The sequence below is a fragment of the Lepisosteus platostomus genome, chromosome 14, assembly GCF_059453375.1.
Source record: "Lepisosteus platostomus isolate fLepPlt1 chromosome 14, fLepPlt1.hap1, whole genome shotgun sequence".
Lineage (NCBI taxonomy): Eukaryota > Metazoa > Chordata > Actinopteri > Semionotiformes > Lepisosteidae > Lepisosteus > Lepisosteus platostomus.
The window spans coordinates 24,628,413-24,872,205 of record NC_142624.1 but is presented as its reverse complement, the minus strand read 5'-3'; the positions used below and the strand labels follow the sequence as shown (position 1 = coordinate 24,872,205).

The following is a 243,793-nucleotide window of genomic DNA, read 5'->3' as shown; positions in this document are numbered from 1 at the left end:
ACAGAAGAAATGTTTTTTCACTCTTAAAGAATGATCAGTTTTTTTATGGATAAAATGGTGTCTTGTGAAATACTTTCAGCCAAACAACTCTGAAATTAGTAACAGTATGCAGTGTTACAAAATTACCTTTTAGTAAGCAGGTGGTAAATTAACCATTAAAACACAATCTTGAACTGTATCCTTAATCCTATACATTTCTTATACATTCATGCTATCCTTCATGCTCAAAGGTTTCTGAACGTTCCCACAGTTCAAAGTTCAACCAAAGTTCTGTTCAAAGGACTGGCGAAGTTTTACTTCACTGTAGAAGTTCTGCTGGATTCCTTGCACTACACACAAGCTACATTTACCTTTATCTGACCTGTATCTGCAATACTGGAACCTGGATTATTTGAGACTCTGAGTATCATTAAAAATTTCATTTCAATTTCAAATTAAGGCAACATTAAATTTTTTATTGGAAATGTCATATACCATGAGAATTTAAAAAGTGATAATTATTCAATACTTCGTGAATAATGTGTGCTTTGCGAAGAGAGTTCTAGATATTGTGCCACTAGTGAGAGTTCATGGTGAGTGCCAAGAGTAAGCAGTGGTAATTGTTTGCATGCATACATAGGTGCCATTAAATGAAAAACATGCTGACACAAGAGTCCAAATGTCAACTAGTCTATAAAAATACAATCAAGCTGGACTACACACTGAAGCTTTCTAATAACGGACGTGCTTAGTGTTTTGAGAATGACGTCAATATGGATACTTGGCTTACCTTCAGTATAGGTGGTGGAAACTTGGTACCACTTGTAAATTTACAGCCTTTAAATTGAACATCTGTCCTTGCACATACTAAATTCACGAGTGCCTGCATTTGGTTTTTGCTGTCTACAGGTGTTTGATTATAAATATCAAGCATTCTGTGAAGGAAGGGATGAACCTGATTTGACATTTCATTGCCAGCAACTACTGCTGCATGCTGTATTGTTGTGCATTTAATAAACTTTGATTGACTTTGATTGATTTGTGATTTCTCTGACTTAAAACTCAAAATACTGCTCTCATAGTTTAATGCAACATTTTCGAAGGGGAACTAAACTTATCTAAATGGTTCCTGGTGCCCTGCCCATTGTACACCCTGCCTTGCAGCTGTTGCTGGCCGGGATAGAATTTGATTCCGGCTCCCCCGTGACCCTGAATTGTATGAAGCAGTTAGAAAATGAACGGATGGTTGTAAATGGTTCGTTCTAAAAACAAGGTGACCAGATTTCTAATGAGAACTAAGTGCCCCTTTGGAAAATGATTCATTGCCAGAACTGTAGTTTGCTGAACAGTTTCGGTGTAAATGGGAGATGCTTTGTGCAATTTTAAAAGCCTTTACCACATTATCAATTGCTTTGACTTCCTTTCAATTTTGTGCTGTGAAAAATAAAAGCAAAGTGCTGCCATTAATGTATGCGCTTTTGTGCCACTAGATGGCAGAAATTAGTTAAGTTGAACAATTGCCATAGTGTACTGTTTGCAATAGGCTTATCTACTGTAAGTATCTTGCCTTAAAATCTAACTGTATTTACATGCCCTTATTTTAATTAAATACTGAAATGCTTTAATACATTTTATTTTAAATATTTAAACATCAGTGTCCTTTTGTTATTGTGGAATAGATAAAAGGTAAGAACTTTATTTCTCTATGAAGCACCTTTTACATTATACAGTGCCAAAAGAAGAAAATGTGATCTGATTATTTGAGACAGCTTCTCCTGGTAGGTAAATAAATTAGAGATAAGTCTGTTTTAAAGAAAAAGGTGTGACCATTATAACCTTTTATAAAGTCTTTAAAAAAGCTAAAGGATAATTTTAGTTTTCTCACCATTACATCTACTTTGCCTTCGTATATACAGTCATTATAATGTGACTTTATTATATTTTCTTGTACTAAGGCCAACCAAGTTCTAATTTGTTTTATTTACAATATAACAATTTGGAAAGAAGAAAATGTGACCTAGTTGCTCCTCATTGAAGTAAACTGCCGTGCAAGATCTCAGACACTGAAAACATTTGCTTATTGAAAGGCTCGTTCAGTATCGGAATTGTATTATGTTAACATATTATGAGATGAAACAAATATACTTCTACTTTCAATTGCATACCACTTCTCTTTGTTCAGCTTTCAAAAATCACCATTGTAATAGAGCTGTATGACTTTGTAACGACACTATAAAATGTGCTCGTGCCGAGGTGATTAACACAAGGGTCTGAAATGATAGTGTAAAATGCAATTTTAACATCAGTGGCTTAAAAAGATGTATTGAGAGTGGTCTTCAGAACAGGCAGTTGTTCATAGATGCTGCTGGTTGTGGATATTTTGAAGAAAAATAGTTGACGTAAGCCACCATTGTATTTTCAGGGTTATTGTACAATTAGTTATTCTAGTTTTCTCAACTTATATGCTAACTAATACATTAAACAGTGTGTAGCAGATTGTGTATAGCAAACTCCTCCATTGCAAAGTGAAAGCTTAACTCTTCCTCTTTTCTTGCCTTTAAACTGTTACTTTTGGTATTACTGATAATGCGGTCCTCAGCTTGCTGTCTATCTAATCTTCTGTTGTATCCCCATAGTTCTTTTTAACTTGAAAACTGCTGTTTATCATTCTTCTTCTTTATCTACTTGTGCTTGCTGACAGTTCCACATCCTGTTATGTTATTTACCTTCATTGATTGTTTTCTTTCTTCCAGTGCTGTTGCAGTCATACAGCATTCTTGTGAAATATTTCTATTTTGTATGTATTAGAAATATTAAAATGAGTTTTTGTCCCATTCCATTGACCTGTATAATTATTTAATGTACGGGGGTGTTTTGGGGATCGACACTAAGCTGCTGACTGAAGCCCTTGCTGAAACTTCCTTCTTTGCTTGGTCGAAGCATTCTTAAATTTTCCGTAATGACAGTTCAATACTTTCCACCTCCTGTTGTACTGCTCCTAACTACCTCGTAATTTCCTTCAATGAAGCTCTTCCCAAAGATACCAGCTGTAAGTCTCTGTTTGCTCACCCTGGAGCAAGTCAAGTATGTGTTCTGGAACACCTGCAGGTGAAGTCACTTGGTTTTCTTAGAGTTTGGCCGTCCTTAGGTGGCCGCTGAGAAGACTAATGGGCTTTTTTTAGTGTGAACTGGCTGCTCCTGTGTACCTTGATGGCGTTGACAGCAGAATGTGTTGAGTGAACTGGGACGTTCTTTGCTGTCGGGCCTGCTACGGCCTTACCTACAGCATGTCCATCCAGCCCCAACCCTTCGGCAGCTCCAGGTTACACCGCCACCGAGGAATCAAATGTGTGGCTTGAGTTCAACGTGTAAGTAAAGGTTAATTCCACATCGAAATGTAGAAAGAAGAAACTACATTTTGGCTATTGAGCCTTCTTCAGGTGTGAAAATGCTCAACAGCTGAAATGTTGCATTTCTACTTAATACTTTTTGGAATGGTGGAATTACCCATGACCTTATTCCTTTGCAGCCTATACACTCAGATGCAGCCCCCACTCACTCAAAACTAGATAATGGCTTTATTATCAACAGGCACAAGGCAGGATACACACTGAACAGGACACCAGTTCAGTGCAGTGGCTTAACTGTATAGTGACACAATCATTGTCTTGCCTTCTATTAAAATGATAGCTTTTCAGGTCCACTATGGCTGTGGTATCATGTGTAGCACCTCTTGCCATCATCTGTGTCTGGCTTCCAGAATGCAACCCTTCTGGATCCTTCAGGAAGTCCAGATGTAGCTGCCTGGTCAATAACACTGAACAAGACACAGCTTTTAGCTGGATAAGCATGCCATTTTAGCAGGTGTTGATTGTTGTACTACATATTCTTCCAGTAGTCATGCTTCCCACCAGGAGGCCAAGTGACCTGAAAGCTTTAAAATTGAAAACTAAACAACACTTACTTGCAATGAATTATAAGAGATAAGACGAGATCACTTTATTAGCCATATACAATTTCTTGCATACCCCAACTTGCTCTCCATGAGACACACAGATAGGGAGAGAAGCTTGGGATCAGAGCGCACGGTCAGTCATTTATAAAGTGCCCCTGCAGCAGCTGGGGTTAAGGGCCTTGCTCAGGGGCCCAATGGAGTAGGATTCCTCTGCCAGCTGCTGAATTTCAAGAATGCTCTTTACAGAAAAACTGGAAAATAACCTAAACATTCTCAAAACTGAAAGAATTATGTACAGAAAGGGATAATGAAAAAATTATCTGCAATATACTCCATATTCTACACATTTGTGTTCGTGATGTCTGTTTTTTTAAAGAGCTCTGCTTACTAATTTGGGCAATGTGTAAAAAATCATAAAGAGTTTATGAAAATGCAGAAATATTTAGATATAGCAGATCATTTAGCTCTGATATAAAACGGTTAAGTAACCTGTAGAACTAGTTGAGAGAGTGACCTGTTATAAATATAAAAGTGAATTGTGTTGTCTGAATGGGCTCAAGGCACAGAATAAGCACACAGACGCTACCTTCCCTCAGACGTGGGATGTTTAAGATCTTATTTCAATCCATTATCTAATGTTACGTGTTCTTGCATCTTACAATCGTGTTATCTTTCACGTTATACAATGTTACGAAATAAGTGTTGAGTATGAGAAAAGCAGTTGAGCATTAGGAATACTCACTGTCGGCTGTTTCTTGAACGGGTGTCAGTTTTTGTTTGCGATCTTTTTTTTTTGTGTGGGCAAGCATGACACAAGTTGCCCACACTGGCATGCAAAGGGCACCTCACGTATGTTCTACTGCCGTACAGTAGGTCGAACTCTAACATGTCTGCACACATGAACTCAGTGAACTGGATCCAGTTCATCTTTTCTCTCCAGCCCTCGCCCTACCATCCGTTCCAGCGCTCCACTCCGCTCATTAGCAGATGCGGAGTCCCTTACTGCAGGGAGGAGCGCTGTCAGGCACCCGGCTAACTGCATCCAAGAAACGGGCAAACACAGCACTTTCATTGCTTTTCCTTTTAGGTATCAGTGAAGCAACGCCAACATTAAACACGAAAATGATTTTAAAAGAGAGCGGTGTCAGGAAGAACTGCTCTTAACGTTAGAATCCGCCGAAATCTTCTTACACTAGCCGAAGCTCCAGTCATCAGTTTCCTACACCTAAAAGACATGCCAGAGACGGTACATTTCTGGTAAGATTTTTTCCATCTTTATCTTTCTTTTTTAATGGGCAGAGGATTTCATTAGGTGTCTGGAAGCATGCATTTGCATGAATTGTGTAACGCTAATGGCAATGCCGGCTGTCACGATGTCTCTGAGCAGTAACCCAGGTGAATGGAAGCGTTCCGCGACTTGCGGGTCGTTTTCTGTGATGTTCTTGGTGCCACGATTGGGAAGAGCTGTTAAAAGACTAGCAGGTGACGGTGACATTAGGTCATATGGGGGATGGGGACAGTTCCTGCAAACCAGTACTCATTCTAAAGAACACAATATAGGTAGTATCAGGATGGAAAGGTAAGCACGGTGAAATGTTAGTGCTGGTTCCGTAGTACCCCGTTAACAAAATGACAGTGTATGAGATTTTGAACTCATTTTAAGCTATCCGAGATAAAGGTTAGTGATCCATGGCGTTTCATACACGCGATGCTATGTATAGATTTAGTTATATGTGTAAGTGCATAAATATTGTTGAGCTTACATATATAAAGACATACAGTACATAAGGAATAATTTTAATATCTCTGTGTTGAAAAACACTTTCTAGCAGTACTGTGCTCTTTAACTGTACCTAAGATAAATTATTTCCTGTATAGCCCCCCAGATGAGCCATCGCTTCTTAGCTCGTGTCTTAAATGAACTGTTACAGTGCTCAACTCTTTACTATTGATACGAATTTTGAGCTGCATCTCGTAAAACAGATCGCATCCTCCCACGCGAGAAGATTGAACCTGAAAAGGGTCTGAAGACTGTTCAGTTTTAGGCTGAAACGCGAAGGATAAGTAATTTAAAAACAAGTAGTTGGCTAAACACAGCTATGCCAGCAGTTATCTTTCCAGATGAAGGACAGACGGGCCTGGTTTAACAGAGCAAAAAATGCTATTTTTAATAAACCAAGGTCAAACAGAAAATTTCAGTTACACGTCTTAGAAATCCAAGTGGAGCACGAAGAGAGTGAGACAGAATAATTTAAAATTGGCTCCTAGTAATGACGATAATTGCCCACCTTTTTTTTTTTGGTCATTAAAACTGCTGGGCTGTTGCATGTGCCAGCCAGCAGTCAAGGTAATTGTGTCAAAATGCACCGAAGTGCTGCAGTAGGAGAGGGGTGTCCTCGCGGTACGGTTGTGGTCGGAACAGTTTTGCAACATCTGCCTAGTATAACATTGTAATGTGAGCCGTACAAAAAGAGAAGCAGACAAAAATAAACTGAATATTGTAATTTGCTTTTCCCACGGGGGATAAGTTTAACGTTAGGATATACATTGAATTGATTTTGCTCAGTAACACCAAATCCCTACGCCTTTCTCTTCCTTTCAAATATAAAGCAATTTTAGTTTTCTATAATAGTTTATGCCTATGCAGTTTCTTAAAATCTACTATAGCTCATCACTGTGATGGATGATTTGGTTTAATTGAACAAAAGTCAAGCTTGATACAGGGGCAGCTTCTTTTTTTTTCCTTGTCCAGCTGTTGACACTTCAGTCCTGATGCCTGGTCCTCCAGTTATTTTTTAATTCGTCTCGTTGAAGAAACCTTGTTAACATTCAAAGAAATTTTGCTGAATAAGCATTGCAGTTTGTTTTTGCCTTAGACGTTGAATGTGGATTGAATGTCCTAAATTGGTTTTAATTGTGACCTAAATTGAATTTAAACCAGTGCAGCCCAGACTGTAGTGTTTGTCAATACCTCTACTGAAGCATCTACTTCACCCCCACTTTTCTGTACACAGGAAACTTTTCAAATTATTTACTTGTGCTTGTGTAACAAACTAATAACAGTCATAAAAACAACAATATACAGTTAACATTATGACTGTACTCAGTTTGTCGATTTTCTATCTAGCAGGATTTCTGTGAATACACTGTTTACCATCTATTTGGTTTACATTTTCTGAAAAGGTACAAGTACTTTCTTCACAGTTGAAAAAGTGACAGTCTTTACATTGAACCTTCCATGTTGAGACCACGGTCTTAAAAAAAAAAGCATGTGGCTTTCTGAAATAGGATTCTGGATGGAACAGAAAATTAACAATGGAGTCTCACCACAGTGTTGAATACTTCATTATCTTCCAACTTTTCACCAGCTCTTCTTTTTTATGATGCTACGTATCACACAATGCAGGCAATTTTCATATATTCTACATACAGTACTACAAGCCTAGAACTTTAAAAGGTCTACTAAGGTAAAGTTCTTGTAACTAGATTATTGCTAATCAGGGTTCATGATTTCCTATAGGCAGTGCGGATTATGCTAAGAACTAATAAATTAGGTAGGAAGCAAAAGACATTCAGGGACATTTAGTCTTTCTGCGTAAGCATAGCATAGCGTACTTTTTAAAAAAATGTTTCCTCTAAAGCATAAGTCTTCCATCTTTTAAAGTTAATGTTGGAGTAGGAGTCAGTAATTGCTATTGAGCTGTTTTGTTTTTGGCCCTTTGAAAGGTAAATGTATTTTTTTATTAAATACAGTGAGGGTTTACTGTTTGGGTGAACAGTACTGGGCAGTTGGATGTTCAGTAGTACCATTACTCATAATGGGTACACAGTCAGGGCAGAGAATGTGGATTTGATTACATGATGGTTAGTCTAGAGCCTGTGGATGACCTCATGTTATCATAAATGTTATGTTAAAGCTCGATGATTTGTGTCCATTACTGTTGAATGACTTTTTCTTAGAATGGTTTATGCTTAAAAATAAAACAGAACACTAGGAATTTCATGGGAATTGGATCATTAAATATCAGAAAGTATTGTGAAGTATTACATGATAAGCTGTGGTCTACTACTAATAAAAATGGCCCACTAATAAGAACTGAGGTAAACAAGTAAAGAAAAACTAAGAAATACATTTTTCCTGTATGGGTTAAAGATTTGATTAATAAGTTCATTTCATTATGGTATTGCATGCCAGTTGTGAAGATTTGACATTTCCTTTACTATTAAATAACTTTCCCAAAACAACAAAATATATTACCTGCATCTGTCAGGTGATCAATTTTAAACATGGAATTATCTTTTTTGTTTCTGTAGGAAACAAAAGTGGAAGTCTTATTGCACTTGTAAAGTGATCCCAAGGCTGGAAGCTGGCTATTACTTTTAATTATGCAATAGAAGGGTAATCAGCATGAATGAGGAAGGCAGGTCTTTGGTATAATATGAAATGTGATAGAGACTTAATAGACTTTCACAATAGGAATACAATGTTTTTGAACAAAAAGCTTGTGTATTGCATATCCCAGGAGAAAATTTATATTTAGTCTTGTTTATTGCCATTTTTGTATTTCCTTGGAGGTTCTGCTGAATCTGAACAAAAACGTAGCCTAGTGGATGTGCATTAAGCCGTGGCACAAAGCTGGCTGATACCTCAGCCTTATCTTGTGCAGTAATGAAGTTTTTCCTAGGCAGCTGCTAACATACAGACAGAATTTAAAGGGGAACTGCAGTACCAATTTCTCAGACTGGTTATTAAATCTAATTAAAATGAACTAATTGAGGGTATCATAAAATTTGACAAATTTTGAATTAAGCCAAAAATTGTGAACTTTGCGAAAGAACTCGCCATGTTGTCGCAAACGCCAGCAAGAGTTTGTGCAAATTGCGACGTAAAGTGTCCCTTCCTGCTCGCTAGTCACCGTAATGACTGATGAAATGTGCTGTACGCGAATAAGTACAGATTGTGCTGCAGACATGTCACCGCAGAAATGTTCCAACGTGATCTGCATGCAGAGTTAACAAGCGAGTTCCATTTATCAGCAAAACTGTCTCAAAGTTGAGAGCAATATTTCTATTGGATTAAAAGAGACGTATTCACAAGCCTGCAATGCCAACAATGTTATAATATGTCACTGAAAGTTTTGTTGCCTCATTCTGGATCGCAGAACATGGCGCTGCGCATACCTGGAAATCTATTTTGTGATGTAAATTTGAGGTTTTGAGGTTACTGTGTACTTTTTACTTTCATTGGTGTTTGAAATGCACTCATCAATGCCAATTCTTTCTAACTCCAAAATATAAAAATAGCATGGCAGTTGCCCTTTAATCAGACACTTTTTACAGACGTCAGTAGAAAGAATAAACTGATGTGAATGCTTATACAAGGCCCATCCTTTCTTGGCTATCACATTAAGCTTCTTTGCAATCTATAGGTTCTCAAGGTATTTGGATGGAGCAGCTACAGTATGAGCAAGCATCACAAGTTTAATCTGGGGATTCTTTTTTATGTTTGGGTCCGAGGAAGAACACTTAGTGGATAGTTAGTTCCATGACAACATTCATACAGAAATACAGTGGTCCTGGTATCCTTTACAAACAAATGAATTTTCTCATAAAAGTCATGCCTGATTAAGTATTTCGGCTACTAACTGTGGATGGTACCATTTCTCTTCAGTAGGTATGTAGTCATTTGATGCTTTATTTAAAATACCTACCATTAAAAACCAAATACTGGATTACTATACAAATGGCAGTAGATGATGTTTTACAAGTGCCTGCTTGTACTTTGTCCGGAAAACTGAACCACTTAAGTAATGAGGTTTAAAATAAAAACTCAAGATGTTTTTTTAATAAAGGTTTGATAATAATTTCCTGTAAAGAAAGGAGTAACTGCTGAATCCGACATCACATTTCCAGATCTAATTTAGATCACTCCATATTTAAAAATAATGCAGACATTTATTTGACCAGTAAACATTATATTCCCAAATGGGTTTACACATGACTCACTGCTCCAAGTGTTCAGCTTTACCTCCCCTGAGGGAGCGGGTTTTATGCTAATGGAGAAACATTTTGATGAAGGGTTGTGTTCTGTAGCAAATTAAACTGAATTCGAAAGAAGATCCCATTTTAAGAAGTCTCTGAATGTTTTTTTAATTTTTTAAGCAGACCCAATTTTATGTCGAAACCTGTTTCAATCAGTAAAGCACTGCAGCAGAAAGTTTAGTTAAAGTTTACCACCACTTTTACCAAGATGAAAAAGACAAATGTTAATATCAGCAGTTTTTTTGGTGGGTTTTAAAAGATGCATTAATGTTTACCTGCAAACCTTTAAAATTCCAATATATATTATTAATGTAACTTGTTTTATTGCTCAGTTAGAATTTTTTATATGATCTGTGTTGAAATTTTGAATGGAAAAAAAGGCTGGAACATGGAAGATGAAATCTTGTTATTCACTGCTTCAGATGAGCAGGGATTGGTCAAATTATAATCTGAAATATGTTTGCTGTTTTTTTTTTAATTCTGTATTTTTTTATACTGTTGTAGGAATTTGTATAATGAAGTGGATCCTCTCCTACTTCACAATAAAAGTTCCAGAGTCTTTTGGATGAAAAACACCATATAAATGCAATTTTATAGTTTATCACTGGCCCCACACTACTAAACTACTGATTGATTGTTAATAATTAAAATAAATGATTGTGATCCTTTAAGAATATATTTAAGGGGCTGAGATGTTAAAGGAATTTAAGAGGGTCATATAATCATGGCCAGATTCACTGCATGATTGTGTTTATTATTATGTTGTATAATAATAAACACATCAGAATAATAACCTGTGAAGTATCTGGTTATTCAGAAAACTGGTAAATAAGAAAGCTTTCAGTAATTTTCTATATATTTCTAGAAACAGTAATAAAAATCTAGGCACAAAATATAAACAAAAAGTGTCTAATCGCAATATGGTAGTGGCATCGCAGCAGTTCACGGAAATTAAATTAAACTGTAATTAACAACCCATAATCATCAAATGTCTGTAAAAATCATTTGGTAAGACACAAAGTCTATAAATTGTATGCATCCACAATTGTTTTCGCAGGGAATTTGTAAGAAGGTGACAATTAGGACTAGTATTAATATGGTGGAATTCATACCTGAGGTATTGGTATTGACATGTTTTCACGTAATTATTATTGTTTTTATGAAATGTAATCATTATTACATCGTTACATTTTCTTTCACTTGTGAATCCTAGAAGTGTGTGGGCATTTTTTAAAAGTGTAATATAACAGAGATATACGTGTATATGAAAAAGGTAAATCACTCTTTTTCATGGTTTTAATGTTAATAGCTTACCATAAATATAGATTTTTAAGAGAATACTGCAGATAACTGCAGTTAAAGTGTTCATAAGCTGACATTTAAGTAATTCTTTAGATTCATAAAACACCCTTAAAGGACATTAACTTGGCTTCCAGAATGGTTGAAAAGATGTAATACATTTAATACAGGTGGGTGGCTGCGTCAGCATGCATAGGCTGCAAAGGGACAAGTAATAGGTTTATTCCATGCTGAAAAGAGAAGGAAGAAAACAACGTTTCGGCCATGGGGCCTTCTTCAGGTGAAGATATCATTGGGTAAGACAGCAGAAATGTACAGCGTAACACAATCTTGTGAAATACAGTACACTCTGTTGTCTTTTAACTTTTGACTGCTGTCTACAATACAACCTCAATGCAAACATGTAGCAACTCACAATGCAACAATGACAAGTAATGGCTCACTTTAAAGTAGACTCGTTCAATATTGTCTTCTTTATGTTCTTGCTAAATATTAATGGTTTTCACCGTTTAAAATGCTACAAGAATATTTCCTAATAATCCATGCTTGAAACAAAAGATCAGGAGCTTATAAATAAATAGTAGTTATTGAATGTTTTTTTTTGTTGTATAAGTACTCTAAATGTCAAGGTTTTATTTGTGCTATAATCTGCATATATTATTATGATGCAAAGCTTTAATGTTTTGTCCCTTTCATGTTGAAGTCCATGATTCACTGTGACTGGAGTTTGAATGGCAGTACAGAAAAGGAAAGCTTGAGTGTTTTTCCACAGGGTTTTAATGAGCTCGGCTGAAAATATGCTGAGTCATGGAGTAACACCCAGAAGGAAACCTGACTGTAAACATACAGTATAAGCATAACATAAGCTCTCCATAAACCAGGCTGTTTGAGGTTAATTTATTGAACTTCTATTTCTAGCAAATTTCTTCTTGCAAGTACTTGACCCAGCCCTTAACGCCATATTTTCAAAAGTAAGCCTTCTTATATCCTATTTATGTCACTCTTTATTTACAAAATCTTTAATTTGATATAAATTTCAAGGTGCCTAGTTTTGAGAGATCAAATTACAGTTCATTTCTTATCCACATACACAAAGTATGAATGAAAGTATGAATCTCATTAAGTTTGCTGATGACACAGCACTGGTCACTTATTAAAGGACCCAGCAAACCATCACGATCCCATTCTAAATGATTTTACTAATGTGATGAGTCCTCTTTGATGTTAAATGTTTTATATACAACGGAAACGATGCAACATCCCTCCAGCCTACTGTTATTAAGACAACCTAAATATCCTTTAAAACAGAAGGGTAGTGGAAGGAAACAGTGCGTAATTTAGGTTGAATGGTTAGAAAATCCTGAAGTGCTAAACGTATTAGTTTGGGATGTTTTTTCATATAAGGTTGTGGCATCTAGAAAAGCTACCCAGTCCTGTTTTTGAAGCTGGTGTCTGGGTTTTGTTTTCAACATATGGCTGAATGAAATGCTCATATCATTATATAAATTCAATACTAATTACCATTTGGGCTAGAGGGGCCAAATAGCCTCCTGTCATTTGTAACCTTTCTAATATTCTTATCTTTAAAGATTTAGGCCATGGTAATTTATTATTGTTATTCCAATATCACAAGACCCTTGATTTGTTTTCAGCAGTCAAATATTAATATCAATTATGATTTATTTAGTCATTGTACAGTTTTTTTTTCTCTTCTAAAAGAGTCTGTAGTGATTGGCACAGATGTTTTGAACACATAAAGGTTAATTCCAAGCTGAAAAAAAAATCAATCCGTTTCAGTTGTGGTAGAAGGAGGAAGAGTGCTGGGACATGAATATTGTATGTACATGTATTGTAGTTATGCACTGTTCAATTGGCTGAAGGTGCTTACAACTCTGAGGTTATGACTATTCACAGAGAGTTAGCCTGTAAGGTGTGCAATGTTTAGTTGTATCATTCTGCTGCTGGTGGTTTTCAAATCTCAGGGCATCCACAGGCAGGCTTCTCAATGTTACATATACTGTAGTAATATTTTTCAGTAGGAATAGAGCTACCTTTTACAGTCTCAGAAGCCATTGGTAAGTAACTGAGATAGACTGAGACAAATGCTTAGCAAACCAGAGTAGCAATGTACTGTAAGATAACGATAAAATAAAATAAAATACGAGTGCCAGTACTGAGGCATTTATGTGCAAGAGGAATTGTAAATTTATCACATTGCTCACAGAAACATTCAAGCTCTATTTCAGTACGACCAACGGCATCAGATTCAATGGGATAATATGCTTTTCTTTGACAAATCAAGCTTTAAATCCCTCTGAGCATCTCTTGGACATCGTTAATCATGAGGTTTGTGCTCTTCAATGGCAACCCTAGACCCAGGCAGAGTATGAGTGAGAATTCATTGTTGAGGTTAGTCAGGTTTGCAATCACCCAGGGTTGTTATAACATTTTTTGCCTGATTTAGACTAGAGTTGCTCAAACAGCAACTGTGGCATTTGCTGTGTGTGTAAAATCATTTGGTAATGATTGGTGTATAGGTCGCTTCACTTCACACTATTATGAATTGCATCCATACATCATATAGTCTGTATGATATGAATGGTTTCCTTTTACAGAGATATATTTAAACTAGTCATACTTAAAGTTGAAAATGAAAGCTTTTGAAGTGGAGTTATTGAAAACAAACACAGTGACATGTTTTTCATTTGTAGACCAAGTAAATCCATTTTTAACAAGACAGAGAAACACCAAAACATCCCAACATTCCCTCTAGATAAACCATATTACTTGTAGAATCCCTTTATACGGTTTCTATTAAATTTGAAAGCTCCATAAAATGTAGTTGGCTTTCAAAGTTATGTTAAGTTTGTCAATTCAATAAAAAAAATAATTTTAAGTATTTTCCCCAAAGGAAAGTATATTTTACTATACTGTAGTCATATTAAATCTTATAATTTGTTCATTTTTATTATTTTTTTATATAAAAGGATTTTCTACACAGGGGTACAGTATTTAAATATTTAAAAAAATATGTATTTCTTCACTCATAAGGAAGCTTAGAATTTATATTATAACAAATTTAAATAATTTTGATACAGCATGTATCATCATCATTTATTTCTTACAACAATTTTGTTTCCTACAGTCATTATAACTAAGCACTTTTAAGTCAAATTAAGTAAGGCTGTACTTCTGAGATATCTGGTTCTGTGATTTAAGGTTTATATGCTATAGAATATAAATATAGGTTAAACATGGGAAAAATTGTGAATTTGTGAATTGTGACAAATTTAGTGTATACTGTACGTGTGAATGATAATTTATTTCAGCTTAGAAGTCATGAAAAAATTCAGTGTCATTATTGGGTTATAAAGTGTTATGCTTTTTTAAAATAATAATATAGTTTGGATTCATTAAGACTTTCCTTTTTACTTCATCAAGACTTTATAAAGCTACAAGATTTAATTTAATGGAAACATGCCTACAAGTGGCTTTATTGTTCATAATCAGTGATCCTGATGTATAAACAGACCATATTTTTATTTTACAAGGCGCCTCTCATCCCAGACTGTGAGGCTAAACAGACAATTATAATCACAACGCCATTTCACAGCAATCAGGGGAAGGGGAATTAATTTAAAAAATGATCTTTGCAACAGGCTGTATAATGTTCTCTCAAGTATTATAGTAGGGAACTCTGAACTCAGTACTGTAGGTGTGTTATCATACTCCTATGGTGAGAGTAATACTTTGTGTTTTTGAAGAAACTTCTGTAGTTTTCTGATTTTGCCCATATTACCCAGTGATTATGTCCGTACTGACACTGAAATCATAATATCCTTTTCTGGTTGATATCGAAGTTTCCTTTAGGAGTAAATCTTTAAAATCTTCTATCAGCTTTTGTTTTGTAAAATACTGTTTAACACTAACACTGTTAGCCTTATATCCATGTTCTTCAAAAGCCCCTGAAATGTTTATGACATGCAAGGTGGAAGCATTCTGTTAAGGGCAGTGTACTAATCTGGCAAAACACGAACACTTTCTGAGTGGGATTTTGTTGTCAGTCTTTGAACATGGTGCAGTTTATAGGTGTAGTTACATTAAATATGGTCATATATTAATTATCAAGATGATGATTTGCTGTAGAAGAGGTCTACCACTGTATTTCATTGTCACTGCTACTAAAATGTGGCCAAGTATTGATGGCTGAAATGTTTCTGCCTCCAGAAATTTGTTTTGGTTGTTGTCTCCCTGATGCATGAACACACAGGTGCGACACTGGTTGCAGGGAACAGCAAAAGTGTATTCTCCCTAGAGTATCGGCATGGCAACCATTTGAACTAAACATAACACTGTGCTTCATAGGGGTTATAATGTGAAGAGTTCCTATCTTTAGTGTTTCATCGGCTAACCCTGGTACCTTGCTTGCCTCTGTCCCTCACGCAACTCTAAACCAAAGTATCAAGCAGACACGTTGGCCTGGGTCCGAGTATACAGTATTGCCTTGTACTGTGCACTACACAGGCACCGCTCCTACCTTTCGCTGCCAAATCTTTCACTGAGGTTGTTTAGCTCTGCAGGCAGGGTCATGGTGACTCCCAATGGTGTGTCTTTCAGATTTTTATGAATCTTTCTTCAAGGTTTTTGGTAACTATCTATAGTCTATATTATATTGTATAGTATATTACCATTTCAATAACCTTTGAGAAGAGGTTTAAGAAAGTTGATGACTCACTGCTGATGTAGGACAGCCTTTTTTTCTCTTACAGTAAATCAATTGCTGAGGGGTTCAGTTTTTGTGAAAGAACATTCAATATAATATACTCAGCACTTGTGTACAATATTTAGTTACTGGGCTGAGATCCATTCCAGGGCTGAGACAAAACCTTAATGCCTTAAACCATTCAGCATTTTTTGTATTATAATGATGTTATTTTTATGTAATGCAACAGAACATTTTTAAAAAAAAAGATACTTTTCGCTATAATTTCAGTTCTTGTTGTTCTTCAATTTTATCATGATAATTAAGACTGTCCCATAAAACTGATTTACTAACCAACCAGACAGTTTAGTAAAACAATTTGACAGCTTTGAGGGTTTTTCCTGTAAACAGTTTATATTGCTCTAAAAACAAAACATTTAGAAAAGACCAATAGAGACCTATCAATACTTCTTGCTATTTACTGTGTGTGGGCTGTGTTAGAAGCACAAGTTTATTTGATATAGTTCTTGCAGAACTCCTTATTATCAGGAAAACATCTCACAACCTTTACAGGAAGCTCAGATTTCCACAATAACTTTCTGTAGTTATTAAACTACATAACTGGGGCTAAGGATCTGCACCTGTGGCTGGAAGGTTGCTCAAATCCCGTAGTCGGCAGAGGAATCCTACTCTGTTGGGCCCCTGAGCAAGGCCCTTAACCCCAACTGCTCCAGGGGCGCTGTACAATGGCTGACCCTGCACTCTGACCCCAAGCTTCTCTCTCCCTGTCTGTGTGTCTGTGTCTCATGGAGAGCAAGAAGGGAGTGTTTGCATTGTTTTGACTTTGTCATGACTTAAATGGTATGAAATAGGCCTGTGTTAAGATTTGTCTTGAGGTGTATGGCAGATAAATTGTAAATACATTTCAATTTTCCTTATGTTCTTGTTACAAAAATCTAAAAGCAGTATCTTATGTTACATAAATAGGGGAAAGTACATGATTCTTATTTAATATACAGGCTTCACTATTAATAAAATAATTGATGATTATTTTTTATTAAATATGGATGAATATCCAGTGCTGTCCTATGTCCAGTCTCACAAGAATAACAACTACCACATTAATATTTATTTCATAACAGCTAGGTTGTAGTGGTTTAAATATATCATTAGTCATACAGGTATATATCACAAAGTGATGTGTTATGCGCAATTTTAAACGCATAAGTAAAAGTTCTTTTTAACATTTGAAGCTGATATGGATGAAAGCATGAGAAAGTAGTAGCCAATAGTGAGTACAATTTATAATTTATTTCTTTTATAAATTGTTATATGGAAATGGAATGGACTTGCAAAATGTAGCATTTATTTAAGTTGTTTTGTACTTTTTAAGTACATTTTTGAAGTACAAACAACACTGATTGTGAGAGAGGACTAAGGACCAGAATTTGGTTCAATTTAGTTTTACTCCTGTGATCCTCTAGTACTCAGTTCTTGTCCTTTTGACTCAAAGCAAGTAAGGAAATCTACATGGCCATGGGAGAACCTTGGGTGATACAATAAAGATAAAGCTTGCTTGTTGCAGAGGTGTTTTTTTCAACGCTTTGACAGAAGTCATCTGAACAGTGTTGTTCATTTTCTTTGTAGCATTTTCTGTTATTTTTATTGTTGTTTGAACACTTGCTCATTATTTAGCATCTCCGTAATTTCCTTGCAGTTTTTGTACAGTATGTTTGGGAGACACAGTGGTGGTTAGCATTGCTGTCTTGCAGTGCTGGGGCCCTGAGTTCAATTCCCAATCTGGGGTGCTGTCTGTGTGGAGTTTGTATGTTCTCCCAGGATGTTCAGGTGAGTTTCCTCCGGATGTTCCAGTTTCCTCCCACAGCCCAAAGACATGCTGGTAGGTTAACTGGCCTCTGGGGAAAAAAAGTCCCTAGGTGAGAGTGTATGCATGTTTGTGTCTGTGTGTTTGGATTATGATGGACTGGCTTCCCATCCTGCTTTGTGCCTGTTGTTTGCTGGGATAGGCTCGGGCTCCCCCCATGACCTTGTATTGGATGAAGTGGTTAGAAAGCTAATAGATTTTGAATTTTTTTCTTAGGGTCATTTCTTTTGTCAGTGAGTATGTTCTAAGCCATCCTTCCACAAAGACTATTTCTGTGTCACATTCCTTCATGACTCTTCAGAGAAACACAAGTGGTATTGTATGAATATGGGAAAGGGCGCTCTTTTCTCAGTGATGCGGAACTAATGAATGAACAAGGCAGGGTAGGGCAGTAGGCAAAATGTGTTTAACAATCAACAAAAAAGTAAAAGTGATTAAACTCAGATGGTTAACTAAAGATGTTTGTGTGTGGAAACCATCCAAATGCTTATCGATACATTTTTTAGTACAAAGAACTACTGATCAGGGAGTTTTTAAATTAGTAAATGCAGTTAATGCTAGCTTGTGTCTTGGAGGACAAGCTTGTTCTACATTCACTTTCCTTCCATTAAGATGAAAATCAGCCACTTTTAGCACACCACAGCAGCTAAATATACACATCATCTCAACCCTCCTTAACTGAAGACTAAAAAGGAAGTTGTGGCAGTCTTCTTGACTCTAACTTCAGCAATTTAATGCTATGTCTGTCTATATGTAGGTAGTTGAATGGCTCATATGTAGAATGTAGGCCACACCTTTGTGCAGCAGGCTTTAGAGATAAATGTGGGCTAAGCCAGCTCACTGCACAGCAATATAGACTGAATATGCAAAGCTTTGAAGCTGGCAAAGCAAACCGTAGTGTTTCTTTTAGCCAAATATTTTAGACATGTACAGTAGTTTTCAGTTTATTTTGAATACAAAGCATTGTCTGACTCCTTTTGTTTTATCACCATAACTATTTTGTGCTAACAAGAATGACTATGGAGATAAACTCTGTGTGTTGAAGGATTTTGCTCTGACAGCGGGGGACAATCGCAGTAGCAGGAATTATGAGATTATCAGTGTGACTAATTGAATCTGGGCAGGAAAGCTCTTAATGAGGCCCCACACAAGTTAGGTAGCTGTTATTGTCCTTGTCACAGGTCTTATGTGGGCCTTAAAACAAGGCAGATATAAGTTTTTAGTCATTCCAAATAAAAAAATGATTAAATATAGGACACATACCATGTTAAAATAGTCATATATTGTTTCTGTGTATATCGATTTTACATATAGAGCCTTGTTTTCCTATTCATTTCAGTACCTTTATCATATTTAATAATGTGTTCTGTAAATTGCCTTTTTATTTCATTTTTATTAATTGTCCCACCACTTTAAATATTCTGTAAAATAAACATCTTTAAAGATGAATGAGACAGAGTTTTTATGATATGAGGGTTGAGCGGATCAGTGCGGGGTGTTTTAGGTGTGAAACTGTATGATTCATCCTTGCTTCCTGTGGACACTTCCTGACGATCAGCTTAGAGAAATGTTATCTGCTGGTTTTACTGAAAACTTAACATGGATAATAGTCTAAGATGAAGTAACAGCAGAAAGGCCCAGAATATGTTTGATAGTCTATGAGCTTTAATGCAACAATAAAATTAAGATTATGTTAATTGGTAAAGATAAACAATAAACAAGAACAACACAACAACAATTGGTGAATAACCGGATAACATTGTAAAGCCATGGACAACAGAACCAATTATTCTGATAAGTACTGTGACGTGTCCTGGGGAGACTGTGGCATCAAGATTTTAAACCTTCTGAGTAGACTGTGTAGACTGGGAATTTAGGGAATTTTGATTAAATTAATTTTTCCTTAATTGACCATTTTAATCGTTTTTTGTTAATGATCTTTTTTCTTTTTTGAGGTTGTCCTCTGCACTCATTAGTCAGGGTCTTATTTTCTTATCAGGTTAAAGTGAACCAGGTTTTTTTTGCAGATTGCACTGAAACGTATATTTCTATTGGTTTAGCAGTGATTTCTATCCGTCATTATTAATATTTGTAGCATACTTTTTATCTTCATCTCTGTGTGCAAGAGCCTGGTAGTCAGGATTTTGGGTATTCAGCTCACATATTCTCTATCTGAATATCATTATTCATTTAAGGAGAACTTTTGTGTTTCTGAAATAACCCATGGCTATTTCTACTTCAGAAGAAATAGGCTTAGAAAATATTATTTTACTTACTACCAGACACGCTACATTATCAATGGTTATCTTTTATTTGAAAAAATCACTACAGCAAAGCAATCCAAACATTTAATATTCCCTTCATTCTCTTTCCTTCTTGTCTTCCTACATTTTATGAATGTTTCCTTTTATTGACTGCAGAAAAATTGGGCTGTGACATGTGATTTATAAAGATGGCCATACATTTTTGTCCTTCTAAAAATCATCTATTTTTTCCTTAATTAAAGAGAAAACAAGGTGTGTTCTGTAGCAGGTGCTCTCTTTAGAATGCCAATGTGTCATATATAGAAGATCGTTATACTGTATATAGGCAGAAGAGGAATGGAAATAGCATGCAAGCTGTTTTTAAGACCGTTGTAATAAGCAGGATACCCTTGTTATTATTTTTGAAAGGCATCCACAACCACACCTTTTTACTGTAAATACAGTAGCAAGTCAAACCCTCAGATGCTTTTTTTGGCATTCAGCTTTTTAATGGCGATTATCAACACCTTCAAACTGCTTGCATTTTTTAAAAACTCTTAAAATGTATAACAAAAGTGAACAATAAAGTTGAATCCTGACCTTATGTCCACTTATACTCCTTGCCTTAGTCTTCAGTCCTTTGATGCGGTTTCTATAGTGTGTCCCAATTACAAGACTGCAGCCTTCTCTGCCTGCGCTCTTAAACTTTGGAGAGCACTTTCAAATTGTTTTGGATGTGTAGAAAATCTGTCTTCCTGCAAGATTATCCAATCAAAACCCATTTGTTTTGAAAGGCCCATATTAATACTTATTTTTTATGACAGTGCATTCGAGTTTTTTTGCTCTAATTATTCAGTGTCATGAGGAAAATAAAGTCGGTGTTGGTGATATTCCCATTTTGACCAGTGGTTCATTACTTAGTAGTCATGAAGGTGCCGAACAGTAGGGAGGATGAGAGATACAGATTTACACAATGCTTCAGGATTACATGTGCAGTACTGTACGAATAGGAGGAAGCTCTGTCTGCCAGATGCATCCTGTTGTGAATGAGTTTCACTGCAGCCATGACTTCAAGTGCTGTTACCCATTCAGTCCCCTGTTTTTAATTACTTTGAAAAAGAAAGCAAAGACGTTTTTCTTTTTGTTTTATGAGCTAGAAACTGTAATCACGTTTTAACATTCACACATTTAACATGGTGTGTATTGTGATTTGAAATAACGGGAAAACGCAATTAGCCTTGCACTACATTTTGCATTTGTGGTTTAGCGTCTTACGTCTTATGTGGTCTTTTTTGGAAAGTTTTCCAAAAAGATTTCCCCATCATTAATGCACATTTAAAAAAAACATACTCTTAATCTAATCAAATAATGTTTTCTGAGACGTGTCCCTTGTGGAAACTATACAATGTGATCTCTTACTGCTTGTTGGATGCAGTTGCAGTTTCAGATACTATAAAAAGTACAAATGTTTGGATCCTATAATTTTATTAAACAGAAGGTTATGCATGAAAATAACAGTTATTTGTGTCAAAATATTTGGAGAAAAAACAGAATAGGGCCAGAAAAACATTAAAGAGCGGTATGTGCAAAAATGACATCCGTTAAAAGCATCATTCTGGTTTTAATTAGTTAAGCATACAGTACTATACAGAATTGATGTCATATTCCATTTAAATGAAAAAGACTTATGAATACAGGACCACTCACCATAGTAAGCAGGCATTTTTTTGAGTTATTTTTGACTTAGTCAGTTGTGTGATCGGAATTTTCATAGTTTCATAATCACCTTCAACGAATTAGGTGCACATTCTATCTGGGAATGAAAGCCTTTAAAAACCCTCATTATTATCATCTCTTCACATTATCTAAAGGTCTGTTTTTAGTTTGCTTTGCACAGAGGTAAAGGCTGTCATTATAAACGGGGTAGCTGGCTGATCTGATGTAAATAACTCGGGTCTTCTTTGTCATTTTTAATGGCTTAGAAGCTTCAGTATACTGTAAGTTGCAAAATGTGAAACTGTATGTTCTATGTACCTTCTGTAAAATGTAGTGTGGCAGTTCGTTTAGAAGCTGTACTGTTAGTGTTTTGTGTTATGGGCATGTTAAATCCACATTTTGTTCTGAATTTTAAATATGAAATATGACAAAGTAGGGAGGTACTGAATCCAGCTGTTGCAAACAAATTTTCCTTTAAAATACTGTGAAAGACTATTATTATATTCAATCAATGATCTATACTCTAGCACTATTGTTTAACCTTCGACTTTATAATGTATATTTGCATTGGAAATTTCAATAAGAATACCATAAAAGCATACGTGGACAAATATAAAAGCATAAATTAATTTACAGACAGCAGAGCCTAACTGTGTGATTTAAGAGTTTAACCACGTTCAGTGGACAGGTGTTGGTTCAGAGACAGTCTTAAAGGAATACGATTCAGATGGGCTGGATTACATAAATCTTATGTAAAACAGTTTAAAAGAAATGCTACTAAAACCAGCCAACCAAATTCCTGAAAATAAAGCATAAATCTTTCCTGTTCCATGGCCCTTATGTAAACTTGATTACAGTTTTTTCATGTCTGCTTTATTTAGGCAGCAATATTATTTTCATGAATCATTTCACTTTTACATCTTGAGAAGAAATCATTAATCTCCTCTGCAGTACTGCAGGGTTAGTACTGTGTCAGTGTATACTCCATTGTTAAGTTCTCTTCAGCTGACCCATAAATGAAGTGATAGAGTTTCTTATAATAAATTGCAACAAGGTGAATTTACTCTATAAATACATGACACATGAATTCGTCAAATGCCAAGATTATGAGGCAGGAAAAATAGCTAGTGTTCTTCCTGGCATCAGAGTGCTGCTTAAACCACTTTATTTCTGCCGTTAGAAGATATTATAACACAGGACAGAAGGATATGCTGATAAAGAATGTGATCTGGCTATTTTGCATTTTTAAGATCTTATTAATGACAGACAAGATTTGAACCAATTACGTTTTCTCCCTGAAGCCTTTTAATTTTTTAATCACCTAAAAATATTATTCTTGTTAAATTAACAGATGTGAATTGCTCTCTTTAAAAAGGACAGTAATTATATCAGGATCATTTAATTTGTTTTACTTTTCGTTTCTCCATGCAGCATGCAGGAACTTTTTTTTTACAGATGATCTGTGTGTATTATAAGTGGCAGAAATGTTTCAGGTTATTGATTTTGATTAAATGCTATAATGAAAGTCTTTAATATTGCCAGGAGAATTTTTGACATTTTCTCAAAACAGATTAACGTTGACATGCTTGCATATGTTATTATTAATATTGCAGTAAAGTGGATTTTAGAATATTTTTGTAAACAAAAATTGGCTTAGTAGTGTAATGGATTTTTCTAGTGTTAATATACCTAATTTGTTTCTGTTTTCTGTGCAATGTACTAAAATACATGGGTCGCTAAAACATAGCGACAAATGAGTTACAAATTCAGTGTACACTGAAATTCAGTCATTTCCCATGAGTCCAATTAACTGACAGAACCTGGGTGGTTGTATTCCTGGCCCTCAAATTATTTTTTAAAGAATTCTTACCCATTCCTGAGTTTAAACAACATAGTGGGTTACACAGATGAGCACATATGGCAAACCTTTTTTAAGACGTCATGACCTTTTGTATTTGAAAATGAATAATTTCTTCAGGGTTTATTGAAATTCATTGAAGTGCGTCCCATTTGGAGCTTCTTTGGCTTGCTTCTACAAAATCTCAAGAGCAGTCTAAGGTAGCTCTTCTTTAAAACAGGCTAATTTCTTTATTTAGCCTGCAGGTGCTTTTGCATTAAATGTCCTACTGTATATTGGAGACAGCAAAGAAACCAACAGGATGTCTTTAATGTGCTGGGTTGTGTGCATTTAAACTAGTACTAAGTGGAGAAGATAAGGAAATTCACCACAAAATGTATGACTTTATATTTCACCAAATAATTTCCGCTGCCCCTGGTCCAGTGATAGCCTTGACTTGTTTATAAAAAACAATAAGAACTGCATAATGATGCAAATGTGAGGAGGTCAAATTGCCCCTGAGTTTGGGCCTCAACCACCTTGTTGGTTTCCAAACACCTACTGTACAACCCTTTGTGTAAACAAGTGCTTCCTATTCTTTGTCCTAAACAAACTCCCCTTTACGTTTCCTCTAGTCACTTGTCTTTGTTTCACTACTAAGTGTGAAATAGTCCCCTCGGTTAATCCTGTCTATAACCCTTTATCTGTGATATACCCAAAATAGAGCTACTGTATTCCCCTGTCAGTCTAAATACGGCAGTCCTCTTGTTGCTCTTCTTCTGTTTCTGTGACTGTACTGTATATTTTTGCTGTTTGGTGTCCAAAACCAAACAAAGTGTTGTAAGCAAAGTCTTACTAGTGTATTCCAAAGCTTAAGCGTAACGTTCTTGGATTTACATTCCACACTTTGTTGGATTTTCTGTTTGCTTGTTTTCTTGCTTTCCCACATTGTCTTGATGAGGACAAAGTAGAATGTACATAATCATTCAGTTCAAGTCATTCAGATTTTTCCATGAAAGCAGTATTTTTCATGGAAAAATCTTTTACATAGTGCTGTATATTTTTTTTTGTATTAAGTCAAAATATGTAGCCTTTGTAAACAAAACTTGTCTGCACAAAGGTTTTGTGTACAATGGGAACAATATAAAGAAAAAAGAAACTGCTGAACCATCCTATCCAGTTACTGTATAGGCATTGCGCTTTAGTTTCTATTCAAGTAGCGGAGAAACAGGGTTAAAACTCTAAAACTATAACACATTCTAGTGAGGCTGTTGCTGTTAATGTTACCATTTCTTCACTGCTCATAACAGCTCTAATGATGTTGTGATGATGACTACCAATTTGTTATTCTGACATAATCCTGATGAATTTCATCGTTGTTTGTTTTACATCAGGATAGTCTGAACATAGTAGTAAACAATGTGTTTCTAGTGATTGTTAAGACTATGCTCAAACCTTTGTTGATGAGAAATGCAAATTCTGACCCCGTGTCTCATTCTCTGAAAAACAAAACAACTTGAAATCACAGCCATGTATCAGTGAAGCATACATTAAAGGGAAAGCTTGTGGGTGAGATCTTTGCAGGTTATTGGGCTGCTAAAAGAAATTACTGGGGCTCAGAGACAGATTCTTGAAATTGGTTCTGCGTAACACAAGCATTATTAATAAATAGGTCTTATTAAATAACATTTTATGACACTAAAAATAAAGGTTACCTTAGCAAGTTTTAAATTTTCTGAATCTTTCCTCCCCTAATATTATTGGGGTAATGTTCTTGTGAAAATACACTTTTGGACCTATTTCAAAATAGAGTACATTTAACTGATTGAATAAGGAATGCTGTGCCATGGGATTTTAAAATAGGAGTTGTATGGTTCATTTGGTTGTCTGGTTGAAATCTGATCTGGTTTATAGCAAATTCTTAAATTGTTTTGGACATTTAAAATATATTTATTCCCTTTCATAAAGTATTCTTTAAAATGAAGATATTTAAGGAAAATTACGTTGATGTGAACAAAATTAGGTGCTAGCAGCACAACAATAACGTTTCTTATTCCTCTGCCTTAGGTGAGGCGAATGAGAAGGTGGTGCAGAGTTGGGCCTTCATTACAAACAGGATAATGCCCTTTAATTTACAACTGGTTTCCTGAGATTCTAACACCTGAGGGGGGACAGTTCAGACATCAATGGCGTATCAACAGCGTGGCCCCCAGCCTAGGGCCATGAGCACAGAGGAGAAGACGTCGACCCCTGTCCACAAAACATCAACACCAACGCATAAGAGTGCCTCGTCCTCGTCATCTTCTCAGAGGGACAGCAGACAGGTAAGAAGCCGCATTTAAAACAACTCTCTTTGGGTTTAAAAAGCTTCAAACTTCAGTTGCAGGTGGCTGAATTAGAACCTTTCCTACTTGCTTTTTGAGAGGAAGAGAGCTAGCTTTCGGAGGGAAGACTGAAGCACCCCTTCTTTTTGTTTTGTAAGGTTACCGTATTCCAGCCAAACACCATTTTATGGCAAACAAGGTGTGTCATGGTAGAGAGGTGTTTGTCATAGGTGTAAGTGTTTATGTCTATGAGCATGAAAACAGGTTATAAGATGGAGTAAGAGAAAAAGACCATATATTATGAAATGGTACTGTAGCTTGGGCTTAGAAATGGTATTTATCATGTCAAAAGTCTGCTTTATTAAATGTCTGTAGTAAAATGAAATCCATGATTTTATGCTGATTAATTCAGTAGTATTGCAGGGAAAGTGGCTTTTGAATGAATTGTTCCTAAAAGTCGAACAACAACCTCTGACAGTTTTCTGCCACCCCCCTGCCTGTCAGTATTTCCTATTTCCATTATTATAACATTAAGAAGGGAAAAGCACAGATTCTTTACTGATCACGATTGTCTGTAGCTTTGGTGGTTAAGAATTCTAAAAAAATAAAACCCCAACATAATGTTCCTGTTGAACGCAAAAACATCAGAAATGTTAGATACAGAACATTGGGAGGCCATTTAGCTTATGTTACACTCTTGATTTCCACTAGATTTCTCATCCAAGGACTGCATTATTGCATGTGCCGGACACTCTCAAAAATCTTGTTTTAAATAGATGTGTCATATTTTCTTTCTTTCATTTGTATTTGTCGTTAATTCTAGTGTTTGATTACTTAAACTTATTTCAGTTTTTTGAGGATAGATTTTTCCATTTATTTTTGTTTCGTATTAGAATACTAGAAACTAATCCCTCTATCTTTAGTGTGATCAAGATTTCTTGTAGACTGGTCTTTTAGTTTGAGGCATAGGTTTCAGTCTGGGAATATTATTGGTTTCCCTTTTTTCATTTTTTTCAGTGCAAAAAAATATTTATTTCATGTTTTTTTTGCACTCCTCAGCTGTAATAGGAGGTCCTTACCTTCAGGACCATACCCCTATGAGTCTTATAGAAGGTTTTCAAGTGTTTGCGATCAGTGCTGACATTTGTGACAAATTCCAAGACGATTTAATATTTTGAGTGCCCATTTAAGTCGGGGAACGCGTCGAAGAGAAACAGCTCACCAGTGGAGAAGCTGATACTACCAAAACATGGCTGTTGGGGAAAACAAAATCTTATTGACTTTGTTCGTACAGTACTGTATCTGCTGCTTTAAAACACACATAAGATGGTGTTATTTATCCAGGAATATACAGTTACGTTAAACGGGTACATTTGAGACATTATCTTTTTATATCCAGTCAATGAGGTTAAAAGCATGGGGTATAATGTCTGTCCTTTCAATCACACTGAGTGTTTGCGGTATGTATAGGAAAGCTTCATGACAAAAACCTAGGGAGCAACTGGAGGCTTGAATGGAAGCTTTGACATCACTACTTTCCGATGTCTGTCTCTGAATAATTGATGAAGAAGCCAGAGAACCCAAAACTCATTACCATAAATTAGTAGTATAGGTTTTGCATTTCAGGTAACCATGAGAGATTATTCTCATTCAGAAGAAATCCCTCATGGGTGTTGACATGAAGGCTGAATAAACCACATCAGCTGAAGACAAACACCCAGCATGAGTGTGTGTCAGATAGTCCTGTTTCAACGAGAAAATGTTTGTTATTCCTGTTCCTCTCATCTCCTCAGCAAGTGCAGACCTTTCTGGAACCTGTACACTCTGGTGTTAGAAAACCCGGTATAGACGGATTTGAAAACCTTTCTCAGCCACTTCACTGGTACTATTTATTTAATTCTTCCACGTACGAAGAGCAAAGCCTCCAGGTAGTCAAAATATTTCAGTAATCCAGTATGCCATCTAATTAGAGGGTTAAACTACATCACAAAAGACACATATACCATATAGGAGAATTATTTTGTGTTCCCATTCGGAAACATCAAGTAGTGCAAGCTTTCAACTTTTTAATTTTTTTGACAATTACATGTATTGACAGTACTAAATAATAGCATAGGTTATAGGTATGCTATGTGATCCCATGATTTCAGTTTCATTTAGGGAATTATATACTGCAGTGTAGGCTGTCATTCAGTCAGTCTTCCTAGCATTAAAAATAGGCAGCACTGTAATGACAGAAATACAACTGGAAAAGACAAGAAAAACAAATGGGTATTGGTTTACTTCCATATCACTGTTGAAGTGTAGGTTTCAAGGAGGCATTAAAATGCAGACAATCAGGTACAATTTTGGTTTAGATAACACTTCACTAGATTGCAGTATTAGACCAGCCGAAAGGATATGTGTCCTGTAGCTACCATCAAATCAAGACTCGCAGGACTACCTTTTTCATCAGTTTTGTATGCTTAATCACATACTGGAGACGTTGTTACTTGTAGGTGCCATCTTTCCTTCTTTTTGCAGTATTTTAGGTGTAGGCAAACATTACAAACCCAAGACCCTGAATTTACTGATTGATGTGAAATGGTGTGGTAACACAGAACCAGTAATTCAGGGCAGTTCAAGCAGAAACTCTTGAATATTTCTAATGGAAGTAATAAAGACTGGCAAGGAGTCCACATACTGTTAATGTGTCAGTTGAATACCTGCTAGTAGCTCTGGTTTGTGCAGGGTGATTATGATTATGTGCAATGAGGGTTAAGTGTGTTGTTAGAGTGAAATGAATGGTTTCTGTCCTCAATAAACACCAACTGATGAAAGCTCATTTAGAAAATAATGTCCTGAGCAAGTATACAGTAAAACCTCAGTATTCGCCACGGTCAGATACCTTGAAGTCTCTGAGAAAGCAGGACTTAGTGCCTTATAGTGGCATTCAAAAGTTTGAGTTTTTCACATTTTACACTATACAATATAGAATATAGACAATTTACTGTAGTTATAATATAGAAACATTTATTTAGAATTTTTTTGCCATTGACCAACACAACACACTCTGTAATGTCAAACTGATCCCTACTGTGAAGCATGGTCATATCAGTATCATGCTATGGGAATGCTTCGCTGCATCAGGGCTTGGAAGGAAAAATGGATGCTGTAAAAGTATAGAGAAATACTGGAGGAAAACCCACTGCAGTCTGCAGCAGACATGGGACTACCGTTTCTGCCAAAAGTGCCTCTTCGAAATATTGACTCACAGGGGGTGAATACTTATACAATCAGGATACGTTTAATAACTTAAACTTGTTAACTGTGCCTTTACTGCAGAGATGGAGATATGGAGATGCTCAAGAGAGTGTCTACATTTCCTGCCCTGCTCTGCAGCCTACAAATGTGCAAATTTGGTTCACATATAATAAGTGGTCACTAATAATTTTGTGCAAATATGCAGAATCGCGATTGATGAACTCACCAAGGTTTTACCGTTCTGTGCCAGAGCCACTTATTGAGGGTTCAAGAAATTACTTCAGAACACAGTTGAATGCTTCTGAACTGCATTATTGTTAATGACATTTTTGCTTTAAAATACATGTAAATACATGGTAACATCTGTATAGCCTTTTACTTGTGATCCATAAAAACATAAATTGAAAATCTTGCCTGATATTAGGATAAACTTCATCACGCTAATACATTTTTTTAGACAGTGTAAGCACAACATAGTGTATAGTGTAGTGTTTTGACGACATTAAATATTCTTGCTTTGTTGTGTATAAGCATAGGGTGGCATTTGCTGAAAATGAAGACTGACAGTGCTTTTTTGTGTTTACATTGAAACATGAATTATTTACTGTAAATTGCACTGTAATGTTTGTTATTGCAACATAAATATTCTCTAATATATAGTATCTTTCAAAAGTACTCAACCCTTTCCAATGGTCTTCCATTTTGATGCATTACAAATAATTTATACACAATTTTTATAGGGAATATTTTTATATATCATATGTGGAACTGTAATATACTTTTCACTCTGTCTTTATTCCATTTTTCATGTATTCTAATCTCTTGTAAAAGCATTAATGATTACACATTGACTAGAGAATACATCCTCCATAATGTTTGCTTCAAATTGACCTTTTTTACCTTACGTCTCGTATGACTTGCTACATGAATAATCAGTTCTGTTTGGAGTATTGCCAGTTTTATGATTTTTTGCAGTATAATCATGGATTTGAAAGATTTCATATGTCTCTGATGTTTTCACTACAATGATGATCGATGATGTCTTAACCAAGTTCCTTACATTATGCAAGACTTGTTGTGTGTGGATCTTTTTGGTCAGTCTCATTGTCCTTTGTGGGTGAAGTTTCCGATCAGGGTTTGTAGAGATGTACAACGGTTCATAGATTTTATGGAACAGTTTTTGCTTCTGTTCTGAATTTCACTGAGAACAGATGGAACAGTATACACACAGAAGAAAATAGCTCAACACAGCAGCTACTGTACATAAATTACAGGATTGAATTCAGAACTTATTACCAGCACATTCTTGACAAAATTAAACACTGACTATGTCTCTAAAGTGAATTAAACTGAAAACACCTTTATATTTTAAACAATCTGAATTGGTTCACTTGAATTTCTTGCCTCGTTGCTGGAGTGTTTAAAGCTTCCAGAAGCACTGTCTGTAACCGTGAGGTCAGGCACTGAGCAGCACTAGAGAGAGATAGACTAGGGAAGGTATGAATAGAATGACAAACAGGCCCTTGCATCTCCATACCATGGACCAGCCTGGTTAAAAGCATTTGCAAAGGAGCATTCATGAACCTGTATGAAATGGCTTCTATAGTATAAACTGGAATTCTCTGAAACTGTTCAGTTCAAAGCCACTGTTTTGTTGATCATCCCTTTAAGGTGAAAAGCACAAACACATGGAAAAAATATTCTCTTTAGTGATTTTTTAGTTATTCTACCAGTAAAGGTATCATTTCAGAGTGCAGTCTGGTCTCTGTAATCCAGACAATGCTGAGTCAAACCTAGTTGTCTTGAGGCAACTGTTGCAGAGAATCCTGAAATGGTGGCGGTGCTAAATCAGCTGAACGCAGCTAGGTTTGGGTAAGACTTCCTGCCAGAGAAACCTTTACCTGAACTGTATGGGTTGCTACTGTAGGTGCCTTGGAGACGGCAGATCTGCCAGGGACAGCTGTAGTAGTTGCCTTTCTGACACCTCTGACGACTGCCTTAGGGCTTGCAGTGTGAAAAGGAGTGGCTGTCCTGACAGCACGCATTTCAGAGGCCCCTCTATCCTAGAACGTGCCCTATTCCAAACTGGGAAGGTAGAAAAAGAAAAATACATTGGAAATGGTGAAGTTTAAAAAAGAATACCTTTGCTTCCACTTTAGAGAAACGTAAATTCACCTGTTTTTGTTGTTGATACCAACCATTCATTCCCATGGTGAGTTGTTTGTCTTTACTGTATACACACTAGCCCTCTCCAGGCTACTACATCATTCCCCCCAGTTTTCCTCCATCTTTAGTGTGTAATTACTGACCATTCCTCAGTAGATAGCATGGAAGAGACTTTATCTTTTTACAGGTGATTTATAAACGTGTCATTGTTTTACTCTGTAATTCCTTCGCATAAATATTCAACACTGTGTACTTTAAGTTGGGAGCTGCATCAGCATGCTAAGGCTGTAAAGCAAAAGGTAAATGTTTATTCCATGCTGAAAAACGCTCCACAGACGAAACATTGTGTCTCTTTTCTTTTCCTTTCAGTATGGAATAAACTTTTACCTGTTCCATTGTGTATTTTAGTTTTCCTGTAGTGCTTTCAGGAAGCATGTTTGAAACTATTCACTGAGACCTCCCTGATTTCTGATTTTTTTTTCTCCCCCTAGAGTTCATAATATTTTCTATTTTTGGAAAAGGCAATAAGATGAGATGAAATTCAGTTTGTGAATATGAAAATCAGCAAGGACATCATTATTTGTCTCTGTCAGTGTCACAATCCAGGACGAAATGTGTTGTTTTCTCCTATTACATTACATAATAGCAGCAAGGCCCTCCAGAGTTCTATGAATAATCCTGCAGGCTTTGCATAAGGTCATTGTTAGCCTTCAGTGCACACCCAGGCTCCACAGGAGGGTGTATCTAATTATACAGCTTATGTTGTGGGGTTGTCAGGGCTTATTTCTTACAGCTAACCTTGGCAGAGTTCTTAAATTAGCCCACGTTGAGTGTAGGATATCCTTTCAAGATTTATTCGTGCTAAAGGCAGGTTGTTGGAGTCGATATTGGTGGTCTCCTGGTGTACACCGATTTTCACCTTTTTATTTTTAAATGTGAAAGTTCAAAAAACAGTGTGCAGAGTAAGGAAACACTATTGATGTTAAAATGCTGAATAAACAGTGTTCATAATAATGGATCATTGTAGCATTTATTTAATAAATTAGTAAACAATAGCAGCATTACCTTCAATTTCTACAGCTGTGACATGAACTCACTTTTTGAAGAACAGTATAAAGCTTTCAGTAGGCTTTGCTTGTCTGCTGTGACTGAACACTGTGCATCAATGTTTTTGTTGTTGATTGTCTCATTTTTAAAAACTCTTTTTGGATTGTTTGCAGAGGATTCATAATTTCTGTTTGTGATTGTGCATAGAGAGATTAACCAGGCCCTACCTGAGTAGAGATTTGAATATTTTTTTTTGTTTTGCTTTAATGTCTTTCAGGAGGGTGACAGTTGGGAGATCATTGAAGGGCTCAAGATAGGCCAAACGAATGTCCAGAAACCAGACAAACATGAAGGTTTCATGCTGAAAAAGAGAAAATGGCCACTGAAAGGTTGGCATAAGGTAGTGTTTTTAAAGATTACAATATTATTTTTATGACAGCCCATTTTTATTTTAGTAAACATGGGTATTGTACTGCTGTTTTTAACGGGACTTAACTTTTTCAGCTAATTTCAGATCTTCGTTAGGTGACTTGTGTGAACCTACTGAGTCAACATTGCTATATCCAATTAATGGTCACAGAACATTGCCCACATATAAAATAATGTAAAAGCAGTGCATTTTCTAAAAAGTCCTACATATTCCTTTAAATGTTTCCTTTAAAGAGAAGCGAAAGGAAAATACATGTACACACTTAGGTTCTGCAAAACCGCTGTACATCCTTTGCTGTTATAGTATACACTGTATAAAATACAACACAGTATATACAACATACTGTACATATGTGACCCAGAAAATCCTATTCATTGCAATAATGTGGAAGAGAGTGCTGTAGTTTAAACTGTTAGGCCTACTGTTTGAATACCTTAAATCATAAGGAGTATCATTAAATCTATGTGCCATACAGTATTTACCCATCGGTTAATCTCTCTGTCTGGGTATGTCTGCTGTTTCAGGCTGCATCTGCTTACCTGTCTCTCCTTCTCAGCAATTATTGTGTTGAAGACATACACATTGTTTATATTGTTTATTCACAGGTGGTTATTTTAAACCATAACCTGGACCGAAATCATAACCAGGTATTCTTGAAAGTCTTAATTAAAGATGAAGATAACCTGATTAAATGTATAACACAAAGATATCAAATACTGCATAGGTGGATTATTAAATTACTGATCCAACAGCAAATATCCTGATATAAATAAGTACAGTTAGTGGACAGAAATACACAAAAGTAAATAAGGAACACCAAGTGCATTGAAAGCAAGAACTTCCAAACACGTTCACCTCATGTTATAAGTAAATAACATCCCAGCATGATTTGAATCATGTTTAAAAATGTTGTAATGATATTTAAAATGCTTATAATTCTGACTAGCGTGGATGTAAAAGGAGACCTTGGTGACTTTGAAAAAGAGGTCCTTGTTGGGGTGCATTTGACAGAAGCTTCTTTGACCAGGACAAATGTAAAATGGTATCTAGATACCAGATTCCAGAGTACTGAGAAAGAGTCTGGAGTTTCAACCCACAAGAATATTGGAAGAACATTCTCTGGACACTCTAGTTGAATGTGAAATTTCTGGCCACAAAGAAATATTTTATATGTTCAAAATCAAAAACTGCCATCCAACAAAAGAATGGTATGTGACTGTCAGGCATGATAAAGAGATACTCTCTTTATCATGCCTGACATGCCATTCTTTTGTTGGATGGCAGTTTTTGATTTTGAACATATAAAAAATTTCTTGTCTGGGGGCAGCTTTGCCACTTTAGGACCCAGGTGGGTTCCCATCACTGAAGGAACCATGAATTCTGTGTTGTCAGCAAATTCTGGAGAATGTCAGGACATGCATATATTAGCTTACACTGAACTGAAGGTGAGTCATGCAGCAAGACGGCGATCCTTAACATCCAGCACATGAATATCTGAATGGCAGAAAAACAGAATGGCTACAAGGGAAGAAATTTTGCGTTTTGGGTCGGCCGAGTCAAAGTCCGGACTGGTCCAGACAAGCACCAGTGTTATGGAAGTAAGCAAAAAGTAACAAGGTGTAGCAAGGAAATCCTTAATGTCACTGATTTGAAGCAGTTCTCTAAGGAGGAATGGGCTCAGATTCCCAATAGCCAGTGCAGGCGACTGATGAAACAGAAAACATCTAGCTTAAGTCAAGAGGGTTTTGCATACTTATTCAAACAAGGATATTTAGTTTTGGATCATTATGTTTAAGTAACCCAAATATACATTGTTTTGTGTTATACATTATTTAATCTTATCTTCATCTCTTGTTAAGGCATTAATGAGGATCTCAGGGATTCATAAGCGCTTTCTTGTCATTGTATATTATCACTTTTCAGTGTTTTGTTACTCATTGACCAAATCCTTTCTTTGTCTTTCCTTACACAGCGGTTTTTTGTTTTAGATAATGGAATTTTAAAGTACTCCAAATCGCCCCTTGATGTAAGTACCTTTTAGAAATATGCATCTCTGCATGTGGGTTGTTTGCAATTTTTTGCTTTATTCACCTCTACTTCACAGAGCACAGATTTATACTGAGCAGTTTAAAAAGAACTTTGTTTCACAGGCTTGGTAGGGATTAGCTCAACGTTAACACTTGCAATTGTTGTCCAAGCCAAATATGTCTACACAAAAATGGGACTTGCATAAGGTCAATGAAAGTTTAAGCAATTTAACCAATGTAATTTAAGCAATGCTATATTCTCATTAGTTGGAATAACAGTTTTAAAACGAGTAGGTCAGTTTTGTTTAAGAATCAACTGTGCATGATCCATCGTGATGGGACTCTTTTAATTGAATTGAACATTTCTAACAGTTTTACTTATTCTAATTATTGTATTCTTTATAAAGCATTTCATCTTCTGAGTTGTTCCAAATGATATCATAAAGTAATTTTAACAGTGCAAATGTCAGAGCAACAATAAATGTTTTTTTTTCTCATACATGTCTTGTTATAATTAGAAACAGAAAAGTGTAGCTCAAAGCAATTTTTAAATACATTTGTAATCTCTGAACACAGTAACCTTATACTCTTTGAACCTTGTACAGCTAATTCATAGTCAGCTTTAACTGGAAATTTCTGCAATAAACTGCTATTGTATCAACATATCTAATAATTGGCATGAGATGTCAACTCTTTCAGATCACAGCAGTTTCTAATTTTGCTTTTCGTTTTAAGATTCAGAAAGGCAAACTGCACGGAAGTATTGATGTTGGCTTGTCAGTGATGTCAATCAAGAAGAAGGCTCGGAGAATTGACCTGGACACAGAGGAGCACATTTACCATTTGAAGGTAGGTCAGTTGGGTGACGTCAAGTATTCTGTCTGAAGTGGAATCCTGAGGTGGAGAGCCAGGTGGGAAATTTATGTACGCCTTCTCTTGAACCGCATTCTGCGCTTTGTTCACAGGTCAAATCGCAGGAGGTTTTTGATGCCTGGGTGGCGAAGCTCCGACACCATCGTTTGTATCGTCAGAATGAGATTGTCCGATCGCCAAGAGATGCCACCTTTAATGTGTTCCCTCCTTCCCCAAATGCAGAATCTGCTATGCCAACTGCTGGAGCAGGACTAGAAGGAAAAGTAGGCTTGAACGAATTATTTAGTATTAACTGCATACAGCATGTGAAAAGTATTTGGCATCATCTGTCTATTCGTCTTGTTGCATAACCTTTGTGCTTTGCTTACTTCAGTTGTAGTCTGTATTTTTACTAAGTGGCCTAGAGAAATATGTCTTTTGGAAATCCTTTGCAACACTTGAGGTGAGGAAGTTCTGAACAATCATTATTGTTTTGTGTAAAAGCGTGTTTGCTCCCTTTGTAAACTGCCGGGTATTCATTATCCAAACTTCTTTGCAGTTCTAGTGCATAACATTAGCAGGGGAAATCGAAGCACAGTGGAATATACTGTAACTGCAAAATGTAAAAGAATGTTATCATGAGAGAACTTTGTTCTTCCTCATCAAATCCTGTCTTTTTATACGGCACTTTTATAGTGGTTCCATCACAGTGTTAGTCTGAAGCTGTGTGTTCGATGCTAGTTGTATCCTTGGGTTTTTTGGCAATCACATCATCCCAGCTTTTTACAGAAGTTAGTGCTTGTATTTAGATAAATTAAAAGGTCATATGTAGGCATGCTTAATTTTGCACCTTTTTATGTTTTAAATGATTTGCTCAGTATTTTTACTTTAACATTCAGAAAAAACAGGATCTTTATAGTTCTACAAGTCAGCAACATTATTACACAGTATTAGGATGTATAGTGTGTAAAGTATTTTTTTTACTCATCTAATTTACTATTAGCTGGTCACACAACTAAATGACATTGACAAATGTGTACAGACATAATAAATCTGATCAACACGTAATGAAAGCGTTTTATGGGCCTCGATGTAATGCATCACGGCCATAAACATAGCTCAGTAAAATTGTCTCAGACCAATGAATGTCTGGTAAAATTCTAATTTTTTCCTCTCCCAATGTTTTAGACGAAGCCAAACACTTTGCCCTGGCAAGCCCAATCAGTTCCCAGCAGCAGTGCTTTACCAGCTACGTACAGTAATGGACAGAGCAAAGTTGTAGCCTGGCTACAGGAGTCTGAAGAGATGGATAAATGTGCAGAAGGTAATGTTATTTTCCTTTTTTGTCATTATTTTTTTTAATCAAGAACAGGATCTGTAGCAAATGTGGCAGGTTATTAAAATCAGGAGAGATACAGACTCCTTATCTTAATCCCTGGCTCCAAGAGAGGAAATAGAAAACCTGTTAGTGCGGAATACTGTGGAAAAGATTAGCTTTGCAGGCCAGAGGCCAGTAGAAAAGGTGGGAAATGACAACTTTAGTACACTTTGCAAATGTAAACCCCTGACAAAAATGAAAGTTTCCTGGTTTGGAATTCAAGGAGAGCTCTTATTCTAATAATAGTAACAGCTTGCATTTGTATAGCTCCTTTCACCACAAAGGATTCTAGAGCACATACTCACATGTTAGATGGAATCCCACTTAATCCACTATAGAAGTGTAACACTCCGCTGTGTGATACACTGTCCGAAACTCCACCAGAAGTCCCACTACACAGCATATCAGAAGGAGAGGTGAGAAATTACCACATCACTTTTACTAAGGGGGAAATCTAGGAAGGCCAGATATAGCAAGCACAAAGTGGAATTTAGCCAGAAACTGGGAACAGCACTCCACTACTACTCTTACGAACAGTGCCGGGGGATCTTTACCACAAGCAGTCAAGTATAATATCTCACAGTACCTTTTTTCTGGTCATCATATCAAGGCATTGGATTGGATATTTTGCTCCAGATTGAAGTGCGCACCCTGCTGACCATCCAAAAAGCTGCAAACTGGTTTTCCTTGGAGGTTTCCCATCTCAATAATGATCAGGTCCAGCTCTGCTTAGCTTTTGAGATTTAACAAAACTAGGCTAGAAGGCTGCAGTGCTTATTTTAACAAATGGATCTAAAAAAAGATGCAGAGAGGCCCTTTAGACTTTAATCAGGTTTGAAGAATGGTAAAATACTTCAGGATGTTGGTAAGCACTTTTCATGTTAGCTTTTATAAAAGGATTATATGACTTGTCAAAGCAATCACGTAATCGTAAAAACCCATCTTTTGTTATAATGTAAGGACATATGCTTAGAAGTCATAGCTGATGTTAACAAATACTCTCACTTTACAATGCATGTTAAATATAAAGATAAATTATTCATTTTTAAACTTTCCATTTATAATAATTCCATGAACTGTTATTAAAGTTTAATATCTATAACTTATTATACAGTATGTGTGGAAAGTATTGTTAATCATTGATGCCCAAAATGTTTTTCTTTTTTGTGTGGCAGAGCTTGGACACTGCCAATCGAATCTTATAGAACTGAGCAGATTACTGCAGAGTCTGGAAATAATGCAAAGGACTCAGTCAGCCCCCAACTTCACTGACATGCAGGTAAAGACGATAACGGAAGAAACACCTCAGGCCTCAGCTGGGAAATTGGGGGAAGTCAAGAGAATGTGTTTACGTGTCAGTCCCAAAGCATTTGGAATATGCTACAGTTTAGTACTCGTACTGAAGCCCTTATTCTTGTTCTCAAGGTCTCAAAGCTTTCACGATGATTAATAGATATTGTTTCTGATTGTTTAAGGACTCTTCTGGCTTATTCATTGAATGCCCAATAGTGACACACTTCTGGGATAAAGTATTGTGTTAACAACTAAGCAGTTGTTACTGCCATACAGTACATCTTAAAGAATAATATTTGACTTTACCCTCTGATGATGTCAGGTTTAATGTAAAAAACAAAATAGATTCTAGTGCTGATGACTGTCAGTTGCTTTGTTTGTCAGTCATCTTATTTTGAATAGTACAAAATATAGCTATGAACTATTTGAAAGTATACATTTTTTATTTAGATAAGTTTTAGTCCGTTGTTATATTGATTGCTTCAGAAAAATAATGTAAATGAATAGTTACAATGATAGTCACTTTTAGAAACAGTTATGCATGTTATAACTCATTCCATTATGAATTACCACTAACCTCAGTTATCTAAGTTGCATTTCATTAACTTTTTGTATCATTTACCTTGTTTTGTGTACAGTGCATACTAATTAAATCTTTTCATCAAGCATTTCATTGCTATGATTGCAGTAAAATTTCCTTATAATACAGTAACTGCTGTTTTAAGAATGGATAGAATATACTGATGTATTCAACACTGAAAGTTTGGCTGTTTCTGTCTCATTAACCACATATTGTGTATTTTAATCCATTTGTGTAATGTAGGCTAATTGTGTAGATATATCAAAGAAAGAAAAGCGTGTGAGCAGAAGATGGAGAACAAAAAGTGTCAGCAAAGATGCAAAAATGCAGCTTCAGGTACAGATTTTGTCTGTTATTTTTCTCGTTCCATCAGTGAATGTTTTTGGTGTTCAGAAAACATCATAGTAACCCCACACAGTTGCCTTTAAATAGAATGTTTTGTCCTAGGGTGGCATTGGGACTCCCTCTGTTCTTCAGAGGTTTGACACATAAGTCTTGTGTACTTGACAATGCCTTAGATGGACTTTACCACAAGTGACCACATAACTGAACGAGGCTGAGGAGACTGAGCTGCTCTTTACTACTAGATAGGGTTAAGAAAAAGCAATAGTGGACAGCCTCTGACTTTGTAGATGTGAACACATGGGATTTCAGTCCTCTGTGAGATTTTTGGTTTCCTTAACTAATCAGCGTCTTTCAAGAGGAAACATATACCACCTTCCAAAACGTGATGGCTTTTATACTGTCCTAGTGATATTTATATATTGATTTATGATACAATAGCTAATCTTCACAGTATGATTGGTATATGTTTGCTTTGAATAGTGCTTAAGAGTTAAAAAAGAATGTGCACAGATACACCTTTTGTCCTCTCAGTTTTAATTCCTGGTTCTTCCTTAAGCCTACATTTTTTCAGTTTATCACCTTCAGGACATTAATATTATCTTACTTTTTTAACCTGTAAGTCACTAAAGAGCAAATTCTCATTTACAATGGAGACCTTTGCAAGAAACGTACACTATTGTTACACTGGAGACAGAGCTGTGAAAGAAAGAAAATAAGCAATGCAATGTAAAAGATCTAACAGGAGGCTGCAATGCTAAGTTGTGGAGGTGTGATGTTGCAAAGATTTAATAATACAACTGAAAACACCCTCACGTACAAAGCTAGATAGTTTGCTCTGAGCTGGTTGTTCCAGTCATTGGCAGTTGCAAATTGAAATGACTTGTAGCCCCAAATCACTAGTTGCTCTTGGGAGGTTCCGTATGCTAAAAGTACATCTTAAATTGTAAGAACTGCAATACATTATGTAAATGACAGGGACTTTTATTCAGTTGGAGATCTGTAAATTAGCTTAAACCAGTAAAAAATCTAGTATCCACTGAGTGCCACTAAATTAAGTAGTTAAGACGCATACTCTGACCATGGTTCCGTGCTATTTGCACATCTTAGATATTTGAGAGGGATAATAGTACATTGAGGTTGAAATGGCGTATTGTTTATCTTACATCCTCAGTGGGCGTGCTTCATCCACTTTTAATTTTCCACTGTCACACCCTAGCTGGATTTTCATTCATTAACTATGTGCTCCAGCTGATACAGATTGGAATACTTTAGAATTATTTCTTATTTTAGTATTTCATAAGTATTCTTAAACCTTTTAGGACTTCATTGCATTTTGAATTGGCAGTCATTTTTGTTATGCCCAACCTTTTTTGTGCATTTTTCACATCTGGGCTCAGTGTCAGCTGCACCTGCACTCAGGGGAGAATAAGCAAATGAAGGCAGTCTCTTCTGACACATCCACCTTCTAGCCACTTGTGTTATAACAAGTGATGGGCGATGCACTTGTAGAGCACCAGGTGGGAGAGTTGGTTTGTCCCTCATCGACAGGACTGCAACCCTGCAAGTGCCTGGGAATAAGCAGGGTTGCTGTGGCACAAAGAGCCAAGCACAGCTGGGGGAGTCCTGGTCACAGTCAGCTAGTAACATGACCCAGGGTTGAACTCTTGATAACAGAACTCAACCTGTGATCATGTAGGCACCTCCTCTGGTTCAGCCACTTGGCAGACCATGAGATACTTTATACATATTTTTCCTGTACTGTTAGAAACGTAAAAACCTTTATTATGCCATTTGGATCCACAATACATTACAGTGAGGAGATAAATAAAAGCACTTTAAAGTTTTGACTATGAATTCTCATACTCTAAACCTATTTTGTTCTTAATTAAATTCTTCGTGAATGATTCTGCTCCAGCACTCACCTAGAAAGTGTGGCCGTAATATACGTCTGTGCCTTACTAATGTACTAACATTATAATCCCTAACTCTCATAATTATTTCCAGGTTTTTCGTTGTTCATTTCCACACGCAAGAACTGTAAAAGTAAGCAACTTCCACACTCACGTTCATTTCTTGCTTCTAGTATATGTAAATCTGGGGCTAAATAGTAAAGAAGAATTTGAGAATCAAAAGCTTCCATAGCAAAATGATGGATTTTAGTATAATCTGGCAAGGTATTGGTAATGTATTAAAAAACTAGTGTTAAAACTACAAACAGCATTTTCATTTTTTGTTTGATCATGTTTTTATCTTTTGATTCTCATTTGTAATTCTTAAAAGGTTTGTAGGTACTCTTTTAGAGAACTTTCTTAAGATCCCAAGATGTAACCACCCTAAATTTGTTCATGAAGTCTAGTTTGTTGAATATTTGACTTATGTAGTATGTGGTCACAGAGACAAGCTGTTTTGAAATATTTAAAGCCATCCCTAGTGGGGAAGATAAAAATCTAGAAATATTATTCTATCCAAAATGGTAAAATATCTATTTCCTTACTGTAGTTATGTTTTTGGCACCAGAGGCACCAGCTATTATGTATAAATACAGTGGCCATAATCATTATAAATCGTTCTGAAATGATTTGAAATCCAAATTGTTAATAAATTCTTTGTTAATTTTTATGTCATAGCCATTCAAATTTGAGGTGACAGATAAACTTTACTTTAATCTTGTTTTAGTTTTAAAAGTAGTACAGTAAACGGCTGTTCAAAACTTCATCAACATTTCATCAGCCACATCTTAACTGTTTTTTGGCTATCATGCAAAACGCAATATATTTACTGTTTGGAGAAACTTGATCTTGTTTAATCCTTGGGATTATGAAACAAGACTGATGACAATGTCTTCTGTTTGTAATGTCATTTTTAATTGTTTCACCCATTTGTAGACAAAAGGAACAGCTGATGTTATGGATCTGGCTGGAAGCATATGCAATTGACTTCGTCTTTTAAATTCATTTTCTGAATGTAATCTGCTTTTTTCTCAATTGTCATTTTGTCCTCCCTCACAGGCCATCTGTAATTGTAAAGTGAAGTCAAAATATGCATTGCTATAAATCTATTTTGATGATAAATTATTATGCCTCTTTTTTTTGTCGAATAGGTTCCTATAAGTGCTTCAATGTCACCAGTCCGTTTGCACTCTTCCAATCCCAACCTCTGCGCAGATCTTGTAGATTTTCAGACTCCTGTGAGCAGGCTCGCTGAGACAATTGAGTGTGCCACTGACTACATCAAACTGCAAGAGGAGTTCTGTCACATTGCACAGAAAGGTAAAAGGAACATCAGGATTTTAGTTGCTCCTTTTTTGCTTTAACCAGCATATTGTAAAAGTACAAGCACAACAGCTGTACAGTGCGGATAGGATTCATCAGTTCAATGTCATGAAATTGAACCGAGTGGGACAGGTGACTTCACAGAAAGCCAAGCATGAAGAAAATCACAAATTATTTTATGTTTCCTCCAAATTGAAATCAGCTCTCTCCTGCAACCCTCAACATAAACACACCTTACATGTATCTTCCATGAAGTGGTTTGTCCTGTCTGCTACCCCACTGGATCAACAGCAGTGCTTAGTTAAGAGAAGAATTGCAGATATAGGACAAAAAGTGGCAATTGTTTTTTAACTTAAAATACTGGTGGCTCAAAGACACAAGGATCAGTGTTTTTAGTCACTGTGATTAGTCAGTGATAACCTGACACACACTCACCCAACTGTGGTGGTGCTGTGCTTAGCTCAGGTGCTGGGATCCCATTTTTGGCTGATGACACTGCCCTGAATCAAATCAGTAATCTCTGATCTGGGACAATCTGTTCTTCCAGCTGGGAACCTCTCCTCTGTGAGCCATTCAGAAATTCTTTTCTTACTCAATCTGTCTAACATGGGACAGAGAACAGATTTGTTTTCTGCACAAAACTGAAATGCCATCAATTTCCCTTTGAAAAATCTAAAGACATTCATACTGGGAATGAGTTGATCACAACAGACCAAAATGTGTCTGTATCACTTTCATCTGTCTGTGGTGTTCCATAGTTTGAGGTGCAGCTGGCTGAATTTCATTCCAAACACATCTTTTGGATCAGGGGACCCTATCACAGAACCATAACCAAAGTATTCTGAACTTTGTTGTCTTTGTTAAGGTCTATACGTTATGTACAGTAGCTTTCTTTGAGCTATATACTGTAAAAAAAAGGGTCAGAGAGATGAGTTGTTATTCCTTTAGTTTTGTTTGTTATTTTCAAAACAATTCACAACACCTCAACTATATACTATAACAGATGTGTGTACATCATAACTAATTTTATTTCTGTCTCATTTCCAGTCCACTCTCTCTTGAAGTCTGCCTTCAATACAGTAGCAATAGAGAAAGAGAAGATAAAGCAGCTGCTCTCTGATCAGGAACAGTCAGACCACACATCCCAGATTCTGTCCCTCAGAAGGTCTCTATCACAGGTAACCACTTCTCTCACACTGCCTTATACAGAGGCTGCTGGGTGTCTGTGTAACATAACATATGGAGCTTAAGAGATCCTACAAGGTGAAGAAACATTTCTTGGTTAAACCTGTCTGGAGGAGCATTTGAACTGTTCTTGTTAGCCTTTTGTTTAAGAGTGTTGTTTGCTGTTTTGTATGCAAAATCGTTGTATCACCTAAAAAGTGATATGCAACAGCCTTCACAAACAATTACATTACACTTTTAAGTCTAATAAGTTCTGTTGTAAGTTAGTGGGCTTGTACAAACTAGGGCAGGTACATCTCACCTAATAAACTCCATAAAAATATATGACAAATACAGTATATGGTTTAATTTGACATCTTAGTGCTTTCTATCTGTCTATAAAGAAAATATTATCTTCTATATATAGCAGATAGAAGATGTATCTATATAAATTTAGAAGGTATTAAATCATTCATCCTGAACAGGTGCTGAAGTGTAACGCCATTCTATTCATCAGTTAAACACACCGCCAGTTTCTCTTGGCAATGTGAACACATAAAAAAAGCACAGTTTTTGAGGTGTGAGATGAGACCAAATGATTTTTGACAGGTTATCACACAGTATGGTTTTATTCAAGGCGAGATCTACTATTCCTAAATAAATAAGGCTTGAATATGATATTTATTTAGCTTTTTAATGAGTTTTTCATATGTAGTATTTAGCAAATATAACTTGATTAAAAACACTCATGCATTTCTTCTTTAAGATTTTAGAAGTTGAATTCACATTCTGGAGTCTTTTCTATTGACAGGACTTATAATACACCCTCAATCCCACGTTTTCTTAGTGAGTCATTGCTTCTATTCTTCAGAATTCAATTGAGTCAAAGACCTCATGGTTGGTATTGCGGGCGTATGTCTTGACATTCTAAGAACAGAATAAATTAATGTCATTGGTTTTTGATTAGAAATCACATTCTGCTTCATGTCTTACACAAATTATTTTACTGTAGAAGTCCTTTTTTTCCAGGGTTATAAGTTCTGCTGCAGAAACAATCACTCTTGTGTGCCGTGGGTAACTGCTTTCTGAAATGTTGCAGATTGTATTTTCAAAAGTCTCAGTAAACGTGAAGTGATAATATTGTTACGAAAATGGTGAATTTCAGGAATTAAGAGCGCGGTTTAGTCAATAAGTAAAATAATCATTCATAACACCCAACTTGTGAGTGATTTCTCTAGAATATACCCAAGCGGTTGGTATAATTTCAAGCACGTGAATTCCTAGTTCTCTGGCACAGCTTTGGTGAACAGAGTAATAATCCTGGGACACTTAGTTAAACACATTTATTAATGATGACTAAACACAAACTACACACAACAAAACATACAAAACACAAGTTACTCTGTGTACAGTATTTACAGACAAAGTGTTTCAAAGGCCTAACATTCTAATCACCCTGAACAATTCCCAGACTTCTACTAAGTAATAAACTCTTTAATAATGTCTACAGAGGCCTAATAAGGCATAATCTTCCTTCTAAATAAATGCAATACAACCTGCAGTTAAATTTCTCTCTCTGCAACCCAGATGCCACAAAATAAATGGGAGGCCACAAAATCTCCCTATTCTAAATATGCACCCTAACCATGAATGACTTTTCTATTGGAGGTTAGATTCTTTACCCAGGACACCAAGGTTCCTTAAAAACACAAAATAGTAAACTCTCTCTAGCAAGGTTCAAATACCTAGCTCTAGTCAGGTTTTGTTTGGATGATCATAAAGTAGAGGCTCTCGCCTGGCGCAAGCTTCCAACTCCAACTCCTCCGGACTCCTGTCTCTCCACTCCTCTTATTGTCCTATCCTATCTTTGTTGTCCTCTGTGCTTTTAATGTGATCTTATATTGTGTGTTTCTGTACTGCTCATTGACAATCATTAACCCACAACGTACCTCAGTATACCAATGTATACTTTACTATGATTTTTGATCAAGGGACCCCCCCAGACCTCAGCAAACACCCTCTCTGCTTTGAAGCTAGGAAGTATTTACTTTGCCAAGTGTCAAAAACTTTATCTAAAACCTAAGAGATACTTCTCAGTCACCAAAAGCTATAATAATAATAATAATAATAATAATAATAATAATAATAATAATAATAATAATAATAATAATACACCACCCATGCTTATTTTGTTATTGTAGTATAAAATATGCAATATTTTATTATGGAGAATAGCTGGAGGGTAAAACTGGGTACCAAGGGTTTACATCTGTATTTTGTGGGAATAGTTCTGTGTGTTATTCAATGAAAATTAAGTTCATTAAATCCTGTCCTTTGGGCTTTCTTTGCATTCCTGTGATTAAATTTGAACAAGTCTCTCGAGCATTGGAAGAGTTCTTCACATGTATGTCCTAAATCATTGTTATTGTGTATTTTATTTATGCGACCTTAATGAGAATTAAGTTAAGAAAAGTTCAGAGAAAAAACAGTATATGAAATAGTACCTTATGAATACTTTTTTAAAATATGTTTGATCTTTTGATCACACTGCACTAAAATAGGTCATTCATAGCTGCGTTGATACGTTAGTTATGAAATGTTGAAAATAGAGAAAGCACATTCATTGCGAAATGTACAAAAAAAGTGCATGAAAAACTAGTAGTATTGAAGCTTTTAATGTATAAGCTGTGCTTAATGAATAAGAAAAAGCCAGGGGGAAACGCAAGAGAAAATGGCCTTAGTGTTGTCTTTTTGTTTTATGGGTTGAATTTGCTGCAGTTTACTGTTGAAAGTTGGAATAATACAACTTAATGGCTGGCAGTGTTCATGTTTAGAAAATTAGCAGCCATTTGTCCTTCCCATTGGAAGTGAACTAAAAGATTAGAGTAAAATATAACGGGTAAGAAAAGTGCACTTAAAGCATTCTTTAATGTGTTGATTTTAGGAGTGTCAGTACTATTAATGCTTTTGAACTCATTTCTCTGGACTAGATTTGTACTTGTTTTTGACAGCTTTGTTCATTTATGTTAAATATTTACAGGGTAGGGCTTCTGAGTAGCTCAAGCTCTATATACAGTATGCAAGTTTGGAGTCAGGTTGAGCTCTGTGACCTAGATGTTCTCATTTCAAGCCTGGCCCCGTCTGTCAGCTGGGATACAGATACAGTATTTGGCACGGTTTACAGTGTGTAACTAGGAACAGTGGACATACTGTATTATACTTGTATTATAAAGCCTTGCTGGCTTTTTGGTGAAACAGCAGCTCCTGTGCCATCAAGCTTGCAGTAATGTGAGTGAGAAGTGTACTGCTCCTCTAGTCGGCATGAACTCTGCTGTAGTGCACTGTGGATCTTGCAGGCAGGAGTCGTGACTCTGAACTGAAGTCTTTAAAACCTGATTTTTAAATAAGGGGATATATATTAAATAAAGGGCAATCCTAAATTAGAAAAGAAAAAAAACATCAGAAAAAGCCAGTAATGAAAGATACTTTTTGTTACACAACCTTCACAGGTATTGTGTCAAAAGTGTATTTGTAGCTGGCTGAAATGCAGTAATCCAAACAATAGCTTGATCATAGTATCTTGGGATGATGATGAATTAGGCTTTTTAGAGATTGTATTTTTATAGGTATCAATAATAAATAATTGCTTGTATTAGTACAAGACCTTTCATCCCGAAGGATCCCAAAGTACCTTACCAGATAGGAGGAGACTTTTAACTTATATTAATTTCATCGAGCACTGAAGTGTAGCACCTACTTGGGTAACATGCAGTAGCTCTTATGCATCTGCTGCCTCACTACACAGGCTGGAGCAGGTGGAAAAGAGAGAAATTGATTGAAGAAAATACTTTCAGGTTAATTGCATACACTCAGAGAGAAATGTATCTAGGACCCCAAGGCTAACACCTCTTATCTTGCAAACAGTCAGGACCTTGGTTTACCATCTCATCTAAAGATGGCACATCCTAAAGCCCAGTGTCCCCTGTCACCATGCTGGGGCAGCTGGGTTAGAACATTTAGTCCTGATCTATAGTGCCACCAACTGGTCACCCAAACATTTGTCATTTTGCAGTTCCAACGTGGGTTTCCTTAGAAGGCCATCAATCTCAATTCTGACATCCTGAAAATTAAATTTAGTTTCTGCTCATGTTACATAAGCATGTATTTAAAAGCAGTGATATTTGGTTGTAAGCGAACTGTTGGTTTATGTTTTAAATTCAGATTTGCTGTATTTAAACAAAGAAGTCTATCTGAAACAAGTCTATACTGTATTATTAGGACTGTGTTGTTCTGAGCTGCAGTTTGTAAATTGCGGGTTATAAATGTATTTCAGTTCTACTCTTAACAGTTTTTTTCTGTTAAAATCAAATAATGAAAGGACAACAGTCATTGTCAATGAATGAGAGGATAGTGATCATATCACTGTAAGGCAGACAAAAAGCTCAAAGTCTGTGAAAATTATTTAAGCAGCACTGCTTAACTCAAGTGCGACAGATAGAAAAAGAGTCAATGTTTTTTTTAACTGCCTCTTGTCATTGAGGGCAACACAAGACAGAAGGCCTGAATGATCATTGAATATGAGAGAAATTGTTGTTGATCTGTTTTGTTTCTTGTTTTTTTATTTTGTTTCCAAGGATCATACTTTATATTAGTGTATAACCAATATCTATAAGAATAACCATTTTTATTATAAGAATACATTTTGTTTTTTTGCTTTTCGTAGGCTTTGACTCAAAATACAGAGCTTAGAACTCGCCTGAACCGGATCCATTCAGAGTCTGTCCTGTCTGACCAGGTGGTCAGTGTAAATATCATTCCTAGTCCTGATGAGGTATGTGGTTATTATTCTGGACTCTTTCTTCTATGCCAGAATGGTTAAAACAAAACCTTTCGCCTTTGTACTTGCTGACCTTAGGTTAGGCACCAATAAGGAATAATCTTTTTCTGCAGTTGTTTTTTTTTTAAATTTGGTAAAAAACCTGCATGGAAGCCATCCAGAAGCTTCTATAGCAGCTGCTACTGAATTTGTACTAAAGAACTAAGCTTGTTTTTTGGATACATTTTTAGAGGTTTTGTGTTAATTGGAAAAGGATGATTAAAAATAACATTTCTGCACCTGCATGGTAATTCTAGTCAGGTGAAGCAGACTTAAAAGTATTCTGATTGTGGATTCTGATTCTATTTTGATTTAAATGGTAATTAGGCAGTGTTTCTACAATATTTTCATGTGATAGGAAAACATACACGTTTTCTGTTATTCACATGTCTACCACACGTCTCATTTTCCTCACCTGTGGTGCTATAATACTGCACGTGCTATTATCTGAATATGTTGTTTTGAGTTAATTAGATTCCTCTTACATAAAATATTTTTTGACGCAGCTATTTCAAACTTTAGATAATAGTTCATGGGGGTTTCAGGCTTGTTGCACTGTACCTTACTGTTTAAGACAATTCTAAAACTCGATGAGGTCTGTTTTAAGAAAGTTCTTAACAGATTCTGTACTACACACAAGGATTTTGTCAATGAAAAGGTTATAGAATATCCAGCATTCTTTTGACATTGTCTTTACACTGAACTGTTATATTTAAATGTGTGTTGCTGATATTTAAGCTTTATAATCCAGTCTTTTTCACACTTTTCTGGTTAAAGGACACCTTTTAAATAATCCACCAACTTTGAGAAACACAGTTTAAGTATAAACAGATACCTGCAGACTATTATTATAATATCTAGTATTATTGTTAATTCTAAACTTTAAGGACAGTTGCATTGTGGTTAGCATTGCTGCCTTGCAGTTTTGAGGCCCGGTGTTCAATTCCAGACCTAGAGTCCTGTCTGTGTGGAGTTTGTATGTTCTCCACATGTTCGTGTTGTTTTCCTACGGGTGCTCTAGTTTGCTCTCACAGTCCAAAAACATACTGGTAGGTTAATTAGCTTCGGGGAGATTGTCCCTTTTGTGAATGGGTGAGTGTGTGTGTCCTGTGATAGACTGGCGTGTATTCTGCCTTTCTCCCCTTGCTTGCTGGGATAGGCTCCAGCTCCCCTATGACCATGAACTGGATCAAGCAGTTAAAAATGACAGATGGATGGAAGAACAAAAACACACATCAACAAATCCTAAGTAATGTAAATAAATCATAACTTGTAGCAGTAACTGTCCAGCATTATTAACTCTTCCAGCTTTGCTGGATAGTCTTTTTTGGCGTTCATCTTTGTAACATTTAAGAGGATGAAAAGCTTATAGTAATTGAGAATAAGGTATTGATTCTTGTGTCTAGCAGAGCAAATTATTTTTTGGCAGATTCCGGTTATCAATGTCTGGGTTAGCATACTAAAATGCAAACATTTTCAAATGTCATAAGTGCAGTATTATTTAGAAAAAAGTTTAATATCTGGCCAAACTCAAAGAGTATCTAAGGGAAATACAAAGATAGACATAGTTGGATGTAAAAATAAACCAAAAGACAACTTTGATTCTGTTGGATTCATCCAAACCCATGCTATTGCATGCTTGTGGAGAGAAAGAAAGCAATCACCATTGGTTAAGGATCACCAACAAGGGACCTTTTCATCAGAGTGACAGTTTCAGTCCTGATGGAGACTTAATATTTGTGTAATCTTGTTAAAGCAAAGCTACAGTACATATACAAGCACAGAAGTATCACTTTTCAGTTTGGTACCACTTGTACTCTGAAATAAGTACTCTAAAAAATGCTGTGATATTTGTGTTGTATAATGAGAGAAATCATATACAGTATAATCCTCTGGAAATGCATGCATGTAATAGTCAATAAATTTGTATAAAAACCTAAATGAATTAATATTACATTTGCCTTGTCTGTGGACAATAGTTTAGTGTGTGGTTGAAATAAGAAGCTTTAATGAGTTCAGATTTACTCTACTTAAAGGCAAAAATATCTTTACTGCTGTCTTTATTTGAGGTGTTACATAATGTTTTGCGGTAATTCTGGTACCTAATATGGCTTCTTCAAGCGTGCCAAACCAGCATTGCATGTCCTCCCTGTTAAATTGCTTTTATTAGACTTTAGCTGGTGGCAAGGGCAGATTAATTAAAAACATCTTATCAAAACAGATACTGCAGGTCTTTTGCAGTATCTCTTTAGAGTTTAGGCAAAATGTATGTGGCTTTAATGGAATGCGAAATATCCAAAATTGTCAACTGTGATGGAAGCAGAAGGACCCTCCTCTGTAAATATTATGAAACACCCTGTCAAAAAGCACTGTTTCGTGTGAGTAGAGTCTAGAAGTTTAAGTGGAATGTAACACAATTGCATTAAGTGAAGAAATTCTTTAAACTATTTTGCAACGTCCAGTGTTCAGTTAGTAAGCTGCTTCGTCTACATTTGTGTTCCTCAACTGCAACACAATGTTAAAAATGTCGATTTAATTAATTGATCAAATGTATTTAATTCGTTCTGTAATTTTATATGATTAACTGAAATTTGCCTTTGTAGTTTTGGATGTCATTGTGATAACTGTAGTAAGATTCAAGGTTACTGCCTTGTATCCTTGATTTTCCTTGATTTTTACTATCCTATTGCTCAGGGAGATCACGAATCCTGTACTGTGTGTTTCACTTAATGCCCAATCAGACATAGACAGGGTCCATTTTAAGAAAAGAATCCTATCTGCAGGAATGAGCTTAACAAGATAAGAAGAGACTCAATGTAATGCAAGAATGTAAACGCGTCTCACAGAGATATGTGTCCTGTTTGGTCTGCAGCCCAACGAGCAGATTCACGTTGGCATCCCCCTGACACAGCAAGTCTCTAATGAGAGCAGGCTCTCCATGTCAGAATCCGTTTCGGAATTCTTTGATGCCCAGGAAGTGCTTTTGTCAGCAAGCTCATCAGAGAACGAGGTAGGTAGATGGGGGAGGGGCTTGGGTGTTCAGACTGCTGCTGGCTGACCAAATAAAGATTTTATGGTGGCTCATTTGTCCCTGGGTTAGTCAGTAAGTAAATGAGAAGTCCTTGAAAAACCAAGATAACACAAAAGGATTTAATAAATTAACATGGCTGTCAAAAATGATAATTTCCGTTAATTTTGTTAGAGGCTTCTATTCAAAGTGCAATAAGAATGAAAGGACATTGTTTTATATTTTATCTATTTTCATGTTTTTATGGGCCTTTCTTTGATGTCTCAGCTCATTTGTATTCTGTAGTTAAATGAGTCATAGGGGTTATTTCTGTTCTTTGTATTAGATCTTAAAGTCAGGTCCTTGTTATTTGGTTATTAAAGATCCCAGGGCACTAGGGATGTTAAGCACAGCAACCTGGCTAAATTCAGCTCTGGGTTTTCAGAATCTGGCCTTCGTCAAGTTCCTCCTTAAATTGATTGCTGAAGCTTGTTTCTTATTTCACAATCTTTTCCACTGTGTAGTGGGGATGCTGGTATATAATAGCTTCTGCAGGTCACCCAGGTGGGTGAGTGCGTGCTAAGCTTCAGTGATAGATGAAGTGGATCCACTCGTATAAGCAAAGTGCTTTGGGATGAAAAGCACTATATAATTGCAAGGAAGTCTTGTTATAATACAATTATTATTCTCACCAAACTCATTTGCTTTAAAGGTCAGAATTGAATTACACAAAGCATGCAACTCTTGGCTTTGTGCAAGCACCACAGCTTACCTACAGTATCAGCCTATACTGCTCTCTGAATGCCAAGTATATGTTAATATGGATGCACTCTCTAATTTTGTCAGAGAACAGTTTAGGAAGTCGACAGAGCTGCATTTAAATTGTTTTCTTCACAGGCTGCATAATTTAGTCACTTTATTTTTAGGACTAGTTGTTTTTTTTAGTTTATAGTCTGTGTAGTACAATGGCTTGATTTATGAAAACCAAAAACCATTATTTAAGTATGTATTAAGCATTGAAAAAATGTATTTTTTCTGGATTAATGTAATGTAATTACAAAATATTTTAAAATGTAGTGAAAATGGTTAATGTGTAAAACAGAATCACAAACTAAATGTAGTTTTTATAACAGCAGGATATTAGGAAATGTACAGTATACAGTATATGGTTTAAATGAAAAAAATGGCAAGGCTGCAGATATGTTGCACAAGTTAAAATGTAATAATGTTTGTGAATGAAAAAAATGACAGCCTGTAAATGACTGTGCAGTAATTTTAATTTTTTGACTAACCTGTTTTGTTAAGATTACTACTTCATGTTTTAGTAACAAGCTATGATTACAGTGAGCCTTATGGAACTTTATGTATGTGCTTGATGTTTGGAGAACTATTATGTAATGCACTGGTGAGATAGGATCCAATTAAATTGGGTGTTGAAGTAAACCCCCATTCCTTTATTCTCCATCCCTTTAGGCATCAGACGACGAATCATACGTCAGCGATGTCAGTGACAATATTTCCGAGGACAATGCCAGTGTTACAGATAACGTTTCCAGGCAAAGTATGCATTACACAGCCACGCCACCAATTAGAACACCTTGCTAATTTAATGGGATTCATGAGCTGTGTGTGTATTATTCAATTCAGTGTCTGATGAAAGGGTTATTTCTCAGGCATGCTAAATGAAAATTAACAGAATTAACTGTCTATGAATTTCACTATTTAATTTTTATTTTGTAAGGTGTTCAAAGGAGCAGGACTGGGCGTAAAAGCTGTTATATTCATAAAGCTGATTTTCACATTTGTGGAACACACTGAAAAGACTGTAGGATTCCTCCAGATCATAACCAGATTCCATTGCACAACCATGTGATTTACTATTATATTTCAAAGATAACAGAGCATAAGTAATTTCCAAAACAGTTCTGGGTTCTGTTTTGTTGCTTTTGTGCATGTGTTTTTTTCTCTTTTTCCAGGAACTGTTTTGAGTAAATAGCAAAACGCCTTGAAACAGTGTTAGTACAATTACAGTTCTGTTATTGTAGGTTGTAGCCGCAGTAGTTTTAGCATTAGCACTAGAAACATTAGAAAAGCTGGTCAGCACAGCAGTTGACATCACTTGTAAGCAGGTAGAAAAATCTACTAATGTTTAGTCTAGTTTCTGTCAGTTACATATCTGTTCTTATTTAGGTTATATCCCTTCAATGTGATTTTAGCACTCTGCATAAAACTGATACTGAAAAGAAAAAAAACAACAAAACCGCCAAGGTGTGAGTGGGAAAAAAAAGAGAAAACGACCTCATTCGAGAGCCTCACTGTGTAACTGTCATGTGATTTTAGTGCCCAATGGAGACCTGGCTGGAGGTTCCTTCAGAAATGGTAGACGGACATGCCTCCCTGCCCCTTCCCCAGACACCAGTAACATCAACCTGTGGAACATCCTGAGGAACAACATTGGCAAGGACCTGTCCAAGGTGTCCATGCCGGTGGAGCTGAACGAGCCCCTCAACACCTTGCAGCACCTATGCGAGGAGCTGGAATACACCGAGCTGCTAGACAAGGCTTCTGAGACAGATGACCCATATGAGCGCATGGTAACACTCAAGCCAGAGTTTTCAGCTGGCTACTTCATTACCTACATTGCTTAGTTTTGGTTTATTTGAACTTGAACCTCGGTAGAGGGTGGCTGGTGTTTCATCTTCATCATCATTTTCTAACCCCTTATTCCTAATGAGGGTTGCGGTGGTAACAAGCTGGGTTTGTTAGACCCGACTTCCCTTTTCCAGCTCCTCCTGGGGGACTACCAGTTGCTCCCAAGCCAGCGGAGAGATATAATCTCTCCAGCGTCTCCCGGGTCTGCCCCCAGGGTCTCTGCCCAGTGGGCAGTGCCCTGTACGCCTCCAGTGGGAAATGCTGGCCAGTGTTGGTTTTTCGTTAGTCATCGTGTATTGCAGTATATTCAGCTTGGAGCGCTACAGACACAAGCTTTTTCTTATTCATTTTAACAACTTTCAGGAAGCTTCCAGTATAGGACTGCAAAACAAAATAAATGATGGTGAATAAAATTCATGAGTTTTTTTCTGTCATTATTGTTGGGACCTCTGAATTCTGTGCTGTAGCTGTTCTGTTTCATGTTAATCTGTGCAGCACAGTTTAAAGATCTGGACTGCAACTGAATATGTTATCCTTTCCTTCTGACTAATTTCCATATTCCATTGTCATACTTAACTTGCAAAGCATGAAGGCAATGATTTTATTTCTATACAGGGACGTTACCGATCGAAAGGTGATGGTTTAAAATGAGTCAGGTCCTTTTTTATCAAGAAAAAAAAAAGAAATCAGTGCACCACAAAACCCTTGGCATTTTCTGTCTCGTTCTGCAATCTGGTTTCTGATTTCTCCCTGAATGGAAAAATGGAAATTCCCTTTATATTATTGTGTGATGTTAATTTTATCTGAATTTCCAATTGTATGTGGAAATTTGGGGAATGGACCTATTGGCATATAGACAAGGACTAATAAAAAGATTTGAGACAGGTTCGAGACAGGTGTTTATAAAATAAAGGATTGCTATTATACTGAATGATATACAATTGTGATATGGATATCCATTGCACCAAAGAGGTGCACATTTTGCGTTGGTGTGGTGTTGAAATAAATGTTAAACTGTTATATTAATTAGTCTTTGACTCTTATAGTCTTGAATCATCACTCACAGCTGCTTATTATGAGGAATTCATAAATAGGATGTTGATTTGACTTCACAGAAAATGTGATACAATTTGTGCTTTGGTGATAGCTTGCACAAAGCAGACTCAAGGTTTCTATTCAGATTGTGTTATGTAATAGACCTTGCAGTTTGTCAGGTCTCAATGCATAGGCTATTTAACAAAAGCTTATTGGCTATATTTGGAAGGCAAAAAAGTTTAATTCAGCTTTGCTTCATTGTCTTGCAGTAATCTTTTATCAGTCCACAATTAAGGAGGCTTGGGCCTGGTATAAATGATAAAAGTCAAGGCTTGTAGATGGGGAAAATCAAGACATGTTTTATAAGTGTCGTGATGCGAGGAGTCACAGCGCAGTTCAATGAAGGTTTAAGACGAGTTTAATTGTGACAAAAAAGGACATTTCCAGAAAACACACAAAGTATATTTCCCACAGTGCCCCGAATTAACAGTGTTATAGAAGGTTTTATGGTCCGAGCCCAACCATGATATTACCATTAATGGTGGTTCATGAGTGGCCATTCCCAGTTACTATTCCTGATGATATTATCCCTCCTTTCAGCTATTTCTGAGGTGTCATATATGAACCAGGTCAGGAGTAATGAACTCAGAGTCAGATTTTTACAAAAGTCTTGGTTAATGTTTTCTTTACTGTAATACTTTGCTGGTAAATTAACTAGTTCTTCCTTATTAGTGTACCTCCTTCTTGTCATTGTGTTTTTCTCAAAACTCTCTGCCTTCGTAGATATTCTGAAGTGAACTTAAACTAAAGCAATATTTCCATACATGTCAGAGATAATAATAAAACCAAAAATAAAGGTGATGTTTATCAATCTGGTCTGGAGAACATTTTCTCATCATTGCTCTCTAGTTGATAATATAGTAATATAACACTAAACACCTGATTATTGATTTATTTTGTGCTAACATTTATTTTTTAGGTCATAATTGCTGCCTTTGCAGTCTCGGGATACGCTTCAACCTACTACAGAGCAGGAAGTAAACCATTCAATCCTGTGCTAGGAGAGACCTATGAATGTATAAGGGAAGACAAAGGACTGTGCTTTTTTGCAGAACAGGTGTGTTTTTATTTGTAATTTGGTCAAATGTAATTTGTTAACACAGGTTTTAATCTGTTTGAAATATTAATATACTGTTGACAGCTAAATATATGATAGAGTTAAAAACCTATAAAATGCTAAATTCTGTGCTAAATAAAGTATGTTAAACTTTGATAATTGTGAATGCCAATGCATTGATATGACCCATATAGGATGTTAAGAAACTCTTGTATGCTTCTTTTCTGGAAAATCCTAAAAGATATATTTTTTTAATTTTACATGTAATTTTACAACTCTGTATTCTCGGTTTTCAGTTGATTTCAGCAAAGGTCTCCAACACTTTATTTGGGAAATAAATCCCAGCACCTGTGCCACCTAGTTTAAGTGGTAGTATCATCTGGTCATGGACTTCAGATCAAGAATATTGATACATTCTATGGCTTCAATCCTAACTTGTATTTAGAAGTGTAGTCATTCCTAGCCATCTAGGCCGAATTCATCTGGTATGAAGAATAACAGTTATTTTTACCTTCGTAACATCTCCAGATATACAGTAAAATATGTTCAAATGTTGAATGAATGCTGAAAGAACAATGAACACTAACACAATAATGAAACTGCAGGATGAAATGTGCAAAGAAAAGTTAGAAATCGCTGGTTAGAAAAAAGAAAGTGCTGGATAACAGTTGTATCATTCTTTATATTAATACTTTATTGCATTTTTTAGGTGAGCCACCACCCACCAATATCGGCTTGCCACTGTGAATCTAAGAAATTTACTTTCTGGCAAGGTAAGGTACAAAATATACTTTTTGTTAATTCTTACTGACTACTAAGCTACTCTGACTGTTATCCGTTAGTAATTACATCAAATGGCAAAAGACATTTGTTGTTACAACTGTATAAATGTGAGGGAGATCAGATCACACTAAATCAATATTTTCTAGACATACAGTGGATTTTATATCTTTACTTTCTTACCTTGATAAATAGAAATGTGATTTAAAAAGACCTTCCTTGAACTAACATGAAGTGTGTTTAAATAGTATTGATTGAATGGGTTATTTGCTGTTAATCTAAAAATTTGTTTTGTTATACACACCGTGTTACAGTCTGAACACAACTATACAGTAGCTATATACAAAAATGTGGGCACCCCTGGTCAAATTGTATGTTTCACAGAACCTCTAAGTGAAAAGAAGGTAACAGCCTCTGCAGGATACAAACTTAAACATGACTTATTTCTGCACATTTTAATGCACAATTACTATTTATTTGCTGAATCTAACAGACTTGAAAAAAATAAAACAGTAAATGTGCCATGTGCAATAGTTTGGGCACCCTGTACTTAGTCACTCAGGTGGGTAGCTGCGTCAGCATGAGTAGGTTGTAAAGGAACAAGTAATAGGTTTATTTCATGCTGAAAAGAGAAGAAAGAAAACGCAACGTTTCAGCAACGTTTCAGCTGTGGAGACTTCTTCAGGTGTAGCTTACACCTGAAGAAGGCTCCACAGCTGAAACGTTGTGTTTTCTTTCTTCTCTTTTCAGCATGGAATAAACCTATTACTTAGTACTTAGTACCCTGCAGAGGCTGTGTTAACTTCCTTTCAGTTAAAGATTCAGTGAAACATGCCATTTGAGTGGAGCTGTTTTGCAAACAACTGTAGGTGTGAGTTTTAAACATTTTTAACCTATGCCAACCTAAATCTTGACATTTTTAGATATAAGATGGAAAAATAAATTCTGGGGTAAATCCATGGAAATCCTTCCGATTGGAACCATGAATGTGACACTTCCAAAGTAAGTCATCCAAATTTCTGCACTATATTTCTGCGGAGATGCTTTTTACCTTGTTCTTAAGGGAACATGAATCCTACCTATTTTATGTTTCTTTGTCCTGTTTGGTTGGGTTCGGTTGTGTAATTGTTGTGACCACTGCCTTGTGGCTCCAGGTTCCTGGGTTTGATTCGGGCATTTGGTGTCTGACTGTGTGGAGTTGAAATGTTCCCTCTATAATTGCTATGGTTTCCCTTCACCTCTGAAAGATATGTTGGCTGTATTTGATTGACTTTTCTAAATTGTCGCTTTCTCAGTGGCCCTGTAATGCCATCTAGGAAGTGAATAGTGAGGTACTCTCAGCCCTTTCCCACACCTTACACTTTAGGGATAAGTGACATCCCGATTAATGGTTTTCCAATGTGTGCGTTTTATTTTCTTTCTGCAATACTTTGTATGCCATCGAACTGATGTGTTTTCATTTTATTTTCTTCAGACTTAGCAAGTGGTGAGACTTAACCTCCTTAATCTCATTAGTGACCTTACAACACATAATTGTTTATCTTTTATTTTACCGGTTAGGGATGTACAAGTTTTATATATTTTTTAAAAAAAATCTTAGCCATTCCATCTGAATTGTTATTTTTAAAGTATTTTTTGAATCAGAGTTATTTGTGCCTGAAAAAAAAAAAAACAGCAGGAGATTATTACAGATCATGGCTGTGCCTGTGTGTGATTGTAAATGAGATCCTAAAATAAACCCTGATTCCCCAGCTGTCTGGATAACAAGACAATGGGTTTGTCTGTGTCTTGGCTGTTGCATGAATGAGATCGGTGGTGCTTCTTCTAAATTTCTCCAGAGATTTTCCTTGCATCACAAAAATATCCACTAAATTGGGTTTCGTTGTTGCTAAACCTTTGACATGGACATGGACATTCTGGTCTCATGTTTAATATGCTGTATGTGTGTGTATATATACTCATCTTGCTATCTTTAATTTATATAACTCCTTCCAAATTAATTAAATCTTTAGTCATCCTTCAATTAGTTTGATAATTCTACATAATTATTCATTTGTCCAGTTAAGGGAAGGGGTTTGAAATCAAACCATTTAAGTACTGAGATTTTTTGGCACAGGAAATGATGGTTTTTGCAAAGTCTTCATGGTTGTTCTGCTGTAATTTAGGTATGGCGATCACTATGAATGGAACAAAGTCACCACCTGCATACACAATATTCTTAGTGGAAGAAGGTGGCTAGAGCATTATGGAGAAATCACAATAAGAAATACAAAAAGCAGCTTGTGCATTTGCAAACTCACGTTTGTTAAGGTAAGATGCAAAGTGAAACTGGTTCTAAATGTTCACTGTGGTATAGCTCACACTTCCAAGTGTCCATGATGTTATTATTCATTTTGTACAGAGTTTGTAAATTACTGTAGTGCTTAGCTCAAAATGAAAATGTAAGCCCACATCTGTCTGTCATTTTGTTGAGTTTGTGTGAATGTTGTAAAGCATTGTAGGAGTAAATATTCAAACTTTGTGTCGTAAATTAGCTAATTCTCTTGAAATCTTACAGTGCGTAGCATTGATGAGTGCCCAGTAAGATTAGAAGTATAATTGTCAAACAGTTATTGTATATTATCTATTATGAATCACGTTTCTGGAGAGAGACAGTGGCTACTGTATATTTGCAGCTCTATTTGCATTTTGCCATCTTTCCAGGGGAACTATTGGAGTTCAAATGTAAATGAAGTCCAGGGGTTTGTGATGGACCAAGAGGGAAAGGTGGTGCACCGACTCTTTGGGAAATGGCATGAAGGACTGTACTGTGGTGTTGCACCATCTGCTAAATGTATATGGAGGACAGGTGAGACTTATTTGTGGGCTCTTTAGATTTTTTTGTTCCATAAAGATATTTAAATAACACGAACTGTCCAGTCTGGTGGGTTATAGCAATCTTCTCATTGAATTGCATATTACTTGTGCATACTTAAGTTAATAATTGGTGCCCGTGAAGTAATTGAGACAGCTGTCTCAGTAAAACTAGAATTTTCTGTTATCCTGCAGGATCAGGAATTAAGCTCCTGGTCCAGGTCATTCATTTCTGTGTCACCAGTGGCTTTCTTTTTGTTGGTGTGATGCCTTTTTCATATTGTAGTAATTCTGTTGGTAGAATACAGGGCTGCTGTTCATTAAGCGTGTCTTTTTGGATGAACTGAAAACTAAGGGGGTTATTGCACTGGTCGATGCTAAAAACCCATTTGCACCAATCAGTTCATTAAATAGCTTCTCTCTCCTTATTTTCCCATTTCACTGAAATATAACATGGAAACGTTGGGAATGATTAAAGTAATACATGCTGTACATTTTGCTGTTAAACTTGAATCTACTTTTATTTTAGAGACACTCGTCGTGGTGTGTTAACTGTGCCCTTTGTTGTTATTATATTATAATGGTTATGTACTATATGGTTATGTATTATGGGTTTATGGTAAACGAAAATCCAGCTCACTTGTTTTAAATGTTTTTTTTCTTACAAAACATTTATTCTATGTTTCTCTCAGAACAAAGCCACACAGTCTGCATAATATTTACGTTTATTTTTCCAATACAAATATGAACTTTTTGTTTGTTAGGTTCCATGCCCACCGATTATGAGTTATACTATGGCTTTACAAGGTTTGCTATTGAACTCAATGAACTGAGCCCTGAGATGAAGGATCTGCTTCCTCCTACAGATGCCAGATTTAGGCCTGATCAGAGGTTTGTTTGTGAATATGAATTTCTTATTTTAAATGAAAACTTCACAGTGGGTGAGCTTTACAGGCAAAATTGTAAAAGCCTATGTACTGTATTCTGATTCATACCAATGGGCTTTTCTTTACTGATCTCAAAAACCGGTCTTGTAAATATTTGATTCTTGTTTGTAAATGTACAGGCAATGCACATTTATTTAAAGGGAAAGGCTTTAGGGAAACAAAAATAAAGGTAGCCCTTGTTTGGAGGCAGATTTATTTTAGCTAGGAACAGATAATGGGTTTATTCCATGCTGAAAAAAGAAAGGACACAATGTTTTGGCTGTGGAACCTTCTTCATGAACTATATTTTAGTTAGATTAAACTCTTGTGTTTTTATCCACTATCTTATCACAACTCTTTAAAAAATGTACAAACAATCAAAGTAAATTCCACAGTTTATTACGGCTGCTTGTTTAATATCACAGACCTACCCCTTACATTTTTTCAGAAAAGACCTCTCTGCTAAGCATTAAAGATATAAATTACTGCCACCTGCTGGACACCCATTTTGAAATTTTAAAGAAGAAATGAAAGCAGAACAAGTATCAAGTGCAGCTGTATGTTATTATTGTAAAACAATTTTATTGAATATGAACAGTCACTATATTGTTTGCACTAGTGTAAGGGTTACTAAAACCTATGTATTAACAATAATATTTGTAATACCTAGACTAGCTGTGTAAAATTCAATTCCAGAAGTGTCTTTTGGTTTTAGTTACAGCATGAGCTGTTAACTGAACATCTGTTCATCCATTTTTGCTTCATCCAATTCAGTGTTATAGGGGAGGCATAGCCTATCTTGGCAAGTAATGAGTGCATTACAAGGTGGGGTATACCCTGGACGGATTGCAAGTCCATCGCAGAGCACACAACAGACATACTCACACCAGGGCCAATTTTCCAAAAAGCCAATTAATCTACCAGTATGTTTTGGACTGTAGGAGGTAAAAGTAGATGGAGGAAACCCATCCCATGCACACACAGGGGTACATAAAAACTCCACACAGACAGCATCCCAGCTATGGAATTGTACGCAGGGCCTCACAATGCTAACTACTGCACCAACAAACTGCCCACCAACTAAACAATTCAATCTAATTATTGTGGTAAATAATGTTTCTTTGAGTCTTTTACAATTGATAAAACATTTCATTCACTTCATTGAATGTACAGTCATCTGTAAAACACTTTGGAGCCAAGTGAGGAGTACAATTATGCAGTTAAATAATTGAATTCTCTATGTAACTGAGAACTCAGATGGAGCTTATACTAGAAAATACTAGGCCTCCCAAGAAATGGTTTTGAATCCCATGACCTAGGCTTTGAGAAAATACGCTAATGAGTTGAATTCGACAACTTCAACACAAAGTTTCAATGTTCTCATTCTCTCTTTCTGCATCGGCGACTATGAATTCAAAAACACTTAACCTAAATGACTATAATAACAACATAAACTGGTGAAGCTACCAAAAATGATTTGTGATCCTTATCATCGATCTTAAACACCATTAATTACAATCATACCATTAAACACAAGGGAACATCAAAGGCAAAGATCCTTCTCAGACAGTTAGGGACTTTGAGCCGGGTTCATAACTCCCAAGACATAGTTCATAATCTTGTAATGGGCTGACAGGCTGACATTGTTGTCTGTGTTGACAGACAGTAGCATGACAGCAAAGCTCAAAATCAGGAGCAACAGAATTCAGTGTCTTTCTAAACAGATACCTGGAGGAAGGAAATGTTGAAGCTGCAGCCACAGAGAAACAAAGGATTGAGGAGCTGCAGAGAACAAGAAGAAGATGGCTTGAAGAAAACAATATCAAGTATCAGCCTAGGTTTTTCAAGTAAGTGAAAATAATGCACACTCTCCTCAATCAGGCCCTAGAGAAGTCAGCCTGGAGAAAAGCTGATCAGCTCTGTGATTTCTTGATGGGAATACAGGGTCAGGCTGGTTACCTGCCTGCGTGTCTGTCTGTGCTCAAATTCAACCAACCATGAAGGAGCTAGGAAATCATTCTATACCAGGGTCTGATATTTTGTTTTAAAAAGCGAACTCACAATCTTTGACGAGCTGACACTTTATGGTAAGAAGTAAGCTGCCCAGAAACGTTGTCAAACCTGAAGCCCAGGCTTCGTTCACAGAACCCTGGAAGAGATCCTAATTAAACTACTTGGAATCGAATGAGCTAGGTGGGATTAATGGCCTCCTCTTGTTGTAATTTTTTTAATGTTCTTATATGGCGACTACAAAAATTAAATCCCGAGATACAGATTAACAAAACGTTTTCCTTGACTTTGAATTTTGTTGATAGGAAAAACACTTATTACATAAATTGAAAAATTGTACTTATCCATAAATGCTGTCCTTTAACATGGTCTTATACTGTAAGTAGTACATTGAGATTAGTGTGATTTTTGCCAAGGTGTTCCACAAAGAATCCCTTTTTGGACAAACACAGCAGAGAATTTTAAATGTGTTTAGATTTACCTTTTTGTTTAGTTTTTTCTCTCTGTTCATATGTAACCAACAGGAAAATCATTGATGCCAATCGGAGGGAAAAGTGGGTGTCCAACAACACATACTGGGAACTGAGGAAAGACCCTGGCTTTAGCAAATTGGAAAACCCTGTTCTTTGGTAACATTTGGGTAGCTACGCTCAACATATCATCATTTTTAACAAAGAAGCTTTTTACCTATGCACAAATTTGACCATTTCCGTTTTTCAGTACAGAATCAAGCTGGCTTTTTTTTGGGGGGGTAAAAATATCTTTATTCTGTGACCTTTTGCTTTTGGAGATGGATAATTAGGAGCTGCAACATCAGAAGGAAACTACCATTGCCTGTTTGTGTTCTGCTGGGGCAATGCTTTTCTTACACTACTATAAAGCCTTTTCCATCACAGAGTGCTCTATAATGACTTGCAGAGACCGGTTTGTGAGAATGATAGAAAATGAAGATCTATCAGATGCTGTTATGACTTTAAAGAATGTCTTTGCCTTAAAACGCAGTGATTGCTTTCAACACACTTCTTAAACATGGCTAATTTTAAACTTTAGATAGAGCCCAGATGATTTTAAAGGTCCAAGATTTAGTTGATTGTCTAAATTGGGCTTAGTTACATATAGTTTACTAGAATGCCAAGCGTGTCAATAAGATGTCTTTCATTGGCTTGAGTTAACTTGAGTTAAAAGTGTACAATGACAAATATGAGCACTATAAAACTTTTATTTATATTTATAAAAAGTCTTAAACCTTTGCTTATGTTTTTTTTTTAATTTAGGTGATGGGTACACAACAAAGTCAACATGTTAGGGGGATTATTCATCAATGTTTTAGAAACGTGTGAAAGGGATCTTTTAGTTTTCATATAGCTGAATATGTGTCACAGTTATATTCTCTCTGGGGGCAGTGAATTGCTTTGTAAATATTTTATACAGTTTTGAAAAAGCATAATGGTTATTGTTTTGGATTATAAATCTAGAATTACTCTGGAAAATATTTTATGATGATTTCAGAAATGTAGGATTATAAAATAATAATAATTAATAAGGTGACTATGTAATGCTACTTAAGGGTAGAGAGAAATCTTTAAAAGCACAGTGCAAAGTCAGTCCTTGTAGTGGAACATACTGTTACAAGTTACTGTTACTGTTACAAATAGTTACAAGTAACTATTTGATTTTAGAGTGGTGGGTTTTTAGCAAGTGACGCACTGAATTTGTGATCCAGCTGACAGGAACACATAACCAGTGCTTCCCTTAAAAGGCAATGACAAAAATGTTAATTTTTAAAGATGTAAATACATTCATATGATTTCATTAACTTTAAATTCTTTCCGGTGATGAGAAATTATTCCTGCCCAGACGTTTTGGCAGGATACAGATTGTCCTTCCCACAGAGCCAGCCTATTTAAAACTTTGGCACAGTTTCCGAGATGGAGCAGTAGCTTGGGCTTACCCTTACTGCTTTTTCCCCCTCTATTTATATCTAGAATAAAATCCCAAATTTGGTGCAGCATATGTCCTTACATTTAACCCCTGATATCTGTTGTTTTCAGTGGATTTCTCCTTTTGCAGGCCAGTGGGTATTAGTTGCTCTTCTTTGCTTTTATTTCTCTTAGTTTCCAAAGGGGATCCTGGTACAATCCATGTGTTTTTTTATGAGAGCTAACCCTGTTTATTCAAAATAAACAGACTGCTTGCTAGTTTATAATTCCATTCAAGGAAGGGAGTTCAACCCCATAGTTAATGGATAGATTTATGAGAACAGTCCTCTTCATGTTACAAATGGATCTTGCAGTAAGCAGAGACATCTACTGACCGGGCAAAAATGTTTAGTTGCTAAATTGGAGGCTAGGTTTTAAAAGTAGTATTATAACTGCAGTAGTGTAAGATAATGGTAGTTGTATGTACTATTATTGTACTTTAAATAATACTGTTAATTTATATAATGCCATTAATGCTTTTGAAGGGAATGCATGAGCAAATCCAGAAAATTATTTTTAAGCAAGAAGGCACAGACAGATAATCCTTGAACAATATGTTTGTGTTAAAGCAAGCCAAAGAAATGCATGATTGTATTTTGTGTTTAAAATTACCAAATGAGTAATTTCAAATACCCTGGAGAGTATATTGCTGTAAGTTAATTTACATTGGAAAAGCGGTACTGTTTATACAGTATTTAAAATATTTTTGGAACAGACACTGCATTTCTGGCCAAACATTTAAGAATATTTAAGTTTTAATATCCCCTTAACATATTTAAACAAGCTGTAGTATGCGTCATTTAACTGCTGTGTATTTATAATGAGCTCAGTAAATGAGTTTTTTTAATGCTATTCTGTATTTAGTTTGCATAATTTGAGCTTTTTATCAGTTCACGTTGACTTATTCAATAAGCAGAGTACTTGCTTCTGAATTCTAATGAACGTGCAACATTAGCATTAAAAGCAGGAAATCAAACAACATACTTTATTATCAGCAAAATGACTACAAAGAAGAGTCAGCACATTCATTTATCAACACACTTTTGTTTCTATCTGTATAACAATATACAGTACATATAATCTACATTATATTTCTTATACAACAGATTACTCTGATAGTCTGGTAATTATTTTCCATATTTTTCCATTAATCTTGCAATTGGCATAATTTAGCACTAGTTTGATTTTTTCAATAAAACATCTCCATTACTTTATTATGAATATTATTTAAAATACAGTTGTGGCTTTCTCAGTAACAATTCCACTTGCTGTGCCTTAAAATAAAAAAAAAACACCCCACATCCACAAACCTCAACAAATAATTGAAAAGGATTCTATGCGTGGCTCATTGTGTATTTGCACTTCATCAAAAAAGGGGGTTTTCATTTTGTTACCTTAACATTAAGGTTACCTGAACTGTGATGTTCAAAATTGAGGTGTTGTTCTGCAAAGTGAGGAAAATTATCTAAACTATTGGCTATTCCGCATAGTGCTCTGTAGTACAGCCTTTAGTTATAATTGATTTTGACAAATACTGTAATGAACGTGGCTTGTAATGTTGAGCTATCTGAAGGATTTGATTCCATCTGATCATGAAGATTTACCTGAATGCTTTTTTCCTCCAACTAGTAATGGAATGTTTTGAGAAAGGAGAGTAATGTGCTGTCCCACGTTTTGCGTTGGAACAGTCTCAGATTTGCGTAAAATAGTAAATGCAAGGAATGTATAGCATTCATATACTGTATTTATCCTTTTACTTCACGGAACATTAATTTATCCTCTAAGGGCCCTCATGACTTCAGTTTTCTTTGTAGAATGTATTTGAGAAGGCTTTGTCCAGTAATTCTTGTTCTCTGCTATGCTTATACAAACCATTACAAAGTGAGTGACTTGTGTATTAGCACACCACCCTAGAATGGAATCATTTCAGCTTCATTGGCTGCTGTATTTCACATCCAAAATGCAAAAGGATTCCTGTGATTTCTCACCTACAAATAAAAAAGAACTTCTTGAAGTATTCTAGCTTCACAAAACAAGGAAATGCTTTGAGCTGGATGCTGTAGCGGATAAATAGAACCGCTTTCCCGTTGGCATAGTCTTAAGACTGTTCTCCTTCAAAGGCACAAAAATTAATTTACAAGCAGGTGGTGTGTGAACCAAAACATCCTGGCCTGGATTGGTCAAAAGTTTATAAATGTAAACCAGGTGAATTATACATTTTGCTGTACCTCAGGCTTAAATGATTTTGGAAATTTCCCATATTTTATATGGGACCAAATTTATGCAGTGAACTACAATGAGAGGCTTGAAAACATAGTTTGTGGTCATTCCAGTTCAATCACTAAAATAATAATTGAAGACCTATCATACTTATAGTCATCATGGTAGTCACCATTCATCTGTGAAAAGGTAGGTTTTCCATAACGTACACAATATGTACTTTTTCCTTAAATGAATTGCATTGAAGGCTGACTGGTTTAAAGGCAAAACTCCTGTCTTTTTAACTTCAGGGCAAACCCATGTTCTGTTCCAGTAGCACAGAGAAAACATTAAGAGCACTGTGTAATACCTGTTACAATGTTTATTATAAATGCATGTGCAAATGACATTAGCCTGCCAATGAATGTTGCAAATGCCTTATAAAAGGTCATTTTTGGTACTTTGGATTATTCAAGTTTTAAGACTAACATGTACCTCTTTGGTGCTGTTGGGCGCTCATCTTACAGTTACATAAATCCAATCTCCAATGGATTTTTCTGAAGAAGTGCAATTGTATAATTACATATACATATCTTCTCATGAACACTCTGTACACTGCTGCTAAATAGTGCTTGTTCTAATAAAAAAAAGAATACAATGTCTGGAGTCCTTAATTATGGCTGTTTGTTACTCAGGAACTACAGAAAGTTACTGTATTTTTGTCACATCATTCAACTGTATGTAGAAAATCCTGGACCATATTAAAAAAAGTACAAACATACAAGTTAGCAAAGCAGGGTTATGCCTATTCTGTTAACTATTCTTTACAAATTACCATGTGGGTAATATTCCACATTGTCCATACATTTTGGGCATAATGCTAGAGTTTTTGGTGTTTTTGTAAGATGTATGATCAATCATGTATAGGGAAGAATCAACAGACCGGACAGTAGATTAAAATGTCCTGCTCAGCGTCTTTTTATTTCAAAATGCCCCAACAGGGTGTAATAAACTAATAGATAAATGAATAGTTACATACAAGAAAAGAGATCTTAATATTGTCTGATAAACAAAGGCTGTAATCTTACTACATTTCACACTCTTAACACCTGTCAAATGAAAATAATCTCAAACACTAAATTCTGCATTCACAGTTAACACATTTTTTGTTTGTTTTCCAAGGATAGACTGAAAATATCATCCCACTAAAATTATGTCCGTTTCTACAAAGAAACATCAATTTAATTTAACTTTTTCATCCTGTGGTGTGCTGCTTCCTTGGTACACAACAATTAAAGCAGTCTGTGCTGTATATGGCCTTTAGTTATGCACTCTGATATAATCCTTAAGATATTTTACCAGTTTAAATTGGCATTACCTTAAAAACGGAATAGGAGGCAAGTAGGATCCTGGTTAAACTGTCAAAGGAAATGACTTAAAAAACATTCATTTTTCAATTTTTAAAGAAATTTCCTCTTGTTCCTCTTGTTTGAGCTTCTGTGATTAAATGCTTTTCAAGTTTCACTGCTGGACTGCTTAACAAAAGGCCAAGATAATTAACTTTAGGTTACCAGCAGGTGGACTCAAGGCTGTGTCCAAGTTTAAATCCAAACCAGCACCCACCAGATAAAAAGCTAAGATACAAAACAGAACTCTTTTCCATTCTGTGCAAAATGAAGTTAAAATGAGACTACAAAAACACAACAAGTATCAATGCTGTGCTATTACTTAAATATCAGGCATATGTCAGTTGAACCGGCCAACAAAATAAGTTTCAAATCGGCTTGCTACTCAGCTTTGCAAAATACATGTTTTGTGCTTCTAGCTGGTGTTTTTTTTTCATTGCTCTCAGTAGCTGCTTGCAATTCCCAGAATGCATCAGGTTATGGCTTTACTTTACAAATCCTTTGGCACCTTTGGTTATATTTGATTGTTAAAAATATTGGAGAGGCTACAAACTGATTCAATAACAAAAAGCAAAGGTACACACTATGGCATTGTTCTCCTTGACACAATATCATATGACAGGATAATAGAAGCACCATTTTCTTTTATTTGGTGAAAAGGGACAGACATTTGCTAAAAGGCTCCGCTTTCCGTTACTCACACTCTTTTTTGTGTGAAATAGTTGTAGTTTAATGGGGGACAGTATTGGTTAAAAGTCCTTGAACTACTCAAAGCAAAGAAAGAAATCACTGCAATTAAAATCACTTCTGCAAAACACTAAGGAGATGTGCAGTTCACATTTCCACTGCTTCTTAAATGGGAGCTGTTTTCTTCATAAAATTGTAAACAAGTCCTTTTAAATGTTTAAATAATCCCCGATTACATTTCCATATTCAGTATTTTATTTCCAACCCACCTGGAACACTTATTGTGCCTGAATGAAAACGTAATAGCTTAGTTAGTTCCGGCCACAATTTTGACGTACTGCAGTGCACTGTGTGCTGCGTCGTTGTGTGCATTGCCACAGGTGATTCCAGTGCCATGACACACAATTACCGGAGAGGTGGCAAGCTCTGCCAAACACTGGTACTGCCCGTTCACTGTCAGCTCATCTGCAAACGAAAAACATTCACACACTCGTTGAGCTCCTTTGAAAAGACAAAAAAATCCAGTCCGAAACTTCACTAAATCTGAAAATTAAAATGACAGTTGACAATGTACGGCACCCTCTCTGCGAATTGAACATGCCCACAATGTGTTTATTCACAAGTTGGTCTGGCTGATGGGGTCTTGGATGGAAGAAGATCAGCGCTGGATCAAACCACTAAGAGCAACCTGCAAATTAACTGCGCAACAAACTAGGATTGTAAGACGAAGCCAGCTAGTGAGTGAGCATCTCCCTGCCCCCTGCCAGAGTACCCATTAACCAGCATCCTCATTTCACAGTGGTCTTGTTTTTGGATTGTAACAAACACTCCATATTGCTGGTGTGAGAAATGACAGGCTGAAGATGATTTGACATGCTCACAGTTTTACTGTCGCTTTCAGTCTGGAGGCAGAGAGAGAAAGTGCAAGCATCCACTGGAAGCAGAGAAGGAGGGATTCATGTTGTTTATTTTAGCAGATGACTAGAAGTGTGAGATTACTATTGTTTGTTTTAGTTTATCAGTGTTATTTTAATTATCTTAATGCCAACACATTAATGCTTAAATGATCACGTAAGTGAGGGTTCTCTGAAGAATCCATACAGTGCCTTGAAAATGTTTTCACTTTTACCAACTGTCACAGTATTGCAAACGAGGTTTTCAATTTTCTTTTTATTTTAACAACTGATGAACAAACCGAACACACTTACATACCATCATACCAGCATACCATCTTATTAGTGGGATGGTGTGTAGTTTGACCAAATTGCCCTAGGTTCATTAGGGATTGCTGATGAGATCTTCATGTAAGTCTTGCCTTACATTTTCACTGTTTTTAATTCAAGATTTTGACTAGATGCCTCAAAGCCTTTCACTCTGTTCTTACCAAACCACTCCAGTGTGGCTTTCAGTGTGTGTTTTGTCCCTTTGTCCTGGGTCATGATGTTAAAATGTAAGTTTCTGAAGCAGTTTTAGATTCTTGGGTGACTCAAGCAGGTTCTAATCTGGGATTCAAGCTTCCCCGGCTCTGCTCATGACAGTGTAGCATCCTTATAACATGATGCTGCCACCACCGCCACACTTGACCAAAAAGTTTTGATTCTAGTCTCATTTGACAACAAAACGTCCTGCCACAAGTCTGCAGTATATTTTACATGCTTTGTCACAAACCTCATACAAGAAGATGCGTCTTTTTCGGCACTGGCTTCCTCTCTGCCATTTGTACATAAAGCTCAGCTTGCTTACCGACTCCCATCTCAGACACAGAACTTTGCAAATCTTTCCGAGTCACTCTCGGCCTCACAGTGGTACAGTAGCTTTACTAATTAGTTTCCTTCATGCCCGAGTGCTCAGTTTAAAGGGCAGCCAGATCTGGATAGTTTCTGGATGGTATTACACACATTCCCCTTATTAATGGTGGACTTTATCGCACTCAACAGGATATTCAGTGACTTTAAAAACGTATCCCTAATTTAAGTCTAAATCTCCTTGGTCATCTTGGTTGGTGTGTCCTAACACTATGCAAATTGTGGCTTGAAATTGAATAATTAAGGGAACTTCAAGAGGGAGGTGTGTTTACTCTAACGTCAAGTTTAAAACACTCAGTAAACAGAGACCAAAACCCTAATGTTGTGACTTTTTAAACTAATCCCTTTCACCTGAATTGATTTAATAGCTGGTGTAGGAAAAGTTTGGATCAATAGACAATTAAGAATCTTCTACATATCTTCAAAAATTATTTAAATACTCTCAGCATGTTTTAGCTTTATCTGTTCGTATTGGACTGTGTCATTTCTAAATACACGGCAAAAAGTCCTTTTGAAAGTGTCATGTTTGCAATGAAAATCCCCCAAAAATATGGACATTTTGGTGGATGAACTCTTTTATCAAGTACACGGTTTGAAATTCAAACACAAAAACCTGTACAAGGTAAAAATGATCTGCTGACATTAGCAAAGATGAACTCACCAATATTAAGGTATGTGATCTCAAAACCTTGCTCTTCACACAAATCTGCCATCATCTGCACATAGTCCGTGTTGGGAATGCTCAGGGGATTTCTTTTCAACATAGTGATTTTTTCTGCAGAACAATTCCGCAGAGACTCCAACCTGAAACCTGTTGTCTTAGGCATCTGTAATGAAGAAAATGTATGAAAATTCTGATGTTGCGACACTGCCATCCCGGAAAACAGGAATTCAAGAGTTAGGACAACCCTACACCTGATTAAATTAGAATACACCTTTCGTAGCCTTCATTTTGCATCCCTCTGTTCTCAGTATCACTGCATTTGACAGCAGCACCATTTCTATTCCTCCTTGTCAGAGTAAACTTGATACACTTATATAAACCAATAAGTCTGCATGACCAGGCTTTTGTCCCCTTTCTATAGCTTAAACTGCATACACAGGAAACCATGCTGGATAAGACCAAAGTTACTGAAATAAGTAATGCAAAGTTAAAAATGGAAAATAACATAATTGAACAGATATCTTTCATACATCTAAACAGATGCAAGTCTGAAACTGTTGGACTTCAAAAGACATTCTAATATTGAACAATACAATTGGAATACCAAGAAAAGCTGTGAATTATACAAAATGAACAATATTCACAATCATGTTACAAAATGATACCACTGTGGCAGTTTTGCATTCCACAAGAGTGCACATGTACAGGGAAAATAAAAATCATACAGCAGGGATTCACTAACAAGTGTTACACCTTTCTAAATTTTGGAAAGTGACAGCAAAGAAATTTGAATGTCAGTTCACATACCATGGAGATGACGCAACTCTCTGACAAACTCTGAAGTTTTGCAAGCATCTTTTCAGCTGCAATCCTTTTAGCTACCTTTTTCGAGCTTCCAGTCCCTGTAGAAAATCCAGAGTTACCATCATTTATAGAAAAAAACTGACTTTTGAGTTGAGAGAATTTCACAGAGAAATTCCTGCAAGAGTGGGAAATGGCTTAAAAACAAACACATACCCATTTCTGTAAATGCCTCTACCTTGCAAGTCACTGTGAACTCTTTCTTGTGAGGGGGGCCAGCTTCCACAGAAACAGAGTATTCTGGGAGTCTCCACCCTTTATGCACGGACATTTCCTGTTGAGGAATTGTAAATAATGCTTAGGCTGTGGAAAGTGGCTGAAAATAACATTGTTAATGATACAGTCCAGTACAAAGTCTAACGTATGATCAGAAAATACCTTGCTCAGATCTAGCAAACAATAGCTTGCAACTGTAATTCTGAACTACAAATAAGGTAAAATCTCTCACTAAAGATCAAAAATGCAAACGTCAATTAACAATCTAGTTGTTAGTGAATGACTTACAGAGGAGTACCCAAAACATATAAGCAGGGGTGACTAAATTGACTCTGATCACAATTATACTAAGTAAAATAGTGTCTTGACTAATTGCATGTGAACACGAATTTGGAGTAGTAGTTAGGTTTTGAACTCCTAATCTGACGGTCATGGATTCAGCACCCAGTTGGGGAACACTGTTGCTGTATCTTTAAGTAAAGTACTTTGCCCAGACTGTTCAATAAATGGGTGCTGATAATTGTAATTCAGACAAAAGACAATTGTAATTCAGAATTGGAATCTCTATAAGTCACTTTGGATACAAGATTACAAAAATAATGGGACACATGCACTTGTACAAAATTACATCACATTTCAAACACAACCTGCAACACTCACAGCTTTTCTTTCCCTCAGATACAAAATGCAGTACTGCAGAAATGTAGTACCTGTAAGACTCCTATAGAATTTGTTTGATTTTGAGGGTGTTTGGCTATGATACAATCTTCAGTCCTTGGCAAGGAATGGCTGTGCACAAATTTGAAAAGCACAAAGAAATTAAATTGCATTGTATAAAGGTATATTTAGTTTTATATCTGAGCTTATAAGTTTCCCTCAAAGGTAGTAGTTTCACAAAATTATACATACAAAAACATAATACTTGAATTATTTTATTGTACAACATACAGGAGCTCAGCAAAAGGATTCATGGGGGTTCAATCTGCTGAACAAGGTTAGAAAGTATTCTTAAGCTCCCTTACATGCACAGTTCATCACTTTTACTCATATGTTAATGTAAATTAACAAATGTTAATGAACAAAAACAGAGCATGCAAGGGCTTTGAGAGAGTTAGCCATCTCATTTGGAGGACAGTTTGAGTCGGGGGTTATTGCATGAGCCTCAACCACAAACTGCTCAAGTATGTGGCCAGTGTTGTGGGCTTGAGCAGTTTAGGGTATCGTCAGACTGCAACACAACGATAACCCCTGTATCTTTCTGGAGGCCTCTGAGCCTGCAGGTTAGTCAGAAAGTGCCACATCGTTCTTCTGCACTAACTTAGCTGTGGGCCTCACAGTGAGAAAGATGACAGATCTGGATGACACAGCACAAGCTGTGCACTGCGCTTGACAGGGCAGAGGAAGCAGTTCTCATCCTTCCCAGTGCTGGTCGAAGCCAAGTTGATTCAAAATCATCATAACAACGAAATCATAAAATTGATTTAGTAACATTGCTCTGCTTACTTGCTCAAAAAGGCAAGTTCATTTAAATTAACTTAAATTAATCAAACCTATAACCTGTCAGCACTGTTAAATCAAAACGGAGCATAAGGCTTTTTCATAATTTCATTAATATTGTTATTCGTATGGTTTTTACTTAACAACAACAACAACAACAACAACAACATGTATTATCTTTTCCCCAGCAGCTGACACAGTATAAGAAAACTCACCCATCACCATCAGGGTCTTCTTTTAAAATGTTCAGAGCTGCTTCAGCAGCGGTATGTTTTGCTGCCTTCTTACTGTTTCCTTGACCTGTGGTTTGTAGGGGAAACAAGTTGGACTGAATGCAAACACATTGCAGATTGCCTTGAATGCATTTTAAATGATCATGCTGAAAGCTGTTTTAAAGATCAAAGCTTGTACACAAACGATATTTTAATTTTAAAAAACGATAGGCCAGTAGAAGCCTTCCAGATGCTGATGGCGTCATTGATAGTAATATGTAGTGAGACGTGTTTGGAAAAAGAATTTTTCAAAGAGACAAACCTGTGCAGGTAATACTTCCCACTGTTACACTGAAAATGAAAGTTGGGAGGTGGGCGTGTCCCTCCGCCTTTTCCATAGCATAAACAGGCATTTTACCCGTCTTTGTGCCATATTCATGAAGAATCTGAATTGGAGTTTTTCCTGGACAGCCAGTGACCATTTGTTCTACACTAAAACATACACGAAACAAAAAACAAACATACCTTTCTTAACGTGCGTCTGTAAAAGAAATGTCGTGAACATAGACTAAACACAACGACCAGACGTCCATACTAATTTTTGTTATTTTGTTTTTATATATACAGTATGTATAGTTTAGCACAGAAATACCAGATGTCCCCAGTACACATGCACAAGTCTGCAGAATAAATGCTTAACAAAACGGAGAAGAAATCAGTAGCTATCACGCCTTCTGAAAGTTCACGAGTCATAAGAGAACATCTTAGTTTGAACTTGCTTCTTATTTAAAACTTAACATGTTTAGTTTACTACAGTTATACTGACACCGTTGTCGGCGAACAGGTCATGTACTCATGTTTTTAAAACAGGCACCAGTATCTTTTATTTAACCACAAATTGTTGCCGTTATTCACCGAACCACTCGAAACCTGAATAAAAACACTGACCTTTCAACAGAGCTCCTTTTAGACGCGGCAGGAAACCTCTCTTGGGACATGTCGCAATTGTTGCTTTGAAGGGTTGAAGTCGCGCTAAAAAGGCTCTCTGCTTATATTTCGATCAATGGGTTAGCTGGCTGTCTGTCACTAAGGTCATAACTGCCGTTTCTGTTCCGCAAATAGTTTCCGGGTTAAGTTTTAGGTATTTTCCGGGAAAACAAAAAGGAGAAGCATGCGTAATTTTTCATCCATCTTTTTAAAATAAAGAATATAAATGTTTGTATAAACGTACATAGCTGTTACGAACAAAAGACTTGTTGACAAGTCATTGTATGTTTGTATCATAAATAAGTCAAAGATGTTGGAACACCTATACGCTCATTTTTTGTTCCTAGAATAATCTCTTAAATGTTTACTGAACATTCACTGAAAACCCAAAGATTCCAGTTTCATCCACGCAGAAAGTTTGGTAAACTGTGCCTTGGTGATGTGGTTTTTGTAGGTGAATTCCCATCACCCTTCCCTGGTCTGAGAAGAAGGAGATCCCTTTTGTATGAAAGTGAGTTTCCTTTTGTGGGGAACTTGATTTTTTCCCCGAGATTAAAGTTTTCATCTTCGGACACAAACAGATGTGTTATTAACAATATAAATAAATGAAGATCATTTCAAAAAGTGTAATTTTTCAACCGATTTAAAACACTAAAGTCTATGTTTATGCATAAAGGTAAAGTGGAGAAAAAAAGGTCAAAACCAATAAACAGAACCAAGATGCCCCTTTATTTAAATCCCAATCTCAAACCATAAATACAAATCAATGAACCCATTACACGAAATTGTAAGGGCACTGACATATAGAAAAAGATACATTTTTAAATGGAGTGATCATTATGTGTGCTTCATAAGCAACTGGAAATATTTTATAATATACAACTGGAATTAATACTGTATTAAGACTATAACACCAGAACAGGTTTAAATTTACATTTTAAAACTCATTTTAGACATTTCACAATGCACTGTCCAATTTTCTGGGTAAAACCAGTGATTTCCAAAACAAGTCTTGGTATGAAATGATTGCCAATTTTGGCAAAAATTGTACATCAGAAAACAGATGAAGAAAATAAGGAATTGCATACATGTTCATTAATTCTTATTTCAGTTTAATCTGGTTACTTTTCATGATCATGGTAATGTGACATTATTTCCTCATACTTGAAGGTTCAAAGAGAAAAAACAATGGGGTAAATCAAAATTAAACAAAATACATTTGTTAAAGAAACCAGGATATTTGCTACTGTATTTTAATAAAGACATTGAGAAATTAGTCAAACCCTGACAAAAGGTTAATGTAAGAGATAATAAATAAAGCTGTAATAAAACCATTTTAAAAAGCAAATACAAATTATCTGTAATCCACAGCTATCTACCACTTAATAAGAGGTTTTGTGTTGCTCTGTAATTCTAATTTACTTTTAATTTCCCAACTGCTGTACAAAGTTGAATTTATTTTAACCCACGCTAATCTATTCACCCAATGTGGGTGACTAGTATTTAACACACCTAAAATATAAATATATGTACTGGAATAAATGTTTATTGTGTGCAGTTGCACAGACTTGTAGGTACTTAACAATGAATATAGATAAAAGTTGTATAGTTTGGGTTAAACATTCACACCCCAATGAGCACTTGTCTTAAGTTTACTATTTTGTTATTTTAATGCTATCCTAAGAACGTACAAGCATATTTTTTCCCCATTGTTGTTATGACTTTAATCATACAGTTTTATTTACATTTTGCATGTGTAAGTATATGTGTGCGTATGTATTTAAAAACAACATATCTGAGAAGGCAACTGCTATGTCAGTAATAAAAGAAATATTGCACTTAAAATATTTACTGCTTTGTTACTGTAAAGAGTGCAATTGATCAATGCCAGGATATTCATTTGACATTTGGTCTGAATAAGATGAAAACCAGACCTACTCCAATAGTGTTTTATGTATTTTTCCAAAGTATTTTTTCAGCAGTTTAGGGTCTATACTGAAGCATTTTAGAAACACAACACATCATATCTGTTAACTGGTTCACCTGTTTGCATCATATTGCAAGAGATTTGATGAGCAAATATGTCAAATGATGTTGGAACTCATGCTTCTGTGATCTCAATACCTCTAAAATGTTAAATGGCAAAATGTGCAAGAAAACATGCCCTTAAGAAACATTCACATATGAGTTTGCACATTCAAAAAAATATTGGTAGAACCCAAATAAAAGCTAGTTTTGTTTCTATTTCCTTTTTGGCTTTTAGCACGATTTCTGCATTGCATTGTAAAAGGTTTGCACTGCATCAGCTTGTGGGTAACCATTTTCCTAGTCCCTGCCTATTTAGAGTCCATGACACACTGCCACCTACACTGTGTCTCTGCTGTTAGACCCAAAAATATCAAACACTTCAAAGTGAGTTTAGAGATTTTGTGGTTGTTTTTCAACCTTAATATAGGAACCTCCCTCTGATTTAAGTGCTATGTCTCTCAATCTATGCTTTACTACTTGTACCTTAACAGGGGACCAACTTGAGTACACTGTGACTTGTATGATTCTTGACTAACTGAATTTTACTGCCTGAAATTCTTTTACAAATGATGAGGTAATGTCATTACCAAATCTTAAAATTATAGACCTAACTTTCTGCGTTCTAAGGTTATCTTGATTCTCAGTTTGTGTTTCTAAACATTTTCAGCATACTTCCAGCAACAGGGCAGTATATCATGTAGTTCATCTTAACAAATAATACGTATCAAAAGCATTATACTATAAGTAGATATTTATCACTACATCTAGAAAAATAAACATTTTCTATAAAGCAAGGTGTCCAGTCCTAGTGCTTTAGGTTCTGTGTATGTGCAGGTTTTAAATTTCAGATCTTGATGGCCTAATCAGTCCATTAATGGCTTAATTAGACTGATTTAATGACTTCAGTTGCTGCTGCTTTAAAGAAACCTAAACAATTTGCAGACATACCAGCTACTAAGGTTCATAATTAAGACACCCCTGCAACAACTGAAAATAAACTCTTGTCATAGTAAGCACTGTTATGGTATAAAATGCTGAATGCAGATACTGAATTAGCATTCTATTAGTTTTCTATCTGCAATTACTTTAACTTGACTTTAAGTTAAGTTGTATGTTATTACAAAATTCTTACTTGATAAATTGACCTAAAATCAATACACACACACATATATACACATACAGAGTTTTTGCCAAACTCCTGATATTACGTACCATTAAATCTAGTTGTTCTGATCTGCATTGCATTGTAAGCAGTAAGGTTAATGCTGACAAGAATACTCACTCTGTTCAGTAAAGCATGGGGTGATCTCTACTATACATGTGTAATCTGACAAATCACTGCAATATAAATCAGCATCAGAAAAGCCTAAAATAATACAGATGAAAATGCAATGGAGAAGCCATTGAAAAGAAAAATTACTGCATTACATTAACCCACCATATAATCTAAATGTTAGAATTTTGTTTTGTTTTTTTTACAAAACTGTGGTCTTGCAGAACCTTTCTTTTCATTCTTTATCTACATCAAAAAGAAGCAATTTATGTACAGCCTCCCATGAAAAGTAGGAGGTAGGATTATTTTATATTCTTTGCTACTCAACATAATGGCAAAATTAGTCTTGGTGAACTTTAAACCTATTTAAAATTTAAGTGAAATTAGTTGACAACACCACCAATTTTTAGTCAATTTTAGTTTGGAAGACCTTAACATTTTAAAATATCTAGAATCACTTTTGCACTTTTAATATTCAACAACATTACTGTAGCCATTGTAATGACAAAAATGAGCCCTGAAAAAGTCCTCCCTTGGTGTCGATTTTTCCACATACACAGAAATTTTATTTTGTTTCTTATTGCCATGTCAAAACACTGAAAGCTAAGACCTCAAAACACTTTCATCAGAAGTCACAACATAATATAAAAAAGGTTAGAAACGAGAGCTATTCATTCACACTGTCTAGCTCATTTGGTTGCTAGTCACCCACCTGTCATTCTAATGCCTTTCAGCTTTTTTCCTACCTAAATAAAAATAATAAAATAATCTATAAAAGCGTCAGTGCACTGAGTTGCATAGAAATAACCAGCAGGTAAGCAAACAGTAACAAGGACTGTAAGCATCCTCAATCACACTGGGAGTCAATGTTTTAGAATAAATCACAGTGGTCTATCTTTAAGTAATCTTCTATTACTTTAATGTTCTGACTGCTTGTTCTGGGCAGTTCTGTGTTTGGGAACGCAAACAAAACAAATCTCAAATGTCGGCTTAAATACACTTTGAGAAACTGATCATGATTTGCTTCTGAGTTCTGCTCTCCTACTTAAAAACTAAAGAAAAGGTTTGAAGTGTGTCCAATTACAGTGGTTACGGCACTTTTCTGTTGCCCTGGCTACTAAATAATTTTTCCAATAGTACAAAACTGTGAGTGGACACTGCCTGGGATTGAGAAACTCTGTAGCAAACGGTTTGGCCACACATGGTCACATGTCCCCAAGTCCCAGGAGTCTTTCAAGCTTCTGTATTTCCATCTCCATTCTCCTGAGGCTGCAATTGCTCTTTCTCAGTGCCATCTTCCTGGGGCGGGCGCACACGCTTAAAAAAGCCAAACTGAGGGAAGAAAACACAGAGCACCAGTGAACGAACAGTAACCACTCATTTGTGCCTGCTTATGGGTCTTCTGGTGACCACATATAGACTGAGAATTGACTGGAAAAAGAAATTAAGCTGAGCAACTGTCAAGAAATCTATGTTAATTTAATTGATTTAACTGAACCCCGCTTATCAAAGCTTTTTCATCACATCACATTCGAAACACATTTCTCTCTGTATTTTGCAAAATGTGACAAACTTATTCTGTCGCTTCTCTCATATCAGAATTTATCACGATTCTGATTCAGATTCACCATCTCTAGTCAGGAAAGCACAAACAACTTTGTGTCATAAAATAAATACCAGGTACTTAAATAAATGACAGATTATACATTTTTCTAATAAAAGCTTTAAACCAACAGACATTTAATTAAGCAACAATTCAAATTTACCTTATACATGACAAAGATCAACAGAGCCAAAAGAAGGAGCCCAGCAAGAACTGCTAGTGCAATTATCCACCCGGGCACTGGTGGTGGGTTGTCTATTATAACCCACATAATAGAGGTGTTAACCTTTGTAAAGCGAGAAGAGTAAAAACTGTTATTATTTATGTTGCTGGAAATGTGTGGCTTGTATCAATGTTATTAGTGCTTTTCACAAATGAAGATTAAGAAAGTAGGTTTATTGCAAAGGTAAAGGTATTCTGAAATTTCACTATTTATGCAGCTAAAGCACATATAAATCACACATTTTAAGCTGTTGCTCTTGATTATTGTGATCTCTATAGTGATAACTAATTTAACCATATTATGCATCACACGTGACACTCTATTCATAATTTCTAAAATTGTTCAAAAACATCACTATGAATGTAAACTGAGAAAAAAAGAAGCACATCTAACCTAAGCAGAAAACAACAATTGTATGGAATAAACACTGAAGTATTAACTTACTTGATTCCCCCCCAAAAATAGGTTTCACATCACATATTTCCTTTACATTTTAAACCTGTTCCCTTTAATTTCACAATGTTTTCAAGAAAGAAAATACACATACCACTGTAGAATTGGATGGTAACTCATACTTAAGGTTTTTGTAAGGCATTTCTATGACATTAAAAGAGGCTGATGATCTTGCAATGTACGACCGGTTCTGGTTTTCACCCTGGGAACATAAAAAAAGAAAAATCATTTTCAATCTAAGTAAGACAACAAGCTTTTCTACTATCTTATGTTACCACATCAATTATAAATTAAAAACACAAGCTTTAATTATTTAAAGAAAGGGTTCTTACGCTCAAGAAAGTAGCAGCCCACAGTCTGGACCTGATGAAGAGAATTGCACTCTTTCCTCGCTCTAAGCGACCGACCTGACATCTGATTTTGAGACATTCTGCTTTCTCACAGTTCTGAATAAGAAGAACAGAAAAAATTGTCAAGCAATTTTTCTCTGATAAAACATGTACTGTACTACGTATATTTTGCATCCCCAAAATAACTTTCATCTGGAGAATTTTTTACATACTGTCGCCAATGTTTTTATGACCTTAGTGTGGGAATATGCAGAGTATATCAGGAATACTCATAACGGTGCAAAAGGACCAAAATATACCAAAGCTTCCAGGTTCCCTTCCATCTGTGGGGCATCCCTGCGACGACGTTTATTTTTTCCTTCATTCCGAGAATCTCCACTTATAACTGTAGTATTCTGCTTTGGTGCTGCGGGCATCTAAAAGAAAAGTGTAGCACTACAATTACCAAAGTAAAAACACATAAGTGTTTTTTCTTAATTAAATACTGATTGATATGTTTTGTAGGAAATATGTTCACATGCAGTAGTAACTAGATACTCATAATACTTACTGTGACATTCAAGGGATTAATTTCCATATCAGTAGTACAGTTCATTGGTCCATCAATTTCGTAATTAGTAATGTAAAGAAGAGACCCGTTGTTGAACTTGTAAGGCCAGTCAATGTCTAACATTGCCTTGCTAAATGTGCTTGGACCATTATTTCGAAGCTAAAAAAGAAAGAACACATATTTGTGTATTTTAGGGCAACTGCAATGTCAAACAGCCTTTCTTTTAACATGAGCAATGGCTATACTGAATTCAGCCAGTATCTTGGACAGTCTACAAAGTCATTAACATAAATGATAAAGATTTGTCATACCTCTTCCATATAAAAAGTTCAAGTTGAAAAATACCTGGCTTTAAATAAATATGAAATATGTTACAAATAATTGTAATTTGCCTTTTTTTAGGAAATGATGGCAGTTGGCCATTAAAATATCAGCAGGTGTTAATACCACTATTGCATAATAAAGAAAGTTCTTTAAGAGGAGGCAGAAAGAAATAAGACCTCATAGATATGCTGCACAAGAGGTCCAATGTCATCCTCTAACACAGGGTTCTCCTTGGGCTGCCAATTAGCGATGGGGAGAAAGATCTGATCAGGTGCAGATACACTGGATAAGAGGAAAAAACATGAAACACAGCTTGAGAAGACAAACTCTGTCTGTAGTCATAGCTACTTTCCTGGCAAAAGACCAATACTAAAAAAAATCTTCAAAAGATCCTCATTACAGGATTCTGAATGATACAATTACTCCATCGACCTGCACGTAATGGACGCTTTTGAAATGGACAACCCCACGTCCAAAATACATATTAGACAGGGCAATGTTTATTCTTTAACTTTAGGCTGCAAAATCATTTAAAAATCATTCGAAAACCTGTTTTTGAGAAAATCAGTACATGCAGTACTAGTATCTGTACTAGTGTTTAGGTTAGGTTTCCTTAAGTAAGTTATACTTGAAATGATCAATTGGACTCAAATGCAAGAAGGCTAGGAATGTAATGCAGATGCTGCAAAAAGTCTACAAAAGAGCTTGTTCCATTCATTCTGTAACACGACTGATCCGCAGTGATACTGTATGTGTGAAGCAGGATCCCAGTTTAACACAGAACAATTCATGCCCCTTGCTTTGTCGTGACAAGGACAAACACATTGAAAGATTAATGGATTACATTGATGCTGGTATTGCTGTAACAATTGTGTGGACCACACAACTGAAAACGTAATGCCTAATAAAATGCAACACAGTGAGACTGCCATCATCAACAACTGTTAAAATTGGTATTAATGACCCCTTAAAACACATTTCTACTGAAACAATGGTTCTGTTTTACAATGACCTCAGCAACCTTTCATGGTTTCTGGTGTAAATATATGCTGTATTACTTTAGCTCTGAGTTGTCCAAGATTGTACACCGCTACAGGATGATTAAAACTGGAAAACCTGCGTGACCTTTATGCACAATAATGCACACATTATTGTTGCTCATGGAGAGTCGCATGCATTTCCTACCACTTATTAACATTCTAGTTTTTTCACAATCACTTATTTTTAAACCAAAGATGAAATAAAAACAAAGCACATACACGGACTTCTTGATTAGCAAATATGAGCTCTAAAATGTTCGGTGATTACATTCAAACAGGTTGTGACATTTCTTCAGGTATCTCAACTTATACAAATCATTTTAAAACAAATTAACTGCTTTCATTACTCAGAGTTCAGTCTTATGTTAAAATCAATCAATCAAAATGTTAAACAGTAGGAAACAATTACCTTACCACATGTGTCCCTTATGTCAAGATAAAATCAACAGCAGACAACCAGTAGTAAGATAAAACAAAAAAAAACAAGCAGCTCATACTCACCCTCGGATTTCTACTTTTGCCAAGACTGCAAGATCAGTGACTGTGGACACCAAATTGCTAGTATTATCAAACTGGTTGGAACTGCAAAACATTTTGAAAGCAAATGATTAAGAGATACGTAACTATGAGAAAAACTAAGACACTTTTCGCTGTGTTGCAAAATTAATGTACGACTGAAGGTGGCACTGTAAATCCAGATATGGAATTATAGTGTCATTCTGTTGGTAAATGGATGAGATTTGATGCCAGAGTTTTATCAAAATCTCAACAAGCCTTATGACCTGGGGAAAGAAAGAGCAGCACATATGCTAAAATATACATAGGAGAACAGTAGAGAGAAGATGTCTTATCAGATTTTTTTTCTAGCAGCAACATATTCTTTAACACACGTTGCTAAATTATACTGTGGACTGCACTGCAATGTAGAGCGGACTGATAACTTTAGAGACTGATAACTTAGAGATTTTGTGAAACATGCAATTTGACCAGGGGTGCCCCAACATTTGCATACAACTGTAAGTGAAAGCAATATGCCATATACTGTACTGTAGGAGCAACCCAATATTCAAGTAGTTTTTAAACATGTCTCCAGGGGGCTTGACAAACTTTCTAATTACTACATCTTCTATTTAAAGATTCAATAGAATCACGGAAACCTCTGCCTTTAAACAAGACAAGAGTTTTAACTCCTGGATACCCAGCTGTCCGAGAGAGTAATGCTCACTTTACCTCTTGATCTGCAAGTCAAACTTCACTGAAGTGTCCTGCTCTGAAAGCTGATGCACACTGAACCGCAGACCAGCCACAAGCTACCCAGAAAAAGAAACAGCACCACAGTTAATACCACTGTTTGCAGTCTGGCAGATTGTGACATTCTTCCATTTCAGAAAGGAAACATCCACTCTACCACTGCATTAAGGCAAACATTCTGAATAGCATTATGCATCACCTCAAATTCATCTTTAAAGTTTGATGATTTAGTTCTTTTTCAAACATGTTTTATATAATCAAATCTGTAAATACAAGAAAATATAACAGCTTATCTGTTCATTTAAATTGAAAAAAAAAATCAGTGAAGAAACAATTATTTAATGTAAAATGGTATTATTTTTACACTATATTATTATTATACACTTTACTATATTATTATGGATTATTCAGACACACATTATAATCATCAGGTGGTCATTTTCCCTTTGAATTTGTAAACATAAAGCATCTCTGACAATAATCTGTCAGGGGAACAAAGAAAACAAAAACAATTTTAAAGTATTTTAAAGAGTCCAGGTCTTAATGATATCTAATGAAAGTAACTGATACTAACTGAAACTAATGACAATACATACTTACTTTTGTTCCACCTTTCATTGGATTTCCAAGGTCACATACCACTGACCTGGTTTGGTTTTCCGTCTTATAAGCACAAGACAATCGTGACAATACCTATAAAAAATGAAAATAAGGAAGTCAGCTGTGCATTCATTTCTTGTTCAACAAAGCTGGGTCGGGTCAGGACTGGGATTGAGAAAATCAGGTGCTGTTTTAAGTGGTGCTGGTGAAGGAGAAGGTGATGGTCTTCCCTTTGGGAACTGAATTCCCAAAGCAATGTTCCAGTATGGTGGTGAAGGACACTCTGCTAGAGGAGGTGTCATTCCTCAGATGAGACATTAAGCTCCTTCCTACTTGGTTGTTAAAGATGTCATGGCACTGTTTGTAAGAGTAGGGGTGCTCACCCTGCTGTTCCAGATAAATTCTAGTCTGGGCTTGTACAATCTGACCTCCCTAAAGTTACTCCAATAATTCAATTGGTGAAGCAATTTCTCATTTGTCCACCTGCTGTGTAGTGGGGTTATACACTAAGGGCTGTCACACAACACCCAGGTAGGTGCTGTACATCAGTGATAGATGATGTAGGTCGTTGCACCATACTTGAAATGCTTTAGTGATCCTGTGGGATGAAAAGTGCTACACAACTGGTAGGAACAACTGTATTGTTTCCCTGGCAAAAAAAACCCAAATACATCCATCCATTTTCTAACTGCTTTATGCAATAGAGGGTCATGGGGGAACTGGAGCCTATCCAGAAAAGAAATGAACGATGGGACACCAGATACAGACGCTAACATGCATACACTCACACCAGGGCCAATTTTCCCCGAAGCGAATTAAGATAGCAGTATGTCTTTGGCCTATGGGAGGAACCTGGAGCACCTGGAGGTAACTCACATTAACAAGGGGAGAACACACAAACTCCATGCACATGACACCCCAGGAATTGAACCCAGAGCCCCAGCATTGTATGGTAGCAATGCTCACCATTATGCTGCCCAACAAAAAAACACACAGATTTTAAAAATAACTCATATTAAATGGTCAAAAACCTTGCCCACATAAACCATAAATTAATATCATAGTTGCTGAATACAATTCATGACAAACATTATTATAAGAACATTTGAGAGTGTTATTACAGTATAAAGGACAGGTAGCTTCTGAGGCTGACTTCACTGGAATTCATCTAAAATAATAAAACAGAGGGACACGTTGATCAGTGCAGGACAACTTTACCTCACTATTCCGTACTACACCGATGAAGTCTGCCTGCGGAGGCATGAACACATGCAATTCTGCCTCGTATGCCCCCTCTCCATTGTTCTCTGCAGTGACCTCTAACGTCAACGGGCTGTCATCCCCAATGAAGATCTGTTTCTGGTCGCTGCTCAATATTAAAAGAAGATAACTGTGTTATTCTGTAGCTTCAGCTCAAGTGGTCACTGAATTGTGTCTTCTTTGTGTATGTGACTAATGTTTGCTTAAATAAGTCTGAAAAAAATGAATCCTACTAATAGACAAGGTCACTAACACACTGCTATCACATATTTCTCTTCCTGTCAAATAAGCACCTCTTCTATCTGAAATTTCTACATTGTTATCCATTATAAGCTGCCAGAATTTAAAACTAGAAATATTAACAAATACTGTATATATGCATCCAATTTGTAAACACACAAAATACATAATAGTTTCTGAACATATCTTTTAATCCTCACAACACCTTTATACAAACAATCTATAAATATTTTAAACAATCCTAAGAAATTTAGTTGTAATCACTGTTGCAAGAGACAAAATGTGATTATTATTATTATTATTATTATTATTATTATAAAATGTGATTATTTTTCACATTTTGAAAGTCTGTTCTTAATAATATTGTAAGTACTGTACAAATAATTATTGGTTCTTCAAATTTGATATAAAACCTCCTACTAAACATGGTGAGTTTTGCAAAATTTGAATATTTAAGTCCATTAGACACAATGGTAGAAATGAATCTTTAAAAAAATACCTGACCACTGATCAAATTGCCTTACATTACTTTTTTCTTTAAAAAACAACCATTTTTCCCTTTGCCCCTTTTCAAAGTGAACAGATCCTACGTATGATAAGTTGATACATTTTCTACTTCACTTAACAAATTTTAGCAGTTATTTTTTTAAAGACAGAAATAATATTTGATAGAATATGAAATCTCTTTCTGTTCTTGGCATGGGTGTGTTACAGCAGCCTTAAAAGTCTTAAATCATATTCTTATGACCACATTTGTGCACCTGTATTTTAATATTTACCTATGGCTTTTGATACTATGGACTACTCAGTACCTTTTAATAAATTGTGTAGTATTGATTTTGATCATTCTCCTGCATGGCTTCAGGATTTACAAAACAGCAGTGTGTAAAATCTAACTTATGCTTAACCATCTCACCATTACTAAGGATTTCCACTATTTTTATAATACATACTACCAGTACTGTCCAGGTAACTTTCATACTCATTTCTATGCTGACAACACTATTTAATACTTAGTTGGTCATTCTTTATTGTCAGTAATGACTTATCTGCAAGTCAGCTTTGATCAAATTCAGTAGGTATTTCATGAATTGCAACTTTTGTTAAACACTGTAAAAACAGAATTAATGTTATTTTACAGAAATATAACAAATTGCTCCATTAGTAATGATTGCAATTTATTTACTTGGAGCAAGATTAATTTAGAGAAAATAGTGGTTTCTAAATATCTATGTGGTTTAGATAGCTCTTTCACTGATTTAGATAAGTTACGCATTAAAGTCAAATGTAGACTTACCTTTCTATAAGACACAGATCCTGTTTTACATGTACTTCTAGTTATAAATCAAATGTCTGTACTCCCCATTTTGGTTTATGGTTTGGTTTATTCACAAAATGCCCACTAAAGCTGTACTTGGAAATTTTATTTTTCCACATCATTCTGCTATAAGATTTATCATTGGTGCTCCTTATCATACTCAACACTGGGATCTTAATTTTTTAATGGATAGGTCTTCTCTGCATATGAGAAGACGGACTCTATGGTTTAGGGTAATTTAAAGAAGCAATGATTGGGAAGAATCATTCTTATTTGCATCATCTAACAATTTACAATCTAGTTCATTTCTTAAATTGCATCTTCCTAAGGTAGCTACTGCTCTCGGATGCAAGTCCTTTCAATGTACTGCAGCTAAAGACTGGTAAGAATTGCAGAGTTAAATCCGTTCAATTCTGTATATGCTGATAATCCTCTGTTGGAGGGTTAATTTAATAATTTTTGATACTTTTATTGCTAATTCAAGTTTAAATGATGGTCTAATATAAAAAGTCACAATCAAACTCACCTTTTCACAGATAGTCTGAGATCTGGTTTACAGATATTATCATCACCGCAGTCCAGTAAAATGTGTGCCTGGAATTTATTAAGGTAATGATTACTACCACTCCAATAACTCCTAACCTTCAGCTTTTTAATTTGTTTAATGGAAATCTTTGATTTATTGATGATGTATAAGATTAATCAATCCTTTTAAAAATACTGTCACTATAAAACAAAGAGAGAAGTCAATTAATCTGTTGTGATTTACTTGCTTTATTGACCTAACTTATCACCGTAATTAATTTTATATTTGTTAATATACATTTGATGTGTAATATATTAAAAAATAACCAGATATGAAGTAGAAATGCAGGCTGTATTTTCAGATCCTAAATGATATGGGATATAATGCTGTTTATTTTATTATTCTTAAACAATTAACACCATATATTTTACTATTCGGTATACAATGTAAATGCATATACAGTATACCCTAAAATAAAATCTTTGTCTGATGTTCAGAAAAACAAATTTAAAGTGTTAACTTGTTTTTTAACCTCTTTAAAAACAGCATGTCCTTCGAATGCATCACAGATCTATTCTTTAATATTTAAACATTAAAGCATTCATTCTCAAACCATGACAAACCTGTTGACCACTAAGGAATACTGTACCTGTTTGGAGATGTTAGCAGGGGTAAACTGGTCTAGAATAGGCATAAGTCCAGTTTTATCTGCAGCAGTTTTATAATCTAATTTGTACTCCATAAAGATGGAAATTGGAGTAATCTTGTCCCTGAACTCTGAATCATCCTATTTGAAGGAAAGGAAAGCAAAGATGTGAAAAATATCATGTGAACTCAAATAAAATTGTTTTTTTCCAGAATAAGAAGAATTTAACTTGAACACCTTTAATTTGAAAAAAAGCTTAGTAGAATCCAACGACACCAGCGATCGGAGACTCTGTTTTATCATTAATACTATGAAATATGATGTGAACCACACATGATATATTTACAGTGTCTTTCACTAAGACAAAATAGGAGGCTAATTGGCACACTCACTCGTAAATATGCATCCAGCTCTTCACACGAAGGGGCTTTGCCAGTATTCACAGTCATGTTTTTTGTATGGGACGACAAACTGCTGTGCAGAAACAGGGCCCTCTTTATTGCTCCTTTGTGTTTGAGTCTGTCTAAGTGCAGGTCCACCTGAAAGTCTTAAGTCAGAGACAAATTTATTAAAATATTTTAAACATCCCTTGCCATCTCCTTTTTAGCCTTTCCTTTTTGCTTCTTGTTTTTTTATTCAACAGAAATGCCAACATGAGTAAATACATTACTAAAACCATTTAATCTTCTCACTAAATTAGCACAATGTATAGTTTGGAAGGCTGGCTGTACAAATTGAGAATTGACACTTGAAATCTTGGGGAAATACACATGCAAATAAACATCATAGAATAGTTCATTGGGCTAGGCTCTTCTGTTTATTTGTGGCAATGATTAGAGCAGAGAAGCTTCATATGTTGTGTGGTCACAGTTCAGGTGATCAGCAGGGAAACATCAGAAAGTTCAAAACTCTTACAACAGCAAACAAATATCCTCATCATTAGAGCAAAAAGAGTGACAGGATTGTGACTTAAATTTCTACACTGTGTGGGAAAAAGAGGAAATGCTGCATTAATAAACTACTAGATGCAATGCTTAATATCTGGTTATACCTACTAAGATTTTAACAATGTACAAGTAACAGCACAAAAAGATGCTCTGTATTCCCAAAATATAGAAGTGTTTCAAAAATATATTTTACAAATTCAGAAAGGACTGCAATATTCAACGTATTTTGAAGAAAATCTTGAAATAGAACATTCACTCTTGCTGTATCTGTACTTGTTCTTTACATTTGGATTCTATGTAACCAGTGGAAGTACTCCCTTTGCATCTGCTGTGTTGCTTTAAATATTATAGTTTGGCAGAAGGCTGACTGGGTAGTGAGAAGGGGGCCGAGCCTGTTTTTTTCAAGTCGCTATGATCCTGTTTTCATGCCACCCGGAATTAAAAATGACAATGAAATTCATAGGAACTTACGGAGCATTGAAGGTGCTCCCTTCCCGTTTGCCTTCAGACAGTATTTCACTTTAAAACTGCAGGGAGATGCAAAACAAGTCAGGATAACAAAATAAGTAAAAACACGCTTCTTACACAGTCTGCACGCTCATGTAGGAGATAATCACATTCTATCAAATGTGATGGGGAGATTTGTTTTCAGGTAGTCATACCGCTTTGTACGTTGTCTCTTCAGACTCAAAGTTAAATATTTTGTAGAAACCTGCAAGAAACCATTAAATTATCTGATGGAAAAAACTATGCATCACTGCATAAGACTGTGTACTTACTGATTATATTTCAAAATGAAGGTATGCTAGTGTAATGTACACTGGTAAAATGCCTATTTTGTTTTAATTTAATAATACATTATGTGAATGTCCTCAAGCACAGAAACATTCTGGTGTTCAAAGTGCTGATGCTTCCTAATTTATGTTACAATTATTAATCTGAAAGCTAAAATGACAGTAACATGTATGGGCACAACTAAATAGCAAAAACTAAACAACATTAATATACAGTATATGGATAATGTTCCAATATAACAGTTTCTTAACAGAAAATCGGTGGCTAGGAGTTTCAAATAACAATGATCACAACTATGGAACATCCTACAACAATTCAATCTAACCACAGCATACTATATATGAAACTACATACTGTATGCTATGCCCAGAAATGAACTTCATTTTAATTATTATTTAAATTATTGTGTCAGGCATGTTACTAGAATTTCAAAGGACAGATTACAAAAACTCCCTATCACTGTTGTTAAGCTTGTTGGAAGGGGCAATTGAGCTGTCTAAGAATTTGAGACATTGTTAAACACCTGGCTAGAATTAAGCTGGAGTCACACTACAGGACTCGGCACGACTTCTAGTTGGAGAGCATGACAAATTTAACGACTGCAGTCGCTGAATCTCGCTGCTTTTTCTGTCCTAGAGGGTGTTATATTACAGGACTAGCAATCGCAGGGGGTGACTAATTACACGATTCCCTCATGACTTTTCATCATGGTTCTAAATCTCGTATTGCGCCATGAAAGTACCATGAGGTCGCCTCATTCTGACAGCCAATCAATGTGGAGCACACCAGAATAAGAGGAGGAGCACCACACGAAAATAAACGAACAAAATGGAAAATGTTTATAAATATAGAACAAATTTAAAAAACAGTTAAAACCTTTAAAACAAACATTGTTAACAAATTAGTATTGCGCTATAACGTGTAATATCATGGGAACATTATCTCACAAGTACACATCTGGCTCACTGCCCACTCCTACGACTTGCGACTCGCTACGAGAAAATCAAACCAGTTTGATTATATCGTAGCGAGCCGCAGAGAGTCGTAGGAGCTATTAAGAGTGCTATTACTGAGTTGCTGGGAGTATCACACTACACAACTGAGGGTAATGGGCATGCACTGCAACTCTCTACAACTCGCAGTGATTTTCTTACGATTATGTAAATGAAGGCTAGGACTGAAAATCCTAGGAAAAGTCGAGTAGTGTGACACCGGCATTACCATTTGCAGTTCTTGGGAGCTTCAAAGCAAGAAAGTAACTGAGGTGTCTGCAGAGTAATAGAGGGCATGAGAGACAATGATCACAGGAATGGTCTGGTTTATCTTGGTTATCTTAAGTTCTGGATCAATGATTAAGTTTCATCAACAGTTGAGGAACAGAGGATAAAAAAGGCAGGTAGACAGAGAGAGAGGGGGAAGGACAGGGGAAGAGACAGAAAGACAGAGGGAAAGTGAAAAAGGGTTGAGCTCTTTGAGACGTCACTGTCCAGATCATCCGAATTAAGTACTGAACCTTGTTAAGGGAGCTTGCCATTCTGTTGTTTGTAGGAAATGCTCAATTTCCTATATAGACAACCTGTTGTTTAAAAGTGGCCTTTCTTGGGTAGAGGATGCTTTTTTTTTTAAATGGGGAGATAAGCTTCCCATTCACTTTGACACATTCAGATCTATTCTGCTTGGTTTAGAAGGCAGGTTTATCTCTTGTGGACCTGTGTAGGGGTTATAAAAGACCTCTGAATATTTGGTAGCAGTCTGGGGTTTTTCTGGTTGGTTAGGACATAGGCCTCTAGGATATGTTGTATTTGTGTTGTGTACTGTTTAGCATGTCACTATTAACAGTTTTGTCATTATTAACAATATATTTGTTCATCCCAGTGTGCCCAATATATTAATTCAATTCACCAAAGCTGTGCCAGAGAACAAAGATCTCAGGTGCCTGTAATTATACCAACCCCGTAGGTTTATTTTGTAATTTAATCTTTACAATTTAGGGGTTATGATTAATTTACTTATCGATTATACCACTCAGTCTATTTCAGATATTTTGTGGTACACCTCCTTTTTTCATAACTCCTTCTTTGTAACCACTGTATTACAAAAGGATAAACCACATTCTTCCTCTTTAACCTCTTTTTCTCTTTTTTTTCTTCTAACGCTGCACTGATCACATATGGAGTGATCAGTGGGGAAAAATATTTCTTTGTCAGTGGAAAGATAACTAAAGCAAATTGAAATTGAGTGTTCACAAACTGAAAAACTTGTGTTAGGATAAGTCAGATCATTGGTTAAAGTATAGGTATTCAGTCAAGAGCCATAATCCAGATCTTCTACATTTCCTTAAATCTTCAACAACCGAAAACCTTTGAAAAGTGTTAAAGTGTATTAGTTAGCTAATACTTAACGTAGTTGAGCTAAAACATGAGGTGAAATGAAAACCTGCAGACATCCAGGACTGTATTACGTTCTGGACTAAATTTTCACTGAAAAAAATACAAATGTACTTAAAAATATGAATGGAAAATTAAAATAGTTAGATTTGACAGTAAACATAAATACAAAATATACAGTGAAGAAACAATAGTCTGCATTTTCTAGAACATAAAAGGCATTGGCTTTGTGATGTACTATTTTCTCTCAGAAATACATTAAAAACAAGAGAGTAATCCTGAACCTCCAGTCAAAACCTGAAGTAGGGGATTACAGAAAAGCAGACACTGACTGACAAAATCCAGTAGTACTAACACTGAAGGTTTTTTTTTTAATGACACTGCCTGAAGCTTTTAAATTTTTCAATGTTTGAGAATAAGTGCTCCCAATTATGGGTAACAACAGGAATGCAAATTAAATTTTGCTAGGAAGCAAACCTTGTCTAAAAGCATTAAAAAGCTGTACAAGCATTGTGTTACTTAACAGTGCACTATTTATACTTCCTCAGTGCTGGTGAAAATGGTAAAGCCAGTCTCTTCCTTTTGCAAAGAGCTCCCAGATGCTTGGGCAATGACATGTGAAGAATGTTAATGTACCGCCTCCATGATAGAATTAAAACCAAACAAAAATCTGAGTCACTGGAAGGCCTCTAATTCCATTCTCATAAATAGCTTTAAGGGAACAACCCAGTTAGGAATACAGAAAAGGATATTGATTTTTAACAGCTGGAAAAAAATAATAAAAATCAAGGCCAAACAACATTCACTGCCATTAAACTACTTTAAACAAGTAAACTGGGTTTAGGAAGCTCTGATAAAAACTCAGGGTGTTGTTTTATATGTCACAGAATATAAGACTTACTGGTCAGTAATGATCAAATAATACAAAAAGAATTATTAGTAGTCAGCATTATTCTGATCAATAACATCTGATTCTCACAGGTATTTTCTAGAAAATGTATGTATTTTCTAAAATGACAGTTAAATCTCATAATTGTCATTATCATTATCTTCCAAAATTGAATGTTATATAAAAGTATTTTTTGTACAATGGGACACAAAACCTTTTTTTAAACCAAAAAGCCTTACAACTGTAATTTGCAGATTAAAAACACTTGAGCTAAATACTCCTTCTTGATTTGTGATAACAGTGTATGATCTGTGCAGCTGCTTATTATAATAGCTCCCTCATCAGAAAGACTTACCATGACACTTTTTTTGAAGAATCAGGTAACAAACAGCTTTTATCCTCTGGGTTGACAATTAGGGGGTTGATATCGAGTGTAGCGTTTACACTTATAACTGGTCTTGCTCTGTCAACAGATTAAATATACGGCAAATACCAAAACTTACAAAAGCAATGAAATACAGTTGGGACTAAGACAGTCAAAAATGTAATACTAACTCTAATCTAACTACCAGGTCACACACAAAATTCAGTTTTATCATGCATAGGAGCCTTGTCATTCACAGTCATACAGGCATGTTAATGTATATGACACTGTAAGAAACATACCTTAGACTAAATAATATGCATCTGCCATGGCATTTCTATTTACGAAGAACATGACAAATCTCACAACATACATGCATGTTTTTTAAAAGACAAGGTAAAAAAATCTAAAAGGATAAGTGTTTAATTTCAAATAATCTTATGATATTTTATATTTTAATAATGTCATCTTAATGTGCATTATTTTTATGCACCATGCACATCCATTTGCATTTGGTGTGTGTGAGAAGAATGGAGGGTGAATCCACAAATTATTAACTTTGAAATGTAATACTATGCAAAACAGAATAGTAATACATTAATCAGCTGCACACCAACCATCAACTCCAGTGCTAATGCTATCTGCAGATAGAAATTGTTGGACCGTTTTGAAAGAGGAAATCATTTTGACAAGAAACACAGGTACTGGCAGAACAACATAAGAGATTAAAAATGAAAGATCGATTCTAAAATGCTACACTGAAAAAAAATATTTTCTTTATAGACATGCACCTCCAACAAACGTGTCAAACCTATTTGTCATGTGACCAACGGTATCATAAAGGAAGAGTTAGTGCAAACTGAAGAAACAGCGCAACTCTCCCTGACATCACTGAAGGTTTTCAGGCACTAGGAAACTCCAACTACCCACCTAATGCCCACTCAGCTTCAGTGGCATTCAGCCAATTGTGTGCCACCACTTGGCAATTTTTTTTGACAATTGACTAATGACATGGCGCAAATTACAGTGAAGACAAAGATGTTTAGAAACAGTAAAACACAAATATGCATCTTAAAGAAAGATTAAAAAGGTTTATCAGTACCTGTATAGTACTGCCTTATCTGCTCCAAAAACACCAACAATCAAGTCTACAAAAAACAAGAGAACACAAAAACATTCAACCTAACAACCCGGTATGGGGATCTCTAGATGTAATTATTGTTTTCTGTGAATCCATCAAGCTTTACCGATTCTTTTGCTAAAATTCATTAGTCATGAAAAATTCAGAAGTTTAGTTGCACATCAATAAAACAATACCTTTTATCATTTTATTATGTGTTACATAACCTTTTATACAAAATTTGTGTGCACAACATTCATAAACTGTTTTCACTCTGCTAAAAGCAAATAGAGTAGCTGTAAAAGACTACAATTCCTGCGAATTGAACATTTAGAAAAAAAATGTATTTATATCTTTTTTTCTAACATAACAGAGAGTAAAGAGAATAATTCATCACTGTCCCCATCCGATTGAAAAAATGTGATGTGAAGCTGAGAAAAATCACCACCCCCAGCCAGGCCGAGATCACATTCAGTCAGCTTAAAAAAAAAAGGAAATAAAAACGTTCCTGCTTCGTTCTGGTAGTTTTTGCATTTGCAGATTTAATAATGTGCTTATTATGTGTTAAGAAAAATCCAGGCCTCTCCTGCAGGTGGAAGTAACTTGTTTAATCTTGTTTCTAACGAGAGAGAGACTCATGCCCTTCCCAAGTTTTAAAGGTTTGAGGGGCTGCTTAATGGTTCAAATGCAAATTTAGTGTTAAATCTCAGAACATATGTGTAATAGCAAGCGGCTATAACACCCTACAACTCACAACTTGCAACCCACTGAAGCTCAGCAGGTGTGAGACTGGCCTGTACCTGGATGGGAGACCTCCTGGGAAAGCTAAGGTTGCAGGTGGAAGAGGTGTTAGTGGGACTAATATGGAGCGCTCTCCCCACAGTCTGTGGGTCCTAACGTCCCAGCATAGTGATGGGGAAACTATACTGTAATGAAGGCAACATGTTTTGGATGATGATGTTAAACCGAGCCCCTAACTTTCCATGGTCATTAAAAAGCCCATGGCATTACCTTTGTGTCCTGGCTGGGCTGAACATGAATTGGGGATGCTAGAGGGGAGTCCCTATTACCTATAAAGCACTTTGGGTAGAGATGTCCACAATAGCGCTATATAAGTGTAAGGAATAATACTACTTTGGGTGTGGGTCAGGCTTTCTTTTTGCCTAACCTGATACGTTAGATGCATTAGATTAAGAATGCATCTGTTTGAAAGTGTGCTGTTTTTTATTATTGCTGTTGCATATCACTTCTACAAGATTAAGAATGCAAAAATAAGGGAAAGCACCCATTATGGTAAACCAGACATACTGTACCTGGGTACCCATTTAAATCTATGTCCGTGGCACCATGCATTGAGTAGCCAAAGCTGGGCGGCATGGAAGTAGAAGCCCATTTCCCTTCTAGGACCTGGGATGCAGAGGGATCAGGGCCTGTAGCTCTTCCGTTGTGGATGTAAACAAGGCCCTTGCGGTCAGGCCCTCCATAGGGAGCAGCAATTGCAATATCTAAAATTGAAATACAAAACAAGATGCCTTACTTTCTTAAACCACACATTGTGTTCCATTTTAATGAGTAACACATTTAATGAACAGTCATCCTGGCAAACTGATGTTTTCTGCCTCTTAATGTTTTTTTCTGAACAGCAACATGCCATTTAACGTCATTTTAACTTTATTTTTAATGTTATTAATGTTGCCACACAAAACCAGAAAAAAAATTATACGCTTCATATTAAACTGAATGCAAAACCCACCTAACGAATTATTTTCATCAGGTGAAAAAACTATCCTGGGAATCCATAAAACAAGCTACATATTTGATTTGGTTTTTCCCTTTAACAAAAAAACAAACAAAGATGGAGGCAGGCTGTAATTCACACTAATCTGGTACCGTTAAATCCATCCATGTCAAGGTCTCCAAGAGGAGTGATGGCGCTGCCAAATCGGGAGTAGATTTCAGTGCCAGTCAGCTTCTGCAGTTTAGGGAATGTGAACTGACCCTTTCCCATGTACACATAGACCTGGCCAACCTCTCTCAGCTTCCCATCTGAGCCTCGGTCCATGAAGAGAGGGGCTCCGATAAATAGATCTACAAAACTGCAAAGAAAGTCTTTATCACCAGTTTGCGCAGAGCATGAAGGAAATTAAGTTTTCATTTTAGTTATCCGAGAGCTCACGTTATAGCCTGTACTTATTAAATATTGTGTACACCAAAACTGCTTTTATGTTGTTTTAATGCAGTTTTATAGTGTATTAATAAGTCCACTGCAAACTGAATATGTTTTGGCATGACGAAGAAAAGGTTTCACATCAGAAGTGAACAGACTGGACAAAGACATTTTCCAAGTTCACAAATACTTATTTTTAAAGGCAAGCTGCAAGACTATTTCTATATTTTGGGGTAGGAAAAAAATCGGCTAAGATGAATGCATTTTAAACTGCAATGAAAGTAAAATGTACAGAGTAACATGTAAAACCTCCAATTTACATCACAAAATAGATCAAATTTCCGGGTATGTGCAGAGCCATATTACTGTTATTGTATGCAATTCAGAATGAGGCAACAAAACTTCCAGTGACATGAAGGGCTGCTTCACATCACAATTCGCGCAGACTCTCGTTCCAGTGTTTTGTAAAACATGGAGACTCTACAAACATTCACAGAGTTTACGATTTCGTACATAATTCGGAATTTGTGAAAATTTGCAACACCATCAGTTTGTTTTACCGAGATTTAATAAGCAGTCTGAGAAATTGGGACTACAGTTCTCCTTTAATACAGGTTTCTATGGTTCAGAAAAAGCTACAAGAAAACATTACAGGCACTATATGGTCTTTTTATTGTATTACATCATATATTACTTTTCTTTTGAAGCCCTTTGAATTAGATTTACACACAATTCTTACCCATCATTATTGATGTCAGTTGCACCCACAGAATGACCAAAGTAAGCAGCCATCTATGAAACAAATTAAGAATGAATTTAGCCATGGATTTGTTCAGAGTACTATATTCCCTAGAATTACTGTTTTCTTCCCAGAACAGCAATGGCAACAACAATAATAACAATTATAAATTCCTAAAAACTTAAATCACAGTTACCACTGTGCCAGTTCTGTGCATTCTAAGCATTCCTACAGCCCCATTAGCTTCCACCCTCTGCATTTGAACTGAAACAATGTCTCCACAAAAGCCATGACCTGTTAAAACTCTAGTCTGTTTTGCTTTGCAGTCATGTCAACACATATTATGGCTTTCATGCAGCATTTTTCATTTTTTTTAACAGGTTTTGCCCCTTCAGATAAGTAAAAAGCTTATTCTTATGCATTATAACACTGATATAAGGCCGGAGACACATGTTTGGAGGTGAAGAATGAAAAAAGTCATTAGTTATCAGAACACCTCTATTAATCCTTTTCTCTGTATGTGTACTATATAGTAAACTAGGCTACGCAAATGATAAATTGAGCCACTCACAACTATAAAGCAGAGTTAAACCATAATAACTATCTGAAACCTATGATTTGCAGTAAACATGTGACTTGTACAAAACCCAGCTTGGTTGGGGCTGGGAGACGCAGTGAATGTTTCATGCTTCATATTAATGAAGAATAATTTGCAGTGGATAACGCTGGTGCCATTTTCTATGTTAAGTCTAGAAGACCACTATAGGAAGAAAATTAATTCAACCTTAAGCCATGCAACTTGAAATAGCATAGAGAGATGTTGTATATGAGTGTAAGCATACACATCCTCCTCACTCCTCTCTACTCAAAGAATCAACAAAAAATGTCTGTCATCGAGTAATGCCATTACAGTATACATAAAGGCTTTCTGAACATTCATGGATTATTCTATAGTGGGAAAATTACTCAAAAGACAGCAACAAAAAAATCTCTTGATCTTTACATTTTATCGCAATTCTATTTCAATGTCTGGGAAACGTTGTATATTGCAGCAGTGTTGCTGTGGCGTCTGATACAGTACAGGCACCTCTGTTCAAGAAGTGACCAGCCACTTTCCAGAGAACATGAAAATGTACGTCAGCCAATCAGACTGAAGCTTTTGCTATCCCTCAGCTCCCAGTAATTCCTTTCCCCAGCCAAACTGCTTCAACCCCTGCGCTCAGAGAGCCACATGCTGACTGTGCACTCTTCTTTCCTTTCTGCTTTTCTGTAATGTTTGTGCTGACAGGGCTGTGTTGATGAGTTCCAGATGGGGAAGTGGATTTAGGACATGAACTCCTGGCTTGTAAATAAAATGCCATTAAAAAAAAAGGCTGAAACCACAATAACATTGTGTCGCACTTGCCTATCAATGATTTATGCATATTTAGTCAGGATGACCTTGAAGGATAGGCATACAGTGATAAATGCATATTTCACAGAAAAAAGCAAACTTTCATGTTTTTTAAAAGTATAATATTATCAATCAGATTAACCAACACCCAATGTGTAGTATAGTACTAGAATGAAATATTAAAAGTATTCAATGCAGATTTTCTGTCTCAAATTATGATGGATTAATTAAACTTGAATGTTTTGGAGAAACTAAAACCCCCAAATGTTTACTTAATCCATCATTCAAATTTAAATAATAATCCAGACAAACTTCCTGCTTAAATCATGCAAAATGTTACATTGTAATATGTTTTTGCTTTACAGTTTCACTTAAAAACTTCAACATGTAACATGTTAGTGTTGTGTTGCCATAGTTTGTCTTAATTACATCATGTACAACTTATTTCACATATCTGTTTGTAAATAATTTATGTGGAGAATTTAAAAAAGCTAATCACCTTAAAAGATAAAGATAAAGCAAACAAGAAAGAAGGAATCTACCTGTTCGCCGGTGAAATTAACCATTGATTCCATGTTTTTTCCATTTAAAATGGTAACCTGCACACAAAAACAGATTATTATGTGAGCTTTTTTTTTCCTAAAAAGGATAAACGTTTGCTCTATAAAGCAAAGTATACTTACATATCCAAGAGCCTTTGCACCTCTAGGAACTCCTGTGACAAAATCTGTAGAAAGAAGCAAGACGGGGGGTACTGTTATTGAGCCCCGTCTTCTCATAAGGAACATAATGGTGAAAAACGAAGGTACTTTCATAAAGTAATATTCAGAAACAAAATCCTAGTGTTGTTGAATGCAGTCTTTATAAGACACTAAAGCACCACTGACAAATACTAGTATACGGCCTTACCAACTGAAACGCAAAGTTCATTAAGGAGATAAGATGTGTGAAATGAAAAATAAAAACTCTCTGAATGACTTGGTTTTGGCCATGAACTATAACAAGGGAGAAATTGTAAAGCTTCCTTTTTTCCTTGACAAAAAATGAAAATCATTAAAAGTAATTACTATAAAACCTCTAACTAAAGAATAAATGCTTATCATACATGATGACTTATCAGACTCCAAACCTGTAAAGGCGCTAATGTCACTACCTCACCAACTTCAAACACTACCACATAAAAGACTCCTAGTCTTAATTACATTCCTAAATGTTTACTATTTTTCCATAACTCACCAGTGTTGTCTGAGGAACAGTCATATTAGCTTTCATCTTTCAAATTACAGTTTATAGGTGTACTATTAATAGAAACAGATTTTTTCTGGTCTTCCTTAAATTGGCAACACTGATACCTAAATCGACTTGCATACAGTTTTCATATTTTATATCTGTTGTAGAAGAGAAATCTCACCATCTGTTCCATCATTGTTAAAATCTCCAACAGTCACAGAGTAACCTAAAAATTGCAACAGAGCAGAACTGTAATTATGAAGGACCCAAATTCTGAAGAACAAAGCAAATTGTAGTTCTGCAGAACAAGACGTACCTGTGAAACAAAATTAAATAACTTTTTTTTTTATTGCTTGACACAAGACTTAATTGTACAATCAAAAAACGTTTAGAACACATATTGGTAGGGAATAATACAGCTTTCATCCCCAATATACAAAATTTTATGGAATCAGTACTGTAGAAAATGTACAGTTAACTGGTGAATTATCATGCAGTTCACATTTCATAAGGAAAAATAAACAGGGCATAGGCTTAGTCTGCTAAAGCAAATATTAGTGTGTACATCTTTCTCTTTGTTTATACTCTGAACAATGAGAATAGCCCACAGCTCCAAAAATACCCCACACTTTGGTTTAAACAGCATGTTATGCTATTAGGATACAATGCCAAAAATGTAAACAAAACTTAAAATGACATTTTAAAAAAAATCCCTTACCTAAATAGCTGTCATCAAACTGGGCACTGGCTGTTTTTGTTGCAAGCTGATTCTTGTATGTTATGAAGTAATCAGGTTTGTAGTTGTTTATAATTTCAGAAATCTCATCAGAGATCAGCTGACCTGAAGGAATGAAGAAACATTGACAAAAACACTTTTGTAGGTACCGAAAGGCACAGAAGAAAAATAACTCTATAGACACATAAACAAAGGGACAACTCATTTGCTACATGAATGATAAGCATTTAAATGAACTTTTTTCCAAGCACCGTTTTGGGTCTTTCATGAACCAAAGCCAGAGATGAAGGTGGTTTAGTGATGTCTCAATTGATTCCTACAATTCTTCAGTACTAAAAAGTGGTCAGGGTTGTATTCTTTTAAAATACTGGGAAACCAAAAGGATATACAGCAAATGACTTTTATCTGTTAAGAATATTTACAGAGGTCTAGCTGGAAATCTCAGAAGCATTTAAAAATAAATTAATCCACAATAATTAAAGTGCGCACAGCAAATCATAAGAAGGCCCAACAATGTACACTCATGTTCACTCGTGAATCTTAAAGACCACCTTGTATGACCTGATAGTGATGATGAATCCGGTACAAGAATAGAGATGAACATAAACTGACCTTACTTAAAATTACTAATTATGATGTAGTATTATGGTTAATTCAAAGTGTATTTTCTGTTACATCTTTTGAATTTAATTATTTTTTCTGGGATTTATTAGAAGTTCTTCTCCCAGTATGATGTTGCTCTCCTAAAGAGCTGATGTGTTAAAAAAAAGATGAAGGTAGCATTGCAAATACTGAAAGCTACAGTGCACACATCTTTCTTTCAGGTCACAGTGTAACAAAACACATAGATAAAGCTGAATTTATATATTACAATATCAGGTCAATGCCACTTCTACCTCTTACAATTTTGTTAAGTGCGCATAATTATGTGCTGCACTAGTGATCTAATAAACAGCATTATGGGGGGCAAAGTCAATATATGATTTGAATAAAACAATAAAAAAGCAGGATATTATCTTGTTGGACTTTTAAGGCAGAAATTGTGAATAATACCAAAGGTTTAATATTGTAAGCAGTTAAAAACAGTAGGTTTTAAGGCCTTCTTGGAGTTCTAGATCTGACTTGATCTTGTTTTTGAACACCAGCCAACATTTCATTTATGTTATCACAGGTAAGACCAGATCCTGAAATTTCACCTGGCTCTTATTCCTTCTGCAGTTTTAAGATTTTTACATTAATATTCTCAGCACTTTCAACACAAAACATTTTAATTATTCACTTGGATGGGTAGTACAGACTGAAGAACAACTCCTTTTTTTAAATAAATCTGAAATCCCCAATTGCTTCAAACTTGAGCTCAAGGATGTTTCCTTTACTGCATGGGAAGATTAAGGGGCCTGTAGAGTCCTCCAATATGCTCAACAGTTACAGCTATTCAGCTTTTACTATAGTGCCAACTGCATGGTACCTTTGTTAACATCAAATAGAAGCAGAGAAGCATGTTTTACTAACATCACTGCATTCCTGCAGTTGCCCAACAGGCCACAGGGGTCACTGTTTCACAAAAACCTTGACGAATAATTCCAACCCAGCCCGGTGGCATTCTGTTACTTGTATGCTGCTGCCAGGTTACAGCTGGTTAGCCAAATGACCACAATCAAACCATCACCATTTGGACCACAGAGCTCAACTTGCACTCTGAGCAAGCAGCATCACTGGCGGTGCCTGTCTAAACCTTTTACTTTAAAAATCTACCTTGCTTGAATGACTTAATAAAGATATGTTCTATAATGTCAGCAGCCAGCAGCCATATCATTCTGCAACTCACAATTGGCAACTCACTGAAGCTAAGCAGGTGTGAGCCTGGTCAGTACCTGGATGGGAGACCTCCTGGGAAAAACTTAGGTTGCTGCTGGAAGAGGTGTAAGTGCAGATAGCAGGGGGTGCTCACCCTGCAGTCCATGTGGGTCCTAATGCCCAGTATAGTGATGGGGACACTATACTGTAAACAGGCGCTGTCCTTCGGATGAGATGTAAAACCGAGGTCCTGACTCTCTGTGGTCATTAAAAATCCCAGGGCGTTTCTCGAAAAAGAGTAGGGGTGTAACCCTGGCGTGATTGGTAAGGGCCAAATTCCCATTGGCCCTTACCAATCATGGCCTCCTAATAATCCCCATCTATTAATTGGCTTCATTAGTCAGCTCTCCTCCCCACTGATAGCTGATGTGTGGTGAGCGTTCTGGCGCACTATGGCTGCTGTCGCATCATCCAGGTGGGGCTGCACATTGGTGGCGGTGGAGGGGAGTCCCTACTACCAAAGCACTTTGGAGTGTCCAGAAAAGCACTATTATTATTATTATAATGTATTACCTTGCCAATAAAAGCTACCAGGTCCTCCAACAACCACACGGTTATTCTGCTAAAAACATAAAAAAAGACAAATGTTGGAATGGAGAATGTTCATTGAGTTCCATTTTTAAGATTAAACAGTTCTGACAATGGGCAAATTAATTTTGAGGAATGAGGTTAAAATAACAAATGTTGGAAACTACTTTGATATGAGGAAAACAGCCATTTTTACATGCTGACGTCATAAGAAATAACTAGAAAATGGCACAACATACATGATAGAGTCTGGTTAAAGCAAGAGAGTCCTGAGGCTATGTTGTATTGTGAAACATTCCATACCTTTACAAAGTCTATGCTGAATCCTGCCTGGCAAAATCCTTGTCCTTCAGGGTTGCCCAAGGCTGGAACAAGTATACAAACTTACAGTTAGGCAAAGCAGAAACAAAGTAAAAAATCAAATATGTCTTAGAAAGCCATGGTGATAGCAAGTTTGCCTTTAGCATATGTTACAGTTACTGCACGAAGGCAAAATCAGTCATGAATAAAGGTATTTGACAAGGAATTTTTTAACCATATTCCAAAAGAAATATGAGTGACCAAGATATTTAGGACTATAGTCTTCACACCTCTCAACTGAAATCGGTCAAATTAGATTATGTGGAAAATAGATTCTTGAGACTTATTAGACCGAAACTGGTTTTTAAACAGGAAACAACAAATTCCTTAAAATGCAGTTTGATGCCCACTTTAATAAGCACCACAAAAGAGCAGGGACAAACGTCATGTAAAAAATTCTCCTCCTTCTATTATGCTTAACAGAAAGGTACAATAGTAGTGTTAGATTCTGTGAAATCAGATTTACTAAACTTTCACTGAAAACTGAAGTCATATTTAAAGTTAATGGTGAACAAATCCTGTTTAAATCTCCCCCAGGAAAAAAAAGAATGTATTTTTGTGAAACACAGCATATGGTCAATTATGGGTGTTGGCTACACTATGTGGACATTACAGGCTTTCACAAACCAGTAAAAATCCTCTGCTATGATTCAGTATGAATAATATACCTTTTCTCAACTCTCATTTACATTTCACAATCTTCCAAATGTCAATTACTAATAATTACATTGTGAAAGAAACCTAAACTAATACGTAAAATGATAAGTTAGTCAGTTGTTGCACCTCACAGAGCTTAAACCATCAGAACAGTGCAACAGTATTTCACCTTTCAGAACACATGAACTCTTTCAAAATCAAGGTAGGTCCAACTAAATATTTTTCTTTCTGGATTAACAATACTGTAAACCTTAGCTAAATTTGGAGGGCAAAACTCACACAGAACCTTTAAACCCAATCCTTATACTACGCAAAATAAATACCCTTTGGAAACATTGAAATCATTGAAATAAATAAGTAAATAAATAACACCAAGGCAAGGTTCACTGTATTAAATGAAGTATGATAATACCATGTGAGAACATGCAAAGATACTGTATCGACTGAACTGCAGATATTGGAACTGGGACATTTCTGATAGAATTCACTTAATTTGCCTCCAAGGTGAACTACTGCTTGTTATTTTGAAATAGTAACCAATAACGGTAATCACAGTTTAATTAACAATTTTTACTAAATAAGACATAAGTGAGTACACATGTATTAAATGAGGTCCCGATACTTTGGTAAGCAACTGTAGATTCTTTTTATTTCATCACTTTGACTTCAACAATGAAAATTACAACACACTATCTTGCTAAGACAGCTCCCAAGGGCTTAATATTTCACGATGTCTAATAAGCAAACCACAGGAGTGCATTACCTGTTCGACAAGGTGAGTATTCCACTATTCGCCCTCCTTTTTTCAGGAAACAGGTTCCAACGGGCTCTCTTTCTGCATTCCCAAATGTCCTCCACTGATAGAGTGGAGCACATGCCTAGAAATAAAAAAAATGTTAACAGCGTTGGATGTATTTAAAGCCTAATTCTTGTGTAGACTTATGAATACAGAATACAGCAAAAAATGTTCATTAATTCAAAAAGAAGAAAGATTACCAATGGCTTAGTGTGCTCGTTTGAACCTAAACACTGCCTGCTTTTAACAACCTAAATTACAAGGTGCACTACAGCCAGAAGTAAAGTAAAGTCTCACATCATATCACTGATTTAAACAGTTAGAGGGAACCAGGGGGAGACAACAGAAACTGAGACTTACCAATATCTGGTCACCACTTGACCGCACAGTGGCTCCAAACCACTGGCTGGATTTAAATTCCATTGGAGAGCCATCGATTCCTTTCCTGTCATCTAAGAATGATTGACGGGCAGTTAAATTGAATCTAAACAGATAACCTATTTGAGAAAGCACTGCCATGCAGAAAAGCCCACACGCTCTATATACAAAGAGAAAAATGCGTAGGCAAATACTGTAATTTACAACCAACAGAGAAAAAATAAAACATGAAAATTTTGAGCTGTTTAGAAACAACCACGAAGGTGAGCTCCCAAAAATCCTCAAGAAGGAAAACTGGAAGACATGAAGGAAAACTAAATACTTAAAGCTATTTCTACTTATAACTGGAATGTATAGGAAGATATCTGGAGGTAGAAATGCCGATAGTTTTGGATAAAGCCAGATTAAGGGTTGAAATCTCAAACTTTGATCATACAGTATAATTAGCAGAGTACATCAGGAGTCTATATTAAGGCCACTGACGCTGTTACTGTATATCAATGACCTAGACTCTGGTATATACAGTAAACTAGTCAAGTTCACAGATGATCTCAAAATAAGATGAGGTGCAAAAGAAAAGGCAAGAACAACAGACAAAAAGCTGGCTAAACACCTGGTGCATGACATTTAATGTACAAAAATAGCAGAAACTAGAAACAAACTATATACTGTAAATAAAATGTGAAGTACCGAGTTGTAAAAAATAACCTATGGAAAAAGTATTTCTGATCAAGCGACATCATTTTCATCTTCCAGTTATGGTGAAGCAAGAATGACAAGATACATTTCTAGGCTTAAAATAAGTAATTTTTTCCCATCAACCATGTTGGTGAATGATATCCTGGCATCATTCAAGAAATGGCTGGATGAGAACCTTATCCTCATCAATTGGCCACTAACAATCAAACCTTTAGAGTTATAAAGGAGACGGCTATATATATGTACACTATATCTGAGCAAATAGCCTACCGAACATATTTCATATCAATTCCTGATAATGTGTTCTAAATGTAAATGTTAAGTATCACCCATTTTTATAAATCAGGTTTACAAACCAAAATAAGTTTATACTACTCAAAATATGATATTGCACATTAAAGCACACAATTCACCATTAATTAGAGTAGTCATTTTAATAATCCTTTGTGAGCTTGACAATTTGTAATTGATTATTTAGTTACAATCCTAGCTAAATTTCAAATAGTTTCAAGGAGATTTCATACACAGGAGTGAACCGTGCATCTAATGTGCAAAATACAAAGGCTTGTTCCAACAGAGCCCAGTTGCCTGGAGGTCTAGTTAAAGCAGGACAACTTTAAACATGCTGAGGCAACATTATTTGACAAAGCCCATAAAGCAAAACAGCATTATAAAACCCTTATCCAGTCAACATATCAGGAGGAGAAAATGTTGTAATTTATGTTACAAGTAGCTACTTTGTGATGTGCTACTGACCAAATTTTGTTAAATTATTCCTGACACAGCAAATAAAAACACAGCAATGCAAAATGCTACTTCCAGGTCACTGATGTGCTACCTGAACTGTTTTTTAGACAGCATGATAACAAAACACACAGCAAGCAACAGAAATATTTTCTAAAAAATATAAGGTACAATTACAGTTATTGTTAAGATGTTAGTGAGAATTGTTTTGAAACGATGGCCATCACAAGCTTAAACTTATACAAACACACATAAAATAACATTCAGGCTACAGCCATGTTTTTTTTTAAAAAGGTTTGTTGCAATAAAATGATAATTATCATTCACGTAAGCTGTTAACACAATGTAAATCAACTAGAACAGTAAAAAAAAGCCCAAAATAAACATTGACATGACAGTAATTTTTCCAAAATCCAGAGCACCTTACAGACCACATGAGAATAGTTTAAAGACAGGAAACATCTGCCTTGTCAACTTGCCTCTTCATCTGCAATATTACTTCCTTCCTTCAATGGGCCTGATTCTCTGCGTTTCTTATTGGCTTCCAAAGGAGATGTTTTTTAGAGGAGATCCAACTGTATAGTGTTTTGACGCATAATGTATCAGAAGACTCTTGGCACCCTTTAAAGGCTTAAAAGCACAGATCACAACTATTTAAACTATGTTTAAGACATTTTTGAGAACATTCCCTTTCTCTACTGCAGTCATGCATGCACTGCTCAACGCAGTGTCCTCCAACTACACAGCGACTTGACATGAAAAGCTACAGTATGTATGTCCCCTCGGGCAGGCATCACAGTTATGTTAAATACAACAGACGTCTAATCCTGGACCTTATAATGCAGAAGATGATAGTTCCTTTTAAGTTACATCTCATTTCCCTTTATAATGACACACTGAAATCACAGCTACATACTGCATACAGTCCTGACCTATTGTTTAAGAGGAAAGGACAGAGTACCAATATGCTGTGATCATAAAATCAGTAACACAGAACTTGCAGATGCTTGTCAGTAGGGAACCTCTTAAATTCTAAAGCTTTTTTCAAAACTTCACTGGACCCCTTACGGCAGAATGAGTGCCATAAAATTCTGCCACTAACTGAAGAGTAAGAGAGTACCTAAAACATTCAAATAAGGTTCTTATTACAACTTACGGGTGCTACAATGCTTAATCAAAGTTTAGTCAGCCAATGCAAACTGGCTAACACCTGTTTTAAATCATGCACATTCCAAATTAGGTTATCAGTAACTGAATGCATGATTATGTCCATAAGGAAGGAAAAGAAAACATGTTTTTTCAGCGGGCATACACACCCACTCACAGCAATGGAATGGCTGCAGAAGAGGTAGCCAGAATAATAAATTGGCAATCTGCAAATAGCATGTCCACAACAAAAGCATCACTCAAGCATTTACTTAAATTGGTGTCACAGACACCATCAAAACTTCATATCAGCAGTTCTATAGTTAAACATTTCCTCGAAGGGATTTATTAGTAGGATCCTGTGTGGACAGAAGTTTTTTTTACTTCAAGGAGCTTTTTCAAACTATTTTTTTTCTTTTTTAATCAAAGAGTTAAAGTTTGGGAAAATCTGGATGTCTGCATTGTTCAAAGTACAGTACATAGTATCCTTGTTCATCAGCTCAAAAGACAACATGCATCTAAGCCGACAGCACTTCATTTCTGGGGATTTTTAAAATCTTAAAAATAACAATCTTACTATACATTCTCTAATTATAGCGTGTCCTCCAGCCCACATCAACACGCAGCGGTAATCTAGATTGAGTCAGCCTCTGCACTGAAACCCAGGGTCTGCCATAACAAAGAAATCTACTGTGGGGATGAGGACGTGGTCATTTATCAAAACAGCAGAAGGTAGTGCAAAACAATCGCAGCTCAATAACCATGATTCAACAGTTTTCGAAAGGAAACAACTGCTTTTCTGGGAATATCTTCTCACTTCTGTGAACACACACACTAGCAGCATTTAAAAAGTCATAAAAAAACATTTCTAAAGTTTTTCTAAAGGCGTGTATGACCTTTTCCTCCTTTTGTTCTAAAACACTTCTTCTGTCTTTCATTTCCTAGCTGACAGTTGCTCATACTGTCTGTATGCATTTGATATAGCAAACAAGAAAGTACGTTTTGTATAAGACTGGACCCAATTCAAGAGAGAAAGACCTTACTAAATTACATCTAAACGGTAATGTCAGACCTGGTGTGTTGAACAATGAAAGATTAAATGACAAGCAGCCTCTGAAGTAAGTAAGTATAATCTAACGTGTTCTACCTACACACAAAACTGAAACATGTTTTGAAGTTAAAAGGTTTCAAAGAAGACAGATGTTGACTTTAACCCCCTCCCCCCCAAAGAAAAATGATATAAATGGGGTTTGCTTAGCCTATGTAACAGAATGTTTTCTCATCAGAGGCTCTCACAGGACAACTCTCTAGAGATTATGTGGTAAGACACAAGCCTGAATAACTGGGATTCAATGGAGCATAACTCAGTGAACAACAGACGGTTTCCTAAAAAAAAACCATGTACAACTCATTTTAATGTACTAAATTAGTCAACTGAAATAAACAGGCCAAAATCTTCAATTCAAGAGACTAAGAGGAAGCAATGACAATAAAGTGAATAAAGAGAAAAGCTAGAAGATTTTTTTGTGGTGGGAACTAGGCTCAGTGAGTTAATCAGCGGTTTCTGCCACTGGCTGTTGAGAGGAGCTGGGCTTGTCCTGTATTATTTAGTCTAGGTTAGGCCAATGTGTGATAACTGAAAAATGAAAACAGCATGGAGGCTAAGAAAAAAATCACCATCAACTCTTCTTGAAGTGATCTGAAGTGGTGTGCTTGTAGGATTGATGTAAAAAACATCTGGGGTTTTGTTTTTCTTTTAGAACTGTCTGTGAGGTACACAGCACACTGCTTGTTTAATCTGGGTGTTTACCTAATAGAAGTATAAGTCTAAAATTACTTCATCGCCCTGTAATAAAACGTCAAATGATAGACGTGTTCAGATGTGTTCTAAGTAGCTTCAGTAGAGGGAACACACAGTCAAGGGTGAATCTCTCTCTAGACACCTCCCAGGTTTTTGTAGGTACCCCAGAGAATACTGAACCAACAATTCAAAAAGAGATATTTTGTACTTCTTGAATATTCTTTAACTCACTTCTGACAGAGTGCATTTCTTTTCAGTATTTAAACATGGTGTGTAACAATGCCACTGTTTCAGGCTACACTTTTAAAAGTTATTTTCATTGGAGTTCTTACATTGTAAGAAAAATGTGTATATATATATGCAAGAAGGTTAAGATAGGCCTATTCATAAAACAATTTTAAAGATATCTAACTCTTTAAATTGTGAACCACAATGATCTACTGTTCACATGATAATCTAACGGATACTGTACAGGCCAACCAAATGTACCATAAATCAAATCCCATACAAAAGGAATGAAGGAATGCTTGTGAAGTCAGATTGCTTATCAAAGCAGGGTAAAAACACCAGGGCAATGGCTATAAAAGGATTTAAATCTTAAAATGGTGAGGTTATCAGAGGTCATGCCCTTTGAGGTTGCTTGTAAAGATTCCCACACACTATACTAATACAAGGCCAAAAATTAAACAAACTAACAATTCATGTAAGTTTGTAAAGTCACTCCTCTTGCTATTTCACCACTGTAGGCAGCAGTACACTGGAGTAAGATATGTCTGAAACATTCTCCTTCTGCATTCCAGTATGAGTTCTGACATGAGCACAAATCCTTGGTTCTTACTTCAGTGAAGTATTAGATTTAACACACCTATTGAAAACATGTTGAGCAAGCTGATCTGCATAACCTGCCATGGTTTTGTACATCCGGGGCAACTTATTGCTCTATATACAACATAACCCATATTCCTTTGACACTATCATTACTATATACTCTATTTTTTATATATAAAGAGTACAACTGCTTTGTGCCAAATTAACAATTTACATTAAAATGCACTTGGTACTTAATAGAAAATACTGCTTTTTTGTCAGAAATTATTTTGGATTTAATAATGCAGCCAATTTGAAAACCCACAAATGTATCATTTGGGTTTACCATCAATTCAGAGAATATGACTGGAACAGTTCTAGGAATGAAAACGTGCTGTCTCAAGATCTTAGTTCAAGTATTAAAACGGCAAACAAACAGCATTGCTACCAGTTTCTTAATCTGCTATAATCCCGATAGTAAAAATCATTATTTGTTATCTGTTTTAATTATCTGACTTTATGAGTGGGGCATCTTTGTATTTATTTATATAACCTGAAGTCCTTTATGTAGTCGAAAAAAAGTAACATCTGAAGTAGACACTGTAGCCATAGTATCTGGAATATAAGCATGCATTTAGTTCATAGGAGGTAATTCAAGGCAATTATAATTAAACTTACTTATTTTAGATATTTCATAATAGCTACTTAGGCAATTGTTCTATACTACATCTCTTGAAAACACTTTTGAATTTTATTCACATTAACTACAGAAGTGGATAAAATCAAACAGTAAATAGTTCATTTGTAACCTTTCTCTCGCAGGAAGAATTGAGGACAATGATCTACTCCAAGTGAACGAGTGGGTTCCATAAAACACCAGCATAATTATGTTGCATTTATTTTATTCAAATTAGGATAGCTGCCTTTGCAGAAAAGCACACTGAGACGACATGAGCTGGAAGACTAACATTGAGTTAGGGGATCAGTAGCACGGTCAGGCTCCAGTAAAGGTATACGACTCACAAATGGTATAGTAAATAACAAACCTTGAGAAGTCAAGGATGAAGCTCACCTGTATTGTCAAACTGTAATTCTTGACACGGTGTGTTTGTTTGCCAGGGACAGCTGTAAACTACTCCTCTCTCCACAAGCGTTGAAAAAGACGCATTTGCTTTAGGAGCGCCTATCAAGATGTTTAACCTAAAGATGAAGAAAATACAAAGAAGATATAAATAATTAAAATAAACCAAAAGAATCTTAAGCCTTACAAGCTACTCAGCGTCCTGATGATCGTAACTGGTCTGACCAAAAATGTAATAGTTAATAATTTATATAATTTTAAAGTTGTTACAAACATACAGCACTAAGGAATTCGAAATTGCTGACAAGAACTCAAACCATTGTGAACTACTGTTTTTTTTTATTGGATGAACTCACAGAATAAAAAGAAAGAACAGTGCACAGTTGAATCCAATAGCTTAAATTCAAGTAAGTATGAAAATCAATTTGGAGTGTACAGAAATTTATTGAGAAACACAACAAAAACATTGAGATGCTGGAAACAAAATGTTTTCTTAAACAAATCTGTGTTACATTTTACTTATTTGACAATAACGTCCAATACTTCTAAGGTGCCTAAACCAAATGTAACACAATACTGAGGAAGTTGGGGATTAGGAGATCGCACTACAACATCAAAAAGTTTTAAGATTTCCTTTTTTATCAAAGAACTTGAATTACACCCTATTGCTGTAAACGATAGGTGTTCAAAACTGAATCGTTCATTTCTATCTTTAATTTGCCCTAGAAAACAGGCTACACTTACACAACGGTATTCTATATTTATACTATATAGACAAGTTTATATATACTTTGAACTTTTAGGTAACTTGATTAATGTCACAAGGTGTATTGTAGGGTTTAAAAAAGTACATTCTGAAACTTACTGGCTGTCATCTGGCTTGAAGAAATCCACTGAAAATCCAAAGTAGCTCCTAGCAGGACCAGAGTAAACAGAAGGATCGTCTATATCCAGATTGAAAGAAACGCTGCTTTTAATTAAATAACACAGCACTGCCAAAGATAAATACATTTTGCGACAATATCCGTCCATCCACATTTAAAAAGTGTTTAAAAAGTCTGTACAGAAAATGAAGCGAGTGTTCAGTTCTTGTAAAGCTACAAAATACAAATGAGCCCCACTTTTCGATGTAGTCACTGTATCTGTCTGGGAGCGCATTTAGCAATGATTTCACACTCTCTGCCCACATATGATTAATTCTTTCTCCCAGACAGATAAACCACAAACAGCCATTTTGCATTAAACTATTTACATATTCGTCCCAGAAACAATTCGAAGAAAAATCGAAGATCCCTCTTTTCTCTCTTCGCAAGTTGATCTTTAACTGTGATTTGTTTATGTCAGTCTACAAAAAAAAACTTGCACAGTACTGTCTGAGCAAACGTACGAAGCCCCATTCGTATTTAAAAAAAAAAGACTACAGGAAGTGAAACGGATCCTGAGCCGAGACTTCCGCAGTCCACATATTATCAATGGAAAACCAGTGAAGAAACTTTCATTTTCGTAGGATAGGTAGTTTTCAGATGGATGAGAACATGTTTACGGTATACAAAATTGTAACTTCGTATGTTTTTCTAGAGTGTATATTCTTTAGCAATTTTTGCTTGATGAAACAAGTCAGACATCCTTGCCATAAAAATACATATATTTATCTGGACCCCGGAATTCCCCTATATCGGACAGAAGAACTGCTACCCTAAGATCCGTTAGTTTATCTGTAACATTTTGGATTAATTTGTGGTATGGTCGTACACATACAGTATGCTTATAATTATTCAATTTAAATGTTAATAGAAGTATGACATGTTTTTCTATCCTGATACTTGACTTCTACAAATATATGAGAAACAAACGCCTTAAGACCAGTTAAATTTTAGACAGGTAAAATAAAGGGCGTGGCCAACTGTTACATTTCTAGATGTAAAATATCGATTTAAGATGAATGAATAAAGGCGAGTATTTTACGCATAATATATTTTTTGAAGGGGGAGTTCAATTACTGTTTACCTTTGGTATATAATATCCAATTACGACTTAGGAAATTAGGAAAAATATAAATCCTTCCCTTTACATGATACAAACATTAATTATCTATATTAATTATTAATCATTATAACATTAATGCATTTGTGTTTTTGAATCTTGTTAAAATATGACTTGTTTTAAGCACAGTCCGATTAAAATAAACTGCTACAGATAATCCACTTTTTGACAACTTGGAGCACATTGTCCCATTACTGTTCTAATTTAGCTGTTTAGATAGACCTGACATTATCATTATTAAACTTTTTGAGAACAACGTTTTGAGATTTACTCAAGATCTCTGAAAACAACCCTAACATATGACTCACAAGGCATACGATTTGTCTAAAAGGCCTATGCTTACTAATTGGTTCAATTGGATCCATATGGCATGTGTGATGTTAACGTCTAAACGTGGTTATTGATACATGAAATAAGGTTTTTGTTTGGTTTCCATGAAAAGGACAGAGACATTATTTAATTTGAACAAAATGAATGGTGTCTGTTATTGTACAAACATTTGTTCCTTACTATTTTTCAGTCACAGACTTTTAACACTTTATAGAGACGTTTAATGTGGCATCAGTCTTCCTCTTCATTTCTAGATTAAGACTAATGTAATGTAAATTAGATGAATTAATAATATGTGGCTTAGATCAAGGACGGGTCATTGTAATGCAATGTTTTTCTCTCACTACACTGTGTAAATGTACTGTATAGAAGTGCTAAGTTCTCCTTAAATCAAAGCTCCTTCTAAAAATTACCATGACATTTCACAAATGCTACACAGGACCTTATCTTAATCAGGGTTATGGTCTTCTGTTTAAAAAAAAGACTGAACTGTAGTAAGTCAAAGTGGACATTCCTTAATGACACCCTTTTGTACTAAATAATAAAAGAGTGAGCAATCAGAAGCATGCCAAAATTGTTAAAAAGGCAGAAGACTTTATTTTAGAAAATTTACCAGGTATGTTTCATAATGATAAATATTACACCTACTGTACCAGCACATAGGCAGCACCTTAAACTTACATATCTGCAAAAAAACTGTATACAGATCATATGAATGTTATGAGGCTAGTCTGTTTGAAAAAGTTAATCTGTATAATAGTAGATGTATTTTATGATCACAAATTGAAATTTGTTTTGCATAGCAAAGGCTTATGTAGTGTACTTTTAGAGTAAAGGGGACTGCTTCTTTCTGGTGTTTCTTCTGACTCAGCATTTAAACAGAACTAGACAGGAAACACCCTGCAGGTTTCAACATAATCACTTATCTCTAATGTGTATAGCTGGTCAGGAGCCACTGAATCATTCACTGTTGAGATTTTGCTTAATAAAAGGGTCAGCATGAGTCATTGTTTTGGAGTTTGAAACAGCACCTTATCCTGAAAACTGAGAATTGTGAATTACTAATCAGAGCAGACAATGTTTTGTTCACATTTGACTTAGCTTGTGACTCTCAGCTTTCAGTACAGGAATGAAATATCTTCTAAAGAATGTTCGGCACAAATCTCATGGGCTCAGTGTACAAGACTGATAACTAGGATTGTCATTTAAAAGAGTCGTAGAATGCCCATGCTGTTACCTTCAGCTGACCTTAAAAGAAGAAGAAAAAAGAAAAATGCTTACAATATTTTCAAAACCATATTAAACAAAACAGCTAATCCAAATTTCTCCATGTGGAATAACTATTACACTTTGAAACTTGTAGTAAAAATGTTCTCTTTCTGTTCAAAAACCTTCACTGGAAGAGGATTTAATTTTTAATTATTTTTTACACATCCTTACTAAAAACCACATTCAAGAAATTCAGTGCAATGAATGATTTTTGCAGAACATTCAAGGTTTTATGCGTCTGAAACTGAAATTTCCTGGTGGAGCTATACTCTCATGCAGAAGCCATTTCTTTTGTTTTTGTAACTTTCTGTGATATTTTATCATAAAATGAAGGGCAGCGTGTACCAATACTCTCCAATTGAATTAACTGGAAGGTTAAGTATTCAGCTGCCCTCTTCTGTTTAGATTAGTAATACTGAGATCATCACAACCATGTACAGTATGTTCCACATAGTGTGTGGCTCACCTTCACATTGCTTGGAAAAAAATCTTTTTTGAGAAACAAATCTGATTAGAATTCCCATTGGAAACTTTACCTACTTTTCAGTATCATTCTAAATGATTTATTCAGCACATACAACATAGCCTAATGGTTGTGCCTTTGCTCCAAGATCATTATAAACAAAATTTTAAAAATGGAATTTGCACATCAAATGCTTTAATGTCAATAAAACGTTGTAATGACTGAGCCACAGAAAAACAGAACAACCTTGATTACACATGGGAACAAGTACACATGATTTTTATTGTTTTGTCCGGTTCTTCTTCAATTTCTTAAAACATTATATGACCGTTAACCTTGACAAATCTCAGGGTTACATAGTTGGTTTAGAAAAACAATGAGATAGTTCACGATCATGGTGCTCTAACCATAAACAAAGACTTTGTTTAATCACTTATTCAGCTCAGAATGGCACTGACAACTCTAGAGAATTTCCAACTGGTCAGCTTTTGCAAAACTAAATGAATAATAAAAACAAATAACATACCATGCTATTAATACAATGCCAGTGGATAAATGCCCAATAATGCCACTCAGAAGGACTTCATCGACGAGCTAAGCATGCATTTTGTTTTTATTTTTAGAATATTTTCAGTAAAATGGGAATAAGACATTTCTAATTAACAAGGAAATTGGTTGTCAGTACTGTATCAGTATGTCAGCTGAAAAGAAACAAAAGGAGGTTAATTCCATGCTGAATGGCAGAAAGACAAACTGGAAATAAATTACTTTTCAGCCTGTATTTACAATATTAGTGATTTATTTTCCCCTACTTATTACTTACAACAATAATAGTAAGTTCATTGAGGGTGTTATGCCTTCTGCATAAAATGACATGCAAAGCATTTGATTCTTTATTTGCATCTGATAGCCCTCAGCTTGAGAGTTATCAAATATTCAGATAATATGCTCAGATACATACTTTATTTTTTGTTATTGAATGTTTAGAATTTTCCTATTAAATTTACACATGAAAGACAAACATATTGGAACAATTATTATATTCTTACCCACAATAAGTTTGACTTGAAACTAAAAAATAAAGTATTTTGCATACTTTTGTTTTTTTATTCAGCTCATAAAGTGGCTTACAAGGCTCCAGGGACATCTAACCCTGCTACTGTGTACAATTGGACTTTTATTTTATTAATTTGGAACTGGTTGTGGAAGGATTAACTTGGAGAATCTGAATGCCAGTGATAATTCAGACTTCTAATTGGAACACTTTTTCTTACAGGAACAATTGTTCTTTTGTATCTGCTTTTGGAAAGTCTTGCATGTGGTCGCTGAGGTTTGATACCATGTGACAGAACAAGCCGCTGAATAATTTAGCTTGAGCAAAGCTGGCTGGGTTGGCTGTGAGCAATATCTTTGTTAAAAGATGGGAGGTAAATTCACTTTGAGTGACAGATCACAGATCACTAAAATGGAAATATATATTTGAGGCATTAAATAAGAATCAGAATCAGTACAGACTTTAATTTATTAATATCCTGGAAATGTTAAAGTTATTATACAGCATCATTGTACTTATGCTTCTGTCAACACGAGTGCCTTTTGTTTACTGATAATCCAGCAATTGGAAGGGATTAATACTCTCAAGAGACTATGAGACATTCCAGTCTTGGAACGGAATCTGTAGGCCGAGTGGATAATATCACTCAGACAAATGTGGAGCCTTTTGATCCAGATTGTAATATATGGCGCCAGAATCAGATATCTCAAAGAGTGCAACAGTTGTTCAGTAAGGGGTACAGTATATATGTATGTGCCTAACCAAAAATATGTCAGAGTCTGCCAGGAGTTAGATTCATTAACCACAAAGGAAATAGAAACTAGGAGAGGATGTCATCAAAAAAGTGATTTGCACTACTTTGTATTTCATTATTTCCTGTTTAATTGGATACCCTTGGCATTGAATTTAGGTTACAGAATCCTCATCAACTATGAAAGGAAATTCACATTCGGGCGGGTTAAATGTCTAAAAAAAGGGACCTCATGAACTGCACCAGCAAGTCAATACCTGGAGTTTTCTTACTTTGCAGTTGACATTGTTCCTAAAGTTAGTCAAAATGCAGATAGACGACCTTTGAAACATGTGGTACAAAAAAAGCACAGAGAATGCCCTTATCTTCTAACTGTAAAGTTTAATAAAATTTAGAAAAGGTCATCTTTTAAAGTATATAGACCATCTATCTAAGTCTTTCTAGAGCTCCAGGACCCTGGAATAGACCGGGTGGAACCTATTAATTCATCTGTTGATTATTTTCAAACCTACAGCTCAGTTTTTTTAGACAAAGCACCACTTATTCAATACAGTTATGCGTCTACTACAATTAGAGGATTAGCTCAATGTAATGTATAGATTCAAGGATGAATAATTATCTTTTTGCAGAAAACAGGAAGTACTTACAAAAAAGATGGGAACTGGCTATAAAAATAAACAGAAATATCCAAAGATTATGGAAGATTGAGAACCACATGGAAAAATGGCAAAGCAGGAAACCTGAGTCATTTAACTTCTCAGACTACTGGCGGGAGAGGCTAGCAAATTTGGTTAGAAGGTGATCAATATTGAGATTTCCTTACAAGTTGGCTTTGATTAGGAGGTCTTACAAACATTTACAATCTGCCCTGTCTAATTGTAGAAATGGTTTCTACTCTGACAGAAGTTTTTGAATAAACATGGAAAAACAGGCAAGAGTCACTGCTATGACTCTATGAAACTGCTATGAAAACTGCTATATCACTGCTATGAAAGAAAAGCGGACCCCTTTTCTGTGAGGCAACCCAGCATCTTTCTATCCAATCAATCAGTCATCTGTTATTTTTTATACCACTACTTCAGATTTTCATGTGTCTAAGCAAGTTTGGGAAAAGCAATTGTTCTTTTTTTCTGTTGTTTGAAAAAGGAAAATAAAAACTCAAAACAAACGATAATCACTTATCTACAGAATTGCCAAAGAATGAGGTTTTCTGGCATTGACATTTTTTTTAATTAAATCAAAAACGGTGTATAGGAATAATCAGAAGTTTTTATTTTAAAGTCATGGCATTTCTTCCTTTTAAAGAGGCCAGCACTGTATTTATTTCTTATATAAGTATTGATATTTTTAACACACTACCTGAAAACGGATTAAGTCTATTTTCTTTTTCTTTGATACCATCCAGTTCCAGTTACTGCAGTATTATTGACTCAAAATAGTAAAAGTGTAGATCTTGTCTGGAGAATGCATAAACATTGCACAAAAAATAAACTCAAATAAAACTGAAACGGGCAGTGCAGTGATTAGCATTGCTGCCTGGCAGACCTGGATTCAATTTCTGGGGTGCAATCTGTGTGGAGTTTGAATGCTCTCCCTGTATTTGTGTAGGTTTCCTTTGGGTGCTCTGGCTTCCTCCCACAGTCCAAAGAGATTTCTTTTCCTAGCTAAATAAACTTAATTTCACAATAAACCTCTTTCAGTAAATATAGTACATATTCTAGCAAGACATGCAAATTCTACAATAATCCCACAATCCAAAGAGATACTGGAAGGTAAATTGGCTTCTGGTAAAAATGGCCCTGGTGTGAGTGTGTCTGTGTGTGCCCTGTGATGCCATCCCATTCATGGAGTATCCCACCAGTGCCCTTTACTGGTCAGCATAGGCTCTGGCTCCCCAGCCTCCCTTTATTGGATAAAGTGGTTAGAAAATGTATGGATGAAGATTGTAAAATAGTTTTTGTGCTTGGCTAAGGATCATAACATAGGACAACCAACGTAGGAGAACTAGCAGAAAACAGTTTCAGACATACAAATGTCTGCTTTGTGAATTGAAAGCACAGACAGCACAAAACAATATATACTCATGAAATAAACTGATAACTCAAATGATACAATCATTATGAGTTCAGCATTCCATATTGTATTTTCTGCAGAATAATTAAAAATGACAGGCAATGCAATAAGACTTTAAATGGTATTGTTGTAATCCATTACTTATGGCAAGTTTTGTTCACTAGAGAGGTCCCAGAGGAAAGAACTGCCCTGCTTTCCCTACAGGAAAATAGCTAACATGCATTTCTTTTAATGCAGATCACAGGAAATTCCTGTTTAATGACATAAAATTCGACAAGCCAGGGGATATGTTAAAACAAGGATATGTTAAAACACCCTTAAATAGAACATGTATCTTTAGAGAAGTGAAATATTTATGTTCTTGTTGCCATGGTCACTGTTACCATATACCCTAGAAGCACAGGAACCCAGTCAAAGTTTCATAAAGTGGTTTCAATCTGTTAACAAGAAACTGAAAATAGGAAGAAAAGTTTGGCCTTTGATAAAAAGATAGAAATTAACTATCCACCTTTCTATATTGAAAACACATCTCAATGATTTCTGCATTTGTCTAAAGGTCATGTCAGTATTAAGAGGTATACCTATATACCACATGTAATGTGTGAATTCAAATCTCATACCAAAGGATAAGAGGCAAACAGAATTGTTGTTCATGACAGACAACAATGTTATCTATATGCTATTGATTTTCTTGGGATGGACAACTACTGTATATAAGTCACAAGGTAAGCAAAAGAGGTGTGTTCTGTGTATTGTCTTTGTACAGCTGAATACAAATGGCTAAGTAAATTTTAATGTTAATGTTATATGCAGCAAATGATAAGATTTTCACTTATATGAGGAGGGGTGGTGGAACAATACCAATGTTTTTTTTATACAATCCATATTTAACCATATAAAAGAATTAAGACAAAGTCTTATTTGCAAAGGCAACTGAAGAATGCTCATTTATACAGCACAGCATTTACATCTAGTTCAAGGGTAAAACGCCCTAACCACTACCCTCCTCAGTACTGCCCAACAAAGATCAACTTCAATTGAAAGTATCCAGTCTATGAGAGAAGTTGCTAAGAGAGGAAAACACTCATAAAAGATCAGCATTCATTTACTACTGGATATCTATAATCCTAGAAGGCAAATGATACATTGATAAGGAAATACAGTGAACAGCACTTCCATTCCTGCAAGGCTGTTCAGATGTTACATTTCTATTAGCATGTTGATCCATTAAACTGACTGAGATTATATCTGATATAAAAGGAAACAATACTTTGAGCATCAGTGTATTTGCATTGTTGTTTTATGTACATTTAGATTTATGTTGTTTTTGTTATATCCATGATTTGGAAGCCAGTTGCCATATTGTTTTTCAGATCGCAGCTACAAACCCCACGACCACACCCACAGGAGAATGAGGAAGTGTAGGTACACTCTTCTGACCTGCCCACTTTCATGCCCATTCATCTTTCAACACCTACCGAGCACAACAGAACAGCACTGCAGGTGAGGCACGTCCTTCAACAATACTGCAATGCCTGCAAGAGCTGAAAAGGCAGCAGGGGTCAAAATGAAGATGAGAGGTGCAACTGTCCCACCCTACACACGGCGGTGCTCAGTCAATTGTGCGACACCGATTGGGTAATCCTGCATTCAACTCACTCGATCGTGTCCACTAAGCCATAACTCGTGATCGAAGATCGGAATCAGAGCACCTTTATCAGATGAACTGTTCAGTAGGCCCCAAGTGCAGACAACAAAAGTTCTAACTCTGTGCATCTGAAGTGGGACATATATACATCTCACTTATCCAGCATCGCGAATATCACCACTTAAGCACAGGTGAGAGGTGTTGCTGGGGTCTGTTAATTTAGCCTTCAACAAAAGTCATGTTAAGATACCATAAAGCTGACTTGCTTTAGCAGCTCCAGTGACTTAATACTACTGTACATAATAAAAGACAGGAACACCACTCACAAACAGGACAAAGTAGACCAATGCCTGCTGCATATCAAAGGACAGAACCTAGAGCAAGACATAGTAGGATAAGAAGTAATTACATATCAAAGAACAGGACAAGCATTTAGATTGTGAAATAGATACAAGAGCTGGGAAACCCTTGCAGTTTGTCTGCTCTGTGGGGAAGACCCAGTGCGCGTTGTTGGACTTATTGAGTGCAATAAAACTGAATCTGCACAAGACTGTGTCCTGCTCCTCTGATGAAGAACTCCCCCCCCCCAACACATCTTTTCACAGATGCTCAACATTTGCAACTACCGTGGGAAGAATCTAAAATAAGAACCAAAATATACTGACTGCAGTCTTTTGAAAAGGTTGCATTTTATATGTAAATCACCAAACTCACCCACTATTGGCATAAATCGTAGGTACTGTAGGTAACCTAAGAAATCTGTGCATTGATATATATGTATAATACAGCAAGTCTTCCATTTACAAAAAAAAATTAAATTTCTACTGTTAAAAAAGAATTCAATACACACACCAGTTATCTGACAAAGGTCTGCAGTCATTTACAGAAAAGTGTCCTTTGATATTAAGAATTACAAAAGGCATCCTAATATTTTATGACCTACTTAATATGAAGTTCTCAGTTTTAATGTTTAAAAATACTGACTCTTGCTGAAACAGTTACACATTAAGAGGTAGAAATACTTGTTGACAATGGTCTTGCCTCCAGAAAAGAATTAAGAAATTGTGATATTGTTTTCTTTCTAAGAACCTATCTGTAAATTAAACTTGATCCTAAAGTGATGTTTCTTTTTAAACAGTAAAGACTGAAACAAAACTTTAAACCTGGTAACCTTTATTTACAATTTTTCTTGGCATAATGATGAAAGGGAAGTTTAAAACAATTTAATACAAGAGGAGACAAATGTATTACACATTTCAATTATCTGCTTATTTCACATTTTTAAAATGTTCTGCTTGCAGTGGAAGAATAGTCAGGCTGAAACTAAGCAACAATGGTCTTTATTTTCCCTTTATTACCTACACATTTTTGTATACTGATACGGTCCATCACAATTTCTTAATTAATCCAAAAGAAAAATAGATTTCTACAGCATTTGGGTAATTCAACAAGCCAACAAAATGTTGCTGTGTACATGCTTTAGTTTATAATTTTTAGGACCCGTTTAATGTACAATTACAGAAATACCTACATGTAATCATCATGATAGAGGTATGTACTTCTGCGATTCAAAAAACACGTATGCAGTTGTACCGCTGAAACAGTCCTTTGGCCTCCAGAATGAACAATCAAACTTCAATTTTATGTCAGCAAAAATAAGAATTACTATTCAGCTGTATTACTGTAAACATTCCCCTTACAATAACTTGTTTTAGGCTTTTATCGAAGATCTTTCACACATAGTTTAATCAATTTTGCTAACATAACCAAGGCACAAGACTTTCAAACTTCCCCGTTCAAGAAATAAAAACTTCTACACTTTAGGTAGAATTGCTCTAGCCTCAATACAAAACCATTCGCATTTTAAGATAATTATATATTTTAAGATCTTGGATCAGAATCGTCATTAATAAGAAATGATATATATACCAATTGATCAAACTCTAACAGTGCCTTAGAAACCATAATCTTAGACTGCTTTTAAAATAAGGAATTGCTCATGTGTAAAATTATTAATATGAATAAGCTAAAGGGGGGAAAAAAAGACTAGAAATTGCAAAAGTTCTCATTATCTACTCCTCTTTAATTCCAAAACTTCCAGATTGTAGGGAAAATGACTGCAGAATTCCAACATGAAGATGTTTGTTGTGAAACACTGACATTCCAAGCAATAGGTTGTCCATGAAATGCAGCCAGAAGTCCTATTCTTATTCTTCCAGATCCAGTGTGTTCAACTCTTCTTCAAGTTCATCTAAGTCCTCTCCTGTGAAAAGATTTTCATCTACAGGCACTGCTTCCGTTTCCTCCTCTTCCTGGCTCTCTCCTTCAGAAAGGGAGTGTTCCCCATTTTCTTCACCACCGCCTGAAGCCTCGCTTAACTTATTGTCTGAAAAAACAAACCATATGAGACCAACAATGACCAACAATACAACTGCTAGTAGGAAACAAGAAATTAAGTTTGTTCTGCTTTAATGTTTTTATCTTAAGACCATGGAGCGAGTCATAAAAACTACTAGATGTACTGCATCTAGGTTTAAACAATGTTACACATTTATGACCTTTCCTTATCAAGCCATTTAAGGTTGGGACATATTTAAAACCACAGTACTGACTTCATCCCACTCACACCTGCTTTGTATTACAACCTACTTCATAAATGCCAAAACACTTTATTTTCTTTCAACACATAAAAAAAAACGTATGCTCTTAATATTCCTAATCTTAATTCACATGAATATTTCTGGAATTCTAAAAACAGTTTGCTTACCCTTCCTTCTCATAGGAATGGTTCTTATAGTCAGTTTTAGCAGAAAATTGCACTGTGACTATGATCAATTTAGAACACTTATATAAAAAAAAACTGAAGAGCAAAACACTGCTTAACCACATGTACTCACCATCTGTTTCCTTTAATGGCTTAGAGAGTGCTGTAAATCTGTCTGTGGAGGCCACGGTGATTCCAGTGTTATCTACTTCTTTTGGAATAAACCTGGTCAGGTCAATGTCATTCACTTCCTGGGTATCTTCAGCCTATGGAGGAAAAAAACAGGAATGGAAAGATACATTATGAAAAATTCTGTAGAGATCTTAATCCACCAGAGAATCAAAGGGTGTATTACCTCAGGTTTGTGAATAATGTCTTTAGGAAGTATTTGGTTGAACAAATGGCATTAAGTCCAATTAAACACAATCATCTCATTCCAAATTGGAAAAAACAGCCTTTTGGCTATGTGCTGTGTAACTGTAACAGCTTCAAGCTTTGATTTACCAAGCATTATGAACATATACTACCACAACTAACCAAAATGGTACCAAAAAACTAAACACACATATACAACCAACAGGCATTCAAACTCCATAAAGGGCAGAGCACCTGCACTGATCCAACATTAGTCTGACATACAAAAAGACACTAAAACTTCTAAAAAAAACACAGCTTTCAAAACTCATTTGTTATGTTTTTAGTATATCAACAATTAACTGGAAATATTCCCCCTCCGTTTCACTATTTGAAAGTAGATTTGATCAGAGTTTTGGCTGATATGATTCGATCTAAATTTTGGAAGAATTCTGCAGAATATGTCCCATTCGCAGACGAGTATACTACAGCTTGAGCGGGCATTAACAGCAACGACATAAATGACAATAAAATAAAATACATTTTACCTCTTGATCATCACCATCAGCCTTTGAATATTTAGTATCATCAGCTTCTTCATCATCATCATCTACCAGCTCAGGTCGGAATTCAAACACTTCACGACCACTGACCTGCATGAACAGAACGATTCATAAATAGTGGTTAAAATCTTCTCAAAAGTTAACATTTCATATATTGTTTTACTTTATTAAAAACAATATTTTAATATCTGAGGTATCAAGTACAATATTAAAGACTTTCATTATTTTATTTCAGCAAATGGTACCTATGCAGGCCACTTATCCTAACGTGGAAATACAGCACACAAGACAGGACGAGAGCACATGAGTGCCCTCCACTGGTCAATAAGAATCTCAGTGAAAGAATTTAAAACAGCCTTTCAAATCTAGCTAGTACACTTCTTGGGAGGAGGATGAAACCCTTTTAATCCTGGGAAGAATATGTCAACTCCACATGCTAAAGTAAATATTTGTTATATAATATGCCAATACAATCCTTATTATAAAACATTGTGGGTGAATTCCATCTAATAAACATCTTAAGACAGCTCTAATGTCTTTAAATTTAATAACTGGGATTATGCCTTAAATCTGATTGCCCAATTTTGTAAAACACCAAAAAATGAGATTTTAATGGATCATATTTTCTGACATTTCATCACAATCTTCTTGAAGAAAAAAGTAATTGACAGTGGAAAAGAAAATAAATTACAACATTATAATATTTAACACCTGACAAATCAGAAAGAGTGTTGGTACAAATATCACAAAACTATATCACTAACACAAAGCCAAGACCCATATGACCATTTAATGTGTTACAAGAATAAACTCTTTTGAATGGACTATACTTCATTACACATCATTTGTCAATTTCAGTGATGTTATGTTTAAGTTTCTTAAGGGTGATGATTAACGACAGTTCTCTTGGAAACCCATTAGGTAATTAGTAAATTAATTACCTGAGAAACAACAGCAAAACCTGCTGAAAATGAATCTTAAGAGAAAAAGTTCCTCACCCCAAGTGATTTTCCAGCTTTGAAGTCGGCTCTTCTTTTCTCCATCTCCATCTCTGCCTTATCCACCTTTTCTTGCCTTTTCCTTTTCTTCCAAGCCAAAAATGTTTCAAGAGTGATACGCGTAACATTTGGTCCCAGGGCAGATCGCTAGAAGAATACAAATCTCTATTAATCCTGAACCTGCAGACGTAGCACCTTGAAGATATTGTTCCCTGCTGTTATTTCAGAAAGTCAATTACCATTCAATCAGATCTACGTCTACAGCATCTGGAAAAAATAAAGCCACACAGCTTTCACTGGGGAGTATGCAGTGGTAAGTCATCAGCGCTTTACCCATAAGAGTCAAGAATACGACTAGCAGCTCTACCTAATGACACTGTAAGGGCTTTAGTATAGCTCACTCCGTGCCACACACAGGAAGTCCCTAAACGTAGACTTGTGACAGTCTACATTTGAACTAGGCCTGACAGGCCTTTTTTACTGGTGCCTAACTGGGACTAGGCACCACATTAATGACTTTTGTTCTGCCTGGTCGTACAAGTACAAGCTCATTACTAGTCTGACATTCAAAAAGAGCCAAATCTTCACTGGAAAAATGAGACGTCTATACCTTTGTTTGGAATTAACTAATAAGGACTTAAGTTGCACATAAGAAAATAAGAAGTGAAGTGACACTTCACTCTCCTGTCATTTTTCACATACTCTGCATGTGACTTCATGGATTACAGCTCAGGTATTGCAGTAGACAAACATCTGAGCCACATCACGCAGGCTCGGTAAGGTTCATCATCAGCTTGGCGCCACTGGAAAAAGTGGCAGATTTGACTGTCACACATAGCTGCCACACATTTAAGCACAAGATCCATTATAGCCACAGTCACATACAATACTAACCTCATATTTTACATATCGTATTTGAGAAATAATATAAAGATAACTAAAGACCTAGTCTTTCAGATGTTTTCTGTGAAACTGAACAAAATGAAAAAAACTCCAACACACCTCATTTTCGATCAGCTCTTCTAATGAAATCTCCTCCTCCTTTTCTTCCTTCTTTTTGTCTTTCTTGAGCACAAAGCCAGGTGGGAGAGCGTGGCGGTACATACAGCCGTCACCTCCTCCAGGACAAACCCAAAACCAGCCATATTTATTGCTCTCAATAGCATCAAGAAAGTATTTGCACACCTGCAGGATTAAACAAGATTAGATATAAACTAAAAATAATTAGAAACCTCATAAGAACAGGTGATCTTTAGTTTAAGAAACAAATCCGAATGGAACTGGTCTCTTTTACATGCATCCCCCTAAAGATTATATCAATGTGTACAGTATGGACTTCGGTCTTGCACCACATTTTATGTAGACAAACAGAAAGTGTAATAACTTTTGAATGACTCTCAGTATATTAGGAATGGTCATACAATATTATGAATTTCATCACACTTTAAAAGAAAAAAAAATAACATTGTATGATAGTTAGAAACTGTTGCTTCCAACTAAAACCTAGGGCATGGCTTACAATTTGTGTTTTCGCTTTCTTCTTTTCTGCCTCTCCGTGCTTCTTGTTCACAACCTCTTCAAGCTTCTTTTCATCCCAGTTATCCATTGTATCTATAAGAAGTTTAAAACTTACAGCTTTGTAACGGAAAAGAGAGCCATAACTTTACCACAAAGAAATCTTCCACTGATCACTAAAATAGATGCCGTTAGTTCTGAAAAAAATATCTTTGGTATGACCTTTACATTGACCTCATGAAACTTGCTGATCAGAGACCTTATTCAAATTTGTCACTGACCATTCTGCCTTTTTTAATACAAATCATGTAATACATACTAAAACCTGAATTCCTAGACAGGAGAAAAGTTTACAATATATAATTGCTCTAAATAAAATACATCTTTCTAATGCCAAATAAAAAAAACAGAAAGCATACCTGTACAAAAGTAAACAGTTTTACTACCCTATCCAGTTCAAAATAAATCAGCATAGTATTATTATTTTTGTGCAGAAATATACATTAATATATCTGCTTTAGCTGCTGCAACCTCCAATTAGATGTATATGAAGTGTGCCATTTGTGGTCTTACGTTTATCATTAAAAATTGCATAAATTATACTACTTTTCTGTACCTTTCTCAAGGTCTTCATCTCTGCCATCCACATAAACACTGCGTTTTTCACACTTTCTTTCAAGTGACAGGTCATGTGAGAACTTGCACTTGTCTCCCTTGGAGCACTGCCCTTGCTTGAAGAAAGCACACACCACTGATTTCGGGTCGGCCCCTATAGGAAAACATTGGAGATGTTTCATTAAAATGTCTAACAATGATAAATCAAATCAGTGTCTATGAACTCATTAAGATCTAACTGCTAACCTCTACAAGAACATGTTCAGGAGGGAAATCTACAAAGTATCAATTTCTTAACTAAAAAGCACTTATATCTGTTATGAATTCTATTACACTTTAAAGGAAAAAAATATTGTGCGGTAGTTAGAAACTGTCTGTTACTGTTTAGAAGGCAAATAAACTGCATATCTTCGGAAAAGTGAATATTATCTTCATAAATAGTTCACTATATAAACAGTACAGTTTATATAAACTGTACTATATAAACAAACAGTTTTTAAGAACAATTTTTCATGCCGATAATATAATAACCCTGAAAACAAACTGCCTCTTTAACAGACTTAAATAACCCTAACACAAGTCATAATCTTTGCATTGATTCTATTTTGATAATGGCACATATAAAAAGTACATAACGCAAATGCTGTTTTTATGGTTTTTAGACAGAAACATGATAAGGGCCATGTTTTATTTTGCTTCATCCTGTCAATCCAAATATCTGAGTGTTCTCATCCACAATGAATGAATAATTCAAGACATTTAAAAGAAAACTACACAGGATAAAAATCTGCTAATGATCACCACCATTCAGATATTTATGATTAAAAAAAAAAACTTAGTTGGAATTAAGAGGGCAGTTAAAAGCTAATTTAAAGGTATTCTCAAATTAAAATCCACGAGACAGTAACATAATTACAGGGTTGGCTACTTGTTAAGAAACTTGTTAATTGCAAGATGAAATTATTTTAAATTCAATTACAAGTTCCAGTCTACTCATTTTTTCAAAACAGGGAGTGTTTGCTAAGCATGAGCACCTTTTTAAAGTAGTAAGCAGGCATATTTAAAATGTTTTAAAATTAATTTACACATATAAACAAGTTCAAACAAGTTGTGAAATGTAATATTTTGAAAAGGCATCCTTACATTAAACTGGATAATCTGTCAGTACTGCAAAACTAATTAGCATTTATGTAGTGCGAATTTGCTCATCAATCACTAATGCCACAACAACTTACTGATGATCAGCTGTCCTTGAGTTTTCCCACTTTTGATTACATATTAGTGAATTGATGTATCAAATTAAAATCCTGTTTCTCCCATAGATGGCTTGTATTAAACCTCTTTACAGTGTGAGAATGGATTGGTTTGGAAAGCAATATGGCAGATCACTTGCTTATAAAGAAGTGTCATCTAAATTAATATAACTGGTCTCAATCCAGCTTTAATTTCATGATTTTTTGTTGCTCTGAGAAAATAAAGTCTATGCATTGATTATTGTTCATAAATTATTTTTTATTGTTGACAAAAGAAACAGGTCATTTATTCATAAATACAAAATTAAAGACATGAGTCCATGTATATTTTACAGTACATTAAAATGAAGGATTTAACTTAGCAAAAGGAAATACATGATCCTTAAGAATATATTCCATTTTATGTATCTTTTTACTGAACTGACAAAATATTAACAAATATGATAATGGTATTCACAGGAAAAATACAATTTCAAATCACATACCTTGAGTTTATGGTTTATTTTACTACAGCAAAAAGGAATGGACTAGTACATTTGGTAGCACCAGTTAATATTTTAGTTCTGGGAGTGAGACAACTAGTTATATCAGTCTCTAAATTTCACCTACTTTCAACACTCACCAAAAGGGCAGTGATGTAGTCAGAACATGACAGTGATACAATCCAGTGACATGACTTCAACTTAACTGAACCATTTTTCACATATATAAAACAAAACAACAATACATAACTTACCTTTACTGATTTTCTGAGCTGCCACTACTGGCTTGAAGAGCTCATTTAATTCAGAAAGTTCCTTCTTCTTATCTGCCTTCTTGTTCTTCTCTCCTTCAGCTGCAGCCACCTAAATTAAAGAAAAAGCAACACCAAAATTGTTTTTGATGAGACTAAAGAATACTTTCTAAGCCCTGGCTGAAGAGCAATCCTGTATGCTCAAGAAGGCTTACTTTTACATTTTGAGTTTTGACAATTACAATAACAATTGAGTGCTTACATGTATTAGGAACTAAAGTGGTGAGTTTCACTATTTTGATCATTAACATAGGGTTGTACGCCTTAAGTATACCAGAGAGCTGTTATTGCCTATTCAGTCTGTAAAATGACATTTTTTTCAACAACAATGACCATTTATTCACAAACAATAACATAATAACATAAAATGGAACTACAGAAACAACAAAGCATAAAATGTGATAAAATACCTTTTTTTTAAACAAAAAATATTTCAGAAGGCAAACATTTCAAGAACTTAATCCTATACAGATACGACTTTCAGCTGATGGTTTTACCTGTCGCGCGTTCTGCTGGCCATACTTCACTTGTTGCGTGACAGCTTTGATGAATTTTTGCTGTTTGGCTCCCTTCTTATTCTTCAATCCAAAAGTCTTGTCCTGAATACAGATAAATAGAACATAAACAATGAGAATTCATTCCTACGCACCAGTTATTTTAATAATAATACCCCCCGCCTAAATACTTATCATTTATGCTTTGTGTGTGTGTAATTTGCGTCAGGGTATGCTTTGCTACAAAAACACATTTCGTTGATTAATGACAGAGACGCGACTGCCGGGGGGTCCAAAATCTGAAGAAGACAGTATCAGATAGCGCTCGTTTTTTGAGTCAGAAAAGGAAACCGCAAAACTGAATTTATTACGAGATTTGGTCGGTTAAATCCCTGCTCGGTTTTATAAGGCATAACTATGGTTTTCTCAAGACTTAAATTCCGTAAATTCGACCACACGAATGCGATCCACAACACTACCCAACTGTCATTTTTCTTACAGTTTCACAGTTTACCTACAACTGTGCGAATCGACTTCTACAGATTAAAATCGAAAGGCCCTATTTTAAAGAATTACAAGGGCTGTCAATTTCCCGATTTTAGCACATCACTATCTACACGAAAATGATCACCGCATCCGTAAAGCCCTAAACTACAGCCGGCCAGGCTAGGCCCGAAATGCAGCATGGTTCAAAATAGAGGAGTTGCAATTTACCGGTTGTACTTTTTAAAATAAAATAAAACACGATTTATCTAACCTCGATAATTTTCTCCTTCTTCTTTTGGTCGGTTTTCTTATTAGCCGCTGGTTGCGCTGGTTTCTTTGGAGGCATATCGAAAATTAAGGTGCTGAAAAAAGAGCTCCTAGTCTCCGGTTAGGTGGATGAAGCGCTGGCTCAGTCGGCGTTCAGGCCCCGATGACTCTCTGGGAAATCTGAGTCTCGAAAAGCATTATGGGTTAGAGGCAGAACTCCCATAGTTCTAAATTCATTGGCAAAAAAAATAATCTTATGGTTGTATAAGTACTCCAAAGTTTTTGCTTCTTAAAAAAATATCGTGTCATATGAGAATATGAACTTTAACTTGAATATTAGTAAAGATATTCGATTTGAGTAACCTTTCTAAGACGTAAAATAATACAAAACTGAAGCTACATTATGTTAAATAATGAAAAAAGCGATTGGTATTGGTAAGGATATGGGCAGACTAATGTGAAAATTAGCGTGGAAAAACTGAGTAGGTTCATGGAATATTTGTGATCATAGATACCAGTACTGTACTGTATGCCAGTACTCTTTTATTTTAAGAGGCTATTAAACAGCGTGTATACACTGCTACTGTCTTTTGTTTATTTAACGTTGCTTTTCAAAAATGAAAAACGCTGTGATACTGAATCATGGATCACACTTTTCAATCATTAATTTTAGAGACTAATTTTTTGGTTTGGTAAATCTCCAACCACAAGTTTGGTGCTTTTTTCCTAAGACATATTCATCATATTATGGCATACTATGGTATGGCAACTGCAGTACTGCAGTACTGCTGACCGCAAAGCCCTACAGCGGGTGGTGAAAACTACCCAGTCCATCACTGGGGTTGCCCTCCCATCTATACAGGACATTTATGACAGATGGTGCTTGAGGAAAGGTCTAAGCATCATCAAAGACCCACACACCCCAGCTACAGACTGTATGGCCCCCTACTATCTGGAAAACGGTACTAAAGCATTCGGGCCCGGACTACCAGACTCAGAGACAGTTTTTACCCCCGCACTATCAAACTATTAAACTCCCAGCCTCTCTCACTCTCACCTCACCTCTCACCTATGATCTGAACCTCACAGTGCCTTCTTTCTTACTAAAAACTCAAACACACATTGAAATCTACCTCTACCTTACATGTCAAAAAGCTCACTCCCCATTGTTTTTTCACATGACCTGTTACCCTTTTGTTGTTTTGCAGATTGCCTGTTGTTGTTTTTGTACATTGCCTGTTGTTGTTTTGCACATTGCCTGTTGTTGTTTTTGCACACTGCCTGTTGTCTCTGTCTTTCTTTTGTTATACAATTGTATTGTTTTTTTCTGTACTACTTATCGTCCGAGAGCTAGCTAAATAGCATTTCGTCATACCGTGTATATTATACTGTATATGAGTATAATGACAATAAACTTGAACTTGAACTTGATCATATGTACTATACTTTATAAATGTTCATACTGTATATTCACTTCTGTCTCCCCTGGGGGCAGTAAATACCATAAAACAAAAGCTAATGATACTGAAACAGTTTTGCCTCAGAAGTCATGTAATGGGAAATTATAATTGATGTAATTAATAATTAATGTAATTGGGATATACAGAATAAAATAATAAATTACTTAAACTTGCAGAAAAACACATATCATTTTACTTTAGATCGAAAACAATGCATGTCATTGCATGTAAGTGACTGCTTAGGTTATCACCTGCAAAGACAATGTTTTTAATAAGACTAGCTGAAAGAAATTTTTGTCAACCACCAACACTGAAAATAAACCCTATCTGGAATTCAACATTTCACGTAAAACTTGAAAAAACATTTGTTCCATAATTATCTGTGGTTTATCAGATCACCATACATCTTGTCATTTTATACGACCGCAGACGTTAAGAAAGGCTGGGCTTAATCTGTTTATGGATGGGAGACGTCAACAGAAAATCAAGTTGGTCCTGCAGGTATTGTTGGTGGGAAGGTACAGTAGGTGGTGCTCTTGCCCCTGGAACAGAATTAAAAAAAAATCCTTTACAGTATAGTGACTGTAAAGACTGTGGTGTGTAGGAGCACTGCTCTGTCCAGATGTATAGTTAAACTGAGATTTCAACTATGTGGTCATTAAAGATCCCATGGTATTTTTTTTATAGTAGGGATATTAACCGCAGCTTCTTGGCAAAAATTCAATCATAGCCCATTTACACTGGCCTTCCTAAACTTTCAGTTTAATTGAATTTGCGAATACATTTCTCACTTTTAGAAATTATTTGCTGTGTGGGCTGTTGGTGCTAAATGGGTACCCCATGTTAACCAGGTGGGCAATGTACTTTAGTGGTAGATGACATGGGTCTCTTCCAATATGTAAAAAAGCTTTGTAATAAAATATATTCTATAAATCCCCCCAAAATTAGACTTTCCGGAGGCAATATATGTATCCACATTTTCTATCTTTGAAGCACAATATTTCATAAATATTTTAAAAATCAACCCTCTGCAGTTTCTGTAAAGCCACCTTCATTCAAGGTTTTGTCATAGTCATGATATTTGAGACTGATATTAGTCCTTCAAGAACTAATGGCACAATCATATCTCCTTTGTAGATCACCTTGCTTTTAATTAAAGTTGCACACTACGCAATGGTAAATGCTATGGTAATGAATACAAAGTTACTGATCAAAGTAGCAAACTAGATCATTCATTACTACAAGATCGTGCCTCATTAATATTTTTTTGAATTGGAGATTTTCTTATCCTTATACATATATACAGTAGATCAATATTTTAAATATGCAAAATGTAATGGATTCCGGTTGAGATATTTAAATAGATACCTTGCATAAATGAACAGGTAAAGGTTAATACCACACTGAAAACTAGAATGAAAAACACAAAGTTTTGGATGTAGAGCCTTCTTTAGGTGTGTGAGGCTCCCTACTCAAACATCATGGATCTTAAATGCCTGTTATATTATGTACGCATTTCTTTGAATGAGTTATTATCAAATAACTCTGTATTTAACAGCAGATTTAAATTGCCAATTAATTTTAATGGATGATACATTTTCACATATTGCATGGTTGTTTGCGAACATGAATCAGATTTGATTAGCATTTTCTACATTACTTTACTTGTTAATTATTGCTCAGTAGATAATATAAAAGCACTGATCAGGAATTAAAGCTAGCATGTCTACCATTGACAAAAGTCAATTTCTTTATTATGCAGCGGACAATAGTGCATCATCAAGTTTTAATTTAGAATGTTGAGAAATACATACAGTAGTAATTTGATTTATGAATACTACAACACAACTATCATTACATACAACGCATTTTTAATTTAAATTACTTACATTTATATAGTGCACCCAATTATTATATTGTCTCAGTCTAATCATATCAGATATTCTACAGAAATACTCTGTGAATCTGTTTTCTGTTTTCGGGTAATTTTTAATATATGTAAATGTTTAACCCACTGTCCACTATAATACTCTTGTGTTCTAATTACTTTGCTTTCTCTCTTATGCTTAAGATATGAAATACATTTTTAAGACATTTTGTCTCTGTTGCCTGCTCATTAAATGTATGTTATTTAATTTAACTCCTACACCATGTTGTAATCTCAAGTATCCAGCTTTTGAAAAGCACTGTGTGCTTCAGTTTGTAACAAAATACAAAAACTGCATATCTAAAGTTTGCCTCATGGTGGCATTACAATCATTCTAAAACACATTACATTCTGCATGATCTAGATTGCTTCAAAGTGGAATTTACAGTTTAAGTGTATTATATGAAATATGAAACTGTAACAGTGTGAAACAATTGTTATATTAAAGGACACAGAAGTGGTTCAGGATGGGATTAAAAACAATTCCTTATGATTACTAGAGGGAAGAGGAAAATTTTATGAAAAGCTTCTAAGTTCTAAGTTCTATACTTAGAACGTTCTCTTGTAAATGTAAAATTATAGCTAAATTGAATTATTAGGCTGTACTAAATACTATATTGCCATACAGCAGTAATACCCCTGAGAGAGGATCTTCTCAATGCACTTGTATAAATAGTAACCTGCATTTCTGAGGATAACTTTGTATAGCAGGTAATTTTTGCATAGCACATAGTTATTGCGTCAGTTGTAAGCTCTGTTTAAACTGGTGACTATTTTTATTTCTGTTCCAATGAGGCTAGAGAAAGCCAGTATGGCGTAAGATATACCAGTCCTGCTTTGCCGCTGTGTCTTGGTTGTATGATATTGTGCCCTGTCTCTGGGACAAAAACACTCATTTGCCGTTATACTGTATGTGGATCTCCTCAGTTTCACTGAAACCCACACTAATATATTTCTGGTGGAAGAGTGGGATTGGAACCCATGCTTCGGAAGAGACTGGAGGACAAGAGAAGAATCTTCTTCAGCCATCCCTACCTGTTTCTCAGGTTCCTGGAGCATAACGATATAACACATCAACTCCTGTTTACCTGAGCCAGACACCACCTGAGGACCACCGCAACTCATCCCCACCAACTTCCCCAAAATGGACTCGTTCTGGTCATCCTATCAAGCCTCTAACCACTTTAAAAGATTTTGTTTGTGTGTACACTATCTCAACTAGTCTGTTCTGAGCTGTAGTGTAATCATTACTATATTGCATTATACTACGATTAGCCCCTGCTAGTCTTGTATTGTGTCTTATCTGCCTGAGAAAGGGATGTTTCTTACCCTGTAAGAGACACATATAAACAGTATAGCAGATAGTTAAAATGGGAAGTTATTTAGTAAAGTTAGTTGTAAATTCTGTTTAATTTGGTTACACTATTTTTACTTTAAATGTGTAGTACATCCTTGTAGTGTTAAGTCTGTTTTGTGTTATTTCCTGTTCCAATGAGGCAAGAGAGGAAGCTTGTATAGTCTAAGATCTACAGATGGAAACATTCATTTTTAATTTCCAGATAAATGTACTTCTCTGTGCTTCTCACATGACCATAAAGATACATAAAGTGTACTCAATACATATACAGTACTTATGAAACTGCACTTTATGTGTAAAGTATATAAGTTCTTACTGAAGCCTAGAGGATCATCAGGCTGGCAGCTGGAGATTAGGCTACTTTTTTTAGCATTAAGCAGACTGCCCGACTATAACTCCCACCTTGATGGGCTAGTAAATCCTTGCAAGTGTAAGTGTATGTCTTAATGAAGGCGATGAGATTCACATATTACAACGAACCAGTGTTTATTTTGCCAGAGACAGGGAGTACAGTACCAGCCTTGCTTTGTAACTGTGTCTTGGTTGTATGAATGTATGAAGTGCCGTATCTAAAGTGTATATGTTAAGAACTACTGAAAAATCACACACGCAGAATCATATCGCTTAAATTAGCAAAAGAATTTACATCTTTAAAGATGACAGGATTTTCTTTATTTTCAGTTTGTTCTGTGTATCACACATTTTTTGGAAACCAGGAAATTGATTAACTGTTGTGGCACAACCTAACAAGGTTTAGAACAACCCACTTTATGTATTTACATGGTCATAATTTGTCATGTCAGATGCACAGAGAAAAACATTTATCTGGAAATTAAAAAGCAGACACACTGAGCAATATCATTTAGAAGTGATTTGATTTATTGGCACAAGCCAAAAATATTAGGCTTGTCATTTTGATGGATAGTACTTAATCAAAGAATGAACACCCTGCTGTAGATAGTTATCATTACCACCAGATTTTTTTCATATGTGGATGCGGTCTTTGACCATATTTAACTTCCTGGTTCAAAGCAAATGGGTTTTCATTGATGACACTTCATTTTGCTCACTGAGCCCGAGGGGTTATTTGAGAAGAAAATGATTGCAAGCCTTAAATGCTTATATTATAAGCAAACTTATAAGAATATTCAAAGTAGTATCATAACTTATACTACTGTACAGATTGAAAATGTGCCAGATGATCCCAATTATACCCAATTGGTTCATTAGACTTTCTTGGATATTGGGTTCACTGTGTACCATGGCCCAGCATACGATTATTGTGGCACTGTTATTGAAACTAAATCTCTTCTACTGGTAGTCCTTTTAATCTAATTCAACTTCAAATGCAGTCCACTTCTACAGTAAGTTATTTAAAAAGCCCATTTTAGCATTTCTTCGTATATCTGAGGACTTCCACCGCTTCCACCACACAGCTTTGTAGTGATAAACGTGCACTTTATTAACACAGTGCTCTTAACCCTTACAACACTTACTTGTAACTGCCTAACCAACTGCCCCTCAATCTACTACTCTCTATATTTGCACATACTATTTACATATTACAGTACGGCAACTGCAAAGGATCAAACTTTACCAATATCCTTACAATAATATGGCACCTTGTTCTAGTCTCCTATAACACTAATGTTTTAAATGCATTTCCTCATAGTGGCTGCTGGTGTACTGTTGATTATGAAGAAGTTTACTCAATGAACTTTGCCAATGCCTTTGAGGATTTTGAATATTTTGATCAGGTTCCCTCATACTCTCCTGTGTTTGAGACTAAAAAAGGTTAAACTCTTTTAGGTTGTAAGTGTACTACATCCCTTCAAGCTCCGGAATGTACAGTATCTGGTTGTTCTTCTCTATAGTAATTCCTGATTTTCAGGAATATAATTTTTTGGAACAAGGTAAACAAAATTAAACACAGCATTCTAAATTAGGTCATATCATATCAACTCACTTGTTATTTGTATGTAACACTGTTTTGCATTTAGTGCATTTAATGTTTTGAATTTTATCTAAAACGTTTTGAATTTCTTATTTCTTTTTTTATAATGTTTGCTAAACCTTTTATTTTCACCTGTAAAATTAACAGGTTTACTAACTATATCAGAATCTAGATCATTGATAAAAAAATCAGGGAAGGCAGTGGTCTTACTATAATGTGGTACTTCAGTACAGTACTAACCTGTGGTCCTCCTCTAGTCACATCACCCAAACTGAGTATTATGCTGTTATATGTACTCTCTGATTTCTATCCATTAACCACATTTAAATTAAAAGAGTTGCATTACCTTGAATCCCTACTGTCTATTGATAATTAAGAAAATTCAACTTTTTAAAAGAAATTCGAAATATCCCACACAAACTTAATGCACTGTTTGTATCCATTACTGATTTAATTTGTTCCACAAATGATAATATAGCTCAGTTTTAATAAACATTTCCATAATTTTACATATGACAAAAGTAAGACTCATTGGGCACACCTTTAGCAAATTTTCAGTGAACAGGTCTTAACAGGTCTGTTTGAAGAGGTTTCTTAATGGTATTTTAAAGGAATAACGGCTCTTGCTTCATTTAGTTCAAGTGGTTTTGCTTTCATTGTCTAAATGTTTCCAATTATTATATTTCAGAATCTGTACTTCATCCTTGTTCTTTTTCTATTGTAATACTGTACAAAACATTTATTTTAGGCTGCATTTCAATACTGTTGTCTCTCTCTTTGCATTGCTAATGTAATTTTGTACTTGTGCTTAGGACTGCTTATATTCATGACTAGATCCTGTTTTTTCAATTATTTTATAGAGTACGTTCTTTCTCCTTAAATTAATCCTAATTTATTACACCATTTGGACCACAAATTTCAAAATGTAATTTTCTCTAGGGATGAATTAGGCCCATGCTTCAAGCAGAATCCTTCCCTGCTGATTACATACTGTATGTGTCTTATAACAAGATGGAAGAGTTTTCAAATTAACTCTCAGGTGCTCTGACAAAAGCAATTGTTACTTATGACTGTGATTTAACTTTCAGCTGAAATCCACAGTTAAGAAGCCTAAATTATAAAAAGAACATAAATTATGCCACAAAATAGTTCTATTGAGGTTAACAAAGTATTCTACTTTTCAAATAATTGTTAATAACTGTTTCATTCCTTTTTTTAATACTAGAGTGGGATATAGATACTGTATGATGTTTATACACGATACTAAGATTTCATGTGATTCAATTTAAAAGTCAAAGAAGATTTCTTATTATCTTATCTGCTTATCTGGTTATTTTATACTTTTGATAGTTTTAGCCTATTATTATTACTATTATTAATTATTCATTCCATTTATTAAATAAAGAAAAAAATGACAACAATCTTTGTAGATAGCATTGTCCATCTACTCATTTATCCCAGATATTGACTGAGGAAATCATTCATGCTCATGTTAAATCAGATTAAAATTCTCAAGTTATTCACTGTTGAGATGATACTGCTGAAAGAACCTGAGTGAAGTGCAGTATAACAGGGCATGATATCAAACAGCACTGCGGATAATGAGATTTTGCTCTCCCTGGAGTACCCTTAATGGCCACTGAAGGCACACAAGAAAAAAGTAATGGCACTGGATGATATGGTTCAGAACCATAAGAACACACTACTAGTCTCTGCACTTAAGCTTCTGAAAAAACATTATCTTTCACTTATACTCTGCTATGAATTTGCTTGAGTTTAAGTGGAGAGACTCCTGAGACTCCTGAAACACCAACTGCTATGGGATTTCCATTGCCTCCATTTTCTTCTCCAGTATAATTGAGAATGCTTGCAACAATTCAAAACTGTTGTTGCCAAGATTAGTCAGTTGCTATAAGCCAAGCTGCTTATCTACATTACAGTCCTAAATGTCTGTGCAATTGACAAATGTGAGATATGTCAGCTTCAAGCCTTTGCACTGTTACTTTACTTTGCTTTATGGCTGGGTTAATCAATAATCATGTAGGTAACTGTCCGGATTAGTCAACTTAGCCTAACTTAACCGTGTTGGCACATACAATTACCATCCTTCCCGATGTGTTCCTTGTTTTCTGGATCTCTGAAGACAAATCCTGAGCTCAAAACTTAACATTTCATTTGTCACGCCAGTACTAAAAAAAAAAAACTATCCAAACTACTGATAACTTGCAGTAGTTGCAGGGCAGTAATGACTAAAGTATATTATAACTGTTAGATATACAACATTAAAACCTTACTTTTACTGCAATTAATACATTTTGCAATTTGTAAAGTTTCTCTATGATAATCTGTTTTTGCATTTCAGAAATGTTGCTTAGGTGGAAAGTGACATATCAGTGAAGCTGACAGTCAAGACCAGCATAGTTCCATTTTGCTAGGCTTTTCTGCTTCACAACTCGCCAGGGTCCTGGGTTCATTCTAACCTGAGGCACCTGTCTGTTTTGCTCTCAGTGTTTATACAGTATATATAGTTTTTGCCGGCTTTTTTATTTCTCATATCCCTCATTCAGTTATGCTTTGGTAGGATCCTAATATCCAACTTTGTGAATATGCAGCAGTTTATTGTAACAGACAAAATATTTCCATAATTCCAACATTTCCAAAAACTCAGACTCAAAAATGTTTAGTTTTAAAATGCATCATATTCAACAATTGTTTTACAAAGGTACGATTATTAATTATCCCTCTTTTTAAACATCAAATAAAACTGAAAGGCATTGAAGAACATGGACAGAATCCATGATAAATACAGTACTGTAGGCCAAACCTAAAGTTGGCTTTTATATTACTTAAAAAGCTGTCTTTACTTAGTGCCTAGGGTTGGAAAAAAGACTAAATTAGTAAATCAATATTAAAACATCATGACTTTGTCTTTGCATGACCACAGCAAAGCTTTCTTAATTAAATTATTTCTATATTGAATTGTATGATCTCAATGGATACTTAAAAAAAATAGTTCTGAAATAGGTTCTTCATGTAACTTGTTGTTTTGCTTCCTTCTGATGTAAACAATTACGTTGAAATGACATATGCACTGCTAAATTACTATTGTTAATGACATTATTACAAGGGCCTGCTTTCAGTTAGCTAACCAAGAATACATTAAGTAAATCAAGCACTCATTTAGTTAAATTAATTAATTCAATAAGCCTATTGCAATATGACACATTTACAATGTCCTATGTACAATTGTGCAACAAGGATATCTATTGTTTTATAATTTAGTATTTTTCCATAAAACGTTTTCCATAATATACAATTGTGGTTTGCTTATAATGTTTGGAAAACAGTGCAAGGTGTACATACCATATTTGATTCCAAGCAACATGTAAGTTTGTTTTTCTTTATTTAAAAAAATCCCCACTGGAATTTTTGAATAATATGAGATACAAATGTATCCGAGAGAATGCAATCATTCATCTTCGTAAACTAATTATTTTAGTTTAATTAGAACAATTAAATTAAAAATATATAGTTTGCATTGTTCTTATACTCTGTTGGATGCATTACTATACAATTTTTGGCACTGGATGATCACTTTTAAGTAAATTAACAGAGGCAGAGTGTGTTGCTGGGTCTAACCACCATGTCCGTATAACTGCTAACTGTGCTATAAATTAGTGATTACTTTGACGGAGTGCTTCACTGAGTTATCTATAAGTCCCTCTTAATCACCCATTACGTGCACACATATCTGTCACTGCCAGCATTCTATTGTTCTAATGGGACAACTTCAATGTCAAACCAAGCTCAAAGGACTTCAGCATGGTGTTTTACTAAATCATATTTGTCTATTATGTATGAAATACCCAAAGACTGCCACTTTTTAAAAATTTACTTTACATTTTATACCTTTTTAAAGGTTCATTGTTAAATAGTGGGGGTTCAAAAGACAGAGGAAATCTTGACTGTTTTTTTTTTCAGTTGTACTGGGTCTTAACACACCAAAATGACATGCTTTCAACTTTTAAACATATTTTACAAACACAAGCTACTGTATATGAGATGGATTCATCTGATTTGATGGTTTTGACTTGCTCTTAGACATTAATTACTTTTAATAAACATAAACAGTTGTGATCATTTGGTTTTAAGTTTAGTAAAGTCCATAATACAATCGTTTCATATTTGTTATTTAATATAGTATAATGACAATATAATAAAAACATTGAGACAAAATTATACTGAACCATTATTGTTTTCCAAACTTACCTGAAAGCACAAAACTTGTGTTTTTAATGTTCATATAATGTTCTATGTGCTTTATAATGACTAGTAAACTCTTACATTTTAATTAAGGTTAACAGGTAATTTAGAGTGAAACTTAAAGGCTGTTTATAACTTAGTTTTATTCTTGTATCTAGAGCCAACTGTGCAACACTACTGTAGAATTTTAAAAAACCTCAAAGGCCTCAACATTACAGGTTGTGTTATGCTCTGTTCAACGAACCCCAACCTTTACCATTTTTGATCAACTCAAATTTTATTTGAAAAAAAGGTCACATATCACAAAGAAGCTTGGATTTAAGAGACGTTGTAAAGCAAACCTACAAACTAATTAAGATTCTTTCTTTGCAGGCTTTCTATACACGCTTGAAGGCAGACATGGCATTTTAGCTGCACTTACAATTTAACCTCTCTCCTTTAATTAAACAGAAGGCTGTATATTTTGAGTCCTGTGGTGGAAGACTTTAATAGCCAATTCTAAATGCTTGATTCAGTAAAAACCCCTGGGATTTTTATCAGTACAACCCCAAAATTACATATTTATCCTATTTTTCTAAGACCTTACAAGATAAAAAAATAAGAAAAGGGAATTTCAGAGACTTTGTGTAAAATATACCAAATAAAACTATAGTCAAAGATGAAGCCATGGTATTTCATGATAAATTGTGATAAGATGCAGAACCTAAAGAGTTAGGAGAAGCTGTTAAATTAGTCCTGTCAAGCCAATTATTAGCTAATTTAGCTATTTAAGAACTAATTTGGAAAGAAAACAGAGAACACCGGCCCTTCAGGACCAGGACTGGAGAGCCCTGGTTTAATCACAACATGCTACTTGTTCAGTTTTTGAATCTTATGAAAAAAAAACAAATGGTTTTGCCATAGGCATCTCATTTCAGAAACTAAGCAAGACTGGTTCTGGTCAGTACAAAGATGGAAGACCTATAAGGAAAATAAGGTTATTTTCTTATACAGAACATGAACCATATCTCCTCCCCACATTTGCTGCAGGTGGAGCTGGTTGATCACCTATCCCTTGAACCAGAATCTCCAAACCACTATGGTGAACGGTGATCAGAGATATTGCATTGGAGGAGGTATCATCCATTGGCTGAGATTCATGTTCTCCTTATTTGGTCATTAAAGAACCATTGGCATTATTTATAAGAGTAGGGGTGTTAATCCTGGTGTCTTGGCTGAATTCAAATTTGTGTAAACTTTAGGTTTATAAAATCTGGTCTCTTTGAATGTAGAAAAGACCTCTCACTGCCCCAGCTATACTGACTGTGTGGTATCAGACTTTGAGCACCAAATTCTGCAATGTACATCCTGGAAGCAGAAAAAAATCATTATTGGTTTCTAAGAGGACCATAGAACATGTGTTCAAATATAGGCTTTCACCACCTCCTTTGAAAATGCTTTTCAGAAAAAGCTGAAGACAGTGTTGATTGACCTCACAGCAGTCCATGACATGGCAGGGAACACTGGTCTGTCAAGAATACTTCCAACCTGGGTGTCGGCAGATGTTGTAACACAGGCCAGAAAGTTCATAGAGAAGACTCACTTAGTGTTTAGTGCTGACCACAGTCTCATTTAGCTTATACTTAAATGATTTACCGAAGTCCTGCAGGTTATTTATGCCAATGATATCAGTCGTTTTACCTAAACTCCTTTTTTACTCTGAACCAGACCCTAAATAAAGACCAAACAAAGATGGCAGATTACTGTTGTCACATTGTGGCTCACACCAAGCCTGGCCAAAACAATATGCTGTGTATTTCATCTTCACAAGTTTTCACCATTGCTAATAAAGAACAGTATGCTTACTTCCAAATTCAACCTATATAAATTTAGTAATGACTTTAGACATGACCTCGACCTCAGAACAGCAGAAAATATAAGTAGCAAAGGTCAAAACTAGAAACAACCAGCTAGCTAATGATACCACATTATGAACCTCTGCACTAACTCTGTCATATCCATAGAACAGTTCTGTGCACTTGTCTGCTCAAGGTCATCACACAAATTTTGAGGGTAGCAATTTAAATACAACCATGTGTGTCATAACAGAAAGTGTTTGTTCAACACACCTTCCCTGGCTTTCTGTTTTGGATAATGTATCTCCTCCCTCTTTGCCTCACAGGCTGGTTGAAAATTCTGTGTTGCACCACACCTAAAACTTTGTATTTAATCCACCTGATACTTGCCTATCTATCACTGTATATGAACCAGCCTCCCTACACAGGATTTTTCAGTAGACTTCCTCTGGGTCTAGGAATGGGTAAGCAGAGGGTTTCTCAAATAAATTCCTTGAGGCAAATCTCTCTTGACAAAGTGCACATTTTGAACCTCTCCAGAGAGAATGGCCTCTACTAAACTGGTTAAAGACAGGCCAAGACCTTAGTGAAGCTAGCTTACACTAATGAGACATTGGTGTAAACTACGTTTGCACTGAGGAAATACAATTTAATTCCACAGACAAGGAGGTTATGTCTTAGCTTAATGAATTTGCATCTGCTAAACAAAATTTCAGAAAGGCAATTGTGGTTCAAAGCTTGAAGTTCCACCTACTAGACCACCAACACAGCCCTTAGCAGCAATCTGATTTTTCTTAGAGGTCTCCCATCCCAATATTGACCAGGCTCAGATTTTGAGGTCAGTTGAAATCAGGGAACAATATACTGTTGGGTGATTTACTTAATATTTTTTCTAATTGTGCTAAATGGGTTCATGCTTCAGAAACAAAAATTATATAATGATAGCTTAATGGGATATCCACCCTGGGACTTTTTGTTGTAGTTGTCATTTTATAGGGCTAGATATTATGGTAGGTGTTCCTGTGAGAGAAATCAGAGGCAATAACACTTTCCAAAGGAGCAGGAGGCTCATAATGCACCATGAATTTTCACAAGGGAATTTACATTTATTTGGAGAAGTCTGCTTCGTGCCTCTGCTGAGCAGCTCTTTTATACAGCTCCCTAGTGATTATGAATCTTTGGCCACTTCTATGTGAGCCTTATCATAACATGTTTTCAAATTTTCACTTAAATTGCCATCGGGCTACATAAGCCTACTGCATTTTGGGAAGGTGAGGATCTTTACAGAGACTGCTGAGTTCTTTCTTGGGCAAAGCTGCTGCAGTAATTTTATGAAATATCAGACATAAGTACTTGCCAGACAGAATCACTGCTCCTGATTTAGTCAATGTTCTATAAACTTTGAAAAATATATATGATAAACATGTACAGCATAATGCAAAAAAATCATAAATGTATAAATAACCAAGTATCATTATTTTGATTGAAGAGGACCAAGACTTTTGTATATGATTATGTGTACATTTTATATGATATTCATGAGAAAAGCCGATCTTCAATGGTTTTAGGTCAAGACCTGAAGGGAAAAATCCAATTCTATAAAAATAAAAAATTAAAGAGCATAAAATATTCACTTTGTTGAAGTGAGGCAGTTTCTGTCTTGCTCCAGAGCTGCAGCTGCTGGCAGTTTTCAGGACGTAAAGCTAGGCAGTGGTGTGCAGCTGTACAACAGCTACAGCAGGAGCTGACGAGGCTATCAAAGCTAAAACGCCAGAGATTCTAAAGTCAGAGTGGTGCCAATTATTTAATGTTAAACTGAGCGTTTCAAGATGTGAATGAATAAACAACCCCAGTTTTTATATACAGAGAATGACAGGATCACGGTCCTTCCAATGACTGTCTGACACACACAAAATTCAGCCTGGAATTCACTATCCTGGGTTAAACTATAGGCCCACTTGATTGCCTAGATGGAAGCTTTTTTAAATTTCTCAGCCATTTTCAGAGAAAAAGTTCAGAAAGAAGAAAGCAAATTTGTCTTTTGACTGAGGGCATTTTAAATTATTTTTCTAACTGCTTGAATTTTTTTGTTACTGTTTTTGTTATTTTTATTTCACTCCTACTCAATAAATATTGAAAACGCCATAGTAACTCTATGATAAATTAATACTCTGTCTTCATTAAAAGTGCACATTGTATTATGTTTAGACTCCCCATTGAGTTGCTGTATGGTTGCTAAGATGTGCTCCTGCTCTCTCAACTGTGGAGTTCAGTGATCTTGATACAGAGCAGAGGGTTCCTCTTTCTAAATTGACTCACACAAGCTTAATTTGCTTTCTGTCTACAGTGATAGTGCTGCTACACCACCATTGGAATAAAATATATTTTCTGAGTTGGGGTCTTTAAGATCTTGCTTTTTCCAGAAAGAAACTGAGAACTCAATCTTGTGTCTCCTCCATTATAAGCAAACCTCAGGACAAAGAATACTAATCATCCTGTGAAATCGACTGAAACAAATAGAATTGAAAATACTGCAAAATGTGTGCCTGAATGAAAATCTACACTCTTCAGGTACCACCCATTCAGTTCTGCAGCGTCATAAGTAATTTCGCATTCTTTTTATTTTTTTGCCTGCAATATATTTTTATGAAGCTAAACAGGAATACTAGCTAAAGGAAATTTGTGTGAATCTCTAACTATAGGTCTTGCAAATTATGGACTTTTGAACATAAACGTTCTTGCCTGAACACCATCATGACTCACGTATGAAATCACGTACAAATTCTGTGACTGACAACACTTTTTGTCAGGGTAACACGTATTAGGGAGTAACTTTTGTTTCTTGGATTCCTCCCTGGCTGTTTTTAAAACAAGCTACGAGTTTAATTTTAGAGATTTAGAATTTCAGAACTGGATCTTTATCTTTTTTATCATTATTCCTCATATCTATAAAAAGCTTGCCAAGATCAATCTGTTTCTTATCAGCCTGTTTAATTTTGGTGCTCCTGATACAAAATTGTCCTACATAAGAGCAAAATATGTACTTCAGAGATGATAATAACGTCATGGCTGGCTACACTCTATAAAAATAAACTTTCAGGAAGAAATCAACAATTGAGCTAGTGGTTATATTATGTATTTTACAATGTTATAGAACATAGCCAAATAAATGCAAGAACTATAAATGAATCTTCTGAAACGTCCTTGAAAATCTAATAAACTTAATTCCCTGGATTTATATAGCACTTTTTTTCACTCAGGATCACAAAGCACTTTAAATACTGTATAGTAGGGAACCCACTTCATCACAGAAATGAAACATCCACCTGTGCTGGTGAGACACAACAGCAGTTACATGCTAGCAGCCTGAACACACAGGAGGTCAGATAGAGAAGTGACAAGTCTCTATCTGCAATTTTAGATGGGACAGGTTGTATGAATCCAAAGTGGACTTTTAGCCTGGACATTACTGCTAAAATCCAGAAATATACTGTACAGTAATTTGTCAGCAGAGGTATCAACTATAAATTGAAGCATTCATTCAATTCGTAAAATTATTTATGCATTTAGAGCTTATAACTTTAAAAAAGAGTCTAATATAAAGAAATGGGAGTAAGGGTTATCACCTGCAGTTAATTAATCTTAAACATTCCCAAGTGTTCTAAAAGTGATTGCAACGTCATAGATAGTTCATTTACCAGCTTGTAGCTGTGAATAAATGAAGGGAAAACCCTCCAGAGTAAAACAACAGGACGCATAGCTATCTTGAGCAATCATTTTGCTACCTATTGTACCATATAATAAGTATCTATAAGACATGAATTATTCATGTAAACTGAAATAGGGAAAACTATGCAAATATGGCTTCCAAGCTATTACTTAAAAAAAGCCATAAAAGCCCTGAATTGACTGCAGCATCATATATCAGTCACATCATCAGTAAAATTCTGAAAGAGAATTGCTCAGGTAATCACCTCTTTGATATAAAATTGAGGAAGATGAATGTTCCAGTTTCTGGTTCTGAGTTCAGTTGTAAATATTTGTTTTCTCTCTGAGACTGATGGAGAAAAATGATATATTTATGATACAGCCTTGCACAATACAAAGACAGGTAAAGTGGTACCTATCTGTATGAATCACCAGAAGCTGGTAGCACTAGGGTTGTCTTTTGGCTTGTGAATGTTTTCTGCTCCAGCTGTCATCTTTCTGTCTCTGTGTAAAATTCTCTATTTAATAACAGGTGATCAACATTCGGCTGCCAATCATTCTTGGCATTTGGTTTCAAAATGTTAGCAATAACTCTCTGGACAGATAGCAGCAAAAATCCTTTACGTACAGATGCTTTCTGGGATGCATATGATTATTTTGATGAATTCATCTAAAAAAAGGACTTAAACAGGCTGAAGACTTTATTCCTAAAAGCAGCAGTAATATGTTGATAATGAGAATACAGGGCAGGTGTAGAGAATAAAATATTCTAAAGAAATATATAAATACTCCTTTGAAATGTACAGATGGATATCAATGGCAGCACTGTTTGGGAGATGGTCTTGATTCAGTGATAGATTACATTTAGATTACCATGCAAGCTAACATGAAAGGAGGACATAGTGTATCTTCAGGTTAAGAAAGTCCTTTATTACATCCGTTACTCAGTATTTTAGACAAATTATAGTTAGGATTTCTATGTTACCTGTTCCAGAGAGTGAAGCCATCATGTTTTCAGGTTTTCAAAAATGCTTCTTCAGTATTAATACTTAAATGTGCTGTCTTTGCAAGATGACTGTTGTGCTTTCCAATATTTGTAATCAAAATACATAACCTGTGCACAGTCTGTACCTTAAAATAAAAAAATCAAGTGTTGCTTTTTGATGTTTTTCAATACCTCTAATTGTTGTAGTTAAAATTATTTTAGTGAGGAGAAAACACTGCAATTTCTTGTCTGTGACAAATGTCGCATGGGGTTTCTCTGTACTGCAGCACGGATATTTCTGCACTACTGATGTGCTAAGGACTTACCACATGGGGAATATTGTGAGTAGGTTACCTTATATCCTGGAGAATGCTACCATTTAAACATAAATTTGTACACAGGCCTTGACCTAGGACATCAATGTTCTAATGACTGCTCTTAAAATATACCTAGTGAAAACAAAACAGATTGCAGACATGAAGCCTTCAGCATTATTTTTGCAAATGCCATCACAAAATTCAGTTGATATTTACCTTATTTATAAACTTGATTTAAAAAGGTGATTATCACTAATGATGTAGTCCTAAGAGGTTTAATTTCGTTTGAGTTTTTTACACTTTGTTGCTGGTGTTTCAGCATAGTGTAATATTATTTGATTATCAGGCTAGGGAAATTGGCCATGTTAAATTGAAGTACTCCTGGCAACACAAGTTTGCAACTGTTTCTGGAATTCAACATCCAAGACAACTGATATAATTTTGCATGTTCCAAACTTTTTGCAGTCAGAAAAGATGATGTTTTTTTCACTTGTGTAGAAGGCTTGGCTGATGGATTTGCATTTCATCTGATTGGGCTAGGTACATGTCAAGACTGGTGATAGGTATGAATGAGCTAGGGCCAAGACTTGTCTGTTTTGACAATGCAAGCCAAGCCTTGGTAGAAAGCTAAAGGTCCCATACCACAACTGCCAGTCTTATGTGTCTTTTCATTACTCAGCCCCAGAGCTTATCTTTATAAGTCATGTCAAGTTTGGTGGGTGTGTGGGGGAAAGGCTGCAGTGGGGGAATGCTATTGCAATTTCTTTCCTTCTGGTTTGTGAACACATTCAATCTGACAGGCATCCCTGGAGTCACCAGAGCAGCAGATGGTTGGGATGTATTTCCCATCAGCACAAAAACACAGAGAACATAAGAGGTAAAAATGCTGATGTTTTGTGCTTATTATTAAGATTGTTACAAACACTACATCGTCTCACATTTTTTTAAATCGTTTTAATTTGCCTCAGGACTTCATGCGGAATGGCACAAATGTCCCTCTTAAGCGTGCATGTAAAGCTTCATTTAACTTGAGCTGAATAGTGACAAAAAAGAGTGACATTATCTTTGCTTATTCAAGACTGATCCTCAGACTAAACTTCGTCAAGCACTGTCTTCTTTTTTATAGCCAAATAGACTAAACAAACCTACTTTAGCCCATTGAGTCTTCAATATAAATGAAAAAGAAACTAAAGTAAACGATAATCAACAGTTATGAAATATATGTTTCAATAGCTTGGTCAATTTCTAATGGCATGGGTTCTTAACCTTTACTGCAGCCTTTCGATGATTTACCATTTGAAAATCAATCATTTCAAAATATTTTGAAATCTGGCACCCCCAGAAAGGATATCTCATACCCCCAGAGAGTGCATACACCCCAGATTAAGAACCCCTGTTTTAAGGTAACAAAGTCTATAGGGATAGCCTAAAAAAAGCCAGGTTACACTTGGTTGAGAAAATGGCTACCTGATCAGAAGGTCATGGCTCACAAGACACTCCTTGCATTGCGAGGGATAAGGTTCAGGTTTTTCCAGCACTTTGCTCTACTGTATGTTCATTACTTCCCCATCTCTGCTGATGAGAAGCAAGATGATGCTTGAACCACCATGCTTCTCAGTAGGGATGCTGTTGACTGAATGATGTGCCATGCTGGCTTTGCGTCAGATGTATCTGATGTTCCCTGTATTTTACCAAAAAAAAAAGCCACTTTTGCCTCATCTGACCACAAAACATTTGCCACACGTTACACACTTTTCATTTACATGCTTTGGTACAAATGTTGTTTGAGATATGGATTTGAGAGTTTATTTTTCAGTTCCATACAGGCTCTCCTTTTGGAGTGACTGAGGTATTGACCCATTTTCTCCCATCCTAGCTACTGAACTTTGTTACAAAATTGCTGTCGGCCTCATTGTGGTATCTTGAACCAGTTACTCGGCAACTCAGGCTGTTTGGAGGGACAGTGTAGTCAGTGTCTGGGTGCCTCCCACTTCTTAATGATCAGGCTCATTATGCACAAAGATATATTAAGGATTTTAAAATGTTTTTATTCTCTTCGTCTGTGCCTTTTTGCAAAAGAGTGACATTATCTTTGCTTATTCAAGACTGATCCTCAGACTAAACTTTGTCAAGCACTGTCTTCTGAGTTGTTTTAAAAGTTCTCTGGACTTCATGGTTCAATTTTTGCATGGGACTATACTGTATACTGTAGTATTCTGTCTTTTTTCAAGTCATAAAAGTTTTTTTGTTTGAATGTATAGAATGCAGACTGATGTTAAAATAATTTGAGTGGAAACAGACTATATTAAGATAGTAGTTATGTATTAGCCAAAACTATTAATAATTAGTTTGATTCCAAAAGGAGTCTAAAGACAATACCATTTATAATAATAATAAATAAAAATAATTGCTTACACTCATATAGTGCTTATGGACACTCCACTCAAAGCGCTTCACAGGTAATGGGGACTCCCTTCTTCCACCACCAATGTGCAGCATCCACCTGGATGATGCAACGGCAGCCATAGTGCACCAGAACACTCACCACACATCAGCTATTAGTGGGGAGGAGAACAGAGTAATGAAGCCAATTCATAGATGGGGATTATTAGGCAGCCATGATTGGTAAGGGCCAATTGGAAATTTGTCCAGGATGCAGGGGTTACACCCCTACTTTTTTCGAGAAACACCCAGCAATTTTTAATGACCACTGAGAGTCAAGAACTGAATTTTACATTATATCCGAAAGATGGTGCCTTTTTATAGTATAGTGTCCCCGTCACTGTACTGGGGCATTAGGCCCCTCGCTGGCCCCACTAACACCTCTTCCAGCAGCAACCTTAGTTTTTCCCATCCAGGTACTGACCAGGCTCTTAGCCTACTCTTAAGGCCTGCTTAGCTTCAGTGGTTTGCCAATTGTGAGTTGCAGGGTGATATGGCTGCTGGCTTTATACTTTTTACATGTACATATTCTTACTCTGACAATCAACTTTCTTGCTATTACAGTGATAGTAGACACAGTTTGCCTTAGCTAGCATAAAATTCTGGGACCAGAGGCTAATTGGGATCCATTGAGACCAGAAAATAACAGGTTGTCATTACAGAAATGGTTGGCTGGATAAAAGCTTCAACAAACCACTGCTGAAAATGAAATGAATTTTATGGTGGCAGTGTCAAGGAAATGCAAATGAACCTTTAATGATGGCTTTTACGAAAGCTATCCTTTTTTGCACATCAGTACATTTTTTATTAGAAAGGTATGATAAAGTTTGGCTTTGTGGTGTGGTGATTAACATTGCTGCCTCAGCGTTCCAGGGTCTTGGGTTTGATTCCAGACTAGGGGGTACCTTCCAGAGATACGTTGGCTAAGCTAATTCATGTATCTAAATTGTGCCTTTGTGCCTGTGCCAACCCTGTGATTGATTGGTGTCTAGTCCAGGTCCAGGTCTGTTCTTATGCTGCTTTTTTAGAGTATGGAAGTATTGTGCTTAATTCTAAAGTGGAAAATCAAACATTCTTTTGAGCAATGAAAGCATGTAATGAACTTTTTTTCAGGGAATGGTTGTGGAAAATTAAATTTATGTAGTTTAGCAAAATGGAGAAGTTTAGGGTTATGCTTTAAGCATTCTAAAGTTCTTAAAAAAGAGAAACTTGGTAGAGTCCTTCAGTTAATTTCTTGTTAATGATATTCCCCAAGACAGTACAGAATGTCTTGAAACCAAAGTACTGTACTTCTATACTAATATAGATATAGATATTCTATACTACTATAGATATTGGAGTACAATAAATGGCAGATCTTAAAAGTAGGGCTATCACTATGTTTTACAAAACATTGCTTAAGATCTTTCTGCAGAACAGCTTATAAATGCTTACAGGTCATCAGGTCTAGACTGTTGTAAAACCACAGCTGGTTTACAACATGACCACAATTCATTATAGAAATACTGTACAGTATATGCAGTTTCTGTCATCCTTACATTGGCTACTCATTACTGTACATACAGAAAAAAATGTATGCCACTCTTGAAGACAAACAAATTTCTAAACATGAAAGGACAATCTTATCTGAAGAACTTACTCTGTCTTTGTAACCCTAATCAAAACTTTTGATCTACTGTATGAAGAAAAATCTTTGTATTCCCAATTCTCAACTCTGGATCATATAATCATGTTTTCCTGTGTTCTGCTCTGCGGCTCTGGAATTTCTTACCCATACCTGTTAGAACATCACATACTAGCTAAAAGACTGTGTTTGGATACTGTTATTACTGTTTTGATGTATTCTTATCCATTTTGTTCCTGGTGACGTAAATGAAAAGTGCATTATTAATAACATTTATGATTTTTTTGCCTTTCATATCCTTTCTCTTTGGTACACAATACGTACAGTATTAGATGGATCAACAATGAAGACTTTCATCTAATGGTTGTTATGCCAGACCTTAACTTTTTGGTTTTTATATGAATATTAATGCCGTCAATAACTTCTAATGCACAAAGTAATTTAAATGAGCAAGAGTAGGCCATGCTAGATTGTATGGTGGCACAGTGGTTAGCATTGCTGCTTTTTAGCAGTTAGCCTTTCAGTGCTGGAGTCCTGGGTTCCATTCCTGGGATGGGGGTCAATGTGGAGTTTGTAAAGCATGTTCTCCCTTGCATTTCCACTGGGGTGCTCTAGTTTCCTCCCACAGTCCAAAGACCTACTGGTAGGATAATTGAGTTCTGGGAGAACTGGCACTGATTTGCATGTGTGTTTGTGTCTGTGTGTCTCCTTTAATGGAGTAGCATCCCATCCAGGGCGTATCCTGCTTTGCACCCCTTTTATTTGCCAGAAGAGGCTCCAACTCCCCCATGATCCTGTATTAGATAAAGCAGTTAGAAAAAGGATGGATTATATTAATTCTAAGAGCTAAAACTGTAGTTCCCAGAAGGTTTTATATAATGATTTACTCCTGTATATGGTATAGTGAGTTGAATTCTACTTTTGTGGTTATTTGCAAATCTTCTATCTGTCTTCTATCAATATTTGCACTTCTTTTGGTTAAAAACATTTATATCACTTTTGAACCCTAAGCTCCAGTGGTTCAGGTTATTTACAGAAAACAAAGCGAAGTGCCCATTTTTGCTAAGCCTGTATCATAAGGTCAGTTTTGCAGTTAGGCTAATGCTTTACTGCTTTACATTAATTAAAACTAGGTAATTAAAGATTAGTGGTAATCCCTGATTTCTGGAACCGAATGATAAACGACAATGCTTGCTTCAGAGTGTGTGGTGTTTAGTCATTTTTTTTCACACCATTGAATAGTGAAGGACAATTAAAAGATGAAACTGAACACGTCAGAGTATTGCAATAGAAATTAATTCTGATCAGCAGATACTCAGTCTTCTGTATATATTAAAATGTCCTTGGTTTTGAGATATACATTTTATAGCTGAATAATTAGAGACCTTCTTATTCATTAGCCACAGTTTCATGAAAACAAATATATTCTAGAGTAATTTTTGCCTGGCGTTATGAAAAATCACATTCAGTAGGTCAGACCAGTTAATTAATTGTAAGAAAAATATTAAGTCAAACCTCAAAATACAGAAGCCTATTAGTGCCACAGAGAATAACAAAATATTGCATTTAAACATAATGTTATCTCATTTAAACACAATTATATTTTTTTCTACATGACATTAATAGGCTTTTGCACCATAGTCTACTTCACTGCCAGGTATCGTAGGACCTGAGGTACAAAAGTCAAAACTTTGCTTTTAACTAAGTAAATAGGAAATGTCAGCCTGATCTTGGCCATTATAATAAGAGAAAATCACGTGAAAGACATTTGTTCCATTTGGATAACAGTTAAAAGCATAATATTATGTGTAATTCAGTTAAATTACTGCAAGTGACTTATGTCATACGTACTCCACAGGCAAACTTCCTAACAATTTATAATGGTTTTAAAACCAGTGAAAGAAAAAGGCTGCACTACGAGCTCGGTAGTTCATTATTAAGGTCAATAGAAATATAGATATCACATGTTTTAATGAAGAAACGTCTTGAAAGTCACTTTAGTTGCAGTGCTATAAAGACAGATTAAGTGTGGTAAGGTCACATGAATTTTAGTGTATTTTATCCATTTTACTGTAATGACAAAATTTACCCTCTTTTCTCCAGTAATCATACCTCTGTAGGATGATCAAGGGCAGAAGTGAACAATGTTCCAGGAGATGAATCACAAGACGAAAACCAAATAACACAAGTCTAGGATATTGAGTTCAAGGCTACAGGTATCTTGCAATGATCTAAAAAACATATTTTGTTTGAGTAAAGTCAATTGAAAATAAAAAAGAAAAGATTACGCAACACAAGACATAATACAACAATTAAAATAATGTCAGTATTAAAAGCCATGAACTATTTAACTTACAATAATACTGTGCTTTTTAAGGTCAGGGTCTTTTCAATTCCCAATTTAAATGTTCAATTATATATTGCTTAAATTTATTTTGAGATGTTTATTTAAAAACTACTAATTTTATGTCAACCATCTTGTTCTAATATTTTCAGAAAATCATTTTTGACATACAGTACACAACACTTGTAACTTTTAACTTTGAAAGGTAGGGATACCATTGTTTTTAAACGTTTTTCCACTTCTACTCAGATTTGATGTAATGGATCACCTACTGTAAATTAATTCATTCAAGCTGAATTAGAAAAATGGACTCACTCAATGTGTGATACTGCCAAGATCACTGAGGGAAAGCAATAAAAGGAAAAGTAAGCACTAAGTTCTGTGGTAATTATGTTTACCATTAAATAAAACAAGATAGCTGTCATTTTTGTTGAACTGTTGCTGTACAATGGCTGCAGCTTTTCCATTTTTTTTGTTTTATTACATAGCGCTTTAATTAGAACTCATTGTTTTCTATTTATCTGTGACTGTTTGTATTCCATGCCAAAATTGATAGCAGAGGATGTCAATTTGGCTTTTTTATAGTGATTCAAATAACTAGCTATAAAAGCCCAAAAATGTGACAATACTTAATTTAATGTATGAAACAGAAAACTACTGCAAGACATTCCAATGATGCAAAATGAATCCAATTGAATAGACTATGTTTTATTGTAGCAATGGGGACAGAATGTTTAATATATACAGTATATATAATTGCTTAACCTTTAATAGATTATTATCCATGTATTTAAGGTAATTGTTATATTGTTAGCATTATGTCAATACTGAAATATTATTCTGATAAGATGCTTCATTTTCTGTCTTGTGAGCATATGAATCCTGTTGTCATGAGATTTTTATTTAGTTTACATTTACAGCTACAAATGGCTGGTATGGTGGCACAGTGGTTAGCATCCCTGACTTTCAGGGCTGGGGAGCTGGATTCAATCCCTGGGGTGCTATCTGAGTCTAGATTGTTCTTTCCATATTTATACAGGGTTTTCTCTCTGGTTTCCTCCCACAGTCCATATTTTTCCATATGCCATTGGTTAATTGGTGTATAGACAAATTTGCCCTGGTGTGAGTGTACTGTATGTCTGTGTTTGTGTGGGTATGTATCCTCCAATAGACTGGTGTCCCATCCAGGTTGTATCCTGCCTTGTGCCTATTGCTTGTCAGGATAGTCTCTGGCTCCCCCTTGAACCTGTATATGATAAACTGGATAGAAAACGGATGGGTTGATCTTCCGGTAAATTGCAAAGACATCACAAAACCTTAGATGTGCACATCTAGTTAAAGTTTGTTCAGCTGGTTTCTCTGCTTGGTTCATTCTTCAGTCTATATTTAAATCTGGTTGGACAGATGCTACAAACAGGGTGGTCAGCTGGTTGCTAATTTTAGGCCTCTCATTTATCAATGTAATGGCACTTCGCAATAGCTCTGGAGACAGAACATCAGAAAAATTGTTATCTCTAATCTAGGTTTTGTTTTCAGTTGCTTCAGATGAACATCTTAAATATGATGCTACAGTACATAACTGCTCAAAGTGTACAGTACTTATCTTACATCGATAAACAGATATGGCACCTAAAGGGACCCATTACCCAAATAGAAACAAGACAAACAAGTATCAATATCAGGACCACCATTCTCTATGTTTTAATACCTGTCACTTTATTATAATCTTTAATCACATTTAATGTTTTAAATGATTTATTTCAAATATTTTGTCAGCTGTTGTCACAAAAGATGTTCTTCAGATTTAAAAACAGATTAATCTATTTTGAAAGAATCAGGCAGATATTCAACAGCAGTTCAAGAGCCCTATGAATAATGAACAGAACTGGTCCAATGGGATGAGATTATTTATGCATAACTCCTGTCAATTACTCGCATGCAGAAAGGAGAGAGCAATAATAGGAAAACCTTTCTTAATAGGAAATGTTCAGGTTGCCACACTAATAGGGATAACCTAAAATTTATGTGGCTGCTTTAATTAAGAAGAAGAACTGGAGTATTAATGGAATGCACATTGGGCTTTACAATCAAGCAGTTTTAATTTAGTTCTTCAGGAGGCTAGTATTTATATAGGTGTCATATAGTGGGACAGCTTCATTTTAGAATTTGATGTGGTTAATCTTTTTTCCAGGATTGATAAACATTTTTCTGTCAGAATCGCTGTAAAAGCCAACTAAATGGCAACATACATGTAAAGGAATTTAAAAAGACATTCACTATTTCACTGACATGATTGAATTAATGTTCTTCATATCGTGCAGAAGGGAGAGTTAATTTTAACCACCAAAAATATCCTGTGGGAATAAGATTTCTTTTATTTCTATCAGTATTTATATAAACACTGGGACATCCTTTTAAGATGCATTAAAATCACTGAAAAGAAACAGGTTTGAATTTTAAAGTGACTTGATGTTGAATTATATCATAATCTTTATAATACATTAATTTTCACAATTCACATTTCTCAGATTTGAAACTGCAAAAACCCACTAAATAAAACATTCAGAGTCAAAAATTAACATTTTAATTACTACTGCAAAGAACAAGTTATTCTTCTAAACTAGTTTTGGTTGAAGAATTACAAACAGTGAACAAAAAACATCAAAATCATTAATCCAGTTTCTACACTGTGAGATAAAAACAGAACTAAACTTGAAAATAAAAAGTTAACACACAATACATCACAAACAACATTACAGAGATCTTTGAAACATCATGTTTTTATTTTGAGTAAATGTTACAAGTAAGCTCAACAACTGAAATATTGTGTTTCTTCTTTCTACTTTTTGGTGTTGAATTAAGCTTACTAATTCCTTTGTAGCCGGTGCATCTTGCACAAATTCCTATAATAACTAAAAAATGTCGATTGTGTATGTTTTCAGATCTGTGTACTCAATATTTGATGGAAAATCATTTGGCAGCAATTGCAAGTGCAAATTTATTTGGATAAGTCTCAAACAACTATTATTGCCAACTTTTATTAAATCATTTGGTCAAGCTCTTTCAAGTTCTTGGGGGATATCTTATGGACAGTGGTTTTCACGGCTTTCCACACATTCTCAACAGGACTCAAGTCGAGACTTTGACTGGGCCATTCACTTTCCTGCTGAAAGGTGACTTTTTGCTCTAGTTTTAAGGCTTTGGCAAACTAAAACAGATTTTCTTGTATGTGTACTTTGCACTTGAACTTGTACATTGCCCCATCCTTGATGAAGGGAAGCACCCCCATAATATAATGCTGTCTTCATCATACTTAACTGTTGGAATGTTGGAGCGTGGGAGAAGTGCTTTGCTGGCTCTGTACCAAGCGTAACTCTCCGCATCTAGGCCAAAAAGTTCCAATTTGATGTTGTCTGACCACACATTTTTTGCAACATTTTCTAAGGTGCTTTGCTGTGAACTCCAAGTGAGATGAGTTGGGTTTTCCATTTTGCCTTCTAGACTTGCTTTGTAGTATGGCTCAAGGATGTTTTCTCTCTTCTTGGCCATTGAACTTTCATGATTGTCATTGGCCTCAGAGTGGCATTTCTCCAGTTTCTTCCTCATCTGGCTGCACAGTTTGGATGGACAACCTAATCTAGACAGGTGTCTGGGTGATGCAACACTCCTTCTATTTCTTGATGATTGAATAAACTGTGCTCAAAGGGATATTCAGAGACTTCATTATTTTTATACTCTTCTCCTGTTCTGTGCTTTTCAGTGCCTTTATCTCTGTCTTATTTTGATAACTCCTTAATAATCCTTAATGGTTGAGTCTTTGCTTGAAATGTGTTATCTGAACAGGGATCCTCACAGAGACAATTGCTTTTTTCTGATATCATGAAAACCACTATTATTGTACAAATGCAGAAGCCATTCAACTTATTGTGTGGCTTCTTACCTTGAATTCAAGCCCTCAAGCATGCTTTCTATGCGGTGCTTTCTAAGATAATGCAAGATTTGTAAGGGTTCATTCTTCCTCTGGAGGCCTGGAGGGTTTTAGAAGCAGAAGAGACACTCAACTTATTATATGGCTTGTTAAGGTAAATTGATTCAAGTCTGCCACAGCAAAGGGTTTGAAAATCTATATAGTAAACAGATAATTTCAATCTCATTTAGAATATTATGTAGAATTATGGTCCCTGTAAATTTCATCCAGAGCTGTTGTGACCAGTGTTGCACGTGAACATATCAAACACTGAGCACTTACCATTATTATTACATTTACACAAGAATAACCATGTGTAAACCAATACTCTGCATTACAGGTGCCTTGCTTGTGTAGGCTTATGACAATGTTACTAGTGTTACAGTGTTCTCCTAGTTCACACAAAGGTAATCTGTTTTGAACTGGGAGACCTTGTTACCAGTGGTCCAAACCAATTCCTAATCAGGTTTTCTGAGGATTCCACTTTACTTTCTCTGATGAATGATAATGATCACCCCAGCCTATACAGTATCAGTATTGTCTTTGAACTTGAACATGATGAATATCCTTCCTCTGTCATAATTCATAACAAGTCCAGTTACATCCTATAAATATCTGGGAACACACATAGATACAAATCCGTCCTTCAAAGCACAAGAGTATTAGAGTACAGTAACTGTGTTTACTTTGGGTTTCTGGTGCCAGTAGTCAGATTTTGTCCATGTTTTTCAGATACAAAGTCTAATGCAGTGATGAATAACCAGTAGAACGGTCATTCTTTGGTACAAAAAGCTAAGATGTCCAGACTCTTAAGGATGTGTTCTAAGATAGTGAGGAAGCCACTTGAGCAGAGCTTTCAAACTACTTGCATTAAGAGTATGTTAAGACTAGCTGTTAGTATCTCCTCTAATCCCTCACATATTCTACATGGAGTATATCTACTTATGACTTCAAATAGGCGTTTTAGAGTCCCTCAATGTAGACTTAACAAATGAGGAATTATTTTATCCCATACTCAATCAAATTACTCAATGCTTAAATGGGTGCACAACAAAGGAGTAATGGTTTATGGTTAAGTGCAATCTGTGGATTAAGTGCAAAAGTGAAGGGGTAATGTGTAATTATATGGGCTTAGTGTAATTGTGGGGGGATGTAGCATAGGATGTAGTTGGTAGTTATGTGGATTCCGTATAGGAGTGGTGTGAAATGAATATGTATTTCTTGATATCTGCTATGCTTACTTTTAATGTTAATTGTACTGTTTGTATGTTTTTGTGTGTCTAAATATACCTACTTCCATGCACGGCAGAGTTCTGAGAATTCTGACAAAGTATTATTGTATATAACACCCTCTTATTTGATATGATAATATATTTTTGACCACTTTTTTCTTGGGTGCCAGAATGTAAAAACTTGTGGGTATCAAAGTGCTGCAGTCCTGCAGCATTTCCCACTGAATATAATAAAATAACAGGAAACCAGTTCACTGCTTTGAATACAGGACTACATTGCATTGTATTTGCAATATAATTTCAGTTGAACTTTACTTAATGGGAATCTGTCTAAAAATGTTTCAATTTCACTCAATTTGAACCATCTTCATGAAATGAACTCCATATGATTACCTTTGCAACTGAAATGAGATATCCTCTTCTTTAAAATGACAGTGTGCACCAGTCAGTTTATCCTTTTAGAGCACGTCAGGGTCAATTTGGGTACATTTAATTGCACCTAAGTAGCTACCTCTTTAAACATACATTGTTCAACTTTAATTATTGAATTTTTGTTCTTAACCCTGACAATTATGAAGACTGTTAGTAATCATCCCCAGACACAAATAAGCACAAACAAAATGTCTGTGGCAAATACACGGGGCACATTTTTTTGCATTATGTCAGTGCTAGTTTCTGAGGGAGATAATTAATAAAATACTCTGAGGAGACATTTCTGCTGTGATGTTTTACATTTAAAACCCTGTGAAAGAGAATTATGAAAACCTTGCAGTGATAAATCACTTTATGAAAATGTAATATATCTAAAAGGTTTAATAATTGCTAATGCTATTCTGCGAAAACCATATCAAACTACTCCCTTCACAATGCTGTTCATAGATATTAAAATATAGTACTTGGAAAACATGAGAGTAGCAAACAATTTGTAATTTTGCACCAGTTAGAAATGTATATCTAAAAGCAGCTTTTTGTTTTATTTGCATAATGCTTTAGGCTTATGAGAGTCAACAACTTTCCTTAATAGTCACTATGTTCAAAAAAGATATCTGAATTGTTGCAAAGCAGATGTGCAAAGTAAGTTGAATCAGCAAGATATTTAAGAAACAATTCCATTATTTATGTTATAAAGGAAATCAGTAACATTTTAAGCTTAATAAAAACATGTTATTCATCTAACCTCTTTGTATCTTATTGTTTTCACATGATTAATGTGCCTGAAGCCTTTAAGCCTTTAACACCTCATTATGCCCTGTAATCATAACATTTAAAAATGTGTGAAAGTATTCAATTTCAATAAATGTTATAATCAATTAAATGTTTACGAAATTATTTTCACTATTTTAAATTTTTTTTTAACTTAATTAGCAAACTCAGATGCAAAGGGTATACTGTATATTTAACAGTGCTGAGACTGAAGACATGTAGAAAAATGAATGTAGAATGTTTTGACACATGGCTGTAAACTACAACAATACCATCTGTTCTTAGGAAGATTTTTGGTTTATCTTCCAACTCAACATTGACCCAATCCATAAGGCCACTTCGACGCTGGAATTCTTAAACAGATCGAAGATAACTATTCTCTAACGGTCTTTGCAATTACCTAGATCTCATTTGACAAAAAGGTATAGACAAATATTGAATGTCCGGTCTGTTTGAACTGAAGGACAGTACAAGATAGAATGGGCCCAAACTTCTGGAACTCTGGAACTCTGGCTGAAAGCTGTCATAAATCCTTGAAGGCTCTAATAAAAGCAACAGGATAATACAGAATACAATAGCAGGAATCCCATTGTTTCTATCTTCATTGAAAACATAATTGAAATATTTGTCGTTATCGTAAACCATGTATTGTAACCATGCTGGTTAATTGGTGTATGCTACATACCCACTCTAAAATAAGGCTGTTCAATGCAATATATATATAAACACATTAAAACTCATGATGGATGATAGTGGACTGAGCAGGAGGTTTTATTGTACATACTTTGTATTTTCTACTAACAAAATACTTCTCAGCATCCTTCCACACTGCTTTCCAAAATTCAATCAGTAACCCAAATATGTCACTAATTGCACCGCTGTGAGGATGTGACGTCTATACCCTTCACTAATTATCCAATTATTTAACAAATTATCACTCCTGTGTCTACAGTTAAACCTTTGGTGTAACAATTTTGGATTTCTCTTTAATGGATTTCGGATTTAACAGACAAAATCTACTACAGGGGAATTATATCTGTGAAATCAGAAATACTGGACTTTCCTCACAATAATGATGGAGTGCACAAATAATAAAACAAAGTTAAATGGGTTTGAAATATAACATATAATATAACATAGGATGTAGTCTGGCGATGAAAGAATGATGTTTTGACAATATGTGGGTCGAATGTCAAGCCTGAATCAAATATCAAGCAAAAGAAAATCAAAAAAATGTATTTAGAAAACTTTAAGAGTGGTCAACCATCTGGCAGGTGATATTTAATGTAGACAAATTCAAACTACTTCATGCATATAGCAAGAAGGTAAACTAGAAATATAAAGTAGGAAACAGTATGTTTGATGATGATAACTATGAAAAAGATATAGGTGTTTGTGGTGCCACTTCAGATTAATCAATTCTTGACAATTTGGTGAACCAAAAAAGATATACAAAAAAAAGAATAGATAATAAGAATATTAGGATATAAAGATAAATATCTTACGGTGCACAATTAAGAATAAAGTAGTTAGATGTACTTCATTATTCTCCATTTGACCTCAGCCTTGTAATATTTCTTGTGTGTTGTCTGAAAATGCTGCTGGACTCTTAACATATGACAAATAATGCTCTCACAATATAAAGCACAAACAGCACATTGTTTTTGTTGAACAAACTCATAATTGTCTCTCCAGGATAACTTAAATTAGCGAATATTTAACTTTGCTTTCTTGGGAACCACCATCTATCCCTTTTCTAACCACTCTTTCTTATCACCACTCCTGGTACGCAGCAGGTGCAAGGCACAGTACAGCCTGGATGGGACACCAGTCTAACAGGTGTCGTGGAATTTTATCAAAGAAGAGCAAGGAGAGGTATTCTCATTCACTCAGTAAGGTCTTTATTCATTTTCCAATATGGGAAAAAGCCATCACCCGTCTGTGCAGAGAAGTGAAAGCTGATTCAAAAGCAAGCAGGGAGAGCCCTTGTTTTATATCTTTTTCAAGCTGATGCAACACTTCAAGGACAGGCAAAGCAGTAATTTTCCATTCCTTATAGGTTTTTGCTTTAAGCAAAGAAGAGCAGTTATTCAAATAGTTTCTCATACTCCCTTCTTCAAGCACCAGTGATAAACATTATTAAAACACCCCGTGCCCTTGACGAGTTGGGTGCTATCACACTTTGTTCTAAGTATCCAGCTGCTTCTGCAGCACAGCTCTGTCCGTAAACAACATTTTTAGGATAAAACACTTTTTCTCAGTAACTTTCCATTACACAGGAGAGACAGACACAAACATGTGTCACAAACACCTTCACACCAGGGACAATTTTCCTAGAAGCCAATTAACCTGTGTGTGTTTTTGGACTATGGGAGGAACCCAGGTACCTGGGGGAAATTCCAGAATTGACCTGAGGGCCCCAACACTGTGATGCTAACCACTCTGCCACCATGCCTCCCTCTTTAGGAATGGCCATTTTGTCCAAAATGTTTGATCCTATATAAATGGTAACAATGTGATCACTGCAATTTCCATAAAATCAAGACAGGCTGGTCCCGCTAAAAGTTAAAAGTTAAATAAATCATTTTTCCTTTCTACAAAAAATGTTTTCATTGAGTAGCATAATTTAGAGATAGTTTTAGCATAGTTTTTTATAATTATTTTCAGCTTAGGTTCTTTGTAGCTAATTATATTTTCATTGCAAGTGCCACACATTTGCAACAACTGCTGTAAGATCTCAAAGTAAGTGCCATTACTGGGTTTGTGGGTATGGATTTCTGAATAACACGTTTTTTAATTATACGTATCTCTTGTGAAGTTCTCTTGTTGGCAGTTCAGAACCTTTTTTGGATGAAACAAAAACAGAGGGTCTTCCAGGGTCAGGACAAGATGGACTTTTTAAAGTTTTAGGAAGAGCAGAGAGACAGGGGCTCTCACTGGGGAAGCTGAGGCAGTACTCTGAATAGTGGTGCCATCTCAAGTCAGACTTGAGTTCACTAAATACAAGCTGGTACATCAGCTCGACATATTCCAGATGGTCTTGGGGGCGGAGGAGGTGCAATGTGTGGCTAAGGAGGAAAAATGCAAATGAATCTGTGAAATCTCTGAAGAAGACACCTGTGGCTTGTTATAATTATGACCATATAAGACCCTGTAAATTTAAAAGTATTAGTGTTAAAGTTCTTAATAACAGCTTATACTGTATCTTTCACTGTTTAGAGGTACCACTACACAGGTGAAGGACATTTTTGTGATTATCAGTTATCAAAATTATGTGTGGCTTATCTTTACAGGTGTTTTTTTTTGTTTTTCTTGAGCTCCTTTCCTTCTTAATTTCTTTATTCTTAATAGATTCAAGATAAGCGGAATGAATTATTTTTATCCAAGATGTTCTGAAATATTGATGATCTAAACCTGCATAATACTGACTACAAAATTGTTTATTTTCATACATACAGTAAGGAACAAGTAATACTGTATATAAATGTTTATTTTCATGTCAGATTTGCACCCACTTTTCCCTGTGGGGACTTACTTTGCTTATTTTTACTATTTAATACTGCTTTGCAGAGATTTTGTCCATCTGTGGATGATGTTTACCATTTGACATTTTTCTTTTTTTCGGAATTGTCTAACTCAGTCTTTTTTTAAATTATTTTTCTCCAAAAAAATATTTATCTGTCTAACTTTCTGTCTGTCCGTGCATTCCCTATTTTAGAATTAAGCTGTGTAATAACCTGAAATGAAAGAAAATGAAATGTATTTTTAATTACATTAAGCCCTCAGAACTAGTGCATTAAACACAACAGAATACAATTGCACTTGAGAAAACTGAAAATTTGTTTAACTGAATGTAGAGATGTTTTTTTAATGTTGTTTTTCTTTTTTTCCTTCAGGCTTTTTTTTCTAATTTCCGAACATTGTCTCCTACAGAGTTCTTAAACAGATGTTCATAATGGAAGCTTCTTTCATGCATAAATTTAGAATCTATTTACAGATTTCTTTGCTTGGTAACATTGTTATATTACATAGTATACAAGGCTTATTAAACACTTTAACACTTCATACTTACAGTATAAACCACAAAGACTTCACAAAGTAGGGAAAATAACCTACTCATGTTTTTAAAGATTTTTTAAGGATTATACATTACTTCATAGTGTACACTATTGTCATTTCATCTTTGTTTCTAATAGAAGCAGAACAGCTGAGGATGAATGAACAAGTCCATTCTACACAACTCATAATGTTCAAATACTAGTAGGCTTGAAATTTTTCAATGCAATATTTATAATATTTGAATATTACTGCTTGAGAATAATACCTGAGGAAATATCTTACACTGTTTCTTAAATGCTGAAATAACATTCATTATTTGCAATTTGATTTTTGTCAGATCTATTAGTTCAGTGGTTCTCAAACTTTTTGGACCAAGTACCACCCCTGATCCAACCAAAGCATCCAAGTACCACCTACAAGTCATCATCTCATAGGAACCCCAGAAATTCTCAATGACCAACATGAGCGCGCGTGCACACACACTCACACATACATATAATAAATATTATAATAATACACTTTATTTGATATAGCACCTTTAAAGGTGGCTTCTCAAAGTGTTTTACAGAAAAAAAAACATTAACAACAACTCATAAAAAAGCACCATTTCAGTGAGAGGGGTGAGCCTGTTTAGTTGAGCAAAGCAGATGTGAATTAATTTTTCGAGCCTTGATACAATTCACAACCGAGTCTAACAGATATTAAATCGTCAGGCATTTTCTTGATGGCAAAGGTCTCACGGTGGATGTTGTAATGCGTACATTAATTTCTGGAGCAACCTCTCTAATTCATGCAACTACACCGCCTGTACAAACTCAGACGCATTTTATCCAGTCGAGGCCATTCTATTCGATAAATTCATTCAGAAGCTGAAATATGTGCTCTCCTGTAGTTCCTGTTGGTAGCGGTTTACAGAACAGAAAGTCTTCATGGGACATGCCCTCAAACTCGTATCTAACGTAAACGAGCAAATTGGCCAAAACGACTACAGACTCATCTAATTGCAGTGAAAAACATCTGCTCATCTAAACGCGCTCTATCAGTGTACTTTTGATATAATCCTTCATTTCAATAATTCTATGAATGACTGTGTCTTTCAGGGGGAGGGGGGCGGCAGGTCGAGCTGTTTAGCAGTTTTTTCTCTACACATAATACGTGTCAGCTCTTTTGCCAACGGTAAATAAGGTTCTTCAAAAATAGTGTAGCTTACCTGCTTTAGCAATACGCAAGCTTTCATTTTTCCGCGTTTCCGTTTTTATTTCCGTATTTAAAGTTTTTATTTCATGTGCATGGGAGCAAAACACAGAGACGCTCGGTGTATTTTTCTCAAATTAGAACAGTTCTTAAAGATTTTTCTGTTATCACGCTTTCGTGTGCTCACAAGATTACCTGCGTCCGTAGCACGTATTTCTATGCATTCCTGTGTTTAGAACGTTGGCATAGTTCCAAAATCACGCACATTCTCCTTTCTCCCTATTTGCTGGAGATACAGTAGCTTTTTTTAAATACAATTGGTCACTTGCATCCGTAGCACGCATTCCTATAGAGTGGTATAGAATTACAGAGTATCTCTTGTGTCCACTGAAGTATTAGCGCGCACTGTATCGTAGTGCGTAGGCTGCGTATTCGACACGTATTAAAATACAAAATATGAAAACCCGTCCCGATTTTTCAGTGCACACGACACAATTCCAGGGTCAGTTGGCGTACCACTTGGCGGCACGCCACGTACCACTTGGCGGCACGCCACGTACCACTGCCGGTGCGCGTACCACAGTTTGAGAACCACTGTATTAGTTGATTTAATAAAACAATTAAAATGATGTGCGGAGCGGTGGCTCTGTGGCTAAGGATCTGCGCCTGTGGCTGGAAAGTTGCGGGTTTCTAACCTGTGGCCGGCAGAGGAACCCTAGTCTGTTGGGCCCCTAAGCAAAGCCCTTAACCCCAACTGCTCCAGGGGCACCATATAAATGGCTGACCCTGCACTCTGACCCCAAGCTTCTCTCCCTGTCTGTGTGTCTCATGGAGAGCAAGTTGGGGCATGTGAAAAGATAAATTCCTAATACAAGAAAATTGTATACTGTATGGCCAATAAATTGATCTTATCTGTAAAGTTGGTTTATCTAGTACTGAAATGACAGCCAACAGTACAATTAACGATTATGCAGATGTTTTGCAGAGGCCAATGTGGCTGTGAGGTCACCATTTGGAAAAAGGGGTGTGACAGTTGGGCAGGCATATCCATTCTGCAATGATCAAACCTTTCTGTGTTCATTGGGGATGCTACATGCTGATACTGTCCAGACAGTGTCATAAACCCAGCAAAATTACCCTTGAATCAGTACTAAAGACTTCATTTTCTTGTTTTTGGATTGCTAGTTTTCATGCTTATGGAAGTATTAACCAGTTCTGACCTTCTGGATTTTTATTATTATGATTTTATGTGTTTACTGGGTGATAAATCAGAACTAAACTTTCCATTTTCTGTGATTCATTGTGGCAAAAAAAGAAATATCTTCTACAATATTTGTGACTGGTAATAATTACACATTCTTGGAAATCCAGTATGAAATACAATATTCTTGTATTTTATATGTGCATGTGTGTAACAGTTTTGCATACTAGGACAGCTTTTACTGTCATAGAAGTGCTACAGTACAGCATGTATGATGCACATCAAATTTCTCCAGTTGGAGTACTCCCGGACTAGTAATAACCAAACTGTTATACAACAACGCTTTAAGCAATATGGAATAGAGATCTTGTGGTATGGAAACACAAAACTGCTTAACCTGCTTTTTCTAACATCATCTAACATCAAGGATACCAGTGCAGACATCTTGGAAGAATGTGATTTCCACAGACTCTGCTGTATGAAACTGAAATTATTATTAACTAATGTCTGTAACTAATGTCTGTAACCAGACTATAAATTAAATATATTTCTTGTTACTAAGTTGTTTTTCTATGATCATGTTATTAATTTATAATGTGAAAAAGATGTTACATGTTATGCTTTATATGATAATGCCTGTTACCTAAAGATGAAGTTCCCCGCTTGAAACAATTAAGATAAGAACAACTTCCTCAATTAACAGCAGGACTCTCCCCATCCTTCCCAATTTGTCTAGTCACTTGAAATTCCTCCATCACCCAACAGAGGGAAGCTGTGGTCTACAGTATTTGAATGCACCTCTGTTTGGAATCTGTCTTCTTGTGTCTACTTGAGAAAGGTTTGTTTTTCTCTATTAAGCTCTGGAGATTCACTGTTCTGTGGCTTCGCTTATGAATGTTTAAACAGGCAAAATGGAAGCTTCTCAGCAGCAGAATCAAGGTGTGCTGTTGTTGTAACTGAATCTAATAATCCAACAATTTATGGAAACTACCATATACTGTAGAAGAAACATTATATTGAATACTATGATTGAGAAATTATAATGACCTAAACATAATTATACAATTACAGTGTTTCCTTAGGATTTGAAAATGTTAAAACAAAGATACAATGGTTTTTACTTTATCAGCTTAATTACAAAAAATATTACATGTTAAATTTTGCATGTTTCTTTGCTTGCTGGAGGTGCAGACATTTTAATCGTGAGCCCTTCTGCTAAATTTGTGTAAGTAAGTACATTGAATAGCATCTGCAGTTCATATCTATGCATGTTCTCTGCACACAGCCATTGGAATTTGTTTCATGCTCTATACTGGAAACATATTTCTAAGATAAGCCAAAATGTTGTTTAACATTGTATGCTTAGATTTTGCATGAATCAGGTATTACAAACTGTCCACAACTGTACTGATATTTTGTAAAATTTATGGATATATATGTAGTGCCTTAAGATGCTGAATAATTGCTTGCTTTCAGTGAAGGCACTGGTGCAGAAGAGGTTGACAGCAGACTTGAAATATGAAGTTTACATTCTCAAGTATCAAGTATTCATTATAAATACACAAAAAATGAAAAAAGTACTTGTAGACCAGTAATCTCTAGTCTGCAGCTTGGAGACCAGATCAGCATTTGCAGACTCTTTGCAGTGTCCCCAGACAGCTCTTGTGCTAAAACTGTGAAGGCAAAGGCTTTTAAAATGAGACTGGCTACCACTGGCTGCAGAATTAAGAGAATTTTTCTGTTCTGTAAATGCCCAGACCTATCGTTGCTTGAGAAATTGATGGTACAAGTATGAACTGTAATGGGAATATATTATTTTTCTTGTTTGTGATCATGATAAACTGTGTAACAGATGGCAACAGCTAACTTAAAAAGGACTCAGAATATCAGGTATTATATGAATAATAACATAAATATATACTTATATATACACTTTACTTTTATTTATGATACTATTTTTACTACAGGTGCAGTATTAAAATAGCAGATATTATTTTGCCAAATCAAATAATAAGAGCCTTCCTTGAGAGGCTGATATGTAGAGATATCTTGTACAAAATAATTTATATATGTTTTAAGATATCAGCAAAATATTTTAAGTAACAAAATTGTATTCAATGTTAAAGTATCTCAGATCACTTTTAAGACATTATAAATCTATTCCCACATTATGTTTGTTATTTTTTACCAACCCAATTTTAAGTTACCAATTACCAATCAACTCAACAGTTACAGTCTCTGCCACACCCACCCGTCAGCCTCAGTACCTAGCAGAAGGGATTGCACCCATTATATCTGCTGCACACTTCTCACTGCTGTCATTGCAAACTAACAGCCAAATTCACTGTTGTCCCATTGCAAGGCAAGCCAAGGAAATCCTGTCCACCTGAAACCCATCCAAACCTGGCCATGCTTGGTCAGTTGTGTGCTTGTCTAAAATATGGTATTTTAAAATTTACAGGATTGTGAGATATCTTTAAAAGAAGAATCCATCTGAAGAGATCTTGAAAGTTTAATGAGATAACTTAAAATGAACAGGAAATTGTTTCCAATGAATTTTTCATTAAATCCCACATAGTTTCAAATGTATAGGAATCTGTTTTAAGAAACGTTGAAATGAATTCAAGATATCTCATAATGAGCAAGAGGTACTGTAATTTCAATATATACTGTACCGTATTTCAGAACCAATATGACATATTTTAAAAAGAAGCAAGTTATTTTTAGATATCTATGATAGTTTTAATTTATTCAGACATCTAAAGAAGATGTTCTGAGAAGTCTTAGATGTGATTTAAATATATCCAATAAGACATTTGCCATATATTCTTGATAGAATCTTAAAATGTCTTTGAAGGTATGTGCAAATTGCTTTAAGATATCCCTAAAAGTATTCCTGATAGAAAAAAGTTCAAGAAACTTCTATTTGATTTAGAGATCTTTAAATCTTGTGAGATATTAGCAAATTTTAATTAAAAATCCACTTAACGAAAAGGATGATTTACAGCAGTTTGCGAGCTGCGTGGTGACAGAGTGGTAAGCATTGCTGTCTTGGTGTGCTGGGAACCTGGGTTAAATTCCTGAGGTGCTATCTGGGAGGAATTTGTATGTTCTCCCTGCATTTTTGTGGGTTTCCTCCAGGTACCCTTGTTTACTCCAACAGTGCAAAGACATTCTGGTAGGCTAATTGGCTTCAGGGAAAAATGGTTCCTGTTGTGGGTGTATGCGTGTTTGTATTTGTATCTGCCTGCCCTGTGATGGACTGGTGTCCCTTCCAGAGTGTATCCTGCCTTGCAGCCATTGCCCGTTGCTGGGATAGGCCCCGGCTTCCTGTGACCCTTTGATAAGTGGTTAGAAAATGAATGGATGGATGAATTCAGTTTACCATATTACTGTTATTTATAATAACTGTAATTATATTTCAGGTTACCTTCTAACCTCATCTGTTAGACTAAACAGGATTGCTTCTTTTAACCTGCTTTCATTACCTGACATTCTGTTGGCATTCTTTAATAATAATAATAATAATAATAATAATAATAATAATAATAATAATAATAATAATAATAATAATAATAATAATAATAATAATAATTGCTTACACTTACTGTACATAGCGCTTTTTCTGGACACTCCACTCAAAGCGCTTTACAGGTAATGGGGACTCCCCTCCACCACCACCAATGTGCAGCATCCACCTGGATGATGCGACGGCAGCCATAGTGCGCCAGAACGCTCACCACACATCAGCTATCAGTGGGGAGGAGAGCAGAGTAATGAAGCCAATTCACAGAGGGGGATTGTTAGGAGGCCATGATTGATAAAGGCCGATGGTGAAATTTGGCCAGGAATGTTCCCTATAGTATCTAGAGAAATCAGCATAAACACCTTAATGCTTCACACGGGCTGCTTCTTCAAATTTATATTGCAAATTCTCACTGCCTCCATGTACAGTAATAACAACACATTGAATTTAGGGCACCAGTTTGTCTGCCATACCCCAAATCTTAAAATATCCTTTCTAAATTCCTTTTGTTTCTGTTACAATATTTCTTCCTAAGGAAATATTTCCTTTACAATTTCCTCCTTATTTGTCTCCTAAAGATATCTGATCAAGATTACTAACATAAATGTGAAAAAAATATTAATGATATAAAGAAACCTTAAAAACAATTTGTCTTTGTTGAACTAATAAGCATTATATTAGTTCAGGCAAGTAGCTGCGTCAGCATGCGTAGTTTGCAAAGGTCACCTGAAGAAGGCTCGATGGCCGAAACGTGTTTTCTTTCTCCTTTTTTTCAACATGGAATAAACCTATTACTTGTTCCTAATAAGCATTATAACCCTTTCCAGCCTTTTTTTAATTTTACTTTAGTGTTTTACATAAAACATGGGATATGATGTGGGCAAACTGCAGTTTCACAGAATTAGTATTCTAGGTTCCAACAGATAAAACCAGTATGTACTGTATGTGTTTGGAAGGCAACATAAAAGAAAATAAATATTTTATGTGAAGGATAACAGAAAAAAAAAACAATCACAAAACTATGATGCTTTGAAATTTCCTTCTAATAGATTCACACATTGGAAGAGGATGATTTTATTTGCTTACCACAGCTTGCACTTTAAGGCAATTCGTGGCCTGGTGTTGTCATTAATGTCAGAGCACTTGCCCTTGCAATGTTTCTACTGCGACCTGTCACTTTTTCTCATGTCCAGAGCTAAATCATTACTCGCTTGGCACTTGTGACAACCATGACATTACCACCGGGAGATTATCTCTGCTTACAAACACACATTCTAACAAAGGTTAGCAAACAAAGGATCTTAGATTTGACATTCAAAAGATCCAAAAGTACCATGAAAGAATAACTTTTCAAAAAGAGTATGAAAAAAAAATATATAGTGAAAATACACTTAGTTTTAAGGGCTCAAATTTAACTTTTCATAGTCTATAGAGACTATAGATAATTAAGACCATATACAGCACATGTTGTTATACACACTTCTGTGTACTTGTCTTAAGTTCCTCCTCCCACCTCCTCCAATTTGTGACCTTGGATTCCCATTTATTATTTACGCACAGCATCTAGATGGATAAACCACAGTCCCATGACCCTTCCACCTCTGCAGTTAAGACCAGAAACATTTTCAGTTGTACTTAACTCAGGGGCATGCGCTCAATTAACGAAGTTAGAGTTTGGACAGTAGTACATGTTTCTAGCAAATTAAAGACGGATCCCTGCTCCAATTGTCCAAAGGACAAAATCACACTTTGAATCACAATTAATCTTCAATGAACAAACTACAGAAGGTTTCACACTTCTTTTTCATTTGGGTTCTACTAAATTCAGGACAACTAAGGTAAACCATTGCTAGTGGGGGATTAAAAAATGTCATGCATTATACTGTAGTTTCTTATAACTCAGAATTACAGTACATAGCTTTTGCAGAACCTGGGAAAACCATTGCTCTCCACAAGATCATTGATTGTTAATATAATCCTTCTCTACATTATTTTCTTGCATGACTAAATGGTCATAACACGCTGGCTAAATGTGTGTACTTTCCTATAATGACGTGCTCCATAGGCAGTATTGTTATCATTAGGTCTGTCAGGATTTCAGACTAAAAACACATACACATTTTGCAACAACAACACACCAAAAAAGACTCTATTTAAAATTATATGGCAGTATTTTGCTATACTGTGGTCTGTGGAAAGTATTGCTGAAGGAATTGTTAAATTGGCAATTCCTCATAAATTAGATTTTTAATTGCAATATTGTCACTCCTGACATCCCTCCCTAGATTGCGATCCACTGCTCCCATTATTGTCCTTGTGATTGTTAAGCTCCCCAGGTGTACCCTCTTAGCTTTATTATTTAAAGATTAGCTCCTCCAGTCCTCGGGGCTCATTATTAGGGTAAAGATGTCGCGAGGCCTGCCTAGCACCAGGAAACCCTACGTCCGTTTCCTGAGGGCATAGGCCTCATCCCCGACACCTCCCGCTTCCTGAGCCCGGGGTCTGGAGGATCTCTCCCCGTCACCCTTGGACCTCCATGTTTTGTCTATTCGTGTGTTCCCCCTTCCGGGGGTTTTAACCTTGTCGCGTCAACGGATGGATTTCTTGTTGATGGACTCTCGGACTGTACCCTGACCTGCCTTTGGACCCGTTTGTATTTGGATGCCGTTTTGTCTTCCCCGTACACTGTCTCACGGATTGTCACTATTATTTTGTGCACTATTAAACCCCTGTGTGTTCCCTTTTACCACGCCTCCTGTTTTCTCCAGCTCTTACCGCATCGCATAGGGCCTACTACAACATCTGACATGGATCTCAGTCCGTGTTCGTGCCAAATATTTTAAGTAGTGTGCCTTATATAAAAGTAGCATTTTTCTGAAATGTATTCAAAACATGAAGATAAAACTGTACAAATAACATGTTAGAAAAGCTGCAGTAAAACTGTTTTCTTTTCATATGAAAACTGCATATTTGAAATATATTTTAAACCTTTTCGGTATTCTAAGTGGTGTTCTCTGTAGTACATATTTCACAACAGACCTGCTTCTCTTTTCTGCTTATCTTGGTTTGCCAGTTCTTTAATAATCATTTAGATCATCCGCAGGAGACTGAGAAATATCTTTACTTTAAATATACTTCATATCTAATGTTGTCTGAGCTATGTAAGACTTTTCAGTGTGGAAATCAACTTGGATTTCTACCTTTTCATACCACGTAAATTGGTTGTTATTTCAGCAAAAGGGAATTATAAGATCCCTAATTTAAATTTCAACAAGTAGACATGCCCTGTTTTTTAAAACTATACTTTATCTTAAGAAGTCAACACCACATAAGTTAATTAAAGTAATCAGCTTACACCCTAATAGTCAATTAAAAAGTAATTTCTTTAGCACAGACCAATTTAAAAAGTCTAAAACTTTAAGGTGAACTTCGTGATACTATGCTTTGGGAATCTTTGAATCTTTTGGAAAGATTAAAATAGGTAGTGTGCCCTGCAAACCATTTCATAACTACATTTGTATGATAAATCTTGATTTAATATAAGTTAAGTGATTTTTTTTCATTCATTTTTCATTTTCTTGTGTTTTAGAAAAGAAGAATTTTGAACCATAAATGACCTCTGAGATACATTTTATTATAAAAGAGCTTTGTCGCTAAAAGATTCATTAATAAAGGTGCTACTGCATATACCACCCACACAGTTTGGAATTGACAACTGTATTAAGGCTAGACTCCTTGGCAATAACTCATGTACTGTTCAGAGGAGACTGAGACAAACAGACATTTTCCTGCAATACGCTCACATGTAAGATCCTTTCATCATTTGACATGTTATAACTACCAAAGTATCTGACAGGAGTGTTTGTTCCCAGTGAAGGTGAGGCATTATGACTAATTTAGCCTTATCTTACCTTAACTTCCTATAGTAATTCCCTGTTAGTTAATGGGTGGTCACAGAAGTCATAAGAACTGCAAAGGAAATCAAAATGAGTTATAAAATAAAGTATAGGAAAAAAATTAACAAAAGAAAGAGAAGGCAAACAAAAGAAAGTACCCTTAAACTGTAGCCTTGCAGGGACCTTACCATTAACAGTTTAGATACAAGCTTTAAGGAGGTGACACACATTTTACAATATTTGTAAAATTCAAATGGGGCATTTTTTATTTTATGTTCTTTAAATGAAACTGCAAAGCTACTACAGGCTGAGCACGTCACCTGCCATTTATAGCCTAGAAACATCATCACGTGTACTAAAAGTCTACAATAAAGCCTCTGGTATAGTACTTCACCAGACATCATGTCTTATGTATACAAGACAAATTGGCCCTGGTGATAGAATGTGTCTGTGTCTGCATATGCTCACCAATGGACTGGTGTCCCATCCACAGTGTATCCTGACTTGTGTCTGACAGGATAGGCTCTGTCTCCTCCCCGACCCTCTAATTAGAAAATGGATGGAGATAACTAGGTCCTCCCTAGAGACAGGGGGGGTCTTTCACAGTGACATCTAAACTTCCATAGCATGCGTCCTTGTGACTGTTGCCATGACACTGTGCTTCAGCTCAGTAGTTGGGAAAACTCTTCTCTGGAGCACCAATAACATAAAAACTGTATTGAATTCAGCCAAGTAGCCAGAGTGATTATTATAATATTTAAATTAATTTTAAAATTTTTGAACCAAACACATAGTCATCTATGCATGTGTATGCCTCCGGTCACTCAAATGTTATTTAAAATCTGCAAGACTTTACTAGACTTAATTTCTGATAAATAAAGAAATTAATACAAAGCTTCTTTTCCAGTAGGGGTCCTGTCCCAAAAAAGTACAAAACAGAACAAATCCAATGATCAAATTATAATAAAATTACAAAAAATTTAATTGAAATTTAATTAAGTCAATTTGTTGTGCTTTCCCCCATTTTCTCTTTGCTTCTTTTACGTACAGTATTACACAGATGATATTGTACAGTACTTTGGAGAGGACTACAAAAATAAAATAGTATTTGTGAAAACTTTGTTGAGACTTATCATCCCCCACACACAACCTGATGAATGTACAGGTATGTCTGAAGTTAATGTGAAATGTATCTATTGGCAACTAAATTTCCCAGGCTGGCTAGAATTCCACTGCAGCATTTATTTGTCCTACTAACACATTACATTCTGAAACTGCCTTTGTTTGACTTCTGCTAACACCTGAACAATACATTTTTATGGGATTCTTATGTTTTCATAATTATACCCCACTGATCACACGGTAAAGTGTAAAAATCTTTAGTAGAAAAAGACTTAAGATAATATAGAATTCAACAGTACGTATTCAGGTTCTTCAACAGCTTTAGTTCTTACAGTATATTAGTTTTTGAGTTCAGGCCAATTACTTTGAGTGTGTTTTACCTTAAAAACTTCTTATTTGCCTTAAAAAGTTTACCTGCATGTGTGTTATAAAAGGAGAGGAAAGGAAATGTAATTATAGCTAGCTCTAAATTTGGTAGAAAGGTGAATGAGGTTCATGACTGTGTTCTGTCTTAAACATTGTATACTAGCACTACTCAATAGGCACTGCATGTGTGAGTTAAAAAGAATAAAAACATATCTGGGGAGGAAGTGAAAGCAACATAAGAAATTATCAAGAAAACCAAACTTAAAAAATATATGCAGAGATTCATAAAAAAGTGCTTGAACTTTTCCTATTTGTCATACACTTGTAATAATAAGAATAAATTTAAATATTTTATTTGAATGATATGAAAATCAGAACCCCTTACATTTTCCTGTGTTTTCCTCGGGGATATCCTGCATCTACTTCCTTGTTAATGTGTACAACACTATCCATAGCATATAAAAAAGGCATTCTGTAATAAACCTAGCGTGGTCTAAGACATCATCCTTCATTTCTCATTTCACAAGAGCATTAGCTGTCAATGAGAATAATCTCGGGCACTCTGATCAATGATCTCTCCAGTTTTACTGTGCTCCAGTGGATTGGTAAGAGCTGCAGAAGGTTCAACCACAATGCTTACATAACTGCTATGAAATAGCAGTGATGGCTGTGATTGAGCACTTCACTATGCTATCTTCCTGTCCCTCTTAATCACCCATTACCAGCAAACTTATCCATCAGTGCATAACATTCCACAGGCTTGCTGCTAATGGGATGCATTGCAATACTAAAGCTAGGAAATTAGACATTAACAAGGTCAGTATGTGCAAGTTTATTAGCTCAATTATTTTGGTACTTTATGAGGCAAATACCCAATAGGAACAAAACAGACTTTTTGAAAGTCAAAGTAAAGAATTGCTACTATTATTAATTTAAATCATATGAGAAATACTTCATAAGGCTTTCTTTGAGTTTAAATAGTGATTCCTTCTTGACAGATGGGCCAGGCATTACCTGTGCTGCTCCCTGCTGTCCCTGTCATCTTCAGATCTGTACTGAATACATTTTGCAGTAATAAATGAGAAACCATCCTCTCTACTGAGACTCTGGGACAAAAATCAAGTGTACTTGTAGTTGAAGTCACCTAATTACCAAGTCTCTTTCAGTTAATTAACTGCTGTGCAATCACCTTGCAACCCTGTTTGCAGCTGAAAACAGTACAATAACTCAAACAAGCAGCTGTCCATTTTTCAAAATTAAGACATATTAGAAAATAATAGTTGTTTAGGGGCATGTGACAGGAGGTGAGGTTGGCTGAATTATTTGAACTGCATTCGATTCAGCTTCACTGATATCACTGTAGATAACATTTCAAGAGCCAAAATACACTAGTCTAACCACAAAAAAAACTACACTGAAAATAACAAACTTGATGCTTTTCAACAAAAAAAATGCTTAAACTTATTACTGTGGACTTAATCTATCAGTTAATACAAAATAACCTAACATATGTGTAATCGCCTCATTGTTACTGTGTAAGGGTTTTTATCTGAAAAAATATCCATCAGTTATTTCTAATAGCTTCCTTCAATTTTGGAATTCAGGGTCACAGGACAGAAGGAGCTTATTCAGGCAAGCAACAAGTGCAAGGCAGGGTACATCCAGGATGGGAAGCCAGTCTAGTGCAGGGAACACACAGACACACACACTCACACCAAAGCTAATTTGGAGAGAATCTGGCTAACCTACAGTACCAGTGTGTTTTTGGACTGTGGGAGAAAATTGGAGCGCCAGGAGGAAACCCTTACAAACAAAAGGAGAACATACAGTACACCTAATTACGTATTTCCAATTAACATTGTCAAAGTCCTCAAGTCATTCTTAAAGAAATATGCATTTAGATGTTGTTTCATGCTCTCACACTCAACTCTGGTCTCCAGACACTGTGATTTTTTCCTAAACTCCATCCACTACTATGCTGTACATAGTTAATTTCTATTTTGTAAGTGCATAGGTGTGGGGAGCATTATGTTAAGAAGTGATCTTGTTGGGTTCCTTCAGAATTGTTGTGCATTACTAGTTGTGATGTTATAGGTAAAAATATTGAAAAAGATTATTATTCATAACAAGTATTATGTTTTTCTCTTCGTGTACTGGTTTGCTATTATTTTGTTCATTTTGTAAAGTTCAATATTGAATAAATATTTCTTTTAATTAAAATATTAATGTGTATGCTAATATACCCTTATAAATACATATACAGTGATACTTTAATAAATAGGGATGATGTACTGTTGTTTGTGCAAATACAATAACAAGTTAGAATTCATAAAATTATTTAAGTTTTCCCCGAAGTCAGGAAATGAGTTTAGACATGCTGTATGACAGCTTGGTTTCAGAACAAATAAACAGGTGACGACTTAGTTAAGTTAAAACATTTATTTTAAAACTAACATTAATAAACATAACTAAAAATACACTGACTATTATTTACATAAATTTTGAGTACCAAGCCCAGACTTTCACAAAATCAAGTCGTATCCACCTAGATAGCATAGTGACACACAGTTATTATTGATACAGTCCTAATGAGAAGTGAATTCAGTAAGGGAAAGGTTTAGCCATTCTTATAAAATTAAATCCCCTATTCAGGACATAGTTGCACTCTAAACGCAGGCTAAACTACAGGGAACCTTTCCCCTTTATTAAATAATGCATCAAAATACAACAAAGAGAGATTCCTCTTCCCTGAAGAAAATAGAAAATTCAGTCTCTCCAATTACCTGGTGGGTTTCTGTCCTTCAGGCAGAAGGCCTAAAGCACTGGAATTCTGGCCAGTAAAAGATGGTACAATCATACAATTAATATACTGTGTTAGTAATAATTAGGTAATATACTGTACAGTACACTCATCTGTTATCTCTGCATGAATTACCAATTACCAGTAATTTCAAGTGAGAAAATTTTCTGTCCTTTGTTTAAAAAATCAGTTCGCTTTTGACATCATACCATCATACTCTCACAGCTGTTTTAGAGAACTTGGTATTTCTTGGATTGCCCTTAATCGGTTTATTTCTTCGAGAGAAAGCAATGAGTGAGGATTCAGGTCTGTCACTGGGTTTGTGTCCCTGAATATTCTACAAGGCTCAATTTTAGATCCTCGTCATTAAGTATGTACATGCAGTCATTAGGTCAAATACGCGGCCAATTTTGTTATGATGATACCCAGACTGGTGTGTACACTAACCCTGCTACTACATTGACCTTTTCTGTAGTTATAATTCATATATATATATACGATTAGATGTGGAATTAAAATGATTTTTGCAACTCACTGTAAGACATACTGTAGGTCATGTTATTTCAGTTTGCCATTTCAGCTGCGTAAATTTGAGTCTGCAAGTCTTGCCATTGACATTATTCTAAAGATACAGAATTTGGGGGAGATCTTGACCGTAGCTTAATATTTGAGTGTCATGTGAAAAATATTACCAAAAGAGTGATGGAATATTTTTCAGTTACTGTTTTGTCAAAGCCTGATGCAGAAAAACTCATTCATGTGATTTGCCTCTTCCCATCTTCATTCCTATAATGTCCTGCTTGCAAAAGTGACAAGGAACAACATAAATGAATTGCAACACATTAATTCAGCAGCTAAAATATTGACCATGTCTTGTTTAAATGATTTTATCGTTGTTGATTCCGCCATTGTGGAATCTTTGTAGTGATAGCCACTTACATTTCAAACCACTTGTACTGCATTCCATATTTATTTTTTGATACATTATTTCCAAAAAAGGAGGTTTTATCATTTTTAAAAATTACTTAATTTTTAATATCTAGACTAGTTGGAATATTATACTTTAGTTCATGACATGACATCTGTGCTGATATTTGGCTCATTTTGCTCATTTTATGTTTTACAACTATTGCAAGTGTTTAGTGATGTTATTGTGATCCCTTATTCAGAACCTGTAGAGCTCTTATGCCAGGAGACTGGAATGATCCAGATAAACAATAATTTATTTGCACTGTCTGTGTTTCATGGACTGATTAGAAAAGCACAAGAAATATACAGTTTGTGGTTCCACAGTCTTTATTTGATGAACCCAGGCATATGTTCTTTTTATGAAGTAACAGCAAACACTCCTATACCTATACCAGTGTGTCCCTGTCCTTGATAGGCACGATAATGGAGAAAGGCTCGGAATATTATGCATTTGACTTTCAATATCTGTGAAGACCAACAGGTATCGTTTGTACTTTTAGCTTGGTTTAACAAATATGCTAAAATATGCTAAACTTTGTACAGGACACAGTTTTAAATTCCAAGCCCCTGTCATCCCTGTAGTGTTCTGAACACCAGATCCAAGGCATGTTCAGTTTCATTAATTCAATTTAATTAAAGATGCATATCCAAAATTCTGAATCTTCTCCTACCGCCTCCAATACCAACCCGTTCCCTGCCAGCTCAGCCACCTGCTCAGTGTTGCTAGATTCAGTTAATACTCATTTCAAAAGTAACATCAGAGAGGCTGTGGAGTAAAGCAAACATTTTTGTCTTTGTCTTTCGCTGTTGGTTTAGAGGGCACGGATCTGCAGAACATTCTCTTAGAGAGCTGTCTTTGTCCACAAGATCTCATCACTGGAACTTGGCCTCTGTGCTGACACAGCTTTTTAAAATTTCACCACATGCAGAGCCAGCCATATGTTTCACAAATTACTCTGCTACTTCTTGTAAGATTTTCCTTCTGGGAAGAGAAATGATTATTATCAATGTTCCCCTTTGTTTTTAAGTTAATTTTTTTCTGAATTGACAAATGCAACTGGACACACAGTGGGGAGACCTTCAGCTCACCACATAGACTGTTACAGAGGAAGTGTGAACACATGCAAAAACATTTAAAATAAAGACCATGACCAATGTCCAGAAGCACCACATCTTAATAATTGGATTAGGGAATAAAGTGACTGAACAGTAAATATCCTCATGTGAATAAATTTGTGAAACCTTAGATTCTGTAGCTGGTGGCACCTAGTTGTGACTTCAACTAGATATTTCTATCACATTGGCTTTTATGAAAATAAACCCATTCTTCCTTTCAATCTGTGACATTTGAGGGTTTCCTACTTTCCTTGCATGATCTGCTCACTTCAGGTTCTACCATAGCATTTGAGTGGGGTTTAGGTCCAGGTTTTGATTTGGCTTCTTCAGCCATTCTGTTGTATGTTTCTGATCTTTGTCTTGCTGTGTGACCCATTTTTCTCTTCTGCTAATGCACGGGTAGCTTGACATTCTCCTCCGGAATGTTTTAAAAACACTGAATTCATGATTCCATCAATGATGGCATACTGTTCAGGTGCTGTGGCAGCAGAGCAACCCCAAACCATGATACTCCCACCACCATGCTCAATGGTTTGGATGAGGTTCATCTGTTGGACGGCAGTTTTTTCTTTCAGTCTCTCATCATCACCTAAGGTTTTGACTCGTCTGTACAAAGAACCTGAGATGGGCGACAATGCTCTTCTTAAAGAACAGTAGTTTCTTCCTGGCTATCTTCCCATGAAAATATTTCCCCTTCTGTCTGATGGCTGAAGCATGAACATTGACATTTGCTGCAGCGAGAGAGGTCTGCAGAGCCTTAGATTTTACTGTGGGGTTCTTTGAAAATTTCGAGATCATTTTACAGGTTGATTGTAAGGAGATCTTAAGAGGACAGTTGGTCCTGGGTAGAGCTTCATAGTCTTGAACATTTTCCATTTGTAGACTGTCTGACAGTGATGGATTGAGCTCCAGTTATTTATGAATGTTTTTGAAACCCCCTCCAGACTGATGATCATCATCTTATCTTCTTCTGAGGTCCTATGAAATCTTTTTTGAACACAGCATGATGTGTTTCCACTAATCATTACGATGAAAACCAAATTCACAAAGTTTCTAACCTGGGCTTCACAAACTCGGTCTTGTTCTTAAAAAACGTAACCAACTGATCCTAACCAACCCCCTAATTACCCTAAGTAAACTAGGGATTATTTTATTATTTCACATACTGTTCACTTATTAAATTTTTCCCCTTCATATACTGTAAGATTGTGTCTCAAAAACACTGATTTGTTTAATATAAGACAGGACTGGTTTAAATTGATCAAGGGTATCATGTTAAGATGTTAAGAAATTGTAATTCCAATAATTATTTTAGGGGTTCACAATTTATTTTCTTTGCACTGTATGTATGGGCTGGTTGCTCTATCCCGGAGTGTGCTTACTGTCCACAAGGGGCAGTAAACCAAATACGGGACATTTAACGAATTTGCGTGTTACTGTTGCCTGGCTGCACTCTCTCTGTCCTCTGCTCCACTGAAGCCCCTCCACCTGGCTCCTCCTGCCTCTTCCCCCTCCCTTCCCTGACTAGAAGATTCCTCCCCTTCTTGTGCGCGGTGGCCATGTTAATCTTCTCTGTATTGTTCCAATTTTAGTATATGTGCTGCCGAAGCAGTAAACCAGCCTTGTTAAAATATTAAACAAATACAATCAATATGTACATTTCTTGCTATTACTTTATAATAGAATTTGCCTTATCCTAGATAAGCGATACCTGGGTCAGGGGTAGGAATGTCCCATTAATCATTCTGCCATGGCCTTTTATAGCAGTAATGAATTTGTTAAAGCAGCTTTGTACAAGTTAAATGGCTGTGTAAAGAAAATGGAAAAAAGTGCCTGCACAAACCAATTAAGAGTCTTTTTATGTTGCCTTTCAGTCTGTGCTTGAAGGCATGCCTGGCATTTTGGTTGCACACAAGGATTAACATTCAGCAGTTTCTCAAAACCTTTTCCTTTAAATTAATTCGGAGGCTTTGTGACTTGAATTCTGGTTCTTTGCCATACAGATCATTCGAGGGGGAACTTTCTCAACTCTCAACGAAGGAATGTAAAAAGTTAAAGCATATTGTAGACCCAGCTTACTGCCATAAAGCAAATAAAAAGAAACATTGCCAAGTCCCAAATTGATGGTCTCTGATCCAGAGATTTCTGTAATTGTTTGATCTGTTTAAAATGGGTTTGCAAACAGAATGATCTATTTAGAAAGGTTTGCATCTCACATGAAAATATGCCCCGAGGAGTACAATGCTATACTTCATCATGCCGGGATTCTAGCATTAGAAAAAAAGTGACAGGCATTTCATTTTAGGTACATGGTAGAAAAATAGATTGACTTGTTATCTGTGATCACTCAAAATGACTTCTGTGCTTTACTATATTCATAAGGCTGGGTTATTGGAAAAACAATGCTGTACAGTATATCACTTTTGTTCTCCCTTCTCTCTCCACTAAGAAAATAGATGTTGGAAAATTTAAACTGAGCCATGATCTGTACGTTGTCATACTCATGCCAACATTTTGCTGAAGGGCACAAAAGTAAGAGAGCATATGTGTAAATCATGCAATGGCAGTAATTAATATTTAACCATTTTGAAATAAATAACTGTGTGGAAGTATGTACTTCACATTTATTATTTATATTATTTGACTTTTTATTTATTTTTACATTAAAAATTTAAGAAGAAATGTATGATGTATGTATGTACAGTATATCCTGTGATACGATTTCTTTTGGCATAATTATATTTTGTGAATTTTATGTTATACATTGTTCTCTTATTGTGTTGCTGAACTATATTTGAATATTAAGCATAATTCTGATCTTTATTATACTACATAGTTTGTTGTCTGGAAACAATTTAGAGGTGTGACCACATCAGTACACTCCTCAACTTAAGGATTGTCCTACAATGACAGGCTAACAATTAAACTTTAACCTTGAATATAGAAGGTTATATAGGAACTCATTTAAATATAACAAATCCTCCAAGGTATTGATAATGGTTCAGAATCAACAGTGAAACAAGAGCCAGAGTACTCAAATTCAAACTTCTGGGAAGTACATTTAAAAACAAGAACAGAAGATACTTTCTACACAAAGAGTTATAGGAGTCTGGAACAAGTAACCCAGTCATTATGTCAAAGCCCGCTTTCTTTCTTCAACAAATGGATGGATTGGTTCCTCAGGTCAATCTTTTGATTATGTCCTTTTTGTTTACTGGGTGTTTTTCGTGCAGTATTCCAGATTGTAATAGCATGGTGGGACAGTGGTTATCATTGCTGTCTTGCAGCATTGGAGCCCTAAGTTCAATTCTGGAGCTGGTGTGCTTTTTGCATGGAGTTTGTATATTTGTATTCACCCACTGAAGCTAAGCAGGTGTGAGCCTGGTCAGTACCTGGATGGGAGACCTCCTGGGAAAAACTAAGGTTGCTGCTGGAAGAGGTGTTAGTGGGGCCAGCAGGGGGCGCTCACCCTGCAGTCTCTGTGGGTCCTAATGCCCCAGTATAGTGACGGGGACACTATACTGTAAAAAGGCGCCTTCCTTCGGATGAGACGTAAAACTGAGGTCCTGACTCTATGTGGTCATTAACAATCCCAGGGCGTTTCTCGAAAAGAGTAGGGGTGTAACCCCGGCGTCCTGGCCAAATTTCCCATTGGCCCTTACCAATCATGGCCTTCTAATAATCCCCATCTATGAATTGACTTCATTACTCTGCTCTCCTCCCCACTGATAGCTGGTGTGTGGTGAGTGTACTGGCGCACTATGGCTGCTGTCGCATCATCCACGTAGATGCTGCACATTGGCGGTGGTGGAGAGGAATCCCCATTACCTGTAAAGTGCTTTGAGTGGAGTGTCCAGAAAAGCTCTATATAAGTGTAAGCAATTATTAATTATTATTATTATTATTCTCTGGGGTGTTTGTGTGCGTTTCCTCTGGATACTCTGGTTTGTCCGTGTTTGTGTCTGTGTGTGCCTGGTGGCTGTCCAGGGTGTATCCTGCCTGTACCCAATGCTTGCTGGGATAGGCTCTGGCTTGCATTGGATATAGTGGTTAGAAAATGGATAAATGGATTAAAGTAGTATTGCTTATTGCATAGCACTGCATTAGATTGAGGTACACTGAGTGAGTACTGTATAAGATGACGACTTGATGTTCATATGGTAGACAGGAAGTATTTGGAGCTTCTTATTTCCTTTATTGATAAAGAGTTAACTAGGATATCCTCTTGCTGTCCTGTCACTATTAGACCTTCTTGCTTGTCCCCTCGTTCACGATTTAATCTTGTAATTCGTATTGTTAGTCTCTTGCTGTCATGTCCCCATTGGACCTTCTTGCTTCTTTCCTGGTTTACGTCTTAGACTTGTGATTTGGATTGGAACTCTCGGTGTATTCTCTCTCTCTTGAGCCCTGCACAGGATCCATACTCCCTTTTCTGCCTACTTGTTACAATTCTAGGTACTTCCACAAAGTACTGTCTTGTGTCGTCGGGGGGGGGGGGGGTGGGTGGTTTGGGGGTGAAAACTTATGCAATAAGTAAATATAATTTTGTGTGTCTGGTTTGCTAACACATATACCGTGTTACATAAAGAGTGTTTAATTTCATCATTACTGTTTGAAATAAAAAAAAACATATATATATATTTACAGTGCATGTAAGTGCATGGAAATGTGATATAATTGGTAGTGTGTGAATACTTTTGCAACCTATTGTTATCATTCAACAAAATTGAATATTAAAGCTTGTTTTGGAACCTGTTTCTCAAAATATAGAAATTCTAGTTCACTGCAGGAACGCACTTTTTATTGATGTATTAAAAATAATAATTATTATATAAGTTTACAACTACAAGACATTTTGACATTCTGTTGCAAGTTATTTTTACAATCGATTCCTTAATCGTATAAGAGAATTAGCTTTTAATCATGCACTCACAGTAAAGACCTGGTACTCTTTTCCTGATGAAGCTATAATAATATATTTTTATATTCAGTGTTACATTGTTCAAGGATACAACAGTAGGATTTGCACCCAGTATTTGAATCTACACTCTGAAAGTTATTAGTTTAAAACACTAATCTAACTGTAAGTCCATGCTACTATTTAGACACAGTCACCACTGCTGCTACTACTTCTACTACTACTAATAATGAACATGCTGAACAATCAAAATATAAGCAATATTTTTTCATCAAACTGGGACAAATAAAAAATAGATTGATTTACGATGGAGATATTTTTATAATCTTAACATAAATCATATCATTTCAACCAAACAACAGGAAGCACAGACTTTTAAAGCACACATTCATTTTGAGCCATTACGAGCAAGTTTATTTTGAAGCAGCCTGGGATCAGTATTCAGTTCACTAGCCCTACTAGTGAAAACAGAAAAACATAGCCCTACCCGGACTGCTTCAAAAATAAGAAACATAGTTTGTTTTATATAAACAAGTTGATGGCTTTAAATACCTTGGATCAAAACTGGTAAAGGGAGGAGAAACACTGGAGGCAGTAAAACAAAGAGTGAAAGCTGGATGGAACAAGTGGAGAGAAATAACATGAATAATCTGTGACAGAAAAATTCCTAGAAAGTTAAAGTGCAAAATGTACAAGACTGTGATTAGACCTGTACTACTATATGGAGCTGAATGCTTGGCAGTTGGAAAGAGGGAAGAGAACTTGATGAGAAGAACTGAAATGAGGATGTTGAGATGGATTGTACAGATTTCAATGAAGGATAATATCAGAAATGAAGAAATCCGTAGACGATGTAGGGTGGTGGATGTGGTTGAGAAGATGCGAGAGGCGAGGTTACGGTGGTATGGACATATCATGAGGAGGGACGTTGAAGAAGTAACAAAGAGGGTAATGGAATTTGAGGTGGAAGGTAACAGAAGAAGAGGCAGGCCTAGAAAGAGATGGATAGATTGTGTGAGAAAAGATATGGAGGTATGTGAAGTGAGTGAGGAAGATGTGCTCGACAGAGACAAGTGGAGAAGAGCAACCAAAGCAGCTGACCCCAGGACAGTCTGGGACTAAGGCTGTGAAAAAGAAGAAGAAGAAGTTTGTTTTATATACGGTATTAGTTTACATTTAACAGTGTCAGCTGTGGAATAAATTCACAAAGTCTAAAGACTGTCCTTTTGTTAGCTTGTGTCCTAGCTTTCTTGATCAGCTGATTGTGAAAATGGCAGAAGAGGCTGCAGTCTTCTTGTAATATCACCATGGCTCATTTATTGGCTTCTGAAATTACTGACGAAAACAATCAAACCAACACCTTAACACAGTTTGAGATGACAAGGACCAACGTTGTTGATGCCAGAGGTCTAGTCTTAACTGGCTGTGACCACAGCTGTTTGCCACAAGGGGAAAATGAATTATGCCATTGGAAATGTTGAGAAATATTGAAATCTTTCACAGCTTTTGCCAAGTATTCTGTAGGATTTGTCAGCATTACAAAGTAGACGGTCACTGGCGTTAGGTTAATCCTGCTGGACCATCCAAGAGTATGCCAACAGGACAGCTGCTATCCAGCCTCCTGTGATAAAATCGATGCTTTACTTAATTTTACCAGTGATTTCCAGCTTGGTGAAATGCAGAGAACAGGGGTGCATACACAGAATAAAGGGTATACAGTTGTATTGTAATATGTATTAATGACTTTTGTGTATTTTGTTTTTATTATTTTGTTAGACATCAAAGATAATATGATCTTTTATGTCTAGTGATATTTGCTCATAATGTACATGTACTGATATACCTTGAAAAGCAAAAAAATATATGGCCGGTCATTTTAAATGTGTTTTAGGTCATTTTGTAACAGAAACTTTATTCAAATTAATTTCTAGTTTAGGCACAATGAAAGGGTTAATATAGTTAATATAGTGTATTTCTAGTGTAAAGAATGATTTTCTCACTCCTTTAAAAACCAAGACCATTTTGCAATTCACACTTTTTCTGTGTTCTGCTGTTTCTTTTAAATAATGTCAAAATATAGGGTTTAATACTAACAGTAATACCTTGATCAAATCTGCAAATACTTTTATGCACTCAGGAATAAATTACATGCACTTAACACTAAAAATACAAATTGTGAAATTCCTCTTACATGACAGAATGATTAATACCCATTCCTTTTAATGTTTGTTATTTTATTGACCATTTTTGTTTTTTAAGGATTGCTTTGTTTATTTTAAATTGAAATGGTCCCTAAATGAAATGAAACTATTATTGGGCATCCCTGGATATTTCTTTTGGCAAGATCCTAAAAACAATAATATTAACAGGACAATATCTACTTTATGTAACATTTTATTATCAGTGTACTTTTGTTTGAATTGCTCCCAAATTTCAAACAAAAGAAAAAAATAAATCTTACATAAAATATTTCTTAACTTTTCAGGCAATAAAAACTCTCAATGAAGCTAACCTAAGAAGAGAACAGTGAAATATTCTGTAATACAATTGCAACACACTGCAGACCGATAATTATTATTAGTCTACCCACACAGAAGTAATTAACTAGCCAAGAATAGGAGCAGACTTTGTTCTTATAAGATTTATTTAAGTCACATTTACTTACCCCCAAAGAGGTATGTTGCTGGTTGTCATGTACTACTCAAGCTGGTCACAGAAAAATACTATGTACCCAGAAGTGTTTCCTTTACACAAAATGTATAGTCTGTGGTTAGGGTTGCTTTTAATTTTATTGATTACCAGGTCCAACACATTCATACTGTGACTTCACCCTCCAGGTTACTAAAAACAGATCACAGACATTATGGTGAGTTTCAAGCCATCTTCCTGTTATCTTCAGCAGGGTCATATGACTTTGTGAATTGTCCATCATGATGTGCAGTGTAATTAAACAGCAGTTTAATTTTAGACTTTTATATTTAATACAAAACTCATACAAAACGTTTTCTTTAATGTTTTTGATACACAATCATAAATTACTTAATTACTTGATTACATGTTATTTATGTTATTACACGTTACTGTTATTGCTATTGTGTTACTGTCTATTGTCGTATCTTCTGTCCTATTTATATAGTGCACCTGAGTGACTAATGAGAAACACTTTTCATTATACTATGCACCTGTGTAAGTTTAATGACAATAAAGATGAATTGAATTGAATTGAATAAAGTATTATAGATAATCGTTCTGACCAATGTGTATTTAATGCAAAAAGGGTATTTATTTTTCATGGAAAGGAAGTTCTAAAGTACACTGTTAAACACTGTGTTTAAACACTATAACACTTTAGACATTATAGGTGTCACAGCAAAATCTTTGTGTTTGGCCACTATAGATCAATCCCTGATAAAAGCTGAAATAAATATAAGTCTTCTCAGAGTGCCTTGCACACTGTATAAACAGATGTGTCGTGCTCCAGGATGCATTTCTCCTTTCCACTAGATTAATTGTAGAAGAATGTACCCTACATGTCTGATTGCACAGCAGCCTGTGGCCAATACATTAGAGGCTCTACACATTTATTTGGCTATATGAACTCTCCAAGATTCCTGTGGGGGTTGCAAAACAAAGATTGTTCACAGTCATTCTTTGGAAAACCTCTGAGGGCAAACAGACATTTTGCTTAAAGTCTGTTCAACTGCATACAGACTTTAGGGATAGCACATGTTGTTTGTCCAGAAGAAGGAGAGAGGTACTATTGCATTCATACATTTGTATGCTTGGATTTAGTGTTATTCACCTTCTCCAGCTCTTTCAGAATTTTGCTTCTCAATTGGTCTTTTATCTTGTTTCACTCATCCCCCACTGTTACTCTGGTCCCTCTATTATCCCCCTCTAGCTCCATGCATCCTTTTCAAACCACTCATTTTTGTCTGGCGCTCAAACAGTCTGCTCCAGTTCCCAGTTCCTCTCCCTATGTCCCCTTCAGAGCTCTCCGCTCTTCCTCTGCCAGACGTCTCCTCTTTGTTTCCCCTCCTCCTGGGCCCAATTCTTCTCATTCCTGGCCCTACTGTGGTACAATACACTACCTGTTGAAACCAGAACTGCCCAGTCCCTCATCGTCTCATGACTCATCTCTTTAGACAAAACCTGTGATCACCTTCACTCTACTCAACTTTTACCACCAGCTATTCCATACTACTGATACGATTCGCAACAGCTACTGACACTGCACTGTGTTCAATGACATTCCTTCTTTACTGATTCCTTTACTGCACATTACACCTTGATGGACATATTTTTCACTCTACCTTTCACTGCACAGATATTGCATTTCTTACACTTCTATTTGTTTTTCTTGTCATTTGTGTAAGTCTCCCCAGATAAAGCTGTCAAACATGATATTATTTATATAATAAATCTATACTAATAGTAATACTAATACTAGCAGTGCCAGACATATTTTTGTAGTGCAAATGTGGAGCTGTTTCTTTCTTTCCAGCTTTGCATTACACATGGAGGAATTCCTTGATAATATAAAATGACCATAGCTTCTCTCCCCGAAGAGCAAAAATGGCTTTTAATAAAAGCAACCTGGCTGTAATGAGCTCCAAAAAATAACTTTCTTCTTCTCCCCTGCTTCCCAGGCACCCACTGAATGTGAAAATCTTTTTTTCAGGATCATAGTTCGTTAAATAAAGAATTGCACTTGATTGAAGTTAGCTGGGGACTTAGCTCAGTCGTGCATGAGAAGAGAAGCTATAGATTTGTAATACATGAAATATTTTCCCTTCCATCTAGGTCTTGTAAACCTAATGCTCTGCATAAATGTCCAACCTATATCACTCAAATTTTTTTCACTGTGCTCAGAAAATCTTCAAAGCACAAAATATTATAATATTAAGTAGAGACTGCAACAGTACTGCAACAGAAATATTTCAAGAGAAAATCATTATATTATCATTATCAATCTATTACTCTCTCTAAATATTGAAATATTGAATATTTTTTCATTCATTTGTTGTGTTTGTGTATTTATTTTCACAGTGCATGATGTATAGTATGGGTTTATCATTGTGTGATATATTTAATTCTGACTTGACTACTTTTATAAAGAACAATTAGAAAAAATCTTCACTAATTAATTTTCAGATTCAGGTTAATTTATCTTAAATATTAATAAGCTGATTTTATGTGATTATGACAATCTGCAAGTGATGCATTAAACCCAATTTATGCATCAGTGTCTTGGGTATACCCTTTTCTGCTTGATTAGTCTCTGGTATCTGTGCTGTGATGAAACAGCTTTGAATAAATAGATGGAAAATTAAACATTAATATTAAAGATAATCTTTATAATGTTTTCCCTTGAGAAATTTGCTTTCTTCATTATTCACATTTTGCAAATCTGTAAAGATGTCAGAGCAGTTGATATATTAAGTTTACTTTTCTTTTTCAGTAAATTTCTATTAAATTCTTAGCATTCAGCTAAAGTATGCTTTATAAGATTTTTTTTAAATTTCAAAGATTTCAGGTTTAGCAACTGAAAAAGTTTGTCTGCCTATATTACAAATAACATATAAAGACGCCTTTTAAACTAAATGCATTCTTGTTTGTATTTTCTGTTATAATACTTTTATTTGTAATATCAATAGTGCCTTGTGTTATGGATGAGCATGAACATGGTAACTACCACTTTGTCAGTTTATATTTATATTATAGCAGTTGTATCCAACTGTGTGTGAATAGGTGGGCTAGTCCTTAAGTGCTTTATAAATCTGTTTCAGATACAGTAACTGCACTGTTTCTCATCACAAAAACTCTTAGATTAGAAATGTTGTTGTTATGGCTATGCTTTAGAATTTCACCCTCTTAGAGGAACACATCCAGCTGGTTAAGTAACCTGGTGTGTGAAGTGATGAGTGTAGTCAGTTGGTATATTATATATTCAGTCTTTAAAAAAATATTAAAAAATAAAACAAAGAGATGTCAATCTTAAAATATTTAAGCTATTTCCTTTGGGCAAAAAGAGAATTCAATAAATTAGTTTAAAAAAGTATGACATCATTGCAGTGTGTGGTTTGTAGGATGATTAATTTTCTGGATGGAGACATGATCTGTGAATGCTGCCATCTGGTTGAGCTGCCTGAGTCCAAAATCCTTGGGCTTGAGACTCAGCTTGTTGACCTGAGATGCAAAACTAGTAATTATGCTCTATAGGATGATTATAGACATGCCATATGCAAGGGGGTGAGAGGTTTCAGACCAAAGAGGAAGAGAGAACTGGGTGAACTCAGGCCACAAGAGAGGCTGTGCACACTGTATAGGGGCAGCATACTCAGAAATTGTGATATCCAGTCGCAGATCTGGACACTAAAAGTCTAGAGAAAATTGAGGGAACTGACAGGCCACAAAATACTCAGAAGCCCAGTTCCAGTGACAGGGAAGTAGCTATGGAGAACATTCAGTTATTATAGGAAATAATAATTCATAATAATTGCTTACACTTACTGTACATAGCGCTTTTCTGGACACTCCACTCAAAGCCCTTTACAGGTAATGAGGATTCCCCTCACTACCACCACCAATGTGCAGCCCCCACCTGGATGATGCGACGGCACCTATAGTGTGCCAGAACGCTCACCACACATCAGCTACAGTATTAGTGGGGAGGAGGTATAGACAGTGCAGTGTGATTGAGAAATAAGGAGTCTCATATGGCATGTTGCCTGCCTGGAACTGTAAAAGCAGAAGTAAATAATTAATGAATTAAATGGGGATAAATAATAAAAGATGATAGAGAAATAATAAACAAGTCAAATTAATATTTTATACAGGTTATTACAACATAAAACATCAATATCATGCCCATATCATAGAAGGGGCTCCATCTGTGTCCATCTGGGGAATTGTACTATAACTGATACTTCAGTTCAACAATTTTTAGGTGAAAAGAAAAGGAGAGATTTTATTCATACAGTAAATCCTTAATTTAGATATTTGAAATCTCACTAAAGTAGTTGCTGTACCCACAGGCTTAAGATTTGTTTATGTAACACCAATTCATAAAAAGGAGAACACAAATTGAACAAGGCAAGTGTATACTGATTAGCCTCACCTTGTTATGATTAAAGTTATGGAAATACAAGAAATAAAGAATATTAATAAAATGGTGGCAAATTACTAGATTCCCAGCTTTTAGAAAGGAAGGTCTCGTTATCAAAATAGAATTCTTGGATAGATTATGACACTAAAACATATGACATAATATATTTAGAATTATTGAAAGATTTAAAATAAAAAAAAAATTCTCGAATTTGAAGTTGTAGAAATTCAAGACGATGCATAACTGACAACTGCAGATATCCCTGTCACTGCCATGTTTCTATCCTGGACTCTTGTGTGCTCCTTGCTTGGATAGCACTACTTTCTAGATAATGGAAACTCTGATATACAAAATAAAATCTGCTATAATCTGCTAAACTGTCTAGATTTCAGTTGTCGTCACCTCTCTAACTGGCTAAGTGCATTGGGTTCTGTCACACATACACATCAAGAACTGTGCCTTAACGGGTATAACCACTTATTGGGAGGGTGTTAGATGTGGTGTACTGCAGGGATCATTTTAGGTTCCATGGTCTTTCTGACACACAGTATGTTAATCATCTAGAGTTTTGTAAAAATAGAAAACTAGATACATTAACAGATGGTACGTAAATTGGGGCGAGTGGCAAACACAGAAACACAGCAAGGAAATCACAAAAATGTTAATTGGATAGAAACCTGGCAAATTAAATTTAATGTAAATAAGCGCCAAGTGATCTATATAGTTTGCATGTCAACTCTGATCTGAAGGAAGCAACATTTGAAAGGGTCTGAGTGTTTATGTACAAAGTATTACTGATTTAGAGTTCAAAGATGAAAGAAGAAGATCATAAGACATCTTAAATTAACTAAATCTGCTATTGGAGACTTGGGTCGGTATACATATCCTTTACACTTCTTTTTCTCATACTCATCCTGCTGAAGAAGAGCTAGAACTAGAATAATTCAATGAGCAGATTGTCATATGCAGACAGTTCTGCAGTATAGACCAAAATGTTTCAGGTACTATATCTGGAACCAGTTTCCCATCCAGGTGGTGAAAGCTCAAACTCATTAACAAACTGCTGGACAAAATTTTAAATTCTCTAAAGCTTCTAAAGAACCTGATGAGCAAGATGGACTTCTCTGGTTTACAACTTGCTTGTGGTCTTGTTTGCTTTAATATACTATGCATCACTGACATCTCTGTACATCATGCATTCAGTGAAGAACCCTTCATCTTATTAACTATATATTTCTTCTCTAGAATGAAGTAATACCTGGTAGGGACACATTCAATGAGATAAATGAGCTCAGCTCCCGTATCATAGTGGATGGTGGACAATCAGAAAACCAATCATCCTATTCGCCCATTTCCATGACAACATGATAGGGAAGGGTATCAGTGCTGCCAGCCTGTAATTAAAGGGTTCGTACCTGATTAATGGGAGGATATTTATTCCCACCTTGCTGTGATGGGGCCATGCTTGGTCTTAGCCTGAACTCTATGACCTGATATTTTTCTCTCCCATCCTTGCTTGGATTTTCCTTAGTGCTTAGTGTTCACTTCCCAGCTTGATTCTCTGCTTTGTCTCCCGACTTTGATTAGTTTCCTCTTTAGCTTTGTTTTGTCTCACGTATTTGACTTGGACTGCCCTAGTGTGTTTCATCTCTCCAGCACTTTGACCTCATGCCTGTTGACCATTCTATCTAGATTCTCCGTTGGTGCTTTTGCCTGTTTTTCACTACAGCTGCATGCCTGCAGTTTTGTGGCCTCTGCGGGGCTGTCTAGCTGCGCAGCTGCGTCACCTTGGCATGATTCACCTGCTTCATCTGCCTGCCCTGTGTGCCTGCTTAATTGCTCCTGCAGCCTCACTGTCTCACACTGAGCTCAGCGCCATCCTTCCCCTGCAAAAGGATCCTTTCTTCAGCACGGACTGCTGCACCCTTCAGGTTTGTTTAGTAGTCCATCCCAAGAGCCAGCTGCAAATTTCATTTTCTTAATTCAGGAAAGATCATTTAATACTCTTAAATGTTCAGAAAGCTGATGGTATGAATTCTAAACTATTTACAATTTTCAGTTTTTCCCCTGGTCTAAGTGTTTCTTTTATCATATACAGTAGTAATATTTTGAATCACCATTCAACACAATTTCGCAAATAAATATAAAATTCAATGAGCTACTACCTCGTAAAAGCTCTAAACTCCTTTTTTTCTTCTGTTAACCATTTTTTCTAAATGTGTTAGCTGCTTGATGAATCTAAAAAAATCCATTATTTCTAAACTAAAATTTCATCATTTGTATGGACATGACTCAATGATTTCTTTCAAATAATCTATTGTTCCCTCTACGCAAAAGACCTTGCATGAGTGAAACAGACCAAGGTTTAAGGTTCTTAGGGGATAAGAAAATAAATGCCTTTTTATTTGTTCCATCTTCTCCAATGCTGATGGTGGCACCTGCTAACCTTGTTTACTGCAGCATTAAATTAAATGAATGCAATCAAATGCAGTTTTTCAGAAGACCAAAAGTTGTATATTCAGGAAAGGCCATTGAACGTCAGGGTACAAAGCAATACTGTTGTTGCAGGGTCAAAAGTGGTATAGAATAAGGGGAAACAACAACTTATTCAACCTGTCATTTTAGACAGCAGAAAGACCTGAAAATCTTTGATGAGATTTGAATGTAGTGTGACGGAAGGTAACTACATTCTCTGCTTTGCTCTGCCCCTGCTAGGATTCAAGCTCTCAGTACACCAGTACCTAGATAGTGGCTAACACAGACGCAGCAGGCCATACCCTGCAGGAGACATTCTTTACTCTGGCAGAATCTTGCTCTGCCTAGGTTTCTAGGCGATGACATCACTTCTTTAACATGCTCAGTGGTTGGAGCCCTTTTACACTACTGGCAAGTCACACTAAAAATCTTGCACAAAAAATATTTCTGCCTATATGACTATGCAGCTGGCAGCCATTTGCTTTTACTACTGCTCTTTTGTTTTATTTTTTCACAATTAAAATTGAAACCACCAACCAAATAAATAACCTTTTACACTAGTTGTTAGGAAGATTCAAGCGTCACATCTTAACATTCCTAAAAGAATGACATCTAGAAAAATTGGCAGTCCTGAGCATGGTTTAGCAAGACTTTGCATTCATCAATCCACTTCATCCCACAGATGTTCAATGGGATTAAATTCTTGTGGCAGGAGTCTAGTGTTGAAATATTGCCTGAGTAGCGACAAAGATTAAGAATGCTGCTGAATATGTATGTTTCTCAAGAACATTAGGAAGGCCATTAAAAGCTATTGCTTTGGTGTATCACCTCTAAAAAGTCAGTATTGAATCTATAAAACGCATTTTGTTTCACATTATTTAATTATGCTAATATATACCTAAAACACAATGAAAACACAAGTCTATGTGTTATATCAATAGGTCATTGGAAATATATATATATAAAGTTATTTACATTTTGAATAATGAGTGGATGGGTTTGTTGATTTTTTTTAGTAGTATTGTTTCTTGAAATAAGATACTCACCTTGAATAATATGTTTCAGAATGAGTTGATGAAAAATCTCTTTGAATAAGCATTCAAAAAGACATGATTTTAATTGATTCAAGAACAACAAAAGAAATGACCGTTCTTCATTTAGGTCGGAAAGAAATCGCTCCAAGAATGAAAAAATTTGCTTCAGCAGTCACTTACTTTTCCAGAGAAATCAGCAAACGAGTGCAGAACAGGCCATGTCCTGGAATGTAGAAGGTCTCCACACCAAGACCACCATTTCTGATATAAACCTGATTGATGTGCATAATTTCAGCTGACTGAATAGCTATCTTTAATTACATGAAACATGAAATTACATGGGGTTACATTGTATCACAGTGGTTAGCATTGTTGCCTTGTTTGTGTATGCCCTGTGATGTACTGGTGGGGCACCCAGGGTGTATGCTCTCTTGTGCCATTTGCTTGCTGGAAAAGGCTCCGGCTCCTCACAACCCTGTACTGGATAAAACAGTTATAAAATGTATGGGTGAAATTACGTGAGTAGATGATAAGGTGGAGATTCCATTTAGTTAATTAATTAGATAGTTAAAATTAATTAGAAAATAAACGTTTTCCTCATTTGGTATTGAAACGTTCTAGGATGATGACAATATTCAAAGAAAATAAAGTGCAGGATGATAGGTAATTTTTATATTAGCTATCAATATTAATTTTTTTCAGACCTCACTACTTTTTTTGAATGGTATCAATTGTCTTACCTGTTTTGACTAGTTGAATTTTTCTACACTCATACCCCGGTATAAAAATGTTCGGTATACGAATCTTCAATAATCCGAACATGAAGAATTTGTAGCTTGCAATTCGTTATGAGAACAAACTTTTCACTAATTCGAATTTTGAAGTTCATTAGTGACTGACTTTGGCCGAGAACCTTCTGAGAACATTTGAATTCAGCCCTACCAAACAGCTGTCTGTTTCTGCGCGGGTGCAAGGCATTATGGTTAATATCATCTATACATTTCATCTATGTGAATCTGTACCACTATGTAAAGAAGCTGCCACTTAGGCCTTTCATTGTGTTTTGTCCTATCCATTCTTAATGTGTTTCTCATATTTAGGAAAAGTGTTATATTTAGAATTTAGGTTTTAAATGAAGTTTATTTATTCTCAGCATTTCTCCTGTGATCACAAAATATCCTTATGGTGTCCAAAAACCAGCATTGTGGTTTGAAGAACTGTATTTATTAAGAAAAGAACACATATAACTTAAAAAAATACTCATGTCTTTTTACATGGAATTCATGATTTCATAAATATTATAAATATATAAAAATGATAAAAATGTAAAATAATTGTATATAATAATTACTAACAAGATTACCAAAATTGCATTAACAGGTGAATCCATGTAAATCCATGTAAATATAAAATCCATGTAAATATAAAATTGGTAGCCAATCCATTTCCCCAATTGTTCAAACATTCATTATGACATTTCATTTAGCCTAACAGCAGAAATCCTGGGCTGCTTATGGAAAGTATTATTTATATGTACAGCCATTGCTAGACTTTAAAATGTGTTCCAGGCTTGGTTTTATTACAGAAATTGAATTATTAAATGCTTTTCAGCATGAGACAAATAAGACTGACATGTAGCTGAACTGCTGTCTTACCTATTGGAATTCTGAAAGACATAACATAACAGTGGCTTCATTGTTAAAGTGGTGAAAAAAGAATCTACATATTACCTTCTAATTTGTGACTAATTAGACCCTTGTGAGTGAATTACTTAACGAATAACATAGAAAATGTTGTTTGCATTAGCTGTTGCTCAGTTTTTTAAATTAGAACATGTGAATGTACTTAACAGCAATCCCATAGTTTTAACTTGGGTATTGACTCCAGATCCAGATTAATCTGGGAGTGGGCACAACCTTTGGAAAAGAAGGATGCTGTCTCTGTGTTTGTCTAGATTTTTCTAATAAATTCAATTGGTTTTTATCAGAAAGAGGAGGCTTTGCCAACTGGCAGTTAAGTTATTTTTATAATTAGCTTTGACACCTTATAAATAAATTGCTAAGTGTTTTCCATCAACGTATTCCATGCTTTGCTGAACTGCCATGTAGGTCAGATCTGCTAGGATCAGGTTATGTCTTTTCATAAATATGAAAAAGCTTTTTAAAGAGAGGTCCTGTTTAAAAGTAAATTCTCATGCCATGGGCACATATTGAAGACTGCTTTATACGTAAGTTTAAACCCTTGCACTACATACTGTACAGACATGACATGCTGAGAATGATAAAACTCTACTAATCACTTTGTAGAAAGCCACTTTAAACAAAGCACTTCAGAAAGTAATGCATGTTTTCATTAATGTTTTGCATTTAATAGCCCCCTGCGCAGATTTTATAAGCAGTTTTAATGGTGATTAATGGATACATCACAAAGTGTATTGCTTATGCATGGATTATTTTAAAAAGAACTATATCCATACTAAAGAAGAACCAATAAATACTTAATTTTACATTAATTTCACATGGTCTTGTAAAAAACAGAATGAATAACTAGCCTACAGTATATTTGAAAAGTTCTGACTTTTTTAAAGAAAGCAAAGTACCTTGGCTGGATACATAACTTTTGTTAAAAGACAGAACACATCTTCCCATAGATCTGACTTAAAAAAAAACTGAACACATACTGTATCTCATTGGATACCCGTTGACAGAAAAAAATCTTGTATTTCTATCTGAATTTGACAAACAGGGAAATCAAAGGAGGGTGGGAAGGTGGTGTGATGGTGAGCCTAATGGCTCTTGGGTTTGATTCTGACCTGGAGAGCCTTCTGTGTGAAGTCTGTGTTTTCTCCCCATGATTACCCGGCTTGGCTTTGGGTGCTCTGGCCCCCTACTAAATACATGGTAGCTAGGTTTAATAGGTTAGTTATTAATAATTGTGCCTTCTTCCATGTATTTTCTGGGGAGTAATGTCCCATCCAGTGCAAGATTACTCAAGTTCTCTCAAGTCCAGCCTTGTGCCCTATGCTTTGGGATAGACTGCAGGTTGCTTCAACCCTCACCACAACACATGGTTTTCTGCTAATGGATGGATGAACATTTCTTGGAGTCTAGTTCTGAAGGCTGTTACCTTAGACTTTTCCTGCATACTATTCTTCTTCATCCATCCATTTTCTAACGTCTTTATCCAATACAGGGCCATGGCGGAGCTGGGGCCTATAAGCAACGGGCGCAAGGCAGGATACGCCTTGGATGGGACACCAGTCTTGCAGGATACACAGACACAGACCCAGACACACACACACTTACACCAGGGCCAATTTTCCTATAAGCCAATTAACCTTGCAGTATGTCTTTGGAATGTGGGAGCAAACCAGAACATCCAGAGAAATTCCACATGAATGTAGGAAGAACATACAAACTCCATGCAGATGGCACCCCAGGAAAAGATTCCAGCACCCCTAGAACCCAAAACAGCAATTCTAACCACTTTGTCACCACACTGACCTAAAATGCAGAATTCATTATTAAAATTCGTATGTTACATACTGAATTAAAGTCATTGGGAATTATTTATATTTAGTAACTTATTTTCAATTTCAATTGCAGTAATAAACTGCAATACACTGATCTCGAAAATGTTTTTTCAAACATACAATTCAAAAAGAGAAAATATCTGAATTCAGAGTAAGAGCAATGTAGATTTATAAACCAAGTTCGTATGTTGTCTTTTATTCAATGACGTTTAATCAAAATGGTGGACAAACCAAGCTTCCATTGAATCACGTAAAAACAATAATGGTAGAGTACCAGAAAATCTTCAGCTACTTAAGTATTGGACACAACACAAAGAGCGCCCACTTGACAGAAACATGTGCTGTGCCTATTTTACTTCCATTAAATAATTTATTGCAATCACTATTCAGACTGCCAAACACGCAGATGTTTATCAAAAAATAATTAAATGATACTTGTTTCTTTTTGTTTTAATACTGAATTACATATTCATATTAATTACATTAACATGAAGGACTGCTTTATATAATCCTATTGTGCTTTTATCTGGCAGTGTAATTATCTCAAATTCTATTAGTGCCAAGGCTCAAGGATTAAGTTCTATTTTTTTTATATCCAGTAAGTATAAGGATAATTAACATTCTGTCTTTGTGAAGTGGTGCTAATACCACAGAAAGAGCAACACGTCTCATTTATAATACATAAATTACAATTCATTACAAAAGTAATGAAAATTACAAAGTAATCATTGACCTATTTATTGTTTTGGAGGTTCTTTTGTTGGCAGATTGCAGTTGGAGAGAGGAAACGGGGTACCAAATTTTTGTTTAATACTTTTCTCACAGGGTATGTGGAAAACAAACAGAATATAGCAAATGAATGAGAAATCCCCTAGGCGAAAATCATACACAGAAAATTACATTGTTCAGACCAATGTGCATGTCTGGTGTATTCATAAATGAGGTTATGCTCATTGACTTCCAACATCAGCTTTGCAAAGCTGCTGACTTCAGTGTATTTGTTGATAGTTCTGAAATAAACCTAGGATGGAAGTCAGAAAACATTTTGTTTTTCAGCATATACTATCATTTGAAGGAGCTTTCTTCTGCTTGTATAGCATGGCTCAATTAAGACCTCTGCACTGCCTGCTTAATGCTAAAATATTTATATATTCCTTTTTTACGGGGATGGTACTAAACAGGGTTCTGTATGTTCAGAATTCAGCAGCCTGTGTACTTGCTAAAAGGTACTCCGAATCAACACAACTACTGTACATTGTTCTGGAAATTGTATGGGCTCTTGTCATGTGCTTTAGAGTGGACTTTTAAGGTTTTTCTACTCATGTACTGTATGAGACAGTGAATTGTCCAGCTCCATATTAGATGAATGAGTCCCTCTGTGGGTGTATTACAGTTCTTAACCTTAGATCTGCTAATTCTGGCTTTTTTATTAAGATCAGGCCCCAGACAAATGGGCAATATAGCCTCTTGTGTACATTACCACAGCTATGGTGCTTATTGCCCAAATCCATTAGAGGTAAGCACCTAACTGACAGTTTGCATATCCAGTAGAATACGTAAAAAATATAATAATTATTAATAGTATTAATAATTACTGTGACCGTTTATTGTACTAAGCAGTTACTAAAAACTATTAGGTTTTGCAGCTGAAAAAATGTGGAATGTACATTCTTCTTGCAATTAAGAGTGCATGTGACATACAGTATTTTACTGTTTAGGTATAAATATATTTGTTATAAAAAGATCACTCTGTCCATGCATGTTTATAGAAAAAATGTATACTGAATTGGAATTTTGATTGAATATTATTGGTCGTATTTCTTATTAATGGATCACTCATACTTGACTTAAATCACCCTTTAATCCATCCATTTATAGAACCCAGGAGCCATTGATATAAGCCTGTGTTGCTAACCACCACACTGTTCTACCCACAAGCACAATACCAGCAGGTACTGTATCATCACGGAGCAACTCGCAACTGACAACAGGAGGTGTAAGCGTGGTAAGTATGGATGTGAGACCTCCTGGGAAAGCTAAGGGTGGGAAGTAGTGTTAGTAGATACCAGTAGGGAGTGCTCTCCCTGCAGTCTGTGTGGGTCCTAATGCCCTAGCACACTATGGGATACTATACTGTAAAAAAGGTGCTGTCCTTCGGATGAGCCGTAAAACAGAGGTTGTGAGTCTCCATGGTCACTAAAAATTGCAGGCTGTTTCTCGAAAAGAGTAGGGGTGTCAACCCCAGTGTCTTTGCCAAATTTCCCCTTGGCATTTATCAGTCATGGGCTCCTAATAATCCCCATCTATGAACTGTCTTCATTCTGTTCTCCTCCCCACTGATAGCTGGTGTGTGATAAGCTTACTGGTGCTGTTGCATCATCCAGGTGGGGACTACACATTGGTGGCAGGGGGGGGGGTAGTCCCCATTACCTGTAAAGCACTTTGGGTGGAGTGTCCGGAAAAGCACTGTATATGTGTAAGGAGTTACTATTATTATTAATTTTCATTTATAATATCACATTACAATGGATATTCAATTAGTACTCTCCTGTACCATTTTAATGGACAAAACTTGTCTTCTTTCAATTCAACAACTGGTTCATTCTTTTATTCATGACAAAGCAAAGAGCTCTGATATTTCTGATATTAAATGAATGTTCTCATTGTTTAAAGAATCCGTTTTAATACTAGAGGAGACATTATGTAGTAGAGCACTTTTAAAAAGGGTAATGTTTTGAAATTCGGTGTCTGACAAAAATTATGAGCTAATTAGACACACTCAACATGCAGCATGAAATGAAATACATCTATGTGTCAAAATTCTTAAAAAAAGAATAATTACCTTTTATAAACATTTCAGCAGTAATGCAGCTGTCAGTGTAGCAGGAGAAGTCAAATATTTGGGAATCAGCTTATAGTTGTTTGTGTGGAAACACCATGGATTGTATCATTTACTGAAGATCAGGGGAAATTTTGTTAGGTTAAAGTAGAAGAAAGTTATCTCCTTACTCAAACTATCATTGCTTTCTCATTAAATGGTAGAAATTGCTTTTGGAGCATCAGTTGCATTTGGTTGCTGATCCTGCTGGCTTTTTGTACTTCACTGCAGTTGATCACTTCACTGTAGCTTAGCATGGTAGCATTAATTTAATGGCGGGCTAGATGAAAATGAGAAGTTTGCTTTTTTAAGCTGTGGATTGAATAGAACCATGAAATAGCATTCCATTTTTATGCTCACACTAAATACATAAAGCTATCTTGTCGGGGACTTACATTTGAATTCCCATTTCATAATGCAAGACAATTTTAGATTAGCCAGTACCTTCCTAATAGCAGAACACAAATGTTATGTTTGATTAAGACTTACTGAATATGTTATTTTTTTAATACGTCAAACTTTGTGTATTTGACATGAAGAATTATGTAATATTTTGACAAAAATGGAAACTCAGTCTATTACTTAATATAAATAAACTACATACAGTATGTGAGAAAATAACCTAACGCAGGAGAGTCAGCTGTGTATACAGTACATACATTTCAGTATTACTTCACTGATTGCATCATGCAAGGACCCTAAACCCAGGAGAAACAAGCCGTTATACACAAAGTCTATCCACCCATCGAACTGCTTCTTTCAATTCAGGGAGCCTGAGCTTATCTAGGCTGCCTAGGACGGATACACTATGGACAGGACACCAGTCCATCACAGTTTAGGCAGATACAAACACAGACACGCACACACCCACACCAGGACCAATTTTCCCTGAAGCCAATTAAATTACCATTAAGTGTTTGGACTGTAGGAGGAGACCAAAATGTAATGTGGAGACCAGAGCATTCAGAGGAATCCTACACAAACACAGAGAATATTTCATCAATTTTCCTACGGGATTAATAAAGTATTATCTATCTACAAACTCCACACAGATAGCTCAGAATTGAACCTAGGGCCCCAGCACTGTGAGACAACAACACTAACCAGTGTACCAGTAGGCCACCGACATTATCCAGAAATTATTACTCTAATTTTGACAAAATACTCAGACAAAAATAGCAGCTAACACTTGCTAAAGGACACAGGAAAGCATATCTTGGATTATTTCCCTATATCAAGAACGGATTTTGAGTTATTGTTTTAAAATTCTATCTGTCAAGTACTGGAGTTGCAGTACTAGTTACAAAGCTATTATACTGGAAGCTATATAATTAATATAAGAAAAATAATTTTATTTACTTTCTGGGAGTTCTACAGATAATAACGATTAGGGCTAGAACTTACGTTAATACCAAAATTAACGTAAGAGTCAAGTTTAGTTTTAAGGACAGGAGTAGACCATCTTTTTGGTTAGTATTATTGACAGATTTAGATTTCATGGTTAGGTTTAGGGTTATGGTTTAGAGCAATAGGTAGTTCTAGGGCTATAGGGCAAGATAAGGGTACATCAATGGTTGTAATTTATTAGTCTGTTTTCTTGGTTTACTTCATCTTCATAGCAAAGTATTTAACAATTAAACAAACTGTTTAATACCCCATATGGCCCATCAGTAGGACATTTTTGGGGGGTCAACCTATTTCTTTATGTCTGCAAAAGTAATTTTTCATTTTACTTTACCTGGATGATAGTGGCATCTCTGATTTTACTCATTACTTGTTTTCACACCAATTATTTTCTGAAGTAAAAAAATAAACAAACCCCCAAGAAAAACAAACTAGAGCTTACTGCCTTTTTATCTTCAGATTTGTGTAAAGTGATAAACAGATTAGAGTAAGTATTTTAGCAGATATGTTCTGCAACTGATGAACAAATTCACAAGAAAAAATAATACATTCTAACATCTATTTTCTTTCCTAAATTAACCTATTATGATAAACTCATTGTAACGAATGAAACCATGATTTATTTTCAGGGCCTATATTTATTTAGGGGAAAATAAAAAAACCCCGGTCAAGAATTTAATGACATTACATTTCCTGATGTCCAAAAGCAGATCCAGATTTAAGGAGTTAAAGCTCATTTTCTGCAATTATTTTTATAATACCCAGCTGCTCACTACCTCTTAACTTTAAACAGATTGCTTCAACACTGTGTCTTTCAGCCTGAAAAGTTGTATTTATCTGCTTGACTGGCTATTTAAAACAAGGGAGGATGAGGTTGATTTTCATTTAGATCTGGATCTGACTGAACCCAATCAGGGGAGTCAGTGAATTTTCTCCTGCTTTCATTTCATGGCTGCCTGATTCCTGATCCTCAGAGTCTGGTGAATGTGGACTCTTCAGTTGCAAAAGCAGATTATCCGCTATAAATTCCATTTGATCGTAACGGCTTATACAGTAGAAATAATATTATGATAAAAATTAAAGCCCCCATTTCTAGGTTAAAATAAGTCAAACGATACTTGATAAATCCCGGCTTTTATCTGGCAAAGATTAGACAACACAGCCAATCTAAGCACACAGAAAATAAAACGCATCCATGTCCAGTAAAACTGAACATATGGTGCCTCTATCTTTACCTTTCCCTGTGGTTTACATTTTTTGATAACACATCTAGATTCTGTATTATGATAAAAGTAGACAGCCTCCAATATGTATTATTTTGCATTGCTGTCTTTAAACTAGTTCAGATTGTCTTTTGCTTGCAATGTGATTTAGACCTTAGGGCACACTGGTTGCAGCCTAGCTACCTTTGCTTATGAATTATACAAACACAGTCCCATTCCATATGGAATACAAAGGCAGTCTTTAACAATTCTCGTTTAAGGTCTTATAGCAGTTATACCATTTTCCTGAAGGAGCAAAATGTTTTTATGTAATGTATATACTGTGGGTAAGCAATCAGTCTTCCTCTTTGTTACATAACAGCTGAAAGTTCTGAATATCGTGCTATGTTACAAATTTAGGTTCAGCATCCAATTATTTATGGCAGATGATAAATGCTTAGAAGGCAAATAAGCTTTCTTTTTCGCAGCCATCATTTAACAAAACATAATCAATAGTACTGCTGTAACCATGAGATAAAATGTAACATTTTACTTGTGCTCTTTTAGTGATAAATTGTTAGAAAAAAAGAAAGGGAAATGACAAGGGTATGAAATTAGGTGTGAAGATAAAAAGTGCTGATCTTGACCCCTGTGTTGCAGTTCCATCTGTTTCTGTCTAAAGTATTTTAATTGTGCACTTGTAAAAGTGTTGTTCTCCTGAAGTGACAAATATGCGCGATCTCAAAGTTAGCGTTGTCAGTTCAAGTTGTTTCCTTTCCACATCTCATCACACGATGCTTGTCAGTTTCACCTGCTTGTTCTTGAACCACCATAAGCTGCTGTATTTTCATCCCTTAAAAAGATTCCCATTTTGTGACCAGTGACCTTGGACAATAGATTTTCAGGTTCACCTTTCTGAGAGCAGCTCCATATTGGAACAGATATTTCCAATTCAAGAAATCCTTTTAGAAAACGGATGTGAAAGCAAGATACAAGAATTCCTCTTGTGCTGAATTTTTATATTCTCCAGCTGTTTTGTGTTACGTAGCTTAATAGTTGTTGTGGTGGGATACATACTGCATTAACAAAATAAACAAATGGCTTCTGCAGGATCTTAAAATTAGGCTAAAAGGAATACTGTAGTTTATACAATTTGTTACCCTGATTTCTCTTTTATATGCTGAATATAAATACTGTATGTACCTATTAGTATTTTGAAAGCTTAAATACATACATTTATGTTGATATAGTCCAGAAAGCAAATATTGAACAGAAGGGCATGATGTGTGATTGAAAGATAGCACAAATACATCTTCACCCCATCCCTGTGCTTTTGTTTGTTTTTAATAGCAGCAGCTGCATGCCATAGTATATTCGCTTTTACCTTTCCACAGATTTGATTTCCATTCTGCACCAGGCAAAAGTCACAAAATCACTTAAGCAAGAGAGGGATAAAAGTGTGTCTGGATGTTGCCATGAAAACTATTTAACCATGTAGGTAATAGAAAGAACATGATACACACTCTCGTCTAGCATTTGCAAAGCACTGGAAGGTGACTGATCATTACTGACATCACTCTCAGTAGATATCAAAACAGTATCTGCTGCTGTAATATAAAACAATCAGGTAGCTTAAAGCTCATATGCTCAATTTTATTTATTTTTTTCAGAAAAATGTAAAAATAAGAACATTGTTTAGGCTATCATTGTTATTCTTATTGCTATTATTGTCTTATTGACTTCAATGTAAAAATATGGCTTACCAGTGTTAAAGGTACTTTGATCCTGTGTTGGAAAGCAAGGTTAAGTTTTAAGCAGGGTTAACAGTCGTTAGGGTTAAAGAAGTGCAACATAACCTAATAAAGATACTAATACATGGCAAGATTATAATTTAGTAATATTATTCAATTGGGAAACATATATTTTTTTTAAATTGTAATAATCTATACAAGCGAGAATTGCTTTCTCCAGTTTACGTACATATCACCAGAACAATATGCTTACATCCAATGTTATTCAACACAACACACGTTCTTCATGAACTGCACAAAGGGTGAAGCAAGCAGAAGGAGGATGCAACTGACAAACCTGTGGACATGAAGCGTGGAAGAGTTTTTCTTTTTGAAGATTCTCTGAGATAGACTGAGCTGTGCTGAATAGCTTTAGAAGAAAGAGCCTCTGAAAGACTTTGTTTTGTGAAAATTTTGTGAAGTTGGTAAGCAGCTTAGCTCCATGGGTACTTATAGAAAAAGACACAAGTTTAGTTAGGAGCTAAAAGAAGAGCTAGGGGTTTGTTTTCTATTTGTTCATTTTACCTGCTCTGTAAAGAGAAGAGCACTGAGTGTTTTCCTTAATGCTGTGTGTGTTTCTGTTTTACCCACGCCTGCCTTTTTAAAGATCCCATTATGACACCCCATCCTTGGGGATGACACATACACAGAATGCTCTTGGAATGAGGTAATACTTAGGTTGATACATACTCGACAGGAATCTCACAACTATGTATTGAAGTAAACGGTATGTTTTTATACCTATTCCCCTGAGTTGCAGTGGTTCCCCTCAGATATCTATTTGTAAATAACCATAGATGATCAGGGAGGAAGTGATAAGATCTCTCTTTTATTTCAAAATTGGAAGATGCAGTTATCGGGCTGCAGCTTTAACTCTACAGCGTTCATTTCCTTCCACCGTTTTTTCTCAAACTCATTCATGACTAGGATGCTACTTGGTCTCAGAGGCAGGATAATGGAACTAAATCATTTCGGTCTATGACAATTGAGATTTAGAGGAGATTTAATACAAATATTTAATACTCTAATAAGCCAGCCGCCATATCACCCTGCAACTCACAATCGACAATCCACTGAAGCTATATAAGTGTGAGCCTAGTCAGTACCTGGATGGACCTCCTGGGAAAAACTAAGGTTGCTTCTGGAAGAGGTGTTAGTGGGGTCCTAATGCCCCAGTATAGTGAAGAGGACACTATACTTTAAAAAGGCGCTGTCCTTCGGATGAGATGTAAAACAGATCCTGACTCTTTGTGGTCATTAAAAATCCCAGGGTGTTTCTTGAAAACAGTAGGGGTGTTAACCCCAGTGTCCTGGCCAAATTTCCAATTGGCCCTTACCAATCATGGCCTCCTAATAATCACCATCTATGAATTGGTTTGTGGCTGCCGTCACATCATCCAGGTGGATGCTGCACATTGGTGGCAGTGGAGGGGAGTTCCTATAACCTGTAAAACACTTTGAGAGGAGTGTCCAGAAAAAGCGCTATACAAGCGTAAGGAATTCTTACTGTCTTCCTTCCTTTCATTGCAGCTCTTCTTATTTTCTGTTATGTTCTTAGAGAAAGAATTCTTATATGAATGATTAGATGAATTGACTAGTGACTGACTACAAAAAGACATTGACTAAATTAGCACTTTGAGCTTTAATGATTGTTATTTGCACAGTGAATTAAAACATAGAATAGTTATGTGGATTAATGAGTGATTACTTCTAATATCTTTATATAGTGGTGTTTTATGGCCAGAATATTAATATCAGAAACTTGTAAATATAATCAGAAAATAAAATATCAGGAAATTTTCAAAGATCAGGTCATTGAAAAAGTTCCAAAATACAGTCATTAAAAATGTAACAAATAAAACCAAAAATTCAAATAAGCTGAAATCTTACATCTGACATTGAATAAAACATTAAAACGATCTCTGTGTTCAAACTCAGGTAATAGGGGTATCTTCATCTGAGAGTGAAGTGAAAGAAATAGGAAATGTAACTGGACCAGGAGCTGAGGGATTGTAAGATGTAAGAACAGCACTGCATCTAGGAAATGCTCAATTAATTTTCTCCTGAAAACACAATTTTTAAAATGACATCCCCTTGGATGATACAGACCTATAAATTGTGCTTAGTATTTTTGTAGGGGAAATAGTCTATTAACTAGAATAAATTAAGTTTTACTGTCAGCTGTAGATATGTCCTGGTTAAATTCCACTCTGGGTCTGTACAGTCTGGCCAACCTATTTACCTATTAACGCAGTTGGTGAAGCAAATTCTCAGTTCTCCACCTGGTCTACTGTGTTGGGAAGCTGCTGGCGGATAATGGCTGCTGTGCATCACGCAGATGGGTGCTGCACTTCAATGACAGACAAACTGGGTCTCTTCCTATACTGTATGTAAAATGCTCTGGGAGCTGCTGAGGTAAAAGTATAAGGAGTTAATTAACAAATAAATTGAATCTGAAAAGTCATAACAATACAAATTAAACTAAGAATGTAGATACTTTTTATAGATAACTTGATTCTTTCTTGATTTATGCAACAGACCTATTTACCCTTTTATTAGAATTTTAGAATTGCTAATTATTTGTGCAACTAATTCACCCGTCCATTTTATGACTTCATCCAAATTAGAGTCATGGAGGAGCCTAAGCCTATCCTGGCAAGCTATGGGAGCAAGGCAGGGTACACCCCAGATGGAAGCCAGTTCATCACAGGCCAAACACACAGACACGCACACACTTGCAATGCCGCCAGTTTCCCCAGAAATCAATTGATCTGTTTTTAGTATGCTGTGGAACTATAATTTATGTATGGTCCTAATACTACAGTATACATATAGCGCTATACTACTCCTAATACTGTGACATTTAGCCTTTTAATGTATAATTATACACTTCTGTCTTTCCTGTCACTCCAGAACAGTGTGCATCCACTAGTGTTGCATTAATCTCCTTTGATTTCCCTTAGCCATGATTCTATGATTCCAGTTACATCATTATCACTTGCAAAAATGGAACTGTAGAATCTTTCTCATTCTATTGTAGATTCTAACGTATTTTGTATCTATTACTCTTACCATTTACATCAAATTATTATCTGTAAAAGGATGACAGTTCCTTCAGTAATTTATCCTGTGCTCTACAGCCAACCTGTCCCAGATGAAATAATGCAGCACTTAAGGGAATCAAACTGTTGTGTTTAGATCAAGTATTTTTGGTATGCTCTGTGACCCTTGATGTACAGTATGAAATGATCTGTAAGTGTGGCATTTAGAGAGAATGAGGCCAGATTGGCCAACAATGGTAAATGTTGGGGATTTTCTTGTTGATATTTGAGAATGCAATTGAATGTCATCCGTTGCATTAACATTCTGTTTTGATTTTTGGGCTTTACATCTCCTGGATGTGACTTTTAATGAAGAACCAATTGTCATGGATTACTGTAGGGACTTTATAAGGAAGTTTCCATGTGGTTGTCACAAAAAACTGATTCTGCTTTCCTTAAACAGCAGCAGATGCAAACTGTACATCCTTAAAATTACACTTTAGGAGTACTCACTACTACTTATTTTTACAAAAGGGAAATATTAATCATTTAACAGTCCACAATAAGGTATCATATTGGCTTAGTATTGTCATACATTTTAGCTGCCTTCCAGTCACATATTGTGATCCTATGGATTGAAATACAGTAGGTATAGGTAAATTCCAAAGATTAAGAACTTTTATCAATATATCAAAAATATTATTTTCTAAGTTAATAAAAAGTACTATTTCCAATGTACTGCATCATTTTATACATTATCTTATTTTTAATGTTCAGAATACCAGTCAGTCAACAAAGGCTATTGGCACAGTCAGACATGTGGGTGGTTTTCATTTCTATCCCTAAGTGGGGTAGTATTTTATTATGAGTTATGCTTTGTAGCGAGAGCTGTCCCATAGTGTAAAACAAGGACTGATATGTACTGTACACTGCCACATGATGTAAGATGAACTCCTTGGACAACTGGCTTAGTGACAAACAGGTGAGCAATGGATAATTTGTGGCTGCCAAGTGAAAACTGGAGTGTGACCCCATATACAAAGATTGTAGGTCTAGCCCAAGGCATGAGAGATTAATTGAAAGAGATTGAGCAGTTCATGCCTGTGCTATAACGGCATCATCAATAAAAGCCCTCTTTGCCGTCCCAAGACTTTTCTTTAGCTTGAATGGTGACTTCTGCTGATACCGCAATATTATGTTCACTAAAATATGCCTACTACTGGAAAATGTATATAAAAAATACATAGATGTACAAGGATTTTACACAATGGCATTTAAGGTAATAGATAAATGTATATGAACAAAATATTTTACTAATGCTATTATTATGAAGAATAATCATCCTAATTTCCCCATAGAATGAGTGGTGAGATACTTAAGAGTTTGAATTGTTTACTGTAGGTTCTTTATTTACAGAATACAGTAAGTTTTAGGATTACTTTGTACATAAAAAGTACATAAAAGACTCTTTTCCTATATATTTGGACATGATCAACATATCCATATACAGTATAGCACAGCAATATACTATGACCTTCTCAACCCAATATCCATGCAAATTATTTATGTACACAGTAGTGTTGAGTACCTGCGATCCACCATCACTTGGGTAAACAGTATAGAATATGATAATCCACTTTTATGTAGATGTATATTGTCAATGAACATTGCTGCCTATCCCAGGTGAATTTTAATAACATAGCTGTGAGATATATTGGGTTCATTGCACACAGTCAGTGCGCAGCCAAGTCTGTCTGTCATATTGTCTCCAGTGGCTTAGAGACTGGATGTTCCTGGGAGCCGTGTTGCCTCAAAGCTATAATTTACAAGCATTTATCTTCTCCTGAATAAGCAAGCATCCGAGGTTATCATAACACCAAAATTATACACTGGATAATTTCATCTAGCTGAAACCTGTTTCATTATTGGCTTGCTGTCCTCCAGAGGAATGCATGTTATTTCTTGACCCATTCAGTACAAATATTAAAGTAACTGATAAAGTAACTGATATAGTAAATATAAAAAAGGGCACTGTATGTGCTGTACTAGTCTATACTAGTACAGTCCAAGCCATTAGCTTTACCTCAATACTTAAATCATAATGTTATTCTCAGGTTTATATTGTTTGGGTTTAAAAACCTCTTAAACGCCACCTTCAGAGCTTAGAGACTCTACATTACATAAAATGACACATCAAAATTGATGTCAGCTCATTTCATGTGAAACATTTAGGGTGTTTTCCATTCAGAAAGGGAAAAAATTTACAACTAAAAACTAAAGATTTCTGCTCCTACTGTAGGTTTGTACAAAAATGTACAAGAATAATTTAGTGATCCTTAAGGAAGAAAATATAAATTCTAAGAATGGCAGTTAAAAATAATTAATAATTAATAGCTTATCTTTATTTTAAATGGGAAGAAACCACTTGCATATCACATGACATACAGGTTTTTCAGTGAATACAGCTGTAACAAAACCAGAGGTTTCCTCGCTGTAGGAATTTTACTGTTCATTGTTTTGCTATGGAACTGCTGGCACAGGTGATATAAAGGGAGATCAGATTGCTCCTTTTCCAATGGAGAGGGACTGCATGACATGCAAATAGCACTTCTTGGGATTTGGCCATTTTATTTTTTAAGTTGACTTTGATGCTACCATTTTTGAAACTTGTCCCTAGCCATAGGAATAAAAACACAATTAGCTTTGTAATTTAACTAGGTGTCATAGTCGGCTACAGCACCAACAAACTATCACCATTCCACAATATTTATTTAATTATAACTGTTTGTTTATATTAAAATAGAGACAGCTACACCTCTCCACATTACTCTGCAAAATTACTCTGTAGCTCAGTAGTGGGAGCGAAAGAGAATACAAGATTACATTATTTTTATGCCAGGATATTGTGTAAATTGAGTTTTTGTTTAGATAAACATCAGAACCGATTTAATATGGGCACGACTAGTTTTTGTAACTGTTTAAAAATAATGTTGTCAAAATTTCAATTAAATAGGATGCGACAATTTAATTGAAGTGCTACGTAGTAGTACACCATTTGAGGCCCTTTACTCACAGGTAATTGCAGTGAAAATGTATTTTAAACCATTCCAGAATGATGCCGGGATAGCAGAAGAACTCTCAAAAGAAATATGAAGGAGAGTGACAGTGATTAAATAAAAGCTGAAACATCAGAATACTCATCAGAAAGTAGAGGGAGCGATGCAACTCGTAACCTCCATAAACAGCCCCATTACAGATAATAAGGCTCTTGTTAAACTGAACAATGTCAAATGTCTTTTTATTGCAGTATGTTAACCCATAGACTCACATCGCTTTTAAAATAAAGCTCGGTCATGCAAATGTACAATATTCGATTTGCGAAAGCTGTTTACTTTCTCCACCATGCATTTTAACTTAATAAGCTTAGCATGCTGAACTGGCCGAGAATGAGAATAGTTTTAGTAGTGAACATGGTAATGAAGATGGTGGGGACATTAAAAAATGTAAGACGCCTTGTGTTAAAAAAACAACAACTGTGTTTTATAGATAACTTCATCAAATACTTAGTCCATCATCTTATATTGAGAAACACTGGGTGGTATTAAAAAAAGGAGATAAGAATTCCTATCCTATGTTTTGCCCTACATAATTAATTCTTATTGGCAGGATACAAAACTACTGAGGCGAGGTCTTTCCTACAAGGCGACCTCTGCAAGTAAAGCACAGAATCCAGCAGCGATTTCCAATTTACATAAACTCACTGATAACAGTTAAATAATCTTATCCAGCTGCTGTACAACGGTTACATTTATTATAAGATACAATAATGCAGTGTTTCAAAAAGCTGCAGAAATTCTAATCACACAAGCTTAATACAAATGTTTTTTTTTTTGTTTGCATGAGTCTCTGTCAAGGAGCCTGTCTCTCTGAAAATTAAGTAAACAGGAAAACTTGCTTGTTTACATTTGGGATCACAGCAACATAACTTTCTGACTGATAAATCACTTAGCCGCTGTTTCAGTAGCCTCGGCATTACTGTTAGGCTGACATTCCCACAGCCAGTAAATCTAATCTAAGATTTAACCATTCTTTATTGCTGCGCTTGGTTTTGATATTGTTCAATGGGCACAATCTAAATTTACATGCTTTTCATTTTCATTTACCTTCTGAATGATTTTCATATATAAGTTTAAACTTGGTTCACTCTGATCCCACAACTGTCTCCTTAGTAAAGTGTGCGTCTCCAAAACAAGCAAAACTAAAAATTCTCTGTTAATCGTTATACAGTGGTTTAGTGGAAATCACTTTACCAGACTTTGGATTTAGCAGACAAAACCTGCCAGGGGAATTGTGTCTGTAGAATCAGAAACATCAGAGTTCCCCCCCCCCCCCAAAACAGGGAAATGCACAAATAATATAAAAAGATAAACATAAATAATACATACTGTAGGCTTAAAATTCAGGCATATTAATGGTGCTCTATAGGTATAGGTCAATTCTTTCTGAAGGATGTTTTCTATGCATTAGATACTGTAAGTATTTTATTTTCTATTTTATACAGTGTATTTATTTCATGAAATAAAGAGCTTATATATTTATAATAGAACTATTTACATTGACTGCCTTGATTGAAATTGTTAAAAAATATGTCAAAAGATTCAGGAAGAATATACTGTACATATACTCTATAAGGTACAGTATACTGTAAATATATATATTTCATGTAATAGTGTGTTTTGAGGCTGAAAAATGTCATTTGTTATTTAATAATGGACTCCTCTTTCTCCTATGAGTCTGTTAAATTGAGGGTTTATTATATATCTCTTCAGGGAAGCGAATAATCTACTGTACATGAAGCATCAAGCATTAAAGTACTACTGACACTAAATAAAGACACTAATATAGTTAAGTACAGATGATCCACACTGATGTATTCCATAATTTCTAGAGGTTGAAACACTTCATTATAAATATAAAGCAAAAACCCAACTGTCAAACAAATTGGCAACAGAATTGTAATGTCAACGAACAAGAAAACACATAAATTTAAAAACCACAATGTTTTGCCTGAAGTGGTTTTATTTCTTTTTAAAATGAATCAAGTATCAAGACAGACTTTGATGTTTGGAAGTACTTCTCTTTTTTTCATACATTTTAAAGCCTTAAAGAATTTTTTTTATAAACTCCTACTGTTCTTCTCCTGAAGAACTGTTGTTACTTAGAAAATGTGCAGTGTCAAGGGAGTTATTTCAAGGATTCAGACTTGAATAACTCATGTTGTTTTTCTGCTATCATTAACCAGAGAGCAAGAACTTTACTTTGTGAGCAGAATTTCTAAAAATATTGATAAAAAACCAACATACCTCTATCTCAAAATAAGGACAGCATACGCTAATGTATTTGTCAACTAGAATAGCTTTATTAGTTCATTAGAAGCCCTTTGTGGCAATATTTCACACTGAGTCCTGGGTTGGTGCCATGTTAAAGATGACAGCTTTTCTTCGCTCTATGCATGGCGTTGACAGCTTCTTAGGGAAGGTCTTAGCATGAGGCCTATCTAAAATTATGTTTGCTATGCAAGCTGTCATCAGAGCTCGGAACAGCCTGTAGTGCACAGGTGATAGAATACATTTATATATGTAGTGAAATAGTTCAACAGGTATAGCAATTGAAGGCTTTAGGTAAACCTTGAGTGTTTATTGGGTACTCAGGAGATGTGAATTACCATTTTGTGAGCTTTTGTTGTAGATGAGTAGTTTCTGCCTGTCAGTGCTTGACAAATACCTTCTAAAATGACCTTATATGTCAGCTATAATTCTGAAATCTATAAAGTGACTTCAAAGGAGACTTGGGCAGGTGGACAGCCTTTTTTTCTACGAATGTTGTCTTGCTGTAAACAGAATGGGCATGAACAAAGAGTTTATTTTAATGCAGGCTGTATGCTGGTGAAGACACTACAATAATACTGTGGGATAGAACTACAGTATGTTTAATGTGATAAATATGAATACCTTGTTTGAGCATATTAACTCTACCATGGAGGCTGATCTTTCCAGAGAAATTAATGGCATTACTGTACAAAATGTGTTGCAGTTATCTGAATAAGATCATAACTACTGAAGAATTACAGCCTTCCTCAAGCCATGACAGTGGATGCCGTCTTCACAAAAATTGCTTTTCATGTCAGGAATTTCAGCATTATTAATTAGTTCCTGTCTGTTATGAGTTCGGTAATAGGGACCTAACCAGTGAGTGAACCCACTTGCAGGAGCGAACAAAACCAAGTCGTAATCCGAAAGCAAACCGTAATCGTAGGAACGAGCCGAGAGTCCAGGGGAAGCCAGAAATCCGAAGGGGAACGAGTACCGAAGCCGAAGCGAGATCCGAGGTCGTAGTCCGTAGAGCAATCCGAGAATCCAGGGGTAGCCAGTAATCCAAAACAGAGCGAAAGTAACCAATCCAAGCCGAGATCCGAAAAGCCGAAGTCCAAAGGGAAAAACCACAAACCGAAAGCCAAGACGAACACAGAGTAGAAGAAGCGCAACCAGGAAGCTCGAAAGGGAAAACCAATACTGAGCAACAAGGTAGGGAAGGACAGGTGTTTAAGTAGGATGAGACAGGGGTGTGGTGGTGAATGGGAAAACTGATAGGTGAACTGATAGATAGGGGCTACGCCTACTTCTGCCTCCTCCGTTGCCGGGAGGCAGGGATCGTAACACCTGTCTATAGTGGCATGATTGGCAAAGTCTAAAAATTGCATTTTGGGTAATCCTTTCTTTACAGATGTCAGACTAAAGATATTGGCTTTTGATATAAAGTTAAAACAAGTGTAAGATTTCTAAATTTACATTTCTAGGTAACAAACACACTTATGATCAAAGTCAACACCACATTTCAAATGATGACTGATACCATTCAGAAGTAGCACAAATTTCAATAGTTTCCTAAAAAAAAAAGGATCTCTCCATCATATATGAATTTTCTTTCAAAGAAACCATTGTATGAATTAACAGGATTAGATGGAAGTCTGGTACAAGCTGTTCCATTTGATTTGTAATAGATTCCAGCTATTCTAATGCATAGTGAAACTGCAAGTCGTATTTATAGAATTGAGACTTTAGTATTCTAAACGTAGATTGTTTTAGACTTATAGTCTATATTCAATAAATATATTTGACAGCCAAGTGAATGTACTGTATTGTATATTCCTTTAATTTTATATGAAGTACTTTTTGAATTCAAACTGAAATTTGAAATCTTGAGGCAGAATTAATCAACACAATTCAACATCTTATATTATCATGATCATGACTGAATTGAATTTACTTTATTGCTACATGATAGTTGGTGGAATTTACTTTTACTACAGCAAAAGAACACTGATGAAGCAGACCTACAACATACAATATTAAAAAAATGAATGCAAATTGAAATGAAAATTCAAGCAAAACATGATCACATCACATTCATACTGAAACATTAGACATGTTTGGTAATCAGAATTGTAAAAGAGATGCTCACAGGAGGCTAAACAGTTGAAGAGGGAGAGTTCAAAGTTTGTATGGTAGTGTGAAAGAAGCTAAGGTTCAAGTTCTTAAAAAGATTGATTTAAAGTATTTTTCTAAAGGGAGGAGGTGAAAAAGATTACTAGCTGCATGACAGCGGTCTGAAATAATTTTGTAGGTATGATTGGAAGATTGGCTTGTTTAAGGGGAAGAAAGGAAAGGGAGTTCACAGACTATTATTTCTGAGGCTCTGGACACGATCCTTTCCAGTTTTCCTTTAGTACAGCTGTCCAAATCTCCATACCTAACTGTGATGGAAGTTGTCAAAATACTCTAAATTATGGCTGTGTAAAATTGCCGAAGAAGTTGTTCGTTCACTCTGGTGTTTCTTAAGCTTCCTGAGAATGTATATCTTTTGCTGAGCCTTCATAATTACTGTATATGATCCATGCTTGTTCTCCATTTAAGATCATAGCATATGAGTGTCCCTAAAAATATGAAGGAGTTTACGGTTACTATAGGATGGTCATTAATGATGATGGGAATGTTGTGGACACATTTAAAATCAATAATCACATTTTAAAAAGTGTCTGGAGAATGACGTCAGGGAAGGCACAGAGAGGTTAGGTGGGGATGACAGACAGGGGGCAGTGACTGAGGTGATCTGGTGTAAGGGGGGAGCACAGGCGAATGACTCCAAAGGAAGTCCAAAGGGGTAGTTAGGGCGCAGTCCAATATTCAGATCCCGGGAGATCGATCCAAGACGCAGACGATTAAAAATAGGAACAGGGAACTGGGACCAGGAACACGAAAGGTTAAAAGCATAACAGGGCAAGGTGCTCTGAGCCCCGGACTCAGAGGTCAGGATGCCACGATGAAACCTGTGCCCAGTAGTAGGCCGGCTTCCGGGTGTCCGTCTTCCAAAGCTGAGCCCGGAACAACGGAGACACCAGGCTTAAATAAGGGACAGGGAATAAGATGCAGCTGAGACTATTAAAACTGGGAATAATACGAAAAGGTAGGAGCACCCTCTAGAGGAGGGATGACGACCATAACAGGTATTTGAGTTGAAGATCGTTATCAGAACACCAGGTTATTCCCTAGTCAATCTCTTGTCGGTAAGGAGCCTCATCATTACTGGAGACTAGGCCAACAATAGTACTATCATCTGCACATTTAAAAATCTATCCCAGTCAACTTGAGATATGAAGTTGTCGGTAAAAATGGAGGAAAGCCAACCACAGTCCTACCTGTGCTAAGAGTCAGAGGGCAAGATGTCCTGTTATTCACTTTGACAGTTTGGTGGTGACACATCAAAAAGTCCAGACCCAAAGAGAAATAGCAAGGCTGATTTTCAAATCCAGAATTTGTTAAATAATTTGTATGTGTTAATAGTGTTGAAGGCCAAACAAAAATTCAAAAAAGGATACAAGGATAGGAATTTGACTTCTTCAAATGCTGGACTGTACAGTGTGGAGCCAGGTTAACAGCCTCTACAACAGACCTTTTGGCCCAGTTGGCAAACTGGTGAAGATCCAACAGTGGAGATGTGCACAGCTTGAGGTGCTTAAACACTAGATGCTCAAAGGCTTTCATAGCCATTGGAGTTATAGAGTAGTTGTTAGAATAGTCTGTTGTCATTAAGGCAGGAGGATATTTTTAAAGATTCAGGAATAGGAATTATAGTGAATTATAGGAATTATACCTCAGAACAAGATTGTTCATTATACTAAGGGGTAAACAAAAGATACTGAGATACTGAAATGGCAGGCTTCATTCTCCTGCTGACCATTTTATCTTTGTTGTAATCTTTCATCCCAGCACTACATAGTAAGACGTGCAACAGTGCTAGCCTTAAATGCTTTAGGTAAAAAAGTACTCCTTATCTGCCTTCAAAAACAATTTTCGCATGCAAGGAAAAAAAGATATTTTTTGGGATTGTTCAGTATATTAAATTAATATGAAAGCCATTTGGCTTTTTATCAGTAAAACCCCAATGCTTATTTTTAATAGTTTTGTAAGTTTGAGCATAGAAAAGAAGCATTTGCAAAAGAACAGCTGGGGACTCCACTATTCAGCACATTGCAAAATTATATAGAGCGCTGGTTTAAATATTTTAAAAATAAAATCCAACATACTGATTAATTTAGATCGTTTTATGATCTGGATGATCGTAAATAAACTATCACATACCATATAAAACAACAACATATAAATCAAGTATACTACTTTTAAGATTCATTTTTTTGGGCTTTCAGTCAATTGCTTTTTTATGTTTGAGTTTGTTTTTTTAAAATCTAGCAAAAGAGTGTGGGTAATGATATTAAATAGGGTGAACAAAGATCTTATTCAGGCTCATTACAGAGTCCTCATGCACAAACAGAACATCTGGACTGGAGACTAAAAGCTCAATAACTTGTTGAATACAGCAACATGGGGTACAAGTGAATTACTCACACAATGATTTTAGTTGGTTAAGCAGACTCCCACAGATTTTAATTGACTTCATCATGATAAAGTGCTCTATACTTCAATCAGGCCATCAATCCATTCATTTCTGCATTGAAACAGAGAGCAATATAGTGATCGTTTTATGACTACATTCTCTAAGGCAGTTACAGTGCATTGTGAGAGGTCTTTTTTTCACTCTATCCCTCTAACTTGAAATACCTTTTTTTAAATTTTAACACCATTCAAAGCAATCAGCCAGCCATTTAATATCTTCCTCCTCAGAGACAGGAACAACTGGAAAATCCCTTCACACTATAGCAGTGGAGGGTTGTAATATAATTTTACAGCTAATGTACTTGGATATTACATTGTACCTTGATAGACCTTAAGAAAAGTAGAAAAAAACTAAGAATAACTTGAGTGGGCTGTAAGAAGCAAAACAGCAGCATTTATTAAACCAGAAAAGTAATATGTCTTTTCCTCACCACAAGGATAATGTGATGTTTGGTGGATGATGCTCTACAGTGATCTCCCATTCATTAGCAGACTCTTATTAATTCAGAACTTGCCGGATGGGCATCAATTACCTTTTACATCAGAACCATGCCCCTGTATTTCCTACATCACATTATGCTGACAGGTTCCAAAACCTGTGCTCTTGTAGCAGAGAGGTGATGTGACATTACAAGCTTAAGTGTGTAATTAGATGGGGAGCCTACAGCACAATGTCACTGAGCTTACTGTGTCATGTCAACTTGAATTCCATTATCAATATTCTTGAAAAACTGATCTGTGCTGAAAAGTTTTTCAAAGACACACTGAGGCCCTCAATATTTGAACTTCAGAGAGACATTGTATTTTAAAACCTTAATTACTTTAACTGTTTAAGTTATTATGTGGAGGCTGCTATGGTTAAATCCATCTATTTCCATTTATTTGGAATTTGGAATTTGAGTCCACAAAAGCAATGTCCATCTGATTCTTATGTTATACAAAAAATAATTATTATTTGATAATTATGACTGTAATTCATTATTCAAAGGGAAAAAGAAAGTCAAAGTCTTTCAAAATAAAGAGCAACATACAGTATGTTTGAAATATGACTGTTGTATTTGAAGATATGAACAATATATTCCTACCAAGTCAGTAATAATAATTTCAAGATAGTCCAAAAAGCATATGAAACTTGAACCAGGAACATATTCGCCCATATTAATACATCAAGTGATTATAATGCACAATGCTCCCTAAGATCCATAATTCAGTTTTTCTCATTCAATTTTGTGTCAGTACATAACTCATCGAACAAAATTTAAAATGAGTCATCAAAAACAGCATTCAATATGTGAATGTCATTATTAATATTGCTGATGGATCTGATAAAACACAAGCTAGTAGCCTGTTCCCATAGTAATGACATTTTCAATTTAATTATTTTAAAATTACAGCTCTTGTGTATTCATACCATAGTGAGGACAGGTTAAGTTTTTGGAGTGAAATTATCACTACCAGAGTTAGAGTAAGGTTGTGCATATCAAAATTCCTGCACTCATTGCCTCAGTTGTAAAAATACCTACTGCATATCATAGTTTTGGTTCCTCAGGATGTTTAATGGCAATTTTCTTCCTAGGCACTGGAATTGTTATTCCAGCATATAGTATATCCCTGACCCTACTCATGGAATGCCAGCAATATAATGTCTGTTGCAGAAAAAATGAAACGAAACTGAAAATCCCTTTTTAATATTTTTATTACTTGCAGGGCTATTATTACTCTCATTCATGTTACAGGTTGTTCTCATACAATAGTTCCTTTTACATTCGTGTGAGTATCCATTGATTATTTTTCTTAAATGATAGCTCATAACTGAAAGGTAAGGGATTGATGCTGATGAACGCTATGATTTGTGTTTTTTCATGTCTTTTTTTTTTACAAAGCTTCATTTTCACATGTATAGTAACTGAATGGATCATTTAATAGGCTCTTAAAATGTCTTCCAGTGTTGGCAACTGTTCTGTTAAACTAGAACTTCTCGGTCCATTCATCTTTGAACTCTGACTTTTGCTAGGAGGTTACAAGTTGTTTTAATGGGATGTGATAAATAAATAATGTGCAGATAAAATACATTGCAAATGTTCCCACAGCTGGAGCCATTAATAGAAACAAATAGAAGATGGAATGAATATGACTGAAGCAAAATTGAAAAAAATAGTAACTTTAATGTTGTTTATGAATTAACTTATATGGTTTAAAGTTAGCACAATATTAATATGGTATATGCCTGGGGGTAATTTGTTCAGAACACAATAGTTTTACAACTGGGAACATGATTTGATATACCTTTGCACCCTTAATGATTTGTAGACAAAATGGTAATAAGACCCTTAGTAGTATTAGATAATGATTTTGAGGCATAGTACTTTTTGAACTTCTAACAAGCTCTTCTTTTTTCCTGAAGGTTGGCTAAGATATTCTTCAAAAGACTGTAATGTGAGCTTGCTTTATTACAACAAGAAAAAATGAAAAGTTTAATGTTGGGAGTCCAAAGTAGCTTCAGCAATAAAAGTGACCCCTCTGAATGTGTGCCACATTCAGATCCACAGTATGTCATAGACAATGGGAGCTCTGAGGGTATGTCATACAATTAGGAGAGATGGTGTCAGTGAGTAGATTCCCTGTAGCTGGTTAGGAGCGAACAGAACATATTTTCTGTTTGTGTTCTAGATTTCAGATCCTGTGGAGTTCTTTTTTGTTCAATGAAGGTCCTTCAAAAAATGTTATTTGTCTCTTATTTTAAGTGAAGCAACTCTGTAATTGAGTCACTCATTTGTATTTTATGTCCTAAGGATATGCCCCAGTGATCTGTGGTATAGAACAGAATTTTACTATTACAGTAATTCCTTGCAATACACATATTTTGAGGTTTTTGAGTATCTGTGTGGAATTTGCAGTGTACTGCAGCAAACAACCCTACACTCTTGGCTCAGCTGCTGGACCGCGGCACAGAGCAGGCCGGAGACAGGAGACTTAGTTTCAACGAAATGGCTGTATTGCCCATTAATTAACAGTGGACATTCTTGTCACTAGGGAAGAGAGAGAAGGGGGGAGACGTTTTCTGCACATATTGCATTGGGCGTTGATGGTCATTAATATTTGTCTGTGCAAAAAAGTATTAGTGATAGTGATTTCCTAAATTAAAAGTGAAAGTCATTAGTTAAATAATAAATACATTAATACATTAAAATGGCTTCTAAGCATATGAGAATGGATGAAGAGTCCAGTGTTGCTAAGTAATCTAGGTGTGTGACAAGCTTTGAAGAGAAAATTAAAGTCTTGATATGTTGTGTGAATTACTAAGTTATAGTGCTGCCAGTCAGTTGTTTGATGTAAATGACAACAATTTGTACATTAAAGAAAATTGAGGAAGCTATCAGAGAAACTGTAATAAGTGGAACAGCAACGTTGCTTAAGGTCTCATACATGTCATGTGACATGATCTACAGTACATCATCACAGCAGTAAATGTAAGAATTTTCAGAAACTAATTTAAAAACTGTCCTATTTTCCCATAAGGTCTTAAGTTTACCAGTGGTGAATTTACCTGCCACAATAGTTTTCAGGAATTTAACCCAAGCAGTTAACAAGAGATTACTGTATTTAAGTGTTTTTTTTGTCAAGAGTATTTTTGTTTTTCACAAAAAGTACTAACATTGTACCGTGCATATAATATAATAGAAATACTGGACAGCAATGCTAACCTCTTCACCACTGTGTTGGCCTGGAGAGTTGAGGCCCTGGGTTTAATTCCTAGGGTGCTGTTTCTGTGGAGTTTGTATGTTCTTGTCTTGCTGTATTTGCGTGAGCCTCCTGTCTTGCCCTATATACCTTTACTTCCTGTGTCTGCTCTGCTCTTCGCTCAGCATTGAGGGTATCGATGTCCTGAGACCCGCCTAACACTGGGTCTCCCCAAGTCCGTTGTCTGAGGGCATAGGTTTCTATACCAACATCGTCTGACCCCCTAAGCATGGGCTAAACTCCATTTACCACTACGCATAGGGTCTTTATTCCTCTCCTGGCTATTCCACGGCTTGCCTTTCTGACATCCGTGACACCTCTGGTTTATCAAACTTCCTCCCACGGTCGAGACATTCTGGTAGGTTAATCGGCTTCTGGGAAAACTAACCCCTGAGTGAATGTGTGTCTGTGTGGGAGTATCTCGCCTTGAGCCCATTGCTTGCCGGTATAGGCTCTGGCTCCCCTGCAGCTCATTATTGGATAAAGTAGTTAGAAAATGGATGGACGGGTAATATTACATCACAAATGACAATGTTGTTGAACATTCCACATGAACACTTTTAATTAGAAAACATCCACACTTAATTAGGACCCCTTCAATCATTTGAAGTGAAATCCAGATCAATACATTCAAATGATATCAAAGGGATAGTATAACCCAAGTCTTTAATATCCTAGTATCCAAGCAAAATAGCAATTCATTTTTTTTCTCAACTTAAGATTCAAAAGGTTGGTCTCCAATTCAATCATTCTGCGTGAGTCTTGAAATAGTGTCCCTGCAGTTAGTGGACAATGAATCTCACACATGCACAAAAAGTCAAACTCAACATGTAGTGTCGCCTTCCTTTGAGCACCAAACAACATTAGCATTGTTTTCCAATCTGCCGAGCCAGGAGGTGGGAGGCATTTTTCTTTTAACTCCCTAAAGGTTCAGTTACTTATTTGAACTCATCAGCGAGGAATGAATCTGAGCTGAAAAACAAACAGGCCAAAGGAGATTATTGATCTCGTTTGAGCTAAAAGAGCAAATATACAAAATGCATTTATTCATATCCTAAGGACCTCTGGAGTTTCTCAGGCACAAAAACAATTCTAAGACCTGTCCTGAAATATTGCACTGAAAAAATAAATCAATCTCTTTGTCATTTATGCCATTATGATAACTGTTAAATACTTCCTGTTTTTTTTAATAAACACAGCAGATAGTCATCAACATTATCAGGATTTGAAGGCCAATACAGATGATCAAACTTTCAAAAACCTCAACAAGATGATCATGAGAAAATGAACATGAATGAGTGAGGTACATTGTCAGAAAAGTCAAAAGCTTCCAAATGTATATTTTTGCCCTGGATGATTTGTAATTAAAAGATGACACACATTCAATATTGTTTGATAGATATAAATAAAAAACTGAAGACATTTTTTGGGCTTCACTATTTTATATACAGTTTATATGTATAAACATATGTTGAAATAGTTATATACTGTACATATGTAAATTATTTATATTCAAATGTATTCATACCCAAGCAATAAGTAGTTTGAAAAACCTTGGCTTTGATAACCCCAAGGAGGCACTTTCTTTAGCATTTTAATAGGTTTTTTAAACTATTCATGAGGGATATTTGATTACTAAATGCTCAACCTCTCCATCTCCTTGAGGTCGGGAGACATGCTGTTCTACTGGAGAGTGTGACAACCAATCAAGAACACTGATTCTTTTGCTCTCTTAAACTTTTGGTAACTTAGTTTAAAACACACTTCATATTATTATCTACCCATAAAATCATTTTGTGACACAGCTTGAGCTTAATGGCAAATCAACACTAAAGCACAACAGATCCATTTCTATTCTTCACAGAAGGAATGATATTCCTTTTCAATGTACGCGTCACCTTTCTGTGCTAATCATACTCCTGTTGAGATTGTCCAAAAATTAGTTTTGTTTCACATTATGTGGCCCCATTTAGCTTGGAAGTCAAATTGCTGCTACTTTGCAAATTTATATTTCTATTTTTTGTTGCCATGGAACTCTTACATAGATCTCAGTTTTCTGAAGTGATTTTATCTTATATATATATACTGTAGTAGTCTTGGAGACACTGCATTCTCATTGTCCTAGAATCTTTTGAAGATTCCCAATTGTTGCCCTGCAGTCTAAGTTATCCTTCCAAACCCAAAACCATTCAGAAATTTAGGTAAGAGGATTTAGGTAAGAGGATTCTATTTCTGGTGGGGTAGGAACCATAACATTAGAACAACTTTATTATTTGACATTAAACTCAAAACTAGGATTCTTTAAGTATTTTTACACCATTATTTACCATTCTAAGTTGGTTATCTCTTACTTTTATAAGACAATTATCACACGTTCCCAGTGATGAAGTATTAACATTTATGCTATTGATATTTATAGTGCACCTTTTCATGCATATTATTAATGTATTTGCCTGATGCTTTTATCCAAAGCACCTTACCAGTTTTAGCCAACAAACTTTATTGTGCTTTTTTTTTCAGAAGTCTTTAAAGTGTTTAATGCAATCTGTTGGCCTGTTAAGTTCAGTCAGAAGAAACAAAATTCTAAAAGACAGAAAATAATCCATGGTGGTAATTTAAAAAAGTTTTTATTATCTTTTGCATTTTCTCATGAATTTAATTTCTGAACAAAAAGTAGAAGTTCTATCTTGGTATTAAATGTTTAGTACCATATCTGGTAAGGTACAACAATGGTAAAATACCACAGGAACAAAGAAAATGAAACTGGCATTTGAACTTGTTTTGTGACTCAAAAAGCAAAACAAAACCCCCTGTGATTTGATTGTACACGGTAGAAAATGCCTGTCTTAGTGTTCACGCAAATGCAGAATAATAATTCTTTTTAATTTGGTAAGGTGAACAGAAAAAAAAGCAAGAACCCAGACCTATATTGTATAAGGTACAAAAAAGGCTCTAAGGTAAAAAAAAAAACTCAGGCATTATCTAATAATTCTGCATGAAAATGTGACAGGTACATTGAAATTCTTGACATAACAGAATATTTGCATTAAAGAAACTAATTCAGTGCAGCACCGAAATGCTATTTTAATGCATATGGATTAACATTCTCCATATCTACTTGGTTTCCTCTCTCTATCTGAAGTAGCCTTTCAGTATTTCAGTACTTTTATGACAGGTTGGACAAGTGCAATACATCAGCTCAGTATTTCCTTTGATGTGTCAAAAGGCATAGCACATACTACCAAGTTAGTGCTATAAAAGCAATAAGAAGGGGTTTTTCAGAACTTCACTTATTATATTGCTTCTTTAATTTAACATTTTCAGCCTTATAAATAAATATTCATGGTATAATGAATGTGGCTTAAAGGATGTACGTATGAAGACAGGCTTTATAAAGTAGCTAAAGTTTTGAGGACATAAGTTCAGATCTCATCTGGGATGCAAAAAGGCTTCCTCATTACAAAGAACTGAAGCACATCTTCTTTTTTGGAATTATGAGAATATATTTGCACAACTGAATACTGAATGAACTTAAGTTTACAAATGAGTGAAGACCATCTGGCTCCTTGTTTGTTTGGTTCCTAATAGCTAAGTGAATAACGATCTCATCCAGTTGTTTCTTGAAAGAAGACAGAATGACAGCTTTAAAAGCATGGCTGGGAAGGTTTTTTCATACTCCCACAGCATTTTGTGTAGAAAAGGGCCTTTGATTTTAAGTTCTAAGTTCATCTTGTAGTTTCGGCTTGTGTCCTCTGGCTAGTGTTTAACCTTTGGTTCTGAGGAAGTCCAATGGGTTGATTCTGTTAATGTCCTTAAGATTTTTTGAATACAGTAAGTGAATTAGGTCAACTTATAATCTTCTCTTTTTCAATCTACATTTGTTCAGTTCTTACAGCCTTTTGGACATTTATAGAACATTCCTTTTATATATCTGTATTAGTCCTAGTATCTATCTCACATGTTTCACTCTTGACTTGTTTTCTGTTACATGATGACCAAAACTGATGACCAGTCATCTAAAATAGGTCTTAAAAGTGCATTATAGCTCTAATTTAACATAACATCACAATTTAAAGTATACATTTGTAACTCCAGTATATATCCTTTGTATTTATATTGCTTCCTGACTTTGTTTAGAATATATAAATGATACTGTGCATCAACACTTATAAAATCACTTTTCCAGATGTACAGTAGACCTTTCGAGTTCACTGTTTCTCATTTTGCATCTATAGTTTAGGATTTGTTTCTTGCTTATAATACTCTGCATGTTTTCACTTTGCTCATCATCTGCTTTTTTGTGCCTAGGCTTTTGTTTTATCTTAATCCTTTTGAACTGCTTCTTCCACAATATTTGCTAATCAACCTACAGTATCTAGGTATAATCTCCAAACAGCACTGGAATCTTTATCATTGATATCATTTAGCAAAGGCAGTTGTTTTAGTTTAGATCCCTATGGTACACTATCAATGACATCACACTACCTGGATCATTCACCCTTATTCTGTACTCCATGTTTTCCAACCAACAACCAGTTTTCAATCCTAAAAGAACTAAAAAATAGTGGTTATTTAGTGAGTCATAAGATTGTATATCTGCAATATGTTATATGAGTCATCTCAATCTGAGTTCATGTCTAAGTACTATACAGTGTACAACCAGCTCATGTTATAGTGATGTTATGACCACTGTTCTGCAGCATTCCTTGGCTAATGGTTACCCTGGGAAACCGTCGCATTTTCACAAGGGCTCACAGTTTTCCAGGGCTTGCTGCTCTGGCCAGATCTTCTTCTGGTGAGCTGTCTTAAATAGTAATTATCGGATCTATATTGCAATTTCTGTTTTTCTATTTAAGGGACACCTTTGTTCTTGAGCTCTGACTGGGACTGTTCCCTATAGCTGTGCTGACCCGGGGCTCCAGGAGATGAGAGGGGACTGTTCCTTGTAGATGTCATCCCTGGTTCTGTTTGCACCTGGGGGCTTCACTCGGAGTGAGAAACCTGGGAGACTAACCTGACAGCACACACCCAGCCTGGATGGAGGAGACTCCCTATGAGGGTGGGTGCTTTGAATCACCGGTTCCTGGGCTCTCTTCACTAAGTGGGCGTTTCCTACCCCATTGGTATTCGGTAAAACTGAACCAAATAAGCTATTGGGGAGAAGCATAGCTGTGATCTCTGGTGGTTTCTTGGTGGTGGTGGCCTTTGATCTTGCCAACCTTTATCCCTGGCTCCTCAAGAGGGCTGCCAACCAGGACCTGTGCTGTCCACTTTTTGGGGGGAGCTCGTTAGTTGGCTCTGTCCCAAAGCTAAGGCTACCTGATTCCAACAGACAGGCTGCGTTGAGCAGTTTGTACAGGGCTTGTGCTGTGTCATGCCAGCCTTTTCCCTTTTTTCACTGGGGACGTAGTGAGGTGGTCTCTCCTAGGACCATCACACCTCACCAGTTCTTTTATCTTTGTTGACCGGGTGGGACAATCCATGCTGCACTGGCCAGTTCTTTGTTATTTTTTTTCCTTTCTCTTTTCTATTACTGACTAACCCGGGCTGATTAAACCCAAATGCCAATAATCTATTATTCGGTTATCCCTCCCAACCAGTTGGGTCTCTTCCTGTTCCCTGTCATTCCACCACTCTTTGGTCTCTTTTGCTTGGGTCTTATATATTTTCACTGCCCCTGCCATGTTGTAACAGGTAATAGTACAGGTCTTTGTGGTACTCCATTATTACGATACCCCAATTTGAGCTTTCACCCCTATTTCTCTCAATGTTTTCATTATTGTTAATATATCATAATTGTGATTGTGCACTAGATATATGGCTGTTCTGTTGAAAAGAACACTTTTGGAAATCTCGTACAACAATTTTTGTAAACATGCAACTATATGGAAATACAATATATCAGTTAAGAAACTGTAGGACTGAAATGAAAGTTTAATGACCTTTGGGATTAGTAGTCCATAGCACCTGTAAATACTGCTTAAATGATGGAAAAGGAAAAACTGAAGGAAGCAACAGGGAAAATCCGGGAAGACAGGGAAACGCAAGGCAAGGAGGACACCCCTGGGAAATGCTAGCTGATGGTTTGTAAGAGACCTGGAGCACCTGACTGTAGTGAGATATCTTGTTTCCTTGGCAATCAGTGCAGGCAGGAGGGTGGAGGCATGGCCTGTGACTGGTACAGCTGCATACGCCCCATTGCTTCACGGCCGGGCAGACGTAATAGTAGCTGCACAGTCCCCACTACTTCATAAAGGGACAGATGTAACACCAATTAAATCAACTGCAAAACACCTGGAACTCGTTGTGTTTACAGCATGTTATTGAAAACTTTTTATTATATAGAAATGAGTAGCTACAGAATAATGGACACCGAAAAGCTGTGCGCTTCACCGCTGAATTGCACAACACTAAAACTTCAAAATAGGAATATTTAGTCAATAGGATAGGTTTGACTTACAGTAAACTTTGAAGCTTTTTATATTGTTAAGAATCATTTTCTATCTGCTTCTATGTGTATTTCTTTTCATGAACGCTTTGTCATTCTAGAAGTGTACAAGCATACAGTATGTTCAAGATCTTATCTTTAGAATCTCAATAAATATGAGATGTGGGAAGATAGAGTGCTCACAAAAGCTAGTCTTAAGTCAAGGCCTGCAGAATTTGTGTAATTTTCACTGAAATGGTCTCTTCTTTAGTATTCTTTGGTACCTCATTCCTCTGCATTGAGCCTGGTGGGGATCCTGTCATAATGAGAGACTTCATGCTGTTAGCCTCTCTAACCTTGCTCCACTGCTGTTCCCTGCAGAATCATACACATTGATCTTTGGAACATCTCGGGTCATGTTAGATATGACCTTAAACTAACAGTATTTTTTAAAAGTGACCTTTTCTCCTCAAAATGCAGGGAGTCAAGACTTATGCAGAATAAAATATTGCACAAAACAATTGCACGAGGAAATCAGACCAAAATAAAAAGTGATAAAGTAAAATCACAATGGTTAACCATAAGATAAAGTGAATTTGATATTTTCACATTTGAACAGCAGGCAGTAGAAAAATATCAAATGCAGAGCTGAAAAGAAATGTTTTTGTGTATTTGTACAGACTCAAACTCATCTTTTCAAGGAACAATTTATTTAGGAAATTAACAGGTTCAATATAATAACTGCTGTAGCTAACAAATATTAAGTTCATGAAGCATATGCTTTTAAGCATAACAGAATGGGTCTATTAAGTCTATAACAAAGTAAATAATGTACTGTTAGAATTTGTCAGGCTAGGTCAACATCAAACAGTTTGCTCCTCAAAGCTAATGCTTCAATAACATAAGCTGAGAACTGAGATGAACCCTCTCTCCTTAATAGGGGGAGTCATTTTTGAGTGTCAGAAATTGAGGTACAAACTATCACCAAGTCATTAAGCAGTGCCTAGGAGCCCTTTTTTCTTAATTGCCATCATTGCTCAGTTGTCAGATGAGAGAAACAGAGCTGGCAGACACAGCTCAGCATTCTACCATCCTGATATTTAACAGTGTAGATTCTCAGACAAAGGTGATGTCAGTAGTGAATAAGGACAATAGTTACAAATTCCATGGGCTGCTGTTTAAAGGGTTGTTTTTTGAAAAAGAAAATGTGGCAGCTGGTTTTGTGTGAGAAACACAGCAAGAAAAATGTTAATACAGAACGCAATACTGTAATGTTGTCGCACATGGCAACCATTAAAACACAAGAAAAATGGTAAGAGCTTGTCAGTATGCTGTGTTCAACATTTAGGAAAAAAAGTACATGTAAAACAGCATCTGTCACAACAATCAGACACATTTTATTTAAAACTGTAGCTACACAGGACTTTAATAGAAAATGTTAACACTTTCAACGATGATTGATATGTTTATATTAGTTGATAGACCTCATCTTGCGTAGAAAAGGACACCAGTCCTTAAGCTCTTAGACAATTTAAATATGCCCCTCAAATTGGCAGAACTTTTTTTTTAAATACAAGATTCAACAGCCTTTGCACCAAAAGGAAAAAAAAAACTTAATTTCCATTAAAATACTAAGTAAACTGAGCTGATTTGAAAAAAAAATAGATATTCATCTAAAAAGCTAAATCAAATGTTTCAAAAAGTTGTTTAGTTCTGTTGAAATTAAATCTCAGGTCACTGATATTCACTCACTATCAGGATCTGCAAGCCCTTTCATGTCACCTTTGACTCTTCGCCACTATTTGACTCAATTGTTCACTTAATTGTCGTGTATACAGTTCCGGGTCTTTGATCACTGAGAAATATGTATTACCTTTAAAATCTGGTGGACTGCAGCCTTCTGAAATCTGGAGTGAATATTACTGTTTTAGGTAATCTGTCCATCACCTCCTGTAAATACAGCAATTACTGTATGGTGTAAGTGTACCAAAATACTAACCTGAATCTAAAATGTGAAACTTTTACATGTCTCTTACTGAAATTGTTATAGAAAAACAGCATGGACTTGAAACAAATTATTTTGCTCCATATATGAACATTATATGATGGGGGAATAGCTGTTTCTTTGTTATTATGTGCTTGTTTTGATAATACAATTTTTTTCCAAAGTGCACTTGAAGCTGAGATGCTTTCAAGGTTATTTGAAAATGCACAGTATATCATCATTTACTGTATAAGACCATGTGCTGGGTTTCAGGGTATTTTGAAAGCCTAAAGTGTTTCTCTCTGCATGCAAATGGAACTTTTATTTCTCAAAATCAAGATTGCTTTTGACAACATTTCACAGTGTAAAATTGAAAAACGTACTTAAAGGGTAAGAAAAACCCTTCCCATAACACAGATGTATTCTTACATTTTTCTTTTAATACTGTGATATTAAAACAGGTCAGTAATTTTATGTGTAATGTCACTCACATTATACTTCAAATTAAACATGTTGTGTAGATGATGTTAAAACAGGGAAGTCACAGTTTCATTTCTGAGCATTTGTCCCTTGTAGAACTGACCATAAGGCACAAAGCTCATTGACTTTATCAGAGTTTGATTAACATTCCATGCTCTGATGACCTCTGTTTGGATTTGGGGGTGCCTTTGAAGACAGGGAACCTGCTGACAAATGATGACATTGAGATGCTCAATAAAATTGAAATCCTTATAAGAAGAAAGCTTCTCTAAGTGCTTCAGTTTCTTCCCACAGTCTAGAGACAAAGAATGTTTGAGGATTATTGTCATGGAAGCCAGGGGCTAGCTGTGGAGAGAGACTGGTGAGATGGGAGGACCCTATGCATAGCGGCAGGAATGGAGCAAACACAGGGGTTTGCTCCGGGCTCAAGGTATTGGGCAGAGTCAAAACGAGACATACTGTAAGCCCTCAGCTAGCAGATGTGTGGCGACCTGGTGAGACGAGCCTCTTGATAACCGATCCCAATGTGGAGCGAGGAAGATAGGGAGACCTGGAAATATAAAGCCCCAGACAACAGGACACACCGGAAGAACAAGTAAAGCACAGGGAAACTAGGAACAGGACAGCACAGGAGTGCCCTCTAGATGTAGAGGGTGTGCCAATTAGGATAGGCTATGTTGTGACTTCAGTTCCCCTAACCCATTTTTTTATATAAGGTCTTAAGTTTACTAGTGGCAAATTTACCAGGGTTTTGAGGAAACCCTGCTGTTGTCAAGGGATGGCTATATTTGAGTGGTTTTTTTTTGTCAACAGTACATTTTTTCTCACAAAGACTTACTAACATTGTAATGTGCATATAATCAGCATGGTGGTGAAGCATTGCTGCCCCACAGTGTTGGGGGCTCAGTTCAATTCCTGGAGTGCTATTTGTTTGATTTTGGGATTTTCATCCTGTTTCTGTGAGTTTCCGTCAGGTTCTCTTGCTTTCTCCCATGTTCAGGAGACATTCTGGTAGGTTAATTAGCTTCTGGGAAAATTGGCCCTGGTGTGAGTGAGTGCATGTCTGTTTGTGTCTGTGTGTGTCCTGTGATGGACTGGTGTCCCATCCATGGCATATCCTGTCCTGCGTGAGTTGCTTGCTGGGAGAGTCACTGGTGTTGGATAAAGAAGTTAGAAAATGGATGGATAGATAAGAGGAAAGAGTTAACTGAACATAATTTGAAGAAATGTGTTTGAGATTACAGCTTGGACAACAACCATTGATTCCTTGTTTATATAGACAAGATGACTAATTGGTGGCAATGATCTATGATATGCTGACAGTAATTCATTCACTTTATTATGAGCTGCAGTGGTCTTAGCTGCTAACCATTGTCTTTTGAGTTTGTAAACAATCTACAGCCCCAAAATACAGTATCTTGTACAGTAGCATTCAAAATTTAGGAGACTTCCTGTAAGTGATCAAGGATTAGATATCTCTTCTGACAATTGTGGAATTGTAATGACATAACTAAGCAGTAGATTATCGGTTTTCCTATTTCTTTACTTATAGATATACAGTATAAATGAACAAAAGCAATCCTCAGAATTTTAACCTTGGCTGCTTGGAAAGTGCATATATCCATGTGCACTTCACATTATGTTTGACCAGGTGATCTGAGATTTAAAAAAAAATATTTTTCAGTTATTCACAAGCATTCTAAACCAATTATAGATATATTGTATTTCAACAATGATGTTAAAATCTACCTGTAGTTACTGTAATTTTGCTACAACAGTCTAATGTGTCAGAAACATGTTTCTAATGTCAGATGGTAACAACAGCTAAACATAGGTAGAAGAAAAGATTAAGTTAAAAAGAAAAAATAATAATATTAGGGTCCTAAGGAAAGGCAAATTTAGAAATGAAATTTACATATGCATAATTTGTTAGGAAGACAGCTAGTTGGTTGAATAATCAAACAATAATCTGACATGTAAGGGATAAAGTATAAATTTAGAATTAAATTTTTGTAACTTTAGAATTTTTACAATTGTACAGTATATCTACTGTTAGAGGTAATTTAAAATAGTTTTATTTGTTTAGGCTGTGTTTGCTTGCGGACTGCCAGCTGAGCTTCAGTACTTATTTCTGTTGGGAGAAATCATGTAATTTTGTCAGTTATGTAAGAGACTGAATAACCCCCTATCTAAGGTTGGAATGGTATAGAAAGAAAAAAATATATGAAAAGGACCCAAATCCCAAACAAAAATATTTCTTTAGTCAACCATAATCCAAAACCTTTTAATGGTTTTTACTTCATTTAATAAGCCAATTTGATATGGACCCTTGATGTCAGCAGTTTTGAGCATTTTGTGAATTTTTGCTTTATCTGTCTGTATGAAAAGAAAAGAAAATGACAAGTAAGGAGAATTTGTCCTTGTCAGGTCTGAGTCAATCATGAGCCTTAGGAGGGCACTGTTTTGTGACACAAACATATGCTCACTATCTCTGCTGACCACACATCCTGCTCTTAATAATATCTGACAGTAAATACATAACCTCGTCAAATCATTTATCTCCCCTGTGCTTATGAAATAATATTGCAAGAATCAAAGTGAATCACATCTCGGATACTGCAGCTGGTCTCCAAAAAGCGTAGCTGATGAATTGTCATGACAGAATGGGTGATGTCTTGCATGTGTAATAAGAGCAAGAGTACAGGGTTTTGAGAAATTGGAGTATATACAATATAGCTTTGTTAATTATATAATCAGGCACCAAACAGGCAGATATCCTTTGTTATGACTATTTTAAGTAGAGGCATAACAGGTTTTGCAGCATTTACGGTTTGTTGATTTCACTGTCTGATATTTTGTATTTCTCGCAGCCTGACAGGTTTAAAATTCTGTTCTCATTGCCCTAATTTCTCCTACGAAAGTGTAACATTTTTCAGCAGCGGAAAATGGGAACAATTGGAAAGCTGAAATCTGATTTTTTCAGAAATGTATTTAGGGAAATTAATTACTTCAAAAACACCATGTTTTCTTCAAACTGGTTGTAAAATACTACTTCGACTACTACTACTACTACTACTACTACTACTACTACTACTACTACTATTATGTGATGTAAATGAGAGGTTTTACATGTTACTGTGTACTATCACTGTGGTTTGAAATGAACTCATCAGTGCTGATTCTATATAACCCTCAAGTGAAAAAATAGTTTGCAGATACCCTTTAACATAGACGTAAGAGATTATATCATAGTTTTTGGAAGAAAAAAGGTCCTAAAATGGTCACTTGGGGGTCTAACTAAAGAACTTAGTAACATACCCAGTTCTGTCTTATGAAATATTTTGGATTAGTTGATGGAATGGTAGCCACGGAAACCCAGCCCTTTCTCCAATAGCTGACTAAATTAACAACATAATTATTTGGCTTCCAGATTCCTCATTGTAAAAGTGCTAAAAATGCTCACATGAATGATATTAGAATTCAGTACACATTAAGTAATTGGTTTTCCTTTAATATTATGAATTAAAGGAAACTCCGTCCATCTATCTTCTAACTGCTTTATCAAATACAGGGTCGTGGGGGAGCAGAAGTGTATCCTGCCAAGCAAGGGGTGCAATTGAACTACTCAATTTCTGTACATTTTGATATACAGAACCTAAACATTGATGAAAAGGAAGAGTTATGTAGCTTCTGTAAACAATTACACCAAAAATGTACTAATAACTAATTAATATACAGTATCTGGAAAAATATTTAGTAAAGAACAGTATCAACTGAGAATTTGTTTCTCTTCATCTCCATTCACATCTTGTTTACCCAATTATTTAACTTTGTAAGTATGGTTCTTTCATCATGTTATCAGTAAAACCAGGTATTTTGTGGTACAGCCTACTAAATTAATCAGATGAAGTCTTTAACCCGTGGGTGCTAGCTATTCTAAGGCACAATTATTTCCTAAATCGATTGTTATAGAACTTGCTCCAAGAATGTCAATATAGCTAGATGTTTCACCACCATTAAGCTTGAAGTAATGAATTAAATGTTGAAATGCTGCATTAAGATGTTCACACTGCAGAACTACTTTTTCCATTTCATAGCATTTATATATATATTATTTTTTAAATCTCATTGTTGGTAATGTGTCAGCACTTGCAAGGCTGACAGTCTTAATTCAACAAGGCCAATCAATCAAATTAAAAGGAATTTGAAAACGGTGAATACTGTACTTGTATCAACTGCATTTCACAAATGAAAATGACTTCTGCAGGGTGGGCAGAGGATCCATTTTAAATTGAAATTAATTTAATAGAAACAAATGTTAAGAGCGTAAAGCCAGTTTAAGAATTAACACATCATAGCATCATTAGTGCTGTAAGGCTTTCAAGCATAGCATCTGCCTGGTTTAGAGCACTGAATTTACATTTGTTAGAGCAAGATCACCGAGCATGTAGTCAAACAGACAAAAAACTTCATTTCACAGGGGACTTTTATACAAAGGAAAATAATCCTTTTAATACAGATTACATGCATATTTCCCTGCATGATTGAAGGTTGAAAATGAAAAAAAGGAAATCAAACAAGATTTTTGAACTTGTCAGTTGTCAATAATATTTCAACCATTTGCTTAAATAATTAGAGCTGGAACATCAAAAATATTTATGTAATTATGCTGTTGCTTGAAATTACTGTATGAGGAGAACAAACAATGTAGTTGTATGTTCAGAAACATGATGACGGAAACAGCTATTTTTATTTTGTGAGCGAATTCGCGGGTGTCTGCAATGCCTGTCACTAAGCAAATTTAGAGAGAAGGGAATATTGAGATTCACACATCTATTCGACAGAAAATTTGAGACCCAAGGTACTCATTTGAAAATAATGTACTTTATTAAATTCAGTGGTTTGCACTGAAATCACATCTAGGTTTATTCATACGTCATATATTTTTACTTCACATACTGCTAAATGTCCCATAACTTCTATTAAAAAGAAAAAAAAATCTAGTAAATAAAGGGTGTAGTTGGGTAGAGAACATTTAAATAAATTGCTGTTTATCACAGTAGACCTATGATATGAAAGCAGATATGACTTCCTATTATTTTTAAGTAGTCTAATTAATGATTTGTGTGCTTTTAAATGGATATAAAACATTACTCAGACAGCTGACAGGAACTGATGAATTATTCATTGAGCATTTCCCATTGATTTAAGTCTAAATACTGATGTTTAGAAAACAAAATAAAGAAATGAGACCATACATACTATTTATATTTGAAAGTATACTAGTTACATACAGTATAGCTGAAGGCTAGATCAGCACATAGCCACTTGCTGTCCAGGGAGTTCACAGCCAGCAATTTCTCACCTGGCAAGATGTTACAATCAAACACAGTCATAGTGAATAAAAGGTCAGGAGTCATAGCACCTCAAAGAGATCGATGGGGAGGTCCAAGTGTCATGGTCTAGGGGAAACTTGTCTAGTAGCTACAGAACCCCACTCATACTGATTGATGACAAGCTGACAGCACAACAGTGCATTGATCACATCCTGAGACCTCACATGCTGCCCTTCCTGCTTTCTCATCCTGACCTAATAACATTCCAGCAGGACAACGTGTGTCACGCTACGTAGGTGACAATAGCTTTCTTGTGAGATAAGTAGATGGCAGTTATTCTGTGGAATAATGTCACACTTGAAAATTGTTTACATTTGTGGGATAAGCTGGGACAGTAGCAGGCTCGGAGACCATATTTATCCAGGCTCTGTGAGAAAAATTGGACTGAATCTATATGACATCTGCAACATGATGCAAAGTACAGTATGCACCATGTTTTTAGAGGATATTGCTTCCAACAGTGGCCATACTTACTATTAGCCTGTGACTTTCACAGCAGACAGCCTGTTAATGATAAATCTTAACTACTGATGACGAATATTACTTTGCATAATTATGTCATGTGTATCTATGTCATGGGTGGCATGGTGGCACAGTGGTTAGCATTACTAACAGTCTCACAGCACTGCAGAAAGTGGTTAAATTCCTGGGGTGCTATCTGTGTGGAGTTTGTATGGTTGACTCATGTTCACATGGGTCTCCTTAATTTGCTGCAGTTTTCTCCCACAGTGCAAAGGCAAATTGGTAGGTTCAGTAGCTTCTGGGAAAATTTGACCTGGTGTGAATGTATGCGTGTTTGTTTCTGCGTGTGTCTTCAGATGGATTTGCATACCATCCAGGGAGCATCCTGCCTTGTGCCCATTGCTTTCCAGGATAGACTCCTGCTCCTGGATACCTACAGTATGTCATGTCTGTTCAATACAATGCCAGTGCACTTTGGTGGTGGATCAAAAAGATGGTGCTTTTCCTGATAAAACTGTGAATTTGTTGCAGTTATAAGTGGTATGTTTTGTCTTTGCATGTATCAGACATTGTATATTCAGTCAAAATCACAACTAAAAGAATTTCTCTGCTGCTAGTGACCTGTGACTAAAGATGCAGTAAATAACTACACTTCTCTATGTAATTACAATGGTTTGTATTCTTTATTCTAGTTTTTCATGTTTTCTTGTTCCTGACCAAAGACAGTATAGTTTGGTATATGAAGTGTATTTGCTTTGCTGGTACATGAAAGAGATTGATAATGAAGGAACACTTGAGGGATTAAACTCAATTTTTATATCAGGTTGAAGAGATTGAAACTTGTGAAATGCTTGTCAGGTTTGTGTAAAAATAAAAACAAATCACACAATGCAACGAAATGTGTGATGTTTTCTTGAAGAATACAGAGAACAACATAGGAAAAAATTCAATCCAAAGCTGCAATCCTCTTTTTTCTTTTGATCAGCACCATGAACCACCATATGAATTTCATACTAATTTCTAATTAGAAAGCTGACTTAATGATGCAGAACACTATGGTCTTCAACAGCTCAAAAAAAATTTAGTTATTTTATTGGAATTAATGGAGACTGAGGTGTTTCCTTTAATGTGCATAATAACCAACAGATGTTTTAAAGCAAGGCACAACTGAAACATCAATAATGCATTTATGAATTCTAGTATTCCAATATTTAAGGGCAAGAAGGCTAAAGTCCCTTTTCTATCCCAGGGTACAGCCTTTCTGTAGGGCAACAACTCCTTTATCTTCGGTCCCAGATAACATTTCAAAAACATAAAAGAACAGTTTAAACAAGGATCAAAGCAGTTTAGTGTCTTAAATGTCAAAATGTCAAAAATAAAGTCTCAACCGGCTACTGTAATGAAGTCTAACATATTGTAATGTCTTCATTTTCTCTAGTTTTTTAAAACTATAACCTTTTCCCTAACATTTCAGTGAAATAACATGTACATTTGCGGGTGAAATAGAATCTTCCGTTTAGATTCTAATCATGTATCTGTTCATTGATGCATACATATGCTAATGACATCCACACTCGACTTGGCCATAACAGCTCATTAACTTGTCAAGTGTGTGGGCATTTGCGATGGTTTGTGAAACTTGCCCAATGTCCTGAAAACTGCAATTGGTCCAAAACCCAAGAGGAATTTTAAGTCTTAAAATATTGTATTTCTCATTAGAAGTTGTGCCTCAAGCTCACATGACAGCTGGGTTTTTATGGTCAGTGGGTAACACTCCCTTCCCTGATAAGCAACAAGATGTAGTGGCTGGAAGAAGCTTGGAAAATCCATCAGTAAAACATTTTCATAATTATGGAAATTTGAACAATTATTCCCAAGTTTTAGGTGGAGTTCATACCTCTTTATGCAAATAATAATAATAATAATAATAATAATAATAATACAGTACCCAGCCTGAGTCTTGTGCGGTTATAGTGTTTCATGCAAGAGTTCTAATTGTTTGCTCAGCTGATCTGTCTCTTGTGTTTGAATGCTGTTGCTGCCTGGAAGCAAACAATTACAGTACCTATTGAACTGCATTAATGTGAAATAATATACTCAATGCAATTACAAATTCTAATAACCTGCCCCATTTGAATAGTATTGTAAAGTGATTGCCTAAAGAAAATGTAATTGTTTGAAATTGATTTGAGGTTTTATGGGTTTGCAGGAAAAAAAATGTACAATATACTTCCAAGAAGTTTATCAGCAAATGACATTTTACATTGTGTGATGGGGGATGGACATATTGCTGTCTGCAAGAAAATAATAATCATCGTTCTTTACTGGGAGGATTAGTCATTCCTGCATACACTGAAGTAAAATAAATAAATAGACATAATGCCTGTCAAAACCTCATGCACAAAAGCTTGCAATGGCATTTTGACTTTGTTTACAAAAACCTGAAATATCCCCTTT

General features: G+C 35.7%; 4 protein-coding genes and 1 pseudogene across 9 annotated transcripts; 1 reads left to right on the top strand and 4 right to left on the bottom strand.

Moving 5' to 3' along the window:
* Nucleotides 1-4,913: 4,913 nt before the first annotated feature.
* osbpl6 (oxysterol binding protein-like 6) lies at nt 4,914-67,871 on the top strand. 4 transcript variants are annotated; one of them, XM_088605186.1, is made up of 24 exons: nt 4,914-5,191; nt 25,726-25,982; nt 32,716-32,838; nt 34,841-34,894; nt 35,631-35,744; nt 35,861-36,031; nt 36,936-37,071; nt 38,301-38,404; nt 39,242-39,334; nt 41,348-41,386; nt 42,444-42,612; nt 43,663-43,793; nt 48,503-48,610; nt 51,528-51,665; nt 53,136-53,223; nt 54,003-54,256; nt 56,329-56,466; nt 57,176-57,239; nt 58,170-58,248; nt 59,412-59,556; nt 59,950-60,094; nt 60,864-60,990; nt 62,750-62,872; nt 63,560-67,871. In XM_088605186.1, the coding sequence occupies exons 2-24, from the start codon at nt 25,845-25,847 to the stop codon at nt 63,666-63,668; spliced, it is 2,790 nt and encodes a 929-aa protein (XP_088461312.1). In that variant the 5' UTR covers nt 4,914-5,191; nt 25,726-25,844; the 3' UTR covers nt 63,669-67,871. The 4 variants fall into 4 exon arrangements, with proteins under 4 accessions (XP_088461312.1, XP_088461314.1, XP_088461315.1 ...); XM_088605187.1 differs by lacking the exon at nt 4,914-5,191 and adding an exon at nt 5,495-5,513; XM_088605188.1 differs by lacking the exon at nt 41,348-41,386.
* Nucleotides 65,986-75,681, bottom strand: prkra (protein kinase, interferon-inducible double stranded RNA dependent activator). Of its 2 annotated transcripts, XM_088605191.1 has the most exons (9): nt 75,510-75,681; nt 74,884-75,053; nt 74,565-74,649; nt 73,563-73,641; nt 72,793-72,910; nt 72,583-72,677; nt 71,773-71,938; nt 69,576-69,771; nt 65,986-67,002 (listed from the first exon to the last, which is right to left on the bottom strand). In XM_088605191.1, the coding sequence occupies exons 1-8, from the start codon at nt 75,557-75,559 to the stop codon at nt 69,614-69,616; spliced, it is 921 nt and encodes a 306-aa protein (XP_088461317.1). In that variant the 5' UTR covers nt 75,560-75,681; the 3' UTR covers nt 65,986-67,002; nt 69,576-69,613. The 2 variants fall into 2 exon arrangements, with proteins under 2 accessions (XP_088461317.1, XP_088461316.1); XM_088605190.1 differs by lacking the exon at nt 65,986-67,002 and having other exon boundaries at nt 68,168-69,771.
* A 2,100-nt stretch (nt 75,682-77,781) lies between these two features.
* On the bottom strand, nt 77,782-114,278 carry itgav (integrin, alpha V). 2 transcript variants are annotated; one of them, XM_088605183.1, is made up of 30 exons: nt 113,720-114,278; nt 112,846-112,973; nt 106,559-106,650; nt 106,166-106,280; nt 104,689-104,750; nt 104,371-104,419; nt 101,983-102,105; nt 101,446-101,490; nt 100,718-100,761; nt 100,577-100,633; nt 98,642-98,694; nt 97,626-97,831; nt 97,049-97,240; nt 95,718-95,763; nt 94,607-94,714; nt 90,652-90,707; nt 89,626-89,780; nt 89,237-89,374; nt 88,588-88,655; nt 86,462-86,609; nt 85,244-85,336; nt 84,623-84,702; nt 83,894-83,974; nt 82,529-82,634; nt 82,029-82,187; nt 81,778-81,894; nt 81,461-81,574; nt 81,223-81,330; nt 80,616-80,738; nt 77,782-80,181 (listed from the first exon to the last, which is right to left on the bottom strand). In XM_088605183.1, exons 1-30 carry the CDS (start codon nt 113,890-113,892, stop codon nt 80,083-80,085), a joined length of 3,138 nt encoding a protein of 1,045 aa, XP_088461309.1. In that variant the 5' UTR covers nt 113,893-114,278; the 3' UTR covers nt 77,782-80,082. The 2 variants fall into 2 exon arrangements, with proteins under 2 accessions (XP_088461309.1, XP_088461310.1); XM_088605184.1 differs by having other exon boundaries at nt 104,371-104,416.
* Nucleotides 114,279-123,641: 9,363 nt separating this feature from the next.
* On the bottom strand, nt 123,642-132,762 carry zc3h15 (zinc finger CCCH-type containing 15). The gene is made up of 10 exons (XM_088605182.1): nt 132,592-132,762; nt 131,838-131,939; nt 131,284-131,392; nt 129,296-129,448; nt 128,684-128,775; nt 128,167-128,349; nt 127,165-127,311; nt 126,152-126,256; nt 125,383-125,515; nt 123,642-124,871 (listed from the first exon to the last, which is right to left on the bottom strand). The coding sequence occupies exons 1-10, from the start codon at nt 132,664-132,666 to the stop codon at nt 124,693-124,695; spliced, it is 1,278 nt and encodes a 425-aa protein (XP_088461308.1). The 5' UTR covers nt 132,667-132,762; the 3' UTR covers nt 123,642-124,692.
* Nucleotides 132,763-185,001: 52,239 nt separating this feature from the next.
* Nucleotides 185,002-185,066, bottom strand: LOC148649046 (U6 spliceosomal RNA; annotated as a pseudogene).
* Nucleotides 185,067-243,793: the final 58,727 nt, after the last annotated feature.

Excerpts from the sequence above, each read along its gene's own strand:
- itgav (XM_088605183.1), bottom strand. The coding sequence starts at position 113,892 with ATGTGGATGGACGGATATTGTCGCAAAATGTATTTATCTTTGGCAGTG. Across the intron at positions 81,331-81,460 it reads GGGCTGCTACTTTCTTGAGC|GGTGAAAACCAGAACCGGTC; the intron begins GTAAGAACCCTT and ends TTATGTTCCCAG. Across the intron at positions 80,739-81,222 it reads TACCATCCAATTCTACAGTG|GTTAACACCTCTATTATGTG; the intron begins GTATGTGTATTT and ends CGCTTTACAAAG.
- prkra (XM_088605191.1), bottom strand. The coding sequence starts at position 75,559 with ATGTCCCAAGAGAGGTTTCCTGCCGCGTCTAAAAGGAGCTCTGTTGAA. Across the intron at positions 73,642-74,564 it reads GAAGACCCTGATGGTGATGG|CCATTCCTTGCCAAGGACTG; the intron begins GTGAGTTTTCTT and ends ATTTGTGCACAG. Across the intron at positions 72,678-72,792 it reads AGAGGCATTTACAGAAATGG|GGACTGGAAGCTCGAAAAAG; the intron begins GTATGTGTTTGT and ends GATTTTCTACAG.
- osbpl6 (XM_088605186.1), top strand. The coding sequence starts at position 25,845 with ATGGCGTATCAACAGCGTGGCCCCCAGCCTAGGGCCATGAGCACAGAG. Across the intron at positions 32,839-34,840 it reads CACTGAAAGGTTGGCATAAG|CGGTTTTTTGTTTTAGATAA; the intron begins GTAGTGTTTTTA and ends TTCCTTACACAG. Across the intron at positions 38,405-39,241 it reads CCAACTTCACTGACATGCAG|GCTAATTGTGTAGATATATC; the intron begins GTAAAGACGATA and ends TGTGTAATGTAG.
- zc3h15 (XM_088605182.1), bottom strand. The coding sequence starts at position 132,666 with ATGCCTCCAAAGAAACCAGCGCAACCAGCGGCTAATAAGAAAACCGAC. Across the intron at positions 131,940-132,591 it reads AGAAGGAGAAAATTATCGAG|GACAAGACTTTTGGATTGAA; the intron begins GTTAGATAAATC and ends ATCTGTATTCAG. Across the intron at positions 124,872-125,382 it reads GCCATTAAAGGAAACAGATG|ACAATAAGTTAAGCGAGGCT; the intron begins GTGAGTACATGT and ends TTGTTTTTTCAG.